General features: G+C 46.8%; 11 protein-coding genes, 3 long non-coding RNA genes and 9 other non-coding genes across 40 annotated transcripts; 10 read left to right on the top strand and 13 right to left on the bottom strand.

Annotated features, from left to right (window-relative positions):
• Positions 1-4,911: 4,911 nt before the first annotated feature.
• ARL4D (ADP ribosylation factor like GTPase 4D) lies at positions 4,912-17,458 on the bottom strand. 2 transcript variants are annotated; one of them, XM_058561102.1, is made up of 2 exons: positions 17,297-17,458; positions 4,912-6,173 (listed from the first exon to the last, which is right to left on the bottom strand). In XM_058561102.1, the coding sequence occupies exon 2, from the start codon at positions 6,117-6,119 to the stop codon at positions 5,514-5,516; it is 606 nt and encodes a 201-aa protein (XP_058417085.1). In that variant the 5' UTR covers positions 6,120-6,173; positions 17,297-17,458; the 3' UTR covers positions 4,912-5,513. The 2 variants fall into 2 exon arrangements, with proteins under 2 accessions (XP_058417085.1, XP_058417084.1); XM_058561101.1 differs by lacking the exon at positions 17,297-17,458 and adding an exon at positions 6,727-6,810.
• Positions 17,459-17,819: 361 nt separating this feature from the next.
• Positions 17,820-18,010, top strand: LOC131418008 (U2 spliceosomal RNA). Its single transcript, XR_009222805.1, has one exon. It is a non-coding gene; the product is annotated as a U2 spliceosomal RNA (small nuclear RNA).
• A 4,670-nt stretch (positions 18,011-22,680) lies between these two features.
• LOC131417552 (uncharacterized) lies at positions 22,681-34,119 on the top strand. Its single transcript, XR_009222721.1, has 3 exons — positions 22,681-23,452; positions 28,129-28,289; positions 34,059-34,119. It is a non-coding gene; the product is annotated as an uncharacterized LOC131417552 (long non-coding RNA).
• Positions 25,537-25,727, top strand: LOC131418006 (U2 spliceosomal RNA). The gene has a single exon (XR_009222803.1). It is a non-coding gene; the product is annotated as a U2 spliceosomal RNA (small nuclear RNA).
• Positions 32,232-32,422, top strand: LOC131418012 (U2 spliceosomal RNA). The gene has a single exon (XR_009222809.1). It is a non-coding gene; the product is annotated as a U2 spliceosomal RNA (small nuclear RNA).
• Positions 34,120-45,045: 10,926 nt separating the features above from the next.
• Positions 45,046-45,236, top strand: LOC131418009 (U2 spliceosomal RNA). Its single transcript, XR_009222806.1, has one exon. It is a non-coding gene; the product is annotated as a U2 spliceosomal RNA (small nuclear RNA).
• A 5,394-nt stretch (positions 45,237-50,630) lies between these two features.
• Positions 50,631-50,821, bottom strand: LOC131418010 (U2 spliceosomal RNA). Its single transcript, XR_009222807.1, has one exon. It is a non-coding gene; the product is annotated as a U2 spliceosomal RNA (small nuclear RNA).
• A 10,927-nt stretch (positions 50,822-61,748) lies between these two features.
• On the bottom strand, positions 61,749-73,188 carry LOC131417551 (uncharacterized). The gene is made up of 3 exons (XR_009222720.1): positions 72,417-73,188; positions 67,579-67,739; positions 61,749-61,809 (listed from the first exon to the last, which is right to left on the bottom strand). It is a non-coding gene; the product is annotated as an uncharacterized LOC131417551 (long non-coding RNA).
• Positions 63,446-63,636, bottom strand: LOC131418011 (U2 spliceosomal RNA). Its single transcript, XR_009222808.1, has one exon. It is a non-coding gene; the product is annotated as a U2 spliceosomal RNA (small nuclear RNA).
• Positions 70,142-70,332, bottom strand: LOC131418003 (U2 spliceosomal RNA). The gene has a single exon (XR_009222800.1). It is a non-coding gene; the product is annotated as a U2 spliceosomal RNA (small nuclear RNA).
• A 4,669-nt stretch (positions 73,189-77,857) lies between the features above and the next one.
• Positions 77,858-78,048, bottom strand: LOC131418007 (U2 spliceosomal RNA). Its single transcript, XR_009222804.1, has one exon. It is a non-coding gene; the product is annotated as a U2 spliceosomal RNA (small nuclear RNA).
• A 330-nt stretch (positions 78,049-78,378) lies between these two features.
• Positions 78,379-103,672, top strand: LOC131417549 (uncharacterized). Its single transcript, XR_009222719.1, has 3 exons — positions 78,379-78,571; positions 101,731-101,789; positions 102,434-103,672. It is a non-coding gene; the product is annotated as an uncharacterized LOC131417549 (long non-coding RNA).
• On the bottom strand, positions 89,520-89,709 carry LOC131418015 (U2 spliceosomal RNA). The gene has a single exon (XR_009222812.1). It is a non-coding gene; the product is annotated as a U2 spliceosomal RNA (small nuclear RNA).
• Positions 103,673-105,291: 1,619 nt separating the features above from the next.
• Positions 105,292-110,711, bottom strand: TMEM106A (transmembrane protein 106A). Of its 2 annotated transcripts, XM_058561100.1 has the most exons (9): positions 110,674-110,711; positions 110,223-110,373; positions 109,193-109,419; positions 108,595-108,658; positions 107,333-107,486; positions 106,676-106,816; positions 106,538-106,581; positions 105,967-106,020; positions 105,292-105,619 (listed from the first exon to the last, which is right to left on the bottom strand). In XM_058561100.1, exons 3-9 carry the CDS (start codon positions 109,398-109,400, stop codon positions 105,499-105,501), a joined length of 786 nt encoding a protein of 261 aa, XP_058417083.1. In that variant the 5' UTR covers positions 109,401-109,419; positions 110,223-110,373; positions 110,674-110,711; the 3' UTR covers positions 105,292-105,498. The 2 variants fall into 2 exon arrangements, with proteins under 2 accessions (XP_058417083.1, XP_058417082.1); XM_058561099.1 differs by lacking the exon at positions 110,674-110,711 and having other exon boundaries at positions 110,223-110,660.
• Positions 110,712-110,963: 252 nt separating this feature from the next.
• NBR1 (NBR1 autophagy cargo receptor) lies at positions 110,964-137,812 on the bottom strand. Of its 6 annotated transcripts, none has more exons than XM_058561065.1 (22): positions 137,423-137,812; positions 133,485-133,595; positions 130,671-130,733; positions 129,852-129,870; positions 129,006-129,028; positions 125,379-125,573; positions 124,661-124,738; positions 123,957-124,171; positions 123,315-123,482; positions 122,819-123,028; positions 122,146-122,305; positions 121,761-122,051; positions 120,918-121,067; positions 120,344-120,419; positions 119,703-119,813; positions 119,285-119,449; positions 118,983-119,060; positions 117,664-118,084; positions 116,804-116,895; positions 116,061-116,118; positions 115,003-115,111; positions 110,964-112,721 (listed from the first exon to the last, which is right to left on the bottom strand). In XM_058561065.1, exons 2-22 carry the CDS (start codon positions 133,584-133,586, stop codon positions 112,548-112,550), a joined length of 2,958 nt encoding a protein of 985 aa, XP_058417048.1. In that variant the 5' UTR covers positions 133,587-133,595; positions 137,423-137,812; the 3' UTR covers positions 110,964-112,547. The 6 variants fall into 6 exon arrangements, with proteins under 6 accessions (XP_058417048.1, XP_058417047.1, XP_058417045.1 ...); XM_058561064.1 differs by having other exon boundaries at positions 137,406-137,811; XM_058561062.1 differs by lacking the exon at positions 137,423-137,812 and adding an exon at positions 137,054-137,331.
• A 150-nt stretch (positions 137,813-137,962) lies between these two features.
• Positions 137,963-199,000, top strand: BRCA1 (BRCA1 DNA repair associated). 7 transcript variants are annotated; one of them, XM_058561054.1, is made up of 23 exons: positions 137,964-138,241; positions 139,222-139,307; positions 145,928-145,981; positions 154,143-154,220; positions 155,431-155,519; positions 156,106-156,245; positions 157,274-157,376; positions 158,676-158,721; positions 159,717-159,793; positions 160,420-163,845; positions 164,252-164,340; positions 170,511-170,682; positions 176,823-176,946; positions 178,607-178,797; positions 181,814-182,124; positions 185,565-185,652; positions 187,870-187,947; positions 188,445-188,485; positions 191,147-191,230; positions 194,350-194,404; positions 195,994-196,067; positions 196,451-196,511; positions 197,794-199,000. In XM_058561054.1, exons 1-23 carry the CDS (start codon positions 138,038-138,040, stop codon positions 197,904-197,906), a joined length of 5,784 nt encoding a protein of 1,927 aa, XP_058417037.1. In that variant the 5' UTR covers positions 137,964-138,037; the 3' UTR covers positions 197,907-199,000. The 7 variants fall into 7 exon arrangements, with proteins under 7 accessions (XP_058417041.1, XP_058417037.1, XP_058417035.1 ...); XM_058561052.1 differs by having other exon boundaries at positions 176,820-176,946; XM_058561053.1 differs by having other exon boundaries at positions 157,271-157,376.
• A 9,797-nt stretch (positions 199,001-208,797) lies between these two features.
• On the bottom strand, positions 208,798-214,653 carry RND2 (Rho family GTPase 2). Its single transcript, XM_058561092.1, has 5 exons — positions 214,495-214,653; positions 213,931-214,018; positions 213,026-213,135; positions 212,130-212,264; positions 208,798-211,914 (listed from the first exon to the last, which is right to left on the bottom strand). Exons 1-5 carry the CDS (start codon positions 214,594-214,596, stop codon positions 211,648-211,650), a joined length of 702 nt encoding a protein of 233 aa, XP_058417075.1. The 5' UTR covers positions 214,597-214,653; the 3' UTR covers positions 208,798-211,647.
• Positions 214,654-216,139: 1,486 nt separating this feature from the next.
• Positions 216,140-226,498, top strand: VAT1 (vesicle amine transport 1). Its single transcript, XM_058561085.1, has 6 exons — positions 216,140-216,593; positions 223,033-223,240; positions 223,642-223,812; positions 223,916-224,005; positions 224,565-224,806; positions 224,963-226,498. The coding sequence occupies exons 1-6, from the start codon at positions 216,189-216,191 to the stop codon at positions 225,044-225,046; spliced, it is 1,200 nt and encodes a 399-aa protein (XP_058417068.1). The 5' UTR covers positions 216,140-216,188; the 3' UTR covers positions 225,047-226,498.
• Positions 226,499-226,640: 142 nt separating this feature from the next.
• IFI35 (interferon induced protein 35) lies at positions 226,641-237,175 on the bottom strand. Its single transcript, XM_058561089.1, has 7 exons — positions 235,475-237,175; positions 228,377-228,475; positions 227,876-228,023; positions 227,697-227,803; positions 227,408-227,594; positions 227,206-227,312; positions 226,641-226,986 (listed from the first exon to the last, which is right to left on the bottom strand). The coding sequence occupies exons 1-7, from the start codon at positions 235,475-235,477 to the stop codon at positions 226,795-226,797; spliced, it is 843 nt and encodes a 280-aa protein (XP_058417072.1). The 5' UTR covers positions 235,478-237,175; the 3' UTR covers positions 226,641-226,794.
• A 70-nt stretch (positions 237,176-237,245) lies between these two features.
• On the bottom strand, positions 237,246-240,269 carry RPL27 (ribosomal protein L27). The gene is made up of 4 exons (XM_058561097.1): positions 239,969-240,269; positions 238,607-238,776; positions 237,441-237,551; positions 237,246-237,333 (listed from the first exon to the last, which is right to left on the bottom strand). Exons 1-4 carry the CDS (start codon positions 240,047-240,049, stop codon positions 237,285-237,287), a joined length of 411 nt encoding a protein of 136 aa, XP_058417080.1. The 5' UTR covers positions 240,050-240,269; the 3' UTR covers positions 237,246-237,284.
• A 4,021-nt stretch (positions 240,270-244,290) lies between these two features.
• RUNDC1 (RUN domain containing 1) lies at positions 244,291-252,866 on the bottom strand. Its single transcript, XM_058561077.1, has 5 exons — positions 252,337-252,866; positions 249,315-249,473; positions 247,598-247,796; positions 247,016-247,135; positions 244,291-246,652 (listed from the first exon to the last, which is right to left on the bottom strand). Exons 1-5 carry the CDS (start codon positions 252,832-252,834, stop codon positions 245,787-245,789), a joined length of 1,842 nt encoding a protein of 613 aa, XP_058417060.1. The 5' UTR covers positions 252,835-252,866; the 3' UTR covers positions 244,291-245,786.
• Positions 252,867-252,956: 90 nt separating this feature from the next.
• PTGES3L (prostaglandin E synthase 3 like) lies at positions 252,957-261,453 on the top strand. Of its 3 annotated transcripts, none has more exons than XM_058561096.1 (8): positions 252,957-253,371; positions 253,739-253,852; positions 253,960-254,026; positions 254,133-254,231; positions 255,764-255,853; positions 256,553-256,606; positions 257,094-257,121; positions 261,289-261,453. In XM_058561096.1, exons 1-8 carry the CDS (start codon positions 253,364-253,366, stop codon positions 261,294-261,296), a joined length of 468 nt encoding a protein of 155 aa, XP_058417079.1. In that variant the 5' UTR covers positions 252,957-253,363; the 3' UTR covers positions 261,297-261,453. The 3 variants fall into 3 exon arrangements, with proteins under 3 accessions (XP_058417079.1, XP_058417078.1, XP_058417077.1); XM_058561095.1 differs by lacking the exon at positions 261,289-261,453 and adding an exon at positions 257,307-257,508 and having other exon boundaries at positions 252,959-253,371; XM_058561094.1 differs by lacking the exon at positions 261,289-261,453 and having other exon boundaries at positions 252,961-253,371; positions 257,094-257,508.
• Positions 261,454-261,472: 19 nt separating this feature from the next.
• AARSD1 (alanyl-tRNA synthetase domain containing 1) lies at positions 261,473-270,366 on the top strand. 3 transcript variants are annotated; one of them, XM_058561081.1, is made up of 12 exons: positions 261,473-261,526; positions 261,677-261,808; positions 263,810-263,969; positions 264,650-264,707; positions 265,151-265,307; positions 265,403-265,519; positions 265,740-265,870; positions 266,198-266,264; positions 266,457-266,548; positions 267,014-267,068; positions 268,414-268,508; positions 270,033-270,366. In XM_058561081.1, exons 1-12 carry the CDS (start codon positions 261,488-261,490, stop codon positions 270,166-270,168), a joined length of 1,239 nt encoding a protein of 412 aa, XP_058417064.1. In that variant the 5' UTR covers positions 261,473-261,487; the 3' UTR covers positions 270,169-270,366. The 3 variants fall into 3 exon arrangements, with proteins under 3 accessions (XP_058417064.1, XP_058417066.1, XP_058417065.1); XM_058561083.1 differs by lacking the exon at positions 268,414-268,508 and having other exon boundaries at positions 270,033-270,125; XM_058561082.1 differs by lacking the exons at positions 267,014-267,068; positions 268,414-268,508.
• Positions 270,367-279,690: the final 9,324 nt, after the last annotated feature.

Here is a 279,690-nt window from a genome sequence, read left to right as displayed (position 1 = left end):
ACTCAACCCCCTCACTTTGCAGATGGGTAAACTGAGGCCAGGAGACTAGGAATGGCGTGGTCAAGGTCACAGAAGTTGGTGACTTGCTTTGTGGGTTACTTTCTGGTCAGACGGGTGGCTCTGTTCCTCCCCCATCAGACTGGGAGAGTTCCAGAGACTGAGTAAGCAGTTCTGCCTGCTCTTTCTCTAAGGATAAGAGTCAGCAACTGCAATGAAAAGCAACGGATAATCTCAGAAAAACAAACACAATCAAAAGCACAAAACCTCGCTTTCCGCCATCCTTAAAACCCAGCTGTCATCCCTACCCTCCTCCACCAAACTCTTCATCAGATTTATTGGGGGGGGTGCTAAAGAGATAAGCCCTCCTGCCTCCCCTCCTCCCCATCTCTCCACCTCCCCGCCTCAAACAGCCCAGAGTGGCCGAAGTATCTGATACTTCAGGCTTCTGCTACCTGTCCCAGGAGTCCACGAGCAGTAGCAGCTGGTGGGGCTCCCCACTAGAGGAGTGGGGGAGGTCCAGGGCCTTGGTTGCCCTCCTTGGGGCTCAAGGTCTGTTCTCCACGTTCCCCTCGGAGCACACACTCCTAGTCTCAGCCTCACTCCCTCCCTGAGCCAAGTCGTGGGGATTTATTTCACGAGTTGTCTCGCCCACTCTGCCTGACATCTGTGAGAAGCTGGGTGCTTAGCTAAGGAGTCCTCGCCATCTGCCCACCTCCGCCATCAGCCGGGCAGCCCCGGTGGGCTCAATCCCCAGGCCTGGAAAGTCAGCCCAAGCTCACCCACCATGCCTGCAAATCCTTTGCCAAGTTGCTGGTGATTTTCTTTGTTTTTTTTTTTTCCCCTCCCTAAAGCCCCAGTACATAGTTATATATTTTAGTTGCAAGTCCTTCTAGTTCTATGTGAGCCGCCATCAGAGCACGGCCACTGACAAAGTAGTGTGGTTCCGCGCCTGAGAACCGAACCTAGTGGCAAGCGCCAAACCCCCAACCGCCAGGCCATCAGGGCTGGCTCTGATTTTATTTCTTACCTCCTAAAAAGCAAGGGCACTATAATGTCTACGCCACACACACACACCTCAGTTTGAAGAGGACTTGAAATCTGACAATGGAGGATGAGGAGGCTGGATTAAATTTCCCTCCCCACCTCTCTAGGGTGCACCCTTTGGCACTACCTATGAAAACTTGAAACACATACACCCTTTGACACAACAATTACACTTCCTGGAATTTATCTTACAGGAATCTTTCCCAAGTGTACAAAGAAATATATGCAAGGAAGTTCATTGCTGTGGACACTCTGTAGATTTAATTAACAAATGATGGTCCATTCATACAACAGAATCTCGTGTAGTCATCAAGAAGAAAGAGAAAAATCCATATGTCCTGACATTGAATAATGCCCAAGATATAAATGAGAAAAGCAAAACTGTAAAAGAATATGCTATATATATAATATATGTGTGTTATAGATACATACCTTTTTTGTACATGCATGGAAAATAATATCTGGAAGATTATATATAAAATCCCGTTCACAATGTTTAGCTCTGAAGTTTAGATTGTGGAGTTCTCCATTTTCTAAGTTTCTTTCACAACAAAGATCTATTACTTTTGTAATCAGGTAAAGGAGAGAGGAAACAGCAAAAAGAATTTTTTTAAAAACGAAGGAAGGAAGAACAAATACCATCCTCTGGCTTAGCTGGAGGAGGAGGTCCCACGACACCCACCCACAAACTCCCCAGCCGTGGTCCTGCCGGTGCCTGGGAAACGATGTGTGGTGCAGACTGCCCGCCCCTCACAGCCCAGCGCTGGCCTGGGCCTCCCTTACTGCCTCCACTCCCCCGCACTGGCCTCCATTCAGAAAAATCCTGCGTTGGAGCACAGGCTGTCCTGTGCACTCTTAGTGCTTCAGTGGAATTCAGTGTTTCCCAGGGCCCAGTGGAGGTGGCCATCTCAAGAAAGACTTGGGGGCTGGCCCAGTGGCATAGTGTTTAAGTTGGCGCATTCCGCTTCAGAGGCCCGGCCTGGGGTTCGCAGGTTCAGATCCCGGCTTGGACCTACGCACCGTGCTGGGGCAGGGGTCCCACATAAGGTAGAGGAAGATGGGCACGGGTGTTAGCTCAGGGCCAATCTTCCTCAGGAAAAAGAGGAGGATTGGCAACAGATGTTAGCTCAGGGCCAACCTTCCTCGCACACACACACACACAAAAATGGTTTAACAAATATATAAATAAAAAATAAAAAGAAAAGAAAAGAAAGATTTGGAATGACACATGGTCGGTGTGAAAGGAGGGTGGGGACTTCTGGCCAGATTTGAGGCCAGAACTCTGCTGAGCTTTGGAGATAAAGCTCCTACTCTTCAGGAAGGAGAGTCAGGGAGCGGAAAGCTGGCCCTTAATCTAATCTAGGCGGGGAGGGAGGAAGGGAGAGGGATGTCAGAGCTCTGAGATGCTGGACTTGCTGCCTATCTCCTCTCTCCTTTGCCTGTCCTAGGAATCCAAAGACCAGCTTGGGAGGAAGAATCCGGATGCACCGCTGAGTAGCTGTGTGTCCTCGGGCAAGTTGCTGCCCACTCTGGGCCTTAGGGACTTCTTTCCTTCCTCTCTGCTTTTTGTCTTCCTTGAGCACATGCAGCATAGGAGGACTGGAGAGGGCATGAAAGGTGAGGGACCACTGCCATCTTTGCCCTCATGAGGCGGGGCTTGCAGAAGGGCAGTGCACCCAGGGAAAGTGCCCTTCATCTGGATTTTACCACCCAACCTGTGCAAGGAGAGGAGGTGGCTGGTGGAGGAACAGAAGCTCAGAAGAGAGCCCCACCTCTGGGCCCAGCTGACAGGTATCCAGCCCCTGCCCACTACTCCTGGGCCCCAGAGACCCTCTGCTCTCAGGGAGCCTCTCCCTCAGCCCCCATCTCAGCATCTCAAAGCAATTCTACTTAATAAAGAAGCTGAAACAAGAAAACTACAACCTACCCCCAACCCTGACCCCATCCCCATTCCAAGCCAGTGGCCCAGAGCTCCACAGGCAGGATCCCTGGGCAGGACCGGAAAGTGAGGAGATCCTCTCTCTCCTGTCCAAACCAGCCCCCATTCCACCAGCAGACAGGAAGGTGACGCCCTCCCTTTCAGCTCTGCATCCCTTTGATGGACCAAGCCAGGAGGATTATTTCAAAGCTCCCGACCCCCTCCCAGCCAGAATGCAGCTTTCTAATCAGGATTCCCTGTGGCTCCGCACTTGAGGGATGTCGGGAAGAGTCTGAGGTGGACCATGGTCCCTGTCCAGGGCTGGGTCCAGGGGGAGCAGAAGACAGTTCTAACCAGATAGGGAGGGAGAGTGGTTGGCAGAGCTAGAAGCAAGACTTGGCACCTTAGAGGCCTCTCTGCTAGGGAGGGGGGAGCACCTCTGTTTTCCCCCAAATTCAAAGGCCTCAGTGCCCCAGGTGACCAGAAAACTTGTCCTTGGAGATTTTAATAAAGAGCAGAATTGGGTGGAATGAAGAGGCAAGATCTCCCAGCAGGGCAGAGGGTCCTCCTGGCCAGGCACTCCCCAGCTTGTTCCTGGGCTGCAGAAGAGGACTGTGTCCTCAGGACTGGGAGAGATGAGTCACAGGTGTGTGGAGAGGAGGGCCAGGTAGCACGTGTCCCCAGCAGAACCAGCCCAGCAGCTCTGTCAAGCAGGCCGCAGCTCTGACGCACATTTGGGCACCCTTCCGGATGGATGCACACCCACCCCCGTCCTGCCAGCCACACAGGGGAGGGGGCTGTCTGAACTGGCCCAGACTCAGTAGCAAGATTTGGCTTCTGTGCCCACTGCCCCCATAGGTAGGAAGAAGTGAGGTCCTTAGAAAGGCTCCCCCAGGTCAGTGTTGCCAGCACCTTCTCTCCCTCCCCAGGTCCTTTTATCTGATTCTGCAGCGGGGACTCTGAACCTGCTCTGGGGAGCCCATGTTTGCACAAAGGGTGGGGGTGGGACTTGGGGGCTGGAAAGAATTGTGCTTGGCTTTTACTCTCTACTCTCACCCGGATTAGGAGGATCTGATTGTTCTGCGTTATCACAGACGCAGGTGGCCCTGGTGCTGGTGAGGAGGGGCACTCCTGAGAGCCTGGGCAGGGGCACTCAGGCCCTCACATTAGCATTTTATTCTTCTTATCACTGCTGGCATTGGTGGCCAACACATTCCCCCTCCTCTCCCAGAGGGTGGGGGTGGACGTCCAGCATCCACACTCCCACCAGACACGAACGGCTCCTACTACTGCTCCTCTCATGGGAACAGCGACCATTCCCAGAGCTGGACAACTCACAGCTTAGTCACTGGGGCCAGGCTGGCTCAATCCAGCCCCGGCCTCCCAGGCTCCCCCCGCTGCCACTGCTGCCAGTGAGCTGCAGTCAGCAGGATTGAGCACACAGAGGTGGCTGAAAGCCAGGAAGGAATTACTTTCCATTCTAACCAGATCCCCCAAGGCGGAAAAAAAAAAGCAGACCAACTTGAGTACTGGGGAGAGGGGGAGGATGGGGACAGAAAAGGCTCTTTGAAGACTTACGTATAGACTTAGGGGGTGACCCTAAGGGCAAGGACCTAGCTGCAGCTCACACTAGCAAAATTTGAAATTAAATCTGCAAGGATCAACTGGTATCAGGGGTAAGTAAGAGCCAGAGGATGAGGGGAGCGGAGGAAAGTAGGAAAAAGGAGAAGGGACCCGCCAAAAAACTGCAGAGATCAGGCAATAGCTTCGGGGGCAGGGGGGTGGTTTCAACTCCCTCTATAATTTCCAAAGGCCATCCCACAAACACACAATTTAATTTTTGCAAATTCAGCTTCAAGATAAGTCCCCCTCCCCACTCCCGCCCACCCATATAGAAATCTTGGACCATCCCTGGGGCAAAGTAAAGAGAGGAAAATGCCAGACAGAGGTTAGAGCTACAGTATCATCAGTCTTTAATAACTTATAGGCAAACGCTAAAAAATAGGTAATAATAATACAGAGGACACACACATGGCTTATAAAAACGGTTGTGGATCTACAAACGGGGGGAGGGGTTCTTGGCACCTTCACTCAGACACAAAAATAAAGACTATTGTGACTGGCACCCCTAGAAAAGCAGCCTGGGGAGACTCCCCAGTTGGAGGAGGGGGTGGGGCAGAGATAATTCTCATTCATTCCAAATGCATTCTCCAAGCAACTTTTCTTTGCCCCAAAACACATCTAATCGAAAAGCCAGAGAAGAAAAATAAGAAACAGGGTCGAGGTAGAGTCAGTTTACATTTAAGCCTCCACAGTCCTGCAGGCCCCGCTCCTCCAGAGGTGAGGATGACGGAGAGATGTGAGAAGACACCCCATCTCCCATCCCCCATCCCCCTCCCCAATGCTGCACCAAAGCAGGACCCCCAGTGTGCCCCTCAGTCCTTCTTGGAGGTGGACAGGTCCTGCACCCCGGGGGCTGAATGAGGGGCCACAGGCTCTGCCTGGCTGTCCAAGTGTGCAGACCCCTACTGGCGAGGAGGGCCGCCTCCGGTCACCGTCTCTTCTTGCCTACCCGGGCCGCCTTCTTCCTCTTGAGGATCATCTCATACAGGCGCTCAAGGCCGGGCTGCAGGCCCAGCCCGTCCACAGCACTGCAGCCCTGCACATGGGTAAGCGTGGCAGCAGCCAGCTCGCGGACTGCCAGCCTCTTCTCCACCTCGGCCGCACTCAGTGCCCCAGGCTGATCCTGCTTGTTGGCCAGCACCAGCACAGGCACACCCTGGTTGTCCGAGGCCCGGCTGATCCGGTGCAGCTCCACCTTGGCCTCCTCCAGGCGCTCAGCCTCGGCAGCATCCACCACAAACACCAGCCCATCTGTCCGGCGTGTGTAGGAGCGCCACAGAGGTCGAAGCTTCTCCTGCCCCCCGACGTCCCACACTTGGAAGGTGATGCCACGGGACCCCCCCAGGGGCACCCGGATCTTCTCTGTGTTGAAGCCTTTGGTGGGGACACTCTGGACAAACTCCTTGAACTTGAGGCGGTAAAGGAGGGAGGTCTTTCCAGCCGAGTCCAGCCCGATGACCACGACGTGCAGGGCCTGGAAGTGGGGCAAGAAGGAGGAGGCGGTGGGCGCCATCTCCGTCAAGTGGTTCCCCATGGTGAGCTCCGGCTGAAGTGCAGGTCTTGGGGCTCACAGTAGAGGCTGGGTTACCTGAAAAGGGAAAGGTCACGGGAGAAAAAAGACGACGTTTAATAATAAACATGAAATGTGCAACTTCTTGATCCTTTCCTAAATCAGCCACCCATGCTTCCTTTTTTAAAATTCCTTTTCTTTTTTTAAAGCAGCTGCAGGTGTAACAGAGGCGCTCCCCGCTCCCTGGGGGCCGTGACAGGGGCGATGAGACCTAGAGAAACCCCCTGGTCCCGGGACACTGAGGTGGGGGGGTGAGGCCTCGATCGGGCGGATGGTCGGCTTCCAGCGCCTCTTCTCCGAGCTTGTGGCGCGGGAGCAGACTCCGCGACCCCTATTCCCCAGGCGAGAATCCTCGCAGGAAGAGACAGGTCGGGCAGCGTCCCCAAATTAAGAGAGTGCAGGCGCTGAGAACGGAGAGTGAGGCCCGCTCCCACCCGCCCTCCACACCCCCAGGCGGTTGACAAGCCCCTCCTTACACCGCGACCACCTCCCCACCGCGACACTCTCTGCCCGCCTTCCTCCGATCGCCAACTGCAGCTCCCCAGGCCCTGCACCGGGGCCGCCTCTTTACCTCCCGTCAGCCGCGCTCTCCCCGCGCCGCTCCCCAGCCACCCGACCAGCCGCACGAGGCTCACAACCCGCCTCTAGCGCGCCGGCACTGCGGTGCGCTTCCACGGACTCAGCCTTAAATCTCCCGCGTGACGTCACGCAACGCGGGCCAATCAGCGGCCCCCAGGCAGCGGGGCGGGACCGGTCGTGGAGATACTCGCGCTGCAACCCCGGCTGCCCTGTGATGGACGTCTGCTCAATCGGTGGCCGTTTTATTTGATCTTTTCTACCATATTCTAATATTTGGAATTAAAGTCGGCATTAATGGTAGGAGGGGCAAAAGGAATACGTGTGGCAGCATGTGACTCAGGAGGAGAGATGAAGAGCTTAATACCCCCAATACCACCGCATCCCCTCCCCCAGGCAGAGATATCCACCCTACGTGCACACTCCCTCCACCAGGGTCTACTCCAGAGATGCTGACAAGTCTTACTCCTTTATCTTTCCTAATTCAGTGTTCAAACCTGTGTGAACCTGGAACCCCATAAAACAGCCTAAACCCATTACCCCTGTTGATCTTCACAGTAGCCATGCGCTACGGCCTGGTGGTGTCTGCATTTTATAGGTGAAGAAAGCTCCAAAGAGTTCAATGACTTGTCTAAGGTCACACATAGCCAGTAAGTGGCTGAGCAAGAATTTGTCTGAATCCAGAGGCTGGGCCCCTCACCACTTAGCTATCTATCCTCTCTCATCAGGGAGGCATCCTCAGCAGATATCCCTCAATGCTGGTCAGAGTGTCAGCCAGCAGCACACCTCCCCCGGCCTCCACCAGGGCCTCCCTTGGTCTAATAGATAAAGACAGAATGCTTCTTCACTGCATAGAGTGTTTGTTGACCTCATTTATACTGTGTGCTCTACATGAGCCAGAGAGACTATGGGGATATAGAGGATGTGCAGGCCTCAGAGGGCTTACACTCTAGTGAGAGAGTATTGACTGGCCACTGACTGGAAACATTGGGCCCTGGTAAATCGTAAGATAACCACTTGTAGGACTTCAGAGGAGGGAGAGAAAGTGCCAACCAGAAGCTTCTGGAAAGGCTTCTAGAAGTTAATTAGTCCTATGTAGGATTGGTGAAGAGGGGGACAGGACTGAGTGGCATCTCCCCAGTCATTGCAGCCTGATACAGTCTGGGCAGCCCTGAAGAGGAGATGTCACAAGGGGCAGTGTGACCAAAAGGATAACAGTGATTACCCGCAGGGAGGTAGGTAAAATTGAAGGAGGGGGCCAGCCCGGTGGCGCAGGCGGTTAAGTGTGCACGCTCCGCTGCGGCGGCCCGGGGTTCGCCGGTTCGGATCCCGGGCGTGCACACACACACCGCTTATCAAGCCATGCTGTGGCGGCATCCCATATAAAGTGGAGGAAGATGGGCATGGATGTTAGCCCAGGGCCAGTCTTCTTGAGCAAAAAGAGGAGGATTGGCAGATGTTAGCTCAGGGCCGATCTTCCTCACAAAAAAAAAAAAAATTGAAGGAGGGAAGGGGGATCAAAGGAGAATGAAATTGTAACTTTAATATTGCCATTTTTTACAAGGAAGCTGGATTCTTGCATTTCTTATGTAATTAAAGTTTTTAAAGGCTATATATGAGGGGGATTGGAAAAAGGGGAGGGGAAGTCATTGCCAGGCAGGAGGGCCTAGCTCCTGCCCACCAGCTTCCCATCCGTTTAGCACCAGCCTGCCTTGCCACCTCCTTCCTCCCCTCCCTGCTACAAAACCAGCCACCTGGTTTCCCCAGCGATGCAGGGAGCCTCCCTGAATCCCTGAAGAGATCAGGACCTTAGGAAATTCATTTGTTACACCACCATGTTGGAGGTGACAGATTGCAGCAGGAGCTAGGGCACAGAGGCAGAGCTGAGCCCGGTGAGTTAGGAGAGGGCAAGACAGAGCAGGCCAAGAGGTTGGGAACCACTACCCTGCCGAGTGGCCACTGCATGCCAGGCTCTGGTCTAGGAACTTTGAATACTTTTCCTTTTTTAATACACAGCTCAACCCAGGAAGTAAGTACGGTTATTCTAAAGAGAAGAAACCGAAGCACAGAAAGGTTAGGTAATTTGTCCAAGGTCACCCAGCTAGAAATTCGCCAAACTTGGCTTTGAACAAATGTTACAATGGCTGTGAAACCAAAAACACACAGAAACTGAAAACACCCAGATTGTCTCCTGTTTCTTCCACAATCTTTCAAACCTCTTTAACATTTCTCCTATATTTCCTGGGCCTCACACCCAAGACAGAAATTGTCACTTGATTATCTGATAAAGGAGATGACACTGGCAATCCCACCCCACCCTGCATCTTTTATGTTTTCCAGGGAAGGTGTTGATGAACAAATGGGGAGGAGGAGGTGGGGCAGGGAGCGGGCAAGGAGGAGCTGGGGAGGGAAGGAGTGCAGCACGAGGCTGTGGGCCTACCCCAGTGCGTCTCCTTTAAACGGGAACTCCAGTCCCCACCCCCACCCGACCCCAGCCCTGGTCCCAGAGAGCCTTCCTCTATTAATGACCATTTTCTTTCCTGGCAGCCTCACCTCTGCAGCCCTTTCTCTCCACAAGATCGCAGCCCAGCACCTAGCGCACTGGGGCATTTGCTGCTGAGGAGAACATTCGAACATTCATACACTGAACCATCACATACGGAGTGCCTGCTAGGTGCGAGGCTCCGCTCTAAGTTCTGAACATACAGCCCCGAGTGAGATGGATAAGGACCTGCCCTCACGGAGTGTACCTTATAGTGGGGGGTGGGGAGAGACAGGCAGCGAATAAAGACGATGATTTCAGACGGTGATGCATGCCATCAAGGAAATAAAGCAGGGAGGTGTGCTGGAGAGTGACGGGGGGGGGGGGGGGAAGGGAATTACTTCATATTGGAGGGGAGGTGCTCAGGAAGCCCTCTCCAGTTGGTGACATTAGAGCCAAGGTTTAAGTGACAAGGAGTCAGGTAAGCATTCCAGACAGAAGGACAGACTAGCTGGGACCTACCTGCTTTCTCCTGTTGGCTCCCCACCTGGATGGATGCTGTGTCTTTGCTCCCCCTCAGAGCTGTCTCCCCCTCCAGACTGAGCCCTGAGCCCAGGAGCTGGTTCTTCCCATCTACAACTCAGCAGTGCCCAGCCCCGGGCCGGGACACAGCAGGCAGTCAGGAGACCTTTCATGAGTTCATGAGTGCACCGTGCAATGATTAAATGTACTGGGGGGGGGGTTCCCTGAGTGTGGGAACCAAACATCCACCATAGTCTAGGAGTTTCCTGGTCTGCAGTCCCTGCGCCCTTGGGGGTTCTGTTGATACTGGGTTGGCCAGGAATGTCTATAAAATGTTGCATTTCTAGGCAAGGTCTCGGTAGTATTGCACCCTCGGGGGAAGGAGGGACTTCTTGGAGGAGAAAAACAGAGGCCAGTGGTGGGGATGACACTGGAGAGAGAGGCTCCCTCAAGGGCCTGGCAGGCTCAGCCCTGGGCTGAGAGTCAGCATGAGTCCTGTCCCTCACTGGTAGAATGGCTTGGAAAAGTCACTTCCCCCCGGGGAGCCTCGTGTCCTCAGTTTGTGAGAAGAGGCTTTGATGTTTCCAGGTCCTGTCCGCCTCGACAGTCCATGCTGTGGAGTAGCGGGGGGGGCGGGGGTGGATGGAGCTCACCTAGGAAGTGGCTGAGGACATCCTTGTCTCCACAGCGTCCTAGCCAAGTACCTGTCTGGGCGCACAAGTGAAGGGAGGAGAGGAGTCTGCAGGAGTGGGGGTGGGCAGGGGGAGGGGATGCCAAGGAGCAGCTTCAGCTTAAGAATTGCAAAGACTCATTTTTCAAATCTCAGCTTTGTCTCCTCAAGAATAAAATGGAGAAAACACAACCTACTTCTTAGAATGAGTGTGGAAAAAAATGTGTGTGAAAGGGTCCCCTAAGTACCCTTCCCCTCTACTAGTGGCCCTTTCAGAGGCAACCCTCCCAAAACGAAGTCCCAGGGCCCAACTAAGGGCTGGAAAGCAGCAGATGCTGCCCCCTGGTGGATGTGCTTGTCACTGCCTGATTCCTGAAGAAAAGTGGAGTGGGAGGTGGGGGTTGAGTTATACAGGTTCCTTGGCCTCCTTCTGGAGTCTTCCTTTCAGACAGGGCCTTTCGTACAGTTTGGGGTTGCGAATGGAAAATCTACCCTCTTCAAGTGTTTTGTGGAGCCGAGATCAGATTTAAACGTTATTTGAGCAGAAAATCTAAATTCAATCACATTTCCCATACTTTCACTGAGGGCCTTTCATAATCGGTGCAGGGAAGGCCGAGGCAGGAGGACGCTGCACGGCCGGGACGGTTATGAAGAGCTCAGGTGCAGCCACGTTGTGGTGTCTGCGGGGACAGATCCACGTGGGGACGGATGTCCAGCGTCCATTTGCACAGGAGCCTGGCGCTCGGCGGAGGCCCTGGCTGGAGGAGGGGACTCGGGTGGTCATCGAGAAACAGCAACAGGAGCCCCGGGAGGGTGACAGTGCCCGGGGAGCAATGGCGAGGGAGGAGGGACAACCAAACGAGAGAGAGGCAGAGAGGCGGAGCAAGGGGAGAGCCAGCCCAGCTCCTCAGGGAACAGGATGAGCGCCCGGTATCCAAGCTGCTGGGCTCCCCGGAGCGTTCACACCGGGCGCCAATCCCCAGTGGCCATGTATACTCTGTTCAGTCTTTTTTATTTGATAGGAGATTTCTCTGCCGAGTCACCCGTGTTGTCTCGCATACATTGAGAGGGAATATAGCTTCCAATAGTGGTTCTCAAACTTGAGAGTACATCAGAATCATCTGGAGGACTTGCTAAAACACAGATTTCTGGGCCCCACTTCCAGAATTTCTAATTTGGTCAGTCTTGGACTCATGGGCCCAAGAATGTGCTTTTCTAACAAGTTCTCAGGTGATACCGATGCTGCTGGTCTGGGGACCACACTGAGGGCCACTGGCTCTGAAGATGACTTCCAGTCCTGGCTTTAACATTTCCCAGTGAGGCTTTGGGCAAATTACTTCTCTCTCCCAGCCTCAACCTCTACATCTGTAAAATGGGATGATCATACTTATCTCATAGGGTTGTCATGAGAATTAAATAAGGTAAAATGCGTGCAGTACTCAGCAAAGGGCTTGGCATATCCAAAGTCCTCTATACAGGGTAGCTGTTATTATAACGATGTTAAATGAGTTTATCTCAACCAATAACAAAAAACATCGGCCCAGGAAACCAGTGTAATGTGGAATCTCTTCCTCACATAACGTACAAAGTGACATGTACAAATTGACCCCCGACTGCCATTTCTTTTCCAACGTATGTGACTTAAAGCCTTGCTTCTCAATCTTTGATATACACACGAATCCCTTGCGGACCTTATTAAAATGCAGATTCAGGTTGAGTGGGTGTTATGAACTGTGTGGTGACTGAACTGTGACTGAACTGTGTTCCCCCTGAAGTTCATATATTGAAGCCCTACCCCACAACGTGATGGTATTTGGAGGTAAGGGCTTTGGGAGGTAATTAGGTTTAGATGAGGTCTTGAGGGTGGGGCGCTCATGGTGGGATTAGTCCCCTTAGAAGAAGAGGCCCCAGAGAACTTGCTCTCTCTCCACCACATGGGGACACAGTGAGAAGGCAGCCATCCACAAGCCGAGAAGAGGGACCTCACCAGAACCCTACCACGCTGGCACCCTGATCTGGGACTTCCAGCCTCCAGAACTCTAAGAAAATACATTTATGTTGTTGAAGGCCCCAGTCCATAGTACTTTCTTATGGCGGCCCTAGCAAACTAAGACAGTAGGTCTGGCCTCGTGCCCGCCACTCTGCATTTCTAACCAGCTCCCAGGCGACATAAAACGTAGATGCTGCTGGTCTGGCCCTGTGGCGTAGCGGCTAAGTGCGCGCGATCCGCTGCTGGCAGCCCAGGGTTGTGATCCCTAGCGCGCACCAATGCACCGCTTGTCAGGCCATGCTGTGGCGGCGTCCCACATAAAATGGAGGAAGATGGGCACGGATGTTAGCTCACGGCCAGTCTTCCTCCGCAAAAAAGAGGAGGATTGGCATGGATGTTAGCTCAGGGCTGATCTTCCTCACACACACACAAAAATGTAGATACTGCTGTTCACAGACCACACTTTGAGCCTCTAGGGTTGAGAGCAGATTACTAGAAAGTTACTCTAAAGGTGTACATTTTCCCTGACGATGAGTACTTTATTATTTGTGTGTGTGTGTGTGTGTGTGTGTGTGTGTGTGTGTGTGTGTGTGAGGAAGATTAGCCCTGAGCTGACATCCGATGCCAATCCTCCTCTTTTTGCTGAGGAAGATCGGCCCTGGACTAACATCCGTGCCCATCTTCCTCTACTTTATATGGGACGCCGCCACAGCATGGCTTGACAAGCGGTGCATCGGTGCGCGCCCGGGGTTCCGGGCCTGCAACCCCCGGGGCCGCGGGAAGCGGAGCGCACGCACTTAACCGCTACGCCACCGGGCCGGCCCTGACGATGAGTACTTTAAACATTCTCCTGCAAATCGACAAGAGAGAGCTGTTATCATCATCCCAAGCCCCTAACAGGTCAGCAAATCACTCTTAGATAAGGAAAGGAATGAGCCGAGGGTTTGGGGAGACCTTTGGAAGCATCCTGGGAGATGAGGCAGCCTCTCCGAGCTGGATTTCCCCTCTGAGGAATGGGCATGCAAACACTTCCCAAGCGCGTTGTAAAGATTAAATGAGACCGTGACCACCAATGTGCCACAGAGTACCCGGCTCACACACAGAGACACAAAACAACTGTCAGAGAGCAGATCTGAGCCCCATGAACAGTCTCTTGGCCTCTGAGTGGGAACTCCTTGGTTCAAGTCTCATGTCGGCCTCCTGCACCCAGAGGCCGGGCAGACTTCCCCGGTCAGGGAGCCAGGGGCCTGCACCAAGCCCAGCTGGGAGGATAAGAATGAGCGTGGGGCACGAGGGATGGGACAAACTCTATCTTGGTGTAGTTTTCATTTAATTTTGTATGTCTGCTTAAGAACCACTTTTTATTTTCATGAACTGTCTGTGCCTGGCCTGTCCCCATGTTTTCCCTACTGGATGGTTGGTCTTTTATAATTGTTTCCAGGAACTCTTTATATGTTAGAAAGAAAAGTACTTTTTCTGTGGTTTGGGTTGCAAATATTCTTAATTTATTTGTCTCGTCATTAACCACCTGTAACGTGATGTGACACACCTGGGCAGGTGCTGGGAACAGAAATGAGCCAGATGCCGTCCTTGCCTTCAGGGAGTGTCCAACCCAGGATGGGGACTAAGACACCTGCCCAAATGGCCAGAAGGCCAGGCAGGACAAGGAGGAGGCCGGTGAGAGATGAACAGACGGTTGGGGTGTTCAGACCATAGTGACCCCCTTCTCAGGGACACCAAATCATGAGCAGAAGATGGTCTGCGACACACAGACGTGAGCAGAGATCACGGGATGGGGAGGCCTGAAGAGTCATGTCAGGGGCAGGCTAAGCACATTATATATTGTCTCATTTGACCCTCGTTCACTCATTCAACAAATATTTATCAAGTGCCATGTATGTGCCGAGCACTGTCCTAGGTGCCGGGACAGAGGGGCAAACAGAATCTCTACCGTCGAGGTGAGAAGCAAACAGACCAACAATGTAGGCATATTTGTGACTGTAACCATATAGCTACGTGCCTGTATGTCTGTGTCTATGCCTGTATCTACGCCACGTGATGATCATGGGCATCCGCAATGACGAGGCAGCTGGCAGGAACAGAAAGCCAGGTAAAGTGGGCTGTGCAGCAGGAATGCCCCGGGTGGGCGGGGGAAGACTGTTCACAACACTGTAAAGTGGATATTATCTCTAGTCTACAGATGAGAAGTGACTTTTCCTCGAGTGCACTTGTTAAGAGATTCCTACATGCCTGTCATTTCCACAGGTAGCTTCACAAATACCCTAATCAGAGAGGCGTTATCATTACGCCCATTCCATAGTTTTAAAAAACTGAGGCCTCACGAGGTGAACAGGCTGCTTGAGTTCCAATCCTGACCTTGCTTCATATTAGCGGTGTGACCTTAGGCAAGTTGCTCAGCCTCTGAGCTTCAGTCTATGACAGTGCTTTCCACTAGAAATATGTGAGTCACGTATGTAACTGTTAATTTTCTAGTAGCCACATAAAAAAATAAAATAAAGAGAAACAGCTGAAATTAAGTTGCATATTTTAAGTCACTATATCCAAATATCACTTCTGTGTGTAACCAATATTTTAAAAAATTGAGATATTTTACAATTTGTATACTAAGTCTTCAAAATCTCATGCGTATTTTCACTTACAGCACATCTCAATCAATCACATTCATAGGACTGACCACTTTTTTTTTTTTTTTTTTTTTTTGGTGAGGCAGACTGGCCCTGAGCTAACATCCGTTGCCAATCTTCCTCTATTTTGTATAGGGGATGCCACCACAGCATGGCTTGATGAGCGGCATGCAGGTTCGAGCCCAGGATCCCAACTGGGAACCCCGAGCCACCAAAGTGGAGTGCATAAACTTAACGACTATGCCACCGGGCCGGCCTCGGACTGACCATGTTTCCAGCGCTCCAGAGGTGCATGTGGCCAGTGGCTGTGACAGCTCAGGTCAATAGGAGGGGGTTGATGATAACAGGTGGGGATCAGAGTGGAGTAATGTGAGTGAGGCACTTGCCTTGGCAACAAAATTTAAGGGAACACCAAAAAAACCCGGTAATCAAGATAAATATCTTATAATCAAGAGAAGATAGGGGCCGGCCCGGTGTCTTAGCGGTTAAGTGCGCTCGCTCCGCTGCTGGCGGCCCATGGTTCGGATCCCAGCGCGCACCGACGCACCGCTTCTCCGGCCATGCTGAGGCCGAGTCCCAAACACAGCAACCAGAAGGATGTGCAACTATGACATACCACTATCTACTGCGGCTTTGGGGAAGGAAAAAAAAAAGGAGGAGGATTGGCAATAGATGTTAGCTCAGAGCCGGTCTTCCTCAGCAAAAAGAGGATTAGCACGGATGTTAGCTCAGGGCTGATCTTCCTCACACACACACACACACACACACACACACACACACACACACACACAAGGTTCAAGAGAAGATAAATTGTGGGGCTGGCCTGGTGGCGTACCGGTTAAGTTCGCGCACTCTGCTTTGGCCGCCTGGGGTTCACAGGCTCAAATCCGGGTGCGCACCGACGCACCACCCGTCCAGTCATGCTGTGGAAGCGTCCCACATACAAAATAGAGGTAGATGGGCACAGATGTTAGCTCAGAGCCAGTCTTGCTGAGCAAAACAAAAAGAGGAAGATTGGCAACAGACCTTAGCTCAGGGCCAAACTTTCTCACCAAAAAGAAAAGAGAGAGACAGAAGATAAATTGTATGAAAATATTATTTATCTTGGTTACTGAAGAGTTTTCGGGGGGGCACTCCCTTAAATTTCCCCTCCAGGGCGAGTGTCTCACCGGCCTCCACCTAGTCCCGGCCCTGGATAATAATAAAAACAATACCCATCTCTCAGGGCCCTTGAGCGAAACAAATGAGATAATACAGGAGAGGGCGCTCTGCCCAGGGGCCGGCATGGGGAGGGCTCAGGCAGCACCCGCCGCCAGGCTCCCCAAGCTGCAGGGTGAAATGACCGATGGGGTTCCAGTCCTACATCCACGATACCGTCTAGCTTTTCTGAGATCAAATGAAAGAAATATCAACTCCCCAACTAAACTGAAGTTGTCTTAGGAAGGAGGATGGGAAAGGCTGACTGGGCAGCCGGCAGTCTTTGCCACGGGGGGAAACTTGATCCCAACTTTGCCAGAGGCCTTAACGCATTGATGGGCCTTGATGCCCAGAGCCTCCCTGGCAGTCACCTCTCCTCTCTGGTGTCCTGCCACCCCTGGCCGGATCTTCCCTTCTTCACCTCCGCATCGGGCTCTTCTGACTCAGTCCGTTTTGCGCATCTTTTATTCACTCAGCAAACATTTGCTGAGCATCTCCTACACGCCGGCTACGGGACTAGTGCTGGGATACAGAGATAACTACCGACGAGGGTCGCCGCACTCGATGATCTCAGATTTCAGTGGGGGAGATTTTCAGTGCCCGAAAGGGCGGTGAGGGGCGTACCTGAAATGAATTACCGGGTGGGAGGAAATACATAGGAGGGCCGCCAAGGAGACTGGGGGTGGGGTGCGGAAGGGCGCTCAAGGAAGGCTTTCTGGAGGAAGCGACACCCAAGCCGAGTCCAGAGCCTCTGCGTCAGAAGTAGCCAGGTGAGGAAGAGGTGTAGGGAAACGACGTCCCCGGCAGAGGGCGCTTTGTGCACGAAGACCGGGATACGATCCCTCCGCAGACGCACCGACAGACGCAGGCGCCGGAGTCGGGGAGAATGCATCGGGCTGCCCCGCCCGGCCTCCCCGGCCCCTGACACGCCTCCTCCCTGCTCCCCACTGTCCGCCCCCTGCCTTCCGCCTGGCAGGCAGGCTGCCCTCCCCGCTCCGGGAAGCCCCCTCCAGACCTTCGGCTCCCTGAGTCAGAAAGAGCCCCTCATGCGACACCTACCAAGCTCGTCTTTCCGCCCGCGGACACCCCATTTAACGCGATACAGCCTGGGCCTTTCCAGTGAACACGTCTTGCGACCCTGTCTTTCTTCGGGAAGCTCTCCGCCGACAGCTCCTTCTCAGAGGCCCTCTTGCCGCCCACGCCTCCTCCCTTGGTTCTGTCCTGTCGCCCCAGGAGCACAAGAGAGGAGCCGGGCCCCGCCCAGCTTCACCTGGGGCCGCGCAGAGGCGGCCCGGAAGGCACGATCGGCCCGCAGTAGCCACGCCTCCTCGGGCGGGAAGGGGCGGGGCATGCAGATTCGAAATGGCGCGTCAGTCCTAGGGCGACAGGCAACAACAGGTATATAAGTTTTCTTTAAAAAGATGGGGAATAAAAGGTCTGCACCAGAGCCGACTGTCTGGCGATTGCCATCGTCCAGTCAAAGGAGCAAAGGAAGTGAGACCCGGACTGAGCGGGACGCGGCTCACCGTGAGCTGAATATGGGTGACAGGCGGCCGGCGACAGCGAGGCCAGGGTGACAGGCATCGCTTCTCGGCCTTTTGGCTAAGATCAAGTGTAGTATCTGTTCTTATCAGTTTAATATCTGATACGTCCTCTATCCGAGGACAATATATTAAATGGATTTTTGGAGCAGGGAGATGGAATAGGAGCTTGCTCCGTCCACTCCACGCATCGACCTGGTATTGCAGTACTTCCAGGAACGGTGCACCCCCCTCGGGGGAATACATGAGGTTCAAATGGTAGATCTGAAGTGGTTTTACTGCTGATTTTTGCTGGTCTGTTTCTGTCGTGTTCTCTACTTCTCACGATTCTGCCGAAACGTCTTTAATGGCTATGCTTTTGTGCTGGTGAGACGAAGAATTGCGTGTGAGAACTGATGTCGAGCTACTGTACAGCTGCTACTGAGGTATACCTTGTTTCGTTTCGCTTGAGACAGTAGTCCTGACAGCGTTTACGGTTATGAACAGGAAACAGGCATCGTGTCACGGCTCTCCGTCAGAACTTGATTCTTCTTCACTCCTCGGAACTGACGCTGAGAGGACCGCTTTCATTACACTATTTTCTCCAGTCGCCACAAAAATTAAGGCTTGCATCTCTCTACGCCTTAGCTCCTCACCTTTTCTGATCTTTTCTTTTACTTCTCCCCGACTTCTGAAATACTGCCCCTTTCCCCCAAATTTCGGCGCTTGCTGAATCCTGGCTCTCTCCGGAGAACATGGTTTCCCTACAGCCTTTACAGGGGGAACCAAGGAGAGGTCAGTACCATTGAAGGAAGTCTTATCACTTATAGTTGCCAACACAAGGGGGCGCGCCACGCCACGTAGAGCCACATAGGGAAGCATCCCGGAGGCAGCAGAGGAGAAAGCATGGCCTTTACTGTCCTTTGGAGGAGGAGGGCAGGGGAGGAATGGGCGGGGCAGGGGAGGAATGGGCGGGGCAGGGGAGGAATGGGCGGGGCAGGGGAGGCAAGTCTGAACGAGTTTAGGACTAGATAGCTGGAATATAGTTCAGGGGGCTCTGGGCTATAGGGGTGGTCTCCAGTTGTCAGGGACCTGGCCCTGGGGTGATAGAGGGCAGGGGAAATACGGGCTAGACAAGTGAGAGTAAATAAAGGCCGGGGTTGCGGACACGGGCTTTGCATTGGTTGGTTTGCACATGAAAGGCGGGCTCCCAGGCAAGGATGTTGCCATCTCTAGGAATTAGCTAGCCCTGGAGGGGCAGTCTCTTCCAGGCTGGCAGGCCCTCAAGATGTCAAAGCATCATAAAATATAGAAAATTTAAAACCATGATGAATACAGTTGATAATAATTGTATTTGACCTTTCTAATCCAGGGGTAGAGGGCGGAAAGGCACAGAGGATACGGGTAGAAGCTTTCGACTGGAGAAGAGAGTGGGAGATGCATGTCCACCACCAAGGCATCCCCCAACGTGGTCAGATTCCTGAATGAAGGGTATCAATATAGGGTGCATCCACTCAGGGAATATTTATTGAGTGATGGCCGTGTGCTGAGACGTGGTGACAGGGGCATAGGCATGACAAAGACAGGCCCCTGCTCTGAGAAAGTTTATAGTCTCTGAGGGAGAGAACAGAGCTGTCAATCATTATGGATCCACGATAATTTCCTAATCTGAAATTCCTGAAAACCATTTCTTTTCATGAGTTGCCCACACTCGTTTGTCAGCAAAAGATACCCTCGACTGACGCAAGGCATTAGTTTCTATTTATCCTGCCCAATGATATAAAGAGATCCCAGAAATTGACAAGAAACAGCTGAACACCCAAGAGAAAACGGGCAAAAGACAGATACGTAATAGATAACTGTATAAGTTTTGGAGTTGGGGAAGGCCTTCTGTGACTCAAAATCCAGAAGCCCAAGTTTTAGAAAAGATTGATATACTTGAGTTACACAAGATCTAAATTCTCTGCAGAACACAAAACATCATATGCGAAGCAAAAGACGAATGAAAAACTGAGAAAAACATTGCAAATATACCACAGAAAAGCATAATCACCAATGATATGACGAGCTCCTAGAAATTGACAAGAAACAGCCAAACACCCAATGGGAAACGAGCAAGGGATGAAGAGTTCACAGGGGAAAAGAAACACAAAGGTATACGCTGACGTCTTCCCCCCAAGGCGACCTTACCTCTCTGCGCCTCTCTCTGTCCTCTCCGGTCTCTGGACCAAGGGGCCTAGGCCCCCCGAGGCTCCCACAGACTCTCGAGTCGATCCACTCCCTCTGGGGCATCCCACGGAGGGGGCCAGATTTGTAACAGCTAGGTCTTAAGGTAGCATGAGGGAAGCCATCTTAGGGAAAGGAAGCAATATTGTAACTGTGATCCTGACTCACTAGTCTCTGAGAATACATTCTAGCCTGCACGTAGCCTCGATGATTAAGCACCTCTCGCTTTTGCAAAATACGTGATCTGCTAGTTCTATGGCTTTTGCTTACGTATATCTCCCAGCTGTGATAAGACAATGACTTTGTTCTCTGAGTCCCCCGGGAACACGACGACCTCCAGAAGGAAAAACTCTGTGTTGGTACCCATCACAGATGACAGAAGAAAGAGAGAATGTGGCACCTTGAAGTTCGTCACACCAGATTGGTCAATATCCCTAAACCCCCTCCTTCCCTGCCCATTTCCCCTATATAACCGCCTCAAGACTCTGTATGATTTTAAGATGGTTCTTTAGGACACTAGTCCACCATCTTCCGATTATGCCAGCGAATCGTATGAACTTTCCTTTCTCAACCACCGACTCGTTTGCAATTGATCGGCACTGGATTGCAGCGCGCAGAATGAGCCCCTTTGGCTCGGTTGCAGATGAGCTGGGGGGCCTGGCACACCAGATGGCTCCATGAGACACACACACTCCTGTGCCCCCCCAGTCAGAGAGGGAAGTAAACGCTCCAGTGAAACAGGGCAGCACGGTGTTCAGGGGCTCCTGCTGTCCAGGGCGGGCTGGGATGTCCCCTCCAAAGCAGAGGCAAGTTGCTTCCCCTTTGTGCCCCCGACCACTGCGAAGGAAGCCCAGGGCCCCGTGAGCCTCTTCAGGTTCTGGAAGCAACGCATTCCACACCTGGAAGTACTGCTTGGGCTCATACACCAGGTGTTTGAGCAAAAGACCTTCAGTTTGGAGTTGAGCCCAGAGCACAGAAGGGCTGTGAAGCCCTGCAAGTGCAGTGGGGCAGCCCTGCTGCTTGGGCCACAGGACCCAGCGGCCCCTATCATGTTGGGGACAGGGTGCATGTCAGCCAGGGAAGAGATGCTGTGTGGAGTTTATGGCCAGCCACAGTAGAGGATCACAACTGGGGCCCTCGGGGTTCCAGAACCAGGCCACACCACCTACCGAAGAGACTTCTCCACCTTCTGAAAAGCGAGCCAGGGCTCGCTAGGAGAGACGGGCCTTGGTAGAGATGGACGTTGACCGCGGGACAGTCAGAGACCACGGGCCCCGGACTGTCCATCAGGCCTCCAGGTTGTGACGTCGGGGGTGGGCGGGGCCAGCAGCTGCGGCAGGCCTTCCTAAGGTGCACGTGGCAGATCAGGATAGAGCCTGAGCAGGAGGAGAGGCCTGAGAAAGAGGCACTGGACAACCGACAGACGGAATGACCCTGCCAGCCTTTGTCGCTGGTCACCCCAGGCCTGGCACGATGGGCATGTGAACGGTGGGGCCACGATGGTGGCCACGGAGGCCACACGGGGGCCCCACACTCCTTCCTGGGGACCTCAATCCCGAGCACGAGCACGAGCACGAGCGCGGTGGGGGTGGGGGTGGGAGGGCCCGGCCGTTTTCTCCCTGGCGTCCGGATGCGGGGCTCCTCCGGGGGCCTTCTGTGTTTCTGAACCTCCCTTGACCGGCCTAGCCTTGGTCAGACTGCAGGGGTTCTGAGGCTCTCCCTGCCCACCCCTGCTTCCCCCCTTCTCTATCTTTCAAAGCATTAAGCCCCCCACCCCAGTCAACCGTTTATACTCCTCACTCTGTCTCAGTGACTTCTTCCCAGAGGACCCAACCCTTCCTCACCCTGTGACTCCGACTCCAAAAGTCAACTTTTTCTTTGTTTTTTGTTTTTGAGGAAGATTGGCCCTGTGGTAACATCTGTTGCCAATCTCCCTCTTTTTTGCTTCTTTTTTCTCCCCAAAGCCGCAGTACGTAGTTGTGTATCCTAGTTGTCGAGTTGTGGCTCTTCTATGTGGGACACCGCCTCAGCATGGCTTGATGAGCGGTGAGTAGGTCCGCGCCCAGGAAGGATCCGAATCCGAGAAGCCCGGGCTGCCAAAGCGGAAAGCATGCACTTAACTGCTACACCACCAGGCCGGGCCCCCGAAGTCAACTTTTGACCAAAATCGAACCACCCAATAAAATATGGGCAAAGATCACACAGCTCACAGGAAAGGTAATAAACGTGGTTTTTCACGTACGAAAAGATGTACCACCTAACTATAAAGAGAGAAATGCATACTAAAATGGCACTGAGATATAATTTATAACCTGTGAGTTTGGCAAAACCCCAAGAGCCTGATAATGTTACCGGATACATACCTAGGTTCTTTACCCGCCACACAAGAGGGGCCAGATAAAACTGGAACACCGGGCTTACGGCAAGGAAAGAGTTTTTATTTCGGGTGACGTCAGCCGGGAGACGAGAGCTCTCAGATTTTTCCCATCTCCCCGAAAGATGGGAGGCAACGGGGTTTTAAAGGTTGTGACTGCTTGTAGGGAGGGGGAGCCTGTGGCCTTGCTGGTCTGCGCTTTCCCATCAGCCTGCGTTTGGCCTTGTGAGGCTGCTGGCAGGGAGGAGGACGCCGAGATAAGGGAATCACAGGTGGGTGTCCTTCAACTGTCTCCGCGGTGGATGGTGGATTCTGGTGCCGGGGAGTCAAGGAGTTGGGGTCTGAGAAGCTCTAGCTTCTTGATATTTTCTGGATATCAGTTTTCCTGTAACAAACCTCAAGAACTGGTAATTAGCCCAAACTTCAGTGTGAGCCCAGCTTGAGGCCACCTGGGCTTTTAACAATGTGTAACTTCTATCTGCCTTGTGAAGTTGAGGGATACGAAGGTCTGAAAAACTGGTATTTACAGATGAATGTAACTTAGAGAAGCAGGGAAAGAGGATGGGTGCTTTTGGTTTGAACCTCAGATATGCTGGGTTTAATGTAGGGCAACTGATATCAGGGCCGGCATCAATAACATACTGGGTTGGCCAGGCTGCAGAAACAGGAACCGCTTGAGAACTCTCGGGGTGCTCCCAGAGTCCCTATCCCTGAGCTGTGGCTCCCGAGTCCTCTGGGGCGGCGGTACCAGGGACCGTGAGGGTGCAATACCTTAGCGAAGGCACGAGGCGCCTGGACGAGGCCTGGTGCCGACCGAAGCTTTGCGGGCACAACTGTCTGTGCGAGTTGATCTGAGCAGGCCTGGTGGGGAGGGGGACTGACTGGAGTGAACCAGACTCACGGGAGGCCCATGCGCACGCTAGAAGGCGAACTGAGACCAACGGGAGACGCTCCTTTGCAGGGAACGTAATTGTCTGAGGGTCCAGATACCTGGGAAACCACAAAGTGACCACCGAAGAGCATGGAGCCAAGCAGAGAGGTCTTGGATTGCAGAGGCCCAAAGAGCCACCATCATAAGCACATGCCTGGCGCTGGGTAAGCAAGGTTGACAGATTATCTCATTTAATCCCGATCCATTCACTCATCCATTCCACAAATATTTAGGTGCTGGGTGCTGGTCTGAGTACGGGCGACAGAGCAGTGGAAAAAGCAGTCCGAGTGGGATCTTCTGGTGGCTGGGGGGAGGCAGGGTTACAGACACGGCACATGTATACCATGTCCGGAGGGGGTCGAGAGGTCTGAACCTCCAGCTATAAAATGGGTAAGTTGTGGGGATTTAATGTAATGGCACGGCGACCATAGTCAATCCTATTGTGTTGCATATTAGAAAGTTGCTAAGAGAGTACACTTAAACGTTCTCTTCACGAGGAATCAAAATTTGTAGCTTTGCATGGTGACAGATGGTAACTAGACTCACGGCGGAGATCATTTCGCAGTGGATACTGACATGGAATTGTTATGTTGTACACCTGAAACTAATACGATGTTATATGTCAATGATACCCCCATTAAAAACACCCACAACACCCGCATTTCGATTGCCCAGATAATCTCCTTCTACTCAATTCGATTCACTAAACGTCCTCCATTGGCAAGAAACAAACAAACAAACAAACAGACAGACAGACACGTCAGGGGCTGGCACGCGCTACCGGGCAACTCAAAACCAGGTTGAGGCCCGAGGGGCGCCCCGGGGCCGGGGTCAGGAGGGCGGTTGCTCAAAACAGTCCCCAGGTTGGGTTTTACTGGGACCTGGTTCCAGCGAGGAGATGGAGGTTCAGAGAAGCGACCGGCAGAGACGCTGCTTCTGCCTCGTGGCTGGCATCTCCACCCTCAGAGCTGATCTGTCGGGAAGGTGACTGACTTCCTCAGGCTCCCGCTAACCCTGGCGCGGCGCTGAGAACCAGTGAGAGAGAGATCACGCCTGCCCACGGGAGAGGGGGAAAGCCCCGGCCCGCAGAGTCACAGAGCCTAGAGCCGGGGCACCGTCGGGCAGGGACGTGACGGCGGATGTCACCCGCCCTTAGCAAAACCACCCTGTTGCGGGCCTCGCGCCAGCCGACCCATGTGTGTCCGACCAGCAACCCTTCTCCGCTCCACGGTCGGCTCCCTGCTCTTATGGCTTCCCTCTTGTAGACCCCATCCGTTAGCGGGGCCTGGGCTCCAGGCGCGAGCGGTGTCCTGGGACCGGGTGAGGCCCGCAGGTCGGCTGCCTGCTAGCTGTGTGACACCGGACAGGTTTTCTCAACCTCTCTGGCCTCGGTGGCCACATCTGCGAAAAGAGCTGATAACAGCTTCAACCCGCTCTAGGGTCTCGAGGATGCAAACGGGTTAAAACATACCAGAGGATGCAGCGCAGTGCCCGACGCGCGGCCCCGGTGTGGCCGCGGTGCCTTCCCCGCAGGGCTGACAGAACTGATGAGTCAGTGGGTCTGGGGCCGACCGCCCCAGCCTCACAGACCCTACAGCTCACTACAGGCTTTGCGGAGAACCGAGGGAAGAAACAGACGCCCGCCCGGCGAAGCTGGGGGTCTCAGTCACGGAGGCTGGGGAGGAAGACGGGGCGGAGACCGGCGCACAGTCACGGCGGCCCTTGCCTCCGCGGTAGTTCGCTCCCCGCCCAAGGTCGGGGTCCTGCCTAGAGGCCCCGGGCCGACGCGCCTCTCCCGGATGCACCGCGATGACCCCGCGGCCTTTCTTCCGGAGCGCGCGGACCGCTCTGGTCCCACAGCTCCCTTCCACAGACGCCCTCCCGCCGCCCAGCCCCAGTGCCCCTGCTGCCGTCCGGGAGCCGGGACGTGGGCGGCGGGCTGCGGCGGAGCTCCGAGCGCCGAGGCGCGGAGGCCGGGAGGCCCGGGGCGAAGCGCGACCGCGGTGGCCACGCCCCCGGGCGGCGAAGGGCGGGGCATGCAAAGAGCGCCTCGTCCTCCCGGGAAGGACGGCAGGGAGCCGAGGGGGAGGTGAAAATGGACGGAATGTGGAGGATAAGTGCGGCGGCACCGCGTCTGGAGTCAACCACAGGCTAGGGAGCCAAGGCTGCGGACTGAGCGGGACGCGGCTCACCGTGAGCTGAATATGGGTGACAGGCGGCCGGCGACGGCGAGGCCAGGGTGACAGGCATCGCTTCTCGGCCTTTTGGCTAAGATCAAGTGTAGTATCTGTTCTTATCAGTTTAATATCTGATACGTCCTCTATCCGAGGACAATATATTAAATGGATTTTTGGAGCAGGGAGATGGAATAGGAGCTTGCTCCGTCCACTCCACGCATCGACCTGGTATTGCAGTACCTCCAGGAACGGTGCACCCCCTCGGGGGCAAAAAGCGGTAACACAAATGACAGACTGACTGGTTTGAGATGTTTATCTTCTTTGCAGCTTCCACTTTTTTCCCGCTTGTTCTAGTCGTAGTTGCTCGCTTTCTGTAGAGGACCACACGGAACGTTGTTTCTGTGGGCGAGTCCTTTTCCCACTTAGTTTCGCCTTTTTGTAACGGAGATCTTTTCTCTTTCTTAAGTTCTCGCTCAGGTTATCGGAAGGAGGGAAGCTTTAAGAATACCGGCTGCTGTATATTGCGGGTGGGGTTGGCAACAGGACCTCATCTGTAGGTTAAGTTTATTTTTATTTTTTATTTTATTTTTTTTGTGAGATCAACCCTGAGCTAACATCCACTGCCAATCCTCCTCCTTTTTTTCCCCAAAGCCCCAGTAGATAGGTGTATGTCACAGTTGCACTATCCTTCTAGTTGCTGTATGTGGGTCGTGGCCTCAGCATGGCCAGAGAAGCGGTGCGTCGGGGCGCGCCCGGGATCCGGGCCTGGGCCGCCAGTAGCGGAGCGCGTGCACTTAACCGCTAAGCCGCGGGGCCGGCCCTGTAGGCTAAGTTTAAAGCTAAATTTCTTTCTACTCTTCAAATGCTGAGAGAGAGAGAGAGAGCTTGTGTCTGGCTCCCTTGGTAGTGACGTCTGCGTACCAGGCTCCATCTTTCCCCTACCCTGTCCTGAAATCGCTGATCTAAGCACCTGACACACCCGGGCTGCCATCCCACACAGCCATGCACAGGAGGGAGAGCGTTTTGCGCTTTGTCCCACGCAGCCGCAAGGCTGGAAGCCCCGTAGGCAGGCTCTCGAGTCCCTGAGGGGAGCATCTAAGACATCCCTTCCACACGGGGCTGTACCTGTTCGCCGTCAGGTGTCCGCTGACCTGTGTGCAGCCACCAGGACCAGTCCCATCATTCTCTATCCCAGGAGATGAAAGCCCAGGTCTCCCCGTTCATCTCGCACGCCCTTTTCTCTTATCTGCGCGCCCCCCCACCCCCGCATGTAGTATCTGTTCTTATCGGTTTAATATCTGATATGTCCCCCCCTCCCCCGAACGCGCGCGCGCGCGCACACACACACAATCTCCTGAAAACTCTCTCAGTCGTCTGTCAAATCTCCCATATATCTTTGGCCTCTTCTCTTGAGTGTTTTCTTCATATGCCTGCTTTCCCTCGCCCTCCGCCCCTGAGGTTGGCCCAGGCCGACAGCTTGGTGACAGTTTCTGATAGAAACACATAAAGCGACGCGCTTGTGGATAGGTGAGCACCACCTCCAGTTTAGGTGATTTGAATCCAGTTCCTTCCGGCAGCCCTAAAATCGCTCTGCCAGATCCCTACCGCCCAGAACAGATTACAGGCAGATGAGGTCATATCTACAAAGGTCTTCCCTGAGGGGGAAGGAAAATTCGTTCTTCTAGACCTATGGCAGTCTTGATCCACTTTGGCAGCACGTCGGGATCTCCTGGGGGCTCGTTTAAATCATGCTGATGTCCCAGCACCACCGCAAGGCAATGGGATTCGAATCTCTGGGGTGGTGCCCGAAGGCCGGTGGACTTCAAAGCTCGCTCTGTGTTTCGGGTGTCGGGTGCACAGTGTGCCTCCAGAAGCACTCCTTAGAGCGTCCGGGGAAGACGCTGCTGCTGGTCAATTTATTCTGAAACAACGAATTCTCCGTGACAGTGAAAGTGTTCGATGCGCTCCTGCAAATCCAGTCATGAATCGGTTTATGACAATGCCAGACTGGCTTCGTGTTCAACACACCGAAGGCCCTGGGCAAACAGCGTAGGAATGAGGACATGACGAATTCCCTGGTTCTGTCTCGGCGCAACCTAGCGGGGAGGCCTTTGGACTGGTCTCGGAATACGCTGAGAGCAAGTCCTGTAGCTTCTGTGTTGTGCTGCACCCTGCGGAACCAGATGGAGCCCTCCCCACCCCACCCCCCATCCCAAATTTGTTTTGGAGGCTGAGACCGATGTCACCACGTGCGGAGGGTACCAAAGGGTTTATAACTCACACGATGAGGCTTTCGGGGGAGAGCAGGGTGGCTCCCAGGCGCATTCGAAAACCAAGGGAAGGAGACTGGGTTTGTGTTTTGTGTTTTTTCTTTGTTAATTTTTTTTTTTTTGTGAGGAAGATTGGCCCTGAGCTAACATCTATTGCCAGTCTTCCTCTTTTTTGCTTGAGGAAGATTGGCTCCAAGCTAACACTGTAAGTGAGCATAAGTGAGGCCATCTTGTTACACTAAATGGCTCCAGCCCCTCCTCTGTGTGACTACTCGCTGCTCTGCCCGTACTCCAAAAAATTCACATGCTCTCTTGATTTGTGGCCTCCGCTTACGTATGTACTCCCCAGTAGCTTGATAAATTAAAAACTTTGTTCTATGCGTTTCTCTCCAGGAACAGGCTAACCACAGGAGGGAAACACACCTACAAGGTATCCATCACAGCTGACAGAAGAATGGAACAATGCGATGCCTGGCGCCCATCTGTTATGAGAGGTTCGGGGATTCGATCGGAGACGTAAAAGAAACTTCCCACTCCAAACAAATGGACCGAAGGTATATTTTATTATATAGAGGAGAATAAGGGCGATAGTCCGCAAACAGATCCGAATAGACCAAATGATAAGAGGGAAAAACACCAGCTCGATCGGAAACGGAAACACCAGATCGGCTGAGATAGCGGCAGATTCGAATAGGTCATATAGTAAGAGGGAAAAACATCAGATCGATCGGAAAGGGAAACACCAGATCGACTGAAGGGAAATGACACAAATCAACCGGAAAGAGAAACACCAGGTTGACCGAAAAGAGAACACATCAGATCGGTTACTCACAACATCCATGCCCCACTGCCGGGAGAGTCCCGTCAGTTGACACGGCTGGGCAGGAATCACACGTCCTGGGCAAGGCGTCCCTTCCACAGGTGAGACTCTCATCAGGCCTCGGTTTCCAGCAGTTCATATAAGCAGTTACAGAGTTTACAGAGCAAGCATTCAATGTTCCCATGCGCAAATGGTTATCAGTGGCGTACGTGCACTGAGCCTCCTGGCTAGCGTCCCAGCCCAGCAGTTGTGTACCTGCCTTGTTTTCCCTGGTTATCATCCCAGCCCGGCACAGATGGCCAGTCTGCCCCAGGCCATGACGCCCAAAGGACCTTGAAATTCTTACAAATTGCAACTATCTCCGTGGGAGAAAGGCCAGTTCCCACCACACAGACAGCAGCTTTCTATTTCTTTGTGTGCTGCTGGCTGTAGGTTAATGGAACGGCCCAACGTGGCTGCACTCGTGTCAAGACACCATCACGCCTGAAGACCAACACCGCTGGACCCCCTCCTCACTGCCCGTTTTCCCTATATAACTGCCTCAAGATTCTGTAACCTTTGAAGATGGGTCTTTGAGACATTAGTCACCTGTCTTCCAATGTGCCGGCTAATCTAATTAAACTTCGTTTCTCGATCTCTAACTCATTGTGATTAATTGGCTCAAATCGGGGCGAGCAGAGCGATCCCGTTGCTCGGTATCAACATCTGTGCCCATCGTCCTCCGTTTTGTACGTGGGACACCGAGAAAGCATGGCTTGGTTAATGGTGCGCCAGTCCGTGCCCGGGATTCGAACCTACGAGCCGGGCCGCCAAAGCAGAGCTTGCAAACTTAACCGCTACGCCACCGGGCCGGCCCTGGGTTGATGTTTTTATGGTGGTGAGCGGAGGGCCTGGGGTAAGGCTTTCATATCTGCTTGCCCAGCCACAGGGCAGGAGAGGAAGAGGAAGTGGAGCAGTGAGGCTCGAAAGCTGACAGCCATCACACATCAAAATGAAGTCAGACTATTATACGCTGCTTTCTCCTCTATGAAACGGGGGCGGAAAGCCACCTTCCATGGGCAGCGTACAGATGAAAGGGGACCTTCCGTGACCCTGCCCTACACGGCGGGCAGTCAACAAACATCCACGGGATTCGAGTCTGATGGCCAACCGGCAGCCTCTTGGCTTCTGCAGACAATGGTTCACCAACTGAACTGCCTCGATCTGATCTAAGGAGGGCTCCAGCTGGGGCCAGGCTGGGGCAAGGCAGGGGTGCCGGCTCCCTTGAGAAGCTGAACCAGCTGGCCGAGTCTGGGATGTGAATGAGTCTGTGCGGGGACCGGCCCGGGGGTGGGGATTGATCACGGTAGGAAAGAGCCCACGAGAAGCAAGCGTCCCCGGGGGCAGTTCCGAGGCCCAGATCATAACGTGAAGGTGGCTTGGGCTGGTCAGCGGACTGCAAACCGGTCCCCTCATTTGCCCACGCTCTTGCCTCAGGCTCCAATGCCCAGGTTCCCCCCTCATGTCAACATGCCCCCTCGGCCCCCCCATCGAAATTCTGACTTGTCCTGTAAGCCCTCCCGGATGTCGGGAAGGCCTTCCTGATTCAGCTGGCTTCCTGATCCGCCCCACTTTCTCATTCATCGGGTGTGTGTCGCATGCTCCCGCCGGTAGGGTCACAGAGCCAAATGGGAGAAGCCTTGGGCCTCAAGGGGGTCACGGCTAGGTGGGAGCCACAACCATTTGTTCATCTCCCGAGGTCCGCTCGTCCTCATCAAACTCGTGTTCTGGCCATTTGGGCAGGTGTCGTGGTCCCGGTCCTGGGCTGGACGCTCCCCAGAGTCAGGAGCAGTGTCTGGCCCATCTCTACTCCCAGGAGCAAGCGCAGGCCCTGGCAGGTCAAGTCACAGGTGATTGTTGACCATTCGTTAAGTTGGAACTGGTGGTGATGGCAGGAGGCCCAGAGTCCTGTGGGGTCAGACCCCGGACCCGAGCTCAGACACTCGCAGCTGTGTCTTCCAGGGCAAATCCATTTCCCCAGGGTAAAGACAGGAGCTTTATCAGTCGGCCTCCCGTTCGGTGCGAGGGTCCGTCCACTCGGTAGTGCCTGTCACCTCCGGAACCGGCATCCCTTCTCCTGAGGGAAGGATCATCCATAGACATGCCCCCCCCCCCCCCACTTGACCGTGAACGCCTAGGGGACAGGAATCGGATCACAGCCGCCTCTCAGTGTCGGGCTCTGTCTGATGGGGGCACAGCCGTCATCCGCATGGAAGGGACGGGTCAGTCCGTGGGTGGACTCACAGAATCAGAGGTGGTTAGGTCAGCGTGTTCTGGTACTTTTTAAAGAAATATGCAGGAATATCACAAAAATGTGCGTGTGACACAGTTTAGAATTAAAGGTGGCACCTCAGATGTGTGCAGGAGAAATTGACTCATTTACACTGTACTCCAGAGGAAATACCAAATGGCTCAAAGACTTAGATGTTGAGAAAGAGGAAGAAAAAGACCTACAGGAAGATTTAGGAAATTATTTTATGACGTCTCGGTGAAGTTCTTTCTAACTTTGACTCAAAATCTGAAAGCGATTTTTAACAAATTGATAAATATGATGATATAAAAATAACTTTGGATGGAACCTTAAGCAAATGGAATCATCATCTTAAGCAAAGCCAAAAGACAGATATCGAACAAGAGAAAATATTCACCGCTTCTTACATTACGTACAAAGGGCCAGCCCCCTTAATACGCAAATTGCAGACCCAAGCCCTTATGATGGAGCCCAACGGACAGCCCAGCAAGAGAAGGGCGAAGTCCCCGAACAGGGAGTCCACAGAGAGAAAACAAGCGTGGCTCTCCGGCACGGCACGGGAGAGGACGCTCAGCCTCACCGGTGATTGGGGAACTGCCAATCAAAACTACGCCGAGGCACCATTTCACCTATAAGATCGACCCCTTCCGCTGCCCCCCACCCATGCCAGTGAAAGTAATCCAGGACATCCCTTTCTCAGGACGAAACCACCCGGGGACCCGGACTAGTATTGGGCGGATGACGGCCCGAAGAACCCGGACGCGAGCAGAGAGGTCCTGAGGAGGGAGGGGCGGGGCCGGGGGTGGCTGAAGAGCGGTCATCGTCGCGGCGTGTCGGGCACTGGCTGAGCGAGTCGCGGGCACGATCTCATTCATTGAACGGTTGCTGGGTGTGCAGTTCGTGCGGGGGAAAGAGCAGTGGACGGAAGCAAGTTCCTGCTTTCGGGGGCTCCCGGAAGGCCCGGGAGCTGCCACCGTGCCAGCTCCTCCTTCCCGGTCCCCGGCAGCCGCCCCTCCTCCCCGGTCTCTGCGCCCCTCGTACCGGCCAGGAGGCGGCCCCCAGTTGGGCGAGGGCTCCCCGCGCGCAGAGGCGGCCCGGAGGGTGGAGTCGGCCCGCGGGAGCCGCGTCTCCTCTGGGGACACAAGGCGGGGCATGCAGATCAGAAGTGACTGTTTAGCGCGCGAACGACGGAACCACCAGGGATTTAGAATTTCTCCTTAAAAATGTAGAGAATGAAAAATCCACACCAGAGCCGACTGTCCGGCGACTCCCACCGTACTGTCAAAGCAGCCAAAGAAGCGAGGCCGGGACTGAGCGGGACGCGGCTCACCGTGAGCTGAATATGGGTGACAGGCGGCCGGCGACGGCGAGGCTAGAGTGGCAAGTATCGCTTCTCGGCCTTTTGGCTAAGATCAAGTGTAGTATCTGTTCTTATCAGTTTAATATCTGCTACGTCCTCTATCCGAGGACAATATATTAAATGGGTTTTTGGAGCAGGGAGATGGAATAGGAGCTTGCTCCGTCCACTCCACGCATCGGCCTGGTATTGCAGTACCTCCAGGAACGGTGCACTCCTCCCGTAACAACGGTCGCAAAAAGCAGACTATGGTGTTTCGTTCTTCGTTTTCCTTTCACTCTCCATGTTAGCGTGCTGGCTTCTGTTTCTCGTCTTCTCGTGCTTTCCTGCAAGCTGCTTATCGTTCTCAGCTTTTCCAGCGTGTTTTCTTCTCTTCTGACGAGGCTTCGCGTGCCTCTACGGCTCGCGGCTGCTCTCCCTGGCTCCGTCCTGGATTGTCCCTTTAGGTTGGGCCTCGCCTGGCGTTGACCTTGGTCTTCGTTAATCGCTTGACGGGCAAGGGTCTCCATTAGCACCTTACGCTGGGTGCTGGTGACTGCCGAGAGGTTTTCACTGCGTGAGCTCCTGTAATCGCATCAGCCCCAGATCCAGAAAGCGCTATCATCCGGTTTCACCGAGGCGGCGTCACCGGGTAACACACTGAAGTCAGTGGCAGGGCCGAGGCTGTAGCTGGCGCCCAGGCTCCACGCCCTTACAGTACCATTCAAGCCCCGCCCCTCACGAGCTGTGTACCCCTTTAATGGTCGCCGCTGCAGTCCTGCTCTCTGGGGTAACCCTATGCCCGTCTGTCACGAGAAGCCTGGGCCTCCCAGCTCTTCCCCTTTCCCAGTCTCTTACCCCATAAGGCTCTCGGCATCCTCTCCGACCTCTTCTCCAACCCCCTCCGATTCCTGAAACCTTGTTCTTCCGACCATGACCCCTATTCTCAGTCTCCCTTCACTTCTCGCTCTAACCTTCCCCTGAGGATGTGCATTCCTGGAGCCTACTCGCAGGGTGGCTCTTTCCTCTCTCCACCCCTCATTCCCCAGGGCCTTGCTTCACGTTGTCCCTTAGAGACCACCCTCCCTCTTCCCTAACTGCACCCCCCCCCCAGCTTTGAATCGCACACCACCGGACTATACCACCCACTACCTCTCCTTGTTCCTGTCTTCTGTCCAGCCGAGGGTCACTCCCTTGAAGATTTTAGCTCCTGGTTCCCTGTCTCTCTCCAACACACTCCTGCCATCATTCTCCGTGTTCTCCACAGCCACACAGATGATCCTGCCAAACCCCTGGCCTCTCACTTCGTTGACCTCAGCTCTACCTGGAGCCACTCATTCTCCCCGCCCACCTGAGATCTTCTCATTACCAATGGCTATAACTCTGTCCACCTCCAGCATCGCACTCTCCAATCACCTTCCCTCCCTCTGCTACCCTTTGGTACCTGCCACCTTTCGCTATCCCGTCTCCCTCATCCCCATCCCCCAATGTCGCTGCATCCCCGTTGACCTAGATGAATTTCCTTTCAGGTACCGTCAGCTCCCTTGCCTCGATCCTGCTCTGTCATGCTCGAGTTGCCAACCTCCACCTCTCTAATTGTGCTGGGCCGCACCTGTGCCGCTGAATGTAGCTGGCCCGAAAACATACAACCAGGCCGATCGGGCTCACCTTAACTCCCAGTGTGCCGGGGGAAAACAGACAACATTTGCTATCTGGGTTCCAACGGGCCCTTACGCGAGAAGGGCCCATTGTTTTCTAAGTCTCTTTGTGAATAACTTCTAGAAGTGAAAATAAAGGATAGTGGGAGACGACTTTATTACAAATTGACATAAGCATTGAAACATAGCAAACCCACATTTTCCCCTCATATTTTCCAGGTTTTGAAGGTCTACATACCGGAATCCGGCAACACCCTCCAAGTGCCGCGTACTTACTGCTCACTGACGGTCAGGCCCAGCCTGTGAAATACTGCTTCCTGATTTCAAATGCATCTCTAATAGGTTCTGGCTCACCCCTCCTGCTGCTGCTTCTTGCGCTTGCATCGTCAAAACACAACAGTTGGAGAAGTTTTTTTATAACCCTTGATAGCCCGTAGTTTTCTTGAATTGCAAATTCTGGGGTTTGAGCAACTTCATCTAGGATACTGCCATTTGAAGACATGCAGTCTGAGATTTCACTTATATATAATCCTTTTCCCCACCCTCATTAGAGTCCAGTCCTTTGCTTTCATCTTCTGATTCGTCTAATAGTCTAATAACTCGTCTGACAGAAACGTGCTCCTCTGTTAATTTTCTTTCCTTTGCCGTTATGGCCGGGGTGGGGGGCGGGGGAGTAGGGGGGAGGATTTCCGAATTCTCCACTGTGTTCAACGAAAGCAAAAATCAGACTTCAGAGATGGTGTCTCCCGTCTGCTTGTTTACCTTCTTGAAAGATGATTTGATCGATACTTTTTTATAGCAACACAAGACGAAACCTGAAGGCTCGTGCCATAGTGACGCCTTATTTCACTGTCGCATCAGCCCTGTAAGGGACTCCTTCATTCCTCCACTTATTTCCTTATCCTTGTAGACTTTTTCATCATAGTTGGGGATCGATGAATAAGTGCAGAAAAAAAACATTCCTAGGATGATGAGACAGCAAATTTTTTCAAGATACGGGGAAAATAAGATCGCTAAGATCCCGTGATGCGTCTTAGATTTTTCGAGAGACAGAAGCTGGCCTGCCACCCACAGCGAGGCGTGGCGGTCTCGTGTTGAACGTACACGATTTCACCGAGGGTCACCATCAGACAGGGCCACTCTGTGACCGTGATGGATCAAGACAGAAACAAGACCGCTTCGAAGTCACGTCCAAACTCGGACAAAAAAGGAGACTGTATTGTCCAAACAACAAAAGTCACCAGACAGCCCCTATTCTTGATAGGCTAAGATGAGTAACTGCTGCTACTTCACCAGTTACAGCTTTGGCCTCGGCTCTGTTCTTCCCTCCTTCTGGATGAGATTTATTCAGCTACCCAATCACAGAATTACCCCGACTTCCTGAGAACATCGGTAGGGGAGGAAAGAAATCTTTTTCCTTCTACCCTTCTGGGTTCTCCATGGCTGGGGCTTTGTAACCAAAGACAGATTAACAAGAGAAAAATAAACAGACGTTTATCAGCATGTATGTCTTGTACGTACGTACACGGGAGAAACTCTGGGATGAGTAACTCAAAGGGGTGGCTAGAACTTGGGCTTATATAGCTGATAAAAGAAAGGGATAAGAATGAGGGTGCCGCTTACCATGACCACCTCAAGGCTGAACTATGGGCAGAAATAAAAAATTACATTTTAACCTTCACTGTCACCAGATGGCCGGTGAACAATGCAGTAGATTTCCCCTGCAGTTAGAACATTTAGAAGGCCCCGGGCACAAGATAAACTGTAGCTGGAAAGGGCGACCGGTCAGAACCGGACTCAGCCTTAAGCTTGCGTTCTCTGCACTTTTTGCCTTTAAAACCAGGCCAGCCCAAGACCGAGGGGGCCACTCACCTGTCAACTTGCAGGTTGAGGTGTACTTCCGTGGTTTGCAAACCTTTAATAAAGCCTCTCTTGTCTTTAAAACTTATCTTTGCCTCGTCAAGCTGCTCATTTCAGTTAACATAGCCTCTTGAAACAAAACAAAGAAACAAACAAAAAAAAAACCAGCTGATTTCCAGAGAAGTGATAAGACGAAGGGAAAGGCCTTTGAGTTTCTGGGGTGGCAAACTGTGGAAAGGTAAATCTGTGGGGGAATAATGGAAGATAAGGGCTAGTCAGCAAAGTTTGTTGTGCAGAGCCCTCCGGTGCCAGTCTCTGGGCTGATAAGGCTCAGGGTCGTCGGTGATTAACTTCTGTACAAATTGATGTCCTGCTTTTAGGCAAATAGGGGGAGGGCAGAGAGCTTTTCTCCTGTCTGCTTCAGCTCAAAATAATCCTTATGCCAAAGTGGCATGTTTCGGGGGGTGGCAAATCCTGCTACCCTTCACATCCCGTCCAGAGGAAGGGCTCACTTCCTTAAACTCTCCCCAAACCCCCTAACACAGGCCCACGTCCTATATCTAATAAGCCATTCCCGACACCCTCTTACTGAGACGGCCCACGGTTCCCCACGGTGTGCGTCCTCTCTCGTTTTGCAACAAGAAATAAACCCAACTCGTCTCACCATGGGTGTGTTCCTGGTGGCCTCTGGCTGGATGGTGTAGACATGCTACTAGGAGGGCCCGCCAATGGACCCATAAGGTTATTTCAAGATGGAATGAGTTTTATTCTGTTTAAAAAGCAAAGCAAAGCAAAGTTTTCTCCTTTTTTGTTGGAAGACCTATAAAAGAGGATAGAAGTCATGCAATATCAATATTTACAAACAGAACCACTCAGAAAAGAAACTTAACAAAAGAGAGAGCGAGAGAGAGAAAAGGTTGTTGATCTCATCTCTTAAAAACGCTCCTGGGCTGGCCAGCTGGCGTAACGGTAAAGTTCCCGCGTTCTGCTTCAGCAGCCCGGGAACCTACCCGCCGCTCATCAAGCCATGCTGAGGCGGCGTCCCACGTAGAAGAGCGACAACTCTACAACTGTGATACACAACTATGTACTGGGGCTTTGGGGAGGAAAAAGAAAAAAGAGGAGGATTGGCAAGAGATGTTAGCGCAGGGCCAATCTTCCTCAAAAACAAAAACAAAAACAAAACTGAAGAGGAATTAAAAAGAGAAAAAAGAAACCTCCTAGGGTAAGACAGGTGGGTAAAAGCACAGAGGGACAGATATATACGTATCTGCATCTGTATATGCGCACGTGTATGTAACACACAACAGTAAGATGATGTTAGGTGGTGGGTGTTCACTGTAAAATTGTTTCGACGTAGCTGTGTTGATACCGAGCAAGGGCCTGGCCTGCTCACCACAAGATAAAAGGCCAAGCGGGCAGTGGTAGAGAAAGAACTTTAATAAGCTAGAAGCTAGCATATCGGAAGATGGTGGACTATGTCCTCAAAAACTCATCTTCAAGGGAAACTGATCTGGAATTGACTCACACAGGCAAACGGGGTTGGGGCGGGGGCTCAGAAACGTCGGGTGATGGGTGACTGCAGAGCGTCGGGCGCTTCCCCACAGCAGATCTGCTGAACGCAACATTCCTGAGGACTCTGAGAAAACCTCAGTTACTTCTTTGTCTGGGACAGAAGGAACACTTTGGGCAGAGGACATAAATTTTCTGCTAACAAGTTAGTCTTTCTACCGGTCACAGATTAGTTTGCCTCCATGCAGTTCTAAGCGTTTTTCCAAAGCACGTTGTGAGAATAAGATGGGGAGGGGAGCATACGGCCTTGGGGGCTGAAGTTCTAAGAGTCCTTTGCTCAGGGGTTGATACAGGCTCAAGACAAGGTTGACATGAGGGAAGCCATTGTAGAAAAGAAACTCAATTGTAACTTTGAATGGCCTCTGACAAACTAACCCTTCTGGATCTGCACCCTCCAGGAGATGTAACTGCTCTGTAGATTTCACCACCCCTGCTTGTGCATGTACCTCCCAGCTGCGATAAGACCATAACTTTGTTCTTTTGAGTTCCTTAGGAATGTGATGACCCCCCCCAACAGAGAATCTGTGCTAATAGCCATCATCAATGAAAACGGAAAGATCTGGTGTGGCGACTCCCAGTCTGTAACACCAGAAGGTCAACGTTCCTAACCCCCTCCCCAACAACCCACCAGCCTATTATAACTGCTGTAAGACTTGGTGCCCTTTAAGATGGTTTTTTTCAGACATTAGTCGGCCATCTTCCCTCTTGCTAGCAAGCTGTAATAAAAAAAGTCCTTTTTCTCCTACCACCTTGCCTCTTGACTATTGGCATGTCTCGTGGCGAGCAGAAGGCCCCACGTTGGGCGAGAACAATTTGGCGACCCAGATGGGACGATCAGTCCTGCTCGTGCCGCGCCGACCTCAGACGGGCAACCTGTTGGGTAAGTCCCTAGCGGGCGCCGAGGCTCTCTTTGTCTCGGGGAACTGCCCTACCTGCTTTCCTGTACCGACACCGGCTGCCTCCTAACGCTGATTGTGGTAGGAAGAGAAACGGCTAAATCTGGTGAGTCGACGGGACCAATCTGGAATAGAGTAAGTCACCTGAGGACGCTCATGAACTCTCTTCCCCTCCATCTGGGCTCCTTCCGTTTTCGGGAGGGCCGTCTGGGGTCCTTCCACTTACGGCAGGGCCATCTGGGTTCCAATGGGACCATCTAGGCGTGCACTCGGAGTGGGAACAGTTGCAGGACTTTGTACCCTGAATCTGGGAACTACTGCGCTGGAGTCTGGTTTTTCTGTGTCTGTGTCCACGTCTGTGTTGGTAAATAGTTGAAAATTGGCTGTTTGGGGACTGAGTTTATTGGTGATCATAACAAACTCTCTTTAGAAATTACCCTGTTTGTTATGGCCACGTTGGGAAAAGCCCCTAAAATGGAGATAACCGTAAACAGCTGGCAAGGGTAACCCTGGATAATTTAAAGTTACAGTGGCCACTTTGGGCTCCTTTTGAGCTTTCGAATGGAGAAAGAAATCTTTAAAGAGTCGAAGGCTCCACCCCTGGGAGCTCTCCTCTGGTTTCCCGGCCTGATCACCCCGGAGACCCCAAGAGAGGTGCCCTCTCTTGACGGTTCTGGTTTCTGTTCATCTGTTTGGGCACCTGGAGTGATTCCAGGTTGGCCCGTGGGTCAGTCCTTTTGACGGAAAAGGTTGCAGTTTCTGGTTTCGGAGTGTCCGCGCTCCACCCCTGGGAGCTCTCCTCTGGCTTTTGGGGACCTGGAGTGAGTCCAGGTTGGCTCTGGTCATTTGACTGAAATCTGGAAGCCTGTTTTGTCTCCTGTCAAGAACGCGTTGAGTATTTTAGGTGCCTACTGAGTCAGTTATGGGGACAGGATATCTGTAATTTATTCTGTAAACTGTCCTGCCAGGGTTATGTGCCCCAGCACAGGAACTGTTGTTTGCGTGACCCTTATCTTGACAGCTCTTGGGAAGAAGCCGTTAGGGCGAGGCCTGATCACCTCTTTCCCTTCTTTGTCTGTTTCGTTTGTCACCTCCTCTGTTGTCACCAAGTCGAGATTAAGTTCAGGCTGGACCTGAGCAGAACCTGGACCTTCTGGAAAATTGAAAACTTGAAAAACTTTCTGCCAGGGATTTAACTCTCAACCCTGGCATTGGGATCCCCGGCCCCCAGCCCGCTCCAGGCTTTTGCCTCTTGCTTTCCTGGCTTGCTTTGTGCCGGCTCAGGGACCAAGTGCCCGGGCTGAATGGGACTTGACTAAATCTTATAGCTATATTGATGCCCGCAGTTGGGTTCTGCACCCTTCTCCGGGCCCCTGTCAGTGGGATACCGGCTTTACCGCCATGGGGAGTGCCTTAAGCATCCCTGGAGACTCACCCCTCGGGTGCATTTTAACTGATTGGAAACCATTTCTATTGGATGGGTTATGCCCCAGAAACTTCATCTTGGGGAAAACTTGAGTGGTGTCTCTTCGCCTTTGTGATGAAGTTGGACAGGCAGATCAACCTATAATGTCATTTCAGTTACAACCCAATTTCTGAGAAATTAAGAGCAATCGTCCTTAAAAAAAATCCTTGTAAGACTGGAAAAGCAGCTCTAGAGGCAGTCCAGATTCCACCCGGTTCCTTTATCGGGGAAAGGATTATCGCCTCGCCTCCCTGGGAGGTGTCATCTAGTTATCACCAATTCCTAAGACTGAAGGAAAAAAAAGAGTAAAAAGGCCAAAAACGGGCACAGGGGCGCGCCTGGCCAAAAATCTAGCATCTCGAGGGTCTTCTCCACAAATACTAGTAAAAAGGCTTAAAACGAAATTTGGATTCGTAACTAGGGAGCTTTGTATCACTGTACCTGAATCATGGCAGTAATTTTAAAACCATAGCTGGGGAAACTCTGTGTATCTGTGTCTATATGTATGTTACATATGTGTGATATTTTACCTCCGGACGGAATGGTTAAAATTAAGAGCTCTGTTCAATTGGCTTAAAGTAAGTGCTCACATAAATTCTAAATGTAATAGAAATTAACTCAAATGTCTTTCAAGTTAACATGATATAAATTAATCTTTGGTAAATAAAAGCTGGTTTAAGTCTGTTGGTTTGATTGACAATTGTTGATAGATGAAAATAAGTGAGAGTTTTTGGGTACAATAATTATGTTTTATGGTCTGTATACTTGGAAAAAACAGCTTCCAAATTCTTTTTGGTAACTTGAAACTTTAGAGCTTTTGCTAAATTAATGATAAAAGTTCCTTGAGTATCTGGGTCATTTTCAAATAAGATAAAATACTGAAACATTACTGGTAAACATACCTAAGTTTATCTACTTTTGGCTTATTACAGAAAAACTAAAAGGTATTTTGGGTCTATTAGTAAACACGTCTTGTGTTTTATTGAAAGATTGTACTATAAAGTGACATGTTTCCAGAAATTATGAAAAGTATTTGCCAATAATTTGCCAAGAAATAAACTTGCCAAGCCATAGAATGTTAATATAAAAGAAAGTTTATAACTGCTTCCTTAGTTTTTACTTAGAAGTCAAAGTCTATAAGGGTTAAAAAAAATTCTAACTAATATATGTGATTAATTTTTTTTTTCCCCCCAAAGCCCCAGCAGATAGTCGTATGTCATAGTTGCACATCCTTCTAGTTGCTGTATGTGGGACGTGGCCTCAGCATGGCCGGAGAAGCGGTGCGTCGGTGCGCGCCCGGGATCGAACCCGGGCCGCCAGCAGCGGAGCGCGCACACTTAGCCGCTAAGCCACGGGGCCGGCCCAATATATGTGATTAAAGTTACTAAAAATTAATAAGGAGAACAGCTCTGTATACAAGGAAAGTGAGATGTATATTTTCCAGAAAAAAAGGTACAAAGAATGGAATGGTTGGTTAAGAAAGATAAATTTGTCCCAAAGTACTAGAAGGGAAGAAAGAAAGGCATGGGACAAATTCTGAATGTAAAAAGCAAGTTATAGAAGGTTTGTGGAAGAGGAATTCTGGAAAAAGTTTTATGCATGGTCAAGTTGGCTGGGATTAAAGTAAATCCAATTAAGTAAATGAGTTTTAATGTCAAAAGTAAGCTGGTAGAAAATTGAAATTTGGTCTTCTTTCTCTTAAAAGGATAATTTTCTTGAACTTGATAAAGAGGTTATAAAAGGATTTTTCTTTACCTTTGAGTAAGTCTACCTAAAAGACAGAAAAAACTGTTAAAATAATCTCCTATGTTCAAAAGACTGAGGTCTCTCCGTTAAGGTTTTTTGGACTGTTAATGCTCTGTTTGCCCTTGACTGTTTATATTGTTGACAAGCTCCCCAAAATTCATATCTTAAATAGTCTTTTTTTGACTTTTTTTCTTTGAGAATTGTCAAAGGGCCCTGGGACTTCTCAAAGAAGTTTGCTCTCTTCCTATAAGGAGGAAGATACTAAACTTATTAGGCTTATTTGATATGTTAAATTACATGGGAAGCATTGTCAAATAAGTGCTTAGGTGGTATTATGTGGGTGAATGATATCGATGTAGGTGTTTTGAAACTGTATAAGGTTGCTGAAATTCTGATCTGTCCTGGTTATCAGTCTGGTTCTGGTTACTATTTTAAAGTATTGTAGGTCACAAAATTGACCAAATTTCTCTGTCAGTTGCCATTTTAGGGTCTTGCTGTTTACAGACAGTTATTGTTGCTTTGCTCTGATGCTTTTGAAAAATATATTTCATCTTCAGAGAAATTCGTGGAAGGGACTCTGACATTTACTCCGGAGTACAGGCTTCTGATAAACTTGCAGATCATAAACCTGAACTGGGTAAGAAATAACAGAACTGGGCCGGCCCCGTGGCTTAGCGGTTCAGTGCTCGCGCTCTGCTATTGGCGGCCCGGGTTCAGATCCCGGGCGCGCACTGACGCACCACTTGTCCGGCCATGCTGAGGCCGCGTCCCACATACAGCAACTAGAAGGATGTGCAACTATGACATACAACTATCTACTGGGGCTTTGGGGAAAGGAAAAAAAAAAAAAGGAGGAGGAGGATTGGCAATAGACGTTAGCTCAGAGCTGGTCTTCCTCAGCAAAGAAAAGAGGAGGATTAGCGTGGATGTTAGCTCACGGCTGATCTTCCTCACACACACACAAAAGAAATAACAGAACTATAACAGGGAAACTGCTGACTTCATGAAATTGCTAACAGAAGATTAAGATCAAGAATCAAGTACACTGGACTGAGTGAACTGATAGGGATGATTATAATTTTTATGACTTTTGTTTGAAATATTGCTGATTTTTTTTAATGTTCTGTTTTTTCAGATTTAAGGAAACTTTTTGTCTTTTCTCCTGAGCTAGCTATGACTTATAGCAATTTGGTAAATTATAGCTTTGTAAGCAGAATTGAAACACTTATCTTTTTCTTCCTACCTGATCCCTCCAGGATTTGGAAACTCTTAGTGAGTGAATATTGTTTTCATGGTAATATAGTTATTTGCATAGGTTCAATAGGACTCTGTTCTCCTTATAGCAGGACACAATTGGAAACATTGGTTATATTAAGAAAGCTTTGACTGGAATGTTACAAGACAGCTTTTGAGAGACAAAAGATCGGACAAAAGATGGAATAAAGCCACTTGGAAACATTGGCCTGGTACCTTGCTTACAATCTGGTACAGCGTTCACAGCAACCTTACGGATAGGTAAAGAAGGTGACTTATCTGGCAGGTGCCTGGAACCTTGAAATATTTGGGGAACCTCAAAAAGAGAGGAATTCACCCAAATCTGTAGGTATTGCAGGCGAAGTCTGATGACAAAATCCTTGGCTTGGCTTTCCTGGCCTTGAGAGGCCTTTGAAGTTCAATCTGAGATTCCTTATAAAGCAGATTTAAAAGGGCCTATATGATCAATGGCTATTCTCGCTGTACTTATGTAAATAATTGGGCCAAGTTTATTGAAACTAAACCTATTTTGCAAACTAGTTAGCTTTAATTTGGCTATCTTTTACAAAGAACGAGGGTGATTTTAGAGGGGAAAATATATGTTTCAATAGAAACTATAGTACATATTCATGGATATTAGGTTCTAGTTCTGATAATTGTCTTTGAGGTTTCTGTTTTATATCTGTTAACTGGACTGGATCCTGAATTCTTCTAGTCTCCTGAAATATCTGGCTACAAATCTCCAAACTAACGTTTTTGATTTTTTCCATCATTTTCATTTGAAACCACTGAGAACTGAACCTGCCCTTTTACCTGAAGCCTTGCAAACTGAAGCTGGTGGACTGGATCTAAACTTAAGAGAGACTCATGTCTGTCACTGTGTAAGCCACTCAGAGAGGGACCTGAACACCCAATGACATCATCAGAGACATTTCAAACTGCAAAAGATGCTTTGACTCTGACATCTAGAAATCTTTTTGACTGGCTGCCCCCTGGACTCAGAAACTGGTTTATAATTTGCTCCCACTATTAACTTTGTTTTTCTTCTTGTCTTATTAATTACCTGGTTACTTGCTTCCACAATATAGGCCTAACTTTGGGAGCCCACCTGCATCACCGCCTTACTAAGAGGCTGGTTCAATAAGATGGAACAACAGGATATCCGGCAAGATTGAGGGGTTAAACAGCAAAGGGGGAATTGATACAGGCTCAAGACAAGGTTGACATGAGGGAAGCCATTGTAGAAAAGAAACTCAATTGTAACTTTGAATGGCCTCTGACAAACTAACCCTTCTGGATCTGCACCCTCCAGGAGATATAACTGCTCTGTAGACTTTACCACCCCTGCTTGTGCATGTACCTCCCAGCTGCGATAAGACCATAACTTTGTTCTTTTGAGTTCCTTAGGAATGTGATGACCCCCCCAACAGAGAATCTGTTCTAATAGCCATCATCAATGAAAACGGAAAGATCTGGTGTGGCGGCTCCCAGTCTGTAACACCAGAAGGTCAACGTTCCTAACCCCCTCCCCAACAACCCACCAGCCTATATAACTGCTGTAAGACTTGGTGCCCTTTAAGATGGTTTTTTTCAGACATTAGTCGGCCATCTTCCCTCTTGCTAGCAAGCTGTAATAAAAAAAAGTCCTTTTTCTCCTACCACCTTGCCTCTTGACTATTGGCATGTCTTGCGGCGAGCAGAAGGCCCCACGTGGGGCGATAACTGGGTGACTGTGGTTCATATTTCTTATGACGTGTGAAGCATACAATCGGTCATCTTAGCTTCTCAACGCTCCGGCATGATGCTTAGTCAGGCGGAGGGCTGTCAGCAAGTTACTCTCTTATCAGCGGTCCTCCTGCTGTTCTGCAAGGCAAGCTCAGAAACTTTGGTTCCTTTGTTTCCCACGTTAACCTTGTGGGTACAGGCGCAGTTTCAGCCTAATCCAGGGAAACTTGAACTCCCTCGTCCTCAGTTTCAGTGTGTTTGAAGAAAAATTTTTAAAAAAAGAAAGAAAAGTGGGAAAGAAAAAAGCCTCACAGAGCTGTTTGCATCTTTCTCGTTCTGGGCTTTTCCAGGGAAAGGAAGCTGAAGAGGCTTTCTGGCAGCTCCCGTGTTTCTGTTCCCAGGCGAGAGGGCCCCGGCGGAAGACAGGAAACGGCGCGTGTGTGGGCGGGGCATGCAAATTTAAAATGGCTGTTTCGCCCGGGAGCTAGGGGAGCAAGGAACTAGACATCGTAAAAGCCCCAAATAAGTTAAACAATCTGACAAACTATGTAGGTCTGACAAGTTGTGACGATGACACACTGTCAAGTCTAGGGAAGAAGGTGGGCCTTCGTTTGAGGGTGACTTTTCTCACCGTGACCAGAAAGAGGTGTAGGAGGAAGGGTGTGGCGGTGAAAGGGTAGAGGCACTTATCGCTTCTCGGCCTTTTGGCTAAGATCAAGTGTAGTATCTGTTCTTATCAGTTTAATATCTGATACGTCCTCTATCCGAGGACAATATATTAAATGGATTTTTGGAGCAGGGAGATGGAATAGGAGCTTGCTCCGTCCACTCCACGCATCGACCTGGTATTGCAGTATCTCCAGGAACGGTGCACCCCCCTCGGGGGATAGATATTTGTTGTTTAATGTCAGTTCTCACTCACTGACTCTGTCTGTGCTCGTACACGGTGGTAGTTCTGGTAACAGCTTCACCGGTCCCCGACGCTTTAAAGCGATGTTCTAGAATGAAGGGGCAACGCGTGTGGTTTACAACGTGGAGCCGTGTGCTGTCTGGATAATAGCCACCGGAGTACCTACAGGGCGTCTTGTTCCTGTTGACAGCACAGGTGCAACTAAAATTCGCGAGAACGAGCAAGAGGGAAAGTGCGGCAACATCGTCGAAAGTCTTATACTCCCCGAGAAAGTGGTGTGATACTGCCTCCTGGTGGACTGCTGAACGTGTGTGCTGTAAACCCTGCACTCCAGCAATAAAGTGTAAGGTAAGAAGTATATTGGGGGCAGGGCGAAAGGGGTAGAGGGCCATGTATGTGTGGTGACAGAAAACCTAGATTGTTGGTGGTGAGCACGCTGCAGCCTATACAGAAACTGTATAGGTCACTTCCTGGCAGGTGCAAGAACCTCAGGACATTTTGGGGAACCTCAAAGAGAGAAACTCACACAAATCTATAGGTATTGCAGGTGGAGTCTGATGACAAGTCCTTGGCTTGGCTTTCCTGGCCTCCAGAGGCCTTTAAAATTCAATCTGAGATTCCTCATGAAAAATTCCAGCAAAGATTTAAAAGTGCCTATATGATCAATTGCTATTCTTTCTGTAGTTATGTAAATAATTGGGCTAAGTTTATTGAAACTATACTTATTTTGCAAATCAATTAGTCTTAATTTGGCTATCTTTGGTAAAAATAAGGGTGATTTTGAGAAAAATTATGTTTCAGTAGAAACTATAATACACATTTGTGGATTTTAGATTCTAGTTCTGTTCCTGAGATCTTGAATTCTTCTAGTTCATAATTCTAGTCATTATCTTAACAGCACTACAGGAGGAAAACAACCACTACTGTGTTTTATTATGTAATTTGGTATACAGATGGGTCCTATCAGAAAAATGAGCAGGGACATTACCAGGCTGGATATCCTATCCAGCCTCAAGAATGCCCAATGCTCTCTGTAAAGATTTCCTTCTACAGGCTCAAGGAATCACCATGAAAGAAGAGAAACAAATATGGCAACAAAAAGGGGAATTTTTTTCCCATTTTTTTAATTGATGTCTTAATAGTTTATAACATTGTGAAATTTTGGTTGTACATTTTTGTTTGTCAGTCACCATATACATGCTTCCCTTCACTACTTGGTGCCCACTCCCACCCTCCTTCCTCCTGGTAACCACCATACAGTTCTCTCTGTCCATGTGTTAGTTTATCTTCCACATGAGTGAAATCATGTGGTGTTTGTCTTTCTTTGGCCCATTTCACTTAACATAATACCCTCCAGGTCCATCCACGTTGTTGCAAATGGGACGATTTTGTCTTTTTTTTATGGCTGAGTAGTATTCCATGGTATATATATACCACATCTTCTTTATCTAATCATCAGTCGAGGCACACTTGAGTTGCTTCCATGTCTCGGCTATAGTGAATAATGCTGCAATAAACATAGGGGTGCATAAGCCTCTTTTTTTGTGTGTGTGAGGAAGATCAGCCCTGAGCTAACATCCATGCTAATCCTCCTCTTTTTGCTGAGGAAGACTGGCTCTGCGCTAACATCTATTGCCAATCCTCCTCCTTCTTTCCCCCAGAGCCCCAGTAGATAGTTGTATGTCATAGTTGCACATCCTTCTAGTTGCTGTATGTGGGACTCAGCCTCAGCATGGCCAGAGAAGCGGTGCCTCAGTGCACGCCCAGGATCTGAACCCGGGCGGCCAGTAGCGGAGCACACGTACTTAACCGCTAAGCCACGGGGCCGGCCCCAAGCCTCTTTGGATTGTTAATTTCAGGTTCATTAGATATATTCACAGTAGTGGGATAGCTGGACCATATGGTATTTCTATTTTTAATTTTTTGAGGAATATCTATACTGTTTTTCATAGAGGCTGCACCAGTTTGCATTCCCACCAGCAGTGAATGAGGGTTCCCATTTCTCCACATCCTCTCCGACATTTGTTGTTTTTTATCTTGGTGTTTATAGTCATGCTAACGGGTGTGAGGTGATATTTTAGTGTTGTTTTGAGTTGCATTTCCCTGATGATTATTGATGTTGAACATCTTTTAATATGCCTATTAGCCATCTGTATATCTTCTTTGGAGAAGTGTCTGTTCATTTCCTTTGCCCATTTTTTGATCAGGTTGTTTGTTTCTTTTGTTATTCAGTTGTGTAAGTTCTTTATATATTATGGAGATTAATCCCTTGTCAGGTATATGTTTTACAAAGATTTTCAGGTCCAGGTAATAGCTCCCCAAGAGGTCACAAGTTTTTGAGATAAACAAGGGAGTTTAGTTACTCATCAAAGGACTGACACGCCCATCCAATTACATCATCCTTAATTTGCTTCTTTGCCTCTGTGCACATAGTTTTATCTTAATTTAGGTAAGAAGGGCTAAAACAAAGAAACAAAAAAAAATCCTACCAGGCTTTGAATATCAGCTTCCAATTTGGCCAAATTTCTGATCATAAGTTGCTAAATCCTTTCAAATATCTTGTCAGGTTTCAACGGGGACAAACAGTAACTATACCTGGCAGCATTAAACAACTGCATTCATTTTTATTTTTAGTTTCCCCTTGACTGTTTAAAGGTAGCAGTTTCCCAGAAAAATCTCTGAGTCTCGTTAACTCTGGGAAGGGCTCATATTGGGCCCTCCTTCAAAGGTAGATTGTGGGGGTGTCTGTAAATCCATGACTTAATGGACTTTTCTTTTAGGTACCTCTTGTAACTTAATTTTTCATTAGCTTTTTGCAACAAAATTTTCAATAAGGCTATTTTGGAATTTTGAAGCCTTTGCTTTTATAGGTGCACTTCATAAATGATCTTGTCTAACTGGAACGTTCCTTCCACAGGCCAGTGTAATTCCTCTGAGGCTGGCGGCAGTTTGGTAGGACCTGGCCGCAAATGGAGTGCAACCCACATTTCTGTGTGACCATCTATGACCGCAAATGGGGCGCATCCACAATTTTGTCCGACCATATTTTGGGGCCCCCAACCTGGCGAATATCAAGCCAAGCTCTCAGGACACGAAACAAGCTCAGTAAGATTTTGCTGTTCTTTGTAAATATTTACAGTTTCTGGGACCTTTAGTTTTTGAGCAATCGTGCCCGAAGGTGGCACGCTTGATTCTTTAGAGATTAAAGATTGCATTTAATCTCTGTCCTGTGGCTCTTAAATCTAGTGTGCAAAAAGACAAGTTTTGGAAGCTCAAAGGAGCCCCAAGGTGGCCGCTGTAATTTTAAATTATCCCGGGTTATCTTGATCCAAAGGTCCAGTCATTTACAGTTATGCCCATTTTGGTAAGCACCGGCAAGTATCAGCGCCATACGTATCGTACATGAAGCCAGCCGGGGTTCCAGGGGCAGGCTGCCCATTCGGGAACTGGTCAGCTTTAGAAGCGCAATTTCCAGTTTTCTTTTAGTTTCGTCTTGCTATAAAGTGTGAACAATTTCTAAGGACAGTGTAGTGGGTCAGGAGTGTCCAAAAGGCCGTGAACGCTCTGTCACGTGTCTCGGTTTCTCCCGCCAGCAGTCTAAAGCTACCGTGGGGGCTTGGAGCGCTGGACCACCAACTCTTATGTGTGTGTCCCCAGACGAGGTGTCAACTACTTAAAGTGAACGACCACGTTGGAATTCCCTATGGGACTGCTGCACATCAGGAGGCTCAACCTCAGATGCTCCCACTAGGTTCTCAGTTGCCTGAGAATGAGTTCAGTTTCTCATTTTGCTGTTAAACAATTTTTTCAGACTTTATAGACACAATTCTTTCCAATGTAAAGCCAAATTAAAAAGATCAGCCTGCCCCGTTCACTCCAAAGTTCCCCCTAGGCTCCCCTGGCCTAGGAAATTACCCCTAGGTTCCTCTTACTTAGGATATGCACCGGTACCCCTTTAAGACACCTAGTCTTAAGACTTGAAACAGCTCAGGTACAAGTTAGGACCTATGACTTAAATAAGGAGGTCTGGGTTGCAGGAGAAGCCACTGGGGCACCTGAAGAGTGCAGTGAAGCCTGGGGGGTGGGGGAGTTGGCGGTGGAGGGGGACAACGACTCAATGGGCCCGTGTGGTACCAAGTGCCGGTTCAAAGTAGATTCCAGGCGGTCTCCGGTGGGTTTCTCTGAAATCCTGCTGCACTACGCCAAGAAATGTCGACGCAAAATAACCAATAACCATTCTATAGATAAGAGAGATAAGGTGAGTTTTACTTGAGCCAAGCTGGGGATTATAACCCAGGAAGGCAGTTTCCACAAAGGAAGAAAGTGTTCTGGACAGTGCCTGCTTATTTTAGAGCAGCAAGCTCCGTTCCCTGTCAGCAAATAGAATTACTCCAACAAGACAAGCACATCCTCCTGTGGGAACCAGGGTTACCACCCCACCCTCTTGTTACTACAAAGCCTGCTGCCCACAGCTCCTGCTTACACATCGTTCCAGAGAGCAACCCGTGTTGTGGGCCTGCCTGGGGAACCATGTCCTCTGTACCCAGACTGTGACTATACATGGCTAACAAACTGCTGCTGATCTCATCTCTCCAGTGTAGGGTGCTGTGTGTTCAGTCGTTCCCATAACCCTCGATCAGGAATCACTAAGAGAGTGGAGAAGTGATCAAATAACCTTCTTGCTAAGAAACTCGAGAAATTAGAAAAAAATAAGTACAAGAAAATCAAACTTGAGAGGAAATCGCTAAAATAAAAAAAATAGAGAAAAGGAAAAGAGAAAAACCATTTCCAGTATCAGCTTATACTTTCTTGTTTAAAAGATTACTGACGTCACATTGGTTTATAACTGTAAATTTCAGGTGTATAATTATATGTCAGTTTCTGTATAGGCTGCAGCGTGCTCACCACCAACAATCTAGGTTTTCTGTCACCACACATACATGGCCCTCTACCCCTTTCGCCCTGCCCCCAATATACTTCTTACCTTACACTTTATTGCTGGAGTGCAGGGTTTACAGCACACACGTTCAGCAGTCCACCAGGAGGCAGTATCACACCACTTTCTCGGGGAGTATAAGACTTTCGACGATGTTGCCGCACTTTCCCTCTTGCTCGTTCTCGCGAATTTTAGTTGCACCTGTGCTGTCAACAGGAACAAGACGCCCTGTAGGTACTCCGGTGGCTATTATCCAGACAGCACACGGCTCCACGTTGTAAACCACACGCGTTGCCCCTTCATTCTAGAACATCGCTTTAAAGCGTCGGGGACCGGTGAAGCTGTTACCAGAACTACCACCGTGTACGAGCACAGACAGAGTCAGTGAGTGAGAACTGACATTAAACAACAAATATCTATCCCCCGAGGGGGGTGCACCGTTCCTGGAGATACTGCAATACCAGGTCGATGCGTGGAGTGGACGGAGCAAGCTCCTATTCCATCTCCCTGCTCCAAAAATCCACTTAATATATTGTCCTCGGATAGAGGACGTATCAGATATTAAACTGATAAGAACAGATACTACACTTGATCTTAGCCAAAAGGCCGAGAAGCGATAAGTGCCTCTACCCTTTCACCGCCACACCCTTCCTCCTACACCTCTTTCTGGTCACGGTGAGAAAAGTCACCCTCAAACGAAGGCCCACCTTCTTCCCTAGACTTGACAGTGTGTCATCGTCACAACTTGTCAGACCTACATAGTTTGTCAGATTGTTTAACTTATTTGGGGCTTTTACGATGTCTAGTTCCTTGCTCCCCTAGCTCCCGGGCGAAACAGCCATTTTAAATTTGCATGCCCCGCCCACACACGCGCCGTTTCCTGTCTTCCGCCGGGGCCCTCTCGCCTGGGAACAGAAACACGGGAGCTGCCAGAAAGCCTCTTCAGCTTCCTTTCCCTGGAAAAGCCCAGAACGAGAAAGATGCAAACAGCTCTGTGAGGCTTTTTTCTTTCCCACTTTTCTTTCTTTTTTTAAAAATTTTTCTTCAAACACACTGAAACTGAGGACGAGGGAGTTCAAGTTTCCCTGGATTAGGCTGAAACTGCGCCTGTACCCACAAGGTTAACGTGGGAAACAAAGGAACCAAAGTTTCTGAGCTTGCCTTGCAGAACAGCAGGAGGACCGCTGATAAGAGAGTAACTTGCTGACAGCCCTCCGCCTGACTAAGCATCATGCCGGAGCGTTGAGAAGCTAAGATGACCGATTGTATGCTTCACACGTCATAAGAAATATGAACCACAGTCACCCAGTTATCGCCCCACGTGGGGCCTTCTGCTCGCCGCAAGACATGCCAATAGTCAAGAGGCAAGGTGGTAGGAGAAAAAGGACTTTTTTTTATTACAGCTTGCTAGCAAGAGGGAAGATGGCCGACTAATGTCTGAAAAAAACCATCTTAAAGGGCACCAAGTCTTACAGCAGTTATATAGGCTGGTGGGTTGTTGGGGAGGGGGTTAGGAACGTTGACCTTCTGGTGTTACAGACTGGGAGCCGCCACACCAGATCTTTCCGTTTTCATTGATGATGGCTATTAGAACAGATTCTCTGTTGGGGGGGTCATCACATTCCTAAGGAACTCAAAAGAACAAAGTTATGGTCTTATCGCAGCTGGGAGGTACATGCACAAGCAGGGGTGGTAAAGTCTACAGAGCAGTTATATCTCCTGGAGGGTGCAGATCCAGAAGGGTTAGTTTGTCAGAGGCCATTCAAAGTTACAATTGAGTTTCTTTTCTACAATGGCTTCCCTCATGTCAACCTTGTCTTGAGCCTGTATCAATTCCCCCTTTGCTGTTTAACCCCTCAATCTTGCCGGATATCCTGTTGTTCCATCTTATTGAACCAGCCTCTTAGTAAGGCGGTGATGCAGGTGGGCTCCCAAAGTTAGGCCTATATTGTGGAAGCAAGTAACCAGGTAATTAATAAGACAAGAAGAAAAACAAAGTTAATAGTGGGAGCAAATTATAAACCAGTTTCTGAGTCCAGGGGGCAGCCAGTCAAAAAGATTTCTAGATGTCAGAGTCAAAGCATCTTTTGCAGTTTGAAATGTCTCTGATGATGTCATTGGGTGTTCAGGTCCCTCTCTGAGTGGCTTACACAGTGACAGACATGAGTCTCTCTTAAGTTTAGATCCAGTCCACCAGCTTCAGTTTGCAAGGCTTCAGGTAAAAGGGCAGGTTCAGTTCTCAGTGGTTTCAAATGAAAATGATGGAAAAAATCAAAAACGTTAGTTTGGAGATTTGTAGCCAGATATTTCAGGAGACTAGAAGAATTCAGGATCCAGTCCAGTTAACAGATATAAAACAGAAACCTCAAAGACAATTATCAGAACTAGAACCTAATATCCATGAATATGTACTATAGTTTCTATTGAAACATATATTTTCCCCTCTAAAATCACCCTCGTTCTTTGTAAAAGATAGCCAAATTAAAGCTAACTAGTTTGCAAAATAGGTTTAGTTTCAATAAACTTGGCCCAATTATTTACATAAGTACAGCGAGAATAGCCATTGATCATATAGGCCCTTTTAAATCTGCTTTATAAGGAATCTCAGATTGAACTTCAAAGGCCTCTCAAGGCCAGGAAAGCCAAGCCAAGGATTTTGTCATCAGACTTCGCCTGCAATACCTACAGATTTGGGTGAATTCCTCTCTTTTTGAGGTTCCCCAAATATTTCAAGGTTCCAGGCACCTGCCAGATAAGTCACCTTCTTTACCTATCCGTAAGGTTGCTGTGAACGCTGTACCAGATTGTAAGCAAGGTACCAGGCCAATGTTTCCAAGTGGCTTTATTCCATCTTTTGTCCGATCTTTTGTCTCTCAAAAGCTGTCTTGTAACATTCCAGTCAAAGCTTTCTTAATATAACCAATGTTTCCAATTGTGTCCTGCTATAAGGAGAACAGAGTCCTATTGAACCTATGCAAATAACTATATTACCATGAAAACAATATTCACTCACTAAGAGTTTCCAAATCCTGGAGGGATCAGGTAGGAAGAAAAAGATAAGTGTTTCAATTCTGCTTACAAAGCTATAATTTACCAAATTGCTATAAGTCATAGCTAGCTCAGGAGAAAAGACAAAAAGTTTCCTTAAATCTGAAAAAACAGAACATTAAAAAAAATCAGCAATATTTCAAACAAAAGTCATAAAAATTATAATCATCCCTATCAGTTCACTCAGTCCAGTGTACTTGATTCTTGATCTTAATCTTCTGTTAGCAATTTCATGAAGTCAGCAGTTTCCCCTGTTATAGTTCTGTTATTTCTTTTGTGTGTGTGTGAGGAAGATCAGCCGTGAGCTAACATCCACGCTAATCCTCCTCTTTTCTTTGCTGAGGAAGACCAGCTCTGAGCTAACGTCTATTGCCAATCCTCCTCCTCCTTTTTTTTTTTTTCCTTTCCCCAAAGCCCCAGTAGATAGTTGTATGTCATAGTTGCACATCCTTCTAGTTGCTGTATGTGGGACGCGGCCTCAGCATGGCCGGACAAGTGGTGCGTCAGTGCGCGCCCGGGATCTGAACCCGGGCCGCCAATAGCAGAGCGCGAGCACTGAACCGCTAAGCCACGGGGCCGGCCCAGTTCTGTTATTTCTTACCCAGTTCAGGTTTATGATCTGCAAGTTTATCAGAAGCCTGTACTCCGGAGTAAATGTCAGAGTCCCTTCCACGAATTTCTCTGAAGATGAAATATATTTTTCAAAAGCATCAGAGCAAAGCAACAATAACTGTCTGTAAACAGCAAGACCCTAAAATGGCAACTGACAGAGAAATTTGGTCAATTTTGTGACCTACAATACTTTAAAATAGTAACCAGAACCAGACTGATAACCAGGACAGATCAGAATTTCAGCAACCTTATACAGTTTCAAAACACCTACATCGATATCATTCACCCACATAATACCACCTAAGCACTTATTTGACAATGCTTCCCATGTAATTTAACATATCAAATAAGCCTAATAAGTTTAGTATCTTCCTCCTTATAGGAAGAGAGCAAACTTCTTTGAGAAGTCCCAGGGCCCTTTGACAATTCTCAAAGAAAAAAAGTCAAAAAAAGACTATTTAAGATATGAATTTTGGGGAGCTTGTCAACAATATAAACAGTCAAGGGCAAACAGAGCATTAACAGTCCAAAAAACCTTAACGGAGAGACCTCAGTCTTTTGAACATAGGAGATTATTTTAACAGTTTTTTCTGTCTTTTAGGTAGACTTACTCAAAGGTAAAGAAAAATCCTTTTATAACCTCTTTATCAAGTTCAAGAAAATTATCCTTTTAAGAGAAAGAAGACCAAATTTCAATTTTCTACCAGCTTACTTTTGACATTAAAACTCATTTACTTAATTGGATTTACTTTAATCCCAGCCAACTTGACCATGCATAAAACTTTTTCCAGAATTCCTCTTCCACAAACCTTCTATAACTTGCTTTTTACATTCAGAATTTGTCCCATGCCTTTCTTTCTTCCCTTCTAGTACTTTGGGACAAATTTATCTTTCTTAACCAACCATTCCATTCTTTGTACCTTTTTTTCTGGAAAATATACATCTCACTTTCCTTGTATACAGAGCTGTTCTCCTTATTAATTTTTAGTAACTTTAATCACATATATTGGGCCGGCCCCGTGGCTTAGCGGCTAAGTGTGCGCGCTCCGCTGCTGGCGGCCCGGGTTCGATCCCGGGCGCGCACCGACGCACCGCTTCTCCGGCCATGCTGAGGCCACGTCCCACATACAGCAACTAGAAGGATGTGCAACTATGACATACGACTATCTGCTGGGGCTTTGGGGGGAAAAAAAAAATTAATCACATATATTAGTTAGAATTTTTTTTAACCCTTATAGACTTTGACTTCTAAGTAAAAACTAAGGAAGCAGTTATAAACTTTCTTTTATATTAACATTCTATGGCTTGGCAAGTTTATTTCTTGGCAAATTATTGGCAAATACTTTTCATAATTTCTGGAAACATGTCACTTTATAGTACAATCTTTCAATAAAACACAAGACGTGTTTACTAATAGACCCAAAATACCTTTTAGTTTTTCTGTAATAAGCCAAAAGTAGATAAACTTAGGTATGTTTACCAGTAATGTTTCAGTATTTTATCTTATTTGAAAATGACCCAGATACTCAAGGAACTTTTATCATTAATTTAGCAAAAGCTCTAAAGTTTCAAGTTACCAAAAAGAATTTGGAAGCTGTTTTTTCCAAGTATACAGACCATAAAACATAATTATTGTACCCAAAAACTCTCACTTATTTTCATCTATCAACAATTGTCAATCAAACCAACAGACTTAAACCAGCTTTTATTTACCAAAGATTAATTTATATCATGTTAACTTGAAAGACATTTGAGTTAATTTCTATTACATTTAGAATTTATGTGAGCACTTACTTTAAGCCAATTGAACAGAGCTCTTAATTTTAACCATTCCGTCCGGAGGTAAAATATCACACATATGTAACATACATATAGACACAGATACACAGAGTTTCCCCAGCTATGGTTTTAAAATTACTGCCATGATTCAGGTACAGTGATACAAAGCTCCCTAGTTACGAATCCAAATTTCGTTTTAAGCCTTTTTACTAGTATTTGTGGAGAAGACCCTCGAGATGCTAGATTTTTGGCCAGGCGCGCCCCTGTGCCCGTTTTTGGCCTTTTTACTCTTTTTTTTCCTTCAGTCTTAGGAATTGGTGATAACTAGATGACACCTCCCAGGGAGGCGAGGCGATAATCCTTTCCCCGATAAAGGAACCGGGTGGAATCTGGACTGCCTCTAGAGCTGCTTTTCCAGTCTTACAAGGATTTTTTTTAAGGACGATTGCTCTTAATTTCTCAGAAATTGGGTTGTAACTGAAATGACATTATAGGTTGATCTGCCTGTCCAACTTCATCACAAAGGCGAAGAGACACCACTCAAGTTTTCCCCAAGATGAAGTTTCTGGGGCATAACCCATCCAATAGAAATGGTTTCCAATCAGTTAAAATGCACCCGAGGGGTGAGTCTCCAGGGATGCTTAAGGCACTCCCCATGGCGGTAAAGCCGGTATCCCACTGACAGGGGCCCGGAGAAGGGTGCAGAACCCAACTGCGGGCATCAATATAGCTATAAGATTTAGTCAAGTCCCATTCAGCCCGGGCACTTGGTCCCTGAGCCGGCACAAAGCAAGCCAGGAAAGCAAGAGGCAAAAGCCTGGAGCGGGCTGGGGGCCGGGGATCCCAATGCCAGGGTTGAGAGTTAAATCCCTGGCAGAAAGTTTTTCAAGTTTTCAATTTTCCAGAAGGTCCAGGTTCTGCTCAGGTCCAGCCTGAACTTAATCTCGACTTGGTGACAACAGAGGAGGTGACAAACGAAACAGACAAAGAAGGGAAAGAGGTGATCAGGCCTCGCCCTAACGGCTTCTTCCCAAGAGCTGTCAAGATAAGGGTCACGCAAACAACAGTTCCTGTGCTGGGGCACATAACCCTGGCAGGACAGTTTACAGAATAAATTACAGATATCCTGTCCCCATAACTGACTCAGTAGGCACCTAAAATACTCAACGCGTTCTTGACAGGAGACAAAACAGGCTTCCAGATTTCAGTCAAATGACCAGAGCCAACCTGGACTCACTCCAGGTCCCCAAAAGCCAGAGGAGAGCTCCCAGGGGTGGAGCGCGGACACTCCGAAACCAGAAACTGCAACCTTTTCCGTCAAAAGGACTGACCCACGGGCCAACCTGGAATCACTCCAGGTGCCCAAACAGATGAACAGAAACCAGAACCGTCAAGAGAGGGCACCTCTCTTGGGGTCTCCGGGGTGATCAGGCCGGGAAACCAGAGGAGAGCTCCCAGGGGTGGAGCCTTCGACTCTTTAAAGATTTCTTTCTCCATTCGAAAGCTCAAAAGGAGCCCAAAGTGGCCACTGTAACTTTAAATTATCCAGGGTTACCCTTGCCAGCTGTTTACGGTTATCTCCATTTTAGGGGCTTTTCCCAACGTGGCCATAACAAACAGGGTAATTTCTAAAGAGAGTTTGTTATGATCACCAATAAACTCAGTCCCCAAACAGCCAATTTTCAACTATTTACCAACACAGACGTGGACACAGACACAGAAAAACCAGACTCCAGCGCAGTAGTTCCCAGATTCAGGGTACAAAGTCCTGCAACTGTTCCCACTCCGAGTGCACGCCTAGATGGTCCCATTGGAACCCAGATGGCCCTGCCGTAAGTGGAAGGACCCCAGACGGCCCTCCCGAAAACGGAAGGAGCCCAGATGGAGGGGAAGAGAGTTCATGAGCGTCCTCAGGTGACTTACTCTATTCCAGATTGGTCCCGTCGACTCACCAGATTTAGCCGTTTCTCTTCCTACCACAATCAGCGTTAGGAGGCAGCCGGTGTCGGTACAGGAAAGCAGGTAGGGCAGTTCCCCGAGACAAAGAGAGCCTCGGCGCCCGCTAGGGACTTACCCAACAGGTTGCCCGTCTGAGGTCGGCGCGGCACGAGCAGGACTGATCGTCCCATCTGGGTCGCCAAATTGTTCTCGCCCAACGTGGGGCCTTCTGCTCGCCACGAGACATGCCAATAGTCAAGAGGCAAGGTGGTAGGAGAAAAAGGACTTTTTTTATTACAGCTTGCTAGCAAGAGGGAAGATGGCCGACTAATGTCTGAAAAAAACCATCTTAAAGGGCACCAAGTCTTACAGCAGTTATAATAGGCTGGTGGGTTGTTGGGGAGGGGGTTAGGAACGTTGACCTTCTGGTGTTACAGACTGGGAGTCGCCACACCAGATCTTTCCGTTTTCATTGATGATGGCTATTAGCACAGATTCTCTGTTGGGGGGGGTCATCACATTCCTAAGGAACTCAAAAGAACAAAGTTATGGTCTTATCGCAGCTGGGAGGTACATGCACAAGCAGGGGTGGTGAAATCTACAGAGCAGTTACATCTCCTGGAGGGTGCAGATCCAGAAGGGTTAGTTTGTCAGAGGCCATTCAAAGTTACAATTGAGTTTCTTTTCTACAATGGCTTCCCTCATGTCAACCTTGTCTTGAGCCTGTATCAACCCCTGAGCAAAGGACTCTTAGAACTTCAGCCCCCAAGGCCGTATGCTCCCCTCCCCATCTTATTCTCACAACGTGCTTTGGAAAAACGCTTAGAACTGCATGGAGGCAAACTAATCTGTGACCGGTAGAAAGACTAACTTGTTAGCAGAAAATTTATGTCCTCTGCCCAAAGTGTTCCTTCTGTCCCAGACAAAGAAGTAACTGAGGTTTTCTCAGAGTCCTCAGGAATGTTGCGTTCAGCAGATCTGCTGTGGGGAAGCGCCCGACGCTCTGCAGTCACCCATCACCCGACGTTTCTGAGCCCCCGCCCCAACCCCGTTTGCCTGTGTGAGTCAATTCCAGATCAGTTTCCCTTGAAGATGAGTTTTTGAGGACATAGTCCACCATCTTCCGATATGCTAGCTTCTAGCTTATTAAAGTTCTTTCTCTACCACTGCCCGCTTGGCCTTTTATCTTGTGGTGAGCAGGCCAGGCCCTTGCTCGGTATCAACACAGCTACGTCGAAACAATTTTACAGTGAACACCCACCACCTAACATCATCTTACTGTTGTGTGTTACATACACGTGCGCATATACAGATGCAGATACGTATATATCTGTCCCTCTGTGCTTTTACCCACCTGTCTTACCCTAGGAGGTTTCTTTTTTCTCTTTTTAATTCCTCTTCAGTTTTGTTTTTGTTTTTGTTTTTGAGGAAGATTGGCCCTGCGCTAACATCTCTTGCCAATCCTCCTCTTTTTTCTTTTTCCTCCCCAAAGCCCCAGTACATAGTTGTGTATCACAGTTGTAGAGTTGTCGCTCTTCTACGTGGGACGCCGCCTCAGCATGGCTTGATGAGCGGCGGGTAGGTTCCCGGGCTGCTGAAGCAGAACGCGGGAACTTTACCGTTACGCCAGCTGGCCAGCCCAGGAGCGTTTTTAAGAGATGAGATCAACAACCTTTTCTCTCTCTCGCTCTCTCTTTTGTTAAGTTTCTTTTCTGAGTGGTTCTGTTTGTAAATATTGATATTGCATGACTTCTATCCTCTTTTATAGGTCTTCCAACAAAAAAGGAGAAAACTTTGCTTTGCTTTGCTTTTTAAACAGAATAAAACTCATTCCATCTTGAAATAACCTTATGGGTCCATTGGCGGGCCCTCCTAGTAGCATGTCTACACCATCCAGCCAGAGGCCACCAGGAACACACCCATGGTGAGACGAGTTGGGTTTATTTCTTGTTGCAAAACGAGAGAGGACGCACACCGTGGGGAACCGTGGGCCGTCTCAGTAAGAGGGTGTCGGGAATGGCTTATTAGATATAGGACGTGGGCCTGTGTTAGGGGGTTTGGGGAGAGTTTAAGGAAGTGAGCCCTTCCTCTGGACGGGATGTGAAGGGTAGCAGGATTTGCCACCCCCCGAAACATGCCACTTTGGCATAAGGATTATTTTGAGCTGAAGCAGACAGGAGAAAAGCTCTCTGCCCTCCCCCTATTTGCCTAAAAGCAGGACATCAATTTGTACAGAAGTTAATCACCGACGACCCTGAGCCTTATCAGCCCAGAGACTGGCACCGGAGGGCTCTGCACAACAAACTTTGCTGACTAGCCCTTATCTTCCATTATTCCCCCACAGATTTACCTTTCCACAGTTTGCCACCCCAGAAACTCAAAGGCCTTTCCCTTCGTCTTATCACTTCTCTGGAAATCAGCTGGTTTTTTTTTTGTTTGTTTCTTTGTTTTGTTTCAAGAGGCTATGTTAACTGAAATGAGCAGCTTGACGAGGCAAAGATAAGTTTTAAAGACAAGAGAGGCTTTATTAAAGGTTTGCAAACCACGGAAGTACACCTCAACCTGCAAGTTGACAGGTGAGTGGCCCCCTCGGTCTTGGGCTGGCCTGGTTTTAAAGGCAAAAAGTGCAGAGAACGCAAGCTTAAGGCTGAGTCCGGTTCTGACCGGTCGCCCTTTCCAGCTACAGTTTATCTTGTGCCCGGGGCCTTCTAAATGTTCTAACTGCAGGGGAAATCTACTGCATTGTTCACCGGCCATCTGGTGACAGTGAAGGTTAAAATGTAATTTTTTATTTCTGCCCATAGTTCAGCCTTGAGGTGGTCATGGTAAGCGGCACCCTCATTCTTATCCCTTTCTTTTATCAGCTATATAAGCCCAAGTTCTAGCCACCCCTTTGAGTTACTCATCCCAGAGTTTCTCCCGTGTACGTACGTACAAGACATACATGCTGATAAACGTCTGTTTATTTTTCTCTTGTTAATCTGTCTTTGGTTACAAAGCCCCAGCCATGGAGAACCCAGAAGGGTAGAAGGAAAAAGATTTCTTTCCTCCCCTACCGATGTTCTCAGGAAGTCGGGGTAATTCTGTGATTGGGTAGCTGAATAAATCTCATCCAGAAGGAGGGAAGAACAGAGCCGAGGCCAAAGCTGTAACTGGTGAAGTAGCAGCAGTTACTCATCTTAGCCTATCAAGAATAGGGGCTGTCTGGTGACTTTTGTTGTTTGGACAATACAGTCTCCTTTTTTGTCCGAGTTTGGACGTGACTTCGAAGCGGTCTTGTTTCTGTCTTGATCCATCACGGTCACAGAGTGGCCCTGTCTGATGGTGACCCTCGGTGAAATCGTGTACGTTCAACACGAGACCGCCACGCCTCGCTGTGGGTGGCAGGCCAGCTTCTGTCTCTCGAAAAATCTAAGACGCATCACGGGATCTTAGCGATCTTATTTTCCCCGTATCTTGAAAAAATTTGCTGTCTCATCATCCTAGGAATGTTTTTTTTCTGCACTTATTCATCGATCCCCAACTATGATGAAAAAGTCTACAAGGATAAGGAAATAAGTGGAGGAATGAAGGAGTCCCTTACAGGGCTGATGCGACAGTGAAATAAGGCGTCACTATGGCACGAGCCTTCAGGTTTCGTCTTGTGTTGCTATAAAAAAGTATCGATCAAATCATCTTTCAAGAAGGTAAACAAGCAGACGGGAGACACCATCTCTGAAGTCTGATTTTTGCTTTCGTTGAACACAGTGGAGAATTCGGAAATCCTCCCCCCTACTCCCCCGCCCCCCACCCCGGCCATAACGGCAAAGGAAAGAAAATTAACAGAGGAGCACGTTTCTGTCAGACGAGTTATTAGACTATTAGACGAATCAGAAGATGAAAGCAAAGGACTGGACTCTAATGAGGGTGGGGAAAAGGATTATATATAAGTGAAATCTCAGACTGCATGTCTTCAAATGGCAGTATCCTAGATGAAGTTGCTCAAACCCCAGAATTTGCAATTCAAGAAAACTACGGGCTATCAAGGGTTATAAAAAAACTTCTCCAACTGTTGTGTTTTGACGATGCAAGCGCAAGAAGCAGCAGCAGGAGGGGTGAGCCAGAACCTATTAGAGATGCATTTGAAATCAGGAAGCAGTATTTCACAGGCTGGGCCTGACCGTCAGTGAGCAGTAAGTACGCGGCACTTGGAGGGTGTTGCCGGATTCCGGTATGTAGACCTTCAAAACCTGGAAAATATGAGGGGAAAATGTGGGTTTGCTATGTTTCAATGCTTATGTCAATTTGTAATAAAGTCGTCTCCCACTATCCTTTATTTTCACTTCTAGAAGTTATTCACAAAGAGACTTAGAAAACAATGGGCCCTTCTCGCGTAAGGGCCCGTTGGAACCCAGATAGCAAATGTTGTCTGTTTTCCCCCGGCACACTGGGAGTTAAGGTGAGCCCGATCGGCCTGGTTGTATGTTTTCGGGCCAGCTACATTCAGCGGCACAGGTGCGGCCCAGCACAATTAGAGAGGTGGAGGTTGGCAACTCGAGCATGACAGAGCAGGATCGAGGCAAGGGAGCTGACGGTACCTGAAAGGAAATTCATCTAGGTCAACGGGGATGCAGCGACATTGGGGGATGGGGATGAGGGAGACGGGATAGCGAAAGGTGGCAGGTACCAAAGGGTAGCAGAGGGAGGGAAGGTGATTGGAGAGTGCGATGCTGGAGGTGGACAGAGTTATAGCCATTGGTAATGAGAAGATCTCAGGTGGGCGGGGAGAATGAGTGGCTCCAGGTAGAGCTGAGGTCAACGAAGTGAGAGGCCAGGGGTTTGGCAGGATCATCTGTGTGGCTGTGGAGAACACGGAGAATGATGGCAGGAGTGTGTTGGAGAGAGACAGGGAACCAGGAGCTAAAATCTTCAAGGGAGTGACCCTCGGCTGGACAGAAGACAGGAACAAGGAGAGGTAGTGGGTGGTATAGTCCGGTGGTGTGCGATTCAAAGCTGGGGGGGGGGTGCAGTTAGGGAAGAGGGAGGGTGGTCTCTAAGGGACAACGTGAAGCAAGGCCCTGGGGAATGAGGGGTGGAGAGAGGAAAGAGCCACCCTGCGAGTAGGCTCCAGGAATGCACATCCTCAGGGGAAGGTTAGAGCGAGAAGTGAAGGGAGACTGAGAATAGGGGTCATGGTCGGAAGAACAAGGTTTCAGGAATCGGAGGGGGTTGGAGAAGAGGTCGGAGAGGATGCCGAGAGCCTTATGGGGTAAGAGACTGGGAAAGGGGAAGAGCTGGGAGGCCCAGGCTTCTCGTGACAGACGGGCATAGGGTTACCCCAGAGAGCAGGACTGCAGCGGCGACCATTAAAGGGGTACACAGCTCGTGAGGGGCGGGGCTTGAATGGTACTGTAAGGGCGTGGAGCCTGGGCGCCAGCTACAGCCTCGGCCCTGCCACTGACTTCAGTGTGTTACCCGGTGACGCCGCCTCGGTGAAACCGGATGATAGCGCTTTCTGGATCTGGGGCTGATGCGATTACAGGAGCTCACGCAGTGAAAACCTCTCGGCAGTCACCAGCACCCAGCGTAAGGTGCTAATGGAGACCCTTGCCCGTCAAGCGATTAACGAAGACCAAGGTCAACGCCAGGCGAGGCCCAACCTAAAGGGACAATCCAGGACGGAGCCAGGGAGAGCAGCCGCGAGCCGTAGAGGCACGCGAAGCCTCGTCAGAAGAGAAGAAAACACGCTGGAAAAGCTGAGAACGATAAGCAGCTTGCAGGAAAGCACGAGAAGACGAGAAACAGAAGCCAGCACGCTAACATGGAGAGTGAAAGGAAAACGAAGAACGAAACACCATAGTCTGCTTTTTGCGACCGTTGTTACGGGAGGAGTGCACCGTTCCTGGAGGTACTGCAATACCAGGCCGATGCGTGGAGTGGACGGAGCAAGCTCCTATTCCATCTCCCTGCTCCAAAAACCCATTTAATATATTGTCCTCGGATAGAGGACGTAGCAGATATTAAACTGATAAGAACAGATACTACACTTGATCTTAGCCAAAAGGCCGAGAAGCGATACTTGCCACTCTAGCCTCGCCGTCGCCGGCCGCCTGTCACCCATATTCAGCTCACGGTGAGCCGCGTCCCGCTCAGTCCCGGCCTCGCTTCTTTGGCTGCTTTGACAGTACGGTGGGAGTCGCCGGACAGTCGGCTCTGGTGTGGATTTTTCATTCTCTACATTTTTAAGGAGAAATTCTAAATCCCTGGTGGTTCCGTCGTTCGCGCGCTAAACAGTCACTTCTGATCTGCATGCCCCGCCTTGTGTCCCCAGAGGAGACGCGGCTCCCGCGGGCCGACTCCACCCTCCGGGCCGCCTCTGCGCGCGGGGAGCCCTCGCCCAACTGGGGGCCGCCTCCTGGCCGGTACGAGGGGCGCAGAGACCGGGGAGGAGGGGCGGCTGCCGGGGACCGGGAAGGAGGAGCTGGCACGGTGGCAGCTCCCGGGCCTTCCGGGAGCCCCCGAAAGCAGGAACTTGCTTCCGTCCACTGCTCTTTCCCCCGCACGAACTGCACACCCAGCAACCGTTCAATGAATGAGATCGTGCCCGCGACTCGCTCAGCCAGTGCCCGACACGCCGCGACGATGACCGCTCTTCAGCCACCCCCGGCCCCGCCCCTCCCTCCTCAGGACCTCTCTGCTCGCGTCCGGGTTCTTCGGGCCGTCATCCGCCCAATACTAGTCCGGGTCCCCGGGTGGTTTCGTCCTGAGAAAGGGATGTCCTGGATTACTTTCACTGGCATGGGTGGGGGGCAGCGGAAGGGGTCGATCTTATAGGTGAAATGGTGCCTCGGCGTAGTTTTGATTGGCAGTTCCCCAATCACCGGTGAGGCTGAGCGTCCTCTCCCGTGCCGTGCCGGAGAGCCACGCTTGTTTTCTCTCTGTGGACTCCCTGTTCGGGGACTTCGCCCTTCTCTTGCTGGGCTGTCCGTTGGGCTCCATCATAAGGGCTTGGGTCTGCAATTTGCGTATTAAGGGGGCTGGCCCTTTGTACGTAATGTAAGAAGCGGTGAATATTTTCTCTTGTTCGATATCTGTCTTTTGGCTTTGCTTAAGATGATGATTCCATTTGCTTAAGGTTCCATCCAAAGTTATTTTTATATCATCATATTTATCAATTTGTTAAAAATCGCTTTCAGATTTTGAGTCAAAGTTAGAAAGAACTTCACCGAGACGTCATAAAATAATTTCCTAAATCTTCCTGTAGGTCTTTTTCTTCCTCTTTCTCAACATCTAAGTCTTTGAGCCATTTGGTATTTCCTCTGGAGTACAGTGTAAATGAGTCAATTTCTCCTGCACACATCTGAGGTGCCACCTTTAATTCTAAACTGTGTCACACGCACATTTTTGTGATATTCCTGCATATTTCTTTAAAAAGTACCAGAACACGCTGACCTAACCACCTCTGATTCTGTGAGTCCACCCACGGACTGACCCGTCCCTTCCATGCGGATGACGGCTGTGCCCCCATCAGACAGAGCCCGACACTGAGAGGCGGCTGTGATCCGATTCCTGTCCCCTAGGCGTTCACGGTCAAGTGGGGGGGGGGGGGGCATGTCTATGGATGATCCTTCCCTCAGGAGAAGGGATGCCGGTTCCGGAGGTGACAGGCACTACCGAGTGGACGGACCCTCGCACCGAACGGGAGGCCGACTGATAAAGCTCCTGTCTTTACCCTGGGGAAATGGATTTGCCCTGGAAGACACAGCTGCGAGTGTCTGAGCTCGGGTCCGGGGTCTGACCCCACAGGACTCTGGGCCTCCTGCCATCACCACCAGTTCCAACTTAACGAATGGTCAACAATCACCTGTGACTTGACCTGCCAGGGCCTGCGCTTGCTCCTGGGAGTAGAGATGGGCCAGACACTGCTCCTGACTCTGGGGAGCGTCCAGCCCAGGACCGGGACCACGACACCTGCCCAAATGGCCAGAACACGAGTTTGATGAGGACGAGCGGACCTCGGGAGATGAACAAATGGTTGTGGCTCCCACCTAGCCGTGACCCCCTTGAGGCCCAAGGCTTCTCCCATTTGGCTCTGTGACCCTACCGGCGGGAGCATGCGACACACACCCGATGAATGAGAAAGTGGGGCGGATCAGGAAGCCAGCTGAATCAGGAAGGCCTTCCCGACATCCGGGAGGGCTTACAGGACAAGTCAGAATTTCGATGGGGGGGCCGAGGGGGCATGTTGACATGAGGGGGGAACCTGGGCATTGGAGCCTGAGGCAAGAGCGTGGGCAAATGAGGGGACCGGTTTGCAGTCCGCTGACCAGCCCAAGCCACCTTCACGTTATGATCTGGGCCTCGGAACTGCCCCCGGGGACGCTTGCTTCTCGTGGGCTCTTTCCTACCGTGATCAATCCCCACCCCCGGGCCGGTCCCCGCACAGACTCATTCACATCCCAGACTCGGCCAGCTGGTTCAGCTTCTCAAGGGAGCCGGCACCCCTGCCTTGCCCCAGCCTGGCCCCAGCTGGAGCCCTCCTTAGATCAGATCGAGGCAGTTCAGTTGGTGAACCATTGTCTGCAGAAGCCAAGAGGCTGCCGGTTGGCCATCAGACTCGAATCCCGTGGATGTTTGTTGACTGCCCGCCGTGTAGGGCAGGGTCACGGAAGGTCCCCTTTCATCTGTACGCTGCCCATGGAAGGTGGCTTTCCGCCCCCGTTTCATAGAGGAGAAAGCAGCGTATAATAGTCTGACTTCATTTTGATGTGTGATGGCTGTCAGCTTTCGAGCCTCACTGCTCCACTTCCTCTTCCTCTCCTGCCCTGTGGCTGGGCAAGCAGATATGAAAGCCTTACCCCAGGCCCTCCGCTCACCACCATAAAAACATCAACCCAGGGCCGGCCCGGTGGCGTAGCGGTTAAGTTTGCAAGCTCTGCTTTGGCGGCCCGGCTCGTAGGTTCGAATCCCGGGCACGGACTGGCGCACCATTAACCAAGCCATGCTTTCTCGGTGTCCCACGTACAAAACGGAGGACGATGGGCACAGATGTTGATACCGAGCAACGGGATCGCTCTGCTCGCCCCGATTTGAGCCAATTAATCACAATGAGTTAGAGATCGAGAAACGAAGTTTAATTAGATTAGCCGGCACATTGGAAGACAGGTGACTAATGTCTCAAAGACCCATCTTCAAAGGTTACAGAATCTTGAGGCAGTTATATAGGGAAAACGGGCAGTGAGGAGGGGGTCCAGCGGTGTTGGTCTTCAGGCGTGATGGTGTCTTGACACGAGTGCAGCCACGTTGGGCCGTTCCATTAACCTACAGCCAGCAGCACACAAAGAAATAGAAAGCTGCTGTCTGTGTGGTGGGAACTGGCCTTTCTCCCACGGAGATAGTTGCAATTTGTAAGAATTTCAAGGTCCTTTGGGCGTCATGGCCTGGGGCAGACTGGCCATCTGTGCCGGGCTGGGATGATAACCAGGGAAAACAAGGCAGGTACACAACTGCTGGGCTGGGACGCTAGCCAGGAGGCTCAGTGCACGTACGCCACTGATAACCATTTGCGCATGGGAACATTGAATGCTTGCTCTGTAAACTCTGTAACTGCTTATATGAACTGCTGGAAACCGAGGCCTGATGAGAGTCTCACCTGTGGAAGGGACGCCTTGCCCAGGACGTGTGATTCCTGCCCAGCCGTGTCAACTGACGGGACTCTCCCGGCAGTGGGGCATGGATGTTGTGAGTAACCGATCTGATGTGTTCTCTTTTCGGTCAACCTGGTGTTTCTCTTTCCGGTTGATTTGTGTCATTTCCCTTCAGTCGATCTGGTGTTTCCCTTTCCGATCGATCTGATGTTTTTCCCTCTTACTATATGACCTATTCGAATCTGCCGCTATCTCAGCCGATCTGGTGTTTCCGTTTCCGATCGAGCTGGTGTTTTTCCCTCTTATCATTTGGTCTATTCGGATCTGTTTGCGGACTATCGCCCTTATTCTCCTCTATATAATAAAATATACCTTCGGTCCATTTGTTTGGAGTGGGAAGTTTCTTTTACGTCTCCGATCGAATCCCCGAACCTCTCATAACAGATGGGCGCCAGGCATCGCATTGTTCCATTCTTCTGTCAGCTGTGATGGATACCTTGTAGGTGTGTTTCCCTCCTGTGGTTAGCCTGTTCCTGGAGAGAAACGCATAGAACAAAGTTTTTAATTTATCAAGCTACTGGGGAGTACATACGTAAGCGGAGGCCACAAATCAAGAGAGCATGTGAATTTTTTGGAGTACGGGCAGAGCAGCGAGTAGTCACACAGAGGAGGGGCTGGAGCCATTTAGTGTAACAAGATGGCCTCACTTATGCTCACTTACAGTGTTAGCTTGGAGCCAATCTTCCTCAAGCAAAAAAGAGGAAGACTGGCAATAGATGTTAGCTCAGGGCCAATCTTCCTCACAAAAAAAAAAAAAATTAACAAAGAAAAAACACAAAACACAAACCCAGTCTCCTTCCCTTGGTTTTCGAATGCGCCTGGGAGCCACCCTGCTCTCCCCCGAAAGCCTCATCGTGTGAGTTATAAACCCTTTGGTACCCTCCGCACGTGGTGACATCGGTCTCAGCCTCCAAAACAAATTTGGGATGGGGGGTGGGGTGGGGAGGGCTCCATCTGGTTCCGCAGGGTGCAGCACAACACAGAAGCTACAGGACTTGCTCTCAGCGTATTCCGAGACCAGTCCAAAGGCCTCCCCGCTAGGTTGCGCCGAGACAGAACCAGGGAATTCGTCATGTCCTCATTCCTACGCTGTTTGCCCAGGGCCTTCGGTGTGTTGAACACGAAGCCAGTCTGGCATTGTCATAAACCGATTCATGACTGGATTTGCAGGAGCGCATCGAACACTTTCACTGTCACGGAGAATTCGTTGTTTCAGAATAAATTGACCAGCAGCAGCGTCTTCCCCGGACGCTCTAAGGAGTGCTTCTGGAGGCACACTGTGCACCCGACACCCGAAACACAGAGCGAGCTTTGAAGTCCACCGGCCTTCGGGCACCACCCCAGAGATTCGAATCCCATTGCCTTGCGGTGGTGCTGGGACATCAGCATGATTTAAACGAGCCCCCAGGAGATCCCGACGTGCTGCCAAAGTGGATCAAGACTGCCATAGGTCTAGAAGAACGAATTTTCCTTCCCCCTCAGGGAAGACCTTTGTAGATATGACCTCATCTGCCTGTAATCTGTTCTGGGCGGTAGGGATCTGGCAGAGCGATTTTAGGGCTGCCGGAAGGAACTGGATTCAAATCACCTAAACTGGAGGTGGTGCTCACCTATCCACAAGCGCGTCGCTTTATGTGTTTCTATCAGAAACTGTCACCAAGCTGTCGGCCTGGGCCAACCTCAGGGGCGGAGGGCGAGGGAAAGCAGGCATATGAAGAAAACACTCAAGAGAAGAGGCCAAAGATATATGGGAGATTTGACAGACGACTGAGAGAGTTTTCAGGAGATTGTGTGTGTGTGCGCGCGCGCGCGCGTTCGGGGGAGGGGGGGACATATCAGATATTAAACCGATAAGAACAGATACTACATGCGGGGGTGGGGGGGCGCGCAGATAAGAGAAAAGGGCGTGCGAGATGAACGGGGAGACCTGGGCTTTCATCTCCTGGGATAGAGAATGATGGGACTGGTCCTGGTGGCTGCACACAGGTCAGCGGACACCTGACGGCGAACAGGTACAGCCCCGTGTGGAAGGGATGTCTTAGATGCTCCCCTCAGGGACTCGAGAGCCTGCCTACGGGGCTTCCAGCCTTGCGGCTGCGTGGGACAAAGCGCAAAACGCTCTCCCTCCTGTGCATGGCTGTGTGGGATGGCAGCCCGGGTGTGTCAGGTGCTTAGATCAGCGATTTCAGGACAGGGTAGGGGAAAGATGGAGCCTGGTACGCAGACGTCACTACCAAGGGAGCCAGACACAAGCTCTCTCTCTCTCTCTCAGCATTTGAAGAGTAGAAAGAAATTTAGCTTTAAACTTAGCCTACAGGGCCGGCCCCGCGGCTTAGCGGTTAAGTGCACGCGCTCCGCTACTGGCGGCCCAGGCCCGGATCCCGGGCGCGCCCCGACGCACCGCTTCTCTGGCCATGCTGAGGCCACGACCCACATACAGCAACTAGAAGGATAGTGCAACTGTGACATACACCTATCTACTGGGGCTTTGGGGAAAAAAAGGAGGAGGATTGGCAGTGGATGTTAGCTCAGGGTTGATCTCACAAAAAAAATAAAATAAAAAATAAAAATAAACTTAACCTACAGATGAGGTCCTGTTGCCAACCCCACCCGCAATATACAGCAGCCGGTATTCTTAAAGCTTCCCTCCTTCCGATAACCTGAGCGAGAACTTAAGAAAGAGAAAAGATCTCCGTTACAAAAAGGCGAAACTAAGTGGGAAAAGGACTCGCCCACAGAAACAACGTTCCGTGTGGTCCTCTACAGAAAGCGAGCAACTACGACTAGAACAAGCGGGAAAAAAGTGGAAGCTGCAAAGAAGATAAACATCTCAAACCAGTCAGTCTGTCATTTGTGTTACCGCTTTTTGCCCCCGAGGGGGTGCACCGTTCCTGGAGGTACTGCAATACCAGGTCGATGCGTGGAGTGGACGGAGCAAGCTCCTATTCCATCTCCCTGCTCCAAAAATCCATTTAATATATTGTCCTCGGATAGAGGACGTATCAGATATTAAACTGATAAGAACAGATACTACACTTGATCTTAGCCAAAAGGCCGAGAAGCGATGCCTGTCACCCTGGCCTCGCCGTCGCCGGCCGCCTGTCACCCATATTCAGCTCACGGTGAGCCGCGTCCCGCTCAGTCCGCAGCCTTGGCTCCCTAGCCTGTGGTTGACTCCAGACGCGGTGCCGCCGCACTTATCCTCCACATTCCGTCCATTTTCACCTCCCCCTCGGCTCCCTGCCGTCCTTCCCGGGAGGACGAGGCGCTCTTTGCATGCCCCGCCCTTCGCCGCCCGGGGGCGTGGCCACCGCGGTCGCGCTTCGCCCCGGGCCTCCCGGCCTCCGCGCCTCGGCGCTCGGAGCTCCGCCGCAGCCCGCCGCCCACGTCCCGGCTCCCGGACGGCAGCAGGGGCACTGGGGCTGGGCGGCGGGAGGGCGTCTGTGGAAGGGAGCTGTGGGACCAGAGCGGTCCGCGCGCTCCGGAAGAAAGGCCGCGGGGTCATCGCGGTGCATCCGGGAGAGGCGCGTCGGCCCGGGGCCTCTAGGCAGGACCCCGACCTTGGGCGGGGAGCGAACTACCGCGGAGGCAAGGGCCGCCGTGACTGTGCGCCGGTCTCCGCCCCGTCTTCCTCCCCAGCCTCCGTGACTGAGACCCCCAGCTTCGCCGGGCGGGCGTCTGTTTCTTCCCTCGGTTCTCCGCAAAGCCTGTAGTGAGCTGTAGGGTCTGTGAGGCTGGGGCGGTCGGCCCCAGACCCACTGACTCATCAGTTCTGTCAGCCCTGCGGGGAAGGCACCGCGGCCACACCGGGGCCGCGCGTCGGGCACTGCGCTGCATCCTCTGGTATGTTTTAACCCGTTTGCATCCTCGAGACCCTAGAGCGGGTTGAAGCTGTTATCAGCTCTTTTCGCAGATGTGGCCACCGAGGCCAGAGAGGTTGAGAAAACCTGTCCGGTGTCACACAGCTAGCAGGCAGCCGACCTGCGGGCCTCACCCGGTCCCAGGACACCGCTCGCGCCTGGAGCCCAGGCCCCGCTAACGGATGGGGTCTACAAGAGGGAAGCCATAAGAGCAGGGAGCCGACCGTGGAGCGGAGAAGGGTTGCTGGTCGGACACACATGGGTCGGCTGGCGCGAGGCCCGCAACAGGGTGGTTTTGCTAAGGGCGGGTGACATCCGCCGTCACGTCCCTGCCCGACGGTGCCCCGGCTCTAGGCTCTGTGACTCTGCGGGCCGGGGCTTTCCCCCTCTCCCGTGGGCAGGCGTGATCTCTCTCTCACTGGTTCTCAGCGCCGCGCCAGGGTTAGCGGGAGCCTGAGGAAGTCAGTCACCTTCCCGACAGATCAGCTCTGAGGGTGGAGATGCCAGCCACGAGGCAGAAGCAGCGTCTCTGCCGGTCGCTTCTCTGAACCTCCATCTCCTCGCTGGAACCAGGTCCCAGTAAAACCCAACCTGGGGACTGTTTTGAGCAACCGCCCTCCTGACCCCGGCCCCGGGGCGCCCCTCGGGCCTCAACCTGGTTTTGAGTTGCCCGGTAGCGCGTGCCAGCCCCTGACGTGTCTGTCTGTCTGTTTGTTTGTTTGTTTGTTTCTTGCCAATGGAGGACGTTTAGTGAATCGAATTGAGTAGAAGGAGATTATCTGGGCAATCGAAATGCGGGTGTTGTGGGTGTTTTTAATGGGGGTATCATTGACATATAACATCGTATTAGTTTCAGGTGTACAACATAACAATTCCATGTCAGTATCCACTGCGAAATGATCTCCGCCGTGAGTCTAGTTACCATCTGTCACCATGCAAAGCTACAAATTTTGATTCCTCGTGAAGAGAACGTTTAAGTGTACTCTCTTAGCAACTTTCTAATATGCAACACAATAGGATTGACTATGGTCGCCGTGCCATTACATTAAATCCCCACAACTTACCCATTTTATAGCTGGAGGTTCAGACCTCTCGACCCCCTCCGGACATGGTATACATGTGCCGTGTCTGTAACCCTGCCTCCCCCCAGCCACCAGAAGATCCCACTCGGACTGCTTTTTCCACTGCTCTGTCGCCCGTACTCAGACCAGCACCCAGCACCTAAATATTTGTGGAATGGATGAGTGAATGGATCGGGATTAAATGAGATAATCTGTCAACCTTGCTTACCCAGCGCCAGGCATGTGCTTATGATGGTGGCTCTTTGGGCCTCTGCAATCCAAGACCTCTCTGCTTGGCTCCATGCTCTTCGGTGGTCACTTTGTGGTTTCCCAGGTATCTGGACCCTCAGACAATTACGTTCCCTGCAAAGGAGCGTCTCCCGTTGGTCTCAGTTCGCCTTCTAGCGTGCGCATGGGCCTCCCGTGAGTCTGGTTCACTCCAGTCAGTCCCCCTCCCCACCAGGCCTGCTCAGATCAACTCGCACAGACAGTTGTGCCCGCAAAGCTTCGGTCGGCACCAGGCCTCGTCCAGGCGCCTCGTGCCTTCGCTAAGGTATTGCACCCTCACGGTCCCTGGTACCGCCGCCCCAGAGGACTCGGGAGCCACAGCTCAGGGATAGGGACTCTGGGAGCACCCCGAGAGTTCTCAAGCGGTTCCTGTTTCTGCAGCCTGGCCAACCCAGTATGTTATTGATGCCGGCCCTGATATCAGTTGCCCTACATTAAACCCAGCATATCTGAGGTTCAAACCAAAAGCACCCATCCTCTTTCCCTGCTTCTCTAAGTTACATTCATCTGTAAATACCAGTTTTTCAGACCTTCGTATCCCTCAACTTCACAAGGCAGATAGAAGTTACACATTGTTAAAAGCCCAGGTGGCCTCAAGCTGGGCTCACACTGAAGTTTGGGCTAATTACCAGTTCTTGAGGTTTGTTACAGGAAAACTGATATCCAGAAAATATCAAGAAGCTAGAGCTTCTCAGACCCCAACTCCTTGACTCCCCGGCACCAGAATCCACCATCCACCGCGGAGACAGTTGAAGGACACCCACCTGTGATTCCCTTATCTCGGCGTCCTCCTCCCTGCCAGCAGCCTCACAAGGCCAAACGCAGGCTGATGGGAAAGCGCAGACCAGCAAGGCCACAGGCTCCCCCTCCCTACAAGCAGTCACAACCTTTAAAACCCCGTTGCCTCCCATCTTTCGGGGAGATGGGAAAAATCTGAGAGCTCTCGTCTCCCGGCTGACGTCACCCGAAATAAAAACTCTTTCCTTGCCGTAAGCCCGGTGTTCCAGTTTTATCTGGCCCCTCTTGTGTGGCGGGTAAAGAACCTAGGTATGTATCCGGTAACATTATCAGGCTCTTGGGGTTTTGCCAAACTCACAGGTTATAAATTATATCTCAGTGCCATTTTAGTATGCATTTCTCTCTTTATAGTTAGGTGGTACATCTTTTCGTACGTGAAAAACCACGTTTATTACCTTTCCTGTGAGCTGTGTGATCTTTGCCCATATTTTATTGGGTGGTTCGATTTTGGTCAAAAGTTGACTTCGGGGGCCCGGCCTGGTGGTGTAGCAGTTAAGTGCATGCTTTCCGCTTTGGCAGCCCGGGCTTCTCGGATTCGGATCCTTCCTGGGCGCGGACCTACTCACCGCTCATCAAGCCATGCTGAGGCGGTGTCCCACATAGAAGAGCCACAACTCGACAACTAGGATACACAACTACGTACTGCGGCTTTGGGGAGAAAAAAGAAGCAAAAAAGAGGGAGATTGGCAACAGATGTTACCACAGGGCCAATCTTCCTCAAAAACAAAAAACAAAGAAAAAGTTGACTTTTGGAGTCGGAGTCACAGGGTGAGGAAGGGTTGGGTCCTCTGGGAAGAAGTCACTGAGACAGAGTGAGGAGTATAAACGGTTGACTGGGGTGGGGGGCTTAATGCTTTGAAAGATAGAGAAGGGGGGAAGCAGGGGTGGGCAGGGAGAGCCTCAGAACCCCTGCAGTCTGACCAAGGCTAGGCCGGTCAAGGGAGGTTCAGAAACACAGAAGGCCCCCGGAGGAGCCCCGCATCCGGACGCCAGGGAGAAAACGGCCGGGCCCTCCCACCCCCACCCCCACCGCGCTCGTGCTCGTGCTCGTGCTCGGGATTGAGGTCCCCAGGAAGGAGTGTGGGGCCCCCGTGTGGCCTCCGTGGCCACCATCGTGGCCCCACCGTTCACATGCCCATCGTGCCAGGCCTGGGGTGACCAGCGACAAAGGCTGGCAGGGTCATTCCGTCTGTCGGTTGTCCAGTGCCTCTTTCTCAGGCCTCTCCTCCTGCTCAGGCTCTATCCTGATCTGCCACGTGCACCTTAGGAAGGCCTGCCGCAGCTGCTGGCCCCGCCCACCCCCGACGTCACAACCTGGAGGCCTGATGGACAGTCCGGGGCCCGTGGTCTCTGACTGTCCCGCGGTCAACGTCCATCTCTACCAAGGCCCGTCTCTCCTAGCGAGCCCTGGCTCGCTTTTCAGAAGGTGGAGAAGTCTCTTCGGTAGGTGGTGTGGCCTGGTTCTGGAACCCCGAGGGCCCCAGTTGTGATCCTCCACTGTGGCTGGCCATAAACTCCACACAGCATCTCTTCCCTGGCTGACATGCACCCTGTCCCCAACATGATAGGGGCCGCTGGGTCCTGTGGCCCAAGCAGCAGGGCTGCCCCACTGCACTTGCAGGGCTTCACAGCCCTTCTGTGCTCTGGGCTCAACTCCAAACTGAAGGTCTTTTGCTCAAACACCTGGTGTATGAGCCCAAGCAGTACTTCCAGGTGTGGAATGCGTTGCTTCCAGAACCTGAAGAGGCTCACGGGGCCCTGGGCTTCCTTCGCAGTGGTCGGGGGCACAAAGGGGAAGCAACTTGCCTCTGCTTTGGAGGGGACATCCCAGCCCGCCCTGGACAGCAGGAGCCCCTGAACACCGTGCTGCCCTGTTTCACTGGAGCGTTTACTTCCCTCTCTGACTGGGGGGCACAGGAGTGTGTGTGTCTCATGGAGCCATCTGGTGTGCCAGGCCCCCCAGCTCATCTGCAACCGAGCCAAAGGGGCTCATTCTGCGCGCTGCAATCCAGTGCCGATCAATTGCAAACGAGTCGGTGGTTGAGAAAGGAAAGTTCATACGATTCGCTGGCATAATCGGAAGATGGTGGACTAGTGTCCTAAAGAACCATCTTAAAATCATACAGAGTCTTGAGGCGGTTATATAGGGGAAATGGGCAGGGAAGGAGGGGGTTTAGGGATATTGACCAATCTGGTGTGACGAACTTCAAGGTGCCACATTCTCTCTTTCTTCTGTCATCTGTGATGGGTACCAACACAGAGTTTTTCCTTCTGGAGGTCGTCGTGTTCCCGGGGGACTCAGAGAACAAAGTCATTGTCTTATCACAGCTGGGAGATATACGTAAGCAAAAGCCATAGAACTAGCAGATCACGTATTTTGCAAAAGCGAGAGGTGCTTAATCATCGAGGCTACGTGCAGGCTAGAATGTATTCTCAGAGACTAGTGAGTCAGGATCACAGTTACAATATTGCTTCCTTTCCCTAAGATGGCTTCCCTCATGCTACCTTAAGACCTAGCTGTTACAAATCTGGCCCCCTCCGTGGGATGCCCCAGAGGGAGTGGATCGACTCGAGAGTCTGTGGGAGCCTCGGGGGGCCTAGGCCCCTTGGTCCAGAGACCGGAGAGGACAGAGAGAGGCGCAGAGAGGTAAGGTCGCCTTGGGGGGAAGACGTCAGCGTATACCTTTGTGTTTCTTTTCCCCTGTGAACTCTTCATCCCTTGCTCGTTTCCCATTGGGTGTTTGGCTGTTTCTTGTCAATTTCTAGGAGCTCGTCATATCATTGGTGATTATGCTTTTCTGTGGTATATTTGCAATGTTTTTCTCAGTTTTTCATTCGTCTTTTGCTTCGCATATGATGTTTTGTGTTCTGCAGAGAATTTAGATCTTGTGTAACTCAAGTATATCAATCTTTTCTAAAACTTGGGCTTCTGGATTTTGAGTCACAGAAGGCCTTCCCCAACTCCAAAACTTATACAGTTATCTATTACGTATCTGTCTTTTGCCCGTTTTCTCTTGGGTGTTCAGCTGTTTCTTGTCAATTTCTGGGATCTCTTTATATCATTGGGCAGGATAAATAGAAACTAATGCCTTGCGTCAGTCGAGGGTATCTTTTGCTGACAAACGAGTGTGGGCAACTCATGAAAAGAAATGGTTTTCAGGAATTTCAGATTAGGAAATTATCGTGGATCCATAATGATTGACAGCTCTGTTCTCTCCCTCAGAGACTATAAACTTTCTCAGAGCAGGGGCCTGTCTTTGTCATGCCTATGCCCCTGTCACCACGTCTCAGCACACGGCCATCACTCAATAAATATTCCCTGAGTGGATGCACCCTATATTGATACCCTTCATTCAGGAATCTGACCACGTTGGGGGATGCCTTGGTGGTGGACATGCATCTCCCACTCTCTTCTCCAGTCGAAAGCTTCTACCCGTATCCTCTGTGCCTTTCCGCCCTCTACCCCTGGATTAGAAAGGTCAAATACAATTATTATCAACTGTATTCATCATGGTTTTAAATTTTCTATATTTTATGATGCTTTGACATCTTGAGGGCCTGCCAGCCTGGAAGAGACTGCCCCTCCAGGGCTAGCTAATTCCTAGAGATGGCAACATCCTTGCCTGGGAGCCCGCCTTTCATGTGCAAACCAACCAATGCAAAGCCCGTGTCCGCAACCCCGGCCTTTATTTACTCTCACTTGTCTAGCCCGTATTTCCCCTGCCCTCTATCACCCCAGGGCCAGGTCCCTGACAACTGGAGACCACCCCTATAGCCCAGAGCCCCCTGAACTATATTCCAGCTATCTAGTCCTAAACTCGTTCAGACTTGCCTCCCCTGCCCCGCCCATTCCTCCCCTGCCCCGCCCATTCCTCCCCTGCCCCGCCCATTCCTCCCCTGCCCTCCTCCTCCAAAGGACAGTAAAGGCCATGCTTTCTCCTCTGCTGCCTCCGGGATGCTTCCCTATGTGGCTCTACGTGGCGTGGCGCGCCCCCTTGTGTTGGCAACTATAAGTGATAAGACTTCCTTCAATGGTACTGACCTCTCCTTGGTTCCCCCTGTAAAGGCTGTAGGGAAACCATGTTCTCCGGAGAGAGCCAGGATTCAGCAAGCGCCGAAATTTGGGGGAAAGGGGCAGTATTTCAGAAGTCGGGGAGAAGTAAAAGAAAAGATCAGAAAAGGTGAGGAGCTAAGGCGTAGAGAGATGCAAGCCTTAATTTTTGTGGCGACTGGAGAAAATAGTGTAATGAAAGCGGTCCTCTCAGCGTCAGTTCCGAGGAGTGAAGAAGAATCAAGTTCTGACGGAGAGCCGTGACACGATGCCTGTTTCCTGTTCATAACCGTAAACGCTGTCAGGACTACTGTCTCAAGCGAAACGAAACAAGGTATACCTCAGTAGCAGCTGTACAGTAGCTCGACATCAGTTCTCACACGCAATTCTTCGTCTCACCAGCACAAAAGCATAGCCATTAAAGACGTTTCGGCAGAATCGTGAGAAGTAGAGAACACGACAGAAACAGACCAGCAAAAATCAGCAGTAAAACCACTTCAGATCTACCATTTGAACCTCATGTATTCCCCCGAGGGGGGTGCACCGTTCCTGGAAGTACTGCAATACCAGGTCGATGCGTGGAGTGGACGGAGCAAGCTCCTATTCCATCTCCCTGCTCCAAAAATCCATTTAATATATTGTCCTCGGATAGAGGACGTATCAGATATTAAACTGATAAGAACAGATACTACACTTGATCTTAGCCAAAAGGCCGAGAAGCGATGCCTGTCACCCTGGCCTCGCTGTCGCCGGCCGCCTGTCACCCATATTCAGCTCACGGTGAGCCGCGTCCCGCTCAGTCCGGGTCTCACTTCCTTTGCTCCTTTGACTGGACGATGGCAATCGCCAGACAGTCGGCTCTGGTGCAGACCTTTTATTCCCCATCTTTTTAAAGAAAACTTATATACCTGTTGTTGCCTGTCGCCCTAGGACTGACGCGCCATTTCGAATCTGCATGCCCCGCCCCTTCCCGCCCGAGGAGGCGTGGCTACTGCGGGCCGATCGTGCCTTCCGGGCCGCCTCTGCGCGGCCCCAGGTGAAGCTGGGCGGGGCCCGGCTCCTCTCTTGTGCTCCTGGGGCGACAGGACAGAACCAAGGGAGGAGGCGTGGGCGGCAAGAGGGCCTCTGAGAAGGAGCTGTCGGCGGAGAGCTTCCCGAAGAAAGACAGGGTCGCAAGACGTGTTCACTGGAAAGGCCCAGGCTGTATCGCGTTAAATGGGGTGTCCGCGGGCGGAAAGACGAGCTTGGTAGGTGTCGCATGAGGGGCTCTTTCTGACTCAGGGAGCCGAAGGTCTGGAGGGGGCTTCCCGGAGCGGGGAGGGCAGCCTGCCTGCCAGGCGGAAGGCAGGGGGCGGACAGTGGGGAGCAGGGAGGAGGCGTGTCAGGGGCCGGGGAGGCCGGGCGGGGCAGCCCGATGCATTCTCCCCGACTCCGGCGCCTGCGTCTGTCGGTGCGTCTGCGGAGGGATCGTATCCCGGTCTTCGTGCACAAAGCGCCCTCTGCCGGGGACGTCGTTTCCCTACACCTCTTCCTCACCTGGCTACTTCTGACGCAGAGGCTCTGGACTCGGCTTGGGTGTCGCTTCCTCCAGAAAGCCTTCCTTGAGCGCCCTTCCGCACCCCACCCCCAGTCTCCTTGGCGGCCCTCCTATGTATTTCCTCCCACCCGGTAATTCATTTCAGGTACGCCCCTCACCGCCCTTTCGGGCACTGAAAATCTCCCCCACTGAAATCTGAGATCATCGAGTGCGGCGACCCTCGTCGGTAGTTATCTCTGTATCCCAGCACTAGTCCCGTAGCCGGCGTGTAGGAGATGCTCAGCAAATGTTTGCTGAGTGAATAAAAGATGCGCAAAACGGACTGAGTCAGAAGAGCCCGATGCGGAGGTGAAGAAGGGAAGATCCGGCCAGGGGTGGCAGGACACCAGAGAGGAGAGGTGACTGCCAGGGAGGCTCTGGGCATCAAGGCCCATCAATGCGTTAAGGCCTCTGGCAAAGTTGGGATCAAGTTTCCCCCCGTGGCAAAGACTGCCGGCTGCCCAGTCAGCCTTTCCCATCCTCCTTCCTAAGACAACTTCAGTTTAGTTGGGGAGTTGATATTTCTTTCATTTGATCTCAGAAAAGCTAGACGGTATCGTGGATGTAGGACTGGAACCCCATCGGTCATTTCACCCTGCAGCTTGGGGAGCCTGGCGGCGGGTGCTGCCTGAGCCCTCCCCATGCCGGCCCCTGGGCAGAGCGCCCTCTCCTGTATTATCTCATTTGTTTCGCTCAAGGGCCCTGAGAGATGGGTATTGTTTTTATTATTATCCAGGGCCGGGACTAGGTGGAGGCCGGTGAGACACTCGCCCTGGAGGGGAAATTTAAGGGAGTGCCCCCCCGAAAACTCTTCAGTAACCAAGATAAATAATATTTTCATACAATTTATCTTCTGTCTCTCTCTTTTCTTTTTGGTGAGAAAGTTTGGCCCTGAGCTAAGGTCTGTTGCCAATCTTCCTCTTTTTGTTTTGCTCAGCAAGACTGGCTCTGAGCTAACATCTGTGCCCATCTACCTCTATTTTGTATGTGGGACGCTTCCACAGCATGACTGGACGGGTGGTGCGTCGGTGCGCACCCGGATTTGAGCCTGTGAACCCCAGGCGGCCAAAGCAGAGTGCGCGAACTTAACCGGTACGCCACCAGGCCAGCCCCACAATTTATCTTCTCTTGAACCTTGTGTGTGTGTGTGTGTGTGTGTGTGTGTGTGTGTGTGTGTGTGTGAGGAAGATCAGCCCTGAGCTAACATCCGTGCTAATCCTCTTTTTGCTGAGGAAGACCGGCTCTGAGCTAACATCTATTGCCAATCCTCCTCCTTTTTTTTTTCCTTCCCCAAAGCCGCAGTAGATAGTGGTATGTCATAGTTGCACATCCTTCTGGTTGCTGTGTTTGGGACTCGGCCTCAGCATGGCCGGAGAAGCGGTGCGTCGGTGCGCGCTGGGATCCGAACCATGGGCCGCCAGCAGCGGAGCGAGCGCACTTAACCGCTAAGACACCGGGCCGGCCCCTATCTTCTCTTGATTATAAGATATTTATCTTGATTACCGGGTTTTTTTGGTGTTCCCTTAAATTTTGTTGCCAAGGCAAGTGCCTCACTCACATTACTCCACTCTGATCCCCACCTGTTATCATCAACCCCCTCCTATTGACCTGAGCTGTCACAGCCACTGGCCACATGCACCTCTGGAGCGCTGGAAACATGGTCAGTCCGAGGCCGGCCCGGTGGCATAGTCGTTAAGTTTATGCACTCCACTTTGGTGGCTCGGGGTTCCCAGTTGGGATCCTGGGCTCGAACCTGCATGCCGCTCATCAAGCCATGCTGTGGTGGCATCCCCTATACAAAATAGAGGAAGATTGGCAACGGATGTTAGCTCAGGGCCAGTCTGCCTCACCAAAAAAAAAAAAAAAAAAAAAAAGTGGTCAGTCCTATGAATGTGATTGATTGAGATGTGCTGTAAGTGAAAATACGCATGAGATTTTGAAGACTTAGTATACAAATTGTAAAATATCTCAATTTTTTAAAATATTGGTTACACACAGAAGTGATATTTGGATATAGTGACTTAAAATATGCAACTTAATTTCAGCTGTTTCTCTTTATTTTATTTTTTTATGTGGCTACTAGAAAATTAACAGTTACATACGTGACTCACATATTTCTAGTGGAAAGCACTGTCATAGACTGAAGCTCAGAGGCTGAGCAACTTGCCTAAGGTCACACCGCTAATATGAAGCAAGGTCAGGATTGGAACTCAAGCAGCCTGTTCACCTCGTGAGGCCTCAGTTTTTTAAAACTATGGAATGGGCGTAATGATAACGCCTCTCTGATTAGGGTATTTGTGAAGCTACCTGTGGAAATGACAGGCATGTAGGAATCTCTTAACAAGTGCACTCGAGGAAAAGTCACTTCTCATCTGTAGACTAGAGATAATATCCACTTTACAGTGTTGTGAACAGTCTTCCCCCGCCCACCCGGGGCATTCCTGCTGCACAGCCCACTTTACCTGGCTTTCTGTTCCTGCCAGCTGCCTCGTCATTGCGGATGCCCATGATCATCACGTGGCGTAGATACAGGCATAGACACAGACATACAGGCACGTAGCTATATGGTTACAGTCACAAATATGCCTACATTGTTGGTCTGTTTGCTTCTCACCTCGACGGTAGAGATTCTGTTTGCCCCTCTGTCCCGGCACCTAGGACAGTGCTCGGCACATACATGGCACTTGATAAATATTTGTTGAATGAGTGAACGAGGGTCAAATGAGACAATATATAATGTGCTTAGCCTGCCCCTGACATGACTCTTCAGGCCTCCCCATCCCGTGATCTCTGCTCACGTCTGTGTGTCGCAGACCATCTTCTGCTCATGATTTGGTGTCCCTGAGAAGGGGGTCACTATGGTCTGAACACCCCAACCGTCTGTTCATCTCTCACCGGCCTCCTCCTTGTCCTGCCTGGCCTTCTGGCCATTTGGGCAGGTGTCTTAGTCCCCATCCTGGGTTGGACACTCCCTGAAGGCAAGGACGGCATCTGGCTCATTTCTGTTCCCAGCACCTGCCCAGGTGTGTCACATCACGTTACAGGTGGTTAATGACGAGACAAATAAATTAAGAATATTTGCAACCCAAACCACAGAAAAAGTACTTTTCTTTCTAACATATAAAGAGTTCCTGGAAACAATTATAAAAGACCAACCATCCAGTAGGGAAAACATGGGGACAGGCCAGGCACAGACAGTTCATGAAAATAAAAAGTGGTTCTTAAGCAGACATACAAAATTAAATGAAAACTACACCAAGATAGAGTTTGTCCCATCCCTCGTGCCCCACGCTCATTCTTATCCTCCCAGCTGGGCTTGGTGCAGGCCCCTGGCTCCCTGACCGGGGAAGTCTGCCCGGCCTCTGGGTGCAGGAGGCCGACATGAGACTTGAACCAAGGAGTTCCCACTCAGAGGCCAAGAGACTGTTCATGGGGCTCAGATCTGCTCTCTGACAGTTGTTTTGTGTCTCTGTGTGTGAGCCGGGTACTCTGTGGCACATTGGTGGTCACGGTCTCATTTAATCTTTACAACGCGCTTGGGAAGTGTTTGCATGCCCATTCCTCAGAGGGGAAATCCAGCTCGGAGAGGCTGCCTCATCTCCCAGGATGCTTCCAAAGGTCTCCCCAAACCCTCGGCTCATTCCTTTCCTTATCTAAGAGTGATTTGCTGACCTGTTAGGGGCTTGGGATGATGATAACAGCTCTCTCTTGTCGATTTGCAGGAGAATGTTTAAAGTACTCATCGTCAGGGCCGGCCCGGTGGCGTAGCGGTTAAGTGCGTGCGCTCCGCTTCCCGCGGCCCCGGGGGTTGCAGGCCCGGAACCCCGGGCGCGCACCGATGCACCGCTTGTCAAGCCATGCTGTGGCGGCGTCCCATATAAAGTAGAGGAAGATGGGCACGGATGTTAGTCCAGGGCCGATCTTCCTCAGCAAAAAGAGGAGGATTGGCATCGGATGTCAGCTCAGGGCTAATCTTCCTCACACACACACACACACACACACACACACACACACACACACACACACAAATAATAAAGTACTCATCGTCAGGGAAAATGTACACCTTTAGAGTAACTTTCTAGTAATCTGCTCTCAACCCTAGAGGCTCAAAGTGTGGTCTGTGAACAGCAGTATCTACATTTTTGTGTGTGTGTGAGGAAGATCAGCCCTGAGCTAACATCCATGCCAATCCTCCTCTTTTTTGCGGAGGAAGACTGGCCGTGAGCTAACATCCGTGCCCATCTTCCTCCATTTTATGTGGGACGCCGCCACAGCATGGCCTGACAAGCGGTGCATTGGTGCGCGCTAGGGATCACAACCCTGGGCTGCCAGCAGCGGATCGCGCGCACTTAGCCGCTACGCCACAGGGCCAGACCAGCAGCATCTACGTTTTATGTCGCCTGGGAGCTGGTTAGAAATGCAGAGTGGCGGGCACGAGGCCAGACCTACTGTCTTAGTTTGCTAGGGCCGCCATAAGAAAGTACTATGGACTGGGGCCTTCAACAACATAAATGTATTTTCTTAGAGTTCTGGAGGCTGGAAGTCCCAGATCAGGGTGCCAGCGTGGTAGGGTTCTGGTGAGGTCCCTCTTCTCGGCTTGTGGATGGCTGCCTTCTCACTGTGTCCCCATGTGGTGGAGAGAGAGCAAGTTCTCTGGGGCCTCTTCTTCTAAGGGGACTAATCCCACCATGAGCGCCCCACCCTCAAGACCTCATCTAAACCTAATTACCTCCCAAAGCCCTTACCTCCAAATACCATCACGTTGTGGGGTAGGGCTTCAATATATGAACTTCAGGGGGAACACAGTTCAGTCACAGTTCAGTCACCACACAGTTCATAACACCCACTCAACCTGAATCTGCATTTTAATAAGGTCCGCAAGGGATTCGTGTGTATATCAAAGATTGAGAAGCAAGGCTTTAAGTCACATACGTTGGAAAAGAAATGGCAGTCGGGGGTCAATTTGTACATGTCACTTTGTACGTTATGTGAGGAAGAGATTCCACATTACACTGGTTTCCTGGGCCGATGTTTTTTGTTATTGGTTGAGATAAACTCATTTAACATCGTTATAATAACAGCTACCCTGTATAGAGGACTTTGGATATGCCAAGCCCTTTGCTGAGTACTGCACGCATTTTACCTTATTTAATTCTCATGACAACCCTATGAGATAAGTATGATCATCCCATTTTACAGATGTAGAGGTTGAGGCTGGGAGAGAGAAGTAATTTGCCCAAAGCCTCACTGGGAAATGTTAAAGCCAGGACTGGAAGTCATCTTCAGAGCCAGTGGCCCTCAGTGTGGTCCCCAGACCAGCAGCATCGGTATCACCTGAGAACTTGTTAGAAAAGCACATTCTTGGGCCCATGAGTCCAAGACTGACCAAATTAGAAATTCTGGAAGTGGGGCCCAGAAATCTGTGTTTTAGCAAGTCCTCCAGATGATTCTGATGTACTCTCAAGTTTGAGAACCACTATTGGAAGCTATATTCCCTCTCAATGTATGCGAGACAACACGGGTGACTCGGCAGAGAAATCTCCTATCAAATAAAAAAGACTGAACAGAGTATACATGGCCACTGGGGATTGGCGCCCGGTGTGAACGCTCCGGGGAGCCCAGCAGCTTGGATACCGGGCGCTCATCCTGTTCCCTGAGGAGCTGGGCTGGCTCTCCCCTTGCTCCGCCTCTCTGCCTCTCTCTCGTTTGGTTGTCCCTCCTCCCTCGCCATTGCTCCCCGGGCACTGTCACCCTCCCGGGGCTCCTGTTGCTGTTTCTCGATGACCACCCGAGTCCCCTCCTCCAGCCAGGGCCTCCGCCGAGCGCCAGGCTCCTGTGCAAATGGACGCTGGACATCCGTCCCCACGTGGATCTGTCCCCGCAGACACCACAACGTGGCTGCACCTGAGCTCTTCATAACCGTCCCGGCCGTGCAGCGTCCTCCTGCCTCGGCCTTCCCTGCACCGATTATGAAAGGCCCTCAGTGAAAGTATGGGAAATGTGATTGAATTTAGATTTTCTGCTCAAATAACGTTTAAATCTGATCTCGGCTCCACAAAACACTTGAAGAGGGTAGATTTTCCATTCGCAACCCCAAACTGTACGAAAGGCCCTGTCTGAAAGGAAGACTCCAGAAGGAGGCCAAGGAACCTGTATAACTCAACCCCCACCTCCCACTCCACTTTTCTTCAGGAATCAGGCAGTGACAAGCACATCCACCAGGGGGCAGCATCTGCTGCTTTCCAGCCCTTAGTTGGGCCCTGGGACTTCGTTTTGGGAGGGTTGCCTCTGAAAGGGCCACTAGTAGAGGGGAAGGGTACTTAGGGGACCCTTTCACACACATTTTTTTCCACACTCATTCTAAGAAGTAGGTTGTGTTTTCTCCATTTTATTCTTGAGGAGACAAAGCTGAGATTTGAAAAATGAGTCTTTGCAATTCTTAAGCTGAAGCTGCTCCTTGGCATCCCCTCCCCCTGCCCACCCCCACTCCTGCAGACTCCTCTCCTCCCTTCACTTGTGCGCCCAGACAGGTACTTGGCTAGGACGCTGTGGAGACAAGGATGTCCTCAGCCACTTCCTAGGTGAGCTCCATCCACCCCCGCCCCCCCCGCTACTCCACAGCATGGACTGTCGAGGCGGACAGGACCTGGAAACATCAAAGCCTCTTCTCACAAACTGAGGACACGAGGCTCCCCGGGGGGAAGTGACTTTTCCAAGCCATTCTACCAGTGAGGGACAGGACTCATGCTGACTCTCAGCCCAGGGCTGAGCCTGCCAGGCCCTTGAGGGAGCCTCTCTCTCCAGTGTCATCCCCACCACTGGCCTCTGTTTTTCTCCTCCAAGAAGTCCCTCCTTCCCCCGAGGGTGCAATACTACCGAGACCTTGCCTAGAAATGCAACATTTTATAGACATTCCTGGCCAACCCAGTATCAACAGAACCCCCAAGGGCGCAGGGACTGCAGACCAGGAAACTCCTAGACTATGGTGGATGTTTGGTTCCCACACTCAGGGAACCCCCCCCCCCCCAGTACATTTAATCATTGCACCGTGCACTCATGAACTCATGAAAGGTCTCCTGACTGCCTGCTGTGTCCCGGCCTGGGGCTGGGCACTGCTGAGTTGTAGATGGGAAGAACCAGCTCCTGGGCTCAGGGCTCAGTCTGGAGGGGGAGACAGCTCTGAGGGGGAGCAAAGACACAGCATCCATCCAGGTGGGGAGCCAACAGGAGAAAGCAGGTAGGTCCCAGCTAGTCTGTCCTTCTGTCTGGAATGCTTACCTGACTCCTTGTCACTTAAACCTTGGCTCTAATGTCACCAACTGGAGAGGGCTTCCTGAGCACCTCCCCTCCAATATGAAGTAATTCCCTTCCCCCGCGTCACTCTCCAGCACACCTCCCTGCTTTATTTTCCTTGATGGCATGCATCACCGTCTGAAATCATCGTCTTTATTCGCTGCCTGTCTCTCCCCACCCCCGACTATAAGGTACACTCCGTGAGGGCAGGTCCTTATCCATCTCACTCGGGGCTGTACGTTCAGAACTTAGAGCGGAGCCTCGCACCTAGCAGGCACTCCGTATGTGATGGTTCAGTGTATGAATGTTCGAATGTTCTCCTCAGCAGCAAATGCCCCAGTGCGCTAGGTGCTGGACTGCGATCTTGTGGAGAGAAAGGGCTGCAGAGGTGAGGCTGCCAGGAAAGAAAATGGTCATTAATAGAGGAAGGCTCTCTGGGACCAGGGCTGGGGTCGGGTGGGGGTGGGGACTGGAGTTCCCGTTTAAAGGAGACGCACTGGGGTAGGCCCACAGCCTGGTGCTGCACTCCTTCCCTCCCCACCTCCTCCTTCCCCGCTCCCTGCCCCACTTCCTCCTCCCCATTTGTTCATCAACACCTTCCCTGGAAAACATAAAAGATGCAGGGTGGGGTGGGATTGCCAGTGTCATCTCCTTTATCAGATAATCAAGTGACAATTTCTGTCTTGGGTGTGAGGCCCAGGAAATATAGGAGAAATGTTAAAGAGGTTTGAAAGGGGCCGGCCCTGTGGCTTGGCGGTTAAGTGCGCGTGCTCCGCTGCTGGCGGCCTGGGTTCGGTTCTCCGGCCATGCTGAGGCCGTGTCCCACATACAGCAACTAGAAGTATGTGCATCTACGACATACAACTATCTACTGGGGCTTTGGGGAAAAAGAAAGAAATAAATAAAATTAAAGAGGTTTGAAAGATTGTGGAAGAAACGGGAGACAATCTGGGTGTTTTCAGTTTCTGTGTGTTTTTGGTTTCACAGCCATTTTAACTTTGTTCAAAGCCAAGTTTGGCCAATTTCTAGCTGGGTGACCTTGGACAAATTACCTAACCTTTCTGTGCTTCGGTTTCTTCTCTTTAGAATAACCGTACTTACTTCCTGGGTTGAGCTGTGTATTAAAAAAGGAAAAGTATTCAAAGTTCCTAGACCAGAGCCTGGCATGCAGTGGCCACTTGGCAGGGTAGTGGTTCCCAACCTCTTGGCCTGCTCTGTCTTGCCCTCTCCTAACTCACCGGGCTCAGCTCTGCCTCTGTGCCTTAGCTCCTGCTGCAATCTGCCACCTCCAACACGGTGGTGTAACAAACGAATTTCCTAAGGTCCTGATCTCTTCAGGGATTTGGGGAGGCTCCCTGCATCGCTGGGGAAACCAGGTGGCTGGTTTTGTAGCAGGGAGGGGAGGAAGGAGGTGGCAAGGCAGGCTGCTGCTAAACGGATGGGAAGCTGGTGGGCAGGAGCTAGGCCCTCCTGCCTGGCAATGACTTCTCCTCCCCTTTTTCCAATCCTCCTCATATATAGCCTTTAAAAACTTTAATTACATAAGAAATGCAAGAATCCAGCCTCCTTGTAAAAAATGGCAATATTAAAATTACAATTTCATTCTCCTTTGATCCCCCTTCCTTCCTTCAATTTTACCTACCTCCCTGCAGGTGATCACTGTTATCCTTTTGGTCACCCTGCCCCTTTGTGACATCTCCTCCTCTTCAGGGCTGCCCAGACTGTATCAGGCTGCAATGACTGGGAAGATGCCACCCAGTCCTGTCCCCCTCTTCACCAATCCTACATAGGACTAATTAACTTCTAGAAACCTTTCCAGAAGCTTCTGGTTGGCACTATTTCTCCCTCCTCTGAAGTCCTACAAGTGGTTGTCTTATGATTTACCAGGGCCCAATGTTCTGGGTCAGTGGCCAGTCTTGTTTCTCTCACTAGAGAATAAGCCCTCTGAGGCCAGGCCCTGAGGCCTGCACATCCTCTATATCCCTGTAGTCTCTCTGGCTCATGCAGAGCACACAGTATGAATGTCAATAAACATCCAATGGAGTGAAGAAGAATTCCGTCTTTATCTATTTGACCAAGGGTGGCCCTTGGGGCTGGTGGGTGTAGAGTGTGTGTGTGGGGAGGGTGGCATGTGCTGCTGGCTGGTACCCTGACCAGCAATTCTGGAATAACTGCTACGGATGTCTCCCTGATGAAAGAGGATAGATAGCTAAGTGGTGAGGGGCCCAGGCACTGGATTCAGACAGATCTTTGCTCAGCCTCTTACTGGCTATGTGTGACCTTAGACAAGTCATTGAACCCTTTGGAGCTTTCTTCACCTATAAAATGCAGACAACACCAGTCTCTCGTGCACGGCTACTGTGAAGATCAACAGGGGTAATGGGTTTAGGTTGTTTTATGGGATTCCAGGTTCACACAGGTTTGAACACTGAATTAGGAAAGATAAATGAGGAAGACTTGTCAGCATCTCTCGAGTAGACCCTGGTAGAGGGAGTGTGCACGTGGGGTGGATATCTCTGCCTGGGGGAGGGGATGCGGTGGTACTGCGAGTATTAAGCACTTCATCTCTGCTCCTGAGCTCCTGAGTCAAGCAGAAGAGAGAGGGAATTCTTGGAGGACAGGCAGGATTTCAGCAGCTGGGAAGAAGTGAAAGAAAAGATAAGAAACAGTGATGGTGACAAGGCACGGGCAACTGACACTGTAGAATTGGTGTTGACTGGAGAAAACCATAACACAGTACGAGGTTGATCATGTCAGCTTCTGGTGCTGAGCGCGGATCAAGTCCTAATGTTTTGTGTTGATGAACTCACAACGCTTCTCAGAACGCCTTTAGAGTAATTGAACTACATCCTCAGACCGAGAGACAAAAAAACAGCCGGTAGCATCAGACTGGAGTTACACACTTACCGTATAGCAGACCATTACTGTTCATGATGTAAACTAGAACGTTGACTGGCCTTAAAAGTTACTTTAGGGGCCGGCCCGGTGGCGCAAGCAGTTAAGTGCGTGCGCTCTGCTGTGGCAGCCCGGGGTTCGCCGGTTCGGATCCTGGGCGCGCACCAACGCACTGCTTGGCAAGCCATGCTGTGGCGGCGTCCCGTATAAAGTGGAGGACGATGGGCACGGATGTTAGCCCAGGGCCAGTCTTCCTCAGCAAAAAAAGAGGAGGATTGGCAGATGTTAGCACAGGGCTGATCTCCTCACACACACACAAAAAAAGTCACTTTAGCAAAACACTAACAGTAACCGTGAAACACGTCCACACTAGCATTCCTATCTAAACATAGAAGTCAACGTCTGTTTTTCAAACTTTGATTATTTCCCCTAGGGGGTGCACCCTTCTTGGAGATACTGCAATACCAGGTGGATGCATGAAGTGGACAGAGCAAGCTCTTATTCCCTCTCCTTACCCCAAAACCCATCTAATATGTTGTTCTCGGATAGAGGCCGTATACAGATATTAAACCGATAAGAACAGATACTACACTCGATCTGAGCCAAAGGCCAAAAATCGATACCTCTCACCCTGCCCTTGCCGTCACCTGCCGCCTGTCACCTAATTTAACTCAAGGTGAGCCGTGTCCAGCTCAGTCCAGATCTCATTGCTTAGTATCTTGCCACTCATGCATTAGACTCTTGTGCCGAATTTTAAGTTCTCTACCTTTTTTGTGTGTGTGTGTGAGGAAGATCAGCCCTGAGCTAACATCCGTGCTAATCCTCCTGTTTTTGCTGAGGAAGACCGGCTCTGAGCTAACATCTATTGCCAATCCTCCTCCTTTTTTCCCCTTTTTCTCCCCAAAGCCCCAGTAGATAGCTGTATGTCATAGTTGCACATCCTTCTAGTTGCTGTATGTGGGACGCCGCCTCAGCATGGCTGGACAAGGGGTGCGACGGTGTGCGCCCAGGATCCGAACCCGGGCCCCCAGTAGCGGAGCCTGCGCACTTAACCGCTAAGCCACAGGCCAGCCCTAGTTCTCTATCTTTTTTTTTTTCCCCCCCAAAGCCCCAGTAGATAATTGTATGTCATAGTTGCTCATCCTTCTAGTTGCTGTATGTGGGACGCAGCCTCAGCATGGCGGGACAAGCGGTGCCTCGGTGCGCACCCGGGATCCTCGGTGCGCACCCGGGATCCGAACCGGGGCCGCCAGCAGCGGAGCACACGCACTTAACTGCTAAGCCAGGGGGCCGGCCCAATTCTCTACCTTTTTAAGTGAAAAAATTTTAAGTGAATTTTCATATCCGATTTTGCGCCTTGCCCATTTCTAATTTGCATGCCCCGCCCTTCCCTCGCAGGTAGGCGTGGCTGCACGGGTCATTCTCCGCCTCCTCAGGAGGACCTCTGGGCTTGTGAGCGGAAGCTAGTCTGGGATGAGCTCTTCATGGGTATAAGCTCTCGGGGAAAGACAGAACCAAAGGGAATTGCGGGTGGGTGCACAGAGGGATCAGTGGAGTGATAGGGAGTTGGAGCAGACCTCTCGGTCAGAGTTCTGAAGAAAGCCCTGTGGTCATCACTCTGAGGACAGTAGGGTCCCACGAGCTGGCTCGGTCCAGGCTGAAGACCCAGCCAAGGGCTGAGAGCCTAGAAGCGCCGGTCTGGAGTCGCCTGTCAGGGGCCACAGAGAGCAGTTGGAACCTAAGGTCGAGCCCTGCGAGGACTGCCTCCCTGGTCGTCAGCACCCCGGTCTTACCCTGTTGACAGGGCCCTTGGGCAAACTCCTTAATCTCCCGAGCCTCAGTTTCCCCAGTTGAAAAGTGGAAACTTTAATGCCTACCTTCTGGGGTTGAGGGATCATAAAGGGAACTAATGAGGCGACCTCAGTTTAGTAGTCTAGAATGTGGGTTCTGGTGTCTGACAAGGTTCCCGTGAAGGGGTCGTGGCTGTGACACTGAAGCAACTGAACAACTGTATTGCCTGTAGACAATACAATAGGAAACATTTATTGTTTGGGCCAGGCTTTGTGCTAAGTGCTCTCCTCTTGTCAAACTTGCAGAGTTTACCTACAGATGGAGCAGCTGAGACAGAGAGGTTAACCAACTTGCCCAAGACCACACAGCTAGTTAGTGGAAGAGGCTGGATCTGCCTGTGAAGGCGAGAGCATGGGGCCTAGAAAAGGGCACTAAAAGAAAAGCTGTTCTTGTGTCGAGCCCATTGTGAGACCAAGTGTTGCTGAGCCTGACACACAGGTCTTTTGTCTGCAGAGAGGCAGGAACGCAGCCTTCTGGTGCAGGTGGACTTGGAAGACCTGGACTAACCCATGTTGACCTCTTAATTACTGTGTGACCCAGCGCATGGCGTGGCCTCCTTGCGTAACCCTTCTGCCTTTGACATATTATCTGTAAATTGGAGATAATGAGATGAGAAATTATTAGACATAATTATTAGGAATGAGATATGTTTGGCATATAGTATACCTTAAGAACCAAACACTTGCCTGAAAAATATCTCAGGCAAGTCACTTCTCTGTAGCTTAGCCTCTTCATCTAGAAAATGAAAATATTAACAGCTGGCGTATAGTCCTGTGCTTAATCTTCCCTCATCCACCTGCTCCCGTTCTCCCTTACCTGGCTTTATTTTACTCCATAGCACATATCACCTGACATTTTGTACATTTATTTGTTTATTGCCTTTCACCTAACAGAGTGTAAACTCTAGAGCAAGAATCTTTGTCTGTTTTGTCCACGTTTATATCTCTAGCGCTAAGAACAGTGCCCGGCATATACTAGACATTTAGTATATTTTGGCTGAATAAATGAATGAATATTAAATAATGTGATTTGTACAAATAGAAAGTGATTAGCAAACCTCCTGGCTTGTGGTAATTATTATGACCCTCACTGTATTTCACTACCTTCCTGCTCAATTCTACATGTATTGGGCCATCTTGTGCTCACTAATTTAGTTTCCTAGGTATTTTATCTTTAGAACGAGGTAACTTGGATTGCAGATATGCATGTTCTGTCATCGCAAAGGAGTAACTCCCATTGTAAACTACTGATTTAGCATCCCTGTTCATGCACCAACTTCTTGTGAGTTTGGTTAATGTGAGTCAGTCCCCCTCAGCTGGCTCACATCAATGTGCACAGACGAAAGTGCTTGCAAAAGTTAGGGCAACCCCAGGGTGGGGCTGTCTGGTGAGCTACAATCCGGGTGTCCTACAATCTCACTATGGACCCAGTTACCATCACTGCGAGGGTGTTGGGAGTGATAGGCCAGGGACAGAGACTTGAAGAGCATAGCTAGCCTTCTCAGCCATGCCTGTTTCCCACAGCCTTGCCCAACCATCATGTTGTCAAACTTTGGCCTAATATCCAGTGGTATCTCATACTATGAGCAAAGTTGTGTATCTTTTCATGTGCTAAAGATCCACTATTATTTTCTTCTCTGTGAACTGAGGAAATTCTGTGAATTTCCTATCCTTTGCCCATTATTCTCTGAATTATTGATCTTTTTGCATTTCTATCTCTAACCCACTTCGTATTTATCCTAGAATATGAATTCAGGTATAGATCTGACTTTATTTTTTCTGGATGGCTTCTCAGTTGTCCCCATATTATCATATATGGAATAGCCCATCTAATCATCAATTTCAGATGCCACCTTTAGCACATAAAAAAGTCCTCACATATATATTTTTGTCTATTTCTGGACTTAAAAAAATCTTCTGATATCTTGACTTTTTAAAATTTTTGATTCAACTGATTCTTCGGCATCACACCTACTCTGTGCCTGTCACTGTGTGGGTCCTAGGATCACACAGGTGAACATGCCTTTGTCCCTGTGGTCGGCAAGGGGCATCTGTCACGTTCTTCCATTCCTCCTCTGGCCGCCACTCAACCATATCCACTGCTCACAAAGCTGCCAGGGGAGCCTGTGCACAACCAGAGAATGTCTGCCCATGCCAAGGCTGCCAACTCCAGGTGCTCCTAAATGTTCTGTCCCCGGGCATCAGAGGGCTGCTAGGTCCCCCGCCAGCTGGGAAGGACAGCCTCATCAAGCCCAGGCCCTACTGTGTCTGTTTTTCCTGGCCCTGCAGCAGCCCTGCGTTCATCTCACTTTTTACCCTGTCCTCTTGGACAGCTCCATTAGGTTCTTTTCATCACATCAGCTCCCACAACTAGTTGAAGAGACCTGGTTGGAGAGACATACTATTTTGTTTTCTCTGACCTCCTCTCCCTTCTCTCTGACCCCTCCCTCTCCCTCTCAATTCTTCTCTCTCCTTCCTTCTCCTTTTCCCCAGTTACAAAACAAAAGCTTTCATCCTGTGACTAGCAACAGAACTAGGTCAGTCTGTCTGACTTTGCAATGGGGAGAGGAGATTGTTTTCTCTAGCAACAGCCAGCAAAGTCAGGGTTACATATGCCTTCTTTTTAAAAGGATTCAAGGTGGAACATTTTGCCACAGCCTTGCTGCTCAAAGTGTGGTCCCCACACCAGCAGCATTGGCATCAACTGGGAACATGTTAGAAACGCAGAACCACAGGCTTCAGACCTACTGAATCAGAAGCTACTGGAATGCATGTGCACGTTCAAGTTTGAGAAGCGTTCTCCTACAGGACTGGATGACTGAAAGAGAGAGACTGGGGCAGAGAGAAGCAGCAAATATTCTATTTTTCAGGATCTCAACTCTCACTACCAATACCTGAAACCCAATTTCTCACCACTCTTCTTTCACCCTTACCTTCTAAGTCCCTGAGGAGAGTCTGCAAAGCAGTTTCTAGAATCTTCTGGTGGTGAAAGACAGAGAAATGGAAGGTGCCCATAACCCATGAGCTAAATTTTTCTTTTCTGTTGCTGAGGAAGATTAGCCCTGAGCTAACATCTGTTGCCAATCCTCCTCTTTTTGCTGGGGAAGATTGGCCCTGGGCTAACATCCATGCCCATCTTCCTCTACTTTACATGGGACACCGCCACAGCATGACTTGACAAGCAGTGTGCTGGTCTGCACCCAGGATCCAGGCCTGGGAACCCTGGGCCACTGAAGCGGAGCATGCGCACTTAACCACTGCGCCACCAGGCTGGCTCCTATCGGTGGATCCTTATTCCATCTACTTTGTGAGGAAAGTGGGTCAGGGTTTATGATCCCCATTTAACAAATGAGAAAACTGAGTTTCAAAAAGGACATTTGAGTTAACCAAACCTTTCCAAGACAGACTCAAGTGTGTTGGAGATCTGATCCGAGAAGCTGGAAACCTGGCTAATGGGGCGCAATGTGGGGAGCCTGGCGGGGTGTTTAAGCTATGAACCCGGTTGGGGGCCACCCCGCTGCTTCACCTTCACTTCACCACCCCTAGGGGCGCTGTGTCATCATCTCAGCTAAGACCCGATTTTTTCTTTGCGGCATCAGGGCCAGCAGGGGGCAGCAAAGGCAGCCCACCTCTCAGTGTGTCAGGGCTTCTCAGCAGCCCGGAAGTCATTCATCCTGCGCTTACCTGGCTGACAGGGAAATCAAGATTCCGAAAGGAAATGTTCGGGGTCATCCAGGTGTCGCACAGACCGAGGCTTAGAGCCCAAGCTCCCTGTTGAGAGCCTCTCAAGTAGTCACACTCCATGATGGTGCCTGATTTCACCCATTCCAAGACACACATTTTTTTCATATCTTTACATCTCAAAAACCAGGATTCATTTCACATTGGGTGCCAGGAGAAATCACTGTCGCTGTTTACGCGGCAGCGTGTCTTCCTTCCTTTCTTTCTTTTTTTTTTTTTTGTGAGGAGGATTAGTCCTGAGCTAACACCCCTTGCCAATCCCCCTCTTTTTTGCTGAGGAAGCTTGGCCCTGGGCTAACATCCATGCCCATCTTCCTCTACTTTATGTGTGGGACACCTGCCACAGCATGGCTTGATAAGCGGTGCGTTGGTTCGCGCCTGGGATGGAACCCGCGATTCCCGGGCTGCCAAAGCAGAGCGCGTGAACTTAACCGTTATGCCACCAGGCTGGCTCCTTCCTTTCTTTCTTAGGGGTACATAAAATAATGTTGCCTCTCACAATCGATGACATCTTAAATTCGTGAAACACTATAATAGTAAAAGCCTCGGGGCCGGCCCGGTGGCTTAGTGGTTAAGTGCCTGCGCTCCACTACTGGCGGCCCCGGCTAGGCCTGGGGGCGCACAGCTACCACCGCTTCTCCGGCCACGCTGAGGCCGCGTCCCACATACAGCAACTAGACGGATGTGCAGCTATGCCATACAACTATCTACTGGGGCGTTGGGGAAAAAAAAAGGAGGAGGATTGGCAATAGATGTTAGCTCAGGGCCGGTCTTCCTCAGCAAAAAGAGGAGGATTGGCATGGATGTTAGCTCAGGGCTGATCTTCCTCACAAAAAAAAAAAAAAGCCTCCATTTATTGAACCCTCTGTGTCATGGATTATTTCCTTTAATCATCACAACACGTCTAGGATGGAGATATTATTACCCTTACTTGGCAGGTGAGGAAACTGATCAGAGAGAGAGAGAGCAACTAGACCACATTTGCACACCTAATAAATAATGCAAGCTGGTGTTCAGAGGACTTACCTGGCCCTGCTTCTAACTATACTTTGTTCCTTCCACAACGAAAGATTCTGGGTCTTGAATGATAACAAGCTTTATTTAAAAATGCAAATGTGTGGGCCGGCCCCGTGGCTTAGTGGTTAAGTGCGCACGCTCTGCTGCTGGCAGCCCGGTTCGGATCCCGGGCTTCTCCGGCCATGCTGAGGCCGCGTCCCACATACAGCAACTGGAAGGATGTGCAGCTATGACATACAACTATCTACTGGGGCTTTGGGGGGAAAAATAAATAAATAAATAAAATTATAAAAATGCAAATGTGCAAGTGGCTATAATCAGGTGACAGCATGGGAAGTTCCCTGAGGGCCAATATGAGTTAAAATCCAGACTGGAAGGGGTGGAGTGGGATGTGGAATAGAATCCTAGAGCTGGAGGGAAGTCTGAGGTCAGAGGTGGGTTGGGAGAGGCAGTGTGCACAGGGGAGGCAGAAGCGGGCCTCAGAAAGGGAGATGAGAAGGAAGAGGGCACAATCTTGGCAGATTCACCCTGAAAATCCCTCCTCTGGCTTGAGGACTGGCTCAGAGGGTTGGAAACATTTCCCCCAATTCAGCCCAGCCCCCCTCCTCCACCCCAAGCACCTCCCCACCTGATCCCTGTTCTTTCTAGGGTAGGAGGGGAGTAAGAGGGAAATGAGAGAGGAACAGATGCAAACAAGAACTCACTTCCTCCTTCGAGCATTTAATTATTGAGACAGTCAAGTGCCTTTCTCTTCCTCTTATTATTGTTGGTTTTCATCTAAATACTTTTAGAATTAGTTTATATGACAATAAATGTGCTGTGAAGATGAAACCAGGGGCCAACCTGCTTTAACTACACTCAGTTGTCTGTTTGCAAAAGTAGTTAAGAATGCATTACCATGGGGCTGGCCCCGTGGCTTAGCGGTTAAGTGTGTGCCCTCTGCTGCTGGCAGCCCGGGTTTGGATCCCGGGAGCGCACCGACGCACCGCTTCTCCGGCCATGCTGAGGCTGCGTCCCACATACAGCAACTAGAAAGATGTGCAACTATGACATACAACTATCTACTGGGGCTTTGGGGAGAAAAAGGAGGAGGATTAGCAGTAGATGTTAGCTCAGGGCTGGTCTTCCTCACCAAAAAAAAAAAAAAAAAAAGAATGCATCAGGGGGCCAGCCTGGTGGCACAAGTGGTTAAGTGTGCGTGCTCCACTGCGGTGGCCCGGGGTTCGCCGGTTCGGATCCCGGGCGTGCACCGACGCACCGCTTGTCAAGCCATCCTGTGGCGGCATCCCATATAAAGTGGAGGAAGATGGGCACGTATGTTAGCCTAGGGCCAGTCTTCCTCAGCAAAAAAAAAGAGAGGATTGGCAGATGTTAGCACAGGGCTGATCTTCCTCACAAACAAACAAAAAAAAAGAATGCATTAGTAAAGCCCACCCTATAGATAACCTCTCTGATGCCTGGGTCACCATGGTAACGGGCACTTAAGTTTTTTGGGAACTGAGATTTGACTCTTTGTCCAGTTTGGGTCAGTTAAGACCACTGACTCATCAACTGGGCCTGTGTGAATGCCCAATAGGTGACCCCTTGACATCAGGGGGCCGAAAACTCCACCCTCAGATCATAACACCACCATTTTGTGAACATGAGTCCTATGAAGAGCTATGAAGCCTGACTACCCTTGTGCAGATCATCAATTACCTCACTTCTCCTCACCTCCAATCATCTATTCCCACACTTCAGACCACCCTGCCCCTCTATCCCATAAATATCCCTAATCCCCATTTTCAGAGAGGCAGATTTGAGACTTATTTTCTCATCTCCTTGCTTGGCTGCCTTGTGAATAAACCCTCTCTCTGCTGCAAACTCATCATCTTGGTGATGGGCATACCATGTGGCAGGCAAAATGAGCCTGGTTTGGTAACAATTATAAATGTCCAGTGACAAGACTCAATTTCATCCTTTTTTTTTTTTTTGTGAGGAAGATTAGCCCTGAGCTAATATCTGTTGCCAGTCCTCCTCTTTTTGTTGAGGAAGATTGGCCCGGGGCTAACATCTGTGCCCATCTTCCTCTAGTTTATGTGGGATGCCCCCACAGCATGGCTCAACAAGCGGTGCGTAGGTCCATGCCTGGGATCCAACCTGTGAACCCCGGGCTGCCAAAGCAGAGTGTACGAACTTAACCACTATGCCACTGGGCCGGCCCCTCAATTTCATCTTTTGCATCTGGAAACCCTTGTTTATCTGCTGTTGCAGATGACACCCTGGGGTGCTAGGAGGAGAAGGAACTAGCACCCCTTTTTACAAAGGAGGAAAGAAATCCAGCAAGGCTCAGTGCTACACCATGCCCTCAGCAGAGCTGGGGCATCCCTACCAGCCATAGCGAGTGCCCACTGTGAGGGCTGGCACCTTCCAAGCATTCATGAGGTTTTCCAACAACCCTCCTAGGAAAGGCTCAGAGACACCGAGTGACCTGCCTAAGTCCCCCCAGCTAGTAGGTGACACAGGCAGGACTGAACCTGAGTCTATTTGACTCCAAAGCCCAAGCTGACTCTACTACCTGGGTTGCCTGAATCGACAGGCTCTCCAGGAATCTGTTCCCTGGTTCAAGGGCGGCTCCCTGCACCTGCCACCCCCCCCCCCCCACCGTCCACCACCACAGTGTTTGAGGCTGGGGCTGGGTTTGAAGTACCTTTTTCACCTATACCGTTCCTCTGCCCCCAGCCCTGAAGCTGGACACAGGCTCTGCTGTTTCCAGAAAGATTTGTATCTGTGGGCAAAGGTGTGTATGTGTAGGAGGTAGGTCAATAGCCTACCCAGTCCCTGCTGTCAGAAGCCTTCTTGGGCTTCAGGAAATGATCCCCTCCCCTGGCCACTCCACCTACTGGGGATGCAAGTCAGGTAGGACAATAAATAATACCAACCTGTAGCTAAACAATTTTATATTTTATCATACATTTCTCATCCCTTAATCTATTTGGTCCTGATACCAGCCCTGTGAAGAAGGTAAAAAGTAATACCCTTCTCATTCTAAAGGCAAGGAAACTGAGGCCCAGAGAGGTTAGGTAGCATCTCCAGGGTCGGAGGAAGAGGTAGACACTAGGCTTGAGCCCAGCATTAGAAATCCCCAGGACTAGGGCACTCTCTAATAGGCACTCCACCTGCCTTCATGAGGCTCAGACCACAGTGAGGGCTAATTGGGTTTTGTACTTTCTTTCCTCTTGACTCAGCACAGGGGCAGGAGATGGAGGATGGAGGGAAAGGTAACTCCAGAGACCTTTGAGGGGAAGGGGGTCAGCAGAGGGCCAGATGAGGATGCTGGAATCCTGGGAAGGGTAGGAGAAAGAAACCAGAGAGAAAAGTGAGCTGATTTCGGAATTGTCCCTAGGGCCCATTGAGACTCAAAATTAAGGTGGGAAGGTGTCTTCTACTTACCTGGAGAGAAAGGTACTTACAGACATTCCCTAGGAGGCTTGGGAAGAACACCTCCACGCTCTCCAAGGTGGAGTGTGGGGGGGTGGGTAGGGGCAAGGGGGGTGCCCAGTTGCCCTGGTAGTGGCCACATTGTGAGGTGGTTCTGGTTACAGGCTGTGGGGTGTGGGGTTGCGGTGAGAGGAGACAGGGGTGGTGGGGGCAGTGGCAGTGTCCTGGGCTCTGCCTGCCCCCACCCCCTGCCTGGGGGTTTCTGCCACCACCACCATCATGGGCAGCGCTTACCACTGGGAGGCCCGTCGAAGGCAGATGGCTTTGGACCGGAGGAGGTGGCTGATGGCCGAGCAGCAGCAGCAGCAACAGCAGCAAGAGCAGGTGCATGCGAGGGGCCTGGTTTATCAGGGTCCTTCCAGGGGCAGGAAGGGAATGGGGAGGCAAGACAGACCCCTAGGAAGCCTGTCTCCTATCTGGTGGATGTTGTTTTGCTGGGGGTAGGAGGAAAGCAAGGTCCTTTGATGTTCTCTTGGATGGACTGTGTGTGTGTGTGTGTGTACTGGGGAGACTCAGCTTTGCTGTTCTACTAGGCTGAGGCTTTGTGGAGGATTGAGGGAGTCAGGCCTGGGAGGTTTTGAAGCTGCGCTGTCCAAGAGGGTGGCCACCAGCCTGTGTGCTACTGAGCCCTTGAAATTTGGCTAGTGAGACCGAGGAACTGAATTTCGACTTTTATATACATTTAATTCATTTAAATATGAATTTAAAACAAATACTCAATTTACAGCTTGGAAAACTTTTAAGTATGTTTGGAACAACTTGGGTATGTTAATCTACTTTTTCAACTGTAAATTGTATGAAATCTCAATACAGCTCAAATATTTTTGATGAAAGTGTAGTGTCCAAATTAAGATGTGCTGTTAAGTGTAAAACACGTGCTGGGTTTTGAAGACAGTACAAAAACAAAGAATATAAATTATCTCAATAAGATTTTCATATTGCGGGCCGGGCTGGTGGCGCAAGTGGTTAAGTGCGCGTGCTCCGCTGCGGCGGCCCAGGGTTTGCCGGTTCGGATCCCAGGCGCGCACTGACACACCGCTTGTCAAGCCATGCTGTGGCGGCGTCCAATATAAAGTGGAGGAAGATGGGTATGGATGTTAGCCCAGGGCCGGTCTTCCTCAGCAAAAAGAGGAGGATTGGCAGATGTTAGCTCAGGGCCAATCCTCCTCACACACACACACACAAAAAGATTTTCATATTAATTACATGTTGTGGATGTATTGGGTTAAATAAAATATATTATTAGAATTAGTTTCGCCTGTTTCTTCTTACTCTTTTTATGTGGCTACTAGAAAATTTAAAGTTACACATGGCATGCATTATATTTCTATTGGACAGTGCTGTTTCAAAGCATTTGCAAGAAATTATTCTTTATCCTCTGGCACTGCAAACTATTTTCAGTGCACGTCTCCCAAGCTAGGAGGTAGGTGCTCAGAGATTGCTGTTTCCTAGGCAGGGGCAGTGCCAGGAGGAACTGTCACCATAGAACAATTCTTGGGTGTTGTGGTGGGTGAAGGGAGACAGCCCAGGCTCCAGCCACAGCCTCCAACTCCAGGGAACCGAGACTCTGGCCACCTCTGCCTCTTCATTCGCTTGCCTTGCTCCCCGCAGTGTCTCTGGCAAATGGGTGACTGGGTGGGGAGGGAGGAGGATGCCACTTGCTGAGGGCTTCTTGCCAGGAACTGAAGAAACTCCAAGAGGAGGAACGCCAATCTGAGAAAAAAACTCAGCCACCTCAGAAGTCGCGGCAGCCACCTCAGCCGCAGCTACCAGAGGAGCAGCCGCCACCCTCGCCGCCACCGCAGCTGCAGCCAACAGCCCCGCCACGGAAGCCGCAGGCGCAGCCACAGCCCCCGTCCTTGCCATAGCCACCAACTCAGCCAAGGCAACAAAATGTCCAAGACCCTCTTACTCAGTGCACCTCCAAGGACATTCTTCAGGCTTCCCAAAGGCCAGGTCCTCAGCTTGGCTTAGTGGGGACCGATCAAGCTGGAGGGCAATCCACCTACTTTTACAAAAACAGATTCCAAGGAGAGAGGAAAATCCCTCAGGTCCCTGGTAAGTGAGATGCCTGGGAGCAGGGAGGTGGTTAGGAGAGTCCCTTGCCCCCATTCCAGCCCTGTAGTCCAGATTCCACATTTGTCATCCCACCCTCTCTGACTCTCCCCAGTACCCTTGGCCTTTACTTGAGGGCTACTCCCTCTGGGTGTGTTTGTGCCAACCTAGGGCTGCAAAGAAGGCTGCCAACTTCTGCAGAGGGTGGCTGAGTTGTCAGCGCCTCCTCCAGGGTGAGGGTGACAGAGGGGGTGAGGATGGTCAGAGGGTGGGATATGAGTTGTAAGCTTAACAACAGATCTACTGAGTCCCGCGAGATCTGGAACAGGGAAGCACAGCATGGCTCCCTATTTGCCAATTTTCAGGGTAGGCTCAGTCTGTACCTGGCCCCAGGTAGGGGCTGCTTCCTGCCTGCCCGACACATAGTCGAGTCCAGCTCTGCCATGTTCCATCCTCAGAAACCGCCAGATGAGTAACGTGTGCTTTGTTTCATCATCAGGTTTCCGGAAATCCTACAAATCCAGCGCAGACAAATACCCCGCAGACTCACGATTCACGGTGAGGCACAGTGTGAAAGGCAGACTCTGGCTGTGTGTCTGCAAGAGTGCTTGTGTCTAAGTGCATGTGGAGTCTAGAGGCTTCCTTGGCAGGGATGGGGGAGGGGCTGCAATTCGAGTCACTTCTGGATGGCCTGTTCCCCCATAAACATGTCTAGGCAGCGCCTGTTGGTCAGCACTAAGTGGAGGGGTTGACAGTCTATTTGGAAAGATAGGACAGGTCCCAGAGAAGCAAAATAAAGGGGCTGTTCTAAGTGCTGATTGGGGCAGAGTCAGCTGGAGCTGGAAGAAGGCAAGACCTGAAGTCAGAGGTTGTGAGTCTTGGTCAGGATCACCACTCCCTGGTAGCGTGAATTAATCTTTGAGCCTCAGCTACTCCGTCCATAAAATGAGAATGATAATACCACCTCCTTAGTGGAGGTGTCATAAGGACCGAATGGGGCAATTAAAAGAGAAGGCATCAAAAGCACTTAGCTTAGAGCCTGGATCATTGCAGGCCATCCAACCGAGGATGGTAACTCTTGATGAGAATTACATAAAATGGTACAAGATTAGGCCTCAAAGGGCTTAATACAATGTTCTGAAACCAGTAGGCCCAGAAACTGCTAACTAACCTGTTTGCCTCCTGTCTCTCCCTCTTCTCAGTCAACGAATTACATACAGCAGTGGTGATCCAGAGATAGACCCCAAGATCCCACAGGCCATCAGCAAAAAACAAACGAGCACCCCACCTTCTCACCACCCAGCAACATCTCCACTCCAAAACCACTCCCTCCTGATTCACTCTAGAAGAGGAGGCTAGCTGAGAATAAAATGTGATTTCTTCCTGGACAGAATCAAGAGACTGGTCAGGGGCCGGCCCTGTGGTTTAGTGGTTAAGTGCGCACACTCCGCTACTGGTGGCCCGGGTTCGGATCCCGGGTGCGCACCGACGCACCGCTTCTCCAGCCATGCTGAGGCCGTGTCCCACGTACAGCAACTAGACGGATGTGCAACTATGACATACAACTATCTACTGGGGCTTTGGGGAAGAAAAAAAGGAGGAGGATTGGCAATAGATGTTAGCTCAGAGCCGGTCTTCCTCAGCAACAAGAGGAGGATTAGCATGAATGTTAGCTCAGGGCTGATCTTCCTCACAAAAAAAAAAAAAGAGAGAGAGACTGGTCAGCTCTCTGAGACTAGGATGAGGGGAAGGGGATGGAGAGGGTGGGAGAAGAAAATGGAAGGCAATTCCGTGCTTCTCTAGGCAAGGCCAATGGGAGAACTTGGCCTTGGGTCCCCCAAGTCTACAACTTCACTACTGGCCCTTAGTTACCAATGTTAGTCTGTCAGGGACTTCACGTTTATGACTCGCATTGGAGCCATCACCCCTTCCCCATAGTCGATGCTTACTGAGATTCAGCTGGGGAAGCAGGGGTTGCAGTACACCAGAGCAGGCCAGGGGCAGCGGTAGGAAGAGGCGGCAGGCAGGGACCCTCCGAATCCAGTGTAATGCCTGGCCCACAGTGGGCACTCAGCTGTTGAATGGATGACGGGGGACAGGGATGGAGAGAAAGAGCTCAGAGGGAAAGGAGGCTGTAACCTAAGGCACAAGACACCTGACCCTGGGAAAGGGAGGGTGACTTGCCCACAAAAACCCACAGGCCTCTTCCTTCCTGGGTCTCAGCCTTTCTATGTAGCAGAGACAGCCATGAGGCTCCAAAGGCCCCAGGCATCCCCCTCTCTACTTCCTGAAGCTGGCACCTGCGGTCCCCCAGCCCTGCCCTTTATTCTACCTTGGACTGGTGACAGGGACACCTAGGGCCTTTCATTGTAGCCCACACAGCATCACCTTTGGGTTGGACTGAAGGAGCTCCTCAGTGCTGTTTCCTGAGGGGAGCAGCTGGGGGAGGGGTGGGGGGGCGGGCACAGAGCAGGAATACTAAAGTTTGAAGAGACCTTCCAGATACACAATGAGAGAAAGGGAGAGAGCAAGCTCCTGGGAGCAATCTCTCAGGAGCCAGAAAAGCAGGACATGTTATTGAAGGGCTCAGGGCCTGGTGAAGAGACCCTGACATCCACTCGGACGTTGAGCAACAGGCTGTGAGATGGGGAGTGTCCGCCAGCTCCCTTCCCGCTCACAGGAGACTTTTTATTGTTTTAACATTAAGTATAGTTTATTGACCACAATATAAATCCTTTACAGTTGGTGAGCTACACACAGCAGAAGCTCCAGCCTGGCCTTTCTGGACTTCTGTGCTCTTGCCAGCACCACCCTGACCCCAGTTACCAGGCATGAAAGCACGGAGACAGCATGAACTCCTTCCTTCCCCTAGCCAGCTAGTCACCAGGTTCTTCCCCCTTTCCATCCATCCTACTTCAAATTCAGCTTTCTCCCCACCTAAGCTCATCTCTCTGAGTGATAAAAACCATACCCACCTTTAGTGAGCAAACACCTTTCCTGCTCAGCTACAGAACAGAAACTGCCTCCACACGGAGCCCACTGGGACCGTGGGGGTTATCTGGGGCTTAGCTTCATCTGAGTGACAGCAGAGAGGAGAGGGTCTAGACCAGCCCCTACTGATGTGCAGCTCCACAGTGTCAATGCCCGAAGGGAAGCAGAAGCCTCTGGAGTAGAGGGTGGGCTCTGGTGCTAAGCTGGGGGTGCAGCAGAGCCCAGCAATTTGGCTGGATACTGACAGCTTCACCTCTGCAGGCCTGCAGGGGAAGAGCAGCTGGGCCTACCGTTTGACAGGTCTGTGTCCACTCACATGGCTCAGGGGTACGGGTTCACCACCAGCCAGAAGCCCTCCTTTGATAAATACCTTTTAAAAGGACTCTGGCTTTGTCTGTTTTTCCTGTGTAGGCCCAGGGGGTACCAGGTGCCTCCCTCCCCTCTCTACTACTTTGGCTCCTGCTGTGAAGAGAATAATACAACTGTTTTATGGAGAGGAGATGTTTTAGCTAGAGAATAGCTCTGTCTTCCTAGGAACTGGACAGTCTTTAACCAGGAAGGACGTGGAGCCAAAGGGCCTTGGCCAATCTTGCTATCAGACTGGCAGGGGACATGTTACCAGGAGAGCAGACCATCACTTCGTCACACGACCAAAGCAGGGAGGCAGAGGCGAGCATCCGTGGACCTCTAAAACACCCTGGAGACAGCACTGGATGTCCCCCAAGTCACTTGCCCATCACTGGGTGGAGAACTTGAAAAGAATTCATGTTTTAAAAGCCAGATAAAATTAAAGCTTTCTCTACATTCAGGCAGGAGAAAGGCCAGCCCCAGAGGAGCTGTGCAAGGTGCTCAGCACAGAAAGGGCAGGTGCCACTCCAGGGACTCTCAGGCAGCTCTGAGGGAACGTCAGGTCAGACTTTCCTCAAGACAGCCCAAGGGGGAATCTGGTGCCAGCACCTAGAAGAACCAGGCTTCTGTTCCTGTGGAAATCAGAGAATGGGAGGGGGAGGGGGGGAGGGGGGGAGGGGGGAGAGAGAGAGCGTGCACGAGTACGAGTGTGTTTGTGCGAGTGTGAGAGAGAGAGTGTGTGTGTGTGTGTGTGTGTGTGAGAAGTTAACTTCCACACAAAGCTTCCTGTGCTGAGGGTGTGGGGAGGGTATGATACAGCTGGGCTTTCCTCTGGCAAAGTCACTAGAGTCCTTTCTTGGGCACCATGGAGTCGTGGAAGATACAGACCAGGCTGGCAGGTGCCTGCAGTTCAGCGGCAGCAGACAGGTCACGGTGGGTGAGGGACCAGCAAGTGGGGCACCGACTTGTTTCCCCGACAGTCCACATATTCATAGCTCTGAAAGACCAGCTGCTCTGAATGGCTCAGGTAGGAACAGGTCAGGGTGCCCCTGGAAAGGAAGCAGGCTTTGTTGTTGTGTCTGGGAGAAAGAGAAAGCTCTGGCCCTGCTCTGCTGTCTGGGGAAGGTTGGCTCCATCAGACACCCCTCCCTGCCCTCTGCTCCCAAATCTGCCAAGGCACCGGGGACGGCTGCCTCGCCTGTGTTCCAGATAGCTCTGTGGCTGTCACACCAATAGCTTACAAGCAAGGTGGGGCCTAGAGAAGGGGCTGGGCCTGCTATTCCCAAGAGCCAACAAAGATTCATGGGGTCAGCTTGGATGACTCTCCTCCCACGAGGTGAGGCTGAAGTGAGACTGGAGTCAGAAGTGGGAGAGGGGATACAGGGCTCCTACTTACTGGATGTGCAAAAGCACATGGTGGACTTTGATTTTCAGCCAGGTACAGATTTTGCTGAGAGACAGAGAGAGAGAACATGGGACCACGTCTCACACTGAGCAGCCTGTCAGAAAGCTCGGAGGAGACCTGCAGGTCCCACCCTCCTCGCCTCCTTTCCATCAGGGGCCCCAAATGCCACACCCACCCCTTCCTTCTCCCTCTGCCTAAGGTGAGCACGTCACCTTTGCTGCAATATCATCTCCCAATGCCCACCAGCTTGGCCCAGGCACGTGCTGGCCCCGCCCCTGGAAGAAAACAAGATATTCATCTTCTCTAGCCATTCCGGCTGAAGAGCCCAAGGTCACACATTGTAAGGATTAACCAAATTCTAGCCTGTTTTTCATGCTAATCTAGGTTCAAACATGCAGAGGCTGGGGACCCTGAACCCTTGCACATTGCTGTCTTGGCCACAAGAGTACAGGCCAAATGCTGGCTGCAGGGTTTGCTAACTAATCAAGAAATCTGGTGGGCATTAAAGCTGGGTTTCCAACCAGGAAAGAGGCTAAGGGAGAAGAGATCAAGGGATACTCACTATGTGTTGTCATCCCATATCCGGTTGGCTACTGCATAAAACATCTGTCAATCAAGTGGGCATAGGGTTAGCCCACCTCCAGCTGCCCCCTTCCCACCACCACAGGCCTGCAGGCAGGGCTGGCCAGGGAGGAGTCACCTGTTCACTGGCCAAAGGGCCGATGTGTAGGAGGAGGCTCTCGGAGACCTGCCCCACCACAAGGGACAGGTGCAGCACTTCGATGGTCAGCTGGGTCACCGTGATAGGGTAGTAGTTGCTATTGGAGATGTTCAAGACGTTCTGGGGATGAAGACAAGGAAAGGGAGGGGTGAGGGTGGCCACCCTTGGAAAGGAGAAGACAATTGGTTACAAAAACCCACGCCTGACCAAGCCCCACCTCCAATATGGGCCTCAGCTGCTGAGGACCAGTGCCAGGAGCCCCTCGGAGGGGCTCGTAATGGTGAGGGGTCACCTTTGACTAAGATATTAAGCTGGCCCAGGATCCAGTCTCACCCTGCAAAGCTTCCCTCCGTTCAGTCCTGCCCCACCAGGGAGCCTCAGGCACGCCACCCACACCGCACCCTGTGATTTAGTCCTCTGGCTCCGATACTGACCCCTCAGCGTGTAGACTCCCAATCCTACACGATCTGTTAGGGGCTCATAGTTGCCCCTGCCTCTCCCCAGGCTTCTGACACCCTCTGGGTGCCATAAGATCCCTGGCTACTCATGCCAAGGGTCGCAACACCGGACAACAGCTACAGAGAAGTGTTGCTGGGAAGGTGGGGTCAGAGCCCAGGGGCACAGGCACCCACCCACCGTTATGTTGAGGTGGATATCAGCTTCATCAAAGGCCACCGTGGACGAGTTGAGGCCCGCAGGCTGCACGGCGATGGACCGGGGAAACAGGAAAAAGACGATGAGGGAGGAGGTCACCAGGCAGGTGAGCACTGCCAGGAACACGGAGAGCTTCCTGTGGGAAAGCAGACCGGGGCAGAGCAGCAGAGATGTCTGAACACCAAGGAAACTTGGGCAGAGGGCACCCAGATACCCCTCTCCATAGACAAGGCTCTCCTCTGCACCCCACTCACATCTGTACATTTAGCTCCCCAGATGTGGAGGACCAGCCTAGGCTCAGAAGAGACAAGCAGCCTGGCTTCCATTCCCAGCTCTCTGTACCCACTGGCCCAGTAACCCTGAGTAATGCACTTAAGCTTCCTAAGCCTCAGTTACTTTGTCTGTAAAATGGAGATAACTGTACCTACCTCATAGAATTTGTTATGGGCCAATGTAGGAGAAAGCACTAATTCTAGGTCCTGGCACTCAACAAATGCTATTATCATGGGAAGAAGTCAGTCCACATGTATTTTGAAAGTTCTGAATTTTAATATTAATATTCAGAACAGGACATCATCTATCCATCTAATTCAAAATTGAGATATGCATTAAAGAGACAGCGCCTTGTCAGTATCTTATGAGGGGCACCGCCAGATCCAGATTCTGGTGTAGTGCTGGGGGAGGGCAGGGGGTGGCTCCCAGACTGAAGCTGAGGACCTTGGGAGGAGGTTGTAGGGATCCATGTCTAATGGACCCAGATGACAAACAGGGTCACCGCCCCCCAGTAAAACTCAGGGCTGCCTCTGAGGTTCTGAAGTGCCTCAGAACAGGGAGCAGCTGGTTTTCCATCTCTTCTGGGAAGAGAATAAGCAGGTCTGAACTGAGACAGCTCTTAGGAAAAATAATTTCCCCCAACCAATTGTAGCCAGGCCACTCCCTCCTTCCTGGAAGGACCTGTAGAGTCAAGAGTCCTCTCTGTCTTTGAAAGGGAGCCACGCCTCTTGGAAGCAGTGATGCCAGGGAGAAGGACACCAAGAGGCCACAAGTGGCATCTGTTGGGCCCCAGCCTTAAACTAGGAAAATCCTTGGAAACAAGGAGCTGGTATATATGAGCCCAGTGAGCCTCAGGCTTTCTGGGGGAGAACCAATGGAGAAAAACTGGAGGGGAGGCAGAATGGGGGGGCAAAGGGGAACAGCCCCCAGGGGTGACAGCCTGTGGAGCTGGGGTAGGAAGAGGGGCTTACGTGTGTCTGGGTTTCAGCCTCCGGTCCCCATAGGGGATGAGGGCCACCAGCTGCTTCTCTTGTACTGTGGAGAGAAAGAAGGTGAGAGGGAGGGCCACGAAGTGTCTGTGACAAATGTTTCCTATGCCAGCCTCTCAGAAGCACCCCTCCACCCCACAGAGCAATGTCAGAAGCATGCCGCCTCTGCCCCAGAGCAGGACTGGGAGGCCTGGGCTGTGCTGCTGAAGTTGGCAGCTCAGCTTTGCCCTCTCTAAAATGGAAGTGAGATTTTCATTAACAGCTGTGAAGAATCTCTGCAAGTCACCAGCAAATCAGAGAAGCCTAGCTTCCTTGGAGAGGTCAATTACAACTTTCTGAATCCTAAGGCACAGTGTTGTGAAGGGAAGAAAGAGGCTGGAAACCCCCTAAGGCAGAAGGGACTCTCTGCAGCGAGCCGAAAGAGAGCTAGTATCTCCCTGGCCAGCCTGAAACTAGGGGACCAAAAGCTGAGAGACCAAACTCTATTCCAGGAGACTCAGAGGGGCCTGGCCCTGGGCCAGCTGCCTGCTAAGATCTTTTCCTGGATTCCAGGCTATTTCCAGAGCCTTGGGCCACTCACCTCGAGGGATCTCCCCACTGCCCTGGCAGGTGGGACAAGTCACAAAGCTGGCACCAGCAGGCCCTTCACAAGGCACACAGGAACAAAAAGGCTTGCTGCTACCGGTGCTGGAGTAGCTGGCAGCCTTGCTGTTGATGGCTGGGTGGGGGGGCAGGATTGACTTGTTCTCATCCTCCTGAGAGCCCGGCCGGGAGAATGTCTTACCCATCGTTCAGGCGGATTTTTCACTGAGAAAAGAAGAAAGTTCAGTGCTAAGCTTGTTAGCACTGACACGGAATGTCACTCTGGTTTTAGGTTCTCAAGATAGGCAAGAAGCCCCACCACAATTTCAGCAAGTTCATGCCTAAGGAAGCTAGGGGGTGGAAAATCCAGCAGTTACATAGACTCTCATCAGAAATCTCAATGCATTTCAACTCCTTTCATTATTGTAGGAGAGCTCAATCTGCCTACAAGAGGGAAAAGAAAAAAGCTATTTCACTCGAAGGGACTTCCATAAGTGAATGGCAGAGCCCTTACTTTTTTTTTGAAAAAGTTGCTGAGCTGTCATTCAGTTCAAGGGAAGGAAGTTGGACAGGGCAGCTGTGGGGGCAGCAATCCGGAGAGTCCCTTCATTCTCTGCAGCAAAATGGCTCTGAAGAGGTCTCTAGAACATTGGGGCAGAAATACCTGAGGTCTCCCAACATGGCTGTGGAAGGAAAGCTTCCATTCCTGAGCCCAGGCAGGTGCTGGCTTAATAGGAAGGCAAGGATTCTTTGAAACAAGGAAGAGAATGGAGGCTCAACTAGTCACAGGTGTGGCTAAGAACGTTAAAATAGTTCTGAAAGGGAGTATAAGTCTCCTCCTCACTGCTTTCTGAGGTAGGGTAGGAAAGAATGGCTGGGGGAGGGTGGCAGAAATGTCAAGGTCCTTCACTAGGAAAGGTGAAGGCTAAATCCAGATTTTTCCCAAAAGGCTCAAGAGTGGTGGCGTAATGAGTGGGCAAGGTGAGCAGCACTCAGACCTTCCTGGGCTAATACAAAGGGAGCCTCACCTGGGTCAGGTCTGGGATTCCCCGGCTCCTCTCAGCTGCAAGAGGGCGAGATTTCCGTAGTGCGTCTTTGGGGAGAAGGGCCTGTAGGGCAAGGTGGCCCGAGGGGCCACGAGCTGCGGCCGGCTGGGCAACCGGCCCCTTCAGCAGAGTCCTGGGGGAGCGAACGCGCCGCGTTGGAGGGAGTGGGGAGCAGCGACCTTGGCCTCCCGGAGGTCCAAGCTGCTTCCCGCCCTACTCCCGGGTTCGGCCATGGGCCAGCGGGTGGAAGCGAACGGAATGGCTGGGACATCACTGCGGGAGGATTTCAAGTCCCACCAAACACCCCGAGATGCCGTTGGTCGAGCTTGGTACCCGCGTGCCTGTGTGTTGGGTTAGGAAGGGACACAGAAGGTGCCTTGGTCCTTCCCTCCCAAAGACAAATAAGGGAAGGAGGGTCCAGGGAGCGCCTTACCCCCGGGCGACGGAAGGACATAAAACGTCCGCCAGCGGAACCGAAAGTGCAGGAGCCTGAGGCTCGCCCCAAGCTTTGACTCAGTGCCTCCGGAAGCTCCGCCCCAGGTCCTCCGGGCCCGCCCCCACCCTTCCCTCCCTTGCAGGGACCCGCCCCTTTCCTCCCCTCCCCTCTCTCCCTGCCGGGGGCCGCCCCCTTCCCTCCCTCCCAGGAGCCAGAGAAGTTGTTGGCTCTTCAAAGGTCACCCGAGGTCCCGGACGCTGATTCCTCAAGGACCAGGCATTACAGGCACGAGTTTCAAAGAACCTTTATTTCACCATTCTTTAAGCGGTTATGTACAAGTACAATAGGACCGACGACCGGACCCCAGGGCCCTCCTGGACCCCTGCAATGCGACCTAGATGGTCGAGACACGTCCTGCACGAAATCAACCCAATTAATTACACATACTCGCCGCTCAGCCTCTACCCAGAAGCCCCGATAAAAACGTTTTAAATAATGAACAGCCTGGCTGGCTTACAGTGTGAATCCTGGCTTATTCATTTAATAACATTCAAGAGTTATACTGTAAATAAACATCATTATGGCAAATGATTAATTAAAAACCATTCATCATAAATACCAACCAGGTTAAATAATACTATTTTACTATCCTTCCCCCTTCTGGCTGGGGGTCACATTCTTCTTTTTCTGTAAGTCATTTTCATGAATAATATCTTTTAGTGTTTTTTGTTACCTCTTCCTTCACCAATTGTACCCAAGGGAGTCATCCTGGGGTTAAACCCAAAGTTTGTCAGAGTTTGCCCCCAACCAAGTTTTGCAAAACACCAGCCTCTTCTTCCTGTTCTATGCTCTCCAGGGCTAGATGCCTTTGAACAGATTTCAAACATTCAAGAAGCCATCAGGATTTCCTAGGCCTCTCACACACTCATTTTCCCGCCCTGACCTTTATTGCGATTAACACAGGAGCCTGCCTTTCACTTCCCATGTTTCTATTTCCCCCACTCTACTGTAAATAAGATTTGCCCCGACATTAAGAAAAAAAAGTAACTGTTCAATTTACTTTTCCCTTTAACAGAAGAGTTTTTTTTTCTTCTCTATAGAATTAGCAAAATATTCCATAATACCTACTGAAAAATTTTCCCTTAAATAAAAGAAAAATGTATGCAAAATTACTACACTAGACACTGCTCAATAGGTGCTGGTGGGTTAATTAGCACACTCCGCCCTCCTTTCACTGAAGTGCAGAGACCCAGAAGATGGATGTTCTTCAATGCATTAATGGTGTCTCTAAAAAATACCAGTGCCATTACTAAGTCTTGCAGGGAAATGACTTTCTCCTTGAGACGAGAAGAGGAACAAGGTTCCTATCACGCTCTGGGTGTCATTTCAGTACCACATAGCTATGAGGCTTGGGGTAAGTTAGAGAAGTTATGAGAATAATTCCTGAAAACAACTGCCAAGGTTCATTTCTTTTAAAAACTGACAATTAACAGATATCCTCATAAAAACATCCACATTAACCAAAGAAAAAGACTTAACTTCAATACAAGCAGAAAGAAAAATGGTTCTACAAGAGGTTTAAGTTATACTCTTCAATGCACTCACTAAAAAGGAGAAAAGAGTTTCATCCAAATCAATTGAAAAACTGTCTTCCTAATATTCATTCAATACCTAAAGTGAAAGTTTAAGTTCTGGTCTTTGATTTGCTCCAAAAAATACAGTAATGCAGGTATTGTCTTGATAATTCAATGATGGGCTCTATATAGATTCATCAGATTAAAAAATAAGCAAGGCTTCTACCCTACACCCCAACAACAGAATAAATGTCATCTCTGGGCAGCAGGCAAAGTTATTTAATATAAGGTCACTCCTCAATAGCGGTGGCTGTACCAGTCGTTGTTGCTGACCTGAAGGAGCTCTGTCACCACCTGCAGGATGTTGTAATTGTGTTTCTTCAGCAGCCTTAGGTTCAGCTGCCTGTCACAGAATCCCATTTCAAAGAGATGGGCCATCAGGGCTGCTGTCTGATCTTCAGAAACTATTGGCTGTGTAGAGTAAGAAAAGCAGAAAATTTTCTGTATAATTTGTTTATCTTATAAATTTTTATCTTGTAAGTCATACTAATCTTTCCAGGTTATTCAAAATACTAGGTAATGAGATCCAAGGGTATTGATACTAATGGGTCTTCCGAGGGGGTAAAAGGACTGGGAAGGCTCCGCTTTGGATTAGGTGTGTTCGTACCCAAAACCGCCAACTAATGAACTGTCCTTAGAACTAGGAGGAGAATGCTTCAGAGGGCACTTTCAGAAGGAAGCATTTTTGGCCAGACGAAGGAAAAGAAGCAAATATACTCTGGAAACCTTTGAAGATAAAGGTAATTGTGATGGGACAAGCATAAGCAAGAGAAGAGACTGTTACGGGAAGATAGTATGGGAAATTTAGTCAGATGTGCAAAGGAACTGGAAAGAAACTGCTCGGGAAATTACATCCTGTGCGACCTCCTTGGCATTTTTTTTTTTTAAAGAATAGAAGTGATACAGGGAAAAAGGAGCTAACGTTGATTTACGTCCCTCTTTGTGCCAAGCCCTGGGATAACACATAACCTTCCTAAATCCTCGGAATATCCTAACTCTTAAGTTTACTTACCAATTGTGTTGAGTATCAATTCCCTTATTTATGAAAATGGAGATACAGAATACCTCCTATTTTGCAGGGTTGTTGAGGAGATTAAGATGAGAAAGTATGTAAATGTGTTGAGCAATCTCTAGTATTTCCCTCTATACCTAATTCCACTGTTCCCTTCTTCCCTTTTATTTCAGAATAAATATCTATCTTCCTTTCTAGGTGAATCCTTCCACATGTACTTTGCTTCGTATCTCATTACCTCTTACCACCTCAGAAATGTTTTTCGATGAATTATCCTCTCTCATCTTGATTGTTAACCTCCTTCGCTACTGGCTCACCCACCTTTACAGATGTCTCCCTCTGCCTTACGTATCCTATTTTCTCTGTAGTCCGGCTGCTTCAAAGTGAGGCATACTTGCACTCTCAAAGTCCTCTCGACCCGTTCACACTTCTCTGCCACATCTGACACTTGGCCATGCCCTCCTCATTAAAAGTCCCTTCCTTAAGCTCCAGCACAGAACTCTCCCCTCATTCCACCTAGTTCTCAGTCTTTTTGGCAAAGCTCTCCTTCTTTCCATGATCTTTCAAGGCTGCTTCTTGCTTTACCCATTCCTTTCTGGAAAATCTCATCCAATCACATGGCTCTTGCTCTAACCTGTATAGAAGTGACTTTATCTCCAGGCCACATCTCTCCCGTGTGAGCCACATGTACATATCCAACTGCACTCTGGATAACTTTACCTGGATGAGCCTCAAATTCAACACTATCCCAAACTGACCTCCTGCCCAAATATATCCTCCTTCCTGTAGCCTCTCTTAATGAATGGTACTATCAATTGCCTGAGCAAGAAACCTGGGATTTATCCTTGACTTGTTTCTAGCCACTTAACCATGGTCCCCAAGGTCTACTATTTCTCTCTCTTTATTTCTCTTCTAACTTTCTTTCCTATCTATATATGGATTCTCAAAAGGATTTCTTTACTGGCTCTATCAGCCTCCACACTATAGTGGAGTTATTTTACTAAGAACAAATCTGATCATGTTAATTACTTCCCTAGAACTCTTCAATGGCTCCTCCCACGAGCCATAAAATAAAATCCAAACCACTTAACACACCACCCCACCTACACAGTTGGTCTTTTCTCTTCTTATTCTTCTCAGCCCAAATTCACCTTCCAGGCTTGCATTTCCAAGTCTTTTTAATGGCTACTCTCTGTCTACAATGCTTCCTATCCCTTCTTCCTGGTGGACACTTGTTTTGTCCGTTAGGACTCAGTTCAGGCATCATCTACAAGGAATCCTTCCCTGGTCCCACCCACAGCCAACACCCAGGCTGAGGGGTTCCACCTGTCTGAGAACACCGGCACAGTTTCTTACACTGCACTGTAAACGTCTGTTTACCTTGCTTGTTTCCCACGTCTTTGAGCAGGAACTGGTGTCTTATTCATCTTGTAGCGCCGGCACCTGGAAGGGCTCCCCACACACAGTAGGTCCTCAACAAACATTAGGTCTTTCCCTTTCCTCCCTTAAGGAATTTGGCCAAAGTCATACAGCTAGAGAGTGGCAGAGCTGTGTGTTAACCAAAGACTAAACCTAGAGCTCATGCTTTCTACAATGCCATGCTACTCTCCAACCTAGACAGATGCCATAGTTTTCATCGGTGACTTGGATTTGGTTCAGGAAAATAAGACATACACTGACCTGTGCGGTGACTGGTGGCCCGGCAAACAAGGCCTTGTATGCAGAGGCAGCAACAGACAAAGCCCCCTTCACCAGTCCTCCGGCAATGCTGTTCCCATGGTGGTGGTACCTGTGGAGGAAAACCTAATTATCTCCCTAAAGAAACATAAACCATTATTTTCCTACAAGATAATCTAATCTGTGAAAGAAAATGAGATTTCCTTGAGAAAAAAATCAGATATAAAAAGAGAATGTTGGGCTGGCCCCGTGGCTTAGCGGTTAAGTGCATGTGCTCCGCTGCTGGCGGCCCGGGTTCGGATCCTGGGCGCGCACCGACGCATCGCTTCTCCGACCATGCTGAGGCCGTGTCCCACATACAGCAACTAGAAGGATGTGCAGCTATGACATACAACTATCTACTGGGGCTTTGGGGGAAAGTAAATAAATAAATAAATAAAATTATATATATATAAAAAAAAGAGAATGCGATTGTTTTCATATCAGTTTTATAGTTATAAATCTTGGTTTGATGTAAGGCCCAGCTCTACTGCCACAACATATAGGCACTGCAGATAACACTCCACTCTGGTTAGCATGCCAACTTTCAGTCCCAGCTGAAAATTAATGTGGTCAAAGGCACAGTGGGGTATTGGCAGTCTATCTGCTCCATAATCATCTCAGAGGAAAACACCTCCCAAAGGAAATGTGCTTTTCTGGACACTGTAGGAGGAAGCCCACCTTGACACTGCTCTGAGATGAGTGGGAGCAGAGAGGCAGATGTGTTTAAGAAAAAGTTACCAAGATGCACTTGGTGGGCTTGACCTTCCTGCCTTCTCCCCTGGTACAAAGGGTGAGCTGAATTTGAGGGCACTTCTTTCTGGTCTATGGAATGTGAACACTCTTCAACATCAACTTTAGCCCTCAGTGTTGCTCACAAGCTTTAGGAGAAATAAGAACAAGAAGGAATGATGGCTCTCTGCTGCTCTCTGAAGTGGCACACGCTCTGAGAGGCTCATTTAAGCAGAAGCAATACTAGGATATCCATCTGCTTCTGAAGAGGCTAGACAAGGTCCAGTTACCTTGAGTGGTCACAGCTCTTCTGCCTGCTGTTTACAAGTCCTGACGAGCCTCTGGGCTCTAAAAGCAAAAGAGCTATAGGTTAGATGCAGCATCCGTAAGCACCTAGAGTTTCCTAACTCTCACAGCAAGGCTATTTTTGAGGCAAGTGGCAATCTGATCACATTGTTTAAAGTCTTTTTTTTTTTTTTAATATTTGGGAAATTTTGCAGGTTGCTTAAGTAAGTGACAAGGAAAAACTGTCCAGAATGCAATGCAAGGTGACTGTTTATTGAATCACAAAAATTAATTCTATAATCCCATCACACTGATTAGTTCTTAAGTACTTTTAGGTTTTGTTTTTTGAGGAAGAGTGGGAAGTGACTTTGATGGTTTACTCACAAATTCAAGGTGCTATTCTCCTTGTTTTGCAGATAAGGAAACAGAGCTACAGGTGTTAGAAACCTGCTGAACCAGTGCAAGCTCACACAGTGAGGAAAGGTGGAGCTGGAGCTGGAACCCAGACTGGGCTGGCTCCAAAGCCAGTGTTCTACCCACTACAGCACAATGCCAACCTCTATGAGGTCTCATTTAATAAATACTAAGCTAGAGAATAGCAAAAAGAGCATGAGAGTGGAGCACAGACAGAGTGAAAGGGCAAGTTTATAAAAACTGCCAAGAATCACAAAGATAGAGTGCCTATTTATACCTGGTTTCCATTAGAAAGGAGCATAGAAAAAGAGATGAAGCTCAGGCTGGTTGTTACCTCTGATCTGATCAGGGACTGAAGAAACTTCTGGTATGGTAACCGGCAAATCCACTCCTGGGGAACCATGATGCTGTCCATAAGGAGGGCTCCTTTCAGAAAGACACAACGTTGAAAGTAAGTCTCAAAGGAACCTATGGTAACAGTAGAGAAACAGTAAACACAGCAAGGCAATGTCAATTTCTCTACAGTCTTCACATTTCTGATCCAGATCACATGTCTGAATTTAGGGATCAGGTGAGAAGGGCTCATTCTACTTCTGGTTTTCCTTTTCAGCCACAGTCAAGCTGGAAAGACTGGCTTCAGTCTGGTCACTTGCCCCCATGTCAGGTGGTGCTGATGAAGGGAAATGTCTCGCTCCCTGGGAGAACAGCTTAAAGTATAGTCAAGGCTCCACTATTTCCCATACTATGAGAGAGCGATGACACAGACAGATCCAGTAGAAAAGCAAAAATAATTTCCATCTGGTTTTATAGTATATTTTTTCCCATAATGGATTAAACTTCCTAATTCTACTTTGGGTTAATAAGAGAATGAGTTTTTGCTGACTTTGCCCATGAATCAACAAAACAGGGAGGGAGGGTCCAGGGATGTTTGTGTTTAAAAACTGGCTCTCAACGATAAAAACTTAGGTAGACATATTATACTCAGATAATTAAGGTTAACTAAAACAAGTATTTCTTTAAATCCAGAATCCATAAATACCGGGAAGTTCAACTTTTATTCATCTAAATTCAGACTTTACCATGGGAAATAGTCTCTTCCTCTGCTGACAAGAAAATAGGTTTTGAGATCAAGTTGATTCTTCTCTTTATTCTACTTCTGAAAAACAGCCCAGCTAAGGGGAATGTGGATGGTACCTGGGCAGCTGTGGTGGAGGCCCCACCACCTCTGGGGTCAGGGGCACTGTGTCCAGAGTCTGTGAGGTCACGAGGATGGCACTGATGCTCTGCCCCGGCAGCTGGTTCTCCCCTCCAGGGGGTCTCTCCCCAACCTGGCGTGGTTCCTGCCTAGCCTCAACCCCAGGCTCGCCTTCAGCCCCTCGCTCCACGCCTGGCTGTGAAAGCGCAGAGCTGTACATGGAGTCCCCCAGCGGGCGGCTGGTGTCAAAGCACTCAGGCAGGATGATGATGTAATCCTCTGAAGAAGCAGACGACTGACTCTGAACTTCATCTTTGAGCTCATCCTCCTCTTCCTCCACGACAGCTTCTTCCTCAGCGATATGGACAATCTCCTCCCTCTCATCTCCAAGTGGTCCCTCTTCAGGTGAGGCAAATTTCACTAAAGGATGAAGCAACCAATTTTAAGGTATAAGCTAAAAGCAGCCCCTGGTACTACCCTTACTTGGTAAAGCCTTATGAGTCATGAGCTACAATTATGAAAGCCAGAGGAGAGGGACAAACCACAGGGAAGGGCTGCCGCTGGACCCACAGTCATGGCCATATTCTAAGTCTCTTGAAGCCCATGCAAAGCTGGATAGAACCTAAGCGCACACAAACAAGTAGGCAGAAACATCCAGGCTCCTGAGCAGCACGATAATCTTAAAACAAGGAGGCCCTGTCCCTTTTCCTCTTCACATGATGGTTAATATCCTGAGATAGGGTTCAAATCAAAACTGACATACTAGCTAACAGAGCTGCAAAAAGAGAAAATGTTAGGTGGTGAGTACTGCAGGACTGCATGCTACTTTCTTCCTCTTCTTTGCAAAGTAACGTGTAGTCATGGCAGAAAATTGGCAAAACATGGATGGGGGGGTGGAAATATAAACCTATCAGACATAACTACTGTGAACATTTTGGTGTAAGTCCTTCCAGACTTTGTTATGCATTTGTGCACAAATGTGAAAAATATATATGTGTATATTTGAAACAAAAGTGAGACAAATCATATTTAAATAGGTCAAATTTCATTATAATAAATACAAGAGCTTTTCCTATATTATTTTGATGCACTAGAAATTAAATTTTTGGACAGTTCTTGAAATACATGGTATTAGTTCTACCTATCTAATACCCAGAAATTTCCGTTATAAAGGAATTCATCACAGCATAATTCAACCTTATGAAACTTAGTCTGGAACTCCTGCTTCTGCCCACCATTTCCTGGACTGCTGCCCTTGGAGAAAGGAGACAACTCAGCTGCCAATGGGGGTCTCTACTGAGGACCTCTGTTAACTTACATGAAGACTCCTTACTGCAGAATCCAGGCAGCACCACTGGCTGCTGTTCCTCTGTGGCGTGCAGCTGTAATTCCGCCCCTGAGAAAATGCAGAAATGAGTTACGGTGGCTGCTCTGCTCCTGATGCTATAATTAAAACGGTCAGGTAGAATACGCAGAGTCTAAAGAAACAAGCACGATCCGAAGTCTAACAAAGGTCACCCACCCTCCACTCTGAGGGAAGACGAGCACTTCCACGTATTCAGACCTGGCCATCACAATTCAGGCGCACCCTGCTGGGTAGGGGAATGCAGGGACACTCACTGTGCAGGGACTTCTGTCTGCAAGGTGGGTTGTGATCCGGGGCAGCATCCAAGGTAAGCGATCGGATTACAGTCTCACACACGAACTGGGTCCCACTCAGGTCATCTTCTGCTTCCTCCACTGAAGCAATGTTCTCAGCCCTCCTCTTCACTGATGCTGTGGAATCTGAAAGACACCAACCTTGTCTGCACTTAGTGTTTAAAGTGCTGAGGAGCTTTCTCCAGTTGTGTACCATGCTGATACTATGCCAAGAATAGCTGCTATCTGTACCCTGTGAAGGTGAGGAAACTTCAAAAAACGAGATGGTACAGAAAACCCATTGACGCGCTAAGGTAAGGTTAGTAGAGGGTATGCGTAAAACCAGGGTGTGGTATGGAAGGGGAGGACGCAAATACTTCACAAATATTTAACCCCTTACCAGGAAGTGCTTTAAATCTCGGCCCTTCACTCTCTTCCTGTATCTGCCCCAAGCCTGGCTTCTCTATTAAAGGACTGTCATGTGGCAGAGGAGACATGCAGGGAGTCATATCTGGAGAATGAAGACAGAAGAACAATCAACCAAGAAAAAGCACCCCATCATCAATAGTCAGTGTCCAGAAGCAACAGCTCACAGGCTTCTTGCCTCCTAGAGGGCTAAAACAAACCCAGGTGTGTTTCAAGGCCTGTTGTAAAGAAGTTTTCCAGACCATCAGGTGCACAAGTATCTTGGACAGATCAATCAACAGAGGAAGGATCATAAACAGTTGTTTGGCCTGGAAGGCCATGGCAGACACAGAACCATGAATGTAAAGGAACAAAGGGACAGACACGTCTAGAGAAAAATGAAGAAGAGGGTCCTTTTACGGTGAGGAAGCCTTGCACGAACTTGTATTGTTGCCTCTGACAGACAACAGGGAGAAGAGGGAAAATGGACCCATGGGTGCAGTTTTACTATCACATTGTGGGAGAAATCCTTGCCATCCATCTCCTCAGAATAAAATCCTAACTACCCGAGTCTAGGCCGCAGTACTTTTGTGCCTGTTAATAAAATAAACAAGGTGGACTGAGTGACATTCTTACCCACAGGAGTGTTGTGGGGCACTCTCTCCAACTCTTGGACAATGTTTATATCCAACAGCTCAAAGGACAGCAGGTCCTGGAAAAAAAAAAAAAAAGGCAATGTTAGGCTACTTACAGTGCACGCTGGAGCCATGTTTTATGTTGCTGGGACTTGCAGGCCATTAAGTTCCACATCACCCTAGATTCAACTCTGTTCAAATTCAGGGCTCACCCCAGTCAAATGAAGACAAGAAGAGTTAAATGGGAACTAGACATTCAAATAAGCAAATGTCAGGAAAAAGAGAAAACGCAGTGGGGGTGACGGTGAACCAGATAGCAGAAATGAAGAGGCAACTATAGGGAAGTTGTGGGGAAGCACGAGATTGAGTTCCCAATTCAATGAGGAAACATTTAGTTTAGAAACTTGCTTCCACAGATGATCTCCTGGCCATTCAACGCATCTAACCAGTTCAAAGCGGGCATTTCTCTAACTTTCTGGGCACCACTGATGGCTATACCACCTTCTCTTCAATAAGGTAAGACTCTTTTCCCAATGTTCTCTGTCCCCTGCCTCACAAACTACTCAATTTTCCACCTGGGCAGTCAGAAGGTCCACAGATGGGATGTAGAGCTCCCTCTCACTGGCAACATTTTTTGTCTTCTGTGGGATACACGTTTCTGTCCCTTCCATCTGCTCAGCTGCTTCACCAAGTTGAATTTCTTCTTTAGCCAGAAGCAAAGCTTCCTATAGAGACAAACCATCGCAACAAATTTTAGGCCCTCAACAGAACTCAAAAGGCAAGCTGACAACTGCCTGCCATAAAACAAAAACACTGCTGCACCTCTACATATTTTAAAACTTTTGATTTTGATATAATTTTAGACTTATAGAAAAATTGCAAAAATAGTACATAGAGTTCCCATTACCCCCTTCACCTAGCTTCCTCTAATGACAACAACTTAGATCAATTATAGTAATAACAGTTAAAGCCAGGACATTAACATTGGGTAAGGAGATTTAAGCAGTAAACACTCTAAAAAAGTATCTAATACAGGGAAGTTGCCCAAAGAAACCGTGCACCAAGTAACAACCAGGGCAAGACTTCATTAGTATTTAGGGAACACACAAGGGATATTCCAGAGACGTGAATGTTAAGGAGCAAAGCCATCAGTCCAGCAGTTCCACAGGCCAGGCTAGGCCGCCCTGCTTTCTCTCGTGCAGCAAAGAGGCTAGCCAGGCATCATCACAGAGAGATACAAAAGCATTTAGAGACGCCTACACCAAGATGCTAAGGACACACAAACCAGCCTGAGGACTAGGCCCAATATCAGCATATCAGTGTGTTGGGGGGAGAGGAAGAAGTAAGCCTCTCCAGATTTCTGGAAGAATGACCAGCTGTGAGTGGGCTTAGTTTCAGTCACCCCTTCCAATGCTTACCTCTTGCTGGCAGGTGAGGTCATCAGCTTTGCTTGAGCTGATCGTACCCTTTTCAATGTTATCAGGGCTCTCTGCGGAGGGGAAAGGATCCACTATGATGCTGCACCAGACCCGCGGGCCAAACTGCTGGCCTTTGTGAGAAAGACGCCAGTGGGAAGTGTATGTTCCCTCCAAGGCTGGGGCAATGAACTCCACAGACACAACTCCCACATGGCCGGCCTTTAGGCAGGGAACCAAAACATCCTTCTTTTCTGTAGAAGCCAAAGTCAGGTTTCCCCACATGAACTTGAGCTGAAAAGAACAGTGACAAGAGAAAGAAAGCTTGTCAGCTGAGCACCCTGCCACTTCAAATCACTTCATCTTCACATTCTGTGGGAAACAATACCTTTGTGTCTGCACTCCACTTTACATTTCCTGTATTTTTCATCCTCCAGTGTTTGATAAACTTGGTTCCTGGCTGAAGGTGAGTCCCATCAGGCAAATTCTCATCCACAAATGCTGCACTGAAGGTTGGCATAACTGGGGCACAGGGCTGCAAAGGGAGCCTGAACAGAAATTCAGATACTTAGTCACTTGCTGTTGGGTGTGATGGCTTCTGAATATCCAACACTGTGGTTCGAGTGGCTGACCAGGACTCTTGAGAATGTACTAATGCATCTGCCTTAAAAATAACACTAATAAACATTCTCAAAAAACAGAGGACAGAGAACTCCCGAGCGAAAAAGCCACTAGGGAGGATAACTAAAAGGGTCCATAAATAAAACAACTTGAAAGTTAGGCTCTTAAAACATTGGCTTCTTTTGCTTCAAATCCAGACTGCCTGCAGTGAAAAGAGCTCACACCACCCAGTTCTGAACTTGACCGGTTTCTATCTTTCTGAAGAAGGCAACAAAGCAAGTGTCAAGAATAACTACCAAAACCCCTTTAAGAACACTAGGATCAGAGAAGGGGAAGTTTTAAGGGTTTGGGTGTTATTTGTTGGCTGTCAAAAATAAGACAGAAGTTGGCTGAAGTTCCAGTTTTAGAGGGCTTGGATCCCACCCTGGCTCTGGGCTTACATCAGAGTGTTAGACTGCAGCAGGCTCTCGGGTCGACCCAAAGGAGACTTGGGGCTCTGGAGTCCATGGATCGAATTCCACAGATGAATCTTCCTATGGAGTTTAAGCTGCTTTTTAAGTTCCTTGACCTCTGCTTTACGTTGTTTCTTCTCAGCTCGCAACCTTTGCTTTTCTGCTTTAAGAAAGTTCTTGTCAACCTGTTTCTGGAGCCTGTAAGATAACAAAGTCTTAAAAAACAAGCCTCACAAACAAATCTTGAAGCTATTTTGAGTTACTTGTTGTCTCCATCAGTGTCAGCTTCTAGTTTAGTTTCTTAACTTCTTTCTATAGTTCTCATTTCCATTTCATTAGCTTTGTGTTACTGTCCCCATCATTGCACATCAACTTGGAAAGGAGCAGAACTAAGGAGACTATTTGTAGTTTTGCGATTCATACCCTGTCACCAGAACCAAGAAGCCAACCAGAGAACAAGCATCCCATTAACATGTGGTTTTACCTGGCTTGTTCTAGAGCAGCAGGAAGACGAGGAGTAGAGAACCTTGAGTGACAGAACGGTTCAGAGGAACCCACAACAGGTCTCCGCAACTTCAGCAGGACATGGTTGGAGTCATGGGCATATGGCCCCGATTCACAATCTTCACAGATATTGTAGGATGGGCATACGCTGTGGGGAAAAGAATGGCACAGTGAGGAATACCTGAGGTAGGGAGATATGAAACCAGGCTTCCATATTTGCTCTACTACCAGCTAGGTGGTAACCTGGGCACGTCACCTGACCATGCCATGTCTAATTACTAAAATGAGGATAATAACACTTAACCTATACCTACTTCAAAGGACAACAGGGGAGAAAGCAAGATATGAAAGCATTTGGAACAAAAGGGAGACAATCCTTGGTGATCTATAATTTTATTTTAGGAAACATAATTTTGTCTGGCTCTGTTAATTTAAATGTATATATGAACACAACAATCTGAATCGTTATCCTTCAAACAGTTATTTTTTCTTGTGGTTATAGAGCTGCTAAGTCTGATGCTCAGAGACAGAGTACCCCCAATTTGCCTTTACCTACCCAGAATGCCAAGAAGGTCTGCTCCCAGGTCTACTAACAGCTATTTATTCCCAAGTTACTGCTTACCTGCACTGGTAGCGCACACCAACGAGCCTCCTTTGGCAGTTGCTACAAGCAATATGCCAGTTGAACTGGCTTTCTGGCAAAAACACTGTTTCCTCTGAAGTAGGCATCGAGACTTCTGAGGGACAGGAACTCAAGGATGGGTTCTGGAGGACAAGCTTCTCATGTAATTTCTGTTCAAGCTTTTCAACTGTTTCTTTAACCACTTGCTCTCTGAACTAGAATACAGAGGAGAAGATGGGAAAAACAAACCTCAGCTCCACTACTGGAAAAAGCATGAAGATATCAAATAGAGCTGAAACCTCACTGTTTCTTGTATAACACAAGAACATAATAAACAGCTAACAGCTACTGAACAAATGGACAGAAACATAGCAAAAGAAGCTCTATTCCTTCCACAGCTAAACTGGTTCAAAGAAAATACCAAGAAATCCTTTTGATGAGTAAATTTCTAACTTCTTCCTTCTCAAGCATAGAGATTTGTCCCTTTCCCTTACATCCTTAGAATTAAACTCCCTCTTTTTCTGGTACATCATTGCAAAAGTTAGGAGCTTTTTTGACTGGAACTGCTCTAATTTGGAAATTATTAGCTACCCCCTTCATTCACCCGCACCAGAGACAGCGGCATCTGTGTTCAGCTTTCTGTTTCTTCCACGTTCCACCTGTGCCAATACTGCTGCTACAACCAAGCCAGAGAGAATACTCACTGTCTCCAGGTAGCTGGTGAACCAGTCTGGGGGCTTGTCTTGAGGCGGGTCTGCATCACATGGAGCAAGTGGAAACTGCTGCAAGAAAATACAACCAAGATCTTGGAGGTTACCTTTTTTTTTTCTATTTAAAATAATTTTCCTGGGCTGGCCCCGTGGCTTAGTGGTTAAGTGCACGTGCTCCGCTACTGGCGGCCCAGGTTCGGATCCTGGCCGCGCACCAACGCACCACTTCTCCAGCCATGCTGAGGCCGCGTCCCACATACGGCAACTAGAAGGATGTCCAACTATGACATACAACTATCTACTGGGGCTTTGGGGAGAAAAAAAAAAAGGAGGAGGATTGGCAATAGACGTCAGCTCAGAGCTGGTCTTCCTCAGCAAAAAGAGGAGGATTAGCACGGATGTTAGCTCAGGGTTGATCTTCCTCACAAAAAAAAAAATAAATAAAATAAAATAATTTTCCTGAAATGTATTATTTTGAGGTTTCTTTTGTCAAATAATATATGCTAAAAAAAAAAAGAGTACGAGGAGTATAAAAGGAAAACAAAGTCTCTACGTCACCCTATTTGCCCCCTCTCCAGAAGTAACCACAGTTACCAGTTTCAAAAAGCCAGACGATAGCTCCCAAATCTTTGATGAATACTCATATCTTAGACCAGAGACGATGAGACATAAGGTTAGAAAAACTGTGGAGACAGGTCCATTCCCTTCATACCTGTGCTGCAGGCTCCTCCGGGGTCTTCATGTCTGATCCCAAGACTCGTACCAGTGAAGAATAATGTGCAAGTGGCTTCTTCCCTGCCCTCACACCTGGTCGTTGTTTTGCCACAACTCGGGGGGAGGCTTCATCACCAACACCACAGGCTTCATGGACTTGCATCTGCAGTTGGTTCCCCTGCTTAACTGCCATCTGAGAGCACACGTTATGAAATAAAAACATACTGTGTGATTCTCCTTTCCCAAATGAAATTTCAAAGACACCTAAACAGAAGAGGTATGGTGAATTACGCTGGAAAATATCAGAATTTATGTTTTATTAAATCAAATGACATATACTACGTTAATACTCAACCTGCTGTTTCTTTGCCAAGAACATTAACCTAGGACTGGTTTCATTAAAAACACCAAAGTAGGTTTTTAGTGTAGCACTCTATTAGGTGAGATGTTTTCATTAACTGGATTACCACTTTTCTGTTTAACTACTTTTTATGTAGGACTCCACTTATGTATTCTAATTTCAACTTTTCAAAAAAGTCAATCCTGGGGTCGGCCCCGTGGCTTAGAGGTTAAGTGCGCGAGCTCCGCTACTGGTGGCCCGGGTTCGGATCCCAGGCGCACACTGACACACCGTTTCTCCGGCCATGCTGAGGCCGTGTCCCACATACAGCAACTAGAAGGATGTGCAACTGAGACATACAACTATCTACTGGGGCTTTGGGGAGAAAAAGGAGGAGGACTGGCAATAGATGTTAGCTCAGAGCCAATCTTCCTCAGCAAAAAGAGGAGGATTAGCATGGATGTTAGCTCAGGGCTGATCTTCCTCACCAAAAAAAAAAAAAAAAAAAGTCAATCCTGGACTACTATAACTGGAGAAACATAAAGCTATGTCCTATACTTAAGCGTTTACTTTCCTACTAAGAATGGTATTTTGGAAAGCATGCCTCCTAAGTAGTCACTTCTTTTTGAAGAGCATCTTCTTAAAAATTTTATTTTGGAAACTCTACTTCAAGGGGCGTTTGAGGTTCTATGAAGGTACTCCAGTGTCCAAGCAGAGATGAAGGATCAAGTCATGGGATTCTAGCTCCCCCAACTTGTCACCCAGTGATGAGAACTGTTCTTTCATCTATTTTTACACATTAGACTTCTTAAAATTCCATTTAAAAATAGCATTCTATGGCCAAAAAGTCTGAAAGCTATTATTTTAGATTAAGGATCAGCAAACTTTATTTTTTTCCTGGGAAAGATTTGCCCTGAGCTAACATCTGTCGCCAATCCTCCTCTTCTTTTGCTTGAGGAAGATCAGCCCTGAGCTAACATCTATCTGTACCAATCTTCCTCTATTTTGGATGTGGGTCACCACCACGGCACGGCTGACGAGTGGTGTACATCTACGCCTGGGGTTCCAAACCCAGGCCGCCAAAACGGAGCTGGCTGAACTTAGCTACTATGCCACGGGGCCGGCCTCCAGCAAACTTTCCTAAAGGGTCACATAATAAATATTTTAGGCTTGCAGACCATACAGTTTCTGTCCTAACTACTCAACTCTGCTGTTGTAGCACAAAAACAGCCACAGACAATACGTGATGAATGGGTGTGGCTGTGTTCCAATAAAACTTTATTTATAAAAATATATGGCCAGTCCACTGGCTATAGTTTGCCAATCCCTATTGCCAATTCTAGACCACAAACCAAAAAGCTTTTCATAAAATGTTTAGTAGAGTCTGTGGAAAACATTGCTCATGAAATGACTACAGTAAAATGTGTTGAAATGTATAAACATGGAATCTTAAGTATTATATAGTACTATATAAAAAAAATGTACAAAAAGCCTTGCTTCCTAGGGAAAGACAGGCTTATAGAAACTCTAGACTCCTGAGGTCCGAGATTTCTGACTGAATAGGTAAACTAATAGAGGCTGTGGGAAAGGTAGACGAGTTTTGAAGATCTAACTTAGAAGACTGTTTTGGTGAAATTACTGTAGCTTCTGAGAATAGGGAAAGAGAAAAGCCAGGAAGAGTTGGACAAGAGTGAAGGGGTGTGGGGAACAACACGTTAGAACAGCATAAAAGCAAAGAGGAAACAGGAAGACCACGTGAAAATTGGAGTAGAGGGAAATCATGAAGCATGAGGAATTATTTACAGAGAAGGGCATCTCAACTAAGAGAAACCAGGAAAGGGCCTGAATGTCCAAAACAAGAGACTAGCTAGTAAATAAGGATTTCTGAGCAAAAACCAAGATGACATTGGCTAACCTGTTGAAACAAGTGGCACCCCAAATAGCAGTTTTGATCAGAAACCAAAAATGGTAAATCCAGCTCCTGATTTAAAAAAATCTTGCCTTTCCTTCCCTAGACCAAAAATTGATTATGGAAAATAGCTTAGTCTGGGATTAGTTCATAAAGGATAGTCAAACTTTAAAGAAAAGCCTTAATTACAAAGGTGGTAACGAAAGGACAGCTTGGCACACCTTAAGGAAGTGACTTCAAGGATGCTCTAATTCATCACCAACAAACGAAAGATGGTTTGTAACTGGATGGTTTATACTTAAAATTCTCCCACATTACACTGTAACATTCCATAAGGGAATAAGGTGAAGGAAGGAGATGAAAAATTGAACCAGAAAGCATCATTCCAGAAAGTTCTATTTTTAAATGCTAGGATGGTGGCACCAAGACCAGCAATGAGATGGGACAATAACTGGAAAGAACCTTTATATTAGGAGCTGCCTTGGGCCCGGCCCCGTGGCTAAGCGGTTAAAGTTCCGCGTGCTCCACTGCGGCGTCCCAGGTTCGTGGGTTCAGATCCTGGGTGCAGACATACTCCACTCACCAGCCATGCTGTGGCAGTGGCACCCCATATATAGGAGAGGAAGACTGGCACAGATGTTAGCTCAGGGCAAATCTTCCTCAGCGAGAAAAAAAAAAAAAAGGAGTTGCCTTTTACTGAGTGGTATGTATGCCCAACTTGTCATAAGTCTCCCTAAAAATAGGTTTTTCTGTGTTTCTATTCATTAGTTTTTCCCCATGGCTAATGGAATTCAGGTTCAAGTTTTAGGAAATAAATTTTTATTTTATTTATTTATTTATTTATTTTTCCCCCAAAGCCCCAGTAGAGAGTTGTATGTCATAGTTGCACATCCTTCTAGTTGCTGTATGTGGGACGCGGCCTCAGCATGACCAGAGAAGCGGTGCGTCGGTGTGCACCCAGGATCCGAACCTGGGCCCCCAGCAGCGGAGCGTGCACACTTAACCGCTAAGCCACGGGGCTGGCCCAATTTTTTTTTATAGATTATACTTTTTATTTATTCAACTCTTTGTGTTCTTCAGTAGCATTTTAAACGTGTCTGTGTGTGTGTGTGTGGAAGATTAGCCCTGAGCTAACATCTGTAGCCAATCCTCCTCTTTTGGCTGAGGAAGACCGGCCCTGGGCTAACATCTGTGCCCATCTTCCTCCACTTTATATGGGACGCTGCCACAGCATGGCTTGACAAGCGGTGCATTGGTGCGTGCCCAGGATCCGAACCCGTGAACCCCAGGCCCCCAAAGTGGGGTGTGCGACTGGGCCAGTCCCAGGAAATAAATATTTTAAAAATTATTTAAAAATAAGATGAAATAACTGTTACCTTAAGTGCTTCTTCATACTCTCCTAAAAGGACAAAAAATACACACTGTCATATTTCTTCACCAGCCCAAAAGATTCTATTAAGTACAGCCAATCCTTACTTTTAAGAATTCTTAGCTCACAATCCTTATACATGAACAGCTACTGCCTTTTTGCTGACAAAATCCCTTCTCTTCCCACTGCAAATAGAAGCTACTTGCAGATTAATTCTCCTGCTTAAATCCCTCTCTCTCTGCTATTGGAGACTTCTAGTTACAAAACCTCAACCCAGCTCCCTCACAGTAGGCTTAGTGAAGCTCAGGACTCAAGGGAGGTTCACGAAGAGTCTTAATACCATCATTTCGGCTGGTTAAAATAAGCTTTTGGGGGCTAGCTTGGGAACCTAACCTTCAAATATAACATTGTTCCTGTGTGAAAATGCACTCTGAGCTCTGAACAACCACCCATCTTATAAATAAGCTCCTGGAATACCACTTGTTTGTAAGTTGACATTAACATACATAACAGGTCAGCGACAAATGCAAGCACCAGGAGAACAAGTTATGTGTTGAACGGGGAGGCATATTTTCAGAAGATTCGCATCTTAAACATAAGAGAACCTCCCACTAAAGTTGTCCTTAAGGTCCAACAAAAGGCACTAACCTACATACAAAAAACTGCTATAAAATAAAAATCTGCTCTGTAACTAATGTCCATGGATGAGTGAGTGCAACGTCAATTTATTTGTATACCAAATTCCATTCTAAAATGAATATCGCAACAACAGTTGAGTGTAAATGGAAATGCATAGGCCCATGAACAGATTAAGACTTTTAAATAAAGCTGACTAGGTTCTCTCAGGACTCACCTTGACTGTTGATGGATACCTGTAAAAGGAAAAAAGCAACAGTGAATTATAAACGTCTCATCAATTGAGCATTTACTATGACCAGCCTCACAGGATAGATAGATGCAAGGGCTCTGGAGCCAGAGGGTATGGACTGAACCCCTACACTACTACTACTAAGCTTTTGTGCCTTTGGGCAAGTTACTTAACCTCTCTGTGCCTTGGTTTCTTCATGGGTAAAAGAGAGATGATAATGTACATAATACATAGCATTGTTGTTAGTCTGACACATTGTAACCACCCAATAAAGGTTTGTGATTATTATTTTTATTATTATAAATAAATGGCAGCTTGTGATATATTTGAACTAACGATCACTATATAGTTTTAAACGTTATCTCTCAGGGCCGGCCTGTGGCTTAGCAGTTAAGTGCGCGCGCTCTGCTGCTGGCGACCCCGGTTCAGATCCCGGGCGCGCACTGACGCACCGCTTCTCCGGCCATGCTGAGGCCGCGTCCCACATAGAGCAACTAGAAGGATGTGCAGCTATGACATACAACTATCTACTGGGCAAAAGATAGTTGGGGGAAAAAAATAAATAAATAAAATTATTAAAAAAATAAAAAATAAAAATAAAAGTTCTCTCTCAGATTTTCTTCTTCAATGTTACTTCTGTATTTCTCAACTCCATCTCAGATGCCACAAGTTGGCTTAGAACATGTAATTATCAAATACATTTAAACCACTACACAAATGAGATAAACACTTCTGAATTTTTGGAGCCCCACATCACTCTTGAGAAATAAGATATCTGGCCATGGGTACCATAACATACTTTACCTCTTCATTTTCCTCATCCAGGTATTTTATTTGAATAGTGTTCAGATCAAATAAAACTTTTACCTGCAAATGAAATGTACATATTATATGATCAAGATATCAAAAAGGCAGCTTGTAAAAGAAACCCAGAAGTCATAAAAGAAAGGATGGGCATATTTCATTACATAAAAATCAATCATTTTATATGGTAAAAAAAGTCCCACCATAAACAAAGTCAAAAGACAAACAATAGACTGGGAAAAATATTTGCAACTCATAACAGGTGAAGGGTTAATATCTGCAATACAAAAAGAGCATCTGTAAAACTGCTAATCATAAGGTTAACAACCCAGGTAAAAGTGGGCAAAAATGTACAGAAATTTCATAGATGAAGAATCAGATATGTCCAACAAATATATGAAACGATGTTTAACCTTAATGGTAGGCAGAACAATGCAAATTAAAACAATGAGATGTCATCTGAACAGAATGGCAAAAAATTTTAAACCCATAACATCCAATGTTGTAAAAATTCAGGGCACTGTCATATATTTCTGTGAGGTGCTACCACTGTTCTGCAAAGCACCTGGCAGTATCCACTAAAATTTAAAATTACATGCCTTGTGACTCATTAATCTCTCTTTGAGAAACTTTATCTATAGAACACTGCATCATAAGTTATATATACAAAGAGATATCTCTTGTAGTTTTACAGTGGTAAAAAAACCTTTTTGACCTTGAGGGCAATATGTTAAGTGAAATGTAGTAAGTCAGACAGAGAAAGACAAATACTGTACGATCTGACTTACAGGTCGAATCTTAAAAACAAACAAACAATGAACTCAGGATACAGAGAACACATTGATGGTTGCCAGAGGCAGGGGTAGAAGGTGGGTGAAATGGGTGAAGGTGGTCAAAAGGTACAAACTTCCAGTTATAAATAAGTAAGTCCTAGGTATGTAATGTACAGCATGGTAACTATAGTTAATAATACTGTACTGTATATTTGAAAGTTGCTAAGAGAGTAGATCTTACAAGTTTTCACCACGAGAAAAAAAAATTTGTAACTACGTAGTGATGGATGTTAACTAGACTTATTGTGGTGACCATTTCGCAACATATACAAATATAGAATCATTATGTTGTACACCTGAAACTAATATAATGTCCTGTCAATTATATCTCAATTAAAAAAAACCCAGAAACAATCTTTTAATAGCAGATGGTTAAATTACAGTACATCAATACCAATAATACTGTAGACAATCTATAGCTTTAAAAGGAATGAGCTTGAGGGCCGGCCCTGTGGCTTAGCAGTTAAGTGTGCGTGCTCCGCTGCTGGCGGCCCAGGTTCGGATCCCTGGCACGCACCGACACACTGCCTCCCCGGCCATGCTGAGGCCGCGTCCCACATACAGCAACTAGACGGATGTGCAACTATGACATACAACTATCTACTGGGGCTTTGGGGGGGGAAAAAAAAAGGAGGAGGATTGGCAATAGATGTTTGCTCAGAGCCGGTCTTCCTCAGCAAAAAGAGGAGGATTAGCACGGATCTTAGCTCAGGGCTGATCTTCCTCACAAAAAATAAATAAATAAAATAAATAAATATTAAAAAAAAAAAAGAATGAGCTTGGATCCTTACCTATTCATTGAGAATTACATCTATAATATACTGTTGGGTAAAAAAAGCAAGCTGCAGAATAATGTTTATAGTATGACGCTAGTATGATATCCGTATGAACAGGAAAAATGTGGGTAAGTACATACGGGGCTGTTAACATTGGTTACCCCAAAGAGGTGGGAATAGTGGATGGAGGGAGGGGGGAGTAGAGGGATATTAACATTTTCTTTATATACTTTTGGATTGTTTCACTTCTTATAACGGGCATGTATTACACTTCTTATAACGGGCATGTATTACACTTTTAAAATTAAAAATTTACAATAAAGAAAAAAGGCAAGCTGTCAGCTTATTTAACCACTAGGAAAAGAAAGATAACTGTGTTTGATTTTTCAGATCATTCGACAAACAAGATCCAACTTGCTGGATAACCATCTGTCTAGGACAGTATGAAGAAATATTTGCTGGAAGACAGAGGACAAGATCAGATCATCTTTCGAGGTCTCTTGCCATTTCTTTTCCTGTTTAGTTACCATAACACATGATCAGATGGAAGTAGGTTTTTATCAACCAGGTAAAAGTAGGTTTCTACCAAAGGGTTTCATTAGATAAACAGTTACAGAGGAAGTAAAACATTCACTACTGCAAACCAAACAAAACCAGAAGAGTACAAAGGGCAAACCAGAGAAGGAAAAGCATTAACAACAAAAAAAGGAATAGGTGAGCTGTTGTCTAAGCACCTGTGGGAGTTTTTATCCAACTCTGAGATACTCAACCTCTGACCTAGCAATAAAAGCAATCAGTCAGCTCTTGCAAAACACAAGTTATATGCCTAGTGGTTCACAAACCACAGTAACATACCTGCTCTCAGGCAAAAGGACATTCCTCTGGGGCCTGGTTAGGGTGGGGCCCACACCAAATCATTCCTCAGACTGTTTCTAAAATTAACAGGTTTTCTAAGTCCTATCTCACTTAAAAAAATAACTCCACTTTTCTTTTCTAAACTCTTAAAAAGGAATTTGTTTGTTCCCTTTACCAGAGCACATCTCCTATATGAATATTGAACCCCCTCTCAAAAATAATTTTCCAGAAGGCCCAGAAATGGTAAATATGACAGACTTTACTGCTAGGAAACAACATCATTGAAAAATAATTACCGTTGGAAAAAACATCTAGGCTTAAAGGATGGAGAAACAAAAAGTAACACTCACCATAGCTTCGACATCAGCCCAAGTTGTATTTTCTGGATCAGAAACCAGAAAGCTTTGAGGCTCATTTTTAAAAGTCACATTTAGAGTAACCTGTGGTTCCATGCTGTGGGGCTAGAGTTGAGAGGATGAATGAAGAGAGAGAAAACACATTAGAAGGGCTTCTATAAATTGCATAAACATTCATTCAACAAATACTTGTGAGGACCTAATAAGGGTTAGGCTAGGAGGACACAGCAATGAATGAGAAGACAATGTCCCTGCTCTTCTGCTATTTATAATCTAGTGGGTACTTTAAAACAAATCTCACTGTTAATGTTTGCTGAGAGAATGTAAATTTTGGCCACACTCACAGAAATCTTCTAACATTTGTAAAATCCTTTAGGATTTTATGGAACTTTATAATGATTAGTTAATCAGATACTTACTGAATATCTGCTAGTAGCAGGACACCAAGATGAACAAGACAGATTAGGCCTTCAGGGACAGTCTACATTTTTCTGAGAAAAGCAGCCTTTTCCTAAATTGAGCAACCCAGGTTCTCTATTAGATCAATTCTAACAATTTACAGGTGGAAACACTAGCCAAGAAACTACACAGAGGTAGCATTCAACACCCTTCATCCAAATTTATGTGGGTTTTTTTGTAGTCTTTTTCTTTTATGGAGAATTTCTCCAAAAAAAGTGGAGAGTAATGAACATCTAACTAGAACAATCAACTCAAGGGTACCCTCATTTCATCTATACCCCTGTATCCCCTCAATCCCCCCCAATATGGATTGACTGTAGTCAACTCATGTTTTAGTTAAACCATGGTAATCTAATTAAAAAAAATTATTATGGGAAAATTTAAACCTATACAAAAGAAGAGACATTAAGAAAGATTAATATATAATGAACTCCTATGGACGGACCCATCAGCTATCTTCCATAATTAACATCAACTCAGGACTAATCCTGCTACAGCAATACTCTTTCCCTACTGGATTATTTTGACAGACGGCCATCACTGCATCCATAAAATTGAGCGTGTACCTTTAAAAGATATGAATTTTTTTTTTAACTACTTTTTTTGTGTGTGTGTGTGAGGAAGATCAGCCCTGAGCTAACATCCATGCCAATCCTCTTTTTGCTGAGGAAGACCGGCCCTGAGCTAAGATCTATCGCCAATCCTCCTCCTTTTTTTCCCTTTTTCTCCCCAAAGCCCCCAGTAGATAGTTGTATGTCACAGTTGCACATCCTTCTAGTTGCTGTATGTGGGACGCGGTCTCAGCATGGCTGGAGAAGCGGTGCGTCGGTGCGCGCCCAGGATCCCAACCCGGCCACCAGTAGCGGAGCACACGCACTTAACCGCTAAGCCATGGGGCCGGCCCCAAAAGATATGAATTTTTAAAAACATAACCATGATACCATTATCATGCCTGAGAAGTTAACAATTCCTTAACTGAATGTCTACTCTGGTTAGTTGGGTTGTTGTTTTTTGTTTTTTGTTTTTTTATTTTTTGTGAGGAAGATTCGCCCTGAGCTAACATCTGTACCAATCTTCCTCTGTTTTGCATGCAGGATGCCTCCACAGCATGGCTCACGAGTGGAGTAGGTCCAAGCTTGGGATCTGAGCCCACAAACCCAGGTCACTGAGCACAGCGCACGGAACTTTAACCATTCGGCCACCAGGCCAGCCCCCAGTTAAGTTGTTTTTAATTAAAGATTTTGTTTACCAATGGGTTAAGTTGGTTTCTTTTTCAGACTTTATGAAAAAATAGTTTGTTTAAATCTAAATATAAGTTGTAATGAAAAACGTCAGCTTTTAAATATATTCATCAACAAATCTTTAGTAAGCATCTACAAAGAGCCAGATTCTGCTCTGCTCTCAGGCACAGGAGACAGGAGGTGAATAAAATTAAATCCCAGGAGTTTACAGTGTAATGGGGGGAAGGAGCACAAGGGCTGAGAAGAGTTGGGTTCCAGACACAGCTCTGGCACACTACTAGCATCTAACTGTGAGCAAGTCATGTAACCTCTGAGCTTCCGTTTCTTAATCTGTAAGACAGGTCTAATATCTCTGCCTTGCCTACATCACAATGCTATCATAAGGATCAAATAAGAATGTGTGCAAGTTCTTTAAAAACATTACTCATATATAAAAATTATTACAATAAATCAGTTTTTAGAACCTAAAGCAGTCCTGTTTTCCTCAGTATAATGCACTGCCCTGTGAAACACTGTAACTGAGATTGTCATTAAAAAGGACCTTGAACTCTCTGAGGATCAGAGACTTTTTTAAATCCAAAGACAATTATCTTCTCATTTTTTCCACCTAGAGCCAAGTTCACCACCAAAGAATACCAGTTTCTAGCACCAATCCTGCTGACATCAAGTATTCATTCACTTGGAATGCAATTCTTGGGGTCTTGAAAATTTGGACAGAATTACTTACTGTCCACTTCCCAGAATCTTGGGTAAAAAATCAGGGAAATGAAGTGACTGAGTCAGTTTGCCATAAGTGGATATTCTGAAACACATTCTCACTTTTCAACTTCTGAGAAAGACACTTCCACACTTTTGAGAGTCCAGAAGAAAACTAATCTTCTTTTCTCAAATTACACAATTGGAAATTAGTTCAAATATTCTAGCTCATCCAGCTGGTCTGCTGATGAGGAGAAAACAGGAAGTGGGGGATTCTAGTTTAGCTGGACCATATCCAGGTCTCCATAAAGAACTGCCTATTTGTTTGGTTTATATGTGAAAATTCTTTCAGCAAGAGCATTAATCTTGAACTTGCGGAAATGCCAAAGTTATGGTTAGCGCCAACTGTCCCTGTGGGTTTCAAGCCAGTAAAGTCAAGCAACTGGAGCCTAGGCCTTCAGCTTTCATAACTGGAACTATTCTAAGTACATGCTATTACTCATCTTTGCTTAACACAAGTCAGCTTTTCCTCTATGTCGACTTTTTCAGGATATCAACAGTCCCTTTAATAAAGCTGGTCCGGGAACCTGAGCTTTGATTACTGTCTCCACCAGAGGCCTGTACAGGCTATCCAGACGTTACAACGTGAATGTGAAAGCTAGTTGTCGGACAAAAAAGTAAAAACGGTGCCTTTCCAATACCAGAGGTCCCGACCAAGACGACTTCCCTAAGAGGTTCTCAAAAAGCGGAGGGGGATGGCGTGAGGAGGCTGTGTAGGTAGTGTCATCTTTTTTTTCTCTAGCAGACTTCATCCTAGTCTTCCAGTTATCGTTTCCTAACACTCCATGTCCCCAGGACAGTGTCACCATCCCCGGAGGACTCGCTTTCCTTTTCTTTGCCTAGGCCCTCTTTGCGCTGGGGAGTTTCGGCCTTCCATTAGCAGAAGCCAGGCGTTCTGAGCCACGGACCCTCCATCCCTCCCGCGGTATCCGCCCCCTCGGCCCCTCAGAACACGAACGGCTCTCTCATCCGGTCACTGAAAAGATCGGCTGCCACCATACACGGAAAAATCTCCCCTCTTCTTTGCAGGATCCCTCCCTTGAACTTCCCCAAGCCCTCTCAGCGCGACGTGACCCCACCCCCAGGTAAGCGCAGCTGCTTCCTTACCAGCTTCCCGCCCCCGGGGGGCGCCGCCGGAGGCCAGCGCAAGGACCGTTCGCCGCCAGCTCTACTGCTATCCCCGCGGGGTGAATCTAACATGGCGGATAGAGTCAGGGCCTAGTCCCCTGTTTCTGAGTTTTCGACAAGATGACTGGCTCTTACCACTTGTCCCTCAAAACCACCACCCATTGATTGGTCGAGCCTGCCTTGGAAGGGGCGGGACAAGAGCTGCCTGAACCGCACAACAATAACAAACACTAGGGCAGAGGGGCGGAACCACGAGTGCGCAGCCGTGGGCCGCCCGCCTTCCCCTTCCTAGGTAAATTCAGTGGCCACTGCGTTCCCTCAGGTCGCTGACCTTAGAGGACTACTTGCCCGAGACTCGCGGGGCTGGATGGGAATTGTAGTCTTTCTAGGACTTGTAAGTTCTTTAGCCTATTCTCCGCTCTCAAGATGCGAAAACATTACACTCCAATCCATATCTGTCGATGTGCATAAGCGCGCGGAGTTCCTCAGTCTATCAACTGGGTTGCCGTGAGAATCGTGCCCGCTTCCGGTGTCGGGAGCTCCTCTCCATAAGACTACAGTTTCCAAGGAACACTATGGCGAAGGCCTTTCGATCCGCAATGCATGCTGGAAATCGTAGTTTTTTTCTCACAATCCTTTTATTTACCTAAACTAGAGACTTCCATTGCGGCGGAAAAGGTGAGGGAACGGGCCTCTTCTTGCGGCTGTTTTAGGCACTATCTTGCGCTCATATCCTGGCCTCTGGTACCGATTCCGACCCTAGTCCAGCATTCACTGTGACGTAATAAGTCGTAACTGGAAACGTAGAGGTGAAGCGGGCGGGCGCCTAATAGAAAACTCGGGGAGAATTCTTTCTCTTCCGTCTCTTTCTAATTACGTAACGCAGGGAAAGAATGGATGACCAATCAGGAGCCCCGAGAGACTCTCGGCTCTTTCTGCCCCGCCCTTCCGTAACGTGTTTTGATGCAGCATTCTGAGAGGCTCTGGTTCAGTGGTGGCGGCCGGTTTCCGTGGCAACAGAAAAGCGCGGGAATTACGGATAAATTGAAACTGCGACTGCGCGGCGTGAGGGCGCTGAGGCTTTCTGGATCGAGGACGGTCTGGTGGGCTTTTCTGAAAACTGGGCCCCTGAGGCCGGGAAGCTTGGACGCTTTGCTCTGGGCAAAGGTGAGAGAGCCGTGGGGAAGGGAGGGGGGCCCAAGGGGTGCTCCGGGGAACAGGCGGGAAATAGGTGTTGAGAGAGATGGGGAGAGGGGACTCCTGAAGGAGAGCCAAGACGGGTGTTATCTGGCAGGGGCGGGCGGAGGATGGAACCTGAGAAGTCTAAGACGTTGAGTCTGGGGAAATCATGGGGAGGGGGGCACGCTGTGGGTCGCGAGGGGGGAGGCACTGAGGATAAGGGAGGGGCAGAGTGTGTCGGAGGGGGAATCTTGATGATAAGAACTGGAATGTGTCTTGAGGGGGACACCATAGTATAAAAGACAGGCTAGTATATGTGAGAAGGGGACGCTAAGGAAGAAAAGGGAGCGGGAATGTGTCTGGGAAGAGGAGGAGACAGGATTTTGTGAGAGAGAGTCATTAAGAACTGGATTTATTTGGGCTTCTGAGAAAGGATAAGAGGGAAATAGAGGGGCGTCAGTAGTCACAGATGCTGTTGGCATGGATGTGCCTGAGGAGGATCCCGAGACGAGTGCAGACCAGTGGGAAACACTTGGGAAGGGCGGGGAGTTGGGGGGCGGGGAGCGTTGGTTGGTATTGGTTTTGTTTTTGTCTATTTTGATTTTAAGCAAGGAAAAGAAAACAGCCGGAATGATTGGAGAAATCTGAGGCTGCCATCACTCACCAAGTCGAGTCACCCCACTGTGGCTTTCCCTTTCTTGGAGAAAGGAAGAGACCAAAAGGAGGTGCTTGGAGGCTATATGTGAAAAAATAGAGAATTTATATGGTCTTAATTACAGAAAACGACTTTTAAAATTTTTAAAAATAAGGCTTGTGTCATTAGTTCTATGGTTGGTATAATTCTAAAGCGCTCCAATCTTAAATTTCTCTTATTTAAAAATGACAATGGAACTAAGCTGTTGTTTTCATAAACCTTTTGAAGTGAATTATTTATGTATATATTTATGTGTTAAAGTTTATTGGAACAGGAAGAAATGGATGTATCTGCGGATCGCGTTGAAGAAGTACAACATGTTCTTAATGCTATGCAGAAAATCTTAGAATGTCCAATCTGGTAAGTCAACAGAAGAGTTTATTAATTTGAGATTTATTTTGTGAGGAAGATCAGCCCTGAGCTGACCTGTTGCCAATCCTCTCTCTCTTTTTTTTTTTTTGCCAAGGAAGATTGGCCCTGGGCTAGCATCCCTGCCCATCCATCTTCCTCTACTTTATGTGGGACGCCTCCACAGCATGGCTTGACAAGCGGTGCATCGGTCTGAGCCCGGGATCCGAACTTGCGAACCCCGGGCCACCGAAGTGTAGCGTGCGCACTTAACTGCTACGCCACTGGGCTGGCCCCTGAGATTCTTTTTTGTATGATTATATTCCTATGCAAATGAATAGAATTGACCTCACACAGTAAGGAGAAAATTAAGATTAGGCTATTAAAATTGCTGCTTTTCTTAACTGAAGAGCTTTAGGAATATGGGAAATTACTCCTTTTTCTCCACTCTGCCTCTCCCCTTCCTTCTCTACTGCCTTAACACACACAGCCCCCTATCTTTCCTAGTCCACAAACTGTCTCGATTGGTTCCACATTGCAGCAGGGATCTGGTTTGAATTAAATGCACCTGGTCTTTTCATCTACCTCTAAAGCCGGCTTGATCACTTGGAATGGACATAGTTAATAATGGCAAAATAAAAGCACGAATGATTGGTATCTGTGATTGGGTAGGTTTTTGGGAGAACCTTTGGTTGCAACTAACCCCATATATTTAAATAACAATACTGCAAGTCATCAAAGCATTTAGCAAGTCTCTCTGATTTTTTGAGTGAGCTTTTGTTTTTCTTCTTCTGTAAAATAAAGAGGGGACTAGAATATTCAAGGTTTTCTTAAATTGAGGTATAATTTCCATACAGTGAAATGCAGAGATCTTAAGGGGCAAGTCAGTGAGTTTTGACAAGTGTATATGTCTCTGTAACCCAGTCAAGATATAGAACATTTCCATCACCCCAGAAAGTTCTCTTGTATGTATTCAGGAGCTCTTAACTTGCTGACCCTCCTAACCCTTGGATGCCTGTAGATAGAACTGTATTTCAGTATAATTAGTTTCTTGTATAATTTTATATATTTTTTTTATGCGTTTAAAATCATTACCTTGAGAAAGGCGTTCATGAGCTTCACTAGCTGCCAAAGGGAGTTCACGGCACAACAAAGGTTATGAACCCTAAGCAGTCACGTGATAATCTCTGTGGTATCTCTTACATCTAGAAAATAAATTAAAAACCACCTCAGAATCTCTTGGTGAAAAGCTGGAAAGGAAATTTAGAAAAATTATTGCTTACTCTCTCTCCTCTTATTCTCTTTACTCTGGTCATTCTGGTCTCTTCACTGTTCTTCAGACAGGCAACATATTCTCCTGCCTCTGAAATTTTATGCTTGCTCTTTCCTCTGCCTGGAATGTTCTTCCCCTGACAAATCTTGATTGAAATACTACCTTTTCAAAGAGGCATTTCCATGGGCCGGCCCCGTGGCTTAGCGGTTAAGTGCGCGTGCTCCGCTGCTGGCGGCCCGGGTTCGATCCCGGGCGTGCACCGCTTCTCCGGCCATGCTGAGGCCGCGTCCCACATACAGCAACTAGAAGGGTGTGCAGCTGTGACATACAACTATCTACTGGGGCTTTGGGGGGAAAAAATAAATAAAATAAAAATCTTTAAAAAAAAAAAGAAAAAACAGAGGCATTTCCAGACAGCCCTATTTAAAATTGTAACACCTCCACCCCCAACACGCTTTTTATCCCCCTTTCCTATTTTATGTTTCTCCATAACTCTTACTGCTATCTGACTGACATTCTATATAATTTATTTGTCCTTTTCTCTACCCCCACAGAATATAAACTCTATGAGGGAAGAAGTTTTTATTTGTTTTGTTTAATTCCGTATCCTCAGTAGTTAGAACAGTACCTGGAATATAGTAGCCACTCAGTAAACATTTGTTGAAGGTATTAAATAATAAACTAAATTGCTTCTTTGATAATTTAGTGGTTTTTAATATGGTGATGGTTAGTGGTGGGTAACATTCAAGAAATAAATTGGAAGGCTGCCCCTACTGCCCCTTACCTTCAATAAAGAAGAGTAAATTTTCCTTTGTGTTTCATGAAAGTTGTTTTTCATATTTGGAATCAAGTAAATAAAATCAAAGAAAATGCAAGTTGTGTTTTCAGAGAGATAAAAGATTTATAAGTAACACTTCTCTCCCTTGCCCCTCAGTATTTCAGCTAAACAAAAATAAGAGCTAAATGTGATTTACAGCCTAATTTATAAAACATTAGAGCCAGAGAAGCAGGAAATGACAATATGGAAAAAATGCTTTTGAAAAAGCATGAAACTTACTCATGATAATTACAAAGAGTGATCAAAAAGTCCTCACTAGTGTGGCATTTGGGTCCATTTATTTTGCACTTCCATGGGACTGAGTCATAAAAATGTAATGTTCTTTTTTGTTCTGGCAAATTAAACCATCAACTAAAAAACTCAGATACATAAAGATGCAAAAATGAAAGTTAATGCTAACTTTTCATTTTCAGTCAACTATTATGTATTTTCCAGCTTTTGTCTTTTTTATCAGTTTTCTGTTTTAAAAACTTAGGTTTTTAAACTAAAACTATTCATCCTAGTCATTATTAAACCTTAAACTCATTTTTTTTTTTTTTTTCTGGTGAGGAAGATCAGCCCTGAGCTAACATCCATGCTAATCCTCCTCTTTTTGCTGAGGAAGACCGGCTCTGAGCTAACATCTATTGCCAATCCTCCTCCTTTTTTTTTTTCCCCAAGGCCCCGGTAGATAGTTGTATGTCATAGTTGCACATCCTTCTAGTTGCTGTATGTGGGACGGGGTCTCAGCATGGCGGGAGAAGCGGTGCATCAGTGGGCGCCCAGGATCCGAACCTGGGCCGCCAGTAGCGGAGCGTGCGCACTTAACCGCTAAGCCATGGGGCCGGCCCAACCTTAAACTCATTTAAATGAGAACTTCTTGGGTGAGAATCGTACCTACGTCACTTTTTTTTTTTTACAATGCTCAGAACAGTACAATTTGCAGTTATGTCTTAATAAATGATAACTGATTGTGACTGGAAACAGTATTACTTATGGTAGCTATAGGGTAGGTTTCCAGCTTTCTTTGAGGTCTCTCAAGCTAAAATTCCTTCTGCTGGCATCTAAGTCACTATTGGCATTTTTTTCTTTTCTTTTTTTTTTTTTTTTTTGTGAGGAAGATTAGCCCTGAGCTAACATCCATGCTAATCCTCCTCTTTTTGCTGAGGAAGACCGGCTCTGAGCTAACATCTATTGCCAATCCTCCTCCTTTTTTTTCCCCAAGGCCCCAGTAGATAGTTGTATGTCATAGTTGCACATCCTTCTAGTTGCTGTATGTGGGACGCGGCCTCAGCATGGCAGGAGAAGCGGTGCATCGGTGCGCACCTGGGATCCAAACCCGGGCTGCCAGTAGCAGAGCGCGTGCACTTAACCACTAAGCCACTGGGCCGGCCCAATTGGCATTTATTTCTGATAATTGGTAGCTTTTTCTAACTTTTTACATGACTATATAAAATTTTTTAGTCTCACAAGAATTTGCTGCAATTGGTATCCTGGTGGGGAGGGTGTGGTTTTTCGAACCTAACCTAGTGTCTTTTTCCAGTCAGTTATCCATGTTAGAAGCTCAAAATGCACATATGCAGTAGGCCTAAGATATTGCCTGGTTTGGAAAGAGTTTAAACTATTTGAATCACCTTTATAGTAAACATTTACTCTCATCAGGACCTAGAAGAGGAGCATTTTAATCTTTTCTCTTCATTCCCATTTCCTCTTCAAGCTTTTCCTTCAATAGTCATTACCTTTTTACATTTTGGAGTTTTCATCTGTTTGAAGTTTGTGTTTGCAGTATGTTTATATAGCTTGGCTTATAGTTACCATACTGAAATATAATTATTTCAGAATTGAGTCAGTGGTGAGAATGAAAGCCATCTGGTGTCCTAGCTAAATCCAATTTCTCTTTTACTGAGAATTTCTTTGGTATCAGCTTATCTCAGAAATAGTGATTTAGTAACAAACCAGAGTTCTCTTTGTTCGGTTGTTTATCTTTTTAAAACTACATTCGGTCCCAATAACAATACTAACATTGGTACAAGTCATCTCACATTGTGAACAGTTTCCCAAGTAGCATTTAATTTTCTCACAATAGCCTGAAGAGACCGGAAGAGTGGGGGACAGAGAAGGAAACTGAAGTTCAGGTTTGGCCTGAGGTCACTCTGCTAATAAAAAAGGAGAACGGGTAGTAGAAACCCAGCCTTCTAACTTAACTCTGGTATTTTTCTTTTCGTTGCCCTGTGCTGCGTCAGAAACCCCATGATCACAAGAGTTATATTACCAACCCCTTCACAACGAGGCTATTGCCACCCAGCTTTTCTTGTGATCCTTTTCTAAAAAGTTAAACATTTAATGAAAAGAACCACATTCCTGTCACACACAGGTTGCCTGTTCTTTGATGTCCTGCCTGAACTTTACCAAATGTCAGTTTCTAAAGCTCTCATTCAGAATAAAAGCTAAAGACTTTAAAACAGCCTGTAGGTTCCTACCCGCTCAGGCTTCCCGCTACCTCTGACCTCTTCTACCACTGCTTCCTGCCTTGATCACTCCATCCTGGCCCCTGGCCTGCTTGCTAACCTTCAAAAACACCAGGCATGGTCCCGCCCAAAGTCTATCTTGCATGGCTTGTTTCCTCACATTATTCAGCTATCTACCTATGTCACCTTCTCAGTAAGGCCTTTCTGGCCACCCCATGTACACCCCCCACACACTGCACTACCTATCCCCCTTAGCCTGCTTTATTCTTTTAGCACTCATTCCCTTGTGTTCTTGTTTATTTATCAATCAACTGTCTCCCACCACTAGAATGTAAGTTCTATGAGGGCAGGCTTTATTTTGTTCACTGCTGTATTTCCATCTCCAGGAACCGTGCTTGCATATAGTAGATGCTCAATAAATACTTTATTATGTTATGTTAGTAAATGAATGAATTTCAGGAAGGCCTTAAGATTTTTCTGGATAGACGGGTAGGGATGGGAATTTGGGTGATATGTTTTCTCCAAATTTTTATGTTTTTTTAAGTTTATTATTTTCTAAATTTTCTTCAGTGAGTATTTATTACATTGTTTTTTACGAAGTAATCACAAACCAAGCCGTATATTTTCTGAAGTGATGTAATAAAAGTACACAGTACTACCAGTAAAGTGTTCTTGCCAAAAAATTGAACTTGAATTTAATTGAGCCTGTAGGTCTAGTTTACAGGAAATAAAGGCTAGAGGAACATGTTAAACCACATCATAGGCTTACAGTCAACAAAATTCAGAATGTGGGAAATTCTGTGTTTTTTAAGTAAATGACAAGGGAGGAAAAAGAAGGGGAATCTATAGATTAAAAGAGACTTGAGACATATCAAAACAAATGCAACGTGTGGATCTTGTTTGGATGCTGATTTAAATAGATTTAATTATTAAATTTTTATGAGACAGTGAGGGAAATTGGAACATTAATTGTATATTAAATGATATTAAGGAAATTACTTTTTAGGAGTAATAATGGTTTCATGGTTATGCTAAAAAAGTCTTTATCTTTTAAAGATATGTTCTGAAATATTTATAGGTGAAATATGATGGCTGGGATTTATTTTAAAATAATCTGGACTTTGGGTGGGTGTCGGTATGGATGAAATAAAATTGGCTGTGAGTTGGTAATTGGTGAAACTGAGTGATGGTACATGGAGTTCATTTTACTATTTGTGTAAATCCTTGAAATTTTTCATATTAAGAAATTAAGGGGGGGCCGGCCCGTGGCGTAGCGGTTGAGTGTACGCGCTCCGCTACTGGCAGCCCGGGTTCGGATCCTAGGCGCGCACCAACGCACCGCTTGTCAGGCCATGCTGTGGCGGTGTCCCACATAAAGTGGAGGAAGATCGGCTTGGATGTTAGCTCAGGGCCAGTCTTCCTCAGCAAAAAGGGGAGGATTGGCATGGATGTTAGCTCAGTGCTGATCTTCCTCACAAAAAAAAAAGAAAAAAAAAAAATTAAGGGCCGGCCCGGTGGCACAGCGGTTAAGTTCTTGAGTTCCCCTTCAGTGGCCCAGGGTTCGCCAGTTCAGATCCTGGGTGCGGACCTACTCACCGCTCATCAAGCCATGCTGAGGCGGCATCCCATATAGAAGAGCTACAACTCTACAACTACAATGCACAACTATGTACTGGGGCTTCGGGAAGAAAAAAGGAAAAAAATAGAAATTAAAAATAAGACAATCACATACAAAAAAAAAGTGCTGTGAGGGAATCCAAAAGAAATACATGAAGTTTTTGTCATTGTGGAGCTTAAAGTTGAGTTAAGATATAGGATGTGCACCCACAAGAGTATTGAAGAGATTAATATATTCTGTTTTGATGTCTGAAAGCTCATTGAGGGTAAGGATCATATTCTCTGCTGTATTTTTGGCTCCTAGCACAGCAGACATTTAATAAATACTTACTGAGTGAACATAAAGCCTTGTCTTGACTCAGTAATAGCTGCTTAAAGTTGAACTTATTTGCTAAGAATATATTTATTTTTAAATGAATTATTGAGCCTCATTTATTTTCTTTTCCTACCCTTCTAGTTTGGAGTTGATCAAAGAGCCTGTTTCCACAAAGTGTGACCACATATTTTGCAAGTAAGTTTGAATGTTTGATGTGGCTCCATTATTAGCTTTTGTGCTTCTCCTTCATAACAGAGGAAACAACTAACTTTGTAGAAGCTTTAGCTTCTTCAATTAAGTGAAAAAAAATCTGTTTCATTCTGCCTCATGGAATGCTTAGAAAGTCATCATAAGTTGGTTGTAGCCATAGTTCCTGGTAAAATATTGGCATATTTATCTAGTGGGATGTGACATCACTTTGAACAGCTGTTTGTTTTTTGTGTCCATGTGTGAAAGCAGATTGCAAGCAATTGTGAAAGAAGCAAATTGTATTTTAACCTTCCCAGTTTCTCCTTTCTGTTCATTTCTGCACGTCCTTTTGCTTTTCTCCTTCTAAGGGTCAGTGTTTGCCGGCTTCATAATCCTCATGAAGATAGGAAAGAATCTGATATCAGTTTATATTTAAGCTGAAATTCATTCATACCAATGATTCAAGTTATATTTACATTTTTAAGGATCTTGCCGTTTAAAATGAAAATGTTTCTTTTTTTTTAATTGAGGTAACATTGGTTTATAACATCATTTAAGTTTCGGGTGTACAATATTATAATTTGACTTCTGTATAGAAAATGTTTGATGATAGAAGAATTTCAGAAAAAGTTTGGTAGGTGATTGGGTGGAATGAGGGCTTTTCTCCTTTCCTGGTGTTAAGCTATGATTGAGACTTGCCCTGAATGCCAACTAGTTTGTTTTTAAGTATTTTTTTCTTTTTTAATTGAAAAAGCAAGCAATGTCCATGGTAATGAGTTTACTAGCACAGAAGGTTATATGATGCTAAGTACATTTCCCTCCTACCCCAAAACCCTTGCCTCTCCCTTCCCTCCCCCAAAACAACTACAATTATCAATCTCTTATCTAACCTCCTAGAAATTTTTGAATTTAAGAGTTCTTAACTTGGGATTCATGAATGGTTTTCATAAATTTCCTAAAATTATATTCAATTTTAAATTCAGTTGTATTAAAAACTATAGGCATGTGCAGTTTTCTAGGAAGACAATCCATCATTTTCATCAGATTCTTAGAATGTTTCTGTAATCTGAAAAATGTGAAGAGCTTCTGTGTTAAAGATAATGAGGGCTGGGGGCCGGCCCCGTGGCGCAAGTGGTTAAGTGCGTGTGCTCTGCTGCGGCAGCCCAGGCTTCGCCAGTTCAGATCCCAGGCGCGCACCAACGCACAGCTTGGCAAGCCACGCTGTGGCGGCATCCCATATAAAGTGGAGGAAGATGGGCACAGATGTTAGCCCAGGGCCAGTCTTCCTCAGCAAAAAAAGAGGAGGATTGGCAGATGTTAGCACAGGGCTGATCTCCTCACAAAAAAGAAAAAAAATAAAGAGAATGAGGGCTGGCTGAAGGTGGAGGAAACCTGTTCCCTTGGGAGGGATATCCTCTGAGAACAAGTCTGCCAACTGGCTGACTCCTTCTTTCCTCTGAATTCTACCTTATTCTTCCCATTCATCTGTTCCCAACAGTTTCTTTCTGATTCCTCAGGCCTTTCTCCCTGGTCAGGTGCCAGGGTAGCACAGCTTTATCTCTCTGCTCTGAGAATTTTTAGTTTTGGGGCCTTTAGAGGAAAGCTTCTCAAACTATCTATGGTGTAGGACCAATTTCTTCGTAGATCAATACTTTTGTAAAACAAAATTTAAAAAGTTATAGAGAGCTGAAGGTTAACCTTTTAAATGCTGGGACTCTCACTGTTTCTTGATGAGAATCTTTCTGAAATGTACTGTATGCATTCCTGTCACCTTGAGTAATGAATACGCAGTATTATAGTGAGTACAGAGTAGATTAAATTATGAACATTCTGAGAGCTTGTAGAAGAAGGAAATTGCAAGCAGAGGAAATAATATGAGCAAAGGTACAAAGAGAAGAAAGTAGAATATGTCCAGGAAAAAGAAACTAACTTTGCATACGTGTATAGGAGTTGTGTTAGAAGAGGAAGGAGCCCTCAGAGAGAAGATGACATTTGCAAGAGAGAGAAGGTTCAGGAGGAGGTAGAAGGGATTAGAAACAGAAAATGGGTGCAGGAAAGAGAAATAGTTGTTATTCATAAACAGTAATGAAGGAAAAGGAGAGTAATTCTATAGAAAGATTTTGAGGTAGGGCAGGGAGTAGTTGAGGTAGTTTGAGCTCAGTGAAGTTGGAGGTGAAGACATCTGTTAAGATTGAGAGGGTTAAGGTTAATAACTGGGGGAAAGTAAGAAAGGCTTGCAGCTCCTAATGCAGAGAATATGATAAGCAGAAGAACCAGCTGTATCTTAAATGATATAATAGAATTAAAAGTTTAGTATAATACCCATGTGATCAACTTTTTCATGAAATCTCTTCTGTAAAACCTTTATAATCTGAATAACACCTTGATCTATATGATGAGAAAGCTGGAAAACCACCCCCCAGCATTAATTTTATTCTATTTTCTCAAGATGAATTCTAATTGCTAACAATAGAATAGTTTTATTGACCAAGGTAAGCCCATGGTTCTGAAATCTTTCATGCGATATACAAAAAAGATAATAGTACTAGTCTAGAGAAGAATTACTTAGGCTATCCATGCATTAGCTTGCAGTTTCCAAACAACAAATGAAATGTGTAATACTTTTTGGAAGATCTAGAACCACATTGTCCAAAGAGATATAATATGAGCCGTAAATGTAACTTAAATTTTCTAATAGCCATATTACTTTAAAAAAAGGTTAAATTACCTATAGTTATATATTTATATATTTTTAACTCAATTATGACCAAAATTTTATCACTTCAAAATATAATCAATATAAAAAATATTAATGAGATATTTGACGTTCCTTTTTGTAGTAAGCCTCTTAAAGCCTGTGCTTTTCCATACTTACAGTACATCTTCCTTCACACTAGCCACATTTCAAGTGCTCAAGAGCCGCCTGTGGCTAGTGGCTGCTGTATTGGACAAGGCAGCTCTAGGAACTTACTACTCAGAGTGGGACTCGTGGGCCTGAAGCAACCACATCACATGGGAACTTGCTAGAATCCCAGCCCTACCCCAAACCTACTGAATCAGAATCTGCATTTTAACAAGATCCCCAGGAGATTCTAATGCACATTAAAGTTTGAGAAGCAGTGCTCTGGAATGGTGACTTTCCTATACACTTACCTGAAGGATAGTAAGAGGGACCAGACCAGAGATGGCTGAGGTCTAAAGACTAGATAGACCAAATAAGGCAAGTCTTGGGGTCAGCTAACTGAAGAGATCCAGATAAGTTGGTGAGTCAGTGTCAGGGAGTTTTTAGGGCCGGATGCATTAGATCATGATATCTGGGAGTTCTGGACTCTTGCCATGGGTTGGTATGTCAGAGAACCAGAAATAGGCAAGAGATGGATAATCTAGCAAGTAGATTGAATATAGTCAGTCTCTCAGGAGTCTAGCTGCAGAAATGAGCAGAAGTTCAGGGTGGTAGTTATAAGGGACGAAAAGTAACAGGGATCCAGCCATAGGAGGCTAAGGGTTAGGGATAAGATTCTTGTCCCTAGGAGACAAGAGCCTTGGCCCATGGGACTGGGATACTGGGCAAGGAACCGAGGCAGAATCTCCCAGTTGAAGAGCTCAAGATAGATTCTCAATTGTTGGATCTAAAGTAAGATAAGAGGTACCGGCCCCCTGGCTTAGCGGTTAAGTGCGCGCCCTCCACTACTGGCGGCCAGGGTTCGAATCCCGGGCGCGCACCGACACACTGCTTCTCCGGCCATGCTGAGGCCGCATCCTACATACAGCAACTAGAAGGATGTGCAGCTATGACATACAACTATCTACTGGGGCTTTGGGGAGAAAAGTGGGGGGGGGGGAATAAAGTAAGACAAGAGGTTTGATCAAGAAAACAGCCTTTTCGAAACTGACAAGGTTTGGTGGGACCAATAACATTGCGTGAATGTTGAGATGCTAAGCTGTGGAGCTCTTAGGGTCTTTATTTCCTTTAACTAGGGACCATATATTGGTCCATAATCTTAGCTCTGTTGACAGAAATCCAGGGCACCCAATATAATTGAAGATAGCCAAAAAGTCAGCTTGCCTTTATTTTGCCTAGACTTAGAACTATTAATTTATTGCTTCCTGCCGGGATGTACTTGGACAAGCAACTCAAAACTAGATGAGTTTCCATAACGTTGTTAAACCGCTCAGGGTATAAATGTGTCAAAATGAGTACTCTGAAAAGTCCTCCAAATTAGTTTGTGATGCTGTGATTTTACTGTTTTCCATCAGCTTTTTCTTAAAAAGTTGAAGCCACCCTTCAGAAAACATACTACATTTGCTTAAAAAATGTATTGCCGTTCCTTAGGCACTGGGCTTTAGAAATCCAGGAAGCCCAAAATTTGTCTCAGACTTTTTCATTGAGAACCTCATATAGAACTTATAATGTGTTCTCATTTAATTGGTGCGTCACATGGATTCCCCAGAGCTCTAAAACAGAATTTAATAAATTCTTCTTCTGAGTCCTGAAAGATATGCCAATGTTCTCTTGATCTGTCAATATTTTCCTTAGCTCAGTCTTTTCAAGTCATGTACAAGTTCATTTTCTCTTTTGAATTTAGTTAACAACCTTTATGCATCTGTTCTTCTTCTAGCATAAAGAAAGATTGGAACCCATATCTTGGTTGATTTCTACATACCTAGTTCCCCTGCGTTATTTATGTAATTATTGTACAGGCAATAACACTGTGTAGCTTAGCTTGTCACTATAGTTTAGGTACCGTAGTCTGCAGTACTGTGTTCAGGGAATTCCCTCCCTACACCTACCTTGAACTGTTGAATTGTACCATTTGCCAGTGTAATACATTGATGCCTCCTAGAGCTATTATGATAGAGTACGGGTAGTATTTGCATCTTCTTAAGGAGTGGTAGCCTCTTTTCTGTGACTCTTTAAAGGGAATTTATATACAATGCAGGTAGCTTTTTGACACCCTATTCCCTAAACTATAGAGTTGTTGTTGAGTGCAAGGTGGTAGTTAAAGCATCCATATAGGTGAAGAAGGACCCCTGCGTCTCCTTGACCATACCTACGTACATTCACTTTCTCTAGTAGAAAGACCATGGACTTTGCTGCAATTCAATCCAGATCCAATAGCACCTTCACCGCTTGACTACTGTGTGATCTGGGACAAGTCTCTACAGTAAAATGAAGATAATACTTCAGGGTTGTTGTGTGGATTAAGGGAGGGCAATGCATGTTAAAGGACCTGGCCAGTAAAAAGCATTCTCTTAGTGTCTGTTGGCTCACCATTTCCACTGTCTTTTCAGCTCCCTTAATCTTTTTTTTCCTGGCTCTCTTCAAGGTCAGTATCTGCTCTCTACTACCCTCCCCAGTCACCTCCCTCACCAGAATACTATGTCCTGTGTAATGGCAGGGATTTATTTTGCTTTTCCACTGCATCCCCTGCATCTAGAACAGTACCGGACATGTAGTAAATATTGGTCGTATGAGTGAATCGCCCCTTTTAATTATCATCATCACAGTGCTCTCTACTGCTCTCTTCCCTTTTTTCCTTTCTCCCTCTCTTTTCTCTTGAGTCTTCTTTTGCCTTCTTCCTAAGGGAACGTGGATCTTTATAGACATCACCAGCCAATGGGAGCAGTATTTTCCTTTGTTAAGGAAACTGACTCATTAGAATATGTTGCATATGTTCTTCAAGTGTTCTTAACTGTATTCATTGTCTGAGACAACCAACAAAATTGTTCTACATCCAGAGCCATTCTAAAAGCCTGAGTATCTTGGAAGGCTGGTGCCTTCTTCATTCCTTAGACTTTTAGTGAGCAACTTGGTTATGCCAGACACTATGTCAGGCATTGTGAATATAAAAATGAACATGTTTTCTCCCTGCCTTGAGGTTTTTTTTTGTTTTTTGTTTTTTTTACTGAGGACGATTCGCCCTGAGCTAACATCTGTGCCAATCTTCCTATATATTGTGTGTGGGTCGCTGCCATAGCATGGCCGCTGACAAGTGATATAGGTCTGCACCCAGGAACCAAACCTGGGCTGCTGAAGTGGAGTGCTCCGAACTTAATCACTAGGCCAAGGGGCCAGCCCCGGGGTTTTTTGTTTTTTACGTTTTTATTGAGATATAATTTGCATGCTATAAAATTCACACATTTAAAGGGCACAATTCATGTGTGCCCGGCTATCTCAGTCAGTAGAACATGAGACTCTTAAAGTTTGCAATTTAGTTTTTTTAGTATATTCACAGAGTTTGCAACCATCGCTACAATCTAAGTTTAGAACATTTTCATCACCCCCAAAAGAAACCCTGTACCCATTAGCAGCTACTCCCCATTCCCACCTCCTCTTAGGCAACCACAATTCTGCTTCCTGTCTCTATAGATTTGCCTATTCTGGGCGTTTCATATAAATAGAATCGTACAATAAGTGGCCTTTTGTGTCTGGTCTCTTTCTCTTAGCATAATGCTTTCAAGGTTCATCTGTATTGTGGCTTATATCAGTACTTCATTCTTTTTTATGGATGAATAATACTCTGTTTTGTGGATATACCACATTTTGTCTATCCATTCATCAATTGATGGCCATTTGAGTTGTTTCTGCTTTTTGGCCATTGGCTATTATGAATAATGCTGCTGTGAACATTTGTGTACAGGTTTTGCATGGACTTAAGTTTTCATTTCTCCTGGCAAGGAACCTGGCAGAGTTGTTTGGTAACTCTGTTTAACATTTTGAGGAACTGCCAAACTATTTTTCTAGTGGCTGCGTCATTTTGTATTTCCACCAGCAGTGAATGAGGATTTCACTTTCTTCACATCATCTCCAATACTTGTCTGTCTTTTTGTATAGCCATCCTAGTGGGTGTAAAGTGGAATCTCATTGTGGCTTTGATTTGCATTTTTCTAATGATTAATGATCTTGAGCATCTTTTTATGTACTTATTGACCATTTGGTGTTCGTTTGTTTTGCTGAGGAAGATTCACCCTGAGCTAACATCTGTTGCTAATCTTCCTCTTTTTGCTTGAGGAAGATTTGCCCTGAGCTAACATCTGTGCCAGTCTTCCTCTATTTTGTATGTGGGTCACCGCCACAGCATGGCCGCGGATGAGTGGTGTAGGTCCGCACCTGGGAACCAAACCTGGGCCACCCAAGTGGAGTGCACCAAACCTAACCACTAGGCCATGGGGCTGGCCCTTTATTGACCATTTGTATATCACCTTTGGAGAAAATGTTTATTCAAATCCTTTGCCCATTTTTTAATTGAGTTATTTCTCTGTTTATTATTGAGTTTTAAGAGTTCTTTATATATTCTGGATACAAGTTCTTTATCAGATATATGATTTGCAAATATTTTTTCCTATTCTGTGGATTGTCCTTCTACTTTCTTCATAGTATTACTTGTAGCACAAAAGTTAAGTTTGATATAGTTCATCGTATCTATTTTTTTCTTTGGTTGCTTGTGCTTTTGGTGTTTATTTAAGAAATCATTGCTTAGCCCAAGGTCACAAAGATTTATAGTTTTAGTTCTTACATTTAGTTCTGTGATCCATTTTGAGTTAGTTTTTCTGTATTGTGTGAGGTAGGAATCTAGCTTCATTTTTTTACATGTGGATATCTAGTTGTCCCAGCACTATTTGTTGATAAGACTGTTCTTTTTCCATTTAATTGGCTTGGTGCCATTGTTGAAAATCAATTGACCATAGATGTATGAGTTTATTTCTATACTCTCAATTCTATTCCATTGATGTATATGTCTATCCTTATTACAGTACCACACTGCCTTGATTACCATAGCTTTGAAGTGAGGTGCTGAGTTTTTAAAGTAATTGTAATCATTTTACTTGAACTACTTTCCATTTATGTCTGATTGTGCAGCATGAAATAATTATGAATATATCATTAACTATGCCATATTAACTTTTTAATAAGTTTTATTTTGTCATGACAATAAGCCATATGCATGTAAGTTCAGTTTTCATAGATCATTGCTTATGTAGTTTGGTTTTCTGCTTATGCAGCATCTAAAAACAATCGAATGGCAGCCATTTACCTGCCATTACTTTTAAAATGGCTCTTAAGGGCAGTTGTGAGTTTATCTTTTTATGGCTGTTTGCCTTTTGAATATTCTGTCTACGAAAAAAGGTAACTTGAGTTGTTCTTTTCATTCTTTGTGATTTATAGATTTTGTATGCTGAAACTTCTCAACCAGAAGAAAGGGCCTTCACAGTGTCCTTTGTGTAAGAATGATATAACCAAAAGGTATATAATTTGGGTAATGATGGGAGGTTGGAAGCAACAACAGCAGGAAAAAGTAGAAATTCCTTAATAACATAGCTGGAGTTCCTATCAAACCATTCATCAGTAGAAAAATGTATAAAAGGGTGTTTAGCTGACAGGGTAAATTATTTCTAAAGTCATTTTCCTGAAAGTTTTATGGTACATCTGCCTTATGTAACAAGTATTAGCAATTCATTGCCTTTTCCTGAAAGTCTTATCTAAAGTAAGACTGTACAACCCTGCCCACATTGTCTCCAGATCCTGCTTTTATTTTTCTTTTTTGCATTTATTTCTACTTAATTGTTTACACATGTACAGTGTATTTACATTGTGTGACCCTCTGGCCAGGATGTAAGTTCTCTTAGGGCACTGGCTTTGTGTATCTCAGTCAACACTGTTTTTCCAATGTTTGGTACATAGTAGTTGCTCAGATATTTAAAGGAATAAATGAATTATATTGTTCTACAACTTTCCTAAACCAAATCTCTCTTTGGACATGGTTATCTATCTGTGTTTTTTAAATAATGTAATCATCATTTGAAAGAAATCTCTGAGAACTAGAAGTGGGAGGTTGGGTGCATGGGATTTAGATGTTAAGAACTGTAAGTTCTCAGAGCCGTCCCGGCGGCAAAGCAGTTAAGTGTGTGCACTCCGCTGCAGCGGCCCTGGGTTCGCAGGTTCGGATCCTGGACGTGGACTGGCGCACCGCTTGTCAAGCCGTGCTGTGGCGGCGTCCCATATAAAAGTAGAGGAAGATGAGCACGAATGTTAGCCCAGGGCCAATCTTCCTTAGCAAAAAGAGAAGGATTGGCAACAGATGTTAGTTCAGGGCTAATCTTCCTCACACACACAAAAAATAAGTAAGAAAAGAACTGTAAGTTCTCTATGCAGTGGATTTATATCTACCATGGATTCAGAGTACTATTATATTTTAGATAGTTACGGGCTTTTGGTAGACTTGAATGGCACAAAAAATTATAAAAACAATCATTACTGCCACACAATTCATCCTGATGTCAATGATGTTTTGATGATAGTGTAATGTCACTAATATCTCTGTTCGTTGAATACAGTTTTTCTGTTGTTGCTGCATCTTTTTAAAAAATTTATTTACATGCCTTTCCTTATTTTAGTGTCCTTAAAAAGTTGATAATCACTTGCTAAGTATGTCTCTCAAACAATTTAATTTCAGAAGCCTACAAGAAAGTACAAGATTTAGTCAACTTGTTGAAGAGCTGTTGAAAATCATTCATGCTTTTGAGCTTGACACAGGATTGCAGCGTAAGTGTTGCATAGCCCCAGGAGCCAACGTTCAAGTGGCTGTCCATTAAAACTCAGGAAGTTTGCACAATTATTTTCTATGAATAGGTGATAAGACCTTTTGGTCTAGGTTAATTTTAGTTCTTTATCTATAACCTATTTTTTAAATCATTCCCAGTGGTCTCATACCTTATTTTATCGATCATAAGATGCACATTTTTCACATATTTACACCTCCAAAATTGGGAGTAATTTACCATCAATGGCATGTCATTGTTTAATTTGGTGTCTTTTCTTTCTTAGTAGTACAGAAAATAATGGTGCATCTGACATCATTGGTATCTTAGATTCGGTGAAATATGGTATTAATAGGCGAATGTGTTGATACTGAGGTGGAAAAAAGGGAGTAGAAATAACTTTGATGGTCTGTGTGTTTGTTTCCCAGAAGTAGAATTTCCAAAGTTGATTTTAAAAAAATTATGGGTAACCTTTAATGCTTTGTCTTAATACAACAAAGAGCATACACAGGATTTCTCTTGGTTCTTTGATTACAATTAATACATTTTTTTCTAACTACAAAAATAACTTTTTCCCTTGTAATTCTCAGTTGCAAACAGTTACAACTTTTCAAAAAAGGAAAATAACTCTCCTGAGCATCTAAAGGAGGAAGTTTCTATCATTCAAAGTATGGGCTACCGAAACCGTGCCAAAAGACTTCGCCAGGGTGAACCTGAAAATCCTACCTTGGTAAAGCCATTTTCATTTATTCTCTAACATCTCTGTTGAGCATTGTGAATTAGTGAATGTGCTAGATGCTCGTGGATTTATATAAAAAGTCGGTAAGCAAGGTAAGATGGTAAATAAAGTGGTTGGACAAGTGTTCTAATGAACAAGAGTTAGAGGAGTTGAGAGATGGTCCCTGTGCCTAGGGTGGGCAAGAGAGACCGTACAGGTCCTTCCTCTGCTTTAGTGCTTTATCCGTTCTGATGCTTGTCTAAAACAGCCACAAGGTCACTGATGGTTTTAAGCTTGCTAGTTTTTAAAATAACAATCTTCTAGCAATTCTCCAGGCATAAGGAAGTATCTTCTATCTTATTTCCTCTGAAAAGTTGGGAGAAGAAAAATAAGTTTTTAACATTTGAGAATTGCTTAAACTTAAAAGGTGTAATTGTCGAAGAAAATGCAGTGATTTGCTCTGTTGTTACTCATATGCGAATGGATAATGGACATCTTAAAAATAATAGTTTTCATGGTACCAGCATTCATTTTTCAGTAGATGTTGAAGGGTTAAAAAAGAAGGAAAGCTTCATTTGAGTAATGGTGGGTTTTTAAATATTCTTTCCTGTACTGAATGTTCTCAGGATTGCTGGGTTTTTATTGTTTTCATTTTTCCTTTTTTAAAATTTATTGTATCCTATTTACCAACCCTGTTATCATGTGATTGGAAATGTGTACTAAATGAACCTCATTCCCTTTTTATACTATGATGTCAAGTATTAGCTTCAAAATATGCTTTTTTTATACTTCAAAAAATTACAGGTAATACATATTTAGTTTAGAAAAATTTGAAACAACAGAAAGAGGAAAAAATATTCAAACCACACATAACTCATACATTTTGGTGTGTGGTTTTCCTAGTGTTTTTTCCACATATCATAAATTTTAGCTAATTGATTATGGCCTGTTTGTTTTATCCATGGCCTCAAGTTTCCCTTCAGGAAAAAAAAGCACAGAACTGGCTAACATTTACTTGATCATTCTTTACTGCTTAGCAGGAAACCAGTCTTAGTGTCCACCTCTCTAATCTTGGAATTGTGAGATCTTTGAGGACAAAGCAGCAGATACAACCTCAGAATAAGTCTGTCTACATTGAATTGGGTAAGAGTCTCAGATTTTGTACGTTTAGAATAATAGTTGCTGAATTCTTTGTCTTACAGTTTTACCAAAAACCTTGGTCATAATTTGTACAATGGCAGGGAGATTCGGGAAGTGAAAATAAAATAATTTTACTAGCCTTATGGTGTGTTATAAATAATGTAAAACATGCAGCTATCACCTTGAAGAACCCTACTTCATAAAGAAAGCAAAAGAAAGGATGTCTGGTTATAAGTGTGTGTAAATATATTTTGGAAAGATGGAGAGTAGGGATAAGAAAGAACATGATAACTTGGCTACAGCATTTGGAGGGATCCAAGATAAATTGTACTAGACCAGAAAGACTTTTAAGAAGAACTGAGCTCAGTTCAAACAGGTCTTTCTAATTGTTTTATCTTTTACAATATATTTATAATTGGAAAGAGCGGCCCTCCTTTGGGCTCCCAAGTACCACTGTATGTTTTCCATAGCACTTACTAGATTATTTTGAAGTTACCTGTATGTCTTTTCTCATCTTAAGATCGTAAGTTCCATTGTGCTGCCATAGAGTGCCATTAAGTGCACGCGCTCCGCTACTGGCGGCCCGGGTTCGGATCCCGGGCGCGCACCGACGCACCGCTTCTCTGGCCATGCTGAGGCCGCATCCCACATACAACAACTAGAAGGATGTGCAGCTATGACATACAACTATCTACTGGGGCTTTGGGGAGGAAAAAAAAAGAGGGAGGAGGATTGGCAATAGATGTTAGCTCAGAGCCAGTCTTCCTCAGCAAAAGGAGGAGGATTAGCATGGATGTTAGCTCAGGGCTGATCTTCCTCACACACACACAAAAAAAGATCGTAAGTTCCTAGACAACAAGTGTTGTGTCATAAAAATAATCAAAATAATTATACTGGTGGATATTTAGGAGCACTTAACTGTAATCCAGGGACTGTTGTGCTTTACTTATGTAACTCATTTAAGGTGCATGACAAACCTCTGAGGTTGTTACCATGATACTTATTCTACACATGAGGAAATTAAGGCACAGATAGGTTAAGAAACTTTGCCAAGGTAGTGAAGCTAGTAAGGGGCAGAGCGATGATTCAAATCTAGGAATTCTGGCTTCAGAGCTTGTCCTTGTAACCACTTCTCTGTATTGCCTGACATCTGTATCATTGTGCTGCCATAGAGTGGGTGCTCAGTAAATATTTCTTGAATGAATATCTGTTTTGCAAAAAGTACATTTTTTGAGTTTAGCTCTTTCAATAAAAATCCTTTTATTGATTTGTTGTTTGGGGGTATTTGGGGAATTTTTTTAGGATCTGATTCTTCTGAAGATACAGTTAATAAGACAAGTTATTGCAGGTGAGTCAAAAAGGGCCTTTGTCTATGAAGCTGGCATTTTTGTATTTAGTTAATATTAAGGATTGTTATTTCGTTAGGTTAGAATCATGGCATTGGAATAGACCTTAAGGATCATCTACTTTAATTTCCTCATTTTATAGCTGAGAAAATATCCTTTTTGTTTGTGTGATTTCTTAAAGAGTCCAAAAGAGTTTAAAATAACAGAAGAACTCTGCACAGACTTGCTTCTAGTAGATGATTGTGCTCTAGCTTAGTTCCTCATATACAGTAGTATTGACACAGTGGTAATTGTGGCTGATGAAGACATTAGAGGACTCTATTTTCAGTTCTTTCCTTCTTCTGCTCCTTAATTCCATCTATCCCTCAAACTTTGTCTATATAAATTATACAGTAATCTACAAGCAACCCTCAACTGGATTACCCGTCAAATTGCTTTCCTTAGAAATTATTGCTTGACCCTGAGATCTGTAATGGCTGGTCTGAACTATGATGGTGTCATTGCCAATCAGATTTTATTTGCAGATGACTTTTTCCTAATCTCAATTAGAAGGAAATGGTTTTTAGCCTGAAAAGAGGCACAGAAGGCAATGTTGGAAAGTGGTGCATTCTTTGCATTCCATTGGAATGTCTGCTCCATCCCAGCACTCCCTTTGTTGAGATATCTTTGCTCTTACATTCTCATTAAGATATAAGTTTTGTTAGTTTTTTCTTTACTGTCTTTTGGCTAGCATTTAAATTTTGTTTCTCATTTACCTGTCCACATAGCAGTGTTCTACACTACTGCTGATTTTTGTGACTGTGTGTCCTCAGTCTTTGACCATTCCATTTTGACTAGAAATTACTAAAGGAGAAGATAGACTTCAAAAGGTGAATCAAATTGGTCAGCTTACTGCAACCCTACCTAGAGGAGCTAAAATACTTGATCTTGCTCATTTGACAGCTCTGTGCGCGTATAACTAGTGTTTCTCATTAAGGCTTCTGTCTTTTCCCTATAGTTTGGGAGACCACGAATTATTACAAGTCGCCCCTCCAGGAGCCAGGGCTGAAGCCAGTTTGAATCCTGCAAAAAAGGGTAATGGCAAATCTTCCCAACTTAACAGGCACTGAAGAGAGAATAGGTAGTTAGAGTACTGTAATTAGATTATTCTGAAGACCATTTAGGACATTTATAATTCACAACATCTCTTGGCAGAGTTAGAATATCGTTTTTCTCAGATGTCATGGTACAGCCTGATCTATTTCAGTGGCACTAGAGTGATGTGATTATAATAATAACCCACGTAACTGCTTGTTACCTTTTACTTTTAATTGATGTGTTTGTATTTCATCTTTTGCATACTGGTATTTAAATATAGGGAATATGAATTGAAGATAAAACAGAGCACTGTATGTCTGATGCCCAAACAGTCTGCTTTTAATTCACTGTTAGAGGTTAGGGAAATAGGAGGTGTGGTTTATGAGTAGGGAGAATTCTGAAATTAAAATTTTAATTATCTGGAGTGGAAATAATGAGAATCTAGATAAATAGGAGTTAAGGGAAAGAGTATGAGCTACATCTTCAGTATACATGGTAGTTTATGAAGTTAGTTTCTCTAAAAATAGCCAGTTGCTTCATTTCCACCCCTAAGTTGTATTAAATACATATTTTTTCATGGTAATTCACTTTTTAAGCACCATGTTGTTTTTGTATACTTTCAGCTGCTTGTGAGTTTTCTGAGAAGGACATAACAAATATTGAACATCATCAATCCAGTAATAAAGATTTAGCCACCACTGAGAAGCATGCAGCTGAGAAGCATCCAGAAAAGTATCAGGGTATTTCTGTTTCAAACTTGCATGTGGAGCCATGTGGCACGAATACTCATGCCAGCTCATTGCAGCATGAGAACAGCAGTGTATTACTCACTAAAGACAGAATGAATGTAGAAAAGGCTGAATTCTGTAATAAAAGTGAACAGCCTGGTTTAGCCAAGAGCCAACAGAGCAGATGGGCTGAAAGTAAGGAAACATGTAATGATAGGCAGACTCCCAACTCAGAGAAAAAGCTAGTTCTGAACGCTGATCCCCTGTATGGGAGAAAAGAACTGAATAAGCAGAAACCTCCATGTTCTGACAGTCCTAGAGATTCCCAAGATATTCCTTGGATAACACGGAATAGTAGCATACAGAAAGTTAATGAGTGGTTTTCCAGAAGTGATGAAATATTAACTTCTGATGACTCACATGATGGGGGGCCTGAATCAAATACTGAAGTAGCTGGTGCAGTAGTTCAAAATGAAGTAGATGGATATTCTCGTTCTTCAGAGAAAATAGGCTTAATGGCCAGTGATCCTCCTGGTGCTTTAATATGTGAAAGTGAAAGAGTCCACTCCAAACCAGTAGAGAATAATATTGAAGATAAAATATTTGGGAAAACCTATCGGAGGAAGGCAAGCCTCCTTAACTTGAGCCACATAACTGAAGATCTAATTATGGGAGCATCTGCTATAGAATCTCAGATTACACAGGAGCGTCCCCTCACAAATAAACTGAAGCATAAAAGGAGAACTACATCAGGCCTTCATCCTGAGGATTTTATCAAGAAAGTAGATTTGGCAGTTGTCCAAAAGACTCCTGAAAAGATAATTGAGGGAACTGACCAAATAGAGCAGAACGGTCGTGTGATGAGTATTGCTAATAATGGTCATGAGAATGAAACAAAAGGTGATTATGTTCAGAAAGAGAAAAATGCTAACCCAACAGAATCATTGGAGAAAGAATCTGCTTTCAGAACGAAAGCTGAACCTATAAGCAGCAGCATAAGCAATCTGGAACTGGAATTAAATATCCACAGTTCAAAAGCACCTAAGAAGAATAGGCTGAGGAGGAAATCCTCTACCAGGCATATTCATGCACTTGAACTAGTAGTCAGTAGAAATCTAAGCCCACCTAATCATACTGAACTACAGGTTGATAGTTGTTCTAGCAGTGAAGAGATGAAGAAGAAAAGTCCCAGCCAGGTGCCAGTCAGACATAGCAGAAAGCTTCAACTCACAGAAGATAAAGAACCCGCAGCTGGAGCCAAGAAAAGTAACAAGCCAAATGAACAGATAAATAAAAGACTTGCCAGTGATGCTTTTCCAGAACTAAAATTAACAAACGTACCTGGTTTTTTTGCTAACTGTTCAAGTTCTAATAAACTTCAAGAGTTTGTCAATCCTAGCCTTCAAAGAGAAGACATAGAACGGAACCTAGGAGCAATTCAAGTGTCTAATAGTACCAAAGACCCCGAAGATCTGATATTAAGTGGAGGAAGAGGTTTGCAAGCTGAAAGATCTGTAGAGAGCACCAGTATTTCATTGGTACCTGATACTGATTATGGCACTCAGGGTAGTATCTCATTACTGGAAGCTGACACCCTAGGGAAGGCAAAAACAGCACCAGATCAACGTGCAAGTCTATGTGCAGCAATTGAAAACCCCAAGGAACTTATCCATGATTGTTCTAAAGATACTAGAAATGACACAGAGGGCCTTAAGGATCCATTGAGATGTGAAGTTAACCACACTCAGGAGACAAGCATAGAAATGGAAGAGAGTGAACTTGATACACAGTATCTACAGAATACGTTCAAGGTTTCAAAGCGTCAGTCATTTGCTCTGTTTTCAAATTCAGGAAATCCAGAAAAGGATTGTGCAGCAGTCTCTGCCCACACCAGGTCTTTAAGGAAACCAAGTCCGAAAGTCACTCTTGAATGTGGACAAAAAGAAGAAAATCAGGGAAAGAAAGAGTCTAAAGTCAAGCATGTGCAGTCAGTTCATACAACTGTAGACTTTCCTGTGGTTTGTCAGAAAGATAAGAAACCAGGTGATCATGTCAAATATAGCATAAAAGAACTCTCTAGGCTTTGTCAGTCATCTCAGTTCAGAGGCAATGAAACTGAACTCATTACTGCAAATAAACGTGAACTTTCACAAAACCTGTGTTATATACCATCACTTTCTCCCATCAGGTCATCTGTTAAAACTATATGTAAGAAAAATGTGTCAGAGGAAAAGCTTGAGGAACATTCAGTGTCCCCTGAAAGAGCACTGGGAAACAAGAGCGTCATTCAAAGTACAGTGAGCACAATTAGCCAAAATAACATTAGAGAAAGCACTTTTAAAGAAGTCGGCTCAAGCAGTATTAATGAAGTAGATTCCAGTACTAATGAAGTAGGCTCTAGTATTAATGAAGTAGGTTCCAGTGGTGAAAACATTGAAGCAGAGCTAGGCAGAAACAGAGGACCTAAATTAAATGCTATTCTCAGATTAGGTCTTATGCAACCTGAAGTCTATAAGCAAAGTCTTCCAATAAGTAATTGTAAACATCCGGAAATAAAAAGGCGAGGAGAAAATGAAGAAGTAGTTCAGCCTGTTAATGCAGATTTCTCTCCGTGTCCAATTTCAGATAACCTAGAACAACCTGTGGGAATTAGTTGTGCTTCTCAGGTTTGTTCTGAGACACCTGATGACCTATTAAATGACAACGAAATAAAGGAAAATATCAGCTTTACTGAAAGTGGCATTAAGGAAAGATCTGCTATTTTTAGCAAAAGCGTCCAGAAAGGAGAATTCAGAAGGAGCCCTAGCCCTTTAGCCCGTACATGTTTGGCTCAAAGAGGGGCCAGGAAATTAGAGTCCTCAGAAGAGAACATGTCTAGTGAGGATGAAGAGCTTCCCTGCTTCCAACACTTACTATTTGGTAAAGTAACCAATAAGCTTTCTCAACCTACTAGACATGCTGTTGCCACAGAAGGTCTATCTAAGAAAACAGAGGAGAACCTAGTATTGAAGAATAGCTTAGATGACTGCAGTGACCAGGTAACTTCAGCAAAGGCATCCCAGGAACATCACGTTAATGAGGAAGCAAGATGTTCTGGTAGCTTATTTTCTTCACAGTGCAGTGCATTGGAAGACTTGCCTGCTAATACAAACACCCAGGATCCTTGCTTGATGTTTGATTCTCCTTCCAAACAAATGAAGCATCAGTCTGAAAACCAGGAATTTCTGAGTGACAAGGAATTTGTTTCAGATGATGATGAAAGTGAACCTGTGCTGGAAGAGGATAATCACCAAGAAGAGCAGAGTGTGGATTCAAACTTAGGTATTGGAACCAGGTTTTTGTGTTTGCCCCCATCTGTTTTTATAGAAATAAGCTAAATGTTTGTGCCTTTTGGGGAGCACATTTTACGAGTTTCCAAGTACAATTAAAGTAACTGCTTCTTAAACTTTAAACATGTCGCTCATAAGGTACTTTTCTTCAAAAGTCCTTCATCCAGCTAGAATATCTCTATTTGAATGAGATTTAATGCCCTAATTTTTAGTGGACTTGCCTCTGGTTTTCATTGTTATGATTTGTAAGAAATCCAGGTATCTCAAAACAAGGAGTGTAATCATTTTGTGTGACATGAAAGTGAAATTTGTCGTGCCTATGAGAAGAAACAGATATAGTAAGTTGCAGTATTTGCTGTCTGTTTTTACATTGGAATCTATCTTTATTATCATTTCAGGTGAAGTAGCATCCGGGTATGAGAGTGAAACAAATCTCTCGGAAGACTGTTCAGGGCTGTCCTCTCAGAGTGATATTTTAACCACTCAGGTAAAAAGCATGTGTGGATGTGTGTGTGTGTGTGGTGTCCTCTGCATTCAGTAGGATGCTTCCTGCATTCTTAGATTTGCTTATATCATCCTTTAGAATTAATGGTGTGACAGTTGTCTGTGGTACTTTGTCTCTTCAAATTAGATTGTACGCATCTGGTTGGAACTTATGCTACCTTTTATTTTACACACACACACACACACCAGCTAGCTCACTGCAGAATATGAAATACTGAAATTAATGAATAAGCTAAATCTTCAAAACTCATTTGCCCTATAGCAAAGACATATATAAAAGCACTACTGTATCAAAGAGAGAGGTGCGTTTATTCTCAGTACCAAATTGGAGCCTGCAGAATTCTCTTCCTGTTAGAGACTATCTAGCCTTTCACTGTTTCGTGGATATTTCTTTTCATTTTTTCTTTTTTAGTCTGCTAGTTGTTTGTTCTTTAGTGCCTATAAGTCATCTTTTTTCTTTAAAAAAGAAAGTACAGGGGCCTGGCCCAGTGGCGTAGTGGTTAAGTTTGCATGCTCCACTTCGGCGGCCTGCATTCGGTTCCCAGGCGTGGACCTGCACCACTCATCAGCACCGGTGCTGTGGTGGTGTCCCACATACAAGATAGAGAAAGAGGGCCGGCCCCGTGGCCTAGCGGTTAAGTGCGCACGCTCCGCTGCTGGCGGCCTGGGTTCGGATCCCAGGCGCGCACCGACGCACCACTTCTCCGGCCATGCTGAGGCCGTGTCCCACATGCAGCAACTAGAAGGATATGCAGCTATGACGTACAACAATCTACTGGGGCTTTGGAGGGAAAAAAATAAAATCTTTAAAAAAAAAAAAGATAGAGAAAGACTGGCAACAGATGTTAGCTGAGGACGAATCTTCCTCAAGCAAAAAGAGGAAGATTGGCAGCAGATGTTAGCTCAGGGTGAATCTTCCTCAGAAAAAAAAAGAAGAAAGTACACAATTTTACTTCCTGTACCTAGTAGTCAAGACCAATATTTTGGTTACTTTTGAAGGGGATAGCAGCTTTGTCATATCTACAACAGTTAATAAGATCAATGTTTCAGTACTCTAGGCAGAATGGTCTCCTAGAAAAAGCATTCTCTATCACAACATTTAAAAATTAACATCATCTTCCTCACAAAATCTGGCTCTGTCTCCTAATTTTTATATTGTAGAAGTGACACCAAAATTTTCCAAGTTCTCATATTCAAAAATTCAGGCTCATCTCAGCTTATTTTTTCAGAGTGTATACACAGTGATTGCTGGTGGTCATATTGGTGAGAGTTCTGTACGTGGCTGTGTTACTCTAGGCAATTTACTGATCTTTTCTGAGCTGTAATATGCACATTTCTTAAAGTGAAGAAACCTGGACCACCTTGAATCATTGTGCCACGACTTCTCTTTCTCATCTAAATCTTAAATACACCTTCAGCTGCCAGCAAGTGAATGACATTTTTCTGAACTTCCTGAAGTGCCAGGATAGATAAAACTGATAAAACCCTGATAGTCTTATAGAGTTATACATGTGCATCATAGAAAACTTAGAAAATACAGATAAATAAAAATTATCCACAGATGAACCTTGAAAACATTAAGTGAAATAAGCCAGACATTAAAGGACAAATAATGTGTGATGCCACTTATAAGACATACCTAGAATAGTCAAATCCATAGAGATAGAAAATATAATAGTAATCAGGGGCTGGGAGGGGGGGAATGGGGAATTATTGTTTAATTGGGACGGAGTTCCAGTTTGGGATGATGAAAAATTTCTGGAGATAGTGATAATGGTTGCACAAAAATGTGAAAATATTTAATGCCACTGAATTGTATACTTAAAAAGTAAATTTTGTGTTATGTATATTTTATCACAATTTAAAAAATCATCCAAAGGGGATGGTTCAGTAAATTTTAGAATTTATCTCTGGAAAGATACACAAAAGACAGGTAATAGTAATTGCCTTCAGGTGGGGAAATAGATGACTGGGAGAAGAGGAAGGAGGAAGCCTTACTTTTCTCTGAATATCCTTTTGTGCCTTGAATTTTATACCATGTGCTTATATTAATTATTTAAAAAATTAAATTCTATGAGTTATCCAGAAATAATTACTATTAACTTATTGGTGTATATTCATCCACTCTTCCTGTATGTGCACAGGGGTATGTGTGAACACCTTGTCTTTAAAAGATATTCAGATAATACTCTACATACTTACATTGTAATGTAGTTTTTACTACATCATTAAATTTTCTTCAGTGACTTTATTTATTTTTTTTTTTTGTGAGGAAGATCAGCGCTGAGCTAACATCCATGCCAGTCCTCCTCTTTTTGCTGAGGAGACTGGCCCTGGGCTAACATTTGTGCCCATCTTCCTCCACTTTATATGGGACACCGCCACAGCGTGGCCTGACAAGTGGTGCATCGGTGCGTGCCCATGATCCCTATCCGGGCCTCCAGTAGCAGAGTGCACTCACTTAACCGCTACGCCACAGGCCGACCCAGTGACTTTATTTTTAATTACTAGGATATACCATGATTATTTGATCTATTGCTGAATATGAGGGTTTCAGGGTCAGAGACACAGTTTGCCATTTTGTACAGCACTATAGTAGTAGATTGATCGCTAAATATTTGCCCACGTCCCCAATGATTTCCTTAGTATACATTCTTAGGGCTGAAATTTTTGGTCTTTGATACATATTGTTAAATTATTCTTTAGAAGGATTGGACCAGTCTGTGCTCTTTCAGCCCTGTGGTACTTGGTGGTTCCCATTTTCCTGTACCTTTGCCAACACTGGGTGGTATCCAGTTTTAAAATCTTCTACATCTTGGCATTGCCATGAGGACTATAGATAGTGGGGGCTTGTCTTCTACTGCCCATTTTCTATGCAGAGCAAATCCCTCGAGGACTGAAGCTTGCTGGTGTCAGGAGAAAACCTTTGAAATAACTGCCTGTTCTGTACCTGAGTTGTCACCAGAATTCTCCACTTCTGCAAGATTGCCATGGTGACTAAATTAATGAAAAGACCTAGGAGGCCTTTTCTCTGTTTGCAGTTCCTGTGATTCTTTCTGGGCATGGATTTGGGCTCTGTCAATATGCTTTTCACCTTTTGTCCCTTGTGCTTTAAAATCGGAGGTTCCAGTTTCTGATTCCATCTGCCTTAGCCATATTGTATTATATTTGATATTCAAGAAACTACCTCCTTGTTTTTTATATTCCTGATCTTATTCCCAGAGATATATCTATTTGTTCAAGATTCAGTTTGCAAAGTGTTTTTGGGCAAAGCATCTGCCCAAAACAGAGCTGGTCAGATATCAGGGCTAACTTGAATCTAGAGTTTCACAGACAGGCAGAATGAATGAAGTGGGATCTTTCCCTCTGTCTGTTATACAGAACTGAGGAAAAGTATAGAGGAGATAGAGAAATCCTAATTTGGTATCATTAGTATCTGTTTTTTTAATCAAAGACTGATTAACTATATTTTTTTTCGTAATTCATTTCTGCCTTAAACATTTACTGAGTAGTTACTGTCTGCTAGGCATTGGGGATACAAAAGTGATTGAGGAAAGATTCCTTCCATCAAGGAGGGTCATGTATTCCACTTCAGTATACTAACACATGAGCAGTATAAATGAAGTAGTGAAGGATCATCTGTTCTTAAAGGAGAGGTATTGGTGAGGACTTCTGAAGGAGACATTTGAGCTGGACTTTGAAAAATGAGAAGAATTTTTCCAGGTTGGAAAGAGAAGGGAGGCAGCAGTCAAGGCAAAGACACGGAGGCATGAAATGCCCACAAAGCACAAAGTTGTCCTGTGTAACTGGAAAACAGCATATGGGTAGTTTTGGGGAGAAATAAGAGATAAGATCAGGCTGTGAAGGGCCTTTTGAATGCTATGCTTAGGAATTTGGACTTTATCCTGAGGGCAATAATGAGTAATAATTACATAGTGTTCAGAAAGTATTAACTTACCTAAGCAGTGGTATACCACTGAGGTCCTTATGGAAGAGACATGATAAACATGGTTTTCAGGGAACTTCCATAGTAACGTAGCTGTATTAAAAGTAGAGATCAGAGGGGCCAGCCGGGTGGTGTAGTGGTTAAGTTCTCATGCTTCGCTTCGGTGGCCTGGGGTTGCAGGTTTGGATCCTGGGCGCGAACGTACACACTGCTTATCAAGCCATGCTGTGGTAGGCGTCCCACATGTAAAATGGAGGAGGATGGGCACAGATGTTAGCTCGGGGCCAACCTTCCTCAGCAAAGAGAGGAGGATTGGCAGCGGATGTTAGCTGAGGGCTAATCTTCCTCACAAAAAAAAAAGAAAAAAGTAGAGATCAGAGTAGCATGGTGGGAATAGAAGAGTAGGGCTAATTCAAGAAACACTTAAGAATTAGAATCAAGAAAACTTGGTAACCAATTTGGTTTGGGTCTCCCCAGTATATCTGGCCAATTGCCTACAGGGGAATTTGTCCAAGTTATAAAGTAATTCCTTTGGGAAAACCCAGAGGAAAGTTATCTAACTATAATTCTCCTATTATTATTTTTTCTGATTTTCTATGCTGTTTAATGGCTACATAGAGGTTAGATGTGATGGTCGTGACAGTGATGACTAATGTGTGGTGTCATTGCAGATTTACTGAGGCAAGCCCTTGGCTGGGGTTTGATCAGTGATGGAGCTACTCACAAGCACCACGTGGTGGCAATGGCGCTACTACAGACTTTGGCAGCAGAGTTGTCTCAGGGTAGCAGTGGAAGCCTTTGTGAAGCTGGGAATACATTTTCTGCTCATAAAAACCTGAAAATGTGAACTCAGTGTAGCAGGAGAAAGTAGGTGGCTTGTTTTTAGTAGAGGGCAAAGTCATTTTCAAGGATCAGAAGAAGAAGAAACAGAGAGTGAAACAGTCTGTGTTTCCCCGGGGTTTGCTGGCAACCATTAATGTTCCTTATAAAAGTAATGAAGAAATGTATATTTTGGAAAGCTCCTTACTTACCAAATACTTTGCTTATCAAAACCCTTAGACTTAGCAGATTTTTTCTTGAAATGGAGAAATAAGCATCAGGAGCTCCATAAGCAAGAAGAGCCCATTATCTTAAATTGAAAACAATAACTGCCCTTACAGGCTTTCCTAGGGCTCTTTCTGTTGGATCCTTCCCTTCAGCAGGTCCTTCTCTGTGATGATCTCCAGGTATCCTATCCCCATCCAGAATGGCAGCACCAGGAGGACTGTATGCCCAACACTAGGACAGTGCCTGGCATATAATAGATGGTCAACAAGTAGTTGCTGAATGAACCAATAGATCAATAAGTGAATTAGCTCTTTATTCTTTCTGTTAGAAACTAAATGTTCAAAGAATCCCAGAAAAGGAAGAGTCCTCACAAGCCAGAAATCAGACATTTTTTTTTTTTATATAATATTATTTATTTATTTTTCCCCCAAAGCCCCAGTAGCTAGTTGTATGTCATAGCTGCACATCCTTCTAGTTGCTGAAATCAGACATTTTTAAATGGACTAACCAAAGTCTCTTGTGAGTTCCACAATACCAAATCTTTGAAACACAACCTGTGTAAAATGTTAATCAAAATCATGTTAATTTTAAATATCAAAAGTGTTTAGGTACCTTTATTTTTTCACTCCCTATTTTTTTTTTAAATGTTTACCTCTTTTTTTTTTTTTTAATAATTTTATTTATTTATTTTTTCCCCCAAAGCCCCAGTAGATAGTTGTATGTCATAGTTGCACATCCTTCTAGTTGCTGTATGTGGGACGCGACCTCAGCATGGCTGGAGAAGCGATGCGTCGGTGCGCGCCCGGGATCGAACCCGGGCGGCCAGCAGTGGAGCACGCGCACTTAACCGCTAAGCCATGGGGCCAGCCCCTCACTCCCTAGTTTGAAAAGAAAATAACTATCTTCAAAAGGACATCACAATAAAGCAAGCCTATTTGGAAGAGTTTGAGGAATTTTTCCCCCCTCTAACATTCTGAAGTAATTTCATGGGTGTTAATTGCGTGAATATGGTTGGATTAAAAAGTGTTCAGCCAGAATCGTAATTCCATACTAGATGATTTCAATTTCCATACTAAAATTAATTGTTGTGACATAGTCTTGCTTTCTGGCAAGTTTCTAAAAGAGTGTAACTTTCTTGGTGTCATTTCTTGTGTTTGTAGCAGAGGGATACCATGCAAGATAACCTGATAAAGCTTCAGCAGAAAATGGCTGAACTGGAAGCTGTGTTGGAGCAACACGGGAGCCAGCCTTCTAACCGCTCCCCTTCCCTCGTGGCTGATTCTTGTGCCTCTGAGGACCTGCAAAGTCTGGAACAAAACACATCAGAAAAAGGTTTGTAATATTGGCCAAACACTGTTATCTTAAGCAAAATTCTTCCCTCCCTAAGCCTTTATCTCCTGAAAAGTGTGGACCTATCTCCAGCATTTTATGATCTTTGCTCAGCATGTATTTGCTGAGTCACTCTATAGGTAATTTTAGAGCCTTGGTTCTAATCTCTGCTCACGACTAATTTACCATTCATAGGGGCCAAGACAGTCATTAAGTGTCATTGACTGAGAACCTACACTGAGGAGATGCTATGGAGAGCCCATAGGAAGCTGAGTGTAATGGGGGAGATTGGTAATAGGTAACCCTTTCATTTTAGGAAGCGTATTAAAAAACTCTCAGACATATTCCTTATAACACTGGTGTCAGATCACAAAACCCTATTTAATTTGCTTTCTGGTTTATAGGGGGAGATGTCCTATACTCAGGAACTGTACCTTGATCCACAGAAGGCCCAATTGTGTGGCAGTCAGGTGCTTTATAACAATATTATAGTTATCAACAAGGCCAGTTGGACCTCTGAGAGGAGGCATTTGGAGTAATCAGGCAGGTAGAGTTGATCAGAGCCGACTTCCTGTAAGAAGTGAGCACTGAGCTGAGGAATAATGTGGTATAAATGAAGGAAAGTGAGATGAAAATTTGTGTTTTTCATTGGAAAGAGCCTCGTGAAAGGCAGCGCATCAGGCAGGTTTGTTTTTATTTATATATTCATTCATTCTCCCCAAAGCCCCAGTACATAGTTGTATATCCTAGTTGTAGGTCATTCTACTTCTTCTTTGTCAGACACCGCCTCAGGATGGCTTGATGAGTGGTGCGTACATCCGTGCCGAGGATCGGAACCCGAGAACCCCCAGCCACAGAAGCAGAACACACGAACTTAACTGCTACGCCACCAGGCTGGCCCTGAGGCAGGTTTTTAATTAGGGGCAAATACGTAGGCATGTAGATGAGAGGCCAGGCACAGGCATGGCTTCCAGAGGGAGAGCTGGTGCTTAATAACAGGCAGGTGTGGTGAGCCCTCCCGAAGTGTTCTTCACTACCATCTCAGTGATACTTACCCAACTAACTTAGTGTTAAATTTCTTTCTTCATCACTCCCTTTCCCTGTCCTACTGTGGGCCATAGGGCCTTCCTTGGAGTCTTTCTAGGAATTCAAGTCTTAATTATTCAGAATAGTGGCCTTGGTCCCAGAGTGTGCCTTACAATATTTTTATGTTTAAGGAGAAACACTAGCTCATGCATGAGAAGCTAGGAACTCTGTTGCTATGGCAGTGGTTCAAAATGTATTTCCTTAAATGCTTTCTTTGTAACTATATCTTCATTTAGTTCATCTCCCACATAATGAAGCCCAAAGTCTCCTCCTCAGACAATTCTTTTCTTTGGGGTGATTTCACCATCTTCAGTCTAAAAACAGACTAGACTTTCAATTTTAATGCACAAGCTATAAAATGCTATTGTCTGGCTTTGAATATGTGTGTAAATCTACTATCTCATGTTTGGGGGTTGTGTGCATGTGTTTATTTTTTCCTGAAGATCTGTAGACAAAGTGTTTGTTTTTGGCTTTTTTTTTTTTTTATTTCATACATGCTATATTTTTATACATTCTTTTTTACTATGGATTTGAACACCTTTTTGAAAATTTCTTCTGAATCTCTATATAAAAGAGTTTTATTAGGGGCCGGCCCCGTGGCTTGGCGGTTAAGTGTACGCGCTCCGCTGCTGGCGGCCCGGGTTCGGATCCCGGGTGCACACTGGCGCACCGCTTCTCCGGCCGTGCTGAGGCTGCGTCCCACATACAGCAACTAGAAGGATGTGCACCTATGGCATACAGCTATCTACTGGGGCTTTGTGGGGCAAATAAATAAATAAATAAAATCTTTAAAAAAAAAAAAAAAGAGTTTTATTAGGAGCTTTTACCCTATCCTTTGTAGTACACTTATTCATTGGTCTACCTTCTCATGAAATTATCACATCTTCAGAGTTCTAAAGTAGGTGGGTAAATGCTAAGAGGATGAAAGAGAGGCTTATGAGAATTTCCTGGTTAGAAAAAAATAGGTCCCCTCTCCCAACTCCACAGAGAGTGTCTTCCATGGCCATTTATATTTGCATAACTTGAATATGTGTTCAAATTGCTCAAATGCTGCTTCTCAATGAGCTCTACCAGAACCGCTGTATTTTTTATTGTAACTTTTACCTCTGACTTTTCCAGCCCCACTTTACTCTGTTATACTGTTATTTTTTTTCACAGCCTTTACTAACTTTTAACAATCTGTAATTTGTTTTCCTTACTGTTTAGAGTTCCTCTTTATCTCCAACTAGAATGTAGGCCCATGAGGGCAGAGAACCCGTAGAGACCTGGGCCTGGAATGCAGTAGGTGCTCAATAAGTATTTTAATTCACGTGATTAAAACTCTGGGGCTGGCCCCGTGGCTTAGAGGTTAAGTGTGCGCGCTCCACTGCTGGCGGCCCGGGTTCGGGTCCCAGGCGCACACCGCCGCACTGCTTCTCCGGCGACGCTGAGGCCACGTCCCACATACAGCAACTAGAAGGATGTGCAACTATGACATACAACTATCTACTGGGGCTTTGGGGGAAAAATAAATAAATAAATAAATAAATAAAATTATAAAACTCTGAAACCCACCCTAGACTTATGGAAAGAAAATTTCTAGGTATGGATTCTGGAATTTTGTAGCTTTATTTCTGAAACGTTTTGAGCATCAACTTAATACCAACTCAAGTTTTGTGCCTTTTTCCCTCTTAAGTTGATGTGAGTCCAACTGAAATTCAAGCAAACTTTTTTTTTTTTTTTTGTGAGGAAGATCAGCCCTGAGCTAACATCCGTGCTAATCCTCCCCTTTTTTTTTGCTGAGGAAGACCGGCTCTGAGCTAACATCCATCACCAATCGTCCTCCTTTTTCTCCCCAAAGCCCCAGTAGATAGTTGTATGTCATAGTTGCACATCCTTCTAGTTGCTGTATGTGGGACACGGCCTCAGCATGGCTGGGGAAGCGGTGTGTCGGTGCGCACCCGGGATCCGAACCCGGGCTGCCAGCGGCAGAGTGCGCGCACTTAACCGCTGAGCCACGGGGCCGGCCCCATCAAGTAAACTTCTTAATCTTTGGAAAAGGAGTTTTGTTTACCTTCAGCTGTACTAATGACATATTTTTAATAAACTTTCTATTTTTGAATAAGTTTATATTTACAGAAAAGTAGCAATGATAGTACAGAGGGTTCGTACGGGCACTCTACTCCTTACCTAATTTCAGTTTCCCCTGATGTTATCATCCTGCATTACCATGGTGCTTTTGTCAGAACTAAGAAACCAACATTGGTACATTACTAGTAACGAGTGAAACTTGAGACTAAGTCATATTTCACCAGTTTTTATTTATTTTTTATTTTTATTTTATTTATTTATTTATTTATTTTGAGGAAGATCCACCCTGAGCTAACATCTGATGCCAATCCTCCTCTTTTTGCTGAGGAAGACTGGCCCTGAGCTAACATCCCTGCCCATCTTCCTCTACTTTATATGGGACGCCGCCACAGCATGGCTCGATAAGCAGTGCGTCGGTGCGCGCCCGGGATCCGAACTGGCAAAGCCTGGGCCGCTGCAGCAGAGTGCACGCACTTAACCACTTGCGCCACCAGGCAGGCCCCAGTTTCTATTTTTTAAGATCCAGTATTAAAGATGATCAAAGTTCCTTTTTTAGGGTCTTTACATCAATGTCTTGCCCTCAGTATAGAACTGCCCTACTGTTATCTAAAGGTCATTCCCAAGCCTGCGTAATACTTGTGTGCAAATGTATACACTTACCCATTATAAATTATGTGTACCTCCCTCTGCAGGTCAAGCTATTTCATATCAGGCACTTTGTTGTTTTTTTTCTCCTGGATTACCTGTTGTTTATAAAGCAAACATTAGCATTTGTAAGATCATAGTCCGTTAAGTGGAAGTGATTTTCAGACAGTTGAGCTTTTCTGTCCCGGGGTTCATTCATTCTTGGAAGCACTTGTTAAAAATTCCTAGGCTCCTCCCCTGGAAATTCTGAATCAGTTGGGGTGGATGAGTTATGCACTTTATAAAGCTGAATTTCATTATGGGTTCTGTATTTTATAGTTTATCATTTCTTAATATCTCTTTCCTTCCTCCCCAGTGTCTTTTCCTTTGATTCTTCCCAATACTTTGCATAGTGCTTAGCATATAATAGGCAGTCAGTTGGGCCGGCCCTGCGGCTTAGCAGTTAGGTGCACGCGCTCCGCTGCTGGCGGCCAGGGTTCGGATCCTGGGCGCGCACCAACGCACCGCTTTTCCGGCCATGCTGGGGCCGCGTCCCACATACAGCAACTAGAAGGCTGTGCAACTATGACATACAACTATCTACTGGGGCTTTGGGGGAAATAAGTAAGTAAGTAAGTAAGTTAAGTAAGTAGGTAAGTAAGTAAGATAAGTAAGTAAGTAAATAAGTAAATAAATAAAATAAAATAAAAGGCAGTCAGTAAATTTATTAAATGTTTGGTCTGGCTCATATTCCCTACCCATGAAGAATATAACACATTAAGACCCCCAACTGAGGGAATGATTTAAGGGGGCTATGGTACTGTTCCAATACTTGGGCCCTGGATCCCTGCATTTATGAAATAAGGATTAAGGGAAAAGAAGAAAAGTTTTGCCCTGTGTTTTTTAGGTACTATTGAGTTATTGATTCCTAACCTATTGAGTTAGGACTCAATAGCTTGTTTTCTTCATGGCTTGAGTCCCATTGTAGTGAAAAGAGGAGCTCATCTGCTAAACGTTCAGGTGATGCAATGACTTTTTAGTGTCTGTGTTTGTCTGAGGCTTCCTCCCACCCTTTCATTTTTTTTTTTAAACCCTTTCCAGTGGTTAATTCTTTTTGGTATGATTCCTTGGAAACTGCATATTACCTTTTATCAATTATCACCCTATATTTGGGGAGTAATGGTACCTATGTTATAAGGCTTTACATACCCAGTTGAAAGAAAAATCTGCTGGTTCATGGTTAGACCCTGCCTCCTTTCAGCAGCTGGTAGCTCCTGGCAGAGTTCTTGTGTTCCTAGAATCTCAGGTCCAGAAAAGATGAGCATAAAAGAAACTATAAATAATGCATTTGAGGATTAACTCAGGAAATCAATGATTATTTCCCCGAAGGCTACCCAGTGTCTTAAAAAACAGTTTAATTAATATAGCCCTTTGTTTGAAATTTTCTTCCTCAATTTATGGAAGAATTTTTTGTTTGTTTATTGTTTTCTAACAAAAGCTCAAAATCATTACAGTTGTCAGTGACTTGTTAATGGATAGAAGACATTTATAATTTTTAAGTACTTGTTTTTGCCTTTTAAATATTTCTGCCTTTAAGCTATTTCCTAGAAAGCAGTGGCACAATAATACATTTGGAGAAAGTAATAAATAAAAAGGATGTACTAACATGCAGGAACTTTGCCTTGAGTCTGTTTTGTGTTTTTTCCTTCCTTGTGCTGTTTCATCATTATTTCCACGTATTACTTCAAGGTTCCTTATCAGTTGGCACCTTGGGTTTTTTCATATGTATTGGTTTTTTCGTTTTTTTCTTAGTAATTGAAAATGTGAAGAAAAATGTCACCTGTTTTTTCTTTCTCATCTGATGCCTGCCCTCTTGTTTCCCCATGTGTGCAAAAAGCTCAAACCCCTGTCCTATACAGTCTTTGACATGGAGGCAGTAGGGATGGAAAAGGAATTGTGCCTTTGCACTTTCCAGTACTTTCTCTTCCCTATTATCTAAAGGGATTTGAGTATAATTTATTTTGCTGCAGAGATAAAAATTCATTTCCTGTTCTTGTTTCCTTATCATTCAGGGCCAAAAAATATAAATATGTGGTTTTTTCAGCCTTGTCTCAGCTGGGTGTCTTTATTTACCTAGTCTTAAAGTGTTCCTTTTATTGTCCTTATAATTTTTTAGTTATTTAGTTCCATTTGGTGCTACATCACTTGTGTTTATAAAATTTTGTCTGATATACTTGTTTAAAAACCAATTTGATTGTCACAGATTGCTGCTTTTGAAAAAACTGCTATCTTCACCTGAATTATCACCATTTGGACAAAGCAGTAAAGTAGATTTCTTTGTTTTCTCATTCCATTTAAAGCAGTATTAACCTCAGAGAAAAGTATTGAATATCCTATAAGCCAGAATCCAGAAAACCTTTCTACTGACAAGTTTCAAGTATCTCTGGATAGTTCCAACAGTAAAAATAAAGAACCAGAAATGGAAAGGTAAGAAGTAATAAATGTCAAGTTGTGGCATCTAAGTAACACCTTTACTTATATTGAACTCTTATTGCTAAATTTTTTCACCCTTTCTCTAGTTTTTTGTACACAGACATTTCTAACCTCTCATTTCTCTAGGACACTTCTTCTGTTTAATTGCATATAGGCTTTTTGGACCTATACAAGGCATGAGCTACAACATGAGAAATGCACAGTACATCTGTTCCTTCTGAAGGTCAGAATAAAATATAGAACTGAAACCTAAACAAGTCTGGAGGCTGACAGTAGACTTCTTCAAGGCAGCCCTTGCCCTAACTGAAGTTTTTGCCTTTCTAGAAAAAGTTTAACTATTGATTTACCCCAGGAAATATTCAGAACATCTTTCAGAGATGTCTTTTCAAATCACTATTGAAATAAGATTGTATAAACACTTTATATTTTCAAAAATACTTGATCTACTTCCTCATTTGATCTTTACAACAACACTGTGAGGGTAAAAAGATGAGTTCTGAACTATTATTCCTATTTGATAGTTCAGGAGCGTGTCTCAGAGCCATTAAAGTCACACATCTCCCCACTCTGGGAAGGAAGAGGAATTTATATTTATTGAGTTCCTACTGACTGTATGTATGTTTTTTATTTATCTTTCTGGGAATAGTGACAGGTTGTCAGTAATGTAATCACATCATCTTTTCCAAGCCTCTTGGACTGGACTGAGGATATGTTTTTAAGGCTGGGGTACTGGCATTGTGGCTGTGACAGAGAATGAAAAGATCTGGCCTCCATAGGCACTAAACCCGTGTTTAGAGGTAATAACCTTATTGCCACGCTTTAACCAATTGAGCTAACCATCCATTTAATATTCAGACTAAATATTCCTGCTCCTCCTCCCCTCCCCAGTGTACCTTATAAAGACTTCTATTAAAGAACCTATACATCAGTTGAACTTCGTCCCTCTACTAGACTCCTTGAGAGCAGCAATTCAGGTCTTGCTCATCTTTAATCCACAGGGCCTAGTTTTCATGCCTGACTCACAGTAAACACCTAATAATTGTTTGAATTAATTAGCTGATCTCTGAGGTCCTTTAAATCCGTTGATAAGTATCTTATTCAGCAAAATTCTAAACACCTGAATGAGTAGAGAAATTACTTACTGGGTGCATATGCTCTTGTAACAATATTTTATAGCTGGCTTTTGTGTTTAGAATGACTTTGGACATTGAAAAGGCAAGAGGTAGGGATCATTCTGTGAATTTTGCTAAAATTGGGTAGAAAGAATGAGTATAGAGATGTCAAAATTAATCAACTTTCTATTTTCATGAGAGATGTGATTCTAACATCCATTTGGACTCAAGTGGAATAGTGTATAGAATTTGAGTGAGTGACAGTAGATAATTTGGTGCGATTTACTGACATGGTTTTAAACAGCTGGCTGATATACTGCTTCAGACTGGACTCTAAGGGGAGATGTTATCTGTCAGCCCTGGCATGTTAGGAGGCATCATGAATCCAGACTTCTAGGCTGTCCCTTGCGTTCTGTTTTGCTAGTCATTCCTGATCTCTCTCACAGTGAGCTGTTTCACTTCTGCTTTGGCTGCCCGGGGAAGTATGATTAGTCCTTTCACAAGCTGTGGTGATGATTTTCTCCTTTCATCCTGCTTTCTAGGTCTTCCCCTTCTAAATCCCAATTGTTAGATAGTAGATGGTATGTGCACAGCCACTCATGGAGTCTTCAGAACAGAAACTGCCCGTCTCAAAAGGAGCTCATTAAGGTTGTTGATGTGGAGGACCCACAACTGACAAGATCTGAGGCCCAAGATTTAATGGAGCAGTCTTATTTGCCAAGACGAGATCTAGGTAATATTTCATCTGCTCTGGTGGAGAAAACACTTTTATTTTACTCTGAAGTTTACCTAAAGATATTCTAGTTAATCAACTTTTAGATGTGCTAGTCTGTCATGAATGCATCTGTTATACATAAACCCATTTTAGGAAAATAGCTTGAATGTTAATCCAAATTTACTTGAAAATTATTGCAGCTGTTAATCTGTCTATTTTGGTTTAACTCTAACAGTTTTGAGGATGGGCGAGTCGTGATGTGCTCTAAATATTTTACTTCAGCTGTTTTTTAAGAGTTTTAGAGTCCTAGAGTAAAGGTTTAGGCCTGTCCTTTATTAAAAAATGAGTCAAATCTCCAAAGTAAGCTTTTATTTTATGAATTAATGAATATAAATGACTATATATTTTATGCCTTATAAATCATTTTAAATGAATGATGTTTTATGGCTTGTAAATCAAAGTTTTAATCAATAAAGAAAGTTTTAAATTAATCCTCAAAAACGCATTATCATAAAAGGTGCTCTTTGGCATCTAAATGTGGGATTTGGCCATGTTCATTAGGGTCATTTTAGGAATCTCATGCATTCTACTTAGCTATACTTACTTCCTGATGGAGTGACATTTTCTGAAATATTTCAGGGATGGTCTCCTATTTTTAATTTAGTAATGATATCTGATGATTTATTAAGTGAAAAAGGTAATGATATCATCCTGGATGAAGAAACAAAACTTGAGTATTTGTCTCATTTTTCAACTTTTTTTTCCTTCCTTACAAAAGTACTATATGTTCATTGCCAAACAGTTGGAAAATACAGGTAATAAAAAGGAATATTTAAAATTACCTCTGTTTCTGTCATCAGCAATTAAATATTGCTGTATTTGTTTAGTCAGTTTGCTTAAACTTCTATTTTTAAAATATAGAATCATGAATATTTTTTAGCTATCTTTTTTTAATACATTAGGAGCATTTCTTACTATTTTTAAATTTTAAAAACATTATTTTGATTGTTTTTATTTATTTATTTATTTATTTTTGTGAGGAAGATCAGCCCTGTGCTAACATCTGCCAATCCTCCTCTTTTTTTTTGCTGAGGGAGACTGGCCCTGGGCTAACATCCGTGCCCATCTTCCTCCACTTTATTATGGGACGCTGCCACAGCATGGCTTGCCAAGCGGTGCGTCAGTGCGCGCCTAGGATCCGAACCGGCGAACCCCCATGGGGCTGCAGCGGAGCGCGCGCATTTAACCTTTTGCGCCACCGGGCTGGCCCTTTTATTTTTTATTTTTTATTTTATTTTATTTTGTGAGGAATATCAGCCCTGAGCTAACATCCATGCCAATCCTCCCCTTTTCGCTGAGGAAGACCAGCCCTGAGCTAACGTCTATTGCCAATCCTCCTCCTTTTTTTCCCCTTTTTCTCCCCAAAGCCCCAGTAGATAGCTGTATGTCATAGTTGCACATCCTTCTAGTTGCTGTATGTGGGACACCACCTCAGCATGGCCCGACAAGCAGTGCGTCAGTGCGTGCCCGGGATCCAAACCTGGGCCGCCAGTAGCAGAGCACGCGCACTTAACCGCTGAGCCGCAGGGCCGGCCCCTATTTTGATTGTTTTTAGTCAACTGTTTGCATTTGGTGTTTTTTAAAAAAGTTTCAGTGATATAGGAAGTGCCAAAATATTCACAAGCAGCCCAAAGATTAAAGTGTACATTTGAATAAAAACCCATTTGCTAAGAACTAAAGTAGATAAAATAGATGACAAAAATTATAGAAAGCAGGCCTTATAATATTGCATTTAATGGATTCTAAGATGCAAACATTTTTCATATTAAGACTCTGAAATAGGGTAGCATCTTAAAATTAATGGCATCTTTTTTTATTTTTTATTTTTAATTGCGGTAAAAAACACATAACATAAAATTCACTATCTTAACCATTTTTAAGTGTTCAGTAGTGTTAAGTATATTCCCGTTGTTGTGTTTGTTCATCTTGCAAAACTGAAATTCTGTACCAGTTCAATAGCAACTCCCCATTTCTCCCTTCCCCTACCCCCATCCCCTGGCAACCACCATTCTACTTTCTGTTTCTAAGAGTTTAACTACTTTAGATAACCTCACATAAGTGGAATCATGCAGTATTTGTCTTTTGGCGACTGAGTTCTTTCACTTAGCTTAATGCCCTCAAAGTTCATCCATGTTTATAGCATGTGACAGGATTTTCTTCTTTTTTTTTTTTTTAAAGCTATTCAGCTTTTTTTTTTTTTAATTGTTTTTTTTTCCCCCAAAGCCCCAGTAGATAGTTGTATGTCATAGCTGCACATCCATCTAGTTGTTGTATGTGGGACGCAGCCTCAGCATGGCCAGAGAAGTGGTGCATCGGTGCGCGCCCGGGATCCAAACCCGGGCCGCCAGCAGCAGAGCGCGCTCACTTAACCGCTAAGCCACAGGGCCGGCCCTATTCAGCTTTTTAAAAACCATTGTATTTATATACCACATTTTCTTTATCCATTCATCCATTGATAGACATTTGATTGATAGACATTAATAGACATTCGCCTCTTGGCTATGTGAATAATGCTGCAATGAACATGGATGTGTGCATTTCTCCATTATATTGTAATTAAGTGTTTGTAATTAAATGTAATGGGTGAAGAGTACTCCATTGGAATGAATGTGTCATAATTTATTTAATATCCTATTACTGGATGTTTAGGTTGTTTCCAAAACTTTACCGTTATAAACAGTGTTGCAGTGAACATTCCTATGACTAAACTTTTGCATACAACTTTTATATCCTTAGGATACATTTCTAAAACTAGAATTATTGCCCAAAAGTGTAAACATACAAGGCTTTTGCAACATAATGCCAAATCATCCTTTAGAAAAGTTAAGCCACTTTGCAGTTCCACCAAAGGTGTATTAGTGTACCCATTTTTTTCTTAACCTAACTTGATCTTTTTAATTCTTGGCAGATAATAGACACTGTAATTAAAGATTCATTGTCATGTGGATTTAACTTCTTTCCTCACTTCTTTCAGAGGGAACCCCTTACCTAGAATCTGGAATCAGCCTCTTCTCTGATGACCCTGAGTCTGTTCCCTCTGAAGACAGAGCCCCAGAGCCAGACCATGGTTGCAGCATGCCAGCTTCAACCTCTGCATTGAAATTACCACAATTTCAAGTTGGAGAATCTGCCAAGAGTCCAGCTTCTGCTCATGCTACTAATATTGTTGGGTATAACGTGAAGGATGAAAGTGTGAGCAGGGAGAAGCCAGAAGTGATGTCTTCAACAAAAAGAGTCAACAGAAGAATATCTATGGTGGCATCAGGCTTGACCCCAAAAGAATTTGTGAGTGTGTACATGTGTTATCTCCCTAATGACTGAGACTTCATTAACATGCCACAAAGAGTATTAAATAGGTACTAGCCATGAATGACCTATAGGATTAAATCTAGGAAACAAGCACAGTTCTATGTAATTTAATTTCCATTACTAATTTCTGAAAATTTGGACCTAGATAAAGCTATAGCATGGATTATTTTATATATATTTACTTAAGAAAATAATTATTAAATTTTGGCAAAAAGGTTATAGTTTTGAGTGTGATGTAGAACTTTTTTTTTTTTTTTTTTTTAATTTTGTGTGTGTGTGTGTGTGTGTGTGTGTGTGTGTGTGAGGAAGATCAGCCCTGAGCTAACATCTGCTAATCCTCCTCTTTTTGCTGAGGAAGACTGGCCCTGGGCTAATATCCCTGCCCATCTTCCTCCATTTTATGTGGGACACCACCACAGCATGGCTTGACAAGTGGTGCGTCGGTACAGGCTGGGATCCGAACTCCGGGCCGCCGCAGTGGAGCGCACAAACTTAACCACTATGCCACCAGGCCAGCCCCTTTTTTTAAATTTTTTAATTTTATTTTTTTGGGAGGGGGTGAGGAAGATTGTCTCTAAGCTAACATCTGTTGCTAATCTTCCTCTTTTTTTTTTTCCTGAGGAAGATTTGCCCTGAGCTAACATCTGTGCCCCCCTTCCTCTATTTTGTATGTGGGATGCCCGCCACAGCATGGCTTAATGAGCAGTGTGTAGATCCGCACCCAGGAACTGAACCAGCGGACCCCGGGCTGCCGAAGCAGAGCGCATAAACTTAACCACTATGCCATGGGGCCGGCCCCAAGAGCTTTTTAATTTTAATTTTCTTTTTATCTAAAAAAGCAAGTAGCAGGGGCCAGCCTGGTGGCGTAGCCGTTAAGTGCGCGCGCGCTCAGCTTCGGTGGCCCTGGGTTCGCAGGTTTGGATTCCAGGCACGCACCAACGCACTGCTTGTCAAGCCATTCTGTGGCGGCGTCCTGTATAAAGTAGAGGAAGATGGGCAGAGATGTTAGCCCAGGGCCAGTCTTCCTCGGCAAAAAAGAGGAGGATTGGCATCGGACGTTAGCTCAGGGCTGATCTTCCTCACGAAAAAAAACAAAACAAAAACAAAAATAAAGCAAGTAGGTGTAGCTCTGCTCCCCAAAAGGCATCTTTTCCCCACCTTGGTTCACATCTGAGTGAACTCATCAGCACGATTAGCTAAATCCAAACTGGTTCCAAGCACACTGCCAGATAGTGGCATTTCTCCAGTGTTTGTCTTTATCCTGGCTTATAACACAGTTATTCAGTAGCCTGCCCTATCATTTCTGCCCTACAAGACCCCCTCCCTATTAGGATTTTTGACATCTCCTTGGTGCCTTCATTGCAGAAATAAGTATTATTTTATATTGTAAAAATACCCGTTAAGATATTAAGACCACTGAAACCTTGATACTACTTGGGCTGAGTGTAGATTTCAGACATCCTAGGAAATTTACCTCTTCTGTAATGAATCACCATTGCTATCAGTTCATAATAAAATAATTGAATGAATATTTCTTTAAACCATGATAAGATAACACACCAGAGTATCGAATAGATTCAGTAGTGAGTGCCATTTATTGCACACTGAGAGATGACCCAGTCACTCTTAAGTATCTTTCTTAATATATCCTTCCTAGGATAAGAACCATTTCTCATCCTAACTTCTCTATAGATAGTGGTTCAGCATGACATTCTGTGTGACCAGGTGTGTCCCAATAATAAAAGAGCAAGCTAAGCTGTGTCTGTCCTAGTAGATATATAGTATATATATAGTAGTATATAGTAGTTATTCATTAGAATAACTTCTCATTAATAATACTAGAATTCTTATCTCACAGCCACGTGCCCAGATCAGCTATTTGCTCTGAAAATTCATACCTGTGTCTGTTTATATTGCTCTTTGTTATTTGCCTACACATCTAGAATTCCCATTTATTCATTGAAAATGAGCATTCCTTACTCCTTTGTTTTGTGAGTTCAGCTTTTCAGAGAAGGCTAAAATGATCTAATCTTTCTTGCTGTGGGCAATTCTCAGCTGCAGATTAGACTCTAAATGGCTTGAGTACATGTTGTCTTTAAACAAGCAAAGAGGAAAACTTCAGCTCTATTTAGACTTGCTGAAGTGTGGTAAATTTATTATGAAAGTTGCTGACTGTATTACACATGATTAATTCTGAAGCCCATATTAAGATGATCTTTTCGGCAGTTGCTTTTCTAACTGAACACTGTTTCAAGGCTGGGATTTCAGCAATTAATCAGTTCAGAATTGCTAATGATCCTGGCAGAGGGCAGTGGCAAATGGGGGAGGATGTCATTAGCTTCTCCAGCCTGCCTTTTTCAGTGCCCTGTGGCAGTATGGAGTGAGGCAGCATAGAAGAAAGATGGCCTGATCTCCAGTGCAATATTGTGCAACACATAAATACTGGCGTGGGTGGCGATGGCTAATAAATGATAGCCCTTGGTAAATAACGTTGTTTACCAAACAGTATCTACTAATTATGTCAGCTTTGTCTATAATGGATCTGGTTAATTTCTTTTACTGCCTATTGATTTTTATTTGGTTGATAGATAATAGCTAGAAGGCTCTAGATTTCTTTTGGGAAGAATATGAGTCTCTTCCAATCTTTTTCCTTAAGAGGAATTGATAGTTTTTGCACTGACCTTTAGAAGCATCTTGATTTGAATATTTTGTAACTATCAGAGGGTTGAATCTTGTTTTTAAGCCACATATCTGTAGCATAACTTTCTGTATAGGCTTGTTACCTCTCAGCTTCTAAATTATAGGCTGATAAATCTAAATTATAGTATAGTAGAGTGTCGCTCTGCAAAGAAACTGTCTTAGAGAATCAAATGATATCTACTATTAAAGGGAAAATTAGGGGCCGGCCCAGTGGCGTAGTGGTTAAGTTCGTGCCTTCTGCTTCAGTGGCCTGGGTTTGGAGGTTCGGATCCTGGGCATGGACCTATGCACCGCTTATCAAGCCATGCTGTGGCAGGCGCCCCACGTATAAAGTAGAGGAAGATGGGCACGGATGTTAGCCCGGGGCCAATCTTCCTCAGCAAAAAGAGGAGGATTGGCAACAGATGTTAGCTCAGGGCTAATCTTCCTCACAAAAAATAAATAAATAAATAAATAAATAAATGGAAAATTAATGTTATTTTGAATCCTTGGTTGTAATTTCATGTCTGTTAGCATGGGCTATTTTAGAATTTCTTCCTCTAATTTGTATATAATTTTTATTAAATTACTATTTATTTTGAGACTTCAGTCATGTTAGCATTAAAAGGATATAAATCTTTTGTGAGAAAAATAGCAACTGAAAGCTAGGGTAACTAATACTCTAAACTGTGTACTAGAGGTAATTTATTATAATGTCATATTTGATTTGATTTCAGATGCTTGTGCACAAGTTTGCCAGAAAACACCACATCACTTTAACTAATCTAGTTACTGAAGAGACTACTCACGTCATCATGAAAACAGGTATACCAAGAGCCTTTACGGACTACGCTGCATCTGTTGCATAAAACTACACGAAGAAATGGGAGTATTTGTTAAGCATAGCATGGATGATAGTCTTCCAACAGTCACTCAATTATTACCTTATGAAAGAAAAATAATAGTTTTGCTACGTCCTGACCCCCCTTTTGTTTTGGGTTAAGATCTGGAGAGTGGTGAGCCAGAACGATGAACCACTTCTCTTCCACCCTGCCTGGACTACACTGTATGAAGGGCTCTCTGCTAAGGCAGAGCCCAAGTCCTGGAGAAACAAATAGGGCAAAGAGGGGAATGAGCAGAAGCGAGTCTTCACTCAAAATCTGGGCAGTTGGAAACCCTAGCTCTGTGTCCTAGCTCCACTCAAACACCTAGTTTGACTGGTTGAGAGTTTTTCAGGAAACAAGTCTAATATCAGCTCTGAGGTAGCCTAGCATACGAAAAAGGAAAAAGAGAAGGGGAAAATTCATTTGTCTTATACCTTCCCCTTTTAAAATCTTAATTATGACTTGCATAATAACGGAGATCTCAGAGGCTTTTAGTTGACTGAAAGCTAAATGTGAGTAAATGTTTCAGGGCTACTAAAAAAGCTTGTCTGAAATTGGGCCTTATTAATACAAGCCTAATATCCAGTGCAAGTGAAGTGACGATTCTGACGCCTCACTGTATTCTCTGCTGGACTGATATGGCTGGAGGATATGCTCTGTTTTGAGCAACATACTTTCTTTTTAAGCTGGTCACTGACAAACTAGAAAGTGTTTATCCAGAGGTAGATGATGAGGATGGGGAAAAGGGATTCAAAGCAATGTCATTTAAAGAACAGATGAAGGAATGAGAAGACTTAAGGGAACAAGACAGCTGTCTTCAAATATCTGAAGAGTTGTCATCTGGAAGAGGAGTTAGACTCACTCATAGGCTTCAGAAAGCAAAGGCTGATACATGCAGCACAGAGGAGATGCAGATTGTAGCTCATCTCTTAAGACCTTTCTAACAAAATTGACTCTCTGGAAATAACAGTGGTCTTCTCCAGGATGTTTCTGTTCACAAAGCTGCAGATGCTTGAACATACAGTCCAGACTCTTGACAGGGACACATTGCCTTAGATCCTCTAAGATCTTAGGTTTCTTCAATGTACAGATCGTACCACAGGGTTATTGGATACTGCTTATAGGAACCAGGTGCCAGAATAAGGGACCGTGAGCTAAGTACTATTTTAGAGATGAATGTCATGAAAGTTTAGTATGTCTTAAGCTGTAGGTTTGGATCAAAGCTGCTGAATGGTGAAAAGAAAACTTTAAAATGCATATTAAATCTAAAGTAGTTCAGGCTTTAAACTCAAAGGCAATACAACACTTGCTACTTTTAAGCTAAAAATGAGCTAAAATTTCTGAGTTTAAAGCATATTATTACATCAATTTTCACAGCAGTTAAACAAAAAGCTTTAAAAATTGTGAAGAAAGAAAAAAGATTTTTAAAAATTTGTCAAGAATTTTGTGAGGGAGAATGGCAGTTGCTACTACTGGCAGATGGCCTGCTGTGTTTAGGATTTAGTTAAATACATTTCTCCTGTTTAAAATTAGGTGTTCGTTCCTCAGTTTGCTTAGTTCTTCAAAGGGGCCTTTGAAACACTAAGAAATAAACAGAAGTGATTTTTCAGCTACTGCTTTCTGAAATACCTATGTAGAAAAGAGAAAAGCTATGAAAATATTCTATTTTCCTGTCTGTCTCCAGGTAATTAGGAATTAGGGGGTTAGGATTCCCCAGGTAGAAGTTCTAGGGGTGGAAATTTGTCACTTACATTGACATTTCCGATTTAGGATTTCAATGATACTGTTTTCTTCTCCTTTCGCATGTTGCCATCCAGTAAAATAGATCTTCCCTGTCCACATGTATCAATACTACTGACATGGATAATTCACTGACGCAGTGACGTCTTTAGCTAGCCTTGGCATCTAGAAGATAGCGCAGACATCTCCTGTGGTCTTAACTTCACATCAGCCTTTTCCAGGCTTCCAAGATCCACACCAGCTGGTTATAATTAGGGGTGCTTCCAATCTCTGATTCTACCACCAAGGGTGTTGGAAACATCAATCCAGTTTGGGCTCAAATAGCACGAGGATCTGGGGCTCTTTTGCTTCTTAAAACAGCACTTCCTGATTTTGTTTTCACCTTCTACTAATCCTTCGGATGTTTCTCATTCTGTAGATGCTGAGTTTGTGTGTGAACGGACACTGAAATATTTTCTGGGAATTGCAGGAGGAAAATGGGTAGTTAGCTATTTCTGTAAGTACAATATAATTTGTCCCCTCCTCCCTTTAACACCTCAGAGTTGCATTTTTACACCTAACATTTTAACACCTAACGTTTTTGCTGATGCTGAATCTGAATTACCAAAAAGTCTTTAATGGTAACACTAAACTAGCTTTATCCTTAATGCATGTTTCTTTGTTCAGATAAGCTGGTGATGTTGGGGAAAATGGATTTCTTTTTATAACTAATAAGACCTAATCTGCTCCTAGCAATGTTAGCATATGAACTAGGGATTTATTTAATAGTAGGCAGAAATCCATGTGCAGCAGGCACTTTTATAATGTTTCAATTAAGCATCAACTGTGTCTCCAGAAGGAAATCTATTAAGGAGCTGTGGCTTTATAGAAAGAGGACCTCTACTCAGCGTTACTCCTCTTCTTCTCTTACGAGAATCACTTCATCATCTACCTCCATGAAAAGAGCACATTCTTCTGCTGTTGTGTGACCTTTCTTTTTTGTGATCTCTTTAGGGGTGACCCAGTCTATTAAAGAAAGAAAGATGCTGGATGAGGTAGGTACTTGATGTTACAAACTAATCAGAAAGACTTGGTGCCATTGAGTCACATAGTCACCGAAAAGTTATCTGCTTCCTTCCTTGCACTACTTTCCATAGATTTTCCTTGACACTGTGGATCATCAAGAGTTATGCAGGGGCCAGCCCGGTGGTGCAAGCAGTTAAGTGTGCACACTCCACTTTGGTGGCCTGGGGTTCACAGGTTCGGATCCCGGGCATGCACTGATGCACCGCTTCTCAAGCTGTGCTGTGGTGGCGTCCCATATAAAGTAGAGGAAGATGGGCACGGATATTAGCTCAGGGCCAATCTTCCTCAGCAAAAAAAAAGAGGAAGATTGGCATCGGATATTAGCTCAGGACTGATCTTCCTCACAAAAAAAAAAAAAGAGTTATACAGAGCAAACAAAGAAATTCTGTGTTCTCACTTGTTTATTTAAGTTTCAGTAGAAACAATCCTGTCCTTGGAGGAAGGAAAAGGAATTTATAAAGCAGAAAGAAAAGATTCATAAGCACAAGAAACAAGCCCACCTAAATCTTGCATGCATACACCTTTGTAGGAAGCTGCTTGTTCACTGTTGTTGAAGAAAAATCCTTCATATTAATATGCAAATGTATCTGTTTAGAAATCATATTCCTTCAAAGTGGAATCTTTATGACACTGAGAACAGTGAGAGGTAAATAAGACAGAGTGCAGGAGGAGGGATAATTTTAGAACAAAGCCATCTAAGAGCTGCTGGTGACAAGAGATCAGGCAAAATAAAATTAGCAAAAGCAGTTTTAGACTATTAGGCACTATTCAGCATATTCATAATTAATGATGTTTTGTTGGTTTTAACTTTTGTTCAGTGACTTATTTTTGGGAGCCTACTCTGTGCTGGACACCTGGAATACAGCAGTAAACAAGATGGACAGGTCCCTGCTCTGGTGGGATTCGTATTCTATTGAGGGGAGATACGCAGTAAATAAACATGCATTTAAGATACCACTAAATACTATGAAGAAATATATAAAACAACAGACTAGCAATTGAATGGGGACAGAGGTTGGCTACTTTAGTTAAGGAGACCAGGGAAAGCTTTCTGAAAAGCTTGAGCTGAGACCTAAAAGACAAGAAAGAATTGGCCTTGAAAAGTGTAGGGAGCAAATGTTATAGGCAGAGGAACAGCAAACATAAAGGTCTTGAGGTAGGAATGAGCTTTGTTTATTAAAGAAAAATAGGCCAGTGTAGCTGGAGAGTAGTAATGGGTGAATCATATGTGGGGAGCAGAGGTTAGACAAGGGGATGGAGAAGGTTATAGACAGGGGCCAGATCAGGTAGGATTTGGTGTAAGTCATGGTGAGGAATTTGATTTTTTTTTTTTTTTTTTGTGAGGAAGATCAGCCCTGAGCTAACATCCGTGCCCATCTTCTTCCACTTTATATGGGACGCCACCACAGCATGGCTTGACAAGCGGTGCAATGGTACGCGCCCGGGATCCAAACCCGGGCTTGCCAGTAGCAGAGCACGTGCACTTAACCGCTACACCACGGGGCCAGCCCCAGGAATCAGAATTTTATTTGTAGGGTAATTGGAGGCATGGAGATGGTAAGAAGAGGTTGGTTTGAGATATGTTTGGAGATCGGACTTCCTAATGGGTTAAATTTGGAAGATGAAGTGAAGAGAGGAATTGAAGTAACCCATAGGTTTTTGGCCTGAACAATGGAATGGATGTCAGTAACATTAAATGAGATAAGAAAGACATGGGAGAGGAGCATACTGGGGTAGGGGGAGCAGGAGGCAGAAGTAGAAGGAAGAGCTCTGTTTTAGATGCATGAATTTGGGGATTTATACTAGACATCCAGCAGAGAGGTTAAGTAGGCACCAGGGTGCAATCAGGGCTATAAATTTGAGGGTCATCTTCAAATAGATGACATATTTATCACTAGACTCTTCTCACTCAAGTGTCTAGGAAATGTTAAGTGTTCTTTCCCCTAATAACAGCCTTTGGTTATACTCATGACTTTTATTTTTCTTCGTGATACTCTTGGCAAACTGATGTGGTCTTTCCTACAATATGAGTTTCAGTCAAAATTATTTCTGAGCATTCTTCCCCAAAATTCTCCCAAAAGCACTAACCTCTCCAATCTCATTATTCTTTATTCCCTTGTCCTTGACCAGTCAAAATAGTGATTATAAGAAACATCTAACTTTCTTCACAGTGTTAAATGTATATTTTATCATTTTGGTTTCATTAACTGTAAACCTCTCAATGGAAATATGAGAAGCCCTTATTTCTTTAGATGGTAATGCACAATTGATTTAAGAGATCAGGAATTCTCCAGTTATCTTTATGACAGCACAGTATTAGCAGTTTAAATGCTAAGTGAATGTTTTGAGAGGAGATAGATGTTGAACATTAAAATACATTACGTCCTAGTGAGGTGAAAAGCCAATTGTTAATTTCTGCCCGCAAAGATTTGCTTCAGTGAATTGATTTCAGCAGCTGGGACACTGGTCATTTCATCCAGTCTGCCAAAAAAGAATGATTTTTTTGGAGGGAGGGGTCAAAACTCTGCCTGGCAATACTGAATTCCTTAAATATGACATATCTACTCTGCGTCCATTGAAGGGGACTTCTCTTTCTCTGATCCCTGTGGTTTGGATTTGATTTCTTTCAGCATGATTTTGAAGTCAGAGGAGATGTTGTCAATGGAAGAAACCACCGAGGTCCAAAGCGAGCAAGAGAATCCCAGGATAGAAAGGTAAAGCCCTTCCTCCCCATGGTGACAAAAACCCACCCACCCCTCTGCATTGCTGCCCCCTGTGTGGAGATGGTCTCATTTATCTTGTAAGGGACATTACATACTGCTAGACCACTAGCTAGGTGCTTTCATATAGGTTCTTTATTAGTTCTCCTAGCCCAACAAGGTAAAAAAGTATTAGCTCCATGTTATGAATGAGGGAACTTAGAGGTTTAGAGAATCTATGTAATTTGGATTCTAGTCTGGGGTTCCAATCTCAGCTAATAAGTGGCAGAGCTGGAATTTGAAACAGATGTGAATCTAAAGCCTTTCTCTTTCCACTTGACTGTGATATCTTCCTCTAAAGCAGTGTGGTAAGTGCTGTGAGGGGCATGTACACAGTGCTGCCTGTGCAAGCATAGAAGAGAAAGTGATTGAGAGTCAATAGCTAACATCTGTATGATGTTCACTATATTGCCAGGGACTACTCTAAGCACTCAACCATATTTTAACTAATTCACAATTTTATAGCAACCCTATGAGGCATGTACTATAATTATGCCTATTTTATAGATGAGAAAATTAAAACTCAGAATCAGAGTAAGTTGCCCAAGCTCTCACAGCTAGTTGTGAACCCACAACTAGAAGTTGAACCCAGACAATTTAGCTCCAGAATCTGAGCTCTTAATGACAATACTAGTTTCTTGGAAAATTGTAGGTTTCACAAAGGAGAAAAATAGATTATTCTGACAACTTTACAAATGAAGGACTAGACGCCCAGGAAGACTTAGTGACTTTCCCCAGATCATACTGTAGCAGATGATGTAGCCAAAACTGTTCTTCTCTCAGAGAGAAAAGTCCAGGCAAGATTTCACAGCTGCCTGTCAGGCCTGAGCTGGCTGCTTTCTCAGGTCACTGATGAATGCTTACGTTCCTGGTCTACATTTCTTCCTTTTTGAAGTGTGCACTGCTGGGCATTTCAGAACATCCCCGTATGGAGCACCTTCTGTCCCTTTATAGAACTTGAGTGAGAACGAGCAGAGGTGATTTTCTAAGGAAAACAGCTTTGGGAGATGATCACAAATCACGCCCTGGAGCTCTAAACCCTTTGGGGTCAGCCCACCCTCACCCTCTGAGCCTATCAAGTAACTTCCAGATGCCAAGAAAAGCTGCTGGCTCTATTTCGGCTTCCACCTTCACCCCAGGGGAGTTCTGTGTGAGCCAGCCATTTGTTTTTATTCCACTGTATGCAAGGCAAAATTAGCACCAGATTCTTCCCCCCTTCAAAGGAAATTCCAGTGTTTTGGGGTTTTACCTGCATTTGGGGTGGCAGCGATGGAAAGTGCCTGGTCAAAGTACTGACGTTCTGAAGATACTAAATGTCACCATAATATTTTTCTGTGGAAGAGAAATGTATTTGTTGAGGTAAAACTTCAAATTTCTTATCTTATAACTAGACATTCTCATCTGTGAGTATCAGCCTGGATATAAAAATTTCTAATCTTTTGTACTTTTCACAGCAATATTTGACTCCAGCTGGCTGCCTGGGGAGAACTATTAGCATTATGAGGTCCTGTCAACAGGATGGGGATGCAGTTTATTCATACAGATAGTGAGAATGGTACAGATGGAGGCTGTCACTTAAAACAGAAACAAACTTGTCCTGCTGTCCTTTCTTATTCCTCTGGCTATAGTTGAAATGTGTAGTGGGGGGAGGGCCATTTCCTAAAAGGCCATTGTGTTTTTAGCTTCCTGATTTTTCTCCATCCCAGTCTCTTATTTGAAGCGAGGTGAGTTCTAGGCCCAGGCAGTTTTCTTTGTAGTGGAATGGAGAGAAAGAAAGAGGGTCAAGAGAACAAGAGTTACCCAAATGATATATATCCAGCCAACTGACACAAATTTAAATTTCTTCTTTTAAATTATGCCCAAGTCCTTTACTAAGAACCTGTGCCAATGCATGTTTAAGAATTTGCCTGTTCAACACAGTAGCCACCAGCCGCATGGGGCTGTTTAAATTTTAAATAACTGTAATTCAATAAAATGTGAAGTTTAATTCCTCATTCTCCCTAACCACATTTCAAGTGCTCAGTAGCTAAATGTGACTCATGGCTACCTTATTAATGCAAATATGGAACATTTCCATCATCACAGAAAGTTCTTTTGGACAGTTCTATTAAGCACAGTAAGTGGAAGAGGCCCTAGGAGGTGCAGTGTGATCTGTATCTCCTGGAAACCAGGCAATCAGATCAGCTCCATGAGGAGAGGCAGAACCAGGCTTCACTTCTGGATTAAAAACTATTTAGGTCGCCTGAAGGAACAATGGCCATTCCTGGAGCAGTGTGAAGGCAGGAACAGATGTTCAGGGACCAGAAAGTCAGAGGAGAAAAGGAGCATGTACACATAGAATAAACATAGACCTCTGCCAATCAGGGTCATAGTTAGTGTTGATGTACCAAGTCTGGATAAACATCAAACTGTAGCTAATAGCTTGAATTTCGTGCCATCCAAGCCTCTTAGTAAACATAAAGAAGGACCAGTTTCTTCTCATCTCTAACAAGAAGTGAAGGCACCTGCAAAGGTTATCAGGGAGGAGCCTGGGCCTGATTGGTAGCAAGGTGGGATGCTCAGCTCTTTAGTGACAAAGAATGACTGTAGAGTAGATCAACTACATACACACTTTTTAAAAAGTCTTCTAAAATCCATCAGTGTTCTGAACATTGGCCTGATTGTCTCTGGGAAGTAACAACAGAAATCGTCAGGTGGTAAAGAAAAGAAAAAGGAGGGGGCTGGCCTGGTGGCGTAGTGGTTAAGTGCATGCGCTCTGCTTCGGTGGCCCGAGGGTTCCCAGGTTCAGATCCTGGGCGCGCACTGACACACTGCTTGTCAAGCCATGCTGTGGCTCCATCCCATATAAAGTGGAGGAAGATGGGCACGGATGTTAGCCCGGGCCAATCTTCCTCAGCGAAAAAAGAGGAGGATTGGCATTGGATGTTAGCTCAGGGCTGATCTTCCTCAAAAAAAAAAAAGAAAAAGGAAAGTTCTTCATTTTTGAGAGTCTCTTTTTATTGTTTTTTATAAAACCTATACCCTTTTATAACTAATGTTTGTTTCTCTATTGCTCTGTCCCTCTCTTCTCCCAGATCTTCAGGGGCCTAGAAATCTGTTGCTATGGGCCCTTTACCAACATGCCCACAGGTAAGAGACTGAGAGAACTGCAGAGTCCAGGACCAGCCTTTCCCTTACATAGTGGAGTGTTATAGGAGAGATCATCTCATAGGGGTTCCTCAGACTGGTGAGAGGTTCTAGAGGTTATTCTGTTTCTCTGCCACCCGTCAGACAGAACTGCACCTAAATGTTACCCTATGGCAAAAAACTAACCCTGTGCCCCTTCTTAAGAGCAAGAAGGCAGTGAAGAGTCAGGATCTAGGACACAGTATGTTCTATGCTCAGATGGTGTAGAGCTGCTCTTACTGCCCTTTGGTCTAAGAAAGGGGGAAATAATCATTTAGGGAGAAGATACCTTTTGGGTTTGTAAACATCAAGAAAGAGTTCTGCTCTTAAACCATCTTCATTTGATACAGAGAAGAAAGCACACGTAGCTGCATAAGCCCTGTGGGCCTGGGGCCCCACACAGGCCCAGAGCAGGGGAAGACTCTTGATGAAGGTTTCTAATTAAATTTGGCACTGAATGTGATGTTATGTTTAGGAGTGCTGTGGGGCTCAACTCGGGAGTTGTGCAGTGCTGAGGCCCTGGTGTATGTGTAGATTTGGTTCGTTCTTTTCAAAACAGAGGCCACCCACCTTTGCCTCTGTGCCCACTTCTGCCCCAGGGATCAGGTCTTACTCCTCAGAAGATGGCCTTGCATCTGATCAGGGACAGATGAGTGTCAGCAAGAGAGCCTGGCAAAGTAATTTGGCTCTGTCGTCTTTATTGGATATTGATTGGATTTCTATGAAATTTCTAAGAGCCACTGAAGGATTTCTCAGTGTTTTTGTACTTTGGTATAAAGAAAACCAGGGTCTCTAGCAGGAATCATTTTGGAGGTGAGTCAGTTGACCTCAGTTCACTCAGACAAACAGGAGCACCTCAGCAATCCTCTGAAATGGGCTGGTGGAGTAGAGCACCCCAGGGGGCCCAGAAGCCACCCACTGGTTAGTTCAGCTGATTTTCCAGGTGCAAGTGGAACATATCTACCATCTCTTCTGATTTCTATTTGCCTGAGTATGCTGATTCCAGCTCAGCATGTAGCCTATCTCTGCTGGTGTGCTGAGTCTCTGTCCAGGAGGATGTGTATTTTTTTGGCTGAATGAATTATCTTCTCATCTCTTGACATTTACAGTAATTACCACCAAGTATGGTGCTCTCAGTGACCGTGATTATCAGTTACCAACACAGAATGAGACAGGGAGGGAGGGAAGGCAGCTGGGTGTTTTTTCACAGTATCTTAGCCAGCAATTTAGCAAATTAATGGAAATTAGATCTTGGATTGTTTTTCTTTCTAGGTGTTCTATTTGAGAGACTATCAAACCTTGTCTACCAAGTGGCCTTATGGGGTCTGATAACCAGCGTAGGTAGCATATCAGGGGCAAATTGACTTAGAATCCATACGCTTAGTATAGATTCTACTTTAAGGCCTGTCTGTCCCTTTGGAGCAGAGAGACAGCAGGGATTCTCACACTGAGAAGTCTTGCTATGAGCTTTTACACAGAGGAGTATGAAGTCAAGGGCCCAGATTAAATGTGCAGATTACTGTGGTGATTTTAGGTCTAAATGTCCTATTTAGATCAACTAGAGTGGATGGTGCACCTCTGTGGGGCTTCTGTGGTGAAGGAGCCTTCATCGTTCACCCTTGGTGAGGTAAGTGTTTGGTGCCCTGTCAGAGGGGGAGGACACAATATTTTGTCCTGTGACTGAGCAAGGCAGTACCCATCAGTCCCTATGAACCCCCTCAGTGTATCCTCAGAAGCCTCTCTTCACCCCAAGCCTTCTCTGACCACGTACCTGTGCCAGAAGACTCCATTTGTAAGGGCTGAGTAAGGACTTGAGAGCTACAAGCATTAATACACTGAGGGAAGGCTCTTTCCCTCTAATCCTTCCTTTTTGTTGTGTGCCCTTCCCCCTCCTTCCTGTGGTTGCCCCCAGAGCAGTTTGCTTCAGCAAACCTTTGAGAAATAGTAAAACGACTATTCTAAAAGTCCTGCTCTAATACCCTCAATGCTGTTTCCTTCCTGGGGATTCAGGGTACTCACCCAATTGTGGTCGTGCAGCCGGACGCCTGGACAGAGGACAGTGGCTTCCATGGTAAGTCTTGCTGTAAGCCTTCATCCAGAGAAGTGGAGGTAGAGGGCCCAGGTTAGGTGTGCAGATTACTGTGCTGATTTTAGGTTTAAATGTCCTGTTTAGATCAAACAGAGGGGATGGTGCACCTGTGGGGCTTCAGTAGGCCACAAGCATGTGCCTGTGTCGTGTGAGGTTGTGTGGGATGAGTTTGATGTTTGTTTGTTTTGCATTTTAAAACTAATGAATGAACTGTTTCCATTGTGGGTGGGGGTTAAATATGAATGTTCATCACATAAAGTGTAAATGAGCACAAACACGTAAAATAATCCCAGTGATCCCACTACCTGAAGATGATCACCATAAAAGTCTTCCAGGCACGTGTGTGTATATATGTACACATATGTATTTTACACAAATGTGAGCATGCTCATGATACTGTTTTGTTTTTTCACTTAAGATATTGCAAACATTTTTCCATATCATTAAATTGCAGTGCTGTTTTGCTCTCTCTGGTGACTTTTCCTTTAACAGATTAGAGCTCATGTTAATCAAGTTGCCAGAGGCTGTACACTTTCACCAGCATTCACTCCTCAGGCCCCTGAGTAAGGTGCTATGTCCTAAAGCATTGCTTAAGATCAACAATTTTGCCCTTACCTGAGTAACCCTAAAAACTCATATAACCAGGACTCAAGTAGATTGATTAGAATCTGGTCTGGGGGCAGGGCCGGCCCCGTGGCCGAGCAGTTAAGTGCGCGTGCTTTTCCACTTCGTGGGCCCGGAGTTTGCAGGTTTGGATTCTGGGCGCGCATGGACGCACCGCTTGTCAAGCCATGCTGTGGCGGCGTCCCATATAAAGTAGAGGAAGATGGGCACGAATGTTAGCCCAGGGCCAATCTTCCTCAGCAAAAAGAGGAGGATTGGCATCGGATGTTAGCTCAGGGTTAATCTTCCTCACAAAAAAAAGAACTGGCCGACCAGTGGCGTAGTGGTTAAGTGCGCGCACTCCGCTTCGGCGGCCTGGGGCTCGCAGGTTCGGATCCCGGGCACGGACCTATGCATTGCTCATCAAGCCGTGCTGTGGTGGCATCCCATATACAAAATAGAGGAAGATGGGCACAGATGTTAGCTCAGGACTAATCTTCCTCAGCAAAAACAGGAGGATTGGCAATGGATGTTAGCTCAGGGCTAATCTTCCTTGCCAAAATAAATAAATAAATAAATAATAAAAATTTCAAAAAAAGAAGAGTCTGGTCTGGGGAAATGCGAATTGACACTAATTTCTGTTTGTGTTCCCTGTCCCCAGTGATTGGGCAGATGTGTGAGGCACCTGTGGTGACCCGAGAGTGGGTATTGGACAGCGTAGCCCTCTACCAGTGCCAGGAGCTGGACACCTACCTCATACCCCAGATCTCCTAGAGCTGCTGCTGATTCCAGTGAGCAATGTGTCAAGCGCCTGTCTCCTCAAGACCCCAAGAATGAGCTTAAGAAATGGCCTTTTTCTAGGCCCTGGGAGCTCCTCTTCAGTCCTTCCACAGTCCGGGTTACTAAATATTTTATGTGCATCAGCCTGAAAAGAACTTCTGGCTATGCAAGGGTCCTTTAAAGATTTTCTGCTTCAAGTCTCCCTTTGAAATCGGCCATGAGCACAAAATTGTGGTAATTTTTCACCTGAAAAGAATTTAACACCATTTAAACTCCACAAACTGAGCAAGATGCTGATTCATTATTTATCAGCCCTGTTCCTTGTACTGGGGCTATTGGCTTAGAGCTGGAAGCTCCGAGTGGCTAGTCTCAGGAGAATAGCTGGTTTCCCTAAGTTGATTTCTCTAAAACCCTGTGTTCATAAAGAGTCAGTATTTGGGGATCTGTGACGTGGCTTAAAATCAAAACAGTCCTTGGGCGGTGCTCAAATGCTGGAGTGAAGCCTGGGGGAGGGAATTCAGAGGCAGATAATGGATATAATTATGAAACTTGAGGGTTCATTAGAGGATAGGGGAGTCGTGCTGACTGACCCTGATCTCCAAAAGTCTGGGCTATAGTTGCTGGATTTCTAAAGAATTTTTTAGCACTAATGTGTTCTGAAACAGCAGAATCTTTTCAATACCTGATGTCCAAAGAGAGTCTTCTAATTCCCCATTAGTGATAAATAAAATGTTTATTGTTGTAGCTCTAATATGTAACCCATTCCTCTTGAAATATAAGATCTCTGATATGAATATTGCATGTCTGCAAAATGACGGATCCCACCAGGAACGGAGCTGTTGCTTTCCTTGAGGTAATTTTTTCCCCTTGCTCCCTATTGCTGAACTGTATAGTTTCATAAATAATTTTGTTTGCTGAAGGATGAGAAAGTGTTTTTTATAAACTTATTATCCAGGACTGTTTATAGCTGTTGGAAGGACTAGGTCTTCCTTAGCCCCCCATGTGTGAGGGCAGTGCAGACATGATTGTACAAAATACATTTTGTAAATGTTGTGATGTTCACCTGCAAATAAACTCGGTAGCAAACATTTCTGCCAAGTATGACTGTTCTTGAGGCTCAGACTTTCTCAGAGCCTTTCACTGTACTTTAGTCTCCTCATCTGTAAAATGGGGGTAATAACAGTACCTACCTCCTAGGGTTATTGAGGGGACTTTAGTACCTGTTGTATTCATTTTCTATTGCTGCCATAACAAACTGTCACAAATTTCATGGCTTAAGACAACACACATTTATCTCACAGTTCCGTAGGTTAGAAGTCCAAGTTGGCTCAACTGATTTCTTTGTTTCCGGTTTCACAACGCCAAAATCAAGGTGTCAGCAGGGCTGTGTTCCTTTCTAGAGGCTCTGGGGATGAATCACTTCCAAGTTCATTTCACGTTGTTGGCCAAATTGTTCTTTGGAGTTGTAGGACTAAGATCCCTATTTCCTTGCTGGCTGTCAGCCAAGAGGTCATTCTTAGCTTCTAGAGGCCGCATACGTTCCTTGGCTCATGACCCCCTACCTCCTTCTTCAAAGCCAGGAAAGGCTGGTCAAATCTTTCTCACGTTTCAGGCCGGCCCTGTGGCGTAGCAGTTAAGTGCTCGCCCTCCACTGTGGTGGCCCAGGGTTGGGATCCTGGGCGCGCACCGACACACCACTTGTCAAACCATGCTGTGGCAGGGTCCCGTATAAAGTGGAGGAAGATGGGCACGGATGTTAGCCCAGGGCCAGTCTTCTTCAGCAAAAAGAGGAGGATTGGCGACAGATGTTAGCTCAGGGCTGATCTTCCTCACAAAAGAAAAAAAAAGTCTTTCTCACATTTAGAATCTCTCTGACTTCCCCTTCTGCCTCATTTCTCTGACTGCTGCATCTGTCTAACTCCTGCCAGAGAAATTTCTGTTTTTAAGGGCTCAAGTTGGGGCCGGCCCCATGGCGGAGCAGTTAAGTGCGCGTGCTCTGCTGCTGGTGGCCCGGGTTCAGATCCTGGGCACACACAGAGGCACTGCTTGTCAAGCCATGCTGTGGCGGCATCCCATATAAAGTAGAGGAAGATGGGCACGGATGTTAGCCCAGGGCCAGTCTTCCTCAGCAAAAAGAGGAGGATTGGCATGGATATTAGCTCAGGGCTGATCTTCCTCACCAAAAAAAAAAAAAAAACGGCTCAAGTGATGAGATGTGCTCACTAGATAATCCAGGGTAATCTCCCTATCCTAAGGTCCATAGCCTTAATTACCCCTGTAGAGTCCCTTCACAGCAGTACCTAGATTAGTGTTTAATTGAACAACCAGGGGACAGAAATCCAGGGAAGACATCTTTAGAATTCTGACAGCCACTCCTATTTAACATGCTTAATCCACAGATAATGGTCTGTATCATCATTTCTTGGTCTTCACACTGTTCAGAGATTAGAATCCTCTTTGAGGCAAAGAGAATGAAATCCTCACACAATTCAGTACTGCCATATTTGTAAGGAGGGTGGGTGGGTGAGGGAAGAGTAGAGAAAATGGAACTAATTGCCATTATTACATTTTTATCTTATTTAGTCTTCATCACAGCTGTATGAAGTGGGTATTTGTCACCTCATTTGAAGAATAGGAACTGAAAATAGAAGATTTTGCTCAGAGTTTGCACAGCTAGTAAATGACAACCCAGAAGTCTGAACCTTGCCCTTTCCATCCCATCATTCAGCTTTCCACCTGTATCAGTCACTGGCCCCAGGTCAGAAGGCACCAGTTCAAGCATCAAGGGAATTCAGGAGAGGAGTGGGTTGTGAGGGAAACTAGCACTCTCTATCTTCTTTTATGGGAAAGCAGCCCTAGGCCAAAGACTTACAGGATTAGATCATGGTACTCCTGTTTCCACTCCCATCCGGCCTCCCAGCTTATGATGGCTTATCTTTCAGTTGTCAGAGCCTTCCAGTTCAGCCTCTGCCTACAGCATGACCTCTCTAGGGTTCATGCCACTCCCTGTCTACCTGCCAGGGAGTCAGTGGGTCTCAGTGTGAGCAGTAAAGGCAGGCAGGAAGCAAGCAGAAGCACTACTAGCCCATTCTTGAGTCCCACAGTGTCTCATGTCCAGTGACAAGCTCTGCCTTACTGGAACCTGGGGGTGAGCCAGGCCTCAGCCTGTTGCCCCATCACTGATGGGTTAATAGAAAAAGCAACATCCATCTAGTACAGCCTGCCTTCCCAGTAATCCTGGGTGAAAGCAGAGATGACTGAAACACATGACAAAGTTGTCTTTAATTGTCTTTCAAGTTCTCCCAACAAATGTCCACCCCATCTGTTTTTCAGGCTCTGCATAGCCTTTCCTGGAAGTCAATTTCTGGCCCTGGCCTCATGATCTTTGGCCGGGTTTAAGAGTCTTATCTGATGATGGAGTAAATCTACTTGTGCCTTTGACCTCTGTCTCTAAAATGTCCTCCCACTTTTACATCCCACAATCTTTAGCCCTTTCTGGGCACAGCAGCATTTTGGGAACTAGTTCCTGTACTGCCTTTATCTCATTTCACGAAGTGAACTTCTGCAAAGGAACTGGAAAGGAAGGAGAAGAGGAGGGATTATTATGCAGGCGCAGGGAGGGGGCCTAGAGAAGAACTCAGTAGAATATCTCCTTCCTAAAAAATGCAACCAGAATCATCAACAAAGTATCTGCTCAAAAACATGCAGGAGGAAAAGAAAGGAATCAGTGTTAGGGTGGTTGGAGCGGAAGGAGCCAAGCTGCCCAGAGTGTATCCTGTGAAGGCTGCAAGGAGCAGATAAGGGCAGCCCCAGAGGCAGGCAGCACCAAGAGAAGGGCAGGGTGAGGGGGAACTGCAGATCTACCCACAGAAACCCGAGAGAATGGGGCTTACTAGCAGGCATTGGGGGAGCTTGCTTATCAAAAACTGCAAAATGGCTGAGGCCCATTTACCGCACTTCAGTGATGCTTAGCTCTCTCAAACAGCCTGTAAATCTGCCTATAACAAGGAGAAAATTAAAGAAATGAATCTGGGCAAATAGAAAACTAAGGAGAACTGGAGATAGCCAGCTCCTATGGAGAGCAGGGATTGCGGAGGTGCAGAGGGAGCTGATCCTGAAGTGAGTCTGAATGATCAGGAAAATCTAAGTAATGGTTTGAGGGGATGTAGAACTGGAGAGACGCAGCCCACATGGAGGCAGGGAAACAAGAACTTTGGAGACCTAGTGTCAGGGACCCGGAATGATGAGGCAGGTTAACATGCAGCTTAGTGCAGTGATTCCCAAACCATGGTCCCCTGATGGGGAATGGGGGGGAGGGGTGACAACACCATCTAGGAACTTGTTAGATATGCAGATTCGGGGGCCTCACACTAGACCTACTGAATCAGAAACGGGGTGGGGTCCAGCAATCTGTAATTCTGAAGCAAGCTCAAGTTTGAGAACCACTGGCTTAGTGTAAAGGAACTGCTAATTTGTATAAAATGTTACCTATGGTCTATTCTTTTGTCTCCAGGAGAAGTGAATCTTGGGCCTGTTAAGGAAAACGAAGGTTTGTGGGCTGGTTAGTGATTCTTACCTATAAGGTTGCAGGAGCTGGCTTCAGTTGACTCCAAGATGGCTCTTTAAACAAATACAAAGCAAAGGACAAAGATTAAATTATATTAGCAGCCTAGGAGCAGAAGGGCCATACTGCTTAAAAAGACAGCTAGAGGTTTAGGAGGTTTTATTAATATTTAAATTGCAGTGAAGCCACAGCTGCAGCCTTTGACTCCAGCATAGAGATATGCAAATGTGGCTTTCTAAAGAAAGGCAATTCCAGCCAGCCCTCAAGGTAACAAGAACAAATAAAACAAATGATTTTGTAATTTATCTTTATGGACTGATGGAGAGCAAGGCAGACAACCTACCCAGTGTGAGTCTGCCACCAGCAGGCTCTCTGAGGGGAGGAGAGAAGGCTGGCCTAGAGGGAGAAAGGTAAACCCGTACACTGGTGACAGGAAAGGAGGACAAAAAAGGAGGCAGATGGGAGAAGATAACTAAATTAAAAAGGAAGGAAAATGGAAACCCAGCCCTGGGTTCCGAGGACCATCTGATCTTACCAGCTGTCAAGAGTAATGACAATAATAATCATTAATGACTATCTTTGCCACACTCCTACTAAGTGCTACGCACTATTCCCAACATACAAATGTGGAGGGGCCGGCCCCATGGCTTAGTGGTTAAGTGCGCACGCTCCGCTACTAGCCACCCGGGTTCAGAACCCCGGGCGCGTCGACCGCTTGTCCGGCCATGCTGAGGCCACGTCCCACATACAGCAACTAGAAGGATGTGCAACTATGACATACAACTATCTACTGGGGCTTTGGGGAAAAAAAAGGAGGAGGATTAGCAATAGATGTTAGCTCAGAGCCGGTCTTCCTCAGCAAAAAGAGGAGGATTAGCATGGATGTTAGCTCAGGGCTGATCTTCCTCACAAAAAAAAAAAAAAAAAGGTTAAAAAAAAAAATGTGGAAAATGACGCTTTAAGGCTTTAAGAGGTCAAGCTACTTGCCCAAGGTCACACAACAAAAGGAGGTAGCAAAGCCTTGATTCAAAGACTTGTATGAGGCTAAATTGTGTTGGGAACCAGTCCTAGGAGGCTAAGGATTGAGGGGAGACTACGTACCCAGTTCTGTGGTAGCCTGTGTGTGTGCCCCAGAGTTGTGGAAGGGAGAGAGAAAAGATCCATTTCTGGCCTTCAAATTGCTTACTATTCAACGGGTGAGGCAAGAAAGCCACAGAAAATCCTTGCAGAATTGTGCCTTCTGGTTCAGAAGCCATTTGGGGGCTGTGTGGTGCGGTCAGGCTCTGCCTGCTGTGGGGAGGACCTCTGGGTGAAGTATCTCAAGCTGGCCCTTGGAGCTTGGGTAGGATTTGACCGGGTGAAAAGGAAGCCAGGAGATTCCAGAAGGCCCAAGCGAGAACTCCCAGCTGCCAGAATTGGGGGTAGGAGCACCTGATCCAGAAAGAGGAGAAGAGATGGGAGAGTCTGCTAGGGCTACATTTCTCTGACTGACCCCCTACCGAGTCTCCCCAGACCTTCCATCCCAAGCCCAAACTCAACCTCTCCAATGCCTCATTTGCTGCTCCCTTTTAGGCACCCAGGCCACCAAAGTGGGGACCCACAGATTTTGCTCACACCATGTTGTACTGAGCAAGTCCTGCTCTGCCATCTCTGCAGGCCCAAATCCTGCGCACCCACCTCCTCCACAGAGCCTTCCTCAGGTCTTCCAGGCCAGAATCTCTCCCCACCAAAATTTTTGCTTCTTTCATGACACTTTCTTCCTTCAATAAGTTATTTGACTAGAAGGTCCTTATGGGCAGGATTAGTATCATTTTCTTATTGTTATAACCCAGCTGTGTGCCAGGCAGATACCTTGTCAAGGCACCCAATGAGTATTTGCTAAACGAATGAGTTAAGGGATGAATGAATGGACTCACTGAGTGAAGGGCGCATCCAACTGCTGGCCCCACCCTCAGGAACTTTGGTCCTTGGAAAACCAGTCACAATCTGCCACTGGGAGCTAATTCCCTTCAGTCCCATTCATTTTTCTAGGACCCTGACTTACTCCAAAAACAATATAAGAGATATAAATGTCCAAGAATCACTTCCTTTTCTAAGCCCACACCTATAGATTCCCTCCTCAATCCTCTTTTGCCTATTGTGAAGCCTACCCCTTTGTGATTAATCAGACCTACACCCACCCAGACAGAGAACATCAGTTTTCTCTATCCATTTGTCCTCCAGCAAGGCCTCCTCCAGGCTGGATACTCAAGACAGATAACCTGCTGCCGCCATCACTGGAGAAATAATTATGATGTTTATGATCATCTCTTTGCAAGTTCAAAGCACTGGCACAACCATCTCTTCTCGCCCCTCACTTGTTCCCTGGGGGATAGCTGGGGTAAAGATTGTTATCCCCACTTGATAGGTGATACAACTGAGGTCCAGGACCTTGTCAAAGGTTACCCAGTGAATTGGTGGCAGACCTGGACGTCACTAGCCCAGGAGTCCCTTTTCATTAGGCCACAGATGGAAATGCCCTCATTACATCGTCCGGGCTGTGTTTTGTCTGCGAGAGAGGGAGTGTAGACTCCAGCTGAGTGGGAGTAGGGACCAGGGGAAATAAAAGAAAGTTTGTGACCCTGTAAAGTTTTTCTCTGCAGTGCTGCAGCAGTTGGCACTAGTTCATTCCAGAAGAGTTTTTTTTAAAGCATTACCACATGTCCTAGATTACGGAAGGGAAAAAAAGGTGAATCTAAAGGTAACAGAGACACACAGGTACACAGATGTTTGCCATCTTCTCTTAAAAATGACATAAAACCAAATGGTAGTGTATATTAGCAAGAGAAACTCAAATTACAACTTATGTGGGTCTTCCCAGCTGTTAGGCTATAAGACTCCGCAATCAACTAGTGCCGAGTCAGTAGAAAATCTTCCCTTGGTGAAGCCTGTCCCTGGGGCCTGGTGAGGGGAGGTCTCTCCTGGAGGCAAAGAGCTATATCAGGGCCCTCCACAGCTGCCAAGGTAAGAAGCCTCCTGGTGGGATCGTCCCCAAGCCCACAGAAGCTCTGAAAGCCTTGGAAACCAAGGTCTTTCCTGGAGCCACCTCTGGTTTCTAACCAAATGCCAAAGAAATTAAGGGAAAAAAAATCTCCTCAGAAATTCAAGAGGCCATTTCCTAAAGATATATGGCCCCAGGGCTGTGCTAGGGAAGGCAGTGACGATCTCTCCCTTCCCACCAAAGCCCAGACCTTCCCCCTGGCTCCCTCCTTCACCCCAAGCCAGCTCTGGGCATTTCTCAGCCTTCAGCCCAACACCGGCCTCCATTATTCCTCAACTCGGCAGAGGCCTCAGCAGCTTTCCTGTGCCACTGGAGGCTGTGGGTGTGGAGATGGGTAGAGGGGCATAACACCTGAGCCCACAGAGGTGGCGATTGCTATATGAATTTCATCTCAATTAAAAACAAAAATTGAGCTGCCCTGCGAGCTCTTTGGGCTGAGGAGAGAAGCTGGGCCTCTCAAGGTTGTGAGGGTTGAGGCTCCTTGCAGGGAGTGGCAATGAACGACAATGAGAAGGCCAGTCTGGGCCTCCCCCTCCTCCTCCAGGACCAGATGGGAACTGGGGCTAGGGAGAAAGGCCCAACTGGGGCAGCGCCGGGGTCTTGGCAAAAGAGAGGCGCTCAGTGAAAGCGAGGAGGCTGCAGCCGCCACTCATTTGCATCATAAGTGATTGGTTTTCCCTGCTCGTCCCTCATTAGGACACAATGGACAGTTGTTTGCTGGTGCAGCAGATCCCTTTACCAAGGGAGAGAGGAGACAGAGTAAGAGTGACTGATGGGCCGTAGTGTGTGTGTGGGGAGGGGGGCAGCCTTGCTAGCTCAGGCCACTGGGACTCCTCACACAATGAGAAGGGACCTTAGAGAGCAAACCAATCCCCTCATTTCACAGATGAGGAGACTGAGATGCTAAGAGGGGATACTTGCTAAGGTCAAACAGTGAGTTCATGGCAGAACTGGGGCTTTTAGAACCTACAGTCTAGATTCTAGACTCATGCCAGGGCTCACTCCACCTGCCTGTAATACCGCCTCCATTCCTGGCTTGTGGTTCTAGATCTCTATGGTCTCTTTCCTCCTACTCCAGGCCTTGGTTTCCACCAGTTCTCTCTCCTGTTTCTGTCTAATCTCCTCTCTGTTCCTGCCCCTCGCTGTATCTTCTCCTCCCGGTTTACAGGCAGCTCGGATAATTACTAAACTTCTAATTAGCCACTGCCCTAACAAGGGTGAGTCTGGCAGGAGAGGCAGCAATTTTGAAACTGTCTTGGTGGGTTTTGGGGATAGGTGGGGAGAGAACAAATATGTGTTGTGGCCTATTATAAACCAGGCACTAAGACAGACACATGACACACTTTATCTCATTTCATCCTTTCAATTTTGCAAGGTAGGTGTACTTAGAGACAAGGAGAGTGAGAGGCTCAGAGAGGTTGGATAACTTTTGTGTGTGTGTGTGTGAGGAAGATCAGCCCTGAGCTAACATCCGTGCTAATCTTCCTCTTTTTGCTGAGGAAGACCGGCTCTGAGCTAACATCTATTGCCAATCCTCCTCCTTTTTTTTTCCCCAAAGCCCCAGTAGATAGTTGTGTGTCATAGTTGCATATCCTTCTAGTTGCTGTATGTGGGACGTGGCCTCAGCATGGCTGGAGAAGCGGTGCGTTGGTGTGCGCCCGGGATCCGAACCCGGGCCGCCAGTAGCGGAGCGCGCGCTCTTAACCGCTAAGCCACGGGGCCGGCCCGAGGTTGGGTAACTTGCACAAGAGCACCCAGCAGGCATATGGTAGCTGTCTGACTCCAAAATCTCAGTTTTTCCACCTCACATCCTGGCTCAGGGGCTAAAGCAGGGTAAGGGGCCTGCTGATTCCAGGCTCATGGGAGGCACAACTTCACTGAAGGAAGCCACTGCTTTGTTGCTCCCTCCTAGGCAGGGCCTGCTTCCCGCCACAAGCCTCTCTACCCTTTGGCTCCCACCTTCCTCTGGGCCCCTACTGCATAGTGGTGAAATCTCACAAATGCAAGATTTGCCCCTAGGGGGCTGGGGAAACTGATGAAGACAGAGAAACCTGACAAACCCAGACTCAGACTATGGAGGTCTCCCTCCTGCTGACACCTCCTCCCAGTTCCCTTTCTGCCCTTCCCTTTGTGGATCAAGCTTGCCAGCATCTGCGTCTGTCTCATTGTGCTCTGGAGGAAGGGGAGAGTCGGGGGTGGGTGGGTGTCTGTGTGCATGAACATAAGGCCTCCGGGTTCATTTTGACACTGAATGAAAAACTCACCAATTATTCGTCCAATCTCATTAATATGCAGACAGACATCTGTTATTTAGGAGTCAACAGCAGAGGCATTTTCTTGGGGAGGAGGGGCACTTATGTATGTGTCTCTCTTGTCTCTCTGGCTGTGGGAGGGTAGCTGCTTGGGAATCACCCCACCAGCCTGGACCTGGAGTCTCCCCTCTCTTTGACCCTCACCCCCAGCCTTAAGGAGAGGGAGTAGGGGATTGACTAGAGGTGGAGAGAGACCTGGGAACCCAGCTGGAAGTAGGAAGGCAGGAGAAGGGCTGCACGGTGTAGAAGAAACTCCTTTGTGAACCTCAGGGATGTGACCCCTTCCCCCCACTTTCCTCAGCCTGCAGGACCCGTCTGAGTATATCTGGGGTGGGCTCACTACTGCAATATGGGGTCCTCACCCAGAGACTTAAGAAAAGGTAATGGAGGGAGTTCAGAAAAATGGGGACCAAAGGACCTCAGCCTTTGGAGGAGTCACTAAAGCTCTCTCTCTAGCCCGCAGGATAGGTGTGGGAATGAGACACAGCGACCTCCCCCTTGTCTTTTGGCCTTCCTCCAGCCTTTGAATCCCCAGCACAAGAAGCCCCCTCCAAGAAGCCTTTCCTGATTCCCTCAGGCCCAGCTCAGAAGCACTCAAGCCCAGATGTCTATGTTGTACATCAGCTCAGGCTCCTTTAAAGGGTCAAACAGCTTTTCTACATCCTTTCTCCTCTCTGGATCTTGTTCAACAACACAAGGTAGATGTGATAAGCTCCCTTTTCCAAAATGAGGTTCAGAGGGGCGCAGGGCCTCGCCAAAGGCTCCCCAGGGGGGAAACGGCAGAGCTAGGACCCAGGCCCTCGGACCTCTGCCTCCAAATCTCAAGCTCTTTTTATGACTCTCTCCTGGGAAGGCTGGAGTCACAGGGGATGACCCTCTGTCAGCAGAAGCATTTCAGAGATTAGACCAAGTCCCTGCCCCATCCCTTCCCTCTCCCTCTTCCCTCCTGGGCGGGCTGATTGCAGAGGTTAAGAAACACTGGCAGCATCGCAGCATGATTAGTTGTTTATTTCATTAAATGATTAACGAGGCTACATTGTTTCCCAAACGGGTGTCTAATTTGTGGGGGAAACAGCTGCAGAAGAGGAAGCTGTGTCTGACTCCTGCATCTGTGGTGGCGGTGGGGGTAAGGTTCCCTCCCTCCAGCCCACAGGGGCTTTTCAGGATCTAGGAACATCCCCATTCTCTCCTCCCACTTACTGGGCTCCTCAGCCCAGGGGCACAGCCCTCTCCCAGAAAATAAAATGTCTGGCAACACAGACCTGCAGAGGCGACCAAAATCTGTTCCCAGTGGTCCTGGAAATAGATTCAACTTTGGGGGTTCCTCCAGCTGATTTATCTTCCTAATTATGTTTGCTTTAGGCAGATATTGAAATGCTTTTGCATTCCCTGAGCACAGCAGGAGAGGGAGGTTTGGAGAAGAGAGGGGGCACAAACACTGCACTTTGGCAGCTACAGGCTTGAGCCTGCTTTCTACCAAAGTCCAAAGTGGAGAAGAGAAGCCACAGGACCAAAAATCCCAAATCAATGGTATGGCAGGTCCCTGTGGGGGAAGGGTCAGTCCTCTGGGACCAGACAGAGCCACCTAGCTGGGCCCCAGCCTTCTCTAGTACCCTCAATCTAGGACTCAGTGTCCTTGAGGAGGGTCTCAGAGGCCCCTAACCAGGTCTCGGTTTGAGAGGGTGGGGTGCCCAGTGCTCTTGAAGCTGTCCCAGAATCCTTGAGGAGACTGGCTGAGATGGACCAGGAGAGGGTCCTGCAGGAGTGAGAGGGAAAGGGGTGTCTGATGAGCCAGCAGTGTGTGGGATTTCCTTTTCTCTCAAGACTGGGCCCTGGCATAGGGAAAGGAGAGGCTATTTTAAATGACACATCTCAGAGCTGAATCCCCCAACCCCCATCACTTCATGCAGATAACCGTCTATCTGAAAACCAAATCTGGTCACTTCATTCTCTGCTTGAAATCCCTGGTGCCTCCTTACATCCTTAAAATGAAGTCCTGGTTCCTTTGTGGGCCCTGCAGTGGCCCTGATGTACCTTCCCAGCCTTCTCTTCTGCCCTCCCCTCCATGGCAGCCCCAACCCAACTGTGCCATACGCTTGCTTTCTCATCTCCACTTGTTTCCACATGCTGCACCCTCTACCCAGGGTGCCTTTCCTACCCCTTCCCTGCCTGGCAAATTCCTCTTCAACCCTCAGGACCTAGCTGAGACGACTGGTTCCCATAGCCAAGGCATGGCCACACCTGGGGTACCTCTCTTCCCCACTGGCTAGCCTCCAGAGCATGGAGACTGGTCCTTTCAGAATCCCAAGCCAGTGTCTGGCACACAGTTGGTGCTCAGTACATATTTGCTGAATGAATGAGGGAGGGACAGGCTGTGAATTAGGGGGATCCCAGCAGATGGGAGGGTAATAAGGTCTGTGTTCTCTCCCAGAGTGTGTCTGGAAGAACTGGCTGGGGCTGGGGGAGGGGAGGGCCAGGGATAGTTCCTGGGGGAGAATGTCACCGAAAAGAGGCCAGTGGGACCAGAGCCAGGGAGGGAATACAGGACAATGTGAAACGAGACTCTGGAGAAAACAGACCAGCACTGTCTTTCCTGACAACAAGGGCTCCAGCCGGCCCCTCCATCGGCTTTCCTTCTCCAGGGAGTTGGGTGTCGGGGTGTGACCCTAAACTCACTGCTGATGCTCCCTCCAAAATCATCAAGGAGCTCAGGATGGAAAGAGGGTAAGATCCCCTGCCCCTACCTCTGAGGAGACCCCAGAATCAAACTACTGTCCTGCTGGGAAACTTCACCCTGCACATGGTTTACTTCTGTGATGTGGAGGCTTCTGATGCCCTTTCTAGCCCCACAATTCCCAAGGCACCATCAGATTCCAAGCTAGGGGTGGAGATGGTGAGCAAGGGGCCTGGACCACTTCAGCAGGACCCCTCCCACACTAGCAGGGGGCCCCAGCTGGGCTGAGTAATGAATTGCACATCAGTCCACTTTAAAACCCCCTAATGGCCTTAGGATTGTCTGGCTCATTAACGGAGATGAATATTCCCAAGATATCTCACTCCCCCACCTTGGCTCCTAAAAGGACACTGCTGCTCCAGCCCACAGCTTTTTCCTCTGCTCCATCTGTAGGCATAGACAGGAAAGTCCTTCCTGAAGTCTAACTTTCCTTCTGCTGCTAGAAATTGGTAGACTGGTTTTTTAGAAAGCAATAAAACTAAAGCCACAGTCATTTTCCATGGACACGGGCTTTATTTGGGGACTGTTGGGGGAAGGGAGGGAGGGAGCTAGGACCGGTGGGTAGATGGGGGCAGGGGCTTCTAAAGTTGCTTTTTAATTTAGTGCATGTTGCCTGGAGGTTAGAATGAGTGAGAACAGCTGTAGAAGTGAAAGGAGAGGAAAAGGGAAGGTCATAGAATGGATACTTTCCTTAGGGAAGGAAGCCAGGAGCAGGATATGGGGACTAGGGGTGGGGAGGGAAGGCACCATTCATATACTGAACCAAGGTCACTGCTTGATGCCAGCTTCCTCAACCCTCCTGCCCCATCCCAGCTCCAGACACCCACATGCCTGCCATGCCTGCCCACATGCCTGCCATGCCTGCCATGCTAGCTCCCTCAACTTCCTGTGGAGGGGAGGGTGACGAGGATGTGGGGAATGGTGGCACCCTTCTGCCTCCAGCTCCCCTGCCCAAAAGAATTGCTCACTCAGCGTGCCCTGAAGTCCCAGCCAGAGTCAGGAGGTCAGGAAGCCCGGGCACAGGCAGGGGACAGTTGTGCCCTTCACCACCCCTCCTCACTCACATTCTGCCCCATCCCGGCCCCTCACATGAGGTTGCAGCTCTTGGCTCGATCCTTGTGTATCTCGCCCTCGGTCCGGGTCCCATTCCCGTTCCCCTGGTCCGGCCGTCCCGCCAGCTGCGTGGATCGCTGCAGTCCCCGGCGTGAGTCAGTACGGCGCAGCTGCCTATGGCCACGGCCAAGGGAGGCCACTGTGGCCACATGGAAGACATCCCTGACGCTGCGCTCAGAAGACCGGGAGGAGCACTCCACGTAGGACACAGCCCCCACCTGCTTGGCCAGCACAGTGCCCTGGAAGGATGTAGTGCATGGAGGAAGTTGTGGGGCTTAGCCTCCGGCTCAGCAAGAAGTAGGGAGGCTGAGGGTTGGGAGGTGTCAAGGGATCAGGTCAGAGGTCACAAGCCAGGGCAAGGGATGTGCCAAGTAGAGTGTTTCCAAATCAGAGATCCGGAGGGGCAGAGGTAAGAGGTCTAGGCTGGGACTAGGTCAAAGGTCAAGGGGCCCACCTGCTCATGTGTAACAGGGATAAGCCTCTGCTTGGACAGCTCCCTCAGTGTGGCCAGGTCAGTCCGCATGTCCAGTTTACAGCCAACCAGCACAACCTTGGCATTGGGGCAAAACTCCTGAGTCTCCCCTTGCCACTATTTGGGGAAAGAAAATAGAGTTATGGTGGGGTAGAAAGAGGCACAGGGTGAACTCTTGCTCCACATCAGGAGGACACCCTTCCTCACAGCATGCAGAACCATGCCCCCCTCTGGACTCTCCCATGTGAGCAAGGGGATGGGGATGGCGGGCTTGAGCTGAAAGCAGGATGGGGTGTGGGAGAAGGGGAGGGAGGAGAGGGCTGGGTTGGGGCTATAGGGTCGGGAGCCTTGCTTCTACCTCAGGGGCCATGAAGGGTCTGCCAGCCTGGAAATCTTCCCATTCCCACCTTCCTTCCCAAATTTGTTTCTGGGAACAGATCAATTCCCCCCTCCCCTCCTGCGCCTGGGAACCCTGGGAACCGGGGCTGCCTTAGCTGACTTGTGTCCATTCACCATGGCTTTTCTCATGGAAATAGGGGCCTTGAGAGGAGACCAAAGGGCTTTCCAGAGCTCCAGGGACAGCATTCCCATCCCCTCCAACTGGGGCTCCCACACCCAAGGAGATGGGGAAAGTGGATTAAGGAATCCCTTGAACACTTCTCCCTGCTCTCTTCCATCTCCCTCAGATGCAGTATCCAGCTCTGAGGACTGATTTCCAGGAAGTGGGGGTAGGGGGATGGGGAAGAATGAGAGCTTCACACACTCTCCAGCTGATGGTCATGCCCCAGTTGTCACTACCCTCTCCTGGCCCACACTGTGCCAAGACCATGGTTTCTGGTCCTCCTCAGTCTAGCTGTCCTGCTTCCCCGGGCTCCCACCTTCTTGAGGACACTGTCCAGCGTTTCTGGTCGGCTAATGTCGAAGCAGATGAGCACAGCATCTGAATCAGGATAGGCCAGAGGCCGGACGTTATCATAGTAAGAGGAACCTGAGAGAAACAGGAAGGGAGGGGACAGACGAGGGTCCTGAGTGGGTGGGAGGCCTGGAAGGGAATGGGAGACCTTAGCAATCCTGGTCAAGGGACGCTAGGAGCAGAGAATGGAAAAGAGCAGTTATTAATACTCATCAAGGAGTCTGTGTTTCTCCAAGGAGGAGAGCAGCCAAAGGGGAGGTTAAACAGCAGAAAACAGCTCTCCACTTCCCTAGAGGTTTATCTAAAAGTAATCAATCTTTTTGAGTCTTTGAGAAGCTCATGAAATCTTGACATTCCCACAAAATTTTGCATGTGCTCTCAGGGCTTTGACAGACATCTAAAGCCCTCCAGGGGAGCCAGTAAGAATAAAAACCCTCCTCCTTTTTTGGAGGAGGGGGAGGAGCAGGGGCTGACCGCTCTCACCCTCTTGAGACTTGATCTCAGATTTCTATAGTTCAGTCTAGAGAAGTAGTTGCCTGAGCCTCAAAGAAATTTCTAAATGTCTTTCCTAAATCCAGTCCTATCTCCTAAGAAACATGTTCCAAAATAAAAGCCATTCCTTCCCAACTTTCCCAGGTAGGTAGAATCCAGCTGAGAGAATGGGATACTGGGCTTTCTCCTTCAGGACACCGTTTCTATGTGGCTCACAAGCTCTACCTCAGTTTCCCTGGCTTTAAGCAGAAAATTGATTTTCCTTCCTCCTAGAATTGGATGGATGGGCTGAGCTGACCTGGAGCCTAAGAGTCTAGCCAAGGGAGGGGTTAGGGTGGAGGCCTTGGAAGTCAGGGTGACCCCGAGGGACTTGGCTACCTGAAGTGTCCCACATGTTGAGCTCAATGCGGCGCTTGTCGATCTCAAAGCTCGCGGTGTAGTTCTCAAACACGGTGGGGACATAACTCTGCAGACACGGATGGGTCAAGATGAGAGTCTCCAGTCTTCACCCCAGACAGATGCCCTCCTCATTCCCACGCCCCGTCCAACCCAGCCCCTGGACACAAGTTGGTCCGGTGTTGGGCAAAGGAGAGATACTGGGAGCGGCTGCCTTAGCGGAATCTCTGCTAGGCTCCCAGACCCGCTCCCGGTCCCTTCAGCCCCTAGTTCTTCCCCTCTCTGATGCCCTGGACCCCCGACATTCCCCTAGCGTCCCCTCCGGGATGATCTGGTTCCCCCAAACCCCATTCATCTCACCTGCTCCCCAACTCCTCCCACCCCAATCCTCTGCAGTCCCTCCAGAGACCCCAACGCCTCCCCCGGCCCTCCGAGACCCTCTCTCTCGTCTCTGGTTACCCTAGCACCCATTTCCGTCCGCCCCCGGGCCCCAGTCAGCCACCTCCGCGGCCTCAGCGCCCCCCTCCCAAGACGCGGGTCCCTCACCCCGGGGTAGGCGTCCTTGGCGAACACCTGCAGCAGCGCCGTCTTGCCGCACTCCGCGTCCCCCACCACCACGATCTTACAGCGGCCGCTCTGCCCCTCCATAGTCCCGGCTACGCGCCGGCCCCCTGCGCAGCCCCCCTCTGGGGCCCCGCTGCCGCCACCCCCACTGCTGCAGCTGCAGCCGCTCGGGCCACGGACACCGGCATCTCGCGGGCCCGCGCCAAGCCCCCGCCGGGGACCCGCGGCCCCCTCCTGCGCCCCGCCCTCAGCCTGGCGGCCGCGCCCCCGGCCCCGCCTCCTGCCCGCGCAGCCGGGGGGCGGGGCCCAGAAGAGCTGGGCGGGGCCCGGGGAAACCGAGGCCCAGGAGCAGGCCTTTAGCACGGCGGTGAGATCCTGCTGGTTTGAGGCTGGCCGAGCCGGGCTGATTTGACTGATTTGACTTCCTTGGGGATGGGGGCGGAGCGCAGTTCGGGTGAAGTTCTGAAGGGTAGGGTGGGAGCCGTACACGCGCGAGGCTCGGCCGTCTGCGTGCCCACGCGTGCACGCCGGTCTGCTAGTGCGGACACGCGCGTGGGCAGCCATCCACTTCCTGAACAGGAGGGGGCGCGAGATGGTGGGGAAAGGAGGGAGACTTTTTGGTTTGGTCTCCCTCCTCCACTCTCATGTCCGGGCAGGGAGTCTTGGGGATATGAGGGTATGGACTCCAACACACCCACCCGGACAATGGTGACATCATGGCTTTCCGTCCCCATGGCAACGGATGGCCTAGTCTGGGGCTGTGGTGACTTAACGGCGAGCCTGCACTAGCAGGAAAGCGTGGACTGAGTTTCTCTAGCCAAGCTCAGAGTCGAAAGTTTTGGAGGAGCTGCGTCCTCTGGTGGATTCTTCGGAGAGACAGAGATCGGGAGGAAGTAGAGGAAGATAGAACTGCCCAGAGTGACAGCCTTGCTGGAGCCAGAGACAAGCTCTAAAGTCATTTCAGGCTTGATCTGGAGTCTAACAATAATCGAACCACTGTTTTGTATTTGCATGGCATCTTTTACCTTTTTTTCCTGGCATCTTTTACCTTTTAAAAACGCTTCTTTAAATCGAGGACACTCGACTTAATTTTATGTTTACCCTGTAAAGATAACGAGAGCAAGCAACATTATCACCATTTTACAGAAGGGAAAATTGAGGCACAGAGCTTTAACAAAGTCAGATGGAAAGTTTTAAAGACTTGATCTCCCTGCTCCAAGTTTGCCACTACAAGACCACACGAAATGGGTCACATATGGGTAGAGTCAGAGCCTGAGAAACAACTTGGTAGGGTTTCGGCCCACAGGTGGCTGGCTCCCCAAATCTGATGTAAGCTCAGGTTTGGGGATCGTCCTTCAGACTGTCCCTTAACATATTTTTTAACTTGCATAAGGTTTATTATGAACAAATAAATAAATAAAATCGCAATCTGCATGAGCCCAAGAATGCCCTCGCGCGGGTCTGTCCCGAGACGTTCCTTGTCTCCTTTTCGCGCTCCCGTGGCACCCGCACGGTGGCCCTGGCCCTTTAAGTCCGCGCGTGAGGCCCCGCCTCCGGCCCGGCGCCCCGCCCCGCCCGCTAGGAGTCCGCAGCCGCCGCACGGCCTGACGCGCGCCCCGCCCTCCCCAGCTGTGCACCCTCGGTCCAGCTGTGCGCGCACGTCGGGAGTCCCAGCCATGTCCGCCGAGAGAGAGGTAGCCGAGGCGGCCACTGTGGTGGCAGCGGCCGAGGCAGGGGCCAGAGAAGACGCCTCTTCGCAGCCCTCGAATGCCGAGGCAGCCAGCGACGCCCAGCCGCCCGCGGCCTCCGAGGGGGTCGCCGCCGCGTCGCCGCCGCTGCGCTGCCTGGTGCTCACTGGCTTCGGCGGCTACGACAAGGTGAAGCTGCAGAGCCGACCGGCCGCGCCCCCGGCCCCCGGGCCCGGCCAGCTGACGCTGCGCGTCCGGGCCTGCGGGCTCAACTTCGCCGACCTGATGGCTCGGCAGGGGCTGTATGACCGGCTGCCGCCGCCGCCCGTCACTCCGGGCTTGGAGGGCGCGGGCGTCGTGATCGCCGTGGGCGAGGGAGTCACCGACCGCAAGGTGAGTGAGCGGGCCAGCGCAGGGCAGGACGGGGAAAGGCTGCGCAGGCCGCGGGGCAGCGGGGCACGAGTGGGCGGGCGCCGGGGGGTGTGGCAGAGCGGGGGAAATTGGCACGAACCCGGGTAGACGAGCATGGAAGGAAAAGAGCCTGTGTTCTGAGGCTCCTGGAGAACTGGATTTATATTTAGAGGTGGGGGGTGAAGATGGAGTTATCGCCCCCTCCCCAACCATTTTTAATTGTGGCCGCCGACCAGAAGCGGCGATGGTGGCGGTAGTGGGGGGAAACAATAAGGCGCCCATGCGCATGCGCACAATGACCTCCCCCGCCCCCCCCCCCCCCCCCGCCCCGTAAAACCACACCTGTACCCCTGTCCACCAAATACTCCCCGGGTAATTATGGTCTGTGACCCTGAGTGACAGTTAGTGCCTCTTTCCCCGAGGGAGCTTGAGCTGTATAGTCGGGGTTGGGCGGGGGCGCATGGCCGAGCCAGAGCCCTAGTCACATGCAGCCCCGTGGTCTGTGGGGGTGTGAGGCGCCGCTCCCAGAGCAGGGCCAAAGAGAAGAGGCACGCCCATCATGGAGGAGTGGGAGCCTGCCACCTCGCCACCAACACGACCACCACCGGCCATACACTGCCAGTCTGATCTTGCGGTGGAAGGGGGCGAGACCGGGTCTCTGAATCTTTGTCTTGGACTCTCTGTCTCCCGTGACTGCAGTATCTCCTCCTCCAATGACTCAGCCATCGGGCCACGACCCCGGGCTGCCCTTGGGAACCTTGGGAACGTTTAAGCGGAACCCGCCTCTGCCTTCCTTGCCGAAGACCCTCAGAAATCCTGGCGGTGTCCATTTGGACTAGGGTAGGGGGTGTGGCAGCGGGAGCAGGTTAGCCCATCTCTGCCGGTCTGTTTCTCCTTTTCGTTTATCGTTAATCTTGGCCACAACCCCGGACACCAGCGAGTTCCAAATGACCAACTTTTTGGGCGACCTGGGGTGAGGCCTTTGCACGTCGTTTAGGCGTTTCTTTTCAAATCAGGCCCCGTTAGATGCAGCCTTCGTCTTTCGAGTCCTGCCAGTCTCACATCCCAGAGCGGGAATTCTTGGATTTATTGTACAAGAAAACATCTCCTCCTTAAAGGGCTTCTCCCTGGATCCAGCTCTGGCCCCACCCTTTCCACTTACTTCTAAATAATCCCACTCTTGAGAAGGTGCTAAGAGGATATTTTTTTTTGGTAGGGGGAGTTGTAGGTCATGTTACTGCTGAAGGCCACCCACCTTACCTCCCCTCCCCACACTTTCCGCTTGGTAAATACAGGATATCCTGTCCAGAGCAAGAATCTGATGTAAGAGCTGGATTCCGTGGGGAGAGCCCTCCCTCCCTCCTGATATCTGGGCTGGGGAGGGATCATGGCCATGCCCTTTGATGGGCTGAGGGGTGAGCAATGGGCCAGACCTGGAACGGGCCACGACCTGGACTGACCACTGTACTTTTCCAAGCTCTCCTGGGTTATTTCTGAGTCGGCTAGTCCTGAGTCCTGGGGTGAAATGCTCCATTCTCCAGACCTGATCTCAGGCCAGTGCTTGCAGGGAGAGATCCCAACCTGCCCTCAGTCCTCCTCATCACTGGCGTGCGGGGGCTTGAGGACATGAAAAAGGGAATGTGTGGGAGTCCCATCCCCCTTCCCCATGGACTCCCAAGTCTTGTTAATATACAGAATTCCCAACATTCCTGGCAGGGTCCAAGACAGACCGGGATTGTCCTGGAACAGCACCCACACCTCCCTCTCCACTCTCTTCAGAGAGCAAGGAGAGGCCTTCCTTTCTCCTGAGACTGGCCCCCTTTCTCCTGTCCTCCCCTTGACCCCAATTGCTAAGCTGGAGGGAAAGTTTCCATTTTCTTTGCCCACTTTCCCTCCTGCAAGGAGGCTCTTATGCAGGTGGATGAGAGGAGGGGAAAAAATGCCTTTTCCTGGTGGGTGGATTGTGTGGCTGTCCTTGTCCATCACCCCTCCCCCCATCTCTGGGTGAAGGTGTTTTCTGGGCCCCCAGTGCTGGCTCAAGCACTTCTCCTGAGGTGACGGCACCCAGCCCTAACTGCTCAGAGACCTTTCTTTTCATTTTGATATGGCCCTTACGACATCCTGCCTTCTTCCTTCAGTTGCTGGATCGGTGACCTCCCCTCCTTGCTATTGGTGTTATCATTATTGTGATTATTATTAGCTAACACTGCTAAGTGCTTACTATGTGCCAGACATTGGGCTAAAAATCACTGAGTGATTTTTTTTTGCCGCTTAATCCTCATAACTGCCCTATTTTACATAGGAAAACGGGGGCTCAAAAAGGTTAAATAATTTTTATTTGCCCAAGGTCACACTGTCAGTAAACAGTGGAGCCCATTTTTTTTATAATTTTATTTATTTATTTATTTTTTCCCCTAAAGCCCCAGTAGATAGTTGTATGTCATAGCTGCACATCCCTCTAGTTGCTGCATGTGGGACGCGGCCTCAGCATGGCCAGAGAAGCGGCGCGTTGGTGCGCGCCCGGGATCAGAACCCGGACCGCCAGCAGCTGGAGCCCATTTTTTTTTTTTTTTTTTGATTTTTATTGATATTTTAATGGTTTCTAACATTGTGAAATTTTGGGTTGTACATTTTTGTTTGTCCATCACCCCATATATGACTCCCTTCACCCCTTGTGCCCACCCCCCACCCCCACTTCCCGGGTAACCACAGTCCAGTTTTCTCTGTCCATGTGTTGGTTTATATACCACATATGAGTGAGATCATACAGTGGTTGTCTTTCTCTTTCTGGCTTATTTCACTTAACATAATACGCTCCAGGCCCATCCATGTTGTTGCAAATGGGACGATTTTGTCTTTTTTTATGGCTGAGTAGTATTCCATTGTATATATATACCACATTTTCTTAATCCAATCGTCAGTCGAGGGACACTTAGGTTGCTTCCACTTCTTGGCTATGGTGAATAATGCTGCAATGAACATAGGGGTGCATAAGCCTCTTTGGATTGTTGATTTCAGGTGCGTTGGATAGATTCCCAGTAGTGGGATGGCTGGATCATAGGGCATCTCTATTTTTAATTCTTTGAGGAATCTCCATACTGTTTTCCATAGAGGCTGCACCAATTTGCATTCCCACCAGCTGTGTATGAGGGTTCCTGTTTCTCCACATCCTCTCCAACATTTGTTGTTTTTTGTCTTGGTGATTATAGCCATTCTAACGGGCGTGAGGTGGTATCTTAGTGTTGTTTTGATTTGCATTTCCCTGATGATTAGTGATGTTGAGCATCTTTTCATGTGCCTATTGGCCATCTGTATATCTTCCTTGGAGAAGTGTCTGTTCATTTCCTCTGCCCATTTTTTGATCGGGTTGTTTGTTTTTTTGTTGTTCAATTGTGTGAGTTCTTTATATATTATGGAGATCAACCCCTTGTCAGATGTATGTTTTGCAAATATTCTCTCCCAGCTGGTTGGTTGTTTGTTCATCTTGAGTCTGGTTTCATTTGTCTTATAAAAGCTCTTTAGTCTGATAAAGTCCCACTTGTTTATTTTTTCTTTAGTTTCCCTAGTCTGGGTAGGCATGTCATCCGAAAAGATTCCTTTAAACCCAATGTCAAATAGTGTGTTGCCTATATTTTCTTCTATGAGTTTTATAGTTTCAGGTCTCACCTTCAGGTCTTTGATCCATTTTGAGTTAATTTTTGTGAATGGCGATAGCACATGGTCCACTTTCATTCTTTTGCATGTGGATGTCCAGTTTTCCCAACACCATTTATTGAAGAGACTTTCCTTTCTCCATTGCATGTCCTTAGCACCTTTGTCGAAAATTAGCTGTCCGTATATGTGTGGTTTTACTTCTGGGCTTTCAATTCTGTTCCATTGATCTGTGTGTCTGTTTTTGTACCAGTACCATGCTGTTTTGATTACTGTTGCTTTGTAGTATGTTTTGAAGTCAGGAATTGTGATGCCTCCTGCTTTGTTCTTTTTCTTTAAGATTTCTTTAGCTATTCGGGGTCTTTTGTTGCCCCATATAAATTTTAGTATTCTTTTTTCTGTGAAGAATGTCATTGGGATTCTGATTGGGATTGCATTGAATCTGTAGATTGCTTTAGGTAATATAGACATTTTAACTATGTTTATTCTTCCAATCCACGTGCATGGGATATCTTTCCATTTCTTTATGTCATCGTAGATTTCCCTCAATAATGTCTTGTAGTTCTCATTGTATAGGTCCTTCACCTCCTTGGTAAGATTTATTCCTAGGTATTTTATTCTTTTTGATGCAATTGTAAATGGTATTATCTTTTTGAGCTCTCTTTCTGTTAGTTCATTATTAGCATATAGAAATGCAACTGATTTTTGTAGATTGATTTTGTACCCTGCAACTTTGCTGTAGTTGTTGATTGTTTCTAACAGTTTTCCAACAGATTCTTTAGGGTTTTCTATATATACAATCATGTCATCTGCAAATAGTGAGAGTTTCACTTCTTCGTTACCTATTTGGATTCCTTTTATTCCTTTTTCTTGCCTAATTGCTCTGGCCAAAACCTCCAGTACTATGTTGAACAGGAGTGGTGAGAGTGGGCAGCCCTGCCTCGTTCCTGTTCTCAGAGGAATGGCTTTCAGTCTTTCCCCGTTGAGTATGATGTTAGCTGTGGGTTTGTCATATATGGCCTTTATTATGTTGAGGTACTTTCCTTCTATTCCCATTTTATTGAGAGTTTTTATCATAAATGGATGTTGTATCTTGTCAAATGCCTTCTCTGCGTCTATTGAGACGATCATGTGGTTTTTATTCTTTGTTTTGTTGATGTGATGTATCACGTTGATTGATTTGCGGATGTTGAACCATCCCTGCGTCTCTGGTATAAATCCCACTTGATCATGGTGTATGATCTTTTTAATATATTGTTGTATTCGGTTTGCCAATATTTTGTTGAGGATTTTTGCATCAATGTTCATCAGCGATATTGGCCTGTAATTTTCTTTCTTTGTATTGTCTTTGTCTGGTTTTGGTATCAGGGTGATGTTGGCCTCATAGAATGATTCAGGAAGTGTTCCATCTTCCTCTATTTTTTGGAATAGTTTGAGGAGGATGGGTATTAAATCTTCTTTGAATGTTTGGTAAAATTCACTGGAGAAGCCATCTGGTCCTGGACTTTTATTTTTTGGGAGGTTTTTGATTACTATTTCAATCTCTTTACTTGTGATTGGTCTATTCAGATTCTCCATTTCTTCTTGGTTCAATTTTGGGAGGTTGTATAAGTCTAAGAATTTATCCATTTCTTCTAGATTGTCCAATTTGTTGGCATATAATTTCTCATAGTATTCTCTTATAATCCTCTGTATTTCCATGGTATCCGTTGTAATTTCTCCTCTTTCATTTCTAATTTTATTTACTTGAGCCTTTTCTCTTTTTTTCTTAGTTAGCCTGGCTAAGGGTTTGTCTATTTTGTTTATCTTCTCGAAGAACCAACTCTTTGTTTCATTAATCCTTTCTACTGTTTTTTTGGTCTCAATATCATTTATTTCTGCTCTGATTTTTATTATTTCTCTCCTTCTGCTGGCTTTGGGCTTTGTTTGTTCTTCTTTTTCTAATTCTGTTAGGTGTAATTTAAGGCTGCCTATTAGGGCTTTTTCTTGTTTGTTAAGGTGGGCTTGTATCGCTATAAGTTTCCCTCTCAGGACCGCTTTTGCTGCGTCCCATATGGTTTGATATGGCATGTTATCATTTTCGTTTGTTTCCAGATAGTTTTTGATTTCTCCTTTAATTTCATCAATGATCCATTGGTTGTTCAGTAGCATGTTGTTTAATCTCCACATTTTTGTCACTTTCCCAGTTTTTTTTTCCTGGTTCATTTCCAGTTTCATAGCCTTATGGTCTGAAAAGATGCTTGTTATGATTTCAATCTTCTTAAATTTATTGAGGCTTGCTTTGTTTCCCAACATATGGTCTATCCTAGAGAATGTTCCATGCGCGCTTGAGAAGAATGTGTAGTCAGCTGTTTTTGGGTGGAGTGTGGAGCCCATTTTTTTAACCAAAGCAGTTTGATCTCTTCAACAGCACTTCGTGCCGCCCTAACTGTAAGCTTCTTGCATTCAGGGATCTTACACAACAGTGAAGTGTAAGATCTGTAGAATGGAGATAAGGATAGTATCTACCTCAAAGAGCTGATGTAAGGATTAATTGAGCGTTTTATATAAAGCACTTACAATAGGCCCTGGCCCTCGGTAAGCACTCAATAAAGGTAAGTTGTTATTGTTTTTGTTGATATTATTATTATTATTATTACAACAACTACTGCTGCTGCTTCTACTGCGACTTCATTGCCAGGAAGAGGGCCTTGTACATAGTGGAAGGTTATAAATTGCCAGTGGGTGAATGAATGAGTGACTGAATGATGCTCTTCTTCCGTTCTTCAAGGTAGGGGACCGGGTGATGGTGTTGATCCGGTCGGGCATGTGGCAGGAGGAGGTGACTGTGTCCTCGGCCCAGACCTTCCTGATACCTGAGGCCATGACCTTTGAGGAAGCCGCTGCTTTACTGGTCAATTACATCACCGCCTACATGGTCCTCTTTGACTTTGGCAACCTACGGCCTGGCCACAGCGTCTTGGTACACATGGCTGCAGGTGACAAGCCTTCTCCCTTTATCCCCCCTACTTATCCCACCCAGATTTCCTTCCACGCCCCTTCCCTGCAGCCTGTCTGGACTGTTGTCATGGCAACACCAGGCTGCCTGAGCTTATGGCGCGCAGAGGCCTCTGCAGTATTGTTGCTGTGGCAACATTCAGGCACCAGGTCCAGCCTGGTGTGCTATCCATAGCAATGTGCCCTCGCCCAGCACCCGCTCCTTGCTAGCCACCCTCCCTCCAATTCTTAATCATGGACTTTGGACATGGGATGAGGGGAGAAAGCCTCAAAGTGAGCCCAGGCAAAAGGAAGGTGATGGTCTGGGTCCTCGAGAGGCAAGAATGGAGAGTGGTGGCAGGGTGACTCCATATCCCCTCCCTGTGAAAATGTCTTACTGCAGGGGGTGTGGGTATGGCTGCCGTGCAGCTGTGCCGCACAGTGGAGAATGTGACAGTGTTTGGAACAGCCTCGGCCAGCAAGCACGAGGTGCTGAAGGAGAACGGGGTCACACACCCCATCGACTACCACACGACTGACTACGTGGATGAGATCAAGAAGATCTCCCCCAAAGGTGGGGTCAGAGTATGGGAAGGGGTAGGATGGCATGGGACAGGGAGGGGATCTCCAGATCTGTGGATTCTAATGCCATTTCTGGGTCCCCTGCTCTGTGACAGGAGTGGACATCGTCATGGATCCTCTGGGTGGGTCAGATACTGCCAAGGGCTACAACCTCCTCAAACCCATGGGCAAAGTGGTCACGTATGGTGAGTCAGTGGGCTGAGGATGGAGAGGGGGCATGAGGGGAAGCAGGATGGACTGAGGGATGGCCCAGGGCTTTGAATGAAGAAGGAGCAGGGACTCAGGTGCTCTGGAGAGAGCAGCAGGGTTAGGATGGTCCTGGCTGTTGCATTCAGATGGCTGTCTCCTGGGTGCAGCTACTGTCATTCTCTCACAGCTTTTCCTACAAGTCACAGTAAATTCTGTGCTCTTTCTACGCTTCTGTTTGGGGATTATTCCTGATGCAAAATCAACCAGTCTGCCTTCCTCTGTCCTACCCTCCTGGGCTTCTTGGGCAAGCTGCATTTTCATTGAAAAAACTATTTCACTCAAAAAATAAACAAACAAATAAATATTAGAGCAATTTCTGAGTCAGCTGGAGTCCATTAGGGCCCGGTGGCCAGCAGGGGGGTATTATCCTGTCACTCCCTGGCGCTGGTGTGGATAATGGTAAGGGGCCCGCAAGGAGCAGACAAAGCACAGATCCAGACACACAGGGATGTGCCTGGCACCTGGATTCACAGGCTGTGTCTCCTCGTCCCTCAGGAATGGCCAACTTGCTGACGGGCCCCAAGCGGAACCTGATGGCCCTGGCACGCACGTGGTGGAATCAGTTCAGCGTGACAGCTCTACAGCTGCTGCCGGCCAACCGAGCTGTGTGCGGCTTCCACCTGGGCTACCTGGAGGGCGAGGTGGAGCTGGTCAGTGGGGTGGTGGCCCGCCTCCTGGCTCTGTACAACCAGGGCCACATCAAACCCCACATTGACTCGGTGTGGCCCTTCGAGAAGGTGAGTGTGATGGCTCTGCAGGGAGGGCCTGGGTAGAACCCGTGAAGGCTGGGGTCCCAGGGGTAGGATTCCTGGGAAGAGGAGGGCTGACTCCTTTAGGCTGGCTCTCTGGAGGGGCTGGATGGCATTGGGAGCAGTCTTGTCTTCCTCTACCAGGTGGCGGATGCCATGAGGCAGATGCAGGAGAAGAAGAATGTGGGCAAAGTCATCCTGGTGCCTGGACCAGAGAAGGAGAACTAGTGTGGGGGCTGGGAGACCCTCAGACCCGGGAAGAGAGAAGCTGGGAAGCCAAGTTTTGTTGGCCCCCAGATTCTCGCAGCATTTCATCCTCTATCGTAATGCTCTGCCCTCCCTCCCCTGAAGGTCTTCGTGGTGATGACCTCTCCCCTGCCCTGTTCTTTCTCTTTAGTCAGGGCTGCCCCCTCCCTGCTACCTGCCCTCTGAAGAGGTTGGGAAGTGACCACTTGGATGTCTGGGCCCTGCCAAGGGGACAGGGAGGGTCAGAGGGAGGCTGGCTGCTTCCTGCCCCCACCCTTCCCCCGGGCCTGCTGTGCTGCTTTTGTGCCAAGGTCAGCCAGTCCCTTCCCGTCCTATTCTGTGTGCTTCCGCCTCCGCCTCATCTCCCCTCCTGCCCCTGCCCCACTACCTCCCCAAAGAATTGAAATGTCAGCTCAGGATGTGGGGCCAATCTCTGTGAGTCCAGCATGTCCCTGTCTCGCTCTAGTGTCCCTTCAACCTGGGCCGACAGCGCCCACCTCTGAACTCTGTTGCCTCGTTGCATGGCCTCGTCCTCCGTCCCCAAGTTCTTAAGCACAACTGGGCTTCTTCCACCTCCAGGTTTCCTGCCACTCCTAACCAAGGTTGCCTCTTACAAGGGAGGGAATCAGGCCTGCTCCCCTAGGCCACGACTCTGCTGGAGGGACACAGACCCCCCCACCCTTCACTGAGTTCTCTGGATTTGTTCTCAGTGCCTTAGCAACAGAAAACCTGTGCTTGTGTATGTGTGGGGGGGGTCCCTGTCTCACACCTCCTTCTCCACCCCTGTTCTCCCCAGTGCCTTCTTTGTTCTGGTGGAGCTGGGGTTTTGCTCCCCCCCAGTCCCACAACACTGCCAAAAATCTGTGTGCCAGTGGGTGGGGGGCCAGCCCCTAGCCTCCCAGGGTGTGTGCTATGTCCTGTCCCTGGGGCTGTCATTTCTCTGTGGTGGTTGAGGAGAAAGAGGCTGGGAAGCTTTCTCAGCCTTGCAGATAGGTGTGGCATTTACTAGCCAGAGCTCTGAGAGGCAGTGCTGTCTGTGTCTTGTTCTGGGACCAAAGTAAAACTCAAAGCACATGCCCATGTCGTCAGGGGAGGCCCACTGCCTTCTCAGAGCAGAGAGGCAGCTTTTCAAACTCGGCCCCCAAACTTTGTTTATATGGGTGGGGAGATGGTGCAGGGGAGTCAATGGAGTGGTTTAGGACCTGGGCCATTGGAACCAAAGTGGGGACTTCCTGGGGTAGAGGTGTAACTCCCTCTGCTCTCTGAGTTAGAATTAGGGAGGGTTATTGCCCCAGCCATTGCCATTGGGAGGTGGGGGAGGGGCTCATCCTCTTCATGAGGCCTAATGGGGGGAAGTGCGATTTCTGCTTTTGTGAACCCCACCCCATTACCGAAGCTGCCTTTGTGTTTGTGTCAATAAAAAGCCAAACCCTGGGTCCTGGATGTTGCCTCTGAGAGTGGAGGGGAAGGTGAGCTCTTGGAAGGCCAGTGCTGATAGTGGAAGGGTAGGGTTTCTTCCCTCCCCCACAGCCTTCCATGCCCAAATCAAGTTTCCTTTCATGAACTGAAATGAGGAAGAAGATCACACCATGCAGGCACTTTTACTGTTCCCGGGCAACGTTTCACAACTCATAATCCCTGCCCGCTGTTGACCAGCATAAGCTCTCTCATACACGTGCACCCAACCCCAGCCTGGTTTGAGAACCTTGGCAGATGAGAAGGGCAGGCTCCTAGCCCGACTGGGCGGTGAAGACCGCCAGGCCCCTCTGTCCCTGGGGTACGACTGTCAGGGCCTCCACCTCTCCACCCCCACGGGTGGGCTTCTGGAAGTGAATCTCCAGGATATCATGCAGCTCCGGGGGGTCCAGGATGTTAGGAATGTTGAGCACCAGCACCGACTGGATCACTGGCCGGTACGTGATCTGGAAAAGGAGCCGGGAGAGGGGCAAAGGCTTATAAGAATCAGGGGCCAGGGGCAGAGGTTGGGGCAGCCAGTGCCCACGGGAGCAAGGCAGGAGGCCTAGAGAGGCTGGCAGCAGGTAGGTCAGTGGGGTTTGGGGGCTCCGATCCTTCCTTGGGCAGGTTTCTGGCAGGCAGACAGGTTAGCTGGCCCAGCCTCCATTCTCCATCTTCCCACTTACCTCGGCCTTCTGGATCTCCCCGCTCATGTAGGGAGAGACTCTCAGAGGGCACTGCTGCCGACCCAGTGGCACTGTGAACTTGCCAATCTGGCACAGGCGCTGGGCCACTGCAGGGACAGGGAGGGGCACCCCTTTAGCATCAAGGGCTCTCCTCCCCCATAGCCTGATGGATCTGCTCTAATCTCCCCGGCAAGGCCCTTACCTCCATCCCTGGCAAAGCCCAGCATGACACCCCCTTGCAGCAGTTCCCGAGTCTCCACATCGCCACCCCCATTCCTGGTCTTGCCAAAGAAGATCTCCAGCTTGTCTAGCAGCTCCTCCTCACTCAGCCTGAGACTGGCAGGAAACCCGCTGACCAGTACTTTCCGGTCACTCATCTGGCTGGACACCTAGGAGGAGACAGGAAGGAGTGGTCCCAGGCACAGCCCCACTCCCCTACACCCAGGTGCATGGTGCCCCCTGCATGTCCTGGGACCCTGCAGTTCTCGCACCTGGATCGTGGTCACCATGGGCAGCTCCAAGGGCTGGACCTGCACCGGCAGCCGGCACTCTTCCATGAGGATCTTATGCTCCTTTTGTTGTAGCAACTGCTGGGCCACTGGGTAGGGGGAGCAGGGTCAGTACTGGGAAGCCTCCCAGTCTCCCTCCCAAGGCTTCCCCCAGAGCTCACCCTTGGGGTCATCAAAGGTGACCAGAGCAGAGCCTCCAGGCAGAGGGTAGTGGATCCGTAGGTTGGAAACCAAGGACTTGGGCACTTCCCTGCCCTGCTGAGTGTGTCCGCGGAACACCAGGGGGACCTCAGGCATTGGGAATGGGACCTAGAGGTGGGGGAGGGGAGGCTGATGCAGCCTTCAAGGGTGGGAGAGTCCCCCACTCCCTCCCAGGTGGAAAGTGTCTCTAGTTCCATGTGACTGATGCTGAGTGCCAGGGATGAATACATTTATTGACGGAAGAACTGGATAAATGCGTGGATGAACTTTACATAAAAGATCTTAGTTTGTCCTCACATGAGCCTTCGAGGTAGGTAGCTCCACTTTACAGACAAGAAAACAGGTTCAGAGAGTTCAAATAACATACTCAAAGTCACACAACAAGGAAGTGGCAGAGACAGGGGGGAAACTAAGAATTCTCAAGTTCTTTCTACCAGGCCACACTCCCTCTCCCAGCTTACCTTGTCTTGGGGGCAGTCCCTCAGCTCCTGTCTGAGCTGCTTCAGCTCCTGCAGCCTCATCTTTAGTCTGACCTGTTCCTCCTGAAGGGCACGGAGGGCCTGTTAAAGCAGAGGCGAACAACTAGATATCTACCTGCCTTTCCAGAGAATGAACGAGCCCAGGGGAAGGGGGTCTCTATTCTGGACTCTCCAGGAACAGAGTTGATGTTCAGCCCAAGAACAACCCAATCCCTTTCCCCTGCCCTGGGCTGGTCCTGGCCCACTCTACTCAGGGCGTGGCTGCCCTCATCTCAGCTGCTCTTGAAAGGGCGGGAGCCTTTGCAGCAGCCATGGCTGGTTCATTACTGGAGACCTGGAGTTGAACAAACACTGATTGAGCTCCTGCTACGAGGTGCCAGGCACTGATACAGTGGCAGACAAGGATCCAGTCCTCAGGCCTGTACAAAACAGTGCCCAAGACAGAGCACAACTCACACGACTGATTGTGAAGGACAGCAGAGTTTGGAGGAGGGACAGTCCCACAGGAGTTAAAATAACCAGGGAGGCCTCCAGGAGGAGTGGGGGCTTAGAGTTACCAAATGTCATCATTACTATTAGCTAACATTTAGTAAGCACTTACTATATGTCAGGCACTGTGCTAAGCCCTTTATATGACTTATGTCACTCAATTCTTGCAACAACCCTAGGAGATAAATACCCTCTTTTTTTTTTTAGGAAGATTGGCTCTGAGCTAACATCTGTTGCCAATCTTCCTCTTTTTTTTTTTACTCCCCAAAGCCCCCAGTACATAGTTGTATATCCTAGTTGTAGGTCCTTCTAGTTCCTCTATGTGGGACGCCGTCTCAGCATGGCTTGATGAGCGGTGAGTAAGTAGGTCCGTGCCCAGCATCTGAACCGCGAACCCCGGGCCACCTAAGAGGAATGCACGAACTTAACCGCTGCACTACCGGAGGTCCTAAATACCCTCTTATCCTTATTTTACCTATGAGGAAACTCAGAGAGGTTAAGTGACTTGCCCGAAGTCATTCAGCCCTAGACAGTCTGACTCCAGACTGGTAATCTGTGCTTATAGTGAAGAAATCAAACCCAGGGTAAGGGAGTAATTTACCCCACATCTACCAGCTTGTCCCGTGTCTGCCACCTTTTCCACTGCACCAAGCAGCCTTTCAGGCTGGGCGTGATTTGGAGCAGCTCCAGAGAGAGCGAGCTGACAACAGGGGCAGGGAATGACACCAGGGATACGAATAAATGCACCTTTGTTTGTGGGATGGAGCAGACATTAGCTGGCAGAGTTCACCCCGTGGCTGGGAAGCCTGATAAATAAGGTCAGCTCAGAGAAATGTGACTCGCTTGGGAAAACGAGACTCTGTCCTCGTCAGCTCTGCAGCCCCAGGGTTCAGCAGAGTCCCTGGCACAACACAGGCATTCAGTAAATGTGTGTTGAATGAATGAATGAAGTGAACAAATGGCAGAATGGGAGCATATTACAGAGGGCATTGAAGAAATTCAGTGTGAATTTGCTCTATTTTAAGCAGAGGAAAACCAGGGCTTGACCAAATAATGCTGGTTTATGAGTAATGAGAGAGGTACCTAGTTCTTTATATTTCTGTAAATAAGGGGTTGCAAACTCAGTGCCTTTAAGGGCCTGTTAGATGACATCAGTGCGTCCAGGGAGCCAGTGTGGTATGATAGGGAGTGGTGGGGACTCTGACAAACTGGCTAGCACATGGCCCCGCTAAAGCGGCAACCTCTTCTCAGCTCTAACCAAGTTTTTTCACATGAGAATGTGGTTCCAGTATCCTACATCTTCCCATTTTTAAGGGAAATCAGAAATCTGGATTTTTAGGGCCGGCCCCGTGGCTTAGCGGTTAAGGGCGCGCGCTCCGCTGTTGGCAGCCCAGGGTCGGATCCCAGGCACGCACGGACGCCGCCCGGCTTCTCCGGCCATGCTGAGGCTGCATCCCACATACAGCAACTAGAAGGATGTGCAGCTATGACATACAACTATCTACTGGGGCTTTGGGGGGAAAATAAATAAATAAATAAATAAAATTATAGAAATCTGGATTTTTATTTGAAAAAGATAGCTCAATTTAAAAAATATATGAAACATGAAATATATTATTGGGCTGGATTTAGTCCTGTCCATCCTCTTTTTACTTCTGCTTTAAGTCTTGATCTAATTATATATAATTATTTGAAAATCTAGTCATTGGCAATGCTATGTAATAAAGAGCTTAATAAAAATAAATAAACAATAGCTTCATAAAAAGAGTTTTTAAAGAACCATTTGAGCAGAGGAGCTTAGATTTGGCATCAGTAGGAAATGGGGAACTAGTGAAGATTTCTGAAAGGGGGAGTGAAGTCATGGACATGGATGTGGGTTTTTGTGTGTGTGTGTGAGGAAGACCAGCCCTGAGCTAACATCCATGCCAATCCTCCTCTTTTTGCTGAGGAAGACTGGCCCTGGCCTAACATCCGTGCCCATCTTCCTCCACTTTATATGGGACGCCGCCACAGCATGGCCTGACAAGCGGTGCGTCGGTGCGCGCCCAGGATCCGAACCCAGGCTGCCAGCAGCGGAGCGGGCGCACTTAACCGCTACGCCACGGGGCCGGCCCCATATTTTCTATTTTAATAACTCCTATTTTATAGATGAGGAACCCAAGGTTTGTCAAGGTTAACTACTGGGCCAGAGTAAGTGAAACCCAAGGCCGCCGAAGAGACATAGGGTCAGGGAGAGGAGGTAGTGGGTAGGACTCTGAGTGAGAGCAGCATGTGGTCATAGTGAAGCCAAGAGGATGGAAGAGCTCTTTGAGGCACAGAGCTTTAAACATGTAATCTTTGAGGATACCTAGTCAGCGGTCAGGAGAGATAAAGGAATGCAGAAAAGCAAAGGGAGGCATGGTCAGAGGTAAGCAGGGCCAGGGCTAGGACTGGGTCGTGTCAGAGACACAGAGGAGGAGGAGGGATGAAATGGAGCTGCAGGAAACGGAGGGCTACAGGAAATCCACTTGCTCGCTGCTCACTCATTCACTCATTCAACAATCAGCTACTGAGCATCTGTCATGTGCCAGACTCTGGGGACACAGTGGTGAACACACCAGACAAAATTTCATTGTGGAGTTTACATTCTAGGGGGTGAGCCAGGCAATAAACAGAATAAGTAAAATCTATAATATGTTAGTGATAAGTGTTATAGACAAAAATAAAGCAGGGAAGGGAGGACAGAGAATGTTGGAATACAGTTTTAAATGGGGTGATCAGGGGCTGGCCTGGTGGCGTAGCGGTTAAGTGCATGTGCTCCGCTTTAGTGGCCCAGGGGTCGCAGGCGCGGATCTAGGACTCGCACCAATGCACTGCTTGTCAAGCCATACTGTGGTGGCATCCCATATAAAGTAGAGAAAGATCGGCACAGATGTTAGCCCAGGGCCAATCTTCCTCGGCAAAAAGAGGAGGATTGGCATTGGATGTTAACTCCAGGCCGATCATCCTCACAAAAAAAAAAAAAAAAATGGGGCGATCAGAGTGGGTCTTGCTGAGATATTTGATCATATACTCGAAGGAGATGAAGGAGCAAGCCGTGTGTACATGCAGGGGAAAGTTCTATGCAGAGGGAACGGCAAGTGCAAAGGCCCTGTGGTGGGAGTTTGTCAGGTGTATTTGAGAAAAAGCAAAGAGGCCAATGTGGCTGGAGCAGAGGGAGTGAGGGAAGAGTGGCTGGAGATGAAGTCACAGAGGAAACTGGGTCGGATCACACAGGGCCTTTTACAGGACATGAGGTGGAAAGCCATAGGCAGGCTTAAATGTCAACAGGATTATTTGGCTGTTGTGTGAATAGACTGATGTGGGGAAAGGGCACAAGCAGGGAGACCACTGAGGAGGCCATGACAGCATCCAGGTGAGTGATGTCTCACTTGGTGGGTAGTGTCTCACCTTGGTGGCTTGGACTAGGTGCTAGCAGTGGAGGTGGTGAGGAGCAGTGAAGTCTAGATTGACTGAAGTTGCCGATGGATTGGAAATAGGATGTGGAAGACAGAGAGGAGTCTGAGATGACTCTAAGCTTTTTGGCCTGAGTATATAGAGGGGATAAGAGCCATCTGCTGAGATGGGGAAGACTGTGCGTGGAAGAGATTTGGGGCAGAAAATTAGGGGTTTATTTTGAACATGTTAGGTATGAAGTGCCTTTTTTTTTTTTGCTGAGGAAGATTCACCCTGAGCTAACATCTGTTGCCAATCTTCCTCTTTTTTTGCTTGAGGAAGATTGTCCTTGAGCTAACATCTGTGCCCGTCTTCCTCTATTTTGTATGTGGGTCGTGGTCACAGTATGTCTGACGAGTGGTGTAGGTCTGTGCTCGGGATCCCAACCTGTGAACCTGGGCCACTGACGTGGAGTGTGCTGAACTTAACCACTACGCTTCGGGGCCGGCCCTGAAGTGTCTATCTGACATCCCAGTAGATTCATAGAGTGGCAGTTGCCTCTACCGATGTAGCATTCAGGGATGAGGCCCAGGCCTGGAATATAAATTTGAGAATTATCCACGCAGAGGAGATAAAATTTACAAAACTAAATGAAAGCACAAAAAGTCACAAAATTAAATGAAATCAACAAGGGGGTGGGTATATATAGAGAGAGGTCCAAGGGCTGATCTCTGGGGCATCCAATACTAAGAAGTCAGGGAACAAAGAAGCACCAGCCAAGGAGAATGCAAGAGCGGTTAGTGAACCCAGAGGAGGAGCAGGTTCTGTGAAGAACGCATTTCAAGGAGGGGTACTGGGCAGCTGTGGCAAATGCTGCTAACAGGCCCACTAATATGAAGAAGGAGAATGACCACTGCGATTAAGCAACAAAAAAACAGTCCTACTTATCATAAGGAAATGGTCAGAAGTTCATGTACAAAGATTATTATTGTAGGAGCTGGCCCCGTGGCATAGTGGTTAAGTTTGTGCGCTCTGTTTTGGCGGCCAGGGGTTTGCAGGTTTGGATCCCAGGTGCGGACCTACACATCGCTCATCAAGCCATGCTGTGGCGGCATCCCACATACAAAATAGAGGAAGATTGGCACAGATGTTAGCTCAGGGACAATCTTACTCACCAACAACAAAAAAGATTATTATGGTAGTTTTGTTTACAAGAGAAAAAAAGAAATCCACATGTCTAACAATAGAGGAATAGCTAAATAAATATAAAATATTAGGTAGCAATTAAAAGACATTATTGAAGAACATTTAACAACATGGAAAAATGCTCACAATAAGCCAAAAAGGCAATATATAAAACTGTATGTAAAGTATGATCCCTATGCTGTTAATTTAAAAAGTTTCAATTCCTAAGGATATTTATTAATGCATACAAAACTCTGGCCAGATGGACACCAAAATTTTATTTATAATTTTGTGTGTGTGTGTGAGGAGATCAGCCCTGTGCTAACATCTGCCAATCCTTTTTTTTTTTTTTTGGCTGAGGAAGACTGGCCCTGGGCTAACATCCGTGCCCATCTTCCTCCACTTTATATGGGACGCCGCCACAGCATGGCTTGCCAAGCAGTGCGTCAGTGCGCGCCCGGGATCCAAACCGGCGAACCCTGGGCTGCCACACTTAATCTTAAGAGCGTGCGCACTTAATCACTTGCGCCACCGGGCCGGCCCCCAAAATGTTATTTATAGAGGTTGTCTCTCAATAATGAACTTAGCGTGGTTTGAAAAAATAGTTTCCTGAACCCACCTTCCTTCTTTCTTTTCTAATATGTAAAGGCCCTTTAGGGGAGAAGTTTCAGAAGAAAGGTAGGAGTAGGGTAGGGGGCAAGTCAAGATAATCCTGGGGAACTGGGGTTCTGAAAGGTTGACAATAATATTAACAACAAACACGTATTGTGTACTTAGTATGTGCCAAGCAGTGTGCTAAGTTTTTACTGTATTAACTTATGGATTATCTAGTTTAATTCTTATAGGCAGGTATCCTTGTGAGGAAGTGTTATTATCATGCCCACCTTATAGATAGGGAAATGGAGCTCAGACTGTAAACCTTAGAGAGGCTAATAATCTGCCCAGGGCCACACAACTGGAGGAACCAGGATTTGGAACCAGGCAGGTTGGCTCTAGAGCCTGAGGTCTTTCTTATTACATTTGAGGGGCAAATGAAATATTTCCAAGTGAGAGATCTGTGTATTTGTTTTGTTTTGTTTTTTGGTGAGGAAGATTGGCCCTGAGCTAACATCTGTTGCCAATCTTCCTCTTTTTGCTTGAGGAAGATTGTCACTGAGCTAACACCTATGCGCATCTTCCTCTATTTTGTATGTGGGATGCCTCCACAGCATGGCTTTGTGAGTAGTGTGTAGGTCCCCGCCCAGGATGCAAACCTGCAAACCCCAGGTTGCTGAAGTGAAGTGTGTGAACTTAACCACTACACCACTGGGCTGGCCCCAGATCTGTGCATTTGTAACAGATGGGGTAGTATCAGGGAGGGCAAGACTGAAGAAACTGGAGAGGGGGATGAGATTCATTCATTCTACAGCTGTTTATTGAGTGCCTACTGCACACCAGGCACAGTTCAAGGCAGTGGGGCTCAATGATGAACAGGCAGGGGACAGTCCTCCCCATGCTTGGGGAGTAGGGGCGTTCACGCATCAGAAAGGGAGAACCACAGCAGACGGGGGAAGGTTACCTCTCAGAGGAGGAACACTTCCTCTGACCCTGAAGAGGGCAAGGTTCAGTTGAGATGGAAATATAAGGAGGAGGAGAATTTGTTCCGGAAGATCTCAGGAGATAAAAGTGTGAGCAATTCTTAAACTTTTTGGGTCACAGAACTCTTTGAGTATCTAATGAAAACCATGGATTCTATCTCCAGAAAAATGCACATTCACACAAGCAATTCATGAGCTCCTGAGGTGCAGGTTATAGAATTGTTTTTGAGGCAATAGGTTAGTGGACCAACTCCACAGGGGAGAGGTAATCCCAGCCGTTTCTCTCCAGATCTTCAGCAGATCTGAGATGGGCAGGAAGAGGCCTGGCCACCAGGCCCTGAGACACCTGTAGATTCCCAGGCAAGAGGAGTGCTCCTTTGCTTCTCCCCACCCCCCGAGTCTCTTCCTCACTTACCATGGGTCTGGGGTCTCGTTGGCAAGAGCTGAGGCTTCAGATCTGGGCAAAAGTGGCAGAGTCTATGGCGATTAAACTCTTTCTTTTGACTTCTGAGGGGCTTTGGTCCCTGCTAGCCTAGCGGGGCCTGAAATACATTTGTTTGCATGCAGGCTCTTTGCTTCCACTTTCGCTTCAGGGAAATCGCTGTCCTTCCGTGCTCACACGCCTCCAGACGGTTTCTCCACCCCTGGGAGGAGTCTTCCTGGTCTTTGAAGTTCCCGGACTACACCTGGCTGTCTAAGGCCTCAGGGGCAGCTACCCCACAAGCAACTGCAAACTCAACTCTGGCTCCAATCGACCATTCATTCCCAGCCTATCAATCCCAGCACAAGCCCATTGGTAGATTTGTCTGCTTTGTTAATGAGTATTTTCCCTAGAGCCTAGAATGATGCTGGGCACATGCGAACTTTAATAATTGAATGAGAAATGCAACCAGGACAGATAAAGCCCCTTCAAGTTCACAAAGGCGTAGTAAATAGCCAGAATTTGTTGAGAGCTACGCTATGTGCCCAATATGGGTTCTGCTTTACATGAATTTACTCTACTCCAAAACAACCCCACGAAGCTGTTTCTATCTCCATTTTACAGATGAGCTTCTAAACTTCTGAGACACATAAGTACAGGAACTTGTCCAAGATCACACTGATGGGAAGTGAAGTGTTTATCAAAACCGGGTTGGAACAGTATTTGAACTTGGACCTTGAGGCAGAGTGGAAGGAACCTGCTGAATCTTTAGCCAGAGGAAGGTTTAAGTTCAGTTCCATTTGTGACTGTTGAGTAGGCAAGCTCTAACAGGAGTCCACTGCAGTAGAGATGCCCAATACTTAACGGTGAGAGTCAAATGCAACTGTGTAAAAAACAGTGCATATTTTTCTATTATTTTCACTTAGTCCAGGGTTTTTCCACTACGAGGAACTTACTGAACCCCTTTCTCAACAAGCCCCCATCCCAGGTGCAAGTGTGCCAAGTGCAAGGCTTAATAAATAGGCCTGTTTGAATCCTGGGTCCATCTAGTGACTTAGAACCAGCTCAGCTGGAGTGCCTATCTCATCAGTACAACAGGGTCACAGTTAAGCATCTAAAGGTAAAATCCCAGATAGAGAGGCCAAACGCCTTTGCTGCAACACAGTGGTTACAAACCCAGTGCCCAAGCCCCCTGAATCACACTTTCTTGCCAACCTTTGCTAGCCAGGCCATTTGGGGACTTCTCCCTGGCTGCTCTGGGGCTCAGGCTTTTGTCATTGGCACCCATCCCTATTATCTAGAGCAGTTCTCTAGTGTGGTCATGAGCAGCCTCGCATCACCTAAGTTGCTAGAAATTCTGACCCGCTAAATCTAAGTCACAGGGTGGGATGCTGGCACTCTGTGGTTCAATAAACAGCTTCAGGTTAGTGGTTCTCAATCCAAAGCAGCTGATGCCTACTCAGAGGGGCCTTTGGTTTTCACAATGGGGGCGGGGTGGGGGGAGAGTTCTCTTGGTATGTAATGGGCCGAAGCCAGGGATGCTAAACAATCCTGCACCTAAAGATGTCAAGAGCAGCCCTTCTGGGAAAACAGTTATCACACTTTACCTATCAAGGGGCAGCCTATGGGGCTGAGGACAGAAGTAGCCCAAGTCTCACAAAGGCAGATCAAGCCTTTATATTTCCCCACAGCCCCTCATCCTCTACCCAGTGTCTCATCATATGAATGCTCTGCCCCAGTCAATAATACACGCAGCAGGCAGACAGGGATTTTTTGTATTTTTAATGACTGAAACAAAACAGATCTAGAACCGCAGCTTCTGGAAGAACCATTTGTTCTTGCCGGTCTTGTATCTAGAGGGGGGAAAAAAAGACATCAATGAGGAGAGGAACAAGACAAAATTCACTTCAGAGAGAACAGTGAAACCATACCCCAGCATCCACTACCAAAGCCTACTTACCTCTCCTCGAACTTGACCTTGGCCTCTCGTCGGGCCTTGCGTTTAAGAGCAGGGTCTCTGAAGACATCCTTGTTGACGACAGTTTTGTCCAAGGGAATATCCACAGAGTACCTGGGGACAACGGTGGGGAGGTGGGAGCAGCCCACACGCTGGCAGGGCCTTCACCCCCTCCCCACCAAGTACTCCTGTGACATTGGGGTAAGAGGATCTGACCCCATAGAAGCAACCATCAAAAGCTGTGCCGAAGTCCTGATGATACGCTTTGAAAATCTCCAATTTTAAGCGACTCATTTACATAGTTTCAAACCACTGAAAAACTTCACATTTCATTCTCAATTTTCCATTAACTACTCTATTTTTCTATCTAAAAACCATCACTTTATTTGATCTTCTTGACTATGATCATGACTACTGGCTAGCTTTCCGTTTTATTTAGGGTTGTTCAAGTTCTGCTTATGCCTACGCCTATGTCATTATGACAATGCAAAAGCTGACTGGCTAGCTGCCTCAGCCTCACCGCTTTCCAGCAGCTGAGAAACAGCAAATTAAGGTCAACATGCACCCTGAGAGCAAACTTTCAAAGTGCGTGCTGCTGCGTTTTGGCAATTATTGTCCAGGAGTCTCTCTAATCTTGTATTTCCTTAAAACTCTTGTACCAAGATAGTGCATATGCTACACAATACTGTGGAAGGCCAGGAACTAAAGGGCCCAGTGGTTGACTGGAATTAATTGTCGGAAACTTGCTTTCATTTATTTACCACATTTTAAAAAGCCTATAACAACTATCCTTGAGAGTGGAACAGTGGACGACGGCAAGCCAGATCCTATGCCTATGTTTACTGTGGATGGAAACAAATGAAACAATTTTTAATCAACACTTAGAAAATTTTCAGATGAGGAGAGAGACAGATCAAGAACAAGCTTGGAAGAGATTTTTCAATCCTGCTTGGCCAAGTCAGGGAAGTCACTACAGAAAACGACAGGAACAGTTCCAAGATGGATTAAAGAGGCAACACTGAAAACCACAAACACTTTATAAGTGACCAATGGAAAATGATGTCTCTTTCCCACATTGGAGTGGCTACAAGGTTGTCTCCTTATTCAGTAGGGCAGAGAGGGGGGAAAAGAAATCAAGTCACTTGCATTACCATGCTTGAAAGGCTCACCTTGTGGGCATGAGGTGATTGTAGTTATAAACTTTCACAAAAGACTTGATCTTTGACCTCTTGGCAATTTTCTTCTTGCCCATGGCAGCTGTCACTTTGCGGGGATAGCGGTCAATCCCAGCCACCAGGGCATGGCTGTAGGGGCGGTCTGAGGTGCCATCATCAATGTTCTGAATGACCAAGAATGACATTAGTTATTAACCGAATGACTATTTAAACTGTGCTAGATGTAGGGCATGTATAGAAATAGGCCACCCCCAGGTCTCTGAGACCCACTGTTACAAAAACCACACAAAGCAGACATTCTAAGTGCTATGCTAAATGCCCAAAGAGTAGCAGGGATAGGAGTGGTATTCATTCCCACCAGGAAGACTCTGGAAAGCCTCTTGGGAGATAAGAGATTTAAAAGAAACAACAGGGCCGGCCCCGGGGTTTAGCGGTTAAGTGCCTGCGCTCCGCTGCTGGTGACCCGGGTTCGGATCCCGGGCGTGCACTGACGCACCGCTTCTCCGGCCATGCTGAGGCTGCGTTCCACATACAGCAACTAGGAGGATGTGCAGCTATGACATACAACTATCTACTGGGGCTTTGGGGGAAAAAAAATAAATAAATAAAATTATAAAAGAAACAACAGTTAACATTTATGGAGTGCTTGCTGTGTGCCAAGCACTGGTTCTTAGGCCTGTACATCTCTTAACTTCCTCCACGACTGCACTGCTAGTAAGGTAGAGAGGCCCACACTGGCAGCCTAATTCCAGAAGCCAGCCTCACGTGGAGGAAGGGGAAGCAAGGGTGCCCGGTGACCCCACAAAAGCCAAAAGCAGTGGTGTACGTGGCCAGAGCTTAGGGAGATCTCACACGAGGCTACAGAACGCAGGCAGAAGGCAAACAGTGAAGGGCTAGAATATGGTGAGTGACCATTTTGACTAGAAACAACGTCTCCTCTTTGCAGAGTCGTCCCAGCTGCAGCACTTAGTACCTGTTTGACCTCAGGTGAACTACTAACATCTCTAGACTTCATCAGCAGAAAGGAAGTCCCCACGGTTACTGCCAGGATGGACCCGACAACACCCCTAAGGCAGTGCTGGGCACCAAGCAAGCGTTCAATAAACGCTGGCTACTATCATTATTTGAAGCCTCTTTGCTAGAGGACGACTTATGAGTTAGCTGCCCAATTCAACTCACATTTGTTTTTATTTCGCATCTTCCTCTCTCAAAAGCTCTGATGCGCTCACCCCACCACCACTCGCAATGCTCAGTGGGCAATGCCCCCAAACTAGGCCTGGAATTCCAAGCTTGCCCGCCCCCGAAACCGGCCCGATTCCCGGGAGACGAGGGCGCAAAGGCTCGCGAGGCTGGTACCTTTACGATGACCGCTTTGCGTCCGGAGTAGCGTCCAGCCAGAACCAGCACCACCTTCCCGGGTTTCATGAACTTGCCCATTTCTGCAGAAACGAAGGAGAAGGGGCCGCTCAGAAACCCGCAAGCTGAGGCTGTGGTCCGGAAACTTCAGGCTGCCCTCACCGCCGTCTTGGCCCAGGCTGCTTGCGGACCCTGCTCGCAGAATGGGATCTGTTACGAAGCCGCCAGACACCGAGGAACGGAAAGCACCCAGCGCTGCCCCGCCACTCGACCCCGAGGCCGCGGATGGCGGCGGATTGGAATACCCTGGGCAAGACTCTACTCACCAACAGCAACCACCCGAATCTACCGCAGAAAGGAAAAAACGATATTTCCGCTAACCTTTCACCCCGGGAGAGGGGATCTCACTTCCGGTTCCGCCCCTTAGGTCTCGCCCCGCCTTTTGCGCGGCGCTCAGAGTCTGTGTTGTGGGCGGAAGAAGCTCCTGAGGGGAAAGCAGAGCCTGGCGGCTGATTTATTCAAATCAAACTTAACTAGCAGCTCTACCAGTAGACAAGAGCAAAGAAGTCCTGTCTCCCGCGTTGGGAGGGAAGAGGAAGGAAAGCTTGTGTGTCCTGCTGCTCCACTGCCCCCTTGGTTGTAGTTCCTTTCTTTGGCGCCAGGAGGGGGACACAGTTTGAAATTTACTTTTTTGCCTTGGAAGAGTCAGGGAACAAAATAGGACATTTATTAGTTCCTACCTTGTGCACTGTTAGACGTAAGGAGGGAGAGAAGAAGATCAATCAAACAAGGGTACTTGCCCCTAACATTTAGAGTCTGATGATGTCGTAGACATTACTGACTAGAATAAGCAGTGAGGGAGGTGAAGGACGATGACGGTGATAATGGCAGCTGCTTACCCTGTGCCAGGCCGAGTTAATCTACTTACGTATATCATCTCATTTGATCCTCATAACAACACTACGAGATAGGTACTATTATCTCCATTCTACAGTTGAAGAAACTGTGGCTTAGAGAGGTTAAGTGATTTGCCCAAAGTCCACAGCTAATAAGCGGTGGAGCTGGGACTCTGACTCAGGCAGTCCTCCGGAGCCCATACTGTTTACTCCGTCACCATACTGGGCACCTGCTCTGTGCCAGGCAAGATGCTAGGCACTTCAGGTAAGTCGACAGCCTACTTAATTCTCACAACTCTGCATCGTGGGTATTTTCCTCCCATTTAGCATGAGGAAATTGAGATTCAGAGAGGATAAGTTACCTATCTGGGATTGAGCCTGATCAGTAGCATAGGTGGGATTCAAATCTAAATTTGAACCCAGATTTAGTTGGCTCTTAAACTGAATTATTTCCCATCACTCACTGGAAGAGTGTTTTTAGATGGCTCTTTAGGTGTCTTCCAAGTTCAAGAGAAAGAAAAAGCCCATCTGAACATTGAAGAATCTGTAGGATTGGTCTTGGGCAAGATGTGAGAACAGTCAGGGTTTCATCAATTCTCTTCTTGACGCTCTCCGAGGACCAACTTTCCCTGCAGCCCTCAGGAGCCTATTCCAATGGTTTATCACCCTAATTATGTACTTATATTTATATATTCAATTAAAATATTCTCTGCTTTAATTTGGAATATGACATTTTAGAGTTGGAAGAGACCTCCGAGATCATCTACTCTGGCCTCTCAAAGATGAGAGGACAGTTCTAGAGCAGCAAAGTCACAGGGTTGGTGGTGCAGGGCCAGGCCTCCCCATTCCCAACTCAGTCACTACACCACACTGCTCTGTCCATTTCCACTTCCATAGTCTTCTCCCAGGCTCCATATCTGCTTCTGCCTCTTTTGCTGTTTCTCTCTTGGAAAATAGAAACCAAACCCTGAAATCTTATAATTGCCTTGGACTCTTCTCACAAACTAAAGCTCTCCAAATCAAATTAGTAACTAAATCCTGTGAATTTTACCTTGTCTTTTTTTTTGAAGAAGAAGATTGACCCTGCACTAACATCTGTTGCCAGTCTTCCTCTTTTTCTTTTTTCTCCCCAAAGCCCCAGTACATAGCTGTAGAGTTGTGGCTCTTCTATGTGGGACACCGCCTCAGCATGGCTTGATGAGTGGTGCGTAGGTCTGCACCCAGGACCTGAACTGGCAAACCCTGGGCCGCTGAAGCATAACGCGCAAACTTAACTGCTGCACCACCAGGCCAGCCCAGTCTTATGTCTTTTAAATTTTCTTTTCTATCCTTTTCCACCTGCTCTGATCCAGTCTCAGTTCTTTTTCTTCTCCAGTCCCTCCTCCAACTTTTGTGTGGGTCAGAATTTCTTGGGTTGCTTATTAAGGATGCATCTCCAGTCCAAGAGATTCCAATTCAGGTCTGGAGTGCAGCCCAAATAAAGATCTATAGATCTTATTTTGAGAAACTTCTCTAAACACAACTCTTAAGTCCACCACTTATCTGCTTGAAGTCCTTCATTGGCTTTCTGTACCAAGGTTTGAACTCTCACTCCTTTCCTTTCTACCTTTCCTTCAGTTCCTGTGACGCCTCCATACCCTTCACATACCCTCTGGGTTCCAGCTAGCTCAACTGCGCAGAGATCCAACTTCTTCTGAGCCCTGGGGTCTTTACCCAGGCTGTTTCATGTGACTTTATTCTTCTCTTCCACCGCAGCTAGGCAAAATCCTATCCAAATCCCATCCATCCTTCAAGGCCGCTCCAGAATTCTCCCAGGCAGAATTAATTTCTTCCTTCTGTGTTCCCTCAGCAATCCAAGCCGTACTTACCTTTATTATAAAACATCTTAGTTGGTTTGGATCAATGGTTCTGAAAGTGGTCCCCAAACCAGCAGTATCAGCAAAACCTGGGTACTTGTTAGAAATGCAAGTTCTCAGGCCCCACCCCAGAGCTAATGAATAAAAAACTCTAGGGATTTGACCCAGCAATTTGAGTTTTAGCAAGCTACCCAAACCTCCAATTGGTTTGCTATCTCTTGAGCTAGATTGTGTTCCTTGAGGGCAGGGAGTATGTTTTACTCCTCTCTTTCCTCAGCATCCAGCCTGGCCCAGACAGTTGGTAGGCCCTCAATAATGAATGAATGAATGCAGAGCACCTTAGAAATCTTTAACAATGCTTTGCAGATAATACTTTTACAACAGACCCTGAACTTTCATTGGATGCGTATCCATGACTTTTTCATTCTATTCTTGCATATCCTTAGACCTGGGCTGACTGTTCCTCCTCTCCTCCCTCGTCCTGTCTGCCTCACCCCAAGCCAAGGACAGAGCTCTGTCCTCAGTTATGATGCAGATGCTATCAGTGACTAGCAGGTATCTGACTGTTGGGATGCTGGCAGGATTGTCTCTGTCTCTACAAATCTTTAAGTTTCATGAAGAACTTGGCAGAGCAATGGCTATCTGCCCATCTCCCTGCAGCCTAGTCCTTTGGCAGCTGAAATTTCTGGCAGGTATGTGGAAAATACCTTCTCTTCCCCAAAGTGATGGCAGAGTGACAGGGTGGATAAAGGAGAGAGAGGAACAAAAGATTTAGAAGCAGCATGATACAGTGAGGTAACATGATAGAGTATAAAGCTCATAGGATTGGTATTCTGGCAACCCGAGTTCAAACCCCAGCTCTTCCATCATGTAAACCTGGACAAAATGTTTCACTTCTCTGCAGCTCAGTTTCCTGAGCCAGAAAATGGGGCTAATATTGTCCTGCCTTACAAGTAGTAAGAATTACATTAGGATGACACAAACAAAAATGCTTCCCATGACGCTAGCACAAAGCTTTCGTGCAAATTAGTTTCTGTGAGGATTAGAAAAAAATAATACTGGGGTGATCCAGGGCTCTGCCATATGACTATAGCAGTTACTACCCACCCTAAATGATATCCAGACAATGGATCTAAAAGTGCCAATTCCAAAAGTGGCATGTGTGGTGACATCTGCTGTGGGGATGGGACTGTAGGACTGAGCGAGATGGGATGATAATGCCAAGGGTGCTTTTTTTGTGTGTGTGTGTGAGGAAGATCAGCCCTGAGCTAACATCCATGCTAATCCTCCTCTTTTTGCTGAGGAAGACCAGCTCTGAGCTAACATCTATTGCCAATCTTCCTCCTCCCCCCGCCCCCCCCAAAGCCCCAGTAGATAGTTGTATGTCATAGTTGCACATCCTTCTAGTTGCTGTATGTGGGATGCGGCCTGAGCATGGCTGGAGAAGCGGTGCGTCGGTGTGCGCCTGGGATCCGAACCTGGGCCGCCAGTAGCGGAGCGTGCACACTTAACCCCTAAGCCACGGGGCCGGCCCGAGGGGCGCTTTTTTAGCGAATTTTTTCAGGGAGAAAAAACCACCACCAAAGCTGAGTTGATCCAGGGCAGGGGGCAGAGAAAAGGCAGAAAGGCCAGGGGCCAGACATTGCTCGAGGAAATACTGATCTGGATCAAATGGGCTGATAATACCCAGAGAGATATATAAACCAAAGCCAAGGGTCTCTAAGGTCTTTGCAGAGAAGCTACACAAAATATTATGATTTTATTGGCAACCACAGATAGATCATTTTTACACCTTACACTTATCCTGTTTCACACAGGACTAATTATAATGAACTATCAATAATACACCTTAAATAACATGTTGTGAAAAAAATTAAGTTAAAATGCACTACATAACAGTGCAGACACAAAGTACAGCTGGCTATTTAATACATGAAACAATGCTGAATCAGTAGTGTTGGGAGCCCATTTGGTCTTCCAGAAAGTGATACACTTTGCCCATCTTTGGTCAGTCCTGGAGCAGTATGCAAGCTGAATTACAAATATGAACTAAAAAGGCTAAAATACTGAAGATCAAATAGGACCACTCTAGAGTGAGTTTTACAATGAAATGCCCAGCCCCTTGTCTGCCAACAGTGATCTGCTGTAGTCCCTCTCCCTGCTGTAGTACCTATCGCATGATCAGACCTCCGCCATCATCCAGCCTGCCGGACAAGTAGAATCACAACCCCAGGAGGAGTCACAGCTGGTCACCGATGTCCAAACTTGACTCAGGTGGCAAGGGTTCTCTCAAGGAGCATACTTTTAACACATTCACTCCTGAGTAGATTGTCAGCGTCTTGTTGGCAGTTGTACAGAGGGAAGGTTACTTGCCAGAGGACATGGTACTAGACAATGGTTGTCATTCCTCATAAATAACCAGCTCCAAAACCAAAAGACCATCATCTGTGCCCTAAGAAGAGGACCACCTTGTCAGGAAGAGATTTCAGTTCTTACCTCTACATGAAAAAGGGCTCATATTAAAATCAACTTGTGGTTAACACTCTTAGAAGTGCTGTTCGCAGATAGTCCCATTCCCAGTTTTAGAGGCAGCTATGGAACATACACAGCCTCCCCTGACCTTGGCTCCCAATTTAAGTAACAGAAGCCTCAAGTCGAATGTCTTCCAGGACCAATAACTCATGTTGTCACTCACAGCCATAAAGAGAATGGTTAGAGAAACTTGGGTTTCCTAAAAATCAGATGTGGCATGATGAGTTGGTGCATTAACGGTGTGTCATGACTGATTCCTTTTACATAGGCTCAAATATATGTGCCCGCAAATACACTGTGGTTACACACCAGGGCAGAATCTTTTAACAAGAGGGTCTCTAGCATTGCTTTTTTCTCCCCACACCTCCCAGCACTTCTTTCTGAGATGCTAAGTTGGTGGGGAAAGCAGACTTTGCAGTCCTTTGGCCAGGGAAAATGTCTGTAACCCCTCCTCTCACTCCTTACTCCTATCCTAGAAGACTAACCATCTGTCTCTACTGAGCCAGGTGCTGGTCTAGGGCCAGGGCATTCTCATCAAAAGGCATCTTTGATGTTCTTGAGCTGGCGCACGGCCAGGTCTACAGGGAGGCTGAACTTGAGGCTGCTGAGGCGACTGAGCAGGTTGAGGGCACTCTCAAAGCCTGTGTGTGCCATGTAGCTCCAGGGCTGGTAGTGGGTCTCGATGAGTGAGCCCGACTTGCAGATGAGGTTCACCCAGGACACGAGACGCTGCTCATTCAATGCCATGCAAACCAAGGCCTTTAACTCTGAGTCTGCACTGCGCTTAAAGGGGTCGTGCTCCGTCAGCACCATGTGGATGGCTGTCAGTAGGCTCTGCTTGGGGGTCACAACAGTGCCTCCCGTAACAGGCAGGGCGAAGGACTGGGAAAGCTTCCGGGCTGGGGACTCCACATAAGCACGGCCGTTCTTAGCATGGTAGTACTTTACAAAGAGCTCCCAGGGGTGCATGGCCTCGGGGGCTGAGGAGAAGGCTGGCAGCAAACAAGCAATGGGGGCCATGACCAGGCTCATCCCTGGTGAGGAGGCGTACAGTCCATGGGCCAGCAGGTCCCTCACGGCCACCGTCAGCTCCTTCCGCACAGCCATGGTCAGTTCGTCCTTGCCTCCCAGAGAGAGGTCGTGGAGGTTGGCAGAGGTGATGACGTGGTCGTGTGGCTGGTGCCTCAAGGCTAGCTGCTTCACTCTGTCTACTGATACCTCTAGCCTCTTCAGTAAGGGAGAGTAGTCTCTGTCAGCCTGGCCCCTCTGCCACAGGGTCTGTGGGATCTGGCCTGTGGCACACCCAAACTGGCTAACAGCAAAGATCTGGAGCACTGCCAGTGCTCGCCGCATCAGGTGCAGCCCCGTCTCCCGAACTCTCTTCACATCTTCTGCCTTCGCTGTTTAGAAAACACAATGACTCATCAGCTATGGCCATAACGGCACATATGGTACATTTAACAAGTCACGAGCTTCTGAGATATAGTATGGGTCCCACATGATGCCAAGAGCCACCTATTTTTTTTTGCTAGACTTATTATTATTTTTTTGTTAATAACAGCTATATTGAGATATAATTCGCATACCATATAATTCAGTAGTTTTTAGTACACTCACAGAGTTGTGCAACCATCACCCCAAAAAGAAACTCTGTACCATCAGCATTTCTCATTCCCCACATCTCCCTAACCCCTCAAGCCCTAGGCAACCACTAAGCTACTTTCTGTCTCTATAGATCTGCCAATTCTGGAAGCTGTACTTACTTCTGCTGTCTCCTGGGGGCAGTGTGCTGCTGCCAGTTCTGGTGGAGCCATTTCCTGTCTTCCCACTGGCCTTGCATTCACAGTGTCCACTATCTGTCTGCAACGGGCTTCCCCCTTCATCTGTAATCAGAAGTTATAAAGACAAGATACTTATTTAACCCCGTTATGGCAGATTTTTAAAGGAAAATAATATTTAGTAGTGCCTACCACATGACAAAACTTTTACAAATTAAATTTTCTTAGTTAATTGTGTAGAATGGTGACTAGTATGCAGTAGCTGGCTCAATAAATATTTGCTGAGTGAAAGAAGCAAGAATCATCATTTTATGGATGAGGAGAGCGGGACTAAAGAGGTTAGTAACCTGCCCAAGGACATGAAGCCAGGAAGTGGCAGAACTGGGATTTTAACCATCTGGTTCTAAAATCCCTGTTCTTTCCACTCTACCATGCTGGCTCCCTTACTGAGTGATCAAATCTCTTTAATATTACATCAAGAACTGGCACCTGGAGGTATTAGTACTCAGAATACATATAATTATTATGAGATCTGTTCACCCTTCTCTTCCCATCCCCTCCTCTGACCTTGGATAAAGTTGATGAACATCTCAAGGTCTCGGATCTGAGTTTTCAGCTGCTCCACCAACTGTTCTTTCACGCGGGCTGGGTTGACGATCTGAGCCACGGCTGCATCCACACGCTGCCGAAGCTCTTCAGTGGACAGGGAACTGATGTCCTCATTCAGATTCATGTCCAGTTTCTTTATTAACTCATCTATGATCACCTATCAAGATGGTAAGCAATGAGCACACTGTTTGGAATTTTCAGGGAGAAGGTTAGGAAGAATGAGAATCTTAACTAATATGCCTCATACCCTAAAACGGAAATCAAAGACACACAGAACTCCCAAATTTGTGAGAGAAAATGATGCAACTACTGATCAAAGTGAGAGCACAGACCCTTTATTCCTTTTACAGTAACAAGAACCCTTGGTTTGGGGCCAGCCCCGTGGTATAGTGGTTAAGTTCGCGCGTTCCACTTCGGCGGCCCAGGGCTTGCCGGTTCGGATCCCAGGCGTGGATCTACTCACTGCTCATCAAGCCAGGCTGAGGCAGCGTCCCACAGAGAACTAGAAGGACCTACAACTAGAATATACAACTATGTACCAGGGTTTTGGGGAGAAAAAAGAAAAAGAGGAAGATTGGCAACAGATGTTAGTTCAGGGCCAATCTTCCTCAAAAATAAAATTAAAAAAAAAAAAAGAACCTTGGTTCCTCTCTGACAGACGTTTTCCTCTCACTGCAAATTTTTTTTTTTAATTTTATTTATTTATTTTTCCCCCAAAGCCCCAGTAGATAGTTGTATGTCATAGCTGCACATCCTTCTAGTTGTGGTATGTGGGACACGGCCTCAGCATGGCCGGAGAAGCAGTGCGTCGGTGCGCGCCCGGGATCCGAACCTGGGCCACCAGCAGCGGAGCGCGCGCACTTAACTGCTAAGCCATGGGGCAGGCCCAACACTGCAAATTTTCTACCAGGCCAGGCAACTTTCACTCAGGAGAATGAGAGTGTGAATAATTCAAAGTGGCTGATGATCCAAAAAGCCTCATATTTAGCTTCCCTTAAGGCCTCCAAGAGAATAAACACCAATTTTTCTTAGTTTCTAATCCTTCTCATCTCTTCTTGCCCTACTCCAGGCAACTAAAGAAAAATCTCTACAAAACATCAAGGTGCATTACAACCAAAATATCCTAGTGACAATATTAGGAAGAATTTGAAATCCAGATATGAACTCCAGCTCAGCCTGAAAAACAGCCACATCACAGGGACAGACAAACACGTAGGGGAGACGGTAGCTATGTCTCTACCAGCAGATTTACTTGTCTACTCAGGTGTTGCTTAAACAAATATAGCATTAAAGTCACTCTGGATTCCTGGAATATTTATAAACTGGTTGTGGGGAAAAAAGCTAGTTTACACTGTATGATGTTCCCAAGTAGAACTGTTTTAATGATCAAATGAAAGAAATTATTATTATTATTATATATTACTACTACTATTATTAATAATAACCACAGAAATAGCTCAATCATTATATGATAAAGCTTTGGAACTTGTGTTTCTATGAATTCTGTGAATAAAGACTGGTCCCATGTAATAGCAAAATTCTCCTTTGATTTGGGCTGGCAAAGGGATTCTCAGTAAGGCCAAGGTTGAACAAGCTAGTAAAGAATGTCCTGTCAGCACTGGAAGGGACAATGCAACCTTAGGTAGTGGCAGAGGTATCTCTGGTGTCTACACACCCGCTGTCTTTCCAAGACCATGGACTGCGGCAGGGAGTCATAACTGCCCTCTTGATAGGCAAACGTTTCCAGGTCATCAAGCTGGGTTTTGAGCTGCAGGATCAGTTCCTTCTGCTTCTCCCTTTGGGTTTCCAGACGTTCCCGTTTCTCCTGCTCACTCTAAGATGAGAAAATACTTAGGTCTATTTCACAGGAAAAGGAAAATTCAAGGCACATTAAGAATCCTCTCATGCCAATAATGCCTAGTAAAATAAAAATATTTCCAAATAATCCAAATGAAATATGGAATTCATAAGATAGGTTCAAAAATAAGAATAATTATTTCATCCAGGGCAATTTATTAAACATGTATTTTCTTTAAGAAAGTATTTGTCCTTCACTGGAAATAGGAGACGAAAACAATGGGGCCTTTTGTTAAGACTGCTTTTTTTTCCAAAGGTCTGTTTAGGATAACACAATTTGCCTTAGCCAAGATAGCCTCCCAAGAATTAACATGCCATCCTCCACAGCCAATTACCACAGAAAAACTCCAGAATACTTTGTGCAACCAAATTTTGCAAGAGAATCTGGAGGTAAGGGTGTAGAGAGAGGTTTTATAACTCATAACCAGTATTCTTAAGATGCAAAGCCCTTCCAATGTATTATAGACTTATGAAAAATCAAAAAAATAAACACAGGTGCCCAGGGCAGTGAAAAAAATCCAAAAGCCAAGTAATGGGGGTGGAAGGTAACAACGTTTTAAAAAAAAATGTCTGGTAAGTTTCCCTGACCAGTGACACCTTTTCCCACAGTTGGCTCCCAGGTGGTTTCTCCATTTAAATCATTAAAAACCCTTCAGGGTGGTAAAGGCTTGCCAATGTATTCTCAAACACTGGTTCTTCCTTGCCCTTCTTGAGTAGGCAAAACCAGCAAATCATGCAGGTGTAAGGTTGCATTTTAAAGTAGAAGTCTATAGGATATGAAATTTAACCTTAAAATAGTACTTACCAAGCTCTCCAGAAGTAAGGTATGAGAAAGAACAAATGAAAAACAACAAATTAACTTTTTGTTCAAGCTATTTAAAAATCAATCCTCTCGCTTTAGCTTTGCTCAACATGAAAGTAAGCCTTTTCTCAGGATACTAGTCCGTCTCTGATCCTTTCTGAGGCTTGTGGTTTTTCTTAGAACCCTGTCTCTCCCTCCCACTTAGGTGCAGGCCTAGCTATCCTTTAAGAGAATGCATCCTTGATTTCCTCAGGCACAACCGATCATTTCCTCCTCTGTATTTTGTATACACTTCTCTTCTAGCTCATGTCATATTATAATTATTCGTTTAGGATTCTGTCTCCCCTAGTCTAGGAACTCCTTATGGGCAAGGGCCTTGACTTTGTACCCCCAATGCCTAGCAGAGTGCCTGGCACTGGGTAAGCTCTCAATATTCATTTGTTGTATGTTACTGAACTGAATCAGGAACAGAATGACATTCCAAATAATGAACTCTGACTGGAGGAAGCTGCCTAACCAGCCTAAGGAGAAAGAACTGGGGAAACTTTCTTTGTTTGTGTTTTCATTGTATCCCAACTTTATGGAGCCAAGTAAGAAAGAAACCTGCCATAAATCCTGATTCCATTTTCATGAGTATGTCTGCTGAACTCTGTCACTTGCCATGGTAGTTACAGTAGGCTATTTACTGGAATGTGGGCAAACAAGGTTAATAGGAGAGAACAATGAGGTCTGGTGCAAGGCAGGAAATAACAGAATTTCCAGTATGAAGCAACACAAAATACTGCTTTAAAAAAATTTGGAACTGATAAGAAGTAAATCCTTTGGTTCAAACATATCCCCCACTTTGGCACTACCTGTTCGTGTGTCAATATATGCACATGAGATTACAGCTGTTTATGAGGTGTTTTGAGCAGTACACTTTTTTTAAGTCGTATTCTGTTTCTGAAAGTGAAAACAAACAACCAAAAGAGCAACACATCCATACAGAAACTTTGGTGCTCCTCACTCCTGAACAGGGCCTGGACACAGTAATTCCTTCTGTCTTTTCTATTCCTCAAAAGCCTGGCAATTTGAGGTGGCTGCTCCTTGTGCAAGGAGCTGTGGGTATTGGAGAGAAGGGTGGAACAGTAAACACAGGATTGCACTGGAAACATTTCAGATTAAAATAAACAAATCAGTATCTGTTACTGATAAGTCTTCTTGGTTAAAGCCAGTTTAAGTGGGAAGATAGGCACATGTGGGTTGTAACTTGAATAATAAAAAGGTGGAGAAAAGACAATGAGTCTCTTCAACACCTCCAACAAGCTATCTACAATTGTGCACTTCCAGAGAGTCCAAGACTGTAAGGAAACGTTCCTTTGGTATAGTATATAGATTCTCATTACTTCTCAGTCCAGGCTAACTGAATGGATCTTCACAGTTACCAAAGGGACCTCATTTAGAATACTTAGTCATTACTCCGGATGGGGAAGGAGTCTTAAAATACCAACATTAGGAAATTAATACAGTCAGGAGTTGTGTTTCTTTCAATTACCAAGAGACCCTGATGTTCACCAAAGTTCTCACCCAGACAAGAGAGTCTGCAGATTAAAGACTTTCTCTAGATTCCAGGAAAGCACGGACAGGGATCAGATCTAAATTTCCATGGATTCCAACTCACATCCAATTTGCCCAGTTCTCAGGGTTGGGGTACTCTATCAGCAAATGTGTTCAGGACTTAGGTACTTTATGAGGTGACAGCAAGGCGAGTGGGAGCAGCATTGCTTCAGCTGCTCTGTTGCCCTCTGCCTCTCACTTCATCACACCTGCATCTCTTTCCAGACCTTTGGTGGACAACTCTCATCATCACGTTCCCAGGCCGCTCTGTCCTTATGCCCTTCAGCAGGCAACGCACATCTGTCTCCAGTTTCCTCGTCTCGGACGCGCGTCCTAGACCGGGCGGCTTCTCACGACACTGCTACCTCTGTCCGCGTCAGCATCGCCACCCACCCAACCCGCCTATTCCCACATCCCTCGGGGCCTGGCCCCAGCTGCTCACCTGGTCCTCGCCTCGCAACCGTGGCCGGTCCCCCGGCAGCCCGTCGTCATCGTCGCCGGCGGGGTCCTCGGGGCCCCCGTAACCCAGGACGTGAGGGCAGCCGCGGAAAGCGAAGTCCTCGAGCTCGCGCAGGAGGCGCTGCTGCTCCGCTGGCGCTCCGCGCACCACCTGGCGCAGGCGGAACTGCACCTGCGCGAAGTGCGAGGACAGCGCGAGAAGGGCCGAGTCCAGCCGCCGCCGCTCGGCCCGCAGCCGCCGCAGCGTCCGGCCCGGCGAGTCGGGGGGGGAGCCTGGGGCCGCGCTGGGCTCCTCGGCCGCCGCCTCTTCCGAGAACGCAGCCGCCCCAGGCCCAGCCTCCGCCACCGCCCCCACCGGGGCCCAGCGCACCGCCTCACACGGTGGCAGCGACTCCTCTTCCTCCTCCTCTTCGTCTTTCGCCTTTGGCCCAACGGCCGCCACCACCGTTACCGGCTCCCCAGCCGCTTCAACAGCCGCCATCTTCCCGGAAACGCCCCGCACTTCAGCCGCGCCCCCTTGCTGCCATGGCAACGGTGCGCCGGCTGGGAAACCCGGAGGGGCGGCTGGGCGGGGCTCGTACGTCACCGAGTTCAGACGTCATCGGAGGCGGGCCTTCCCCGGGATTATTTCGGGCCAATAATTTTTTATTGAGCGCCTATTGTGAATCAGGCAGAGTGCGCTAAGCGTTGGAGAAACAGGTGAACGAAGCCGGGACAAGTCATTCTGTGTGTACCGAGTCTAGTGTAGTCTTTGCCCTGGTCCTAGCGGGCGGGTCGTCCGTTCCTACTCTACGTTTCTGGAGACCCCGAGATGTGAATGGTTGCGGGCATTATGCTCTCCCAGAGCCTCGCCTGAGTGCGGATCCCTTGGCTGTAGGGCCACGTTCCCCCTTCCTCTAAACCCTTCCCCCGACCATATAAGGAGAGGCAGCTGCTGGAGGCGTCCCCAGGATCTAAAGATAGCGGCCCCTGCCTCGGACTCCAAACGCCACCGGGCAGCGGGAGCCGCCATGGCACGGTGAGTGTTTCCGGCCGTCCTTTTCCCTGCCCATATTTTCTGGGCGCTCCAGGTTCTGCGAGGTCCCATGGTAACCACAGACCCCAGATATCTGTAACTTTGAGGTGGTGAGGGGAAGTTTGACCTGAATGTTCTCCATAACTCCCTACCTCTCTACTCTAGCACTTTGGATTCTCCCCAGGTTCACCCTCACCGCACACACCCACTCCCGTCACTCCCCTTCCACCCCCTTCTGTCTCATTTAGCTCCACTTTGACAGGGCTGTGGCATAAAACGTCCCTATATTTTCCCCTCCTTCCACCTTTCCCAAATGCTCTCAGTTTTCCCTCTCCCACCCCTATGAAACCCCACCTCAACTCCTCTGCAGGCAGCATGCCCGGACCCTGTGGTACGATAGGCCCAAGTATGTGTTCATGGAGTTTTGTGTTGAGGATAGCACCGATGTCCATGTGCTCATCGAAGACCACCGCATTGTGTTCAGGTAATGGCTCTCCCCGCTGGAGGGCCTGGCTTCCCAGGAGCCTTTTCCTTCTCCTAATGCCCCCACACTCAGCCTGCCACGTCTCCTCAGCTGCATTGTCTCCTCAGCTGCAAGAATGCGGATGGAGTGGAGTTGTACAATGAGATTGAGTTCTATGCCAAGGTGAACTCCAAGGTAAGGGTGGGGTGGGAGAGTAAGTTCTGAATGGAAAGGCTGCCCAGGGAAACTGGAGATTCATTCTAAACCTTTGACTCTAAGAATGAAGCTCTCTGCCTGGCAGGACTCCCAGGATAAACGCTCTGGCCGCTCCATTACTTGCTTTGTGAGGAAGTGGAAGGAGAAGGTGGCCTGGCCCCGGCTCACCAAGGAGGATATCAAGGTGGGGAGTGGTCTGCTCTTTCTCCTGTGCTCTCTATGTACCCAGGTACCCAGATTAGGTCTGGGAATCACCCTTGATTCCTTTCGCACCAACACTCGGTGGCTCACCAGGTCCTGCCTATTTGACCTCCTAAATATTCTTGAATCCATTATTTCATCTCTTCCTAATTCAGGCCTCATCGTCACTGGGTGAGATTTGTTGCATATTTTCGGCCCCACCTCTAATCCATCCTCTGCATTGCTCCCAGCATAGTCTGAGTAAAACACACATTTGACCTTGTCACTCTCCCACTTAAGACCCTTCAGTGGCTTCTTTTCCCCTAAAGGTTGAAAATTGCCTGCTGGCTGGATCTAGCTCTCGAATTTGTTTTAGTAGTCTTCACAGTGTTAAAAATTATTTTGATTGGTTACTGACATTTAAAATTTTTAATTAGTTGCAGAAATTTAAAAATGTGGAGATTTCACCTAAAAATCCAGATTATCAGCTTCTCTTGGAAAATGGAGACTCTGGCCGCACTGGTTTACATTCCCAAATGCCTAGAGTTGGAGCTTTAAATGGGGCATGTGCTCCACCTCACTTTACTCCTTTTCATTATCTCTCTGACTCCTGCAGGCATTTGAGCTTGTAACTTCAATACTTTGGGTTGAAGTCCATGCACCATAGCATGACATATAAGTTCATGACCTGGCTACTCTTCCCTTCTGCAGCCTTATATCCTGTTACTCTCTGCCTCAGACTTCACATTCTAGCCACAGCAAACTGCTTGCAGCTCTTTTGCACATACCAGGCTATTTCTCACCTTTACCTTTGTTCAAGCTGTGCCTTCTTCATGGAAAACCTCCATCACCACTACCTTCGCCACCTAACCCCTGCTCATCCTTCAAGGCCCTGTTACTCCAAGAAGCCTGCATTCCCATAACTCCTGTCTGGGTTCCCATAATATCCTCTACGTAATCCACCACCACACTTTCCATACTGTATTGAAATGATTTATTTACATTTCCCTTCTCCATTTTCTTCTTGATGGCTGGGACTGTATTGAACATTTTTATAATCCTAATGCCAAGCTCAGAATCTGGCCCAAAGTATGTGTTCCATAAATATCTGTTAAATGAATGAGTAACTTCTTTCCCTAAATGTGGCTCTTGGAACATGGGCCTCAAAGGGTTGTCTCTGACCCCAGGGAATGCAGCTTGGTTGACTGCTATGATGCTTTATGATACACTTATCTTTCCAGATGTGTTTTCCCGCTAGTCAATCTGTTCCTGGAGAGCAAGATTTCTATGCTTTTTCATCCCCTACAATACCTGGCATTGTGCTTGACACTTAGTAGGTTTCTGGAAAATCTTTGTGGATGATGATGATGATATGGCAGGCTGGAGGGTGCTTAGTGAAAGGGGTGCTGTTGGGAAGACTATACCCCCATTGACCCTCTTTCCCCCAAGCATGATCCTATGCACACATCCACATTCTTTTGTGCACTTCTGCTGCTGCCCTCCTAGCATATGTCTCTCTATGCTTCCCTCTTGCAGCCAGTGTGGTTGTCTGTGGACTTTGATAACTGGAGAGACTGGGAAGGGGATGAAGAGGTGGAGCTGGCTCATGTGGAACATTATGCAGAGGTAATGCCATTGTCTGCCCCTCTTGATCATTCTCTGTGTCTGTCTGCACACATTTCTCTGGAGGATTGTCATCAGGGCTAGGCAGAGACGTATGAGCTCCCCAGGCAGGCTACTTATTGGTGCTGATATTCTTTACATATTTTGTGCAATGTTTACATTGTAGGGATGAGAGAAATGAATATTCTGTTAGTGAAATTGTATGCATAGATTCACTCACTAGTCACAGAGTAGAGCCTGTGTTCTGAAAAAGTTTGACAAAACCTTTTCCTGCTTTTCTGTAATTCTTGTTCTTTCTCCATTTTTCTTTGTGTGTGTGTTTTTCCTGAGCCAGACAACTTCATGGGAAGCTCAAACTAAGCAGTATAAAAATTCACATCATAAAATAAATCAATAGTTCCCAATAAATTGCACCCTGCCATATATTATTTGGTTTCAGAATTTCAGCTACTATTTATGCAAATTACAAAACCCTAACAGATGCTAACCTGGGTTAGTAAGGTGGGTACTCTGTGTGTGTTTAAATTTCCTTTTAAAAAGGGCATCAATTTACTTTTCTCCAGCTCATCCCAGTGATGTGGTAGGGACTTTGAAGATAGGGCAGTGGTCTGGCTGGGACCATTCTCCTGTGGTCCATCAATATGCAAGTTGCTCTTCCCTCACCCCTCTTCTCTCTTGTGACTGCTTTTCTCTTCCTACTAGCTTTTGAAGAAGGTCAGCACCAAGAGACCTCCCCCGGCCATGGATGACCTGGAGGTAAGTAAAGCCTGCCCCTCAACCCTTCAGTTTCCTTTAGCTCTTATAAGAAACTAGAAAGCTCTTGTCCTAGTCTCTAGCACACAGCAATTCTCACTGCATGTTAGATGAATTTGAATTTGACACAGGAGGTTGAATGTTCTTCTCTAGGCTTTAGAAAACCCCAGCAAGGTCCTCCTCCCTTCCCTCTCCCCCTCTACTTCTCCATCCCAGCCCTGTTGACTATCTTTACAGCTATAAGGAGCAGTAGCATTAATTGATATTCTGAGACTAAATGATTTATGACACAGTGCTGTTTATTGAGTACTAGTGGTTTATTTTATTTTCCAAAGTTTAAATCCTTTTGTATTAGCCTCCCAACCAGTTATGTGATTCAGAAAATCACAAAGGAAAACTTGGAGAGCAGGAGGGTGTGAGCAGCATTTGTGAACACAAATGTCCACTCTCTGCAGAGTCTACAGGTGCTTTTGTCTTTTTTTTTCCCTAGGATGATTCTGACATTGCCGACGCAACAAGTAATTAACTTTCTGTGACAGCAGAGCTGGGGAGGAAGCTGTGACTATCTTCCAGTCACTCTGACAAGCTAGGGCCTGGGTCTTTGTCAGCTCTTTGGCTGTGCACCAGGGTCTTCTGTGATCTCTGAACTTTCCTAAAAGCTCTTTATTAAGGGTCCTCCTTCATCTTTATTTCTTCTTCCTAGGCACTTGACTATGGCCGCTGCATCAGATAGCAGGATAGGAGAGGAGTAGACTGGTGGGGTTTCTGACTTCCTACCACTTGACTGTAATCTCTGCGTTTGGGCCACTCAGCAGGGCTCTCTTAAGTGTTTGAGCATGTGTGTGTATGGGGTACAGCAAAAGGCAAAGAAGCATGTAGATTATAATAAATCTCTAGGAACTGTTCCTTGTCTCTTTCCTTCTTGTACTTCTTCCTGCTGAAGGCAAACCTCTTCTCCCTCTGTAGTTCCTTTTCAGGGGAGAAGTAGGGGTCAGAGATTCTGGCCCTCGTTGAGATTGGAAGAAGGAAGATGTTGCGAGCAGGCTTGTAACCAAGCTGGGAGACTTCCCTGTGCCCAGATCTGTGCTCTGATTTCTCAGAGCAGAAACCAGCATTTCACTATATCGCTAATACTGCCACCTCTAGAACCAGCTGGAAACCCACCTCAGCTTCCTACACACTTCAGAAGTCTCTTAACACTTTTAAAGCTGATTGTTACAGTAGTTAATGACCATGTCTGTTTATTCCTCCATCAGCTACCCCATTTATCCACAAACACTTTTTGAGTGCCTAATGTGTACTTAAACTGTGACTTTTTTTTTTTTATAATTTTATTTATTTATTTTTCCCCCAAAGCCCCAGTAGATAGTTGTATGTCATAGCTGCACCTCCTTCTAGTTGCTGTATGTGGGACGCAGCCTCAGCACGGCCGGAGAAGCGCTGTGTCGGTGCACGCCCGGGATCCGAACCCGGGCCGCCAGCAGCGGAGCGCGTGCACTTAACCGCTAAGCCACGGGGCCGGCCCTTAAACTGTGACTTAAACAAAATGCAGTACCCAGACTTTTCCCTGGAAGTCATGGTAAAGTATTGAGATTTGTTAAAAAAAATTAAACTTTAAAATCTGTATTAGTAATATATGGACATAGTTTAAAAAATTAAAATAGTATAGAAAGGTATAAAATTTAAAGTAGAATTTGCATGCTCCCAATAGGGGTAACCACTGTTAACAGTTTCTACAATAAATTTATGTATCTATAAATGTATACACACTACACATTATATATGTATCTATAAATGTATACACACTATACATTATATATGTATCTATAAATGTATACACACTATACATTATAAATTCCATAATACCTATAATTTATATTATATAATTATATAGTTATATGTAATATATAAAACAATATACAACATATATGGAACATATACAGTATCATGTATTGTTTATATATAGTATAATATATATTAAAATTTAATACATATATAAGCAAATGCAGTGTGTGTCTACACAGTTGGAATCATACTATGTACATCTTGCACTCTGCTGTTTTTCACTTAATATGTATTTTTTTTTTTTTTTAATAATTTTATTTCTTTATTTGTTTTCTTCCCCCAAAGCCCCAGTAGATAGTTGTATATCATAGCTGCACATCCTTCTAGTTGCTGTATGTGGGACGCGGCCTCAGCATGGCCGGAGAAGCAGTGCGTCGGTGCATGCCCGGGATCCGAACCCAGGCCACCAGCAGCGGAGCGCACGCACTTAACCGCTAAGCCACAGGGCCGGCCCTCACTTAATATGTATTGAAGCTCTTTCCAAATCAGTGTACATAGATCTAACTCTTTTTCCATGGCTACATGGTATTCAGTTTAATACATTTTCCATAATTTAACTGGTTGCTTATTGAGAGACATGTAGGTTGTTTTTAGTCTTTTTCAATTTTCAAACAATGCTACAATGAACGTTAAGAATGTAGATTTTAGGGGCCAGCCCAGTGGCGTAGTGGTTAAGTTCGTGCACTCTGCTTCGGTGGCCTGGGGTTTGCAGGTTCGGCTCCTGAGTGCGGACCTATGCACCACTTATCAAGCCATGCTGTGGCAGGCATCCCACATATAAAGTAGAGGAAGATGGGCACAGATGTTAGCCCAGGGCCAATCTTCCTCAGCAAAAAGAGGAGGATTGGCAACGGATGTTAGCTCAGGGATAAACTTACACACACACACACAAAATGTAGATTTTGGGGGCCGGCCCCATGGCCTAGTGGTTGGGTTCAGCATGCTCCACTTTGGTGGCCCGGGTTTGCGAGTTCAGATCCCAGACATGGACCTCCACTACTTGTCAGCCATGCTCTGGTGGTGACCTATGTACAAAATAGAGGAAGATTGGCACAGGTGTTAGCTCAGGGTGAATCTTCCTCAAGCAAAAAGAGGAAGAATGGTAACAGATGTTAGCTCAGGGCGAATCTTCCTCAAGCAAAAAGAGGAAGAATGGTAACAGATGTTAGCTCAGGGCGAATCTTTCTCAGCAAAAAGATAAAAAAAAAAAAAAATCTAGATCTTTACATATTTGGCAAGAATATCTGTAGGGTAAATTTCTAGAGATGGAATTGCTAGGTCAAAGAGTAGATACTTTTAAACATTTTGATAGCTGTTGCCAAGACGCTCTTAGATGGGCTGGCCCTGTGGCTTAGTGGTTAAGTATGCGCGCTGCACTACTGGCGGCCTGGATTCGGATCCTGGGCACGCACTGACGCACCGCTTCTCCGGCCATGCTGAGGCGGCATCCCACATACAGCAACTAGAAGGATGTACAACTATGACATACAACTATCTACTGGGGCTTTGGGGAAAAAAAGGAGGAGGATTGGCAATAGATGTTAGCTCAGAGCCGGTCTTCCTCAGCAAAAAGAGGAGGATTAGCACGGATGTTAGCTCAGGGCTGATCTTCCTCACAAAAAAAAAAAAAAAAGATGCTTTTAGATGAAATTGCACCAATTCTCACTCCCACTAAGGAGAGTGTTCCATTCTCCAAAGCCTTTTGGATATTTGCCAAGATAAAAAATTGTACCTGGTTTAATTTACTTTTAGTTATGAGGTTGCTTATTGTTTATTTTTATTAGTGAGTCATATTTCTTTTAGTGTGCTCTGTCCATGTCTTTTGCCCATTTTGCTATTGACATTAGTCCTAGAACTTAAAAAAAACTCATAATACAAAGTTATATTTGTATTATGCTTTACAATTTACTAAGTATTTATACATTATCTCATTTAAATTTTTGAACCTCATATCAACTTTATAAAATAATTAGGTCTTTTCTTCATAGGTGATGAAACAGCTCACAATAAGTGGCAGAGTTGGGACTTGAACTTGTATAGCATATGTCCCCTTATCCATAATTCTGAAAACCAACAAGTTCTGAAAACCAACTTAAAAAAAAATTGACACCCAAACTCATTCAGCAGCAAAATCTGATCTAAAATGATGTGAAGCTATTTATAGTCTTTGTTTATTCCATTTAGTGTGCTTATTCCTCAGCATAAATATTAATGCCTTTGATTACATGGTGTTGCTCCTGAGTGCCAAATGGAGCATGTTACATAACATGAGGTATGCTCTGCATTACTGCCTAAAATCTGAAAAAATTGTGCATTCTGAAACATCTGGATTCTTCAAGCTTTTAATTAGTTGATTTAAAAGACCAGAAAAAAGATAATTTTAACTTTTAATCCGTTTAACATTTTAAGGCACTGATTGCAGGTTGTTAACTTCTGTTAACCTCTTTACCTACACTTGTCGGATTCGGTAGCACTAGTCACATATGGTTATTGCGAAGTACTTGAAACATGGCTAGTCCAAACAGATGTGCTTTAAGTGTAAAATCCATACCAGGTTTCCAAAATTTTGTACGGAAAAAAAAAATCTCACTTATGTTTAAATATCCATTACATGATAAAATAATATTCTGGATATATTGATTTAAATAAAATATATTATTAACACGTGGCTTGCATTACATTGCTATTGGGCGGCGCTGCTGTGTAGCCCAGCTAGTATCATCCCCATTTCTACCCGGGGCCCAATTACATACATCCCTGGGGCCAAACGGGACTAAACTAAATGCTTTGTCAAATTCAGGCTGAAGTCTTGTTTTGTTTTGTCTTCTGGTGCTTTTCAGAGTCTTAAAACAATCGCTAAACACCCCGGAAGGGCTGCAAATCGCGTTTTCAATAAGTTTGGCCAAACCAGACCCCATTCTTGACCCTCCTGCTTCTGCGCAGAGGCGGGCCCGTAAGGAAGATTGTCCCACGTAGCTCTCCGTCCGCCCCCAGGCGTTTCAGCGTGCGTCGCTCCCGGCGTCCGGGGAGACAGCAGCAATGGCTTTCCGGTGTCAGCGGGACAGCTACGCCCGGGAGGTGCGGCCGGCTGGGCGAGGGACCTGCGGCTGCCGAGCGGATGGGGCGGTGCGGGAGAGGGCGCCGCGTGGAGGGAGTGCCGAGCTAGATTCAGTCCCGGTGTGCTGAGGACGTGGGTCGGGGCTCATTCTCTCATCCCTCTCTGCCCAGTTCACCACCACCGTGGTCTCCTGCTGTCCCGCCGAGCTGCAGACAGAGGGAAGCAACGGCAAGAAGGAAGTGCTGAGCGGCTTCCAAGTGGTGCTGGAAGACACGCTGCTTTTCCCCGAGGGCGGGGGCCAGGTACCAGGCTCGTCCCTCAGCCCGACCTCCTGCCAGGAAGCCCCTAATTCCTTTCTGATGCAGTGGAAAATGCTCTCCTGCGCCTCTCTTTCAGCTGTAGTGAATACAGATGAAAGTTAAATTCAGCTCTTTTGTTCATTCAGCAAATATTTATCAACAAGTACTTATCTCGCCATAGCATATGCTAGGTACTATTTCAGGTTCTAAGGATAAGAGGTGAGCAAGACAGTGCCTCTTCATATATGGAATGTTTATTGGAGAACACAGACAAGACCGTGAAGAGAGAAATAAATAGTATACTAGGTCTGATAAGTGTTATAAACAAAAATAAAGTTTGAAGGAAAGAGAGTGATGAGATGCTCTCCTAGGTAGGGGGTAGGTTATTTCATTAGAGATCTAAGTGAAGTAAGGGAGGGAGCCCTTGCAATTATCTAGTGGTACTGGCAGGGAAAGGGGAAGTATTCCAGGCAGGGAGAATGGCAAGGGCAAAGGCCCCTGAGGTAGGAATTAGGGTGTTTGGCAGCGACTGGAAAAGATTCCCATGAGGGGGTTCGTGTGTGATAGATGGGTTACAATAGCACGACAGAGGGCAGACTTATCAGTGATATGACGGAGTAGGGACTAGGTCCAGTGTGAACGTGGAAGAGGAGGATAACACCACCAAAGGTGGACATTATGGGAGAGGCCTTTCCAGCGGAGATTAACAGCACGGACAAAGGCAGGGAAGCCTGAAGGAATCTGACAATTTTAGTTAACTGCAAGTAGTCCCATATAGTTGGAGCCTGTGGTACATGTTAATGACAGGCTGGAGATGACTTTGGAAAGGTAAGGGCCAGTTCAGAGAGTTTTTGAAGGATATGTTAAGGTGTGTGGGCTTCATTCAGAAAGAAATGACATGAGAGAACATGTTCAGTAAACTTGGTAGTGAGAAACTTCCGATTTCATATCAATCGTCATCATTATTTCAGTGATTTTCCTAGCATAGAGATTTCCTGATCTGTTGAAGGAAAACCTGTGACCTCAGGTATCCATAGGAGGTCTCGTTTTATTTATTTTTTTTGTGAGGAAGATCAGCCCTGAGCTAACATCCATGCTAATCCTCCTCTTTTTGCTGAGGAAGACCAGCTCTGAGCTAACATCTATTGCTAATCCTCCTCCTCCTTTCCCTCGCTCCCCGCCAAAGCCCCAGTAGATAGTTGTATGTCATAGTTGCACATCCTTCTAGTCTCAGCATGGCTGGAGAAGCGGTGCGCTGGTGCGCGCATGGGATCCGAACCTGGGCTGCCAATAGTGGAGCGTGCGCACTTAACCACTAAGCCACGGGGCTGGCCTGAGGTCTCGTTTTAGACATCACTTCTTTCAGAAAGTCTTCCCTGGTTCCTCAAGACTGTTAGGTCTCTTTCTTTTGAGCTCTAGAACAGTGTACCTTTTCATATTATAGCATGTTGTAGATCATATTGCAGTTACCAGTTTGCATGTCTGTGTTCTTCTCCAGACTCTTAAGTTCCATGAGGGACCACATCTTATTTACATTGTATTCTTGGGCTGACACAGTGTCTTGTAAGTAGTTGGCACTTGATACTTTTTTAAATGAATGAATATTTTTGAATCTAACTCTAGTAGCAGTGCAGAGGATGGAGTGGAGGGAGGGAGGAAAATTCAGATCATTTTAGAGACTACTGAAAGATAAGACTCTAAGGCAATGAGAGTATGGATTAAGGTTCTTTGGGTTTTACTCAAGTCTTCCTTGCTATAGTTACAGTCTCTGTTTTAATTCTGTTCTGAAGAACAAAATATATAGGCGTTCAGGGTGGATAGGACAGAGACAGTCCCTTCATGGAATAAAGTGGACCCACCTCACTTGGCATTGCCTCTTTTTTTCCTTTAGGGAATCTCAAATTCTGGGTCTGTTTCTCACATACTTTCCCTGGAGGGTCTTTGTATCCAGGAGCTAGTGAGCCCTGCCTCCCGCCACTGACTTCCTTTGCTTCTTTCCCCCAGCCTGATGACCATGGTACAATCAATGACATTGCTGTGCTGAGAGTGACCCGCCGGGGGGCCCAGGCTGATCATTTCACACAGACACCCCTGACCCCTGGGAGCGAGGTCCAGGTCCGGGTGGACTGGGAGCGGAGGTTTGATCACATGCAACAGCATTCAGGTAGGTGGGGTGGAGTGGGAGACGTACAGGAGGGCCAGTGGCCATGTATGGGAATGCCACGATGATTGAGATGTGGTTTCTTCTTTTGGAAGAGACGGACATATTCAGAGTCAGCTCTGATTCAGGCAGGATACGATAAATGTTATAAAAGCAATATGAACGATTAAAAGTATTAGAATGACTGTTGGATTTGAGTATTGCCCACTTCCCACGAGATGTCTTTATCTGGGTGTCTCATAGGCTTCTTAAACTCAAAATGTCCGAAATGGAATGAAGAAGCCACCCCCTCCCCCAGACTTGGTCTTCCATTAGCATCCACCCAGATGCTCAAATCCTGGAAATCAGTCCAGTTGCCTCTTTGGGGATAGCCAATCAGTCACCGAGTCCTGTCAGTTTTTCTTCTAAATACTTCTCCACCTCCTTCAACTGTCAATGCAGTCATCCACATCCCAGCTCTCCTTATCTTTCCCCTGGACCTCTGTAGTAGGTCATTTGTGAAATGGCATCCTAAAGCCTCTTGCACAATTCTTGTGAGGATTTTTGATAAAGTATCTCTCAAGAGTATTACCCAGTGCCTGGCAGATCTTCAACGAGGAGAATTTCTGTGATGATATTGTTGTGGGAGCATGTGGCTGTGTAGGCTTCTCACTCTTTTCCTGTCTCTTGCTCTCTCTGCCCAGGGCAGCATCTTATCACAGCAGTTGCCGACCATCTGTTTGGGCTGAAGACAACATCTTGGTGAGCAGGAGGCATAAGCCTAACTGTAGGGCATGGGTTCCTGACTGGCAGCTCCTCTCCCAGTAGTGAGTTAGGGAGTAGGAGGATGAAAGAAAGAGTAGTGTTCAAAATCTGCTGTGTTCTCCTGTTCCCCTTGAAGATGGGGTGGTGGGTGTTTCTTAGGGGAAACATGAGGATGAGAGAAGAGACATCTGCCTTTGCTTAGGAAAGAACATGGAATTTGGAGCCCAGATACCTAGCGGGTGAATCCTGGCTGCATGACCTTGATCATGTTCCTTAATACCCCTCACTTGTAAGATGGAAATGGCAGTCTCTACTTTGCAAGATTTTGTGGGGATTACATAACAGCATTTACACGAATGTTCTTTGTAAACTATAAACTTTCCTGTATTATTATTCTTGTCATCATCAGCATCCTGTGACCACTCTACTTCTTCTGGCAGGGAGTTAGGGCGACTCCGGAGTGTGATTGAGCTGGACAGCCCCTCTGTGACTGCAGAGCAAGTAGCTGCCATTGAGCAGAGTGTCAATGAAAAAATCAGAGATCGGCTGCCTGTGAATGTGCGAGAGCTGAGCCTGGATGATCCTGAGGTGGAGCAGGTGAGGGAGAACCAGTGGGGTGGCTTCTGTAGAATGGCCCTTGGAGGGCTCCTCATTGAAATTCAGACAGCCCTTCTCCCTCCCCTGCATTCCAGGTGAGGGCCCGGGGTTTGCCGGATGATCATGCTGGGCCCATTCGAGTTGTTACCATCAAGAGCGTTGATTCCAACATGTGCTGTGGGACGCACGTGAGCAATCTCAGTGACCTTCAGGTAGGCGAGGAAGGGCTCTTGAATGGTTGGGAGAGGGGGTGTCGGGGCTGGGGGACCACGACAGGCCGGAAGTGAGAGAGGGGGACAATTGAGGAGTCCTAAGTGAAATCACTTCTTTATTGCTTGCAAGCTGGGGGAGGTCTGGGGTCTCCTCCCCTCGGGCCCAGCACCCACTGCGGTTTATGCATGGGTGTGTGTGTTACCCCATTGCCTCATGTAGGTCATTAAAATTCTGGGCACTGAGAAGGGGAAAAAGAACAAAACCAACCTGATATTTCTGGCTGGGAACCGGGTGCTGAAGTGGATGGAGAGAAGTCATGGAACTGAAAAAGCACTGACCTCTCTGCTTAAGTATGCCCCCTCCTATTTCTCCTGTTTCTTAGATCCTGGACACCCCAGAGCTTAGCTCTCCTACCTGTAAGGTAGACAGAATTATCTCTTGTCTCTGGGGGGTAAGATGCAATCATAAATGATAAAGCACTTTGGATAGTACATCACATGCACACAAGATGGTTTGTTCCTTTATATCCTCTCCCCAGTTGCCTATGAGGCCTCCTTGGAATGTCCCCAGGTCCCCTTCTGGAGGGAAATACTATCAAGAAGGGCATCATTGATTTACGCCCAACACCAAAAGCAACTGGGAAGCTGGGCAGGTCTCCACAGACCTTTCTCTTGCAGGTGTGGAGCAGAGGATCACGTGGAAGCAGTGAAAAAGCTACAGAACTCCACCAAGCTCCTGCAGAAGGTGATTTATTCCCTGGAGGGTGGAGAGGGTGTGGGCTCTGCCTGGAATAGACTCCCCAGACTCAACCTCTCGGCCTAACCAGATGTGTAGTTTGTCAGAGTGGAGAGTGAGGGGAGAATGAAGTAGAGGGAAGCTAGTGCGCCCTCTCATTATCCTTTCTGCCTGTCTGCTGAGTTATGGCATCCATTTCAGAACAACCTGAATCTGCTCAGAGACCTAGCTGTGCACATTGCCCACAGCCTCAGGAACAGCCCAGACTGGGGAGGAGTGGTTGCCTTACACAGGTGAGAGACAAGGCAGGGGGCGTTGGGCTTAGGGCTCAGCTTCTCCCCTGTGTGCAGTGCATGGTGGGAGGTGGGTTGCTCACTGGTATTCTCAAGGCTGAGTAGACCCTAAGAAATGTGTTACCTACTAGATTTCCTGGGTTTGATATAAACATCTGCACTACAATACTGTAACTTTCATTAGCACCTTCCCTCACCTCCTTCACCCTCTAATAGATCTCCACTTATCTGGGTGAATCATATTTAAGGGAGACAGAAACAAACGCAAAGCTTGTTATAAACTGCTGAGGCTGAGAAGGATGTTTTGCTGCCCCTCGGCTAGCACTTGCTCTTTTTTGCTAAGGGAGTCTGGGACTTTGCACAAACAGGCAGCAGGGAAGCCAGCCTCACGAGGAGGAGTGGGCTTCTTGTGGTTTCCCAGCTGCCACTTTAACCTAGATCTCATGTCTGTGTCCTCTGTTTTAGGAAGGAGGGTGATTCTGAGTTCATGAATATCATTGCCAATGAGATTGGGTCAGAGGTAAGAGGAGCATGAGATTCTCTATCCACCCTGGGTAGAGACCTAAGTGGGGGGCATTAGGTTATGCTGAAGTCCCTCCACATGTACACATGAAGAGTAGGGTACCAGCCGAGCTCTGTTTTAGGTGCCAGGCTAGGTGTGTGGTATGGATCTTTCTGGGGCTGTGACATTTATCAGCTTCTGACCTCCTTTTGTCAGAGCTGGAACTCCTTCAAGCCACCCACATTTATGTGTGCCGAGGGCCTGATTTTAGAAATAAGGGGGTTGGCTAGGCCCTTTGTTTTTTGTTTTTTTTTTAAAGATTTTATTTATGTATTTTTTTCCCCCAAAGCCCTAGTAGATTGTTGTATGTCATAGCTGCACATCCTTCTAGTTGCTGTATGTGGGACGTGGCCTCAGCATGGCCGGAGAAGTGGTGTGTCGGTGCGCGCCCGGCATCCGAACCCCGGGCCGCCAGCAGTGGAGCGCGCGCACTTAACCGCTAAGCCACAGGGCCGGCCCCTTGGCTAGGCCCTTTGAAGGCCTTCCCTTCCCTTTTCCTTTGCCTCTGGTTTCATCTGCCCCTCTCTGTCCTGACAGTCTGGAGCTTAGTGATTTCTAGGTCTCTCTTTTGCATTTACTCCAAAAACACTTTTTGGAATACGTACTCTGGGCTGAGCGGTGTGTATGTCTCTTTTCATCATTCTTCTGTGTAGAGAGTACTGATTCTCAAGGAGCTCACTGTCTAGTATGGGAGACTAGCATGGATGTTGGCATTTACAGTTTAGGGTGGTGAATGCTAGAGGCGGAGGAGCACATTATCTGAAAGGGTGGGGAGGCTTCAGGGGAGGGAGCCTTGAAGAATACTTAGCGGTCATCAACAGAGAAGGGAGCAAATGCCGTCAGGCAGAGGGAAACAGAGGTTTTGGCAATGGCAGGCACAGGCTGCGAGGGGGGAGGGTGGTTGCCAGGCTACAGAAGTTGGCAGGAGTCAGATTCCTAAAGGCATTTTATGCTTGGTCATGTCAGCAGCCTTCTGCCTCTTTACTGTTCAACCTAAGTTTCTTATAGTCACTCATCGAGTTTCTTGGCCCTGGTGGGCTAGAGTGGAGGGGCTGCATTATCGCCCATCAGGAACCTCGCTTGTGGTTTAGGGGGGAAAATCTGTTGTTTTTCTTTTTTTCTAAGTTGAGATATAGTTGACATATGACATTGTATAAAGTGTACAATGTATTGATTTGATACATTTATATGTTGCAATATGATAAAAAAAAAAATCTGTTCCTGAGACTGAGGAGAGTACAGGGTTTGGGGGTTGACCCACATTCTTAAGTATCAGGACTCATCTCCTTGTTTTGCCTCCTAGGAGACCCTCCTGTTCTTAACCGTGGGTGATGAGAAAGGTGCTGGGCTCTTCCTACTGGCAGGGCCAGCTGAGGCCGTGGAGACCCTGGGGCCCAGGTAATCCTCTGTGGACTGCTTTGCATGGGTGGGAGAGGCTGTAAGCCTAACCTACTAATACAGCCCTTTACTGATGCAAAGGGCCCGCACATCTGCCGTATCATTTGGATTCACATCACAGGCACGTGAGATGGGCTGAGCAGAAGTAATCATCACCACCATCATTCCCACTTTTACAGATGAGGGACGGCACCTCGTGTGCCTCAGAGCTCAGTTACAGTGGCAGAACTGAGACTCAAAGCCAGGTCTTTTGGCTCCAAATCTCATGTGGTTTCTTTTTTTTCTTTTAGAAATTGAGATTCGTAAGAGATACATGAATACAGGTGCTGGATTATCAGTAGGCAGATGAAGCAGGTGCTCAAAGAGGCACAAGCTCTTTGGGGAAGAAGAATTGGGATTTTGAAACTAAATCAAAATAGGCGTTGATGCAGTTGTTATGGAAAAATTAGAACTTTGTCGAACTTCTTTACCTTTATGTTATTGTTTATAGTTTGTTATTTTAAGTTAGGTATGGAGGTGTAGTGTCCCATGTTCTTTCTGGCGTTTGGGGTTTTCAAAGACCCGATTGGCTCTGATGAATCTGTGTTCATCATAAAACATTGAAGGAAAACACAATTTAAAGCAGAGGTTCCTGACAGGTAGCCAGATATGGCCTATTGACTGGTTGGGCAGCATACTATTTTAAACTTTCAAAATTAGTTTCTACATTTTATTTTATTTTATTTATTTATTTATTTATTTATTTTTTTTTTTTTTGCTGAGGAAGACTGGCTCTGAGCTAACATCTATTACCAATTCTCCTCCTTTTTTTTCCCCAAAGCCCCAGTAGATAGTTGTATGTCATAGTTGCACATCCCTCTAGTTGCTGTATGTGGGACGCGGCCTCACCATGGCTGGAGAAACGGTGCGTCGGCGCACGCCAGGGATCCGAACCCGGGCCACCAGTATCGGAGCACACGCACTTAACCGCTAAGCCACGGCGCCAGCCCAGTTTCTACATTTTAAAATTACGACTTTTTTACATAGAAATATAGAATTCCAGCTTTTCTCAAAAAAGGAGGGAAAAAAGGCATGCTCTGGCAACGCTGGGCTTACGTTCCCACGTGGTAGTAGCTTGGAGGAACTGAGTAGTGGCCACCGCCTTCAGACAGGACAGGCTTGTCCGAGTTTCCACAGTCCCCCCTTTCTCACTCACCCCCAGCTTGCTTCGCTGCTGCTCCCCACAGGCGTTATGTCTGCAGCCCCTACCCCTGGTGTATGCTCAGCCTGCTCCGTGGAGGTTACCATAATTGATCTAACCCATTTCTAGACACTTCTGTTGTTTTCCAGTTATTTACTCTTAGAATAAACATAGTACATGTATCTTTGTGCACACATGCAAGTATTTTTAGTAAGGATTTCTGGAGTCCATTTACTCTTCCTCTGTCTCCCCCTGGCCCTTGGGGAAAGACTTAGGGCTGCCCTTGGTTTTTCTGTGGTTTCTCCTACAAAGACCTCCTCCCTGACTGTGTCTCTGCTCCCCAGGGTGGCTGAGATCCTGGAAGGCAAAGGAGCCGGGAAGAAAGGCCGCTTTCAGGGCAAGGCCACCAAGATGAGCCGGCGTCCAGAGGTGCAGGCGCTTCTCCAGGACTACATCAGCACGCAGAGCGCCGAGGAGTGAGGATTCGGGCACCTCTCTGGCCTTCTGCCGCTGAGAACAGGCCTCCTGTGACCACAGAAAGAGTCTCTTGGATAATAAAATAGTTTGACTTGAAATGATTCTGGTACCATGTATATCTATGTGAGTAATTTACACAGCATAGTCCAGTGTGCAATAAATATGTGTTTGTGAGTAAACGGCTTTCTGATTTGGCCCCCGTCAGGCATAACTGATGTGAGTGAGTGTTATGTTGACGAGGTGTGCTCATTTATTGAAACCCAGCTGAAAGCTTTTTTCACACAGAAATACAGCTGCCTGAGGAGACTGCGGGTCAGTCTGGAGGCTCGACCTAGGGCTTAGATTCATGATCTTGTTTTCTTTTCTCTTTTTTTCTTATTTCTTTTCCTAGTCCTGTGTTTCAGAACTAAAAAGTATCAGTGACTTTGCAGATAGGTCAAGAAGCCACAAAAATGTACAGTAGAAAGATGCTGCAAGCTTGTTATTGAGACAGAAAAAGATACCATGGAAAACTAACCCAAAGAAGGCCTGGTATAACATTATTAATATTAGATGAATGAGACTTTAAGAATCACTAGAGATCAAGAGGACATGTCACGATAAAAGGAAGATGAAATAGTTCTAAATGTGCACGTATCTCATAACAGCCTCAAAATACGTAAAGCAGACATTGACAGATCTAAAAGGAGAAAGGGACAAATCCACAGTTGATAGAAGATTTAAACTCATCTTTCAGTAACTGATAGAATAAGAGGAATTTTGTTTTTTGACTTGGGTGCACTTATATAGGTGTTTGCTTTATCATTATTCATTATAGTCTACATTTATGTTTTATTCCATGAGGTTGTATTTCACAATTTAAGAATACAACTAAAAAAATTGTGGTTCTGTCACTTACCTTGGGAAAGTTACCTTGCCTTTTCAACCTTCAGTTTCCTTACCAGTAAAATGGTGATAATGGCAGTACCCAGTTCCCTGGGGTGTTGTGACATACTCAACTGTAAGTGCTCAAGAAGGCCGCTTTGTGGATTCCCGAGATGACCTAAGAACACGTCATTTTTGATTACTTAGTGTTCTCTTCCTCTTTACCTGCAGATTGGCAATTGATTGCAAATGCAGGAGTAGCTGCCCTCCCACCACCCCTGGGTGAGCCCCCTCCCTGCGCAGTGCTGCTGTGGACGTGGGTGCGTGTGGCCCGTGTGCTTTCCTGAGTTACTTTGGAACCATGATTGAACCCAGGGAAGGCTTCTTTTGAACCCAGCAGCTACTGGCAAATAGCTTCAGTTTAGGTGTTCATCTCATTGTTCACACAAGGACTTTATTCAGGTAAAATTCCCACATGAGGAAATGTGCTGTTCCTGCTAGAGAAACTGAGGCAGGCAGGGGACATGGCTTCAGAGAATTTTGCTGGAAGGAGTTGAGTGGTCACCTAGTGCAGTGGCTTCCAAATGTGTTTTCTTTTCAATTTAAATGAAAGCAGTTTTCCTTCATGAAGTCTTCCATATAGAAGCCTGATATAGAAATAGATGAAAGATGCGCTGATCTGGTTAGAACAGGGACTGGAGGCTTAGAGTTCTTCAGGCCCTCAGGAAGGCTCTGAGGCGCCTCCATGGAGCCACAGGGCACCACCTGAAAACCACCGATTCAGTGTCACCGCCTGATTTCAAGGAGGTTCAGGGAAGTTAGGTGCCAATGGTACATAATTAGTAATAGCCCCATAGTGCAATAAGCTCCTGAGGTAGTTACTTAAAAAGGTTAACTTCTGGGGCCGGCCCGGTGGCGCAAGCGGTTAAGTGCACGCGCTCCGCTGCGGCGGCCCGGGGTTTGCTGGTTCGGATCCCGGGCGCGCACCCACGCACTGCTTGGCAAGCCATGCTGTGGCGGCGTCCCATATAAAGTGGAGGAAGATGGGCACAGATGTTAGCCCAGGGCCGTCTTCCTCAGCAAAAAAAAAAAAAAAAAAAAAGAGGAGGATTGGCGGATGTTAGCACAGGGCTGATCTCCTCACACAAAAAAAAGGTTAACTTCAAATTTAACAAGTAATTTTTAATGTGCCATTCCATTTCAAAATGTAGGCAAATCCCCCCAAACAGCCCTTGCCTTCTTCCTCACAGGGCATGTCAGTCATGATGTTTGGAGTGGTGCTGGTCCTTCAAATCAAACTTACAGTTGGATTCTGGGTCTCCTGATGAAGTTATGTGGTTACATGTGTGTGTGATATCATACCGGTAGAAAGTTCGGGGTACAAATGAATAAAAATGTAGTCTGCAAAACCAGGAAATTTGTGATACTCCTTTCAGTCTTTAAAAGAGGAAACGTTTTATCACAAGTTACCTCTTATCTATAAACACAATGCCAGGGCTGGCCCGGTGGCGCAGCGGTTAGGTGCAGGCACTCTTCTTTGGCAGTCAGGGGTTCGCAGGTTCGGATCCCGGGCATGCACTGACGCACCGCTTGTCAAGCCATGCTGTGGGGGCGTCCCATATAAAGTAGAGGAAGATGGGCACAGATGTTAGCCCAGGGCCAGTCTTCCCCAGCAAAAAGAAGAGGATTGGCAACGGATGTTAGCTCAGGGCTGATCTTCCTCACACACACAATAAATAAATAAAAATAAAAAATAAAATAGCAATAATAAAAAAAAATAAACACAGTGCCAATTTTAGGAGCTGTCCAGTACTAATTCCCAATTTTCTTTTTTTTTTTTGTGAGGAAGACTGGCCCTGGGCTAACATCTGTTGCCCATCTTCCTCTTTTTGCTGAGGAAGATTGACCCTGAGCTAACATCTATGCCCATCTTCCTCTATTTTGTATGTGGGACGCCACCACAGCATGGCTTGATGAGCAGTGTGTCGGTCCACGCCCGGGATTCGAACCTGTGAACCCTGGGCCACCGAAGTGGAGCATGCGAACTTAACCACTACACCACTGGGCTGGCCCTTAATTCCCAATTTTCCAACTGGATTCCAGATCTTTCTAGGACTGTCCTAAGTAAGATCACAAAATCAAAACAGAATTCCAGGCCTGGAAGGAACCTTAGAGATTGACAATCTGATCTGGCAAATGAGGAGATAAACTCTTTTTTTCTTTATTGTGGTAAAATAAACATAATATAAAATTTACCATTTTAACCATTAAAGGAGATAAACTCTTTTTTTTTTTTAAATCCCCCAAAGCCCCAGTAGATAGTTGTATGTCATAGTTGCACATCCTTCCAGCTGCTGTATGTGGGACGCGGCCTCAGCACGGCCGGAGAAGCAGTGAGGTGGTGCGTGCCCGGGATCTGAACCCGGGCCACCGGTAGCAGAGTGCGCGCGCTTAACCGCTAAGCCACGGGGTCCGCCCAACGGAGATAAACTCTTAAGTGACTTCTCTAAAGGTATGCCACCAGAGGGTAGAGCCCTGGTAGGAATCTTGTCCCTGAACTTTTGTGTGACCTCTTCCTACCTCAGCCTACTGCCTCAAAACTCGAGGTTTTGTAACTCAGGTGACCTTGTACCTGTTCTACAAATAATGCACAAACTCCAGTTACATGTGAGCAATTAAAACAGCTGAGTCAATGATGGGCCCAAATCCGATATTGCCACATACAGTGATAAACATTTAGCCCCTCATTTGGGGAATAATTTCTCATTGGTGTTGGCAAAAGTTATTCATCTTTATAATTAAGATCTTAAACGGAAATTGACCTTACACTCAGATCCAGCCACAATTAACTTGAGCCAGAATAAATGGTCAAGGCACAGACAGCCAGGATGCAATGACAGAAGAGAAATAAGGAGAAAACTAACACCTAGGGGAGATAAACTGTGGCTGTGGTTGTGGGCAGCTGTTTCTGTATTCTTCTAACCCTGAGAGAAGCATCACTAAATGAGCTTCTGGCTGTAAACATGCTTTAAGGAGAGAGAAGTGATGTTGCATAGACTGGGCCTCTGGGTCAATACAGCTCTGGTGGACAATCATTTTTTCCTCATGTTTCAAGAGAACTTAAGGAGAGAATGGCAGGGTCTAATCTGTCTTCTCCCAAAGTGAAAGAAGCTGAAACAGCTTGTTTGGTAAGATTGAAAGCCACAAGGCAGCCTACATGGCAGAGACAGGAGTCTGGAGTCAGAGGACTTCAGCTGGATCCAGGAGGCAGATTAGCAGGAGAGCTGGGCTGCAGGTAGGTGGCCAGAAGGAAGAGGAATTTGAGTTTCTGAGGCAAAATTTAGGCATTGATGCTGCATCAGTACGCTGCCTAGGCATCATCAAGAGATTTTTAAAATGTATTTTTTAAGAGCCAGCCCTGATGGCCTAGTGGTTCAAGTTTGGCGTGCTCCACGTTGGTGGCCCGGGGCCTGGTTACCACTCGTCTGTCAGTAGTCATGCTGTGGCGGCGGCTCACCTAGAAGAACTAGAAGGGCCTACAACTCTAATATACAACTATGTACTGGGACTTTGAGGAGGAAAAAAAAAAAAAGAGAGAGGAAGATTGGCAATAGATGTTAGCTCAGGGCAAATCTTTCCCAGCAAAAAAATTCCCCCCAAAACCAAAAGAAATTCTTATCTAAAAAGAAAAATAAAAAGATGTATTTTATAAAAGTCTTCCCCCAACCCTGCTCCTGAGCCACCCAATTTCCCTTGCCAGAGACAACCACTGTTATGAATTTTTTATGTATCCTCTGGTAGTATTTTTCCATAGGTGTGTACAAATCTCCCCTCTTGTGGCACATACTCACACTCCTCTACTTCTTGCTTTTCTCAGTTAAATGAGTGTCATGTTTTAAGACAAAATCATAGTATAGACGTCATGCAGCACAAAATGGATTCATTGGTGGGAGATGGGGAAGTATTTGCTTCACAGAAGGTTCCTTACTTACGGAAGGACTCAGGCAGATTCCCTTGAACAGAGACCTGTGTGAATTCATTTTCTCATGTGTATGTGAGATCTCCCTCTGTCCCTTTATGTTTCTGTTTCATCAGGGTGTCATCAAAACAGCAACGGATTGGAGGCCACCCTTACTTGCCACCACTCAGGTGGGTTCTGGTCACCTAGACCTAGAGTGACCGCATCATTTATTATCCAAATTTGGGCACTTCTGAGAGTGAACGGGGTGCCCCACACATCACGCCAGCACCAAAGTCACAAACTAGTACTGTCCCAGACAAATCAGGGGGTCTGGTCTCCCTGCTGAGACTCCCTGAGCTTCAGTTTCTTGACCTGAATGTGGGGGTGCGAATACGGCATCCTAAGAGAGAAGGAACTTTCTGAAATAACTCAATTAGGAGAATATATAAATGAACAAATTATGTGAAAAACATTAATTAGTTGTATAGACAAAGGGAAAATAAAGCAGCATTTTTTTTTAATTTTTTAAAAAATTTTTTGTTTATTGCAGTAACATTGGTTTATAACATTGTAAAAATTTCAGGTGTACATCATTATACTTCTATTTCTGCATAGATTACATCATGTTCACCACCAAAATACTAATTACAACCCGTCACCACACACATGTACCGAATTATCCCTTTCACCCTCCTCCCTCCCCCCTTCCCCTCTGGTAACCACCAATCCAATCTCTGTCTCTATGTGTTTGTTTATTGTTGTTATTATCTACTACTTAATGAAGGAAATCATACGGTATTTGACCTTCTCCTGACTTATTTCACTTTGCATTATACCCTCAATGTCCAGCCACGTTGTCACAAATGGCTGGATTTCATCGTTTCTTATGGCTGAGTAGTATTCCATTGTGTATATATACCACAGCTTCTTTATCCATTCATCCTTTGATGGGCACTTAGGTAAAGCAGCATTTTTGAACTGGTGATGTCATTCACCCCTGTCAAAGGGCCCTAAACCCATGGCCTGGGGAGAGGAGGGGAGGAACAGTTTGTTTTCAGGGTACCAGGAGATTGTTCTTCCTGAGGTTCACCAGAAAACAAAGTGGAATGAGTTTAATCATTTGTTAGAGTAACATTAAATGAACACAAACAGAATAATAAGTATTTTATTAAGTAACACAAAAGGTGATAGATGTACATACACACACACATAGATTATATATTCTGGAACATTGTTATAACCCACTCTTACAGCATAGAAATAGCGAGAAGGGCACCTTCTTGTCTTCTAAGCAAGTTTTACTTATGACTCAAGTACCTATAAATCGCTGAAGACATAGATGCTGTGGCCCTTCACGAAGGTGAGGGTCTCCTGGGTAACTGGCTGTGTACATATAAGTACTGGGTCATATGTTAGTATGAAAAATGAAAGATGGACACAGAGCAAGAGACAGACTGAATTCAGGAAGGCATTGTGCTCAGACGTCCTGCAGCCCTGTTCCACCCTTTAGTCCAGAGTAGAAACCAGTGAGTTGGCCAAGCTATGCTAGAATGCCAGGTCTTTTCCTTAATAAGAACTTAAATAAACTCCAGGGCCCTGATGGGAAAACAGACAGCCCAGCATACCCCAATGAAAAACTCTCTTGCAGAAAGCTTCTGTGTCTCTCATTTCTTTCCTGAATTTTATCCAAACTATGACTCAATGGAGGGCAACCAGGGCTATCTGGGAAAAATGATGGAGAAGTTTCCTTCTTTCTCTAGAAATGTCTGCACCTTCTGTGCAGACTACTGGCTGGCAGGGTACCAGGCTCTCAACTTTAAGGAACAAGAGTGAGTCTTAGTTAACTGACCTGGGCCTGTGTCCAGAGCAGAAGAGGCGCTCACAGAGGCAGCCTTCTCTCGCTTTTGCTGAGCCCTTTCATTAACTCCCTGCAGAAGTGACCTGCAGCCAAGCCTTGCTGGTAAATATTGTCTTCAAACACCAACCTCAAAGCCAAGTGTTTCAGAAACAAGGGAAGAGTCAACACTTTCTTCTGTGAAAACAAAAGTCCCTCCTCCTTTCATATCATCTGTTTTTATTGTCGTTGTTGACTTGTGTATATAATAAACAGTCACAGAATTCATTTCTTCATTTATTCAACAGATATTTATTGAGAGTGCAGTGCATGCCGGACACTGTTCTAGGAACTGGGCCACAGTGGTGAATAATACAGTGGCAGTCACTGTTCTGATGGCATTTACAGCGATGCAGAAGAAAGACAGGAAAGAGGCAAGCAAATAAATGTAAAATTACACATTCTGTTAAGTCAAAGAGGAAAAGAACAGGGTGAAGTAAAAGAGAATAAGGAGGGGAGGAGAGCAGAGGGGGGCTGTGGCAGTGACAAAGGAGGCTTGGGGAGAATTTAGTCCCCTCGTGATCTCCAGCATCCAGGCCATCTCAAATAAAGCAGTGTGCTTATTAGGCAAACAAAACTAGTTTGTTTTAAGACAACCCTGCTGGTTTCGCTTCCAACCAGATGGCCATCGCTGAGTCCCTTCTTGATAGAAATTCTGGAGCTGTGAATTGTCCTCAGCCCCAGAAGGTGACCAGGGTTTTGAAGAGGCTACTGGGTTTACCCATGAGTGGTCCATACTTTGGGCAGCTTTTACGTGGCTGTTACAAGGAGGCAAAGAGTGAGACAGACATGAAGCTTCTGTTGTTCTTCACCCAAATGAGCCTCTCCCATCACTGCTGGGCCATTTTTTCTGACACCCAGAGGCCCACCTCCCTCCCTGTTAGCAGGAGGCAAATGCTGTGTTACACCTCAGCAGAAAGAGGGTGACAAACACACAACAGTCTGAAAAAGACCTCATGAACTCAGGGAAGGTGTGCTTGAGAAAACCTCTGCCAACTGCAGTTCTAAGTAGTGAAAAGCAGACTTCAGTGCCACTGAGCAATTTTTATTTTATTACTGTTTGGTCTTATTAAATTATTGGTTGGTATTAAACCGACACTGATAACACTTCTTCCAGGCATTGTTCTAAGCACTTAATAAACACCAACTCGTTTAATTCTCGTAAGAACTCCATGAGCTAGATCTTGTTGTCGTCTCCATTTTACAGATGAGGATAATGAGGCACAGAGAGGTATAAGCTTACCTGAGGTCACTCAGCTAGTAAATGGCAGGGCATATCTTTGAACCAGCAGCCTGGCTCCCGAGTCCATCTGCCTAATCACCGTGTTGTGTGGCCTCTCGGTTAGGTCGACTAATATACTTGAAAAGATCACACAAATTATAGATGTGACCAATATCTTTTCTTTTATAAGCGAGCATCTCTCTCATGGTTAAATAAGTGATTTCAGGACAGGGGCATTTAAGGATCTTGAGGCTGTCTGGGGCTTTTGGCAAGGAAAAAGGATCAAATAAATAAGCTATAAATAGAGGTGAAAACCTTCCGTTATAGTGTTGCCATGTGGCCTTTAATTTTGCCTCTCTTAGGGCGGGTGCATACATTATGATGCTGGAACTGAAGAGCTGGGGGGTTATCCTTTCGGGGTCCAAAATATAAGCCCCTAATTCCCTACATTTAATTCTAAGCCTGTTTTTCTTCCATTTTATTGTTACTCTGGTCTCGCTCTCTATGGAGACAGTATTACATGTGTTTCACCAATGGAGCTGGAAAAAGTGTATTTTTCCTATTTTGGAACCTTGGTGTGAATGAATTGGGGATTTCCACTCAGCTGAAAAATCGCCTTGCTGGAAAAGTTTAGCTGCCCCGTTTTTCTTTGTTTCGTCTTTGCTGTCTGTTACCAGCAAAATTAACTCATCCTGATGTTTTGCATGAAAACTAATTTTGAATTTCTCCTGCTCTTGTAATTTGCTTTTTGCTTCAGACCAGAATCTTTTAGCAGCCTGGGTCCCAACACCCAGGCACGATCTTTTGCAATTTAACAGCAGAGGGTGCTGTGAGCCTGTGGTTGCCGAGCCCTCTGCCAGGAAAAAAAAAAAGATAAAAGGGCCTCTGTTAATTCAGCCAGCCTGAGAGAAGACTTCTAATCATCTTATTCCCTTCTCGCTTCTGCAGACTTTCTCTGGGGGGTGTGGAGTAATCAGACGTTTCCCAAAATGCAAGCAGGGAATCAAGAGATGAGGTGTGGCTTTCTGGAAAGGATTTGTCATTTGTGTTTTTGAGAGTTTTAACCCTTCTCCGATTAAATTGATGCTTGGTATTTTATGCATTTAACTCCACCAAGACCAGAGACTCTGAATAGTGCTGGCTCCTAACTTAATTCAGAAAATAGCATTCATTGTTCCCATTTTCCAAGGCTCTCTCTGAATTCCTTTGTACTGATTCTATCAATGACTACAAGATAACAAACAACATTTTTTTCTTTTTTTCATCCTTTTTTAAGCAGAGGCTTGAATGTTATCTCCAGGTTGTCTCTCAATTTTTTTTCATCTTCCTGAAATTCTGCATCTTTGACTCATTTTTTTTCAGCTTCTTGACTTTCCACAGCTCTTTCAACTCTTGATTCTTGATAGAAAGCAACAATGAAGTTCCATATTTCTGACTAGTTCAGTTATCCTTTGCTTTCTAAGCAAATTTACTTTATAAAAATCTAGATGCTCCCCAGTGATAAATCAATAGGTGATTTATTTTTATAAAACCCTTTACAATAGACTTTCATGGCAAGACGTGTTGATGAGTTCATAATATAAG

Source organism: Diceros bicornis, chromosome 18 (genome assembly GCF_020826845.1).
Source record: "Diceros bicornis minor isolate mBicDic1 chromosome 18, mDicBic1.mat.cur, whole genome shotgun sequence".
NCBI lineage: Eukaryota > Metazoa > Chordata > Mammalia > Perissodactyla > Rhinocerotidae > Diceros > Diceros bicornis.
The sequence above is the reverse complement of the archived record's forward strand: the minus strand, read 5'-3'. Positions and strand labels throughout refer to the sequence as shown.

Coding starts and splice junctions, on each gene's coding strand:
- RND2 (XM_058561092.1), bottom strand. CDS start 214,596: ATGGAGGGGCAGAGCGGCCGCTGTAAGATCGTGGTGGTGGGGGACGCG. Junction 214,019..214,494: donor CCAAGGACGCCTACCCCGGG/GTGAGGGACCCG, acceptor CCGTGTCTGCAG/AGTTATGTCCCCACCGTGTT. Junction 211,915..212,129: donor TCCCTGTTACACATGAGCAG/GTGGGCCCCTTG, acceptor ACATCCTTCCAG/GGCACTGTGCTGGCCAAGCA.
- PTGES3L (XM_058561096.1), top strand. Junction 254,232..255,763: donor TCACCAAGGAGGATATCAAG/GTGGGGAGTGGT, acceptor TCCCTCTTGCAG/CCAGTGTGGTTGTCTGTGGA. Junction 256,607..257,093: donor CGGCCATGGATGACCTGGAG/GTAAGTAAAGCC, acceptor TTTTTTCCCTAG/GATGATTCTGACATTGCCGA.
- BRCA1 (XM_058561051.1), top strand. CDS start 138,038: ATGCAGCATTCTGAGAGGCTCTGGTTCAGTGGTGGCGGCCGGTTTCCG. Junction 196,068..196,450: donor CATCGTTCACCCTTGGTGAG/GTAAGTGTTTGG, acceptor CTGGGGATTCAG/GGTACTCACCCAATTGTGGT. Junction 196,512..197,793: donor AGAGGACAGTGGCTTCCATG/GTAAGTCTTGCT, acceptor CCCTGTCCCCAG/TGATTGGGCAGATGTGTGAG.
- RUNDC1 (XM_058561077.1), bottom strand. CDS start 252,834: ATGGCGGCTGTTGAAGCGGCTGGGGAGCCGGTAACGGTGGTGGCGGCC. Junction 247,136..247,597: donor GTTCATCAACTTTATCCAAG/GTCAGAGGAGGG, acceptor TTCTGATTACAG/ATGAAGGGGGAAGCCCGTTG. Junction 246,653..247,015: donor GCCCCCAGGAGACAGCAGAA/GTAAGTACAGCT, acceptor TTTTCTAAACAG/CGAAGGCAGAAGATGTGAAG.
- ARL4D (XM_058561102.1), bottom strand. CDS start 6,119: ATGGGGAACCACTTGACGGAGATGGCGCCCACCGCCTCCTCCTTCTTG.
- IFI35 (XM_058561089.1), bottom strand. Junction 228,024..228,376: donor GGGACTGCCCCCAAGACAAG/GTAAGCTGGGAG, acceptor CCCCACCTCTAG/GTCCCATTCCCAATGCCTGA. Junction 227,313..227,407: donor GGGCTTTGCCAGGGATGGAG/GTAAGGGCCTTG, acceptor CTGTCCCTGCAG/TGGCCCAGCGCCTGTGCCAG.
- AARSD1 (XM_058561081.1), top strand. CDS start 261,488: ATGGCTTTCCGGTGTCAGCGGGACAGCTACGCCCGGGAG. Junction 264,708..265,150: donor GGGCTGAAGACAACATCTTG/GTGAGCAGGAGG, acceptor TTCTTCTGGCAG/GGAGTTAGGGCGACTCCGGA. Junction 265,871..266,197: donor GCACTGACCTCTCTGCTTAA/GTATGCCCCCTC, acceptor TTTCTCTTGCAG/GTGTGGAGCAGAGGATCACG.
- TMEM106A (XM_058561100.1), bottom strand. CDS start 109,400: ATGGGTAAGACATTCTCCCGGCCGGGCTCTCAGGAGGATGAGAACAAG. Junction 106,817..107,332: donor ATATCCACCTCAACATAACG/GTGGGTGGGTGC, acceptor CTTCATCCCCAG/AACGTCTTGAACATCTCCAA. Junction 106,021..106,537: donor ATATGGGATGACAACACATA/GTGAGTATCCCT, acceptor TCTGTCTCTCAG/CAAAATCTGTACCTGGCTGA.
- VAT1 (XM_058561085.1), top strand. CDS start 216,189: ATGTCCGCCGAGAGAGAGGTAGCCGAGGCGGCCACTGTGGTGGCAGCG. Junction 224,006..224,564: donor GGGCAAAGTGGTCACGTATG/GTGAGTCAGTGG, acceptor CTCGTCCCTCAG/GAATGGCCAACTTGCTGACG. Junction 224,807..224,962: donor CGGTGTGGCCCTTCGAGAAG/GTGAGTGTGATG, acceptor TTCCTCTACCAG/GTGGCGGATGCCATGAGGCA.
- NBR1 (XM_058561062.1), bottom strand. CDS start 137,146: ATGTTAGATTCACCCCGCGGGGATAGCAGTAGAGCTGGCGGCGAACGG. Junction 120,420..120,917: donor TGGACCTTCTGACTGCCCAG/GTGGAAAATTGA, acceptor TTTTTTTTCCAG/GACCTGCTGTCCTTTGAGCT. Junction 115,112..116,060: donor AAGAGCTGTGACCACTCAAG/GTAACTGGACCT, acceptor TTTCCTCCACAG/GTACCACCACCATGGGAACA.
- RPL27 (XM_058561097.1), bottom strand. CDS start 240,049: ATGGGCAAGTTCATGAAACCCGGGAAGGTGGTGCTGGTTCTGGCTGGA. Junction 238,777..239,968: donor GCAAAGCGGTCATCGTAAAG/GTACCAGCCTCG, acceptor TTGGTCATTCAG/AACATTGATGATGGCACCTC. Junction 237,334..237,440: donor AAGGTCAAGTTCGAGGAGAG/GTAAGTAGGCTT, acceptor TCCCCCCTCTAG/ATACAAGACCGGCAAGAACA.